We start from the raw sequence: 288358 nt of genomic DNA on the forward strand, positions 1-288358 counted from the left end.
ATGTCCCTGTTTTTGTTGAGAGCTCACTCAATTTTAACTTTAATGTTTTCTTCCATTTTATTGTGTGATTGCATTGTCAATGACTGTACAGGTCCTTCTCAAAATATTAGCATATTGTGATAAAGTTCATTATTTTACATAATGTCATGATGAAAATTTAACATTCATATATTTTAGATTCATTGCACACTAACTGAAATATTTCAGGTCTTTTATTCTCTTAATACGGATGATTTTGGCATACAGCTCATGAAAACCCAAAATTCCTATCTCACAAAATTAGCATATCATTAAAAGGGTCTCTAAACGAGCTATGAACCTAATCATCTGAATCAACGAGTTAACTCTAAACACCTGCAAAAGATTCCTGAGGCCTTTAAAACTCCCAGCCTGGTTCATCACTCAAAACCCCAATCATGGGTAAGACTGCCGACCTGACTGCTGTCCAGAAGGCCACTATTGACACCCTCAAGCAAGAGGGTAAGACACAGAAAGAAATTTCTGAACGAATAGGCTGTTCCCAGAGTGCTGTATCAAGGCACCTCAGTGGGAAGTCTGTGGGAAGGAAAAAGTGTGGCAGAAAACGCTGCACAACGAGAAGAGGTGACCGGACCCTGAGGAAGATTGTGGAGAAGGGCCGATTCCAGACCTTGGGGGACCTGCGGAAGCAGTGGACTGAGTCTGGAGTAGAAACATCCAGAGCCACCGAGCACAGGCGTGTGCAGGAAATGGGCTACAGGTGCCGCATTCCCCAGACCTGGGCTACAGAGAAGCAGCACTGGACTGTTGCTCAGTGGTCCAAAGTACTTTTTTCGAATGAAAGCAAATTCTGCATGTCATTCGGAAATCAAGGTGCCAGAGTCTGGAGGAAGACTGGGGAGAAGGAAATGCCAAAATGCCAGAAGTCCAGTGCCAAGTACCCACAGTCAGTGATGGTCTGGGGTGCCGTGTCAGCTGCTGGTGTTGGTCCACTGTGTTTTATCAAGGGCAGGGTCAATGCAGCTAGCTATCAGGAGATTTTGGAGCACTTCGTGCTTCCATCTGCTGAAAAGCTTTATGGAGATGAAGATTTCATTTTTCAGCACGACCTGGCACCTGCTCACAGTGCCAAAACCACTGGTAAATGGTTTACTGACCATGGTATCACTGTGCTCAATTGGCCTGCCAACTCTCCTGACCTGAACCCCATAGAGAATCTGTAGGATATTGTGAAGAGAACGTTGAGAGACTCAAGACCCAACACTCTGGATGAGCTAAAGGCCGCTATCGAAGCATCCTGGGCCTCCATAAGACCTCAGCAGTGCCACAGGCTGATTGCCTCCATGCCACGCCGCATTGAAGCAGTCATTTCTGCAAAAGGATTCCCGACCAAGTATTGAGTGCATAACTGTACATGATCATTTGAAGGTTGACGTTTTTTGTATTAAAAACACTTTTCTTTTATTGGTCGGATGAAATATGCTAATTTTGTGAGATAGGAATTTTGGGTTTTCATGAGCTGTATGCCAAAATCATCCGTATTAAGACAATAAAAGACCTGAAATATTTCAGTTAGTGTGCAATGAATCTAAAATATATGAATGTTAAATTTTCATCATGACATTATGGAAAATAATGAACTTTATCACAATATGCTAATATTTTGAGAAGGACCTGTATACCTCTTTTACATTGTTATTTTTATGGCTTCCACCTTGGCCAGGTCTCCTTTGTAAAACAGATTTTAATCTCAGTGGGACATCGTCGTTAAATAAACGTAAGCAAACAAACTAAATCACACCTACAGTCAGGCACGGTACTGGAAATGTGATGGTCTTGTACTGCTTCGTTCTTTCAGGACCTGGACAACTTACCATAATTGATTAAACCATGTATTGAGGCCTCTAATAGAAAATCCTGAAGGAGAATATCCAGCCATCAGTTTGTGACCTTAAGTTGAAACTCACTTGGGTTATATAGAATGTAAGTAGCAATGTAGTTGGACCAAAATGCTCTAAAACAAAGTGAAACAAGTCAAAAATCATATTCAAAAATCCCCAATATAATGAGAAAAAAGATTATATGAAACATAAATTTAAAACACAATAAAAACAAAGTTAACATTAATTAGAAATGTACTAAAACAAATAAATCACAGGAATATTTACAATAAGAAGTTCAGGAGGTTTTAAAGCTGTCCAATGTGTGAGTGTTCCTTGTCTGCAATAGTAAATAGTTCCAGAGTGGCTCCTGGTACTGCAAAGGCACTGTTACCCCTATTTTTGCATTTGCTATGTGCAACATGCAATAGCATCTGGTGTGTAGATCTGAGTGCTCTTGTTAGGGTATGGTGGAATAGACGTCCTTATGATTGTCCTTCAGATAAGCAGGTGCCAGCCGATGTAAGGCTTTATAAGCAATCAATAAAACCTGAATGGATGGATTCTGTAATAAACAGGAATACAGTGGAGTTAAGCCAAAATGGGTGTATTACGTTCACCCTTGCTCACTCCAGTAATTAGACGTGCAACTGCATTTTGTACCAGAAACAAGCAATGAAGCAATTGATCTAAACTCACATACAAGGAATTGCAGAAATCCAGGTGGGCAGAAATGAAAACATAAATAACTCGAGGTGACAGCTAGGCTAAAATTCTCAGCTGGGAAAAGCTTGATTTTACAATGGTGAGGGTGTGTGTCACAAACTGTTGTTCAACTTGCCTGCTACTAACGTTCTCTCACCCCTAAGAGGCGCTGGAGCTGCAGACCGGAGTTTTGACAGGTGTACGTCGTTGCTTCATCAGCTGAAGGACTATATGAGGGTGGTTCTCTGGCTTTTCTACGCCTGAGTGTTTTTGCCTACTGTGGTAGTGTTTACCTGGCCAGCATCTTCTGAATTCTGGAAGCTCCACTTGTTTTTTTTTTAGCCTTGATTAACTATCTGTCTCTTCCCTTCGTCATAGGCTGTTCACGCCAAGCTGGGTTTCCCCCTCCTGAACTCACCTCCTGTCAAGATTGGAATCTGCTGCATCTGGCAACTGCCCTTGCGAGTCCTCCAGCTGAAAGCGCAACCAGTCCACCCACCTTGCTACCTGGAACATCAGAGCGCTCCAACCATTTCCGCGCAGGCTCACACCCCAGACTTGAACCGGCTCTTTCCCCCTGGCGGATCGATCGCCTCCCAAAAAGTGAGCATAGATCTTTGCTTGAATTACCCAATCTGTTCCTCCGCTCACCTCTGTTCTTCTCTTACAGCCTGACTCCTGATCACTCGGCTCACCTCGTTCCTGAGACTAAAAAGAAATAAAAACTATAAATTTATTCTTCTCTGTCTGTGTGTCCTCTGCATGTGGGTCAAGTCGGCCTTAAAAACTATGACGGTGGGACTGTCCATTTTAAAAGAACTGTCAATTGTCACACCAGGGTTTTTCACAGAGGATTTCATAGAAGGAGCCAGGAAGCCAAAAAGGATCAGGGTAATTTTTTAATCAGTTTGTCTTAATAAAATAATCTCAGTTTTGTTCTCATTTAAGTTAAGAACATTTAAGTTCAGTAATGGTTTTAAGTCATCTAAGCTATTTAATAAAGGCTACAGTGATTTGTTAAGTCCTATTTTTAAGGACAGATAGATTTGTAATCTGCATAGCAGTGTAATGATGTAATGTTTGGTAATGATGGAAGCCAAAGGTAACACATCCAGTGAAAACAGGGCCCAGGATAGACCCTTGAGGGACTCCACTGGCAAGTAGAGTTGCAGCCAGAGAGTATCCTGTCACTTTTCACAAGTGATTTGGTTGTTGTTTTTGCTTACATTTTGATAAATTTCTCGTAATCAGCCCTTTTATCTGGACTGATGTTAGTTGCCATTTTAGGTCAAGTCCTACTATTTCATGGTTTTGTGATTATCGTAGTTTTACTTTGTATCTCTGTCCAGCTCACTGAAGTTTACTTGTTTCCCACTCTCAGCAGCAGCCACAATGCAATCCAGCTCATTCAGCCCACCCATCCCTGCTCATCACACTCATGCCACTCAGCCACTTCCACTGCTTTATAGCATCTGTTGGTCATTGTTTCTCTGCTGGATTGCTCCGTTTCTGTTCTATTGCTATGTCTGTTTCATTGCCTGATTTTTGCCTATGCTGCTTGTGCAGATCTTATCATGTCAAGTATTTGCCTTTTTTTGTTTGCACACTTCATGTTCTGTTTTTATTGTGCCATGCTGTGAGTTTTTTGCCTCTTCATTTTTATTAAAATTCTTCCAATCACCATGCCGCTCCAGAGTTTCAGTCTGCACCGTGGTCCAGCTTCGAAACCACAAATTATTACATGTCCATTCATCTGGAAGGCAAAAAAGCTAATTCAACTAAATGGCTTAATCACGAACAAAATTATGGACATGTAGTGGCTTGGTCAAATTCTTGACTGAAATCCAATTGAGATGCTGCAACATGACCTTAAACGGGCCATTCCCGCTAAAAAAAAAAAAAAAAAACGACCTGAATTAAAAGACTTTTGCAAAGACAAGAGAGCCAAATATCGTTCACATCTATTTCTAAGGAGTGCATAGCCAGTTTTCCGACTTTATGGCCATCTTTTGCCTGTGAAATTGCCACTGTAGTCTATAAAGCGATAAATGACTCAAATCAATATTGGGAATAAACAGTCCTGATCAGGGCATCCCTAGAATGAACTTTAGTTTTTAAATTCCATTTAACTCCAGTTGTCCAGTTGTGATTGTATTTCTCATAGTTTAATGAAATTAGAAGTGCGGGGTTATTCTTGCAGCCTGACAACATTTCTGGTCAAACGGAACTTAACAACTTCCCCGTCTGTGCCCTGAGGTGCATGTGTGTTGTCTAACACCTTCTGTTGATCTTTACATTATCTATTTGCTGATTACAGAAAGCACAATGCAAACAAAACCTATCATTAACTTATAGTCAGGCTTTGGAAAGATTAGTTGTGACTCCGTAAAAGCCGGCTGTTACCTAATATGTTATGCTGATATTCTTTAGCCCAAACATAACAACAATATACACTGCTACATCTGTAAGATATCCCAGCGAGGTTTAGTTACATTTACAGTTGACAAACATATTTGCATGTTGAAGGTTAGATCATGGTATTTAGAAATGAATATCTAGTCCACTGTTGTGTCTTAGTAAGCCTGGAATGAAACTGACCAACACGATGCGGTGTATTCTTTGCCATGGCCCCACCTAATATGTCAACAGTTTGTCTTTTCTTCACACCAGGTTGGTGGGATTAACGTGGATGCATCTCAGGATCAACTGTGAGCGTGGATAAAGCAGAGGTTGTTTTTTTTCCATACAGGAGCAGGATGTGAATGTTGCTTTACGCTGGCCGGATGAAGTGGGTGTGCTTTAAGCTGTGTAGCAGGTGATAAGAAGATGTCAGTTTACACCTGCAGTCAACAAGTTTGTTTCTGTAGGTTTTGGATTGTTTTGTTTATTGAACAAAGCAATCCAATCCAGCTGAAAATCTACACTTCTTTACATGTATGTAATATATTACTTTAAAGTGTGTAGAACTGTTATGGCTGTGTTATGTGGATCTTTATTAAATTACTTTATAACACAAAAGTGATGACTTTAGTGGCATGTGAGGGGGTTAAAGTATCACAAGTTTTCTGGGCTGATTTAAGGAGGAAATTAGGTCTACCAACTGACACATACTCATGTTCCACCCCTGCTAGCCCATTATCTCATGTTGTCATCTCTCCCTTTCAAGATATGGGGATCCTCTGGCAAAACCCCCAGACCCCCACCTCTTTGCTTGGCACACACACACAGTGGGCCAGTGTTTTTCCCTTGGGGGGTTGACCAAGATGAAAGACGGTGTGGTGAGGGGTTACTAAAGCAGAAGATGAAACAGATGACATGACCTCACCCCTCGTCTTGTCTTTTGCTCTTCTCATTTCTTATATAAACCACTGGCATTTCTTTTTAGCATCGAGGTAAACTTCAGTTTTTGCTACGACACAAAATACAACACTTTAAAAGATTCATACTCTTTTTTTATATGTTCTCATTCAACAATGATACACTTCAATATATTTTATCAGGATTCTATGTGACAGACCAACAGAACATAACACGTGTAGTGGAAGAAGAGGGATGGAAAATGGTGACATGAATTGTGATTCATCCCTTTGATCTGAAACTTGTAATTCAAATCCAGTTCAGCTAACTGACTTTAAAACTCACCTAATTAGTGAAATGTAATTTAGTCTCAGTAAATCCAGTTATTTTTGAAGGAGGTTTATTTGACATCGGTAAACAAACAGCATAATGAAGACCAAGTAATTCAGCAGACAAGTCAAGGATGAAATTACAAGAGTCCTGTAATCCTGTACAAGTTGAAAAGACTGAACAAAATTGGTAATGTAAACCTTAGAGCAGGGGTCTCCATCTCCAGTCCTTGAGAGCTACTGTCCTGCAGCATTTGCATCCCTGCTCCAACATACCTGAATCACATGAATGGCTCATTACTAGGCCTTTCCCAAACAAGATGGCACACTGAAGAGTTCATTTAATCATTTGATTTAGCTGTGTTGGAGCAAGGAGTTGCAGAGCGCTAGTTCTGGAGAACTGGAGTTGGAGAGCCCTGCTTTACAGAGTACCTGATCAGTCTTACTTGAGTCAAACATTGTTTATAGTGAAACACTCCCACCCTGTGGAACCCTGGTGTTACTGCAAGGGTGGCATTTGCTAGTGCCGTGACCATAAGAGTCATATTGTTTAACCCTTGTGTGGTGTTCGGGTCTGTGGGACCCATTTTCATTATTTATTGAAGGAAAAATGATACAATTAATTTAAATTAATTGTAAATTTGTTTCCACTCATATCATGATTTTAATTAAGTGTTTGATTGTGAGGCATTAAAAATCACTAAATGCAAAGGGTCCACTAGACCCAGAAACATTGGCTGAGTAAAAACAATATGAACACCACACAAGGGTTAAGGTTTTATGATTCAATAGCTGTACTACAATAAAACCAGAAGTGTTGCTAAATATAATGCCATACTGGGGCATAATCCCCAGCTGTGAGATGGTCTATAATAACCTATAGTCGCTGTAGCCTCCTCATTATTGTCACTGTTACACACATACAAAGATTACAGATTACAAAGATTACATTGAAAGGGTTAGGATTACATTGGAAAATGTATAACAACATTTATTTAAACAAAACTGTAGTTTTTGGTACATAATTGTAGAGTAAGTGAGGAAAAGTTGAAGGAATAAAATACATGGTTTTCCAAGCTTTTTAACACTAAAAATCTGAAAAATGTGGGGTGCATTTGTAAACCAGCTTCAGGTCTTTTAGCTCATGTCTCTAACAGCTTTGCACATAGATACTGTAATTTTTGGCTGTTCTTCTTTACAAAATTCAATTGGTTTTAATGTAGAGATACCCTGTATTTAGCTCCGTCTATCTTCCCATTTACTCTCCTGCTAAAAAAAGCATAATCCCACCATCAAGCTTTTACCATTAGGTTACATGGAGGGTTGATTGTATATTTAGGGTCTAAGTTTTCCATCACCTTTGCTTTGCATTTAGGCAACTGCCAATGTTGATATAAAATGTATTTCACTTTTCTTTCACCTTCTTACTCTGATTTTCTATTTTTTCTGCAACTGAAGTAGCAAAACTGGTGATTTCATTCCAATTTTTGTTAGAAAAACAAACTGGGAGGAGCTTTGGACGACATAAAAGATCCTAATGGCTTTTAACCAGCCTTCAGGGGCTTCTTCTGTCATCTGGTTCAATTTCCTGCCTCTTTCTGCAGGCGCCTCCTGAATAGATTGCCTGGTATCCCTGGCACCCAGCCTACAGCTAAATACCCACAGTCCTTTTGAACTGGCCAATACTATGTGTGTGAGTCATTAAAAGAATATGTACTTTGTGTCCAAATGTGTGCACACACGTGTGTACTTACAGGTCTGTTCACATTCGCTGCATGCATACTAGTATATATGTTGTATGAGCCTTCATGAGGTGCTGGGTGGAAGAGGGGACATGGAAGGCACTATTAAGTGTCATATTGATTCCTCTGTGTGGGCTTGTGCTTATAAAATCTGTACATCCTCGTTAGGACTCACACTGTCTGACCCCCAAAACATATGGCATCACTAAGCGTCAGAGCTGCACTATTGGAAGACCAAAAAAAAATAAACACAAAAACAAAACAAAAGCTCTTGTTGTTTTCATGCATTAGATGATAGGAACCAGTCTAAACTACAATTCTAAATGTGACATATTTGATAAGAGAAATAGCTCTTTTTTTCTTAAAGTTTCTAATAAATGCTGTGTTCCATTCACACTTTGCTTCTGAGACTTTATTGTTTTCTTTATTATATATAATTTTAAAGTTTTAGCTTAAATAGACCACAATCTTGTCACAACCAGCGGTTCAGTGAAGGCCTCAGAGGTTTGTTAGAACACATGAGTGAAAGAAACAGCCTAATGAAGACCAAGGAACATAGCAGACAGGTCGGGGATGAAGTGTTGGAGACGTTTAAAGCAGTTAGGGTATAAAACAATGTCCCCCACTTTAAACATGTTACCATAAACTGCCTATCAGTCCATTATACAAACATGTAAACCTACAAAGGCATGGTCATCCACCTAAAGTTACAGCCAGCCCATGAGAGCATAATGGGAGAAGCAGCCAATGGCCCCATGGTAACTCTGGTTGGAACTCAGGTTGAAGAATCTGTTAAAACGACAACTATTAGTCATTAACTCCACAAATCTGGCCTTTACGGAAAAGAGAGTGGTAGGAAGAAAGCCATTGATGAAAGAAACCATAAGAATTCAACATTTGGCAAAAGCTATTAATGGGAGGCAGCAAACACAGAAGAACGTGCTCTGGTCAGATGGGACCAAAGTTAATTTTATTAGCCTAAAATCAAAACACTGTGTGCGGTGGAAACTAACACCTCACATCGCCCTGAACACACCATCATCATGGTTAAACATGTTGGTGGCAGCATCATGCTGTAAGGAGGCTCCTATTCAGCAAGACAGGGAAGTTGGTCAGAGCAGATGAGGAAATGGATGGAGCCGAATCAGATTTTGTATTTGTAAGAAAAATTAAAAACCATACATCATTTTTCTTCCATTTAACAATTATGCACTACTTTGTGCTGGTCAGTGATAGCAGGCTTACATTATAAAACAATACCTTAAAATGTGACAAATTTCACGTAAAGACGAGATGTGGTAAAAATTCAACTGATAGAAAGATTTTTGCAAGTAATACGTCCACGCAACATTTGCATTGTCATTAACCAGTCAATTATCATAGATTGAAACAATCTTGTAAGCTTATGAACTTTATGTGGATATTTTCCACTGACTGCAAGTAATAAATAACAGTCACAATTATAAGTACCCAAATTATTAATTGGGTACATAGCTAACTGCTACTTGTATAGTCAGTGCATCATTTTTGCCCAAAATGTTCTACAAAGCATTATTCCTTTTTTGATTACCTCTCCTTCATGACTTTATTACCATCTGACAGCACTTAAAGGAGCTCTTACAGTGTTGGATCTCCAGGCTGGATTTAACAAGGCCCTGCCATGGCTTGAGCTTTTGTTTGAAGATTGGATGCAGATCTGAGCCGCAGTTAGTTGTAAGAGAGAGAATATTCTGCAGTGGTTCTCTCCAATTGGACTTACAAGCCTCAAGAATTTCTGTTTGTTTGGACCTGTAGGATTTTCTAAAGTGCACAAGTAAACTCATACACAGAGTTTTCCTGGACAGAGATGGAATCTAAGGATCTGATTTCAGATGTCTGACAGCAAGAGTAACATTATTTATGGAAACGTTGGTGTCAGGTAAAAACCTCTAGATGGCAATAGTGTCCTGCGGTTGCTTTCTTAAAAAAGCAATGAATCTGTTCCTAACTACTATCCACATGTTTAAAGATTGCTTCTTGTAGGTATTGTTACTTACCTATTACTCATCTCACTTATCTCACTAGACCATATGAAGGCACAATTATACCTAACCATCTCTTTTGTTGCATCTTTTTCTGTATCAGTTTCCCGATGCCATCTTGATCCTCTAACACCTTGTGGTTTTGGGAGCGATGTAGCTACCATGTTGCCATACATTCCTGTCTTGATTTCAATAAAGTCTTTCAAGCAAGACCCTTGTTGCTGTGGTTTCCCACTCAGGAACGAGGTTTTGTCAGCATCTGACAACACTTGTGTTAATGACAGACTCTGACAATAATCGAACACTCATACATGTCGGTATTTCCCTTTATAGAAAACACTTTGGTCTGGCAGCTTCTGTTAGTCACAGCAGGAGTTTCTGTCAGTCTGCAGTGGTTGGAGAAAACATTTATGATGCTGGTCTGCTGACTAGTGGAATGTATTATGCACTATACAAATAGATTCATTCACAGCGAAAACCACTCATTCAAATATTATGTTAATATCATCTTTTTACCAACTCCGTACCGAACTCATCCTCTATGGTTCTTCTGTTGTTTTCGCTCTGCAGTAAATCCTTGCTGTCATTATTAGTGGCAGACCTACAGACCTAGACTTGCTTAGAACTAATGGTTCATGAGAATGCATTGCAAACCCTTCAGAGAAATAAGATCAACTTGCCTTCTAAGGTCTTTCACAATTACACCATGTGCACAATTATTAGGCAACCTTTAAAGATTCACTTTATTATTAAACTACAGTGTTCTCAGTCAATACAAAATGCTATTAGCTATATGTTCAAAATTAAAGCAGGTATTACTTTGCAGAATTCTTATGCAATTAAATGAAATCTTTTACATTTTCCCATCCCACCGTGTTTATTTTTGTCTGTTAGAGGGAAAGTAATAAGTCAAAATTTACAAATAAACATTTCTGACCCTTAAAAAGACATCTGTTACCAATAGAGCTACCCATCTTTTTCAGTAACGACCATATACTTTCCATTCATGGAGTCTATTAGTTTGTTGATGAGCAAATGTTTGTGCAGCAGCACCCCCAGCATCCCTGTCACTGTCCAAAGAGATGTACAGCTTTTATTCACCATAAATGTCCCATCTAAGAAGGATCCATAAGTTTCCAGTACGGTGGTTTAGATCAGATTAGGGAGTAGACCATTTCATTCATCGTTCATCTTTAAGGCATTTACTTGCTAGCAACACAGTACAGTACTTCAATACATGCAATGTTGTCCTGAATTAAAGATGCAGATTTTTTCCAGAATCACTGCTGGAAGAAAGTGTCTTCTAAAATCTAGCTGGGGGTTAATTTTGAGTCCATCCTCAACCTAAAAAAGCTCCAATAGCTTATATTTAACAATACCAGCTCATAGCAGTACACCACCTCCACCTTTCTGGTGTCTGAGTCAAAGTGGAGCTATGTGCCTGTTACTTATCCAGCCATCTGTTATGTAAAGAGAGACTCTTATGTCATAAGTCCATAAAACCTTGAAAAAACCTGTCTCGAAGTTTTAAGTAATGTGTCTTGTTCAGTGGTGATTTGGAAGCAGGTTTCAGCGTTCTTCACCTCGGTCATGTCTCTGAGCACTGAACACTTTACAGTTCTAGGGACTCCAGGTAGGTTGGAGTTCTGGAATAATAGAGCAATGGGGAAGAAGGGGTCCTAGTAGCGTCATGTTTGATTCTTCTCAACATGTTTGCTGTTACCCTGTTAACTAAACGTTGAATGGTTCTGTAATGATGTCCAAATATCTTGGCAATGTCAAGAATGAGTCACTGAAAGACTTTTGGAGTCTGTTAAATCTCTTTTTGACCCATTTGTGCTGAGGAATAGAAGCTACCTAACAATTAGGCACACATTGATATAACGGATAGATCTCCTACGGGACACATCGTCCCTCATAATAACAAATACACATCACCTGATATGGTTCAATCCAATAAACATTCATGTTTATACAGCTTGGAGGTGCAAAATCTGAGTACATGGATATTGTTGTGTTAAGAAAGATACAAAAACTGACCTTGAACGTATTTGGGCTTAGGAAAATAAAAACAATTGATTATTCCAAGACTGTTGAAACTTTTTAGGTGACATTAGATTGAACTAATCATCTTTTAATTAAGCAGAGCGCTTGTCCTTTCTAAAGTGGGTCCAGACAGTGAAGTTGTTACTATCTGTGTCTAGAATCTTCTCTCTCTCTGAAAAGTAAATGGTGTTTGAAAAAAGAATAGAATGTATTTTTCCTAAAGGCTATATAATGTAGAAGCGCCAAAAACAGTGTCTTTGTGCTTTTGAGACCTGAGTCCAGTCCAACAAAGTGATGAAGGAGAAATGAAGGAAGATGCAAGCAATGATTGACTGACCAGCCAGCACAGGGCTGAAGAAGAGGTGTGCCCAGTCAAACTAACCAAGCCTGGATCAACTTGGTTAAAATTCACTAGTGTAGTGTTATTTTCTGAAACCTTTCATCTATAACCTTTCAGCAGGAGAAGATAAAGGAGTTGTTTCTAAAGTCTAGTTTTCTGAGAAGTGACACAATACCCATGACTAAGAGTCAGAGAGAGAGAGAGAGAGAGAGCAAGGTCAGGTATTTAGAAAATCTAAACTATGTATGTAAATCAAGTTTACCTTTCCAGAGAGAGAGAGGGAGACCATTTGATAAAGTTAAATCCTTCATCAACTAAAGAAAACCTGAATGTTCATTCTCCTACTCTGTGGAAATTCCCTTGTGGTCAAATTGTTATGTTTGGTTGTTTTCGTCTGGGTACTTAATTGATCATATATTAATATGATTACTAATAGTTTAGTTATTTATTCTTTTAGTGACTAGAACTAACATAAATAAGTTTCTAATTAAAATGTTAATATTGTGATTCTAAGAAAAATTTATTTTTCACAATATATTCCTTTGATTTCTTTCATGCGAATTAGGCTACACATCCTTTCCCACGTGCTAAAAAGCTGATGGTGTTTTCTCCTCCACAGAAAAACTGACAGTGATGATAGCGACCCTGAAATCAAATATACAGGGAAATTCTGCAGACGGTTACAATATCACTGAAAACCTCACAGCAGAAGTGATACCTTTGACTCTAGAGTTGTGGTTGCATGACATGATTTTCAAAGGTGACGGTGAGGTGAATCAGGCCAGGGCTGCAAGGTGGTGTGACTATCAATGAACATGGCATAGTCATTATGAGTATGGGCAGCTGCCATATTGAACATGGGGAAGGTACAAGAGAATGCCTTAAGGGTGTGGAAAGTAGGATTTAAAAACAAATTTATCAGATGCAAACACCTTAGTAGGATCATAATTACCTTCATGCTGACAGAGGTCTTTCAAACTTGCTGCAAACCACCCACAGTCTAATATGTCAAATAGGTCTTTGAGAGTTTAGAGCAGCCTTGTCGTGGTCTGAAAGGCGCTTTCCTCTCTTGATTCTGATTCATCATTGGCAGTCTGATATTTCTTCATCAGACTTCTCTTTTATTTAAATGCATAGTTAAATTCTTACTGTTAATCTTAACTTCGATTGTTTCTTCATGAGGTACAATGCATCTTGTGACTGTGGATTCGATCCATTTTGCAGTATCACAAATGCTTGTCAACAAATACTATTGACTCCTCCCATGAGTGAATGATCAGATAAAATAGAAAAGCATAATGCAAGCACATACAGGTCCTTCTCAAAATATTAGCATATTGTGATAAAGTTTATTATTTTCCATAATGTAATGATGAAAATTTAACATTCATATATTTTAGATTCATTGCACACTAACTGAAATATTTCAGGTCTTTTATTGTCTTAATACGGATGAATTTGGCATACAGCTCATGAAAACCCAAAATTCCTATCTCACAAAATTAGCATATTTCATCCGACCAATAAAAGAAAAGTGTTTTAAATACAAAAAACGTCAACCTTCAAATAATCATGTACAGTTATGCACTCAATACTTGGTCGGGAATCCTTTTGCAGAAATGACTGCTTCAATGCGGCGTGGCATGGAGGCAATCAGCCTGTGGCACTGCTGAGGTCTTATGGAGGCCCAGGATGCTTCGATAGCGGGCTTTAGCTCATCCAGAGTGTTGGGTCTTGAGTCTCTCAACGTTCTCTTCACAATATCCCACAGATTCTCTATGGGGTTCAGGTCAGGAGAGTTGGCAGGCCAATTGAGCACAGTGATACCATGGTCAGTAAACCATTTACCAGTGGTTTTGGCACTGTGAGCAGGTGCCAGGTCGTGCTGAAAAATGAAATATTCATCTCCATAAAGCTTTTCAGCAGATGGAAGCATAAAGTGCTCCGAAATCTCCTGATAGCTAGCTGCATTGATCCTGCCCTTTATAAAACACAGTGGACCAACACCAGCAGCTGACACGGCACCCCACACCATCACCGACTGTGGGTACTTGACACTGGACTTCTGGCATTTTGGCATTTCCTTCTCCCCAGTCTTCCTCCAGACTCTGGCACCTTGATTTCCGAATGACATGCAGAATTTGCTTTCATCCGAAAAAAGTACTTTGGACCACTGAGCAACAGTCCAGTACTGCTTCTCTGTAGCCCAGGTCAGGCGCTTCTGCTGCTGTTTCTGGTTCAAAAGTGGCTTGACCTGGGGAATGTGGCACCTGTAGCCCATTTCCTGCACACGCCTGTGCACGGTGGCTCTGGATGTTTCTACTCCAGACTCAGTCCACTGCTTCCGCAGGTCCCCCAAGGTCTAGAATCGGCCCTTCTCCACAATCTTCCTCAGGGTCCGGTCACCTCTTCTTGTTGTGCAGCGTTTTCTGCCACACTTTTTCCTTCCCACAAACTTCCCACTGAGGTGCCTTGATACAGCACTCTGGGAACAGCCTATTCGTTCAGAAATTTCTTTCTGTGTCTTACCCTCTTGCTTGAGGATGTCAATAGTGGCCTTCTGGACAGCAGTCAGGTCGGCAGTCTTACCCATGATTGGGGTTTTGAGTGATGAACCAGGCTGGGAGTTTTAAAGGCCTCAGGAATCTTTTGCAGGTGTTTAGAGTTAACTCGTTGATTCAGATGATTAGGTTCATAACTCGTTTAGAGACCCTTTTAATGATATGCTAATTTTGTGAGATAGGAATTTTGGGTTTTCATGAGCTGTATGCCAAAATCATCCGTATTAAGACAATAAAAGACCTGAAATATTTCAGTTAGTGTGCAATGAATCTAAAATATATGAATGTTAAATTTTAATCATGACATTATGGAAAATAATGAACTTTATCACAATATGCTAATATTTTGAGAAGGACCTGTAGGTTCCCATTTTTTATTACTGACAGTAGCAACATACAAACTATTTACTATAAGCAAAATAGGACAGCCGCCACTACAACAAAGAGCAAATATCTCAAAGTAAATGCATTTCTATGTCCATAAATAAAAAATTTTAAAAAATTGGGAAGGGGCATGTTGCTGTGTTGTGCTGGACATTGGCGGGGTCTGAGCTGGTGCCAGTGTTGAAGCCACGGATGGTTCAAGGGTAGAATCAGGGGAGCTTGAAGGGCCCGGGCAGAGCACAGACTTAGTGATGCACAAGCTATTTTATTTTCTTCATGCAAGAGATAATGGTGTTTCTTTCTGAATATCATTGTTCATTCAAAGTAACCTCACCACCGATGGGATGAGTTACATAAAAGATGCTTAAAGTCACAAAACACATCATCATCCATCGTGTAATGCAGTGGATGACTCCAATCAACTCTCCCTCCTGTTGCTCCTGGTCAGTCCCTGTACATGGTGTCCATTTGGTCAAACCACTTACAATGTTCTCGGTTTGAATCACTCCGGCCGTTGTGGTTTGGTAATTGCTATAAAGCATTTTAAGCTTCTCACCACATTGCTTTGGTGTTTGCTGGTACCCATAAGCAGCCAACAACGGAGTTGTTCCAGTGACGCAACCGATGGCGCAACCCTCTATTCAAACTGTGATTGATATGCTTCAAAGATTGGATTTCCAGCTCGCCTGGAACCCCGGCAAAGTAGGTACTATAACAGGAGCTGGCAGCCGCACTGAAAAGGAGCTTAAAGGATCACCGGTGGCAGTACCAATTCATTGGAGTGTGATAAATGAAGGCCAGCATTCATCTTCTAGCAAACTTTCAGAAGGTGCTTTACCACACTGCCTTGGCAAAACAGTTAGGCAACAGGTATCCATCTTTTTTATGGTCAAATGACATCAGCTTGCCAGTGCCTACACTTTGTTGTACATATTCAACCTCAAATTGTGATGACCAGTTTTTTGCAGACATTGGGTGAAATGTACCTTGATAATCTTTACATATAGCCCCTTCCAACTGGTTTGATTGTGTAATTACACTTCCACCCCAACTTTGCTGGAGTCCATGAAGGTCTCTTTCCAGATGAAGATATCTTCCAACAACCAGCCTGATGTGAATCCGGATCAGGTCTGAGCCATCATCACTAAATAAGTATTTCACTCGCTTGCCAAGGGCGCTGGAGGTTGGACTGGAAACTAAATTGGACAGTTTTCACATTTAAAATACCTGCAAGAAAACAACATGCTTCCTTAAACACATTTACTAAGAGAAATTAGGTGAACTACAAGAAATGCAATGGATGCCATTTGATATTTAGAGATTTAATGTCAATTGTATCTTACAAATGGGAAAGACGTGTACCATTTTCATGAACATACAAGACAAACTGGGACTGACACAAATTCATATCGTCTTTTATAACAGGAGGGGCAGAGTCCAATCAATGTGTTTTAATCAGGTGATCAGTGGATCCTGTTTAAAGTATTTTACATGTCGAGTGTAACTGTAGAATTACCTATGACCAAAGAAAACGCTACATTGTTGTCAAAGACTGGAAGTGATCCAGATCAGATTTCCTTGTTCTACAAGTTACCTATAATGTGGATTCAAACATTCATCTCTTAGATAACTATAGGTGAGCAGGAGAGCTTTTAAGATGTGGGCCTCATTGGTACATCATCCAGCTTTTGGAAAACCAATCTACCTTTGAGCGATGGAGTCTTTCAGACACCCAAATGGCATAAAATGAGTTAAAAAGGATAGAAATTGTGGATGTCTTTGCATTAAAGCTATATCGGTCAACCTTTTTCAAAAACAAACCCTTTTCTTCACCATCATGGTTGTGTGAAGAAGTCCACTTATGATATTTGAGAAGTTTTATTTGTCTTTTTTTTCAATATTTCTTACAACAATACAGACGTCACAGATTACATAGTTTTACAAACACAAAGCACACCACCATCTTGGCTGCTGATGCCGCTGCGGTAAAGGGAAAAGGGGGGAAAATGCTCTGGGTTGTTGAGATTGCCAGTACAGCCTTAGGCATCTTTCTTTTAAAGAGCCTTTACTCATTTGTTACCGCTTAGGACAAAAAAAAAAAAAAACAACTTCCCTTTGGACTTGTTTCTCAGGACCCTTTTATGCAGCACAGCATTATGGGAATATTAGAAAAAACGTTCTGAGACATGTAGGGGTTAAAGACTATGATCTGATCATTGCGTTACCCCAACTGAGACGAAGAAGAAAGGGTGGTAAACTGAAAAATGTTTCTCTGAACATTTGCACAGCTCTGCATGGTTTCAGGAAATCTTGGACAATAGCAAACTCTCCATTCAATAAAACTAACATTTGTCCTTGCTTTATGATCTAATCTGGTTTTCCAGTGTACCCTGCAGAAAAACTAGACCACCTACATCTCGACCATCTAATCTTGAGTAGTTTATTATTTTTATTATCTTTTTTTATTCCTGTACATTCAAATAAAACTTCAACAGATCTTGAAATGATCTTTTCTTTTTTCAAAAATACAGAAGGCTTTTTATTCCAGCCATTTTTTCCCCCCTACACACTTTTCCCAAACTGACTTCTGACTTAAAGAAAAAAAAAGGGATCCAAATGTATACTTCAGTGTGTGTCTTTTGATTGTAATGTATGTGAGTGTAGAAGTGTGTTTGAACTCCATGTCATTTACACCCAACATTGTAAACTTACATAGAACTATATTACATGTGCTTGCGCTGCATTTTGGAGGGGAGATAATTTGGTTTACTTCACTAGACCATCACAAAAAGGGAAATAAGAGGTTTTGTAAAAGAAGTGAAGAACAGCAAGTGTCTAACTTCTTTTCAAGGGTTCTGAGCGTATTCTGTTTGGTTGAAAGCTCAATCTTGGTGGCTGGTCCATTTTCTTTTAAACACTCAAGCAAAGGTTCTATGAGGAAAGAGTTTGATTTTTTACAACAGAAAAAAAACTGATAAAAAAAATTAAAACAGAAGCTTTCTGTCAAGTCATCAATGTTGCACCTGCTGTCCAGCTGGAGGCAAATCTTTAAGAAGCGTGGGAAAAAGGAGTTCATCCCCAGCAGCATGAAGCTACCGGGAGTCAGCAGGACTTTGCTTAGTTTTTGAGGGATTTTGGGGGCGGGTGGTCCACTGAGAAAGTCCTTTAGTGGAACATATCTGTTAAACATCTGGAAATTCAGCTTTTCATATTTTATTCTTTATCTGCAAATGAACGATCAGACAGTCAGCAAGAGTGTCCATAAATCACTTCTTCAAGAGAGTGTCAGCCTCCTAAAAAGCCAGTGGAGTCTCAAAGACTGCCGTCTTGTCTCTAAATGCTCACGGAGGCTTGGGATCTACAGTCCACAGGAGAAAACTAATGGTGACGGGGGAACAGTGGAACCCATGATGAAGGAACTGGAAGGATGAGGAGGCAGCCGTTGTGCTGTTTACAAGTAGACACGTCTCAGGTCTCCAGGCGAGGTGATGGTGTTACACTGCGGGCATAGCTTCTTGTTCCCCTGTGGTAAAAGGACAGAGATGAGTTAGCTTGGGTGCTAAGATAATACAATTACAGCCTAAATATAGCTTAACATCAGTAAAATGTAAGACATTTTATGGTGCTACAAGGTGAGGGTATTTGTTCAAATACAGTTGCATTTCTATAAATGTAATATTTTTAAAAAGCTGATTTAGTTTAGTAATTTAATTAAAAAAGTTAAACTCAGAGATTCATCACGTACACTGTGATAGATTTAAAGTGTGTATTTATGTTCATTTTGTATATTATGGTTTCCACTTAACTTCCCACAAATATCCTTGGATATAACATCTCTTTGTGCAGCTTGTCAGTGACTGCTAGGCCATAACATTACATGTCGGTTATAAAATTTCTTTTTGGAGTTATGGGATCTTGCAATTTTTTTTAAAACTCATATTTGGGTTTTCATCAGCTGTAAACACAAATCATCAAAGTTAGCAAATACATGTTTGAGATATGTGTCTCTGGTTGTAATCAATCTATATACTAGTTTCACTTCTTGAACTGCATAGCAATGATATTCTAGTTCACTGAGATGTACCTGAAAGACTTGTTAAATCAGAACATGTCACTTGGCTGAAGAAGTAACATGTGGAGGCTACAGGTTCACAACTCTGTCAAAGTTTACCAATGCCTGGCACAAGTACTAACATTTGAGGTGACTCTTACATCCTTCCTGCAATGTGGGTCTAACTCGACCCGTGTATAGCAGTGCACTGTTCCACTCCTCGCCATTTTCCTCTCCCTGCTCTGCTTTGATAGTGTGCCATCTGCAGTAAAGCAGCAGGTGATAATGTGCAACACAGGGCAGAGAGCAACCTTCGATTCTGAGTGGGTGGTCTCAAGGATTGTCCTCCACCCCGTCTTTTTAGTTTTCCCTCCTTCCTGTTTATTCTGTGTTGGCTGGTAACAGCTAGCTGTAGGCGCCTTCCTTGCACGAGTTTTCACCGTGTAGTGATTACAGGAGAAATATAAGATGGCAGAAATATGCAGATGAATGGCGGACATCTGGAGGCAATAGGAAGCAGAAATAAAGCTACTTGCTTATTTTATGTAGTATGGCCTCACAGGAAGAACTAAAGATTCACAATAAGGGTTAACTATGTAAAGACCCCGCTCTTTGCCACTTTATGAAAAAATTACATTTTAAAAGTGTACCATCCATAAATGAATAGGATGATGGTAAAAATGTTTCACCTCTTCATTGGGCGGAATGAGGCAGGTTTAACAGAGAAATGCTTAAAAAAAAAAAAAAAATTAAGCATAATTTGATCACAACAATGTCCTGTCTCACATTATATGACCACATTATTTAAAATGCAATTACATTTTTGGCCAGACGTTTACATGCAGTCTTTATAAGCATGAACATTCAGTTTGTTTCCAGGTTGAAGTAATTACACAGCAAACATTTTGGGTGTTTGTATTTATCCTGGCTTTGAAATGTATACACAACCTTGTAATATTTGGTTAACTGTCCCTTACCAAGTCGTACCTTGACCACACCTCTGTCTAGCCATTGACAAACTTCTGGCAGTAATTTAGCTGGATATTGGCTTGTCTTCTTGGCAGAACTGGAGGAGCTTTGTTAAACTGGTTGGTTTGCAGCCTTGACATTTAGGCAGAATCCACAAGTTTCCTATATGGTTACGGCTGGGGTCATTCAGGAAGCTTGGCATCATTATCCTGTTGGAACATCCCACTATGTCCCATTTTCATCCATCTGAGCTTAATGACATCCTCAGCAAATTAGAGAGGACGTCTAGGAACCACCCAGAAACCTCCAGAGCTCAAGTATTCACCAACTAAAAATCACTACAACACCAGCATCACTATCCAGTAAAGCCAGTTTTACATCACCTTGGCTGAATGCTCCAAAATGAACACTTGCTGCTGCCCAAACAGTCAACCACAACCCCTTCATGAGCAAACAGTATGGTCGAAGTAGGAAAGATTAACATGTTTGGCCACACTGACAAGAAGTATGTTTGGGGGAGTCAAGTTAAGGCTTTCAAACCAAAGTCCACTGCAGCAGCTGTCAAGCATGGTGGCGATGCCATCATGCTGTGGGGCTGTTTAGCTGCCGGTAGTTCTGGTGCATTGCATGAATAAGAGAGAAAAACTACCTTTAAATTATTAAGCCTCACCTGCAGTCAACAGCTAGATGGTTAAAGCTTGTAGAAAGTTGATGAGTGTTCCAACAGGACAATGACACCAAACTCATCAAAACTGCTGTTTAAAATGGATAAAGCAGCCCAACATTAAGCTTCTGGGATGGTCTCCCAAAATCCTGACCTTCAACCTACTAAAACGTTTTCAGACTATGCTTAAAAGTCAAACCTTTGCCAAAAAAGCTATCGATTTCTAATAACACTACCAACTCTGCCAAGAAGCATTCTGAGCCTGTGTGGATTCAAATAAAAGTATTGAAAAGTCCCAAATTATAATTTAACATTCATAACAATGACTGCGTGTAAAGTTAACCAGAACTTCTTTTTCTTAAACCTTTATTTATACAGGTGGTCTGACTGAGTTCTCATTTACAAGACAGACCTTACCATTTGGTCTTAATTCTAAGTAACCGGTCTACAGAACCCAGTAAACATGTTCGATTCTGACTGCAAATGACTGAGATGGTTAGAGCAACGGCCAAAAAGATTCCTCAAATCACTCAAGTACCTCGATTACTAAAGTTCCTTGAGGCTATTTATCGGCCTCGATGCTTCGTTGAAATCTGTTTATTCAGTGTTCAGTTTGGCTGGATATTTGTGTTGCACAACGCTCATACTTCCGCTAATGACAGCCTTAGCTGATACATGGATGCCAAACGCAGTTATCAGCTATGGAGGGAGATGGTGAGAGGCAAAACGAAACGCGAAGAAAATGACTGAAAGTGTCAAAAGTGTGGGATCACTTCAAACTTGAAGGAAAACAGCGCAGTGCAAGCACTGCAAAACTGAATTAGCGTTGCATAACGGCAACACCTGAGCGGGAAACATCCGCTGCAGCGGCAGACCCCGTCTTCTTGGTGTATCATGACAGTACACTACAAGGGTTCTAGTTTATCGGGTTAACATCGTGCTGTTATAAAAAAGAAAATCCAAAATGCAATATGCAAGTGACATTTTATGCACTTTTTTGTTTGTGACCATTTACACTACACTTATTTGAAAGCTGCGTTTAAACTGTGACCGTCAGGCAGATGCTACAGATCAATTAAAACCAAGAAAAGCAGATTGAACAGTTTCTATCCAACAGCAATAGCTAAACTCAACACAGCCAGAATGTAAAAGGAGATGTGATAATGGGAATGTGCTTCAATATGAACGTGTGTACATGTGTTTTTATTTTACCTTTTTAACAACTGTTTCTATTCTTCTATTTTACATAAATTATTTTTTTCTAATGGCCTGACCAGATAGTTTTTTTTCGCAATTTTGTTGTACTTGTGACAACGACAAGACAATGACAATAAAGGGTATTCTGGTTCTGACGTTTGGTCTGGTGTGACCCTTAAGGATGTCTGTGTTCTCTTGCCTCAAGGCTGCTGGATGAAAGGCACTCTTTGGGCAAAGGTCATCTGAAAGATGCTTTAACATTACATACCGGCTCTAGGATGCATAAAACAGAGAGCTGGGATGAAAATATATAAGTTTAGGTACAAATACCAAAACAAACTGTAGATGTAGAATATACTTCTCAGTAAATAATAATTATTAACTGCTATTTCAAGTGAGCACACTTCTTTTTTTTTTGGTTTGCACACCTGTTAAAGTTTACTACTCCTGTGCAGTGCGGTGGGGAGCAGGTAAGAGTGTGGTCCTGTCATGCTGCGCTCCAGCTGCCTTACTCATTACAGCGGTAAGGAGCTGGGAGGCTTGGTGTTAACCGGATTCCTCGGCATTGACTTTGATCAGTTCGGCCCTCCTGTTTTTACAGCAGTCTGCAGGCTATGAGTTTAATGCTGCATATGTTAGCACACAGAAAATATAGGTACAGGATTTTTCCTCGAAAACTAAATTACAGTTCAGGTAATGAATAAAACATGCACAAGCGGCTGTTTTCTTTGCACTCAATGACGTTCTCCATGAATCAGCATTGATTTTCAATTAAAGTCATGTTCCAAACAACCATTAACACGTATAAATGCCAAATAAAAGCTTATTAAAGGTAGACCATAGTATCCCAATATGCTAAATCAGAGATGCTCTAACTGAGCAAAATGGTTTGGGTTCTGTGAAAGCAAATGTTTGGCTGGTACCGCAACAGAAGGAAGAGAGGCTTGATTCGATCTCTGTGGACCACTGAACAAGGAAAACCCACTACGCAACTAAACACTAACCAATAGGTGGTGTTCAGTTTGACCAAACAGCCGGATGATGGACTTTGTTATTAAATTATTCTATTGTCAAAGGGTGATAATTTGGTCACTATGTCGACATCTATAATCCTGGTTTCTGTGCCGTCTTGCAGCCTACATGAAAATATTTGAAACACTAGTTAGAGAGACAATATTTAAAAAACAATCTAAACACTAAGGACTGCTGGGAAGCAGTATTTTGGCAGGCTATCATAATAAAGTGGCATTCACTACATGGGTTAGAGCATGTATGCAAGTCCTCTGTCATATTTGACATGAGTGCAGTAGTGTGATTACTGGTCAAAAGGATTGACATGTTTACCAAATACCAGTACACTGATCACTCTGGCCTGATCACAGGAAGTTTCAAAAGACCGAATCAACATACATTGATTTTTATTCAAGAACTAGCTCCAGAAACCAAGCTTTAATATGACGTTGGTCCACCCTTCTGCATCTACAACACCTTCAACTCTTCTAGGAAAGTTGTCTCCAATGTTTAGGAGTGTGTTTATGGGAATTTGGGACCATTCTTTTAGGAGAGCAACTGTCTTACTATGATGCTACATCATGTTGCATTGCAATCTGTACTCTTTGTATGAGTGCTCAGTAATACGGGGATCAACATTTCCCTGAGATAAAAAAATAAATAAATGGTACTATTAATGTGTCTGCGAGTTAAGCAAATCCGAAGGGAAACAATGTGATGGAATGGGAACAGAACAGGGAAAGACAGTAGTAAGCGGCTTATGTAAAAAGGAGATAATCTGGCAGAGGGGCAAAGAATAGAGACTGTTCATTTTCCCAACTTAAGCAACACTGTTTTCTTCTCTTTGTTACCACATTAGCACTGGCTAATTACACACAACTGAATATATTAGACTAACTAATAACCAACAAAATCACAGAGGTGTGTGTGTGGACACAGACCCGAGGCATCGTGTATTAAGATATTGGAGCTCTCTCAGTTCACTACTTTGTTCCAACGTCTTAACAAGCCTTTTGGGGACCATTCCATCTAAGCTCTTCCCTTACTGAGGCTAAAAGTGTTTGCTCTGCGTGGAGTGTGTGTGCAATATGAGAACAAGTCATTTGGGGAATATTCCATTTTAGTTTCTCCCTTTTGGGCACGTGAGCTGAGAGAAAGTCACTGACTGTGAAATGAGGCTGCAATAATTGCATAAAATGAGGAGCTGCAGGAAAGAGGAGTCTAAGAGAATGTGTGTGTGGAGGTGTGTGTGTATGGGTTTAAGCTCACCAGAGTCCTGAGCCAGCACTCTTCACAATGGACGTGCCAGCACTGGATGGACGTCAGAGGCATCGTGTAGGAGTCCTAAAGAGAACAGAACATTTTTAAACTTTTACCAGATTCACCAGTAACACAAGTCACCCACAAGCAACCGAAACTGAATGTTCCCTGACCAGTTCACCACATTGGACCACTATCCATGGAACAACACAGCCAGCAGGATAAAAACCACTGAGCAAGGCAGCACAATGGGGATGACTGAACCGCCAACCTGCAGGTGAAACACACTCACTGACATGACATCGGGCAGGCAACGACTACAGATGGTGGGAGGGCAATCACAGGGAGGGGATGCAGGACAAAGCCGTGAAAGAAGCACCGCCGTCTGTTCATCTCAAAAATAAAATGGAGAGATGATTTAGGAATGGTGGTGAGGAGGGGGCGAAGAGGTGCAGGAAAAGGAGGGAGGTAGTGCCTTACCCTCCGTAGGGGTTGTGGGAGGAGCCTCTTTATGCTGCTGCCGTAGCCACCAATCACAAGGCCCCTGTACAGGCAGTACAGGCCGAGGGGGAGGGACTTAGGTTGCCTCTCTCCAACCTCATTGGCCAGTGGCCGGGAGCCCGACCACACCCCTATGCTCTTGATCTCTGCGCCTGGCTTGAGAGCAGGCTTTCTCTGCGGAAGGAGGGGAGGTGGGGTCAGGGAGAGGAGAGTGAGGGGCGAAAGGTGGCAGCTAATCATGAAGCTGAACTCATCGTGCTCACGGACAGTGCAACAAACAGGCACGTAGACGTGGAGAAACACACACACACACACAGGGCCACACCAACCAGTACTAGAGGTTCAGCAATGACAGCCAAACAGCCTGGAACTACATTGTAATTAGCCAAACCACTTGTCTCAGAAAGTAGACTGAAGGTCCAAATAATGCTGTGTAAAGATTAACTGACTCGGCGTTAAACCAGGAGCCTTAAAGTCTAAGGTATTGTTGAGGGATGAAATGAGTAACATGGCAGATTACTGTGAAATAGACCATACATTTTTCCAAGAACAGTGCTTTGCACTTTGTCACATTACAAGAACAAATGTCTATTTGTTGCTGGGATTTCATGTGACAGACCAACAAAATGTAGCTGCTTCTAAAACATTTCTTACAGGATTGCCTTGTATTTGACTTCAACCGTATTCCCATCAACTCAGACCAGCTTCTCTGTTTATGTTGAAAAGAAGCATTCCCGCAGCATGATGCGGCTATCACCATGTCTAATTGTGGGAATTATCTGTTCAGGGTGCTGCTATGCAGTGTTTAGCACACAGCGCTTTGTCTGCAGGAAGTTCGGTCATGATCTCTTTTAACAAGACAACCTTATTCCACATGGATGCTGTGGTCCACTACTGGGTTTGTAGCAGACTGTAAACTGGATTTCTTAAGACTGTCTTACAACAATGGCTTTTTTGAAAGAATGCCAAGCAGAAACCATCGGCAGATTCAAGGACTACATGACTAGTAACTGTCCTTTTAACTGGTTCTCACACCTGATTTGAGGACATCTGCAGCTCCTCCATAGTTGGCATAGATCTCTCGGTCACTTTTCTTATTAAAAGTCTTCTTACCCAGCCTTTAGGTTTAGGTGGCCTGCCATGCCTTAGTGGGTTAGGTTTTATAACCTAATCCTGCTTTAAACTTCCCCACAACTTAACCCCTGACCAGTCTGATACATCATGAAGACAAAGGGTCTTCATGAGGTTTATTTACTTAAGTTCTCTACCAAACCTCTGAGACCCTCAAAGAACATCTGGATTTATAATGAGATTAAATTGCACATAGGTAGACTCAATATTATCATCACCAGGAGACTTCAGTTGGAAACTGGTAACACCTGATGTTATTTCGAGGTATTGGAGTGAGGGGGGTATGGAAAGAAATGCGCACAGCAACTTTTTAAAACAGTGTCTTTTCCCTTCCAGGGGTCAATTGTGCAGAAACGTATGTAGATCTCTCCCATTAAATCCTGCTAAACTTTATTGAAGATTGTGGTTGTAACGTGACAAAATATGAAAACACTCAAGGGTTTCATTGCATAATAATTCTATACCTAATTGTTTGCATTGCTTTCCTGTAAAATGACCTATTTTCAAACAACTATTAGATTTATTAAAGTTTCATACAAAAATCCTTAAGAATCACTGAACTTTCTAAAGTGACCAGTAGGTGGGGATAGACATCCATGGCAGGTGCTGTGCTGAAGCTCTTGGCTGCATATAAGCCAAGAAGGTAAACGAATGTGCCAATATAATGGTAGCAGGACTAAATCTGTTAGAATAAAAAAAAAAATATGAGACAACGATGTAAAAGTTATAATTTAGCAGCAGCAACCTATCCTGAACACTGAGTCAACTCTGTGGAGGGTTTTCTGCATCTGAGGCTTTCAATGGAGCCCCCCCACGGCTCCTTTAAAACCTGGCAACAAGTGTGACTTAATCTGATGACTTTTAGATCAGACGAAGTGACAGGACAGGACAGAGACAACCTAAAGACAGACAGAGATAGATTAGATGGAGGGGTGTGTACACATATTTGCGTTTCTCTGCAGGCCCCGGAGAGTGAGAGCGATAAGGGACAGTGACAGATGAGTGGCGACGAGCTGCGTGTCTATGGGGCAGTGAGTGATCGATCGGTGTGCCTTGCCCTCTGTGTCACCTCGGGCACCGAGCGACCTTTAGGAAGCGCAGGCATTGGTAATTATCCGTTTTACGCACACACAGGAACAGAATGCCAATGCTGAACCATCTACAAGCTTGAAGGATGGGTACTTGACATAAAGTGGCGAGCACAAACACTGATGACGGGATGTAACCTCAGCTGGGAGGTGTCTGACAAACATAAATATCGTCCCTCCTTGTGAATAATGCTGTCACTCAATTACCTGACTCTTATCTCACTTAGTGGTGAATTCCATCATGCACTCCTAAGGTATATATACAGGTCCTTCTCAAAATATTAGCATATTGTGATAAAGTTCATTATTTTCCATAATGTCATGATGAAAATTTAACATTCATATATTTTAGATTCATTGCACACTAACTGAAATATTTCAGGTCTTTTATTGTCTTAATACGGATGATTTTGGCATACAGCTCATGTAAACCCAAAATTCCTATCTCATAAAATTAGCATATCATTAAAAGGGTCTCTAAACGAGCTATGAACCTAATCATCTGAATCAACGAGTTAACTCTAAACACCTGCAAAAGATTCCTGAGGCCTTTAAAACTCCCAGCCTGGTTCATCACTCAAAACCCCAATCATGGGTAAGACTGCCGACCTGACTGCTGTCCAGAAGGCCACTATTGACACCCTCAAGCAAGAGGGTAAGACACAGAAAGAAATTTCTGAATGAATAGGCTGTTCCCAGAGTGCTGTATCAAGGCACCTCAGTGGGAAGTCTGTGGAAAGGAAAAAGTGTGGCAGAAAACGCTGCACAACAAGAAGAGGTGACCGGACCCTGAGGAAGATTGTGGAGAAGGGCCGATTCCAGACCTTGGGGGACCTGCGGAAGCAGTGGACTGAGTCTGGAGTAGTAACATCCAGAGCCACCGTGCACAGGCGTGTGCAGGAAATGGGCTACAGGTGCCGCATTCCCCAGGTCAAGCCACTTTTGAACCAGAATCAGCGGCAGAAGCGCCTGACCTGGGCTACAGAGAAGCAGCACTGGACTGTTGCTCAGTGGTCCAAAGTACTTTTTTCGGATGAAAGCAAATTCTGCATGTCATTCAGAAATCAAGGTGCCAGAGTCTAGAGGAAGACTGGGGAGAAGGAAATGCCAAAATGCCAGAAGTCCAGTGTCAAGTACCCACAGTCAGTGATGGTCTGGGGTGCCGTGTCAGCTGCTGGTGTTGGTCCACTGTGTTTTATCAAGGGCAGGGTCAATGCAGCTAGCTATCAGGAGATTTTGGAGCACTTCATGCTTCCATCTGCTGAAAAGCTTTATGGAGATGAAGATTTCATTTTTCAGCACGACCTGGCACCTGCTCACAGTGCCAAAACCACTGGTAAATGGTTTACTGACCATGGTATCACTGTGCTCAATTGGCCTGCCAACTCTCCTGACCTGAACCCCATAGAGAATCTGTGGGATATTGTGAAGAGAACGTTGAGAGACTCAAGACCCAACACTCTGGATGAGCTAAAGGCCGCTATCGAAGCATCCTGGGCCTCCATAAGACCTCAGCAGTGCCACAGGCTGATTGCCTCCATGCCACGCCGCATTGAAGCAGTCATTTCTGCCAAAGGATTCCCGACCAAGTATTGAGTGCATAACTGTACATGATTATTTGAAGGTTGACGTTTTTTGTATTAAAAACACTTTTCTTTTATTGGTCGGATGAAATATGCTAATTTTGTGAGATAGGAATTTTAGGTTTTCATGAGCTGTATGCCAAATTCATCCGTATTAAGACAATAAAAGACCTGAAATATTTCTGTTAGTGTGCAATGAATCTAAAATATATGAATGTTAAATTTTCATCATGACATTATGGAAAATAATGAACTTTATCACAATATGCTAATATTTTGAGAAGGACCTGTACATATATAGAACTGGTTTTAAACGAGCGGGTAAATTGTTGATTAGCGCATGAATGAGCAGACAAACGCATCAACTTGCAAAGCAATGCGAGGTCTAATCCCACATCACAAAAGCTACATAACACACTGAAAAAGTTCAAAGTAAAAACATGTTGCTCATTGCGTGCACACGGAGGTAGAACAAGCAAGCAGCAGGCAGGTGACAAGAGAACATGGATTTTGTGGATTTCTTGAAGAGCAGCATGTAAAATGTCCAGCGAAATTAGCTATCACCTCCTGCCTCAATGTGAAAAAAAATTATAATTGCCTTGGCAACTTCAGAGGTGAGAAAACACGAGCACATTTCTCCTCAAATGAAACAAAGAACAAAAAATCCCGATAAAATTTCCTCAGTTTTGAGGAAGTGAATTTATTAATTTGAACACTTTCATGATGGTGAAGTGACTTGGAAACATATTCACAACCCATGCCCTTCTTCACATACAGTCAACTACTTGCCAAAAATTAGCAATGGGATTTAGGTCTGGACTTTGACTAGGCCATTCTACCACATGAACATGCTTTGATCTAAACCACTGCTAGTCTAGCTATATGTTGAGGGTCATCGCCCTATTGAATAGTGAACCTCCACCTCAGTCACAAGTGTTTTGCAGCTTCTGCCTGGGTTTCTTCTAGGATTGTATTTAGTTCCATTCATCTCCCCCATTACCTCTGAACAGCTTTCCTTTCCCTGCTACAAAAAGGTTTCTTCACATCATGACAGTGCCACCATCGTGTTTCAGAGTGGGGTCAGTGTGTTCATAGAGATGGAGTGTCAGCGTTTTTTAGTAGGTCAGACAGCTGTCTTTGAGTCTCGCCTGAGTAGGGTCCATTTTTACCCACATTTTGGTAGTCCACCAAATGGCTTGTGGCCAGTTTTAAGCTTTCTTCCAACAATAACTTCCTGTTTATCACTCCTCCATATACACCAGATTTGTGGAGTGCACAACCCACCGGAGTTGTGGATATTTGCAACTCCTCCAGAGTTAACATGATTCCCCTGACTGCTTCTCTAAATAAATCTCGCCCAATAAAAATAATTTTAATAATTATAATAATAGTAATAATAATTACATTGAAACTTGACAAAATTTGAAAAGGTACAAAGAGCATAAAAACGTTTGCAAGGTACTGTGGCTGAGGCAGGACGTACAGCCTAGTGGACAGCTTTCCGAAGAAGTAATACTCACCATGCAGATGAGACACTTGTACCGGTCTCCCCGCAGGATCTGCTTCTCGAGCTCTCGGATCCGGGCCTTCAGAGCCTCCATAGTAGTAGCTGTTGACTCCTCCTCTGTCACCCTAGGGTAGAGGAAAAAAGGGATTAGATACATAAATAATAATGAAGTCAGTTTATAACTATAAAGGTTTACCTGCAAGGTTATTTATAATCATCTTTGCTCCTCAGGTTTGTAGTACTGGACACTAAGGTCTGGTCAAATCTGGATTGCTTATTTTACATTAACTATAATCATAGCTTCTGATCTATCTTTATTTTATTTTATTTTAAAAAGTGTCAATGTTTTGTCAGTTTTTACTTTGGTTTAGACGTTTTTCAAACAGAAAGAAACTGGTGCAGTTTAACATCCCGATCTAATAAAAGAAAAAAAAACTGAGCTGTGCTTTTTTGATATTTGTATGAGAGTGCCTTTGTCTGGTTATTCAAAACCCAAAATGGTCAGTGATTTGGCGAGAAGCTTTGGCTGTAATTTGAAAAATTAAAGGACATCCTATTTCTATGAAACTATTTCTTTTTGAGGAATTTAAATATTTAACTTTTTGATAATCAGTGTTTGCTCTAGGAGTGGGGGGTATACTGACATGCTTCATTTGCTGTGTGCTAGTGCTGGCCAGTAAACCGGTTGTAATTTTCCCTCCGATATACATTTTTTTATATACCGCCATACTGTGGCATAGTTGAGAAAACACCTGTAATGCTTCAACAGGCAGCAATTTATTTAATAATGTTCGCCACTAGAAGCGCTGCAGAGCGTTGCGTGGAACAGCACCGCCAAACAGCATACAAGGTAGAGCATGCTAGCTAGCCAGGTAGCATAACAATCTGTTAGCTGACAGAGTCTCTGTCGCTATTGTAAGTTAGATTAAAGAACAGAAAACAGATAGCGGATAAAGAAAGTGAGACTGGAGATGCACAGGAAAGTTTGGAAGTTTTTTGGTTTAAAAAAAATCTGACAGACCAAACGGTTGTTCATTGCAAAGTTGGGCTCGATGGCGTCAACCAGTAGTGCCAAAAGGTCAGATATCGTTTGATCACTTTTCAAGGCACTGCATGTGGTTAAAATACTGGATATATGTCTTACAGGGGCTGAAATTGGAATGTTTATTTCTTATATAGTTTATTTTTAATATGCTGCAGTTTGGACAATAAATTTTTTTTTACATTTTGCAACTCTTTTTCTGCTATCTTATATTGACTTATTCATATAATGTGTAATTTTGTGAGACAAAGTAATTGATAGTATAATTACAGGCTTGATTTAAAGCATAGTCTTGGCAGTAAAATAAGCCACAGACATATACAAAAGCAGAGTCATGAACAAAATAAAATAAGTAAATAAATTGCAAAAATACCATATATACCTTGAAATCAGCAGAATCTTTAAAAAAAAAAAAAAAAAAGTGATACTGCCCAGGTAAAAATATATATATTTACCTGTCACAGAAAGCAGCAGGTAAATATATATAGACTTTTTCCAGTTTCCAGCTTTAATTTCAACTTCTCTATAACTTCTTACATTCATTTTTAAACATCTCCATGGTTTTCATATTTCCATATATCCATTTGTACATGAGTTTATTTTCCTGCCTCTGAAGAGTTGCATCCCTACTCTCGCTCCTCTTGATGTCCTTTACTCGATCCAGTTTTTCTTCTTCCTGCCTACAAGCAGCCTCTGACTAATGTCTCGCATGATGCCAGAAAATGTGTATTTAACACTGTTCAACAGCATATGAAGCAGCCATAACTGAATCAATACGAACCACAAACGTTGATTATAATTCGGTGCAGGGAGCCGAGAGCACACGAGCCGGCTGATGTTTATTACAGCCGTCAATTCGCTCTCGGCCGAGATGCGGTGGTAGTGTTTGTGTCTATTTATGGTGATGTGGTCATTTTGCAGCCTCGTGGCTTGCTGATCTATGGTATTGATCTGGCAGGGGAAGGACAAGCAGAGAGAAGGAAGGGACAGTAAATGCAAGCCGTACGTAGCTCTGTGTGTAGGGCTCCATATGGTTCCATTTCCAACATCCGCATACAGAGCAAAGAGCAGTTTCTCATGTTTCTTTCTAAGTACAACACCATTAGTTTCAGTTCATGTATACGTCAATATATCAGCAATAAATAACTCGGTACCATTACCAAAGTATACCAGAGTGTCAAAGTCCTGGTAAATGAGATGCTATAGAAAGTGCAGGAATAACACAACCTCATAATAATACCTCAGACTTATTTCACCAAACCAAGTTGTGCTGACATTGAAACTAAATAAGGATCTGAGAGACAGAATTCACTTGGTTAAAAGGTTTTATGTACTCTTGTATCGGGAGAGCTCTTCCCCTGAGATCTTCTTACTCGACTAGGCTTAAAAACATCAAAACGCCAAAACAAATAATAAACATATTGGATTTACTCTATTTTGCCATCATATGAAAATGACAGAGCATGTCTTAGCTACCCTGGATGTTCAGGCCTATGACAATGGACCTGCTTCAGGTCAGGGGGTCCACCACAAGTGCAGCATTAAGTTCTAGGTCCTTTACTAAACCGGTATGGAGAGCGGACCTGCTCCTCCCTGTAAACCCATCATCATCCCATGTCTATAAAGACCCAGCCTGACGTACCACCACCGTGCCCTATAAACTGCCTTACCCTCTCCCCGTTATTAGTGCTGAGCTTGTAAAAAGCCATTTAGCCTTGATTAGCCTGCCAGCTAATATAACAACCACAGACCCCAGACAGAGTTGGACTGTAACTGTCCCTTAACAGTTCCATGAAGTTCCTCTGTGGGTCAATCACCTCCTTAGCTCCGTCAAGAAATATTTTTGTATTTTCCAAAGAGATGTTAAGAAAACAAAATGGGAAAAAAGTTTTCTTTTAACATTGCTCACTTTTCCAAACAACATGTTTTCAATCTCTGTTATAAATATTTATTAAGCACACTTCAACAAAACAAATTGCTTTATGGTCCACCAGGGTAACAACATTCATCTTTCTTTGGCCAGATGTGAGCATCTAAATGAAAGTGGAAAAAGTAATGAAAAACATCTAGTGGACTTCACATATAGAAGAAGTTAGGAGGAAAATAATATGACTCAATTGGGCCAAGCCATAAAAAGACAGGTCTCTAAGGCTAAAAGGTAACCTCTCAACCAGCAAGATCCATATGTGAAAATCCCTAAATCCTTTGTGCATTTCACTGACTTAAACCAGCTCAGGATTGTTGAAACTTTTAGCCAAAATAGGAAAACTCATATTCCTGTGAGACACAGGTTGAGTAGACACAATCTGGATTAACCTGAAAGGTAAAGTAGTCCATCAACAGAGATGAGTCATGAGTGCTCTGAACCGTTCTTCTTTCACTAGGACAGCAGGGTTTATTGAAATGGATGTTCATGTAGAGATCAACAATATTAAGGCTGATTCATCCCCATAAGGCTTGACGCATAAAACGGATAGATCTGCCCTCATGCATACTGGCTGTCTCAGGTCTTCAAACACATACATGTGTTGTGCAGGGTATAAGGACTGTTTGTTAAAAATTATTTGTTTCCTTATGATTTGTATCGCGTAGAATATATGTCCAAAAACTAAAGGTTGTAGTGTGCTAAGCTACTACAAGGTGAATTTATTTCAAGGTTGTTTGCACATCTTTACCAGAGGAGCCAATAAAGGTGGGAGGTTCTGTTTCAGGACCAGCTTTACCAGCCTAACCCTAACTGACAGACGTCTAGGTTTCTAGAGTATATCAGCTGTCACACAAGGTGGAAACATGATGGGTTTAGGAGCAATACTGGGAAAATTAAGAGCAAAAAAATAAAGAAAGAAAGAAAGAAAATCAACAGTTAACTAAATACGGTGCCTTCATGTCCCATGAACTGTTTTACACTTTGTTGGGTTACAACCTAAAGCATAAGTATATTTTCTGACGTGATGGACCAACACAAAGTAGAGCATAAATGGGAAATTATACATATTTGTTTTGTCTTTACGAATAAACACCTGAAAAGTGAACCACAAATCTGTTCTCAACACTTGCAGGGGAACCTTTTGCTGAAATTAAACCTATTTGGGGGGAAAATGTTTGCACTTAGTGACATTTTTGTCCATTCACCTTTGCAAAATATCTTAAGGTTAGTAAGATTTTGATGGACGTAATGTGGGAACATCAATTTGTAACTCTTACCACCGACTCTGTTGCATTTAATGTCACCACATGCCGATCTAAACCACCTTACACCTCTTCAGGAAAACCGTCGCTTTGTGTTGGTCTATTAGATAAAACCCCAATAAATATGAATGTGACAACATTTTAATGGGTATGTCAAGTTTTGCAATGACAGCAGTTTTGAATTTGAATCTTAGTGGATTCAAGAACTCTCTACTTAAATCATTTATAGGTTTGCTTTGGTTGTGCTAAAGTGTTTATGTAACTACAAAATCCTACAACATTGGCCTGCTGTGAATTTATGTGTGACTTTGATCTAAAGGCCAGTTTTCTAAAGCGTTAGTTCAACTTTATTGCTGTTCAACAGCTCCTTTGGCCGGCCGGGTGTGAGTGTGTATGTAACCATTTTTCTGCATTTCCATCTGAAGTCCTTCTCATGGCAAAAAGAAAGCGAGAAAGCCAAGCAGAAACAGATAGATGGCTCTGCTTCTCCTCTATTTAGCGCTCTGTTCCTAGCGTCTGCGGGGCTATTTCTCATTTCATTAGTGGGGGTGTGTGTATGTGTATGTGTGTGTGGGTAGCGGGAGATCTCTACTATCCATCTCAATCAGCTCAATGTCTTCATCTGCTGTCCATCTACATCTCAGCCTCACTCAGCTTCTGTCTCAGCACCGGAACATACAGTTGATAAAATTTAACACAAATTAATTTGCAATCCTCTTTTGGTAAACATTCTTTCCTTAAATAAATCTCTAAAGTATGTGCCGCCCTAAATCCCTTTAGCACATCATTCTGGACTGCACCATTAGCCGAGGCCTTAACTACACTGAGACACCATGATAAAACATTTAAGTCACTATTGATTTCCCCAGCTTCTTCCTGATGTGTGAGCGTGCGTTGGGTTTAGAGGGGTTTAGAGGAACCTTGTAAACAGCTGGGAAAGAATTGAGACAGAAGACAGGAACGGATGGACGACAGAAATGGGACAGGAATAGAAGGAAAGATGCACTACACTGTGAAATAAAACAAGGAAAGGAAGGTAAAATGCAGAGACAACGACTGGGCAGTGTGTGTGTGTGTGTGTGTGTGTGTGTGTAAGGGGGTGGTGGGGCACAGGGTAGAAATCTAGCTTCATCACTTCCAAATTGAGGACAGATTCAATTATTTGCAGAAACCACATGGAAATCACTCCGCATTGTTCCAGCTGGAGCACCAAATTTGGCAGCAATCGCATTGGCGGCATTGGAGGGGCCATTTATCTTGGAGAGGGAAGAGCGTCTCAGGCGATGTATGCGTATATGTATGTGTGTGTGTGAGAGAGAGAGAGTGTGGAGAGAAAGAGAGAGAGAGAGGGAGAACTCATTTATCTTGCAGGGGAATGAGCAGGGGAACGAGGACGCCCCGGGAGGCGAGCAGATCATTACCCATCTGGGATCAGAGACAGAGAGAGATTTCACTAACGCTACCTTGTGGAAAGACACGCGCACACACACACACACACACACACACACAATGTATCAATGTAACAAAGGGAGACAAATCTCATTTTCATTTGAGGATGAAAGGGCAAAGAAGCTCCACAAATACGTGCATTTATAGCAAGCGAGGAGGAGTGAGGCAGGGAATTGTTCCAGCCAGGCACCTGACTGCTTGTTCCAATGCAATCATTCAGCATCTAGTTGGCCTCACCCTAAATGGATACTTAAGATTAACGCATGTTCTGCTCCAGGTGCCCGCTAAAGCCTCAACGAGAACATCATGTGGCAACACATGGCAGCATTTGTTCCACAAAAATAACAGAACACAAACAAGGCAAAAGTGGTAGGAACTGAGTGTACTGATCCAAAACTGTTGACTTTACAAAATTATGATAAATGGTTAATAGTTTCAAATATGACAGGAAACTTGCACACTTTTTCTCAACAGCATTGCCTACTCAATTTGACAGCTACATGCAGCCTGGCTAAGAAACTAATGCAGCAACTTTGTAAAAAGCAAAGAGAGTTCAGCTACAGCTGATGTAATACAGAGGGATCAACCAATAGTCTTCTATTCAGTCGAGGCACCTTGAGTAATATAAGCTTAGAATTCCAAATCAGAAAAACGCAAGGTGTTATATCCTGGTCCATCACTCGTTTATTTTTATTTTAATATTTACAAACAAATATGGAAACGGCGACAAGAAGCACCCAGTTTTTAAACCGTCCCGGTTGTAACTGGCCAGTCAGAAACTCAAAAATCCACCTATTTTCCCGTCATTGAACAAACCACACCTAAGGGCTACCAAGTCACGCTGAGAACAACAATCTCCAGTGTGGAAGCGGTTTTTGATGCCAGAAGACTCAACGTTAGCTATTCTTAGTGTCAGTGAGGGGACGCTAAACTCAGAGGAAACACAAAGATGTGAGAAGCCATTTAAAAGAAATGAGCTTTTTGTATGACATGATGAGACATGTCTACGGTTCATTCAGGTTACAAGAAAGCAAGAGAGAGCAAGACTTTCAGCAGATAACAAGAAGGCTGGACGTCTTGTTCATTGGTGCTGTCAACTTCTAGCTGTGGGGGAACATGCTGGGTTTGGAAACGTTGGCGGTGGTTTGGAAGAGACAAGGATCTGCTTTCTATAGGAAATACAAAGTGAGGCTGTCGATAACAGTCACTGACGCCAACTGTTCTAATCGCTGATGTAAGACGCTAAAGACACTTTAAAAAGTCCAGTCTGTAACAATTTTGTTTGTTATTTAAATAATCAATAAGAGCCTACAGGAAGATGGCTACATAAACATATTTTAATGCTAGTCATATATTCTTTTAATCTAGTTCTTAAAGATACATTGAAATTGGTTAAACATTAGTATAGACAGGCTAAAGACAAAAACTGGAGATCAGACACAAATCTCTAATAGGTGCATCTCTAGCATAAACTGTTAAACTTTCTATTGTGGAACTGGCTTTCCTCTCCTAACAGAAATTGTTACCTCATGGTTTAAATGCATAACTTGTTTGTAAGAGTGTGAAGCATGAGACAGAGATTCACCAGAAGCATTCTCCCCATATCCTCTTTATGTGGTGAAAGAGATTCTCATCTGCCACCATGTACATTAAAGAATACATTGTTGTTTTTTTTTACCATGCACAGAAGGATGTGCAAGGAAGGAAAAACTTGCTTAATTGGTGCAGACCAGCCATCAGTTCATCTTACTAACTGGATGTACAAATAGATACATCTGGTATTTCTCCATTAATTTTCCTCAAGCATTTCCACAGACATGGAATCCAAAACTACACTACTGCCGACATCTGTGTGGCTGTTTAACTCGTCACGCTGGTTAGCACACCGATCTGCATACCAGAACATGCCACACTTCAGCAAAAGCATTTCTCAAAGGAATACCATGAAATCAGATGACTACCAAGAACTAGACCAGAGGTCTGCAACCTGCAGCTCTGATTATGTAGAACTAAGATGGTTTTTCATCAAAAACAAGAAAAACAACGGGTTCTCTAATTTAACTGTAAAACACATTTTCTATAGTACTTACATATTAAGCTTTATGTCTTTTTGAAGGATTTTGTGGCTCTAGAGAAATTGATTTACTAGAAGCGACAGCAAAAACGGCTCTTTGCAAAAAAAAAAAAAAAATGCCTGCTGACCTCTGGACTGGACAGTGGGCAAAGCTGCCAAAACTGAAGGTGCCGGTTAAATTTTTAGTTTACCTATTTGGACTGAAAATCACAGAGTAGCTGCATATTCTCTGTAACAAACAGGCAACAAATGGATCTCTTCACCTATTAAACGCTCACTCTGGTCTGACAGCGGCGCTTTTAATCAATACATCTCGAGTGGCTCAGTTTGTCCACCAATTATCCAATTCTGCTGATATTTAATATGGAGAACCATAGTGCTGATTAATTCATTTAAATAATCTATTGTACTGAATTGCCTCCATGGCTGAAGCGGTTCATGTTAGTTAAAGCTGTGAAGACCATACAAAGACTGACCGAGTGAATATAGTATTCAGATACCTTAAATGTTTTCACACTTTAAGTTACAACCACAAAAATATTTTTGGGAGGTTTAAGGTGACATGCCAACACAAAGTACTAGGATATGTCTCTATATGCTTTCCACATCTAGAAACTGGCATTTATGGCCACTCTTCTTTAGAAAATAGCTCGATCTCAGTCAGATGGGATGGGCAGCATCTTCGAACAGCAACTTTTAAGTGTTGCCGCCAATTCTTATTGGGATTTGGGTCTGGACTTTGACTGGGCCATTCTAAATCATACATGTGCTTCGATCTAAACCATTCCACTGTAGCTCTGGATGTATATTTTGGCTCATTGTGCTGCTGGAACGTGAATCACCCAGGTCTCTTGCAGTCTCTAATAGGTTTCTCTCAAAGTTTTACACAGCATGATACTGCCACTACCATGTTTCATTGTGTAAGTGACAATTTTCAGCCAGACATTGCATTTAGTGCATGGCTAAAATATCAAATTCTGGTCTAATTTGATCAGAGCACCTTATTTCACATTCTTGTCATGCGAAGAAGACTTCTTATAGCTTCCATTCAATGTTGTAACGTGACAAAATGCATACTTTGCAACCAACTGTTTTTCTTTTACACCACTACCAAATAAATTCAATCGGTTTATTTCATCTCACGAAAGCCTCATAAAGCAGGAAGATTGATTAAAGAAACCTATCTGGATGCTGAAATAAACCTATGTGTGTATTTGTCTGTATGAGGCATGTTGAGATAAACCGGAAGAGACCATTTATTCTGAAATTCACAGAATCCTCTTATAACATCATTATATGTTCCCATGTTCGAGTATTACAGTAACACCTACTTTTCAATCTCGCTGTTTTTACATGTACGTGGAGCATTCGAGGAAGACGAGGAGGATGATGAAGGAGTGCTGGGGTCTGTCTTGCTGCTCTCCCCGTTGCTCGTAGAAGGCATCTCTGTAATCATGAAAAAGGTATCAGTTAATTTTGAACTTCTGAAGGCAGCATATATAGAAGTATTTATTTTATTTTACCGTACCTATATTTGACAGCCACCACTTTCCTCTCTAGACTGCACAGTATATGAAAGGGTGCCATTAATGTTAACTTTACTCACCATCGCTTGCCCACTTGGAGAACTCGGGCGTTATTCTGTTGGAAGGCATCCCGCCGCTGCAACAAAGTAGGACAACCATCAACCATGTACAAGTTCCCAGGGGTGCTCTTCATGGTGCAAACTATTTGAGCCAACGTTTTGCTCAAGACTTCATACTTGAGCACCGCTCCTCGCAGCGCCTCCCTCTCCCTGGCCTCCCCCTGGTCCTCGCCGGCTCCAGAACACGGGATGATGTCGGCCTCGGTGTACTGCGCCTTGCCGTACTCCAGCGTGTCGTCTCCGTCCACGTCGAGGTCGGCGTCGCTATCCGCCGCGCTCTCCTTGATACTGCATGTCGCAAATCCAGTTCCTGTGGAGACAGAATGAACAGTTTTTTTTTACCAATACTTTCAATTAGCATGTTGGAAAAAGGCTCAATTTACCACTGGTACACATGAGAGAGTGGATCGTTATTCTTCAACTGCCTCAAGCCTTTATGGACTTTGACAAAAAGACTCAACTGGATTCAAAAGAGACTCTCAGAACAAACGTTTTCACACGCAGAATTTCTTGCTTGTTTTGCCATTTTTAAAACGCATCAGAGTCAAACGTTTTTTTTAAACCATCAACATAAATAATATATGTCTTGATGTAGCCAGAGACGACCTAACTTTCTGAGACGCCTGAAGCTTATGTTAAACTTAGCTCCTCTGTCCATCAACTTAAAAATTATTAGAAACCCAAAAGAGAAGAGCGAGATGTGGTCAGAGATGAGAGAGTTGGTGTGAAGTGATCAAGAATGACACGTTGCCCATCAATTTTTAAGAAAGAGAGGGGAGTGTGTGTGTGTGTGAATGGCACCTTTATAAACCAAGTGATGAACGCTCAGACAAACCCTTGCCACTGCCTGACTGCTCCTTTCAGCTCTACTTAACCACCAAGTTGGCTGTGTGTCCATCACTTACAGGTGTCTTTTCCATGTTTGTTTGAGACTGTCTGTCCCTCTGTCACTTAAGTCCTGTCTCTCCAATCTATTCAAGGGGTGTGTGTGTGTGTGTGTGGATGCATGACTACGAACCTGTCCACCTGTCACTTAAACTATGTCTGCCGGCAGCACAAAGGTAGTTGGGGGTATGTTTGTGTTCAAATGTGTATATTACTCAGACCCTGCGTGTGTGTGTGTTGCGACTGAAGCCGTCTGTGTGTGTCAGCCGGTGACAGGCCTGACAGCCATCTTATTTACACCCATTCCAATTTCTACAAGCTCTCAGGTGGACTAGCGGGCTGCCTATGAGTGTCTGTGGGGGGACCAGACGGAGCTGACACCCGTCCTGTCCCTGAGTGTGAGTCCCGATACTAGACTTCCTAGAACAGTTGCTCTCAGTGAACAACTGCATCTCACTCCACTGTGGTGTCTTTGTCAGAGAGCCACACAGTCGACTGAGCTTTCCCACAAGCTTTTTCTATAATATAGCCGTCAGATTCCCCTCCCGTGTAAGTCTGTAATTTAAAGTTAGGCAGAAGAACATAGAAAAGAATGAACACCAGAATTTGTGTGAACAGTTTAGAAATGACTTAAAGCCTCTAATGTAGTAGCAAAGAAATTTATTCAAACAAATTAACATAGTCTTCAATTTATTTTTGGTCTGAGCATCATATTTCTGCAAACAATTACGATGCAGTGTAAATCTAGACGTTTCTACAGCTAGGCAGACCACGCGTTTGTTAAACATGGAGGTTAAACACAGCTTACCCCATTACTGTCAGCCCTCCGAGAAATGCAGCCATGAGAAAGGAGGAGACTCTGTTTGAACCTCAAGCATTCATTTTGGTGTGCTCCTGACTGTTGAAGTTAGAGTGAACACCAAGGTGAGATCAAAAGAGCTGCCTGAGGCCTTCAGAAATACGTTAGTAGCGGTGTATGGGTTTGGTAAGGGTGTTAAAAAGGTGCCAAATGAATTTGAAATCAGTAATGTCACCTTACAGAAAATAGTTTACAAGAGGAGGAGCTTTAACAGCTAACAAATAACAGGTTCAGGTCTGGCTGACCAAGCAAGCTCACCCTGAAAATCCAAAAATGTTAAAATGACATCACAGGACCTACAGCGGGGTCCCACTGCTGCTCATATGAAAAGGCCATCCCTGTATAATCAGAATGAGACAACCCAAGTTTAACTTTCCTGGGAGGTGTGCAAGGAGGAAATATTTGCTATCCAAGAAAAGAATGAAGCCCACACTAAAGTTTGTCAGAGAAAACAGACAACGACCAGGACTTCCAGAATAATGTTCTTTGGACAGATGACACCAGAACCGAGGACATGCATAAACAAAATCCAGCAGTCCAGGAGAAGAACCTCATCCCAACTATAAAGCATGGAGATTGGAGTGTCATGGTTTGGGGATAGTTTGCTGCAGCTGAACCATCATGGAATCCGCCATGAATTCTGTATCAGAAGCTGCTTGGAGTAATCAGTATCGGAACTACTGTAATTGGACCCTGCAACATGACAAGGACCCCAAAAAACATGAATAAATCCACCGAGGACTGGCTGAGGATTAGACCAGTCAAAGCCCAGAGACTGGTAAATGGTTACAACAAGAGTGTCACTGAGGTTATTTCAGCTAAAGGGTGTAACACTAACTCTTGAGGGGTGCGCTGATTTTTCCCTAAGATACAAAATATATTTTGGTTAAAGAGTAAAAGAGTTCGCTTTTTAAATGTAGTTAAATCCCAGTTTCCAGAGATACATCAACCAAATCTCTATTTAGCTTCGTTCATCTTTACAGTGTGTTTTTAAATTTGCTGTGCGTCTTTCTTTCAGATTTAATATCCTACTTTTCATCTCTTAGAAATTCCTCTAAATGAAGTTGACCTATGAAGGTTTCTTAGAAAAAGGAAAAGTCAAATTTAGCTTGAAAGCTTCAGAACCCAGAGAGCATCATATATAGATGTCCCCAGACATTTGTAACTGTCTTGTTAAAAATGATGCTGTTCTATAATTTTAAGTGCACGTGCCCATACTGTAAGCTGAATGCCTCCTGAGCCGATCTGAGTGAATACACACGCTGTAGATGTGCGCGATGCGTTCACCATGCGGGTTCGTGTGGCCTGTTTGCTCTGAATGTGTGTGATTCCCGTTCTTCTATCTGTTCCTCTAAGCAGTCTTGGCAGGCCAATCTAATCTGGCCAGGGAAAGGTCAGCCACACTCTAACTGCCTTTCACTCACATTATGTATCAACACCCCCACCCCCGTCTTTACCTTTCTTTTTTCTTTTTTCGTTCGCCATTTCTTCACCTTATTTTCCAACTTTTTTTCCAATCATTTATTAGCCAATTTTTCAAACTTCTTTCATATATAAATGTCTATTTTTCGCCCTAGATGTGTCGTTTCCTCCTCTGGTATCTCTAGCATTTAGACCATCATAATGAACAGCTTGCTAGTTCTCTGCCAAATAATCAAAATCAATAATAATCATTCGCCCTGGATGGGAGTCCTCGGTGTGTCTTGTTATCAAAGCCACCTCCCTGATATACTGCTGACTCTTTAACATGTTAACTATATATTTCCTCCTCTATGTTACATGGTTCATGGCAGCAATAAAAGAGACCTCCAATTTACATATATGTCAACACAACAAGGCTACCAGCACAGTTCAGAACACGTGGGCAGGATCAAAGGCCTCATCATGCCGACCGGCAGCCCAGCTCAGCCAACCGAATGACCTCGGTAACATCTCGTCTCCATAGCAATTATCGGGACCCCCTAAGAAGCCCAGAGGTGGCATGTCAAAGGTGATCACACTATCTCTCTGCCATTTACAGGTCACAGAGAGAGAGAGGGGGAGAGGAAGCCAGACACAAAGACATGAGACGGCCATCTTTGAAGTTCATGTACAAAGCGGAGATCTCTCCTCTTCTCAATCCTTCAGGGCCATCTCCACCTGCAATAATCCCCCTCCTCTCCTCATTGGTCTCTCAGGACAGCCTGGTATCAAACCTCAGGATCTGCCATGCTGCTTCCCTTTAAGAATGTATTTGAGCCATTTTGGTTCACTTTTTTAGCCATTTGAAATCAGAAAATTGTTAAAAAGGTGAATAAATGTAACAGACTTGATATAGAACTAATTATCTTGTTTACTATCTACGATTCTTGCATATTTATTTGTAGAACCTTACAAGAACTAGTGAAACTAGTTAGCCTTGGTGGTGTCTCCTGTCCTTAACCTCGTCCTGTTTCCTTTGGTCATAATGTTTTTTTTAAATGTATGTTTCAAAGCAGTTCTGAGATTAATTGTGCAGCTATGGATCAAAACACGCTGATTAAATATGCCTTAAGGATTTTTGGTTTTCTTTTTTTTTTTATTAAACTGTTAAGAGAAGAAACTGGAAACAAAATCAGAAATCTTGGCTGTGACCTTTCACCTGTCCCCAGATCTCTCAAGCACAGCGTCCAGGACGCTGTAAATGGCTGAACCTTCGTTCTATTTTCAAGGTTAACAATGTTATTTCCAACTTGAGAGACTATCTACAGGAAACAAAAAATACAAATATTTGGTGAAAACACCCCTCTCTTTACTTTACTGGATTTCTTAAGAGTCATGTACTTTTAAGGCATGCATTGTTAATTTGGGACTAAATGCAACATAAAACATAAGAGTAAGGAAATCTTTTTTGTGAGTAAATACTTTATATGCAAATGTATATTTGAAAAAAGAAAGAAAGAAAAAGAAATAACTGTCTGTTCCTGAAGCAAACGCCCAACATCTGTGTAATGGTACGTAACCATAAGTACAGTGATGGTAAGGACAGGTTTGATTTGAACCAAGAACACCTGCTACTTCTATCATAGCATGACTGGAAGAACAGAGGATCAGGTTTTTATCAGTATGTTTAATGTAAATGTGTAAAGGCTTTCTGGAAAGATGTCTAGTACTGGTTATTCCTAAAACTCCTAATTTTCCTGACTTCACGATAGAACCCATATTGTTTGGTTGCTTTATGAACAATCACTAATATTTTTGTTCTACTTTAAACGTTTTGTAATTAAATGTGTAAACAAGTAATGTGTAAACATTAAAACCAAGAGCATTTCATTTTCTATTTAGTTTTATAATATTTTCTTTCTCCTACTAATACAGTGCATGCCAGACTCCTTTTGTATATTTACATTTCAAGGCATTGCTCAAAGCTAGGTGTGTATAGATATGTGTAACAGTGAACTTTTGATGCATTTGGACCAGAAATATTCAGTATGAAGGCTTATGGATCAGCTCACATGTGTGTTTTGTTTGGCACTGTCTTCCTTGATGTAAAAGTACCAAAATATACTGAACCATGACCTAAAAACCAAGCTATGTACCAAACCATGACTTTCTTTCCATTGAAGGACCACCAAACAGAACAGGTCCAAGGGCAGATTTAGGCTCTCAGCCCATATTTTGTCTCAGGAGATACTTGAGTTTTTTTGGTTTTTTTTCACTCTTTTGGAATGCTTTTATAAGGTTTTAGTAGTGTTTACTACAACGCTATTACTACAAGAATGAATTCTTGAAATGATCATTTCACAAATCCTTTATATAAAAAAAAAAATAACCATTTGACATCATTTTATAAATAAAATAATGTGAAATGATGGAGACCTCTACATAAATAAATATAAATAATAAGAATATTTAAAGTAGTCTTAGATAAAGTAAAAAGCAGTATAATAGTGCAGTTTAATAGTGACAATAAAAAAAAACATCTAAGCCCATCATAGCCATCATAAATGCATTTAAATCTGGGCCCTACACAGAAACGTTTTAAAATGTCCAGTAATACCAGGGAAAGTTCTAGAGTAAAATTTGGCCACTGTGCAGCTTACAGACGGACCACCAGACGGATAAAGAAAGCTCTCTATCTGGGCTATAAGGCTTCTTTCAACCTGCCCGAGCCGGTGTGAGACACAGGGAAGTCTTCACTCACACACACTTGAATCCTAAACTGATCTTGTTCGATTTCACCCCCCTCTCCTGTCTTTCTTCCCTGTGCTCTCAAAGGGAGGGAAGGATGGTGGTGCTTCACAGAGGAATGGGCCCTCTCTTCATCTTGCCAGCTGAGGAGGCCTCCCCCCACCCCCACCCGTCTCTATATCCGTTTAGCCGGTCACAAGCTCCAGAGAGCCTGCTGGATGCAGTTGTGTGTTAGAACCACTGAGGAGCTTTCAAGACAAAATCCACCTTCTGAGCCCTCTGCCAGGATGGAAGAACGAGTGTGCACGCGTGTGTATGTGTGTGGAAGTACGTTTCAAGTTGCTCTCCCCAGGCCACCTGAGTTATCTGTGTCACATCACAAGGTTCCCTATTAGAGCACGACAGAAGGGTCCAGGCTGAGGCTGCTCGTTTTAACAATGTGAAAGGCAGACGGATGGAGGGAGGGAGCACCTGGGAGATGGATGAAGAGGGGCTGAATCCACCTCCCGCCCTAAGTGCCTCACTTTGTGCTGTTTTAGTTGAGACTTTAGCATTGATCCGTCTTGTCTCCACTTGGCAAGCAGAGGAGAAAGGGAGGCAGGTGAGGCTCAGCATGTGTGTTTAACAACAGATCGAACATAGAGAGGGACACATGAAAGCAGAGATGAGGAGCCTGCAGCTCTGTCTGTCCAACCACTGTGGTTTACTTCCAACTGTCTTTCTATCCATGATTAAATGATTACAATACATTTAAATAGCTACAATAAAGATGACCATTCATTTTAAATCGAGCTGAAAGCAGTTCATCAATCCAGGTAACAGAGCATAAAGCTTACATTTTATTTCACAGGCAAGTGAAGTTATGTTGAGGTGTGATTGTTGGGCACATACAGGTCCTTCTCAAAATATTAGCATATTGTGATAAAGTTCATTATTTTCCATAATGTCATGACAAAAATTTAACATTCATATATTTTAGATTCATTGCACACTAACTGAAATATTTCAGGTCTTTTATTGTCTTAATACGGATGATTTTGGCATACAGCTCATGAAAACCCAACATTCCTATCTCACAAAATTAGCATATTTCATCCGACCAATAAAAGAAAAGTGTTTTTAATACAAAAAACGTCAACCTTCAAATAATCATGTACAGTTATGCACTCAATACTTGGTCGGGAATCCTTTGGCAGAAATGACTGCTTCAATGCGGCGTGGCATGGAGGCAATCAGCCTGTGGCACCGCTGAGGTCTTATGGAGGCCCAGGATGCTTCGATAGCGGCCTTTAGCTCATCCAGAGTGTTGGGTCTTGAGTCTCTCAACGTTCTCTTCACAATATCCCACAGATTCTCTATGGGGTTCAGGTCAGGAGAGTTGGCAGGCCAATTGAGCACAGTGATACCATGGTCAGTAAACCATTTACCAGTGGTTTTGGCACTGTGAGCAGGTGCCAGGTCGTGCTGAAAAATGAAATCTTCATCTCCATAAAGCTTTTCAGCAGATGGAAGCATGAAGTGCTCCAAAATCTCCTGATAGCTAGCTGCATTGACCCTGCCCTTGATAAAACACAGTGGACCAACACCAGCAGCTGACAAGGCACCCAGACCATCACTGACTGTGGGTACTTGACACTGGACTTCTGGCATTTTGGCATTTCCTTCTCCCCAGTCTTCCTCCAGACTCTGGCACCTTGATTTCCGAATGACATGCAGAATTTGCTTTCATCCGAAAAAAGTACTTTGGACCACTGAGCAACAGTCCAGAGCTGCTTCTCTGTAGCCCAGGTCAGGCACTTCTGCCGCTGTTTCTGGTTCAAACGTGGCTTGACCTGGGGAATGCGGCACCTGTAGCCCATTTCCTGCACACGCCTGTGCACGGTGGCTCTGGATGTTTCTACTCCAGACTCAGTCCACTGCTTCCGCAGGTCCCCCAAGGTCTGGAATCGGCCCTTCTCCACAATCTTCCTCAGGGTCCGGTCACCTCTTCTCGTTGTGCAGCGTTTTCTGCCACACTTTTTCCTTCCCACAGACTTCCCACTGAGGTGCCTTGATACAGCACTCTGGGAACAGCCTATTCGTTCAGAAATTTCTTTCTGTGTCTTACCCTCTTGATTGAGGGTGTCAATAGTGGTCTTCTGGACAGCAGTCAGGTCGGCAGTCTTACCCATGATTGGGGTTTTGAGTGATGAACCAGGCTGGGAGTTTTAAAGGCCTCAGGAATCTTTTGCAGGTGTTTAGAGTTAACTCGTTGATTCAGATGATTAGGTTCATAGCTCGTTTAGAGACCCTTTTAATGATATGCTAATTTTGTGAGATAGGAATTTTGGGTTTTCATGAGCTGTATGCCAAAATCATCCGTATTAAGACAATAAAAGACCTGAAATATTTCAGTTAGTCTGCAATGAATCTAAAATATATGAATGTTAAATTTTCATCATGACATTATGGAAAATAATGAACTTTATCATAATATGCTAATATTTTGAGAAGGACCTGTATGTCTTGTTTTATTAGTATGCTTTTTACACTCAACCTGCAGGAGAGCTGCAACACAGTTAATTCCTCTCTCCTTTTCAAACTGAATTTTTTTATTAGTCTTTAAAATCAGGATTTGTCATAAATTTAGAAAACTCCTGACAAAAGAAGCATACACCAAAAAACAACAGCTGTGTAGAAAAATGAATTTAAATTAGAGAAATAACAGAACTAGACACAGATCATCCAGTATAGTGCTACAGCTTTATAAATGCATGAATTTCACTCACACCATCCCTAAGGCCTTTTTTTTTCCAAAGCCAAGGGAACATGTCAGAACTTGAAAGTTTGGGAATATTTCCGGTTACAAAAAGCAGACCGTCAAAGGAGGACTGACAATCAGCTGAGTGCAGGTTCTACAGGACCAGACAGGATCAGGCTGAGGATCTGAATCTGTGGATTTGGCTAAATTTAGTGTTTAAATAAACTTACATTCACAAAGTAATATGTTCTGATCTCTTGCAAGCCAAAAAAAAAAGGAGTAGAGAAGCTCTACTGAAATTTATATAAAAATAGACAACCATTTCTGCAAATAAGCAAAACATAAAGAAAATAAAGACTTAAATAAATGTCCAGAAACTTACAAAAACAGAGGGCCATAGTGAGCTAAGTGCTTTTACACACAAGGTGTGTTGTGTCCCTGAGCTGCTGCTGCTGCTGCACTCCCCAATGACCAGCTCTCCTATCCGGCTCTATAATTGCATTTCTGGGCACACACACGAAGCGGTGACCAGCGGGTCAATTGCCCAGCTAAATGTGTTTTCCTTCCCTACGCACAGAGGGTGGTGTGGGGTTCAGCCGAGCCGAGTCAGGCTGACCCCGGGCCAGCATGCGCTGCCACTAGACCACAGGTACCATTAGCGCTCGCTGGTCACATTCGACATCGGTCTCAGAGAGCTAACGGTGCTCACATTGGACAGCAACGCGGTGAATGATGGATGAGCAGGGAAACAAAGGAGGAGACAGACAGAAGAGAAAGGAGGAGAGAACAAACTGCTGGAACTGACTGTGACGCCTGAGCTCAGAGAGGTCAGTCAGTCACCGGAAAAGCACACGACCAGACACCTATACCATCAACTAGCAGGTGGCCGGGCTCGCACGCACACACACACACACACACACACACACACACACACACACTCCTGTTTCTTCACAGCACTGAAAACCTGTCTGCAGTTAGTGCGAAACACCACCAACAAGGAACCACATGAGATGTGTTTGTACCTCTGAAACCTCCCTCCAGTAAGGATGTGGCTCTGATCCTTTTCTGACCCGCCCATTCGTACTCGTCAAAGCCCCGCCCGTTCTCTCCGTCCATGTCCGCGGAGTCTTCGTCGGCCAAAGCTCCCTCGCGCTGGCACGCAAAAACACACAAACAAGAAAGGATTTCAAGAGACGACAAACACCCTGCATTATTTATTTTTCAAATAAGCACTTTAATAACTCTCTGGGAACCCTTTCAAATTGTACTTTACAACACAGCTAAGATGAGGCTTAAAAAGCTGAATTTCAGGAGAAACATTTCTCACAAGTTTTACAATACAATGCTTTGCAAAAGTATTCATACCCCTTTAACATCAGGTTACAACCACCAACTTCAGTGTGTTGTACTGAGTGTCAGTGCAACACAAAGTAGTACAGAACTGTGAAATAGCAGGACAATGAAATTTGGTTTTTACATTTTTTTCCAAACAAAAATGGACAAAGTTTTGTATTCAGTCCTCTTTAATCTGACACCTCGTAATAAAATCCAGAGCACTCCAATCAGAAGTCACTTAATTTGTAAATAAAATCTACCTATTATTTAATCTCAGTATAAATCCAGATGTTCTGTGAAGGCCTAAGAGGTTTGTTAGAGAACATCAGTGAACAAACAGCATCATGATGATCAAGGAACTCAGCAGACAGGTCGGGTAGAACATTGTGGAGGTATTTAGATCAGAGCTGATAACATTCTAACTTGGTTCCAAAAATGAAGTAAGCCAGAACTTTACAAACTTGTAAAACAAGCAAATCAGTTTGTCTTCATGTTATCATTATTTTGTTTTTTATGAACAAGTTTGAAATCAAATAAAACAAACTGAACAACTCCAAAACTACCAGAAGATGGCCGTCCTCTTAAACGGATGGGCCAGGAGAGGATTGCATTTTTCAAAGAAGCAGACGGGCTATTTCTGGAGGAGCTGCAAAACTCGGGTGGGTGAATCTGTTGACATGACAGATATTAGATGTGAGCACCACAAATCTGTTACAAACATATTCATGTGACAGAATGGTGCAGTCAAAGTCCAGAACCAAATCTAACTCAAAATCTGTGGCTAAACCGCAGCTCACAGAGGCTCTCCATCCATTCTGACTGAACTTGAGCTCTTCTGCAAAGATGGCTGGGCAGAAATTCCATTCTCTAGATGTCGAACATGTCACAAAATGAAAGAAAACTGACACGGGAGTGAATACTTTTGTAAGGCAGAGTACACTAGCTCCATTTACTGTTACAACACATGGAAAAACTCATAACTTACATGACTTGCGACAGTCAAGCTACTAATAAATCTAAACCATGCTGGTGGAGAAGAAGGATTAGTATATCGGGGAAGTTTGATGGCTGACAATCAGTGACATGAGACAGAGAAGGAGTTCATTAGTAGCAGTGATGTACCTCAGGTCTACTCTAAAGGAGAAGATAGCTGTTAAGTATGTACCAACGAGAGAGTGTGATGTTTAGCTGGGACAGGTGAGGAGTAACTGGTAGCGAGGGCTACATCTAGAGTTCTGTCAGACGCACGATGCAACCGTGTCACATGGGATAACCTGCAGATGAGAGCTGGCTGGTTTAAAACAACACTAGTCTGCAGAAACAGACTGCGTGCGTCAACAGTCCCCTTTTTGCTCAAGTCATTCGCAGTTAATCCAATATGATGTGACTGCAAGAAGCCGCCATGAAAAGGAAGTTTCTCTCTTTGTTTGTTTCTACAGTACAGCATGGATGGGACTGCTCAGAATCTACAGGAAGTAGAGAGGTGAGTGGGAAAAGAAGGGAAGACATAGGCCGTCCAGGTGGCGGTAGGCAGGGTTCTAGGGCCGGGGTTGTACTACCTGGATCAGGCATTGTTCCACATGTCTACTCATCTCCTCCTCGCTCCCAGCCAATGGGGCACTGCACAGCGGACATACCTGCCCCCCCTCCTCAGGCTTCCTCCTCTTCATCTTGCCTATACGGGCTGGAGCAGAAGGACAAGGAAAGAGAGAAAAAAATATATAGATAAATATATTTATTTTAGAAAATGCCTTAATCCCTGTTCTGAGCTCTTTACAAACCTATACCCATAATTAAAGATGGCTGACCTGACTAAACTGGCCAGCTTCTGGAACATGTTCAGAGAGAAACAGCTGGATGCGACACTCAGTCCTTTCCACTCTTCTCTACATCACTGCCTTTGCTCTATTCCTTTTGTTTCTCGCTTCTTCCCTCGCCTTCCCTCCTGTCATGGCAACCCCTCATCCTCCACCCCATCCACCCATTTAATTAGAAATTTAACAGGGCCGAACAGCCGTCATTGAACCCTGAATCTCTGTCGTTTTTTCTTAACTGCAAATGGTGCGCGGGGACATTAATTTTTAGCTGGCTGGGAAAGCAAAGAAGGCCAAGAGGGACCGTGGCAATGGACAGAGGGAGAAGAAGAAAAAGAGGAGGACATAAGGCAGCATGTCATAACTGCAGGGCAAGAACATGGGGGGAGCAAAAAAAGACGGGGCTTCCATGTCATTTCTCGCCCTGACACTAATCAAACGAAGCACTGTTTAAAGAGGGAGAAAAAGGCTGCTTATTGTGTATGGCATGAACCTTAAAGTCCCCACAAGGAGAGAATTTCTCTGGATGCCAAATCAGAACAGTGCCTTGCAAAAGACCTTTTTGTACATTATGTCGTTAAAACCAAAAACTATAGGGTATAGAGTAATACTAGGGTATTTTGGGGGGATTTTATGTAATAGAAGAGAAATGTAAATAGATGGCTTTTTTTTTTTAAACCAATAAAAATTGGACAGAGCTCCGTGAGATGTTGAAAGCTTTGGGAATATTTTATAAAATGTCTATCTTTAACTTGTCTGTTGTGTTCTTAGGTCTTAATTTTGTTTATTCAATAAAGTTCTCTAAAACACCCAAGAGGTTTTCAACAAACAGCTGTATTATACAGGTCCTTCTCAAAATATTAGCATATTGTGATAAAGTTCATTATTTTCCATAATGTCATGATGAAAATTTAACATTCATATATTTTAGATTCATTGCACACTAACTGAAATATTTCAGGTCTTTTATTGTCTTAATACGGATGATTTTGGCATACAGCTCATGAAAACCCAAAATTCCTATCTCACAAAATTAGCATATTATTAAAAGGGTCTCTAAACGAGCTATGAACCTAATCATCTGAATCAACGAGTTAACTCTAAACACCTGCAAAAGATTCCTGAGGCCTTTAAAACTCCCAGCCTGGTTCATCACTCAAAACCCCAATCATGGATAAGACTGCCGACCTGACTGCTGTCCAGGAGGCCACTATTGACACCCTCAAGCAAGAGGGTAAGACAGAGAAAGAAATTTCTGAACGAATAGGCTGTTCCCAGAGTGCTGTATCAAGGCACCTCAGTGGGAAATCGGTGGGAAGGAAAAAGTGTGGCAGAAAACGCTGCACAACGAGAAGAGGTGACCGGACCCTGAGGAAGATTGTGGAGAAGGGCCAATTCCAGACCTTGGGGGACCTGCGGAAGCAGTGGACTGAGTCTGGAGTAGAAACATCCAGAGCCACCGTGCACAGGCGTGTGCAGGAAATGGGCTACAGGTGCCGCATTCCCCAGACATGGGCTACAGAGAAGCAGCACTGGACTGTTGCTCAGTGGTCCAAAGTACTTTTTTCGGATGAAAGCAAATTCTGCATGTTATTTGGAAATCAAGGTGCCAGAGTCTAGAGGAAGACTGGGGAGAAGGAAATGCCAAAATGCCAGAAGTCCAGTGTCAAGTACCCACAGTCAGTGATGGTCTGGGGTGCCGTGTCAGCTGCTGGTGTTGGTCCACTGTGTTTTATCAAGGGCAGGGTCAATGCAGCTAGCTATCAGGAGATTTTGGAGCACTTCATGCTTCAGCAGTGCCACAGGCTGATTGCCTCCATGCCACACCGCATTGAAGCAGTCATTTCTGCAAAAGGATTCCCGACCAAGTATTGAGTGCATAACTGTACATGATTATTTGAAGGTTGACGTTTTTTGTATTAAAAACACTTTTCTTTTATTGGTCGGATGAAATATGCTAATTTTGTGAGATAGGAATTTTGGGTTTTCATGAGCTGTATGCCACAATCATCTGTATTAAGACAATAAAAGATCTGAAATATTTCAGTTAGTGTGCAATGAATCTAAAATATATGAATGTTAAATTTTCATCATGACATTATGGAAAATAATTAACTTTATCACAATATGCTAATATTTTGAGAAGGACCTGTATACTGAGATGAAATTACACAAAGGTGGACTCTATGAACTATTTAGAGTAACTTTGCAAGGAAATTAGCTGCACTGGAATTTATGTAGGGATATCGGAGTAAAAGTGGGTAAATGTAAATGCAGGCCACACTTTTCAGATTGCTATTAGTAACATCTTTTAAAAAAAAGAGATGCATCAATTTCCTTCCGCTTCATGATTATGTGCTACATTGTGTTGGCTTATATCATACAATTCCAATAGATGCATTAAAGTTTGTGGTTGTAACGTGACAAAGTGTAAACATGTTCCAGAAGTATGCAAGGCCTTTTGGCCAAACACTGAAATGGGTTTCTCGTTTCCATGGAGACGGCTACACTGAGAAAGTGCACTTTTTAACTGTAAAAGATGCGTTTTTGTTTTTTTTGTTAAAAACAACTAGAAGTCAGCAAACCCAGAAAAAAAAAAATAGAAATTATCATTATGGGCAAATCCCCAGCTGTCTGTTGTGAGATCATCTGGGACCTGCAGTACTAAATATCACTGTAAAAATGAAAGTACACATCTGCCATATGAAATTCATGATGTAGTCATTTTTATCTAACAAGTGTTTCATTCAAGTGTTCTTTGAGATTTCGTAGGACTGCCAAAGAAGTAATTTGCTATCATTTTTCATTTAAGCTTACATCTTACCTCCTGCCACTTCACAAGCACAAACATATAATTTTTTTTATATTTTATTATATTCAAAATGTTGAACAACACATGTATTCAAATATATGCTTATCAAACAACACTCAAGAGCAGACATGATATGTGTACATACCATTCAGTCTTGTTTGCCTGTTTGCCCGAACTCTTAAAAATGTCTGCAAGGAGAAGAAAAAAGGAGAGGGAGGAAATAATCATTAGATGGTCATTAGACAGTATGCAGTGTTTGCAGATGCAAATCTCGCTGTTCTGAGTAGGATTGCTTTGGATACGTTTGAAGGCGCTTATCAACATAGGCAGCGTAAACAGTTCCACCTACTTCTCTGTTGTTTTCCACCTCCTCCATGACTCTGTGGTCCCTGCCGACAACCTGCTAAAACTAGCTGCTGCACAGAGCTCAGGCCTGCCGCCAGATTCTCTACATCCCAACGCACTAAGCGCTGTGGCTACAAATTCATGCGGATGGAAAAGGATTGAAAGTGGCGCCCGGTTCGGCTAGTTGCTGCCATGTCTGACGCCATGTTGGCTTGTTGTGATCATGTGATCGCCGCGGAGACGGAAGTAGACAGACGTTGGTAGTTATTTCGCCCCTTGGTCACTAGGGGGAAGCAACGGGTTTCACACCAAATCTCCAAGAGACAATTCTGATCCTTTAGATGGGTGTTATTATTGTCACTTGATCTTATTATACTACTTTCAATACTATTTATTTATTTTGCTATCTCAAAAGAAAGTGTTTCACAACCTTTATGCAGTTAATCTTGATTACTGTTTAGTGTTTTTCTTTTATGTTTTGGATGGTGCCGCTATCTTTATTCCAAATGACCACTTTGGAAATTACATATCACTGTTTTGTTCTCTAAATGTCTGAGTTACAAGAGAAGTAAAATATCAAAAGGTAATTGTCAGTTTGCAGAAAGATTGTCCACATTCAGTGCTTTTGTAAGGTTCTTTTCAGGTTCTTGTGTAAGGAACTTTTCACACTACAACCACAAATGTCAGTTTATATATATATATATATATATATATATATATATTTATTTTTTTTTTTTCATTCATTCATCTTCTATACTGCTTATTTTATAGTGGGTCGCAGGGGAGATGGTGCCTATTTCCAGCAGTCTACGGGCGAGAGGCAGGGTAGACCCTCGACAGGTCGCCAATCCATCACAGGGCAACACAGAGACATACAGGACAAACAACCATGCACACACTCGTTCACACCTCAGGGCAAATTAGATTGACCAATTAACCTAACTACCAAAGGCAACAAAGTTATGAATCAACACACATGAAATTATGAAGTAAACAAAAAGTGTGAAATAACTAAACATTTTTATATTTTAGATTCTTCAAATAGCCCCCTGTGCTCTGATTACTGCTTTACTCTCTTGACATTCTTTCCATGAGGTGGTCACATGAAATGGTTTTCTAAAGAGTCTTGAAAGATCTTCCCAGAGGTTTATTGTAGATACGGCCAAAGGTTAATATTTCAGTCATCACAGCAAAAGGCGGCTACTTTAAGGAATCTATAACATAATTAAAGTTCTTTTACATTAATCATAAACATGAAGAAAATTATTAAATGAGAAAGGCAAAACTTTAACTAAAACTTAAACTTTTGACCGGCAGTGTGTGTGTGTATATATATTACTTGGCAATAAAGCTGATTCTAATTCTAATATATATAAATATATATATATATATATATATATTCTTCTCACATTTAGCCAAAGTATTTTGAGGGATTTCTCTTCTTTCTTACAAAGTGTAAAATATGCAGTTTACTGTTATCTATGTCAGTCAAGGGCACATCAGTCTATTGCAGAGGAGAGGCAGCGGAATCTGTAAAAGTTTCTGAACATTGAGTAAATGTACTGTTCATTACTGGCAGTTGCAAAATAAATTATTAATCATTAGTGTTTTTCTTTTTTTTTTTCTTTGTGGGCATGTTGGGAACATTTAGGGTCCGAGCTAGTTCAGTTTGCCTGGGGTGAATTATCTGCGTCATTAAAAATAATAGCCTCTGCAATAAATGTACAGTATTATGAAATTAAGTGAGGTCAGACTCCTTTGGCTTATCCACCTCTGTCACTTGCAGATTGTATCACTCAGGTCTGCTGGGATTCAATATAAAGCACTGTATGCACTGTAAGCACAGTATGCTGACTAAAGAATGTCCTCTTACAGTTATGAATATCCTCTCTTTGGTACTGCAACAGCTTATTGTAAGCCCATCTTCTATTGGTGGAAACTGTTGAGCAGCCAGGCCTTCACCTTCCCCTCGTTGATCCTTTTTTCCCCTCTTCATTCTCTGAGTTATTGGCCTGCTGGCTGTGCATCACCACCACTACCTTATTATTATGATACACTCACTGAACGGCTGAGGACAGGTCAGGTTTTCAGAAGACGCGAGGAAGCAGAGAGCACTCAGACCTGACTGAAAAAGAGGAGGTGGTAAAGTCTTCCATTATGCTTCCTCTCAAGGTGTTGAAATAAGTCGCCATCGACTTAATCATTTGTATAATATAAGGCGATTTCAGCAATTTCACCAAATGAGAAAATCTCCTTTATTGCTTAAAGGTCATTATGAGATGTGTCATCCCAAACGTATGGATGTAACGTCTGCATGGACTTAATAGTTCTTATTTTATGGTGTTAAGGGGGAAACCCACTTAACCCGGAGATATATCACAGCCAGAAGAATTACCCGAACAAACTTTGATGAATAGAAGAGATAAAAGCAGTCAGGGTGACATCTGAGATTAAAGAAGATTGGTCTGTTATTCAACATAACTGCTGAGAAGGCATCAGAAACCCAGATTTATCATAATATTCTGCTACATTGATATGTGTCATAATTAATTAAATGCATTATACGATAAAATACTTTTTGGTACAACAGCCTTAATTTGCCTTTCTATTTTAACCTGTTTGATATTTTATTTTAATGACAGGATAACGTTTAAGTTTTTAAATTGCAGCACTGAATATTTGGTCAGATTAGGAGGTGATTACTGAGAAACAAATACAGATAAATACAGATGGAACATTACTTTTAAAAATATAAAACATAATCAACCTGAGCTGGATGGTTAGTGAGAAAAGAATTAATCCTACTTGAACTGATAGACAAAAAAATCAAATCCCTTTAATATATTTCTGCCATTTTATATTGAAGGAGGTGACCTCCCTGCTAACAGAAAAGTATAACTTCAACCATGATTGCCCCGAGTGGTGTGTATGTGTCCATGTTTATGTGACCTGATATCTGTCGGAGTGGTGGGCATCTTCGGATGACAGGGGTGACACCACCGGAGACTCTCCCTCTCTCTTGATGTGCACAGACAAAAGCATCGACTGGAGAGACAGAAAGAAAGAGGAAGAAAAAAATAATCTACTATGCAGATGATCTTGTCATGTTGTCACCTATGTGAAAACTGATTGAATAAGTACACATGCCTCAGCTTTTGTTGGTTTTTTAGTACAATGTTGTTCTGATATGTTGCACCTCCAATTGTAGGTGCTAAATGAGCGAAACCTGTGTTTGAGTGTCTAATTCTGAAACAAGACACAAGGACAGACTGTCTCTCAGTATATTTATGTAAATTACTGCAAGACCAAATAGCTGTTTGCATTACCCAGATTGCAATGAAAAAATACCGTCTGCTAAAAGCTGCTTGGGATTTTTGCAAAGGACAACCCAAAGAGAAAACAGCAACCTACTGAGTTTCTGGATTTACAAAAAAAACTGCTTCTAACTGATGCTTCACGTAGGTCAAATGCCTAAAATAAAACTCTGTAACCAAGAAACTTATGAATTCAACAACTTAGAGCACTGAGGAATAACTGCCCTGTTCTGCTGTTGCACAGCGATCCAAATGATCAGGGGTCAGCCTCAGCAGTGTGGTGGTCAATTAGGCTGAAGGTTTTGCTTAAGGGAAAATAAATTAGTGTCTGACTAAGTGTACAATTTAAATAGATTTTAAAGTGTTCATATATTTGCAAGTGCCAAACACTGTTGTAGTAAAAGAAAGGGAAGCAGGAGATCTTCTTTACTTCAAACTTAAAGATCCAAGAAGAGAAACCATTTAAAGCACCAGATGACGTGTTAGAACTGATTAAAGACACCACATGTGTAATGCAAATCTAAGCAACATTCATTTTACAACTTACTGTAAAAAATGCAGCAAAGTCTAAAATGTGAGTCTTTATATGCATTACAAAAGTTAAAATTTGATTTATTTCTTACACAGATCTATAACACAGTAAAGGCTTAGAATCATTACCCTTCGAGAACTCCAGCAGTGTTATTGCCTCAGCTGCTAAGGCCGACACGTCACCGATGATGACTGTAACCTGCCTGACTTTGTCTATAAAATCCCTTCCTCTGATTAGACTTAATGTTTATGGGACATTAAGAGGAGTTAGGGAAGAAAGAGCAGTTGGAAAGTAAGGAAGCTCTTGGAGAGAACAGAAGGAAGTGGAGTAAAGCAGTGGCAGGAGAGAGGGTAAACATCTGACATTACAGGACACTGCCTGTCCATAAATCTGTCCAGCAAAACTTTGTGCGGCTGCTCTTGCGCATGTGCACTTATAAAAGAGATAAAAGCTCTTCTAACTCACTCTCTGTGACAAAGACAGTCAGGGGACTCTCGCAAGTGACTAAAGAGCAATGGTGGTAAGAGGAAGATGGGGATATGAGAGAACAGGCGAGGAAGGAAAGGTACTGTCTGTCTTTTACAACACTCAGACCGCACTCTCTCTCTTTCTGTCTCTCCGTACTTGTATTTTCATTTGTGCCTATGCGGCTGCTTTCGCTTTTTACAAGGCAGCTGTGAAATATTTGTATTTACAGTCGTCCCCTATTAATCAAGTGGAAAGGGGCAGAGCAGAGGCTTAAGTGCTCGACAGCAGTAATCTAATAATAATATGTGAGAAATGACCAACCTCCAGTGCTGCCACAGTAAATTGGACATTATGCATGGTGCTTTTCTGTCTTTCTGGGTGTGTGTGTGTGAGTGTGTGTCTGATCTTTCTTCTTTTTTCTACAGGTTTAAAAAGGTCAGGAAACCTTTACCTGGGGGTGGTCAAGAAATATATTCAAGTTTTATCATTAGAATATGACATTTAACGGTAATCTCCAAAGAGGTTATAAATGAAGGTCTTTCTCCAAATTTGGTCTTTAAAAAGCACTAATTAAATCAACGTGCAAAAAGATCCGCACAACAACAGTAGCATTGAAACCTAATAGGTTAGTTACTATATCTGCAGCCTATGGTGTCAGATATCTGAATATGGCTCATTTTAGAATGCAGAAATTACGTTTTACCCTTTAAAACTATCTTGCAAGTGCAGCTTAAAAAGACACGAAGAGGTGTTTTAGGGTTATTCCTGGGTGTAAAATGGGTGGGTGGTGCATAGCAGCCAGGAGAGAACAGCAACAAGCCCAGATGCTTCAGACTGGCCCTCTTCATTCTTCATGGCCTGCCGCAGAATACTAAACAACAGCAATACGATGCACAGTCACGGCTGCAGAGGAAATCTAGCACTCACCCCTCAACCCTCCTTTGCCTGCTATAGTGGAGTACAAGCCCATCCCACACCACCATGAGCACTCCTTTAAGCCCAGGTCATCACCTTCTGCCCAAGTGCTGGGGATAAAAACACCACTGATTTATTCAGGATCCCTGGTGGATTCATGTGCAAGTCAAAGGCCTTTGCCTTGTAGTGTTCAGCTGTGACCTGAGCTGTTATTAGTGGTAGAAAACAAACATGGAAATGGTGGCTTAGGTTTGGCCTTTAAGAAAAGTCACCGTAGGTCTTTGTTTATATATTATTCTATGAAAAAGAAAATAATTAAGTCAAAAACTGAGGTATAAAACTGCTTAGAATCTGTTCAGCTTGTTATTTACTTACTACTGAGTTGGTGTGTTCAATTATGCTTTTCAAAAGTATTTATGTCGTTTGAACCTTTTCCTAATTTGTTGCAGTACATCCACACACTTCAGTATATTTCCTCGAGACCTTGTGTGACAGACCAACACAAATGACTACATAATTGTAGAATGGATTGAAGACGATACAAATCATTTGAAAAGTATATCGTTCACCTGCAATCAGCCCCTGGGGCATTGCTTTGCAGAGCCACCTTTTTTAGGAGAGTATGTCTCTCCCAGCTTTGTACATTTGGACACTTACTTTGCAAAATAGCTGAGTCTCAGATTCTTTAATCTAAACCATCACTTGTAACTCTGTCTATATTGTTTAGTGTTGCCCTACTGGATGGAGTAACCTCCACAGATTCAAGTCCTTTAAGAGGTTTTCTTCCTGGATTACCCTGAATTTAGTTCTATCCTTCCTAACATCAACTCTGAGAACTCTAGAGGAACCAATGAACCTGTCATATTTTTGAACTGTGGGAGGAAACCAGAGTACCTGGAGAGAACCCACGCATGCATGGGGAGAACATGCAGAAAGAACCCTGGCCAGGAGTCGAACCCAGGACCTTCTTGCAGTAAGGCAACAGAGGTTTATTGAACTGGGGTTTAATTAGGGCTATCAGTGTAAAAGGGGGCTGAGTACAAATGCACACCACACTTTTCAGATTTTTATTAGTAAAAAAAGGTGTAATTTACCTTCCACATCACAATTATGCGCTGCTTTGTGTTGGTATATTAGATAAAATTGTATTAAAATACACTGATGTATGTGGTTTTACTGCAACAAAATGTGAAAAGAGGCATAGGGTATGAATACTTTGCATGAATTGTAATTATTGACAGTGGAAAATGCCAAAATTCAAGGTAATTTAAAACTCTAGCAGAAAACACTCCTAGTAATTCTTGTGATTTGACAGTGTTTGTCTTTTTAAATCTATCCTTGTCGCATTTATTGGAAAAAAAAAAAAAATTTCCTTGTGGACCAGCTGCCTGTTGAACCACAGAGCACAGTTCTGGATAAGCTTGTGGGTGTGAAATATATGAAAAGATGTGTGCAGTTTTCCTCTGGGAAAACAGTGGGCAGTGATACATCATTCCAGCAATATTATAAATAATATTAACAAGTAAATCACATGCTCATGAAAGGCAGACACTGCTCTGAAAGTATGCTCTTACCTTGGGAGTTCCTGGAGTGGCTACACCATCCTTGGACGAGGGGTTCTTACTGCAGTCAGAAAACAGGACGAGAAGGAATTTAGTGAAGATTCATAAGATAATGTGGTGCTCAGCTGAGTCTAGACACACAATGCATGCTTGTTCAGCTTTTTCCCTGGATAAAACAAGCAATATATGGACATTTTTAGCACATTGGAGAGCAATTTACTGGATTCTTGTTAATGCATTCGCTTGCAATTTATCTGGCACTCTTCTCCTTGACCCGTTTTTCATCCGTTGCTTTACTGTTTCAGAGTAATTACAGCAGCAGTAAATAAAAAGCAACGCCTTCTTCATCTCACCATTCCCACATATAAACATAGAAAATATAAGGAGGAAGGAAACAACAGAATTCGTCAGTGCTGCCAAATTATGTTCACTGGGAGTATGAAATCTGTTGAGGACCATCAATTGGCTCACTCTGGCTGGAAACAAGTGAGACAGCTTAGATTGGATATGAAGGATGGGAAGTCAAAATGTGTAAAATTGACAGTATTGTGCTTTATTCTGCCAACAAACCAGACATGTGACATTTCTGCTTGTTACTCCATTCTGATGGCTTCTTCTGATGCACTCATTCTCAATTGATCCACTCCTTCTTCCTTCTATTTCCCCCTCTTTTTTCTTAACTCCTACCCCCCTTCACTTTCTTTCACTCAAACACAGAGATACATTTTTCTGAGCCTCATGAAGTGTTGCAACAGGCTTGACATTGACATGGCGAGGCAGGGTTGTCACGTTTGCTTTGAGACCCTGTTAGCAGTCCAGACCCTCGGACACGCTCACACAGGCGCAGTCACTCACTCCTACACTCGCAGACTAACAGATAGTGGCAGATCAAGGAAGGAACAGTGCCCAAAACTGAATTGAGTGCAACCTCTAATCTGACAGCATGCCCTGCTAGACAAAGGATTTCATTTTTCAATGGCTGAATGGGTGGATAATAAAAATAAGAGGCTTTATTTATGTGTTACTTATCTGAAGGAAGAATTTACAAACTGCTGGACAAGGACAGACCAGTGAAGCATCAATCCCTTTTCATTTTTAACATACATATGACCTTTTTTCTCACTCTAAGACATCAAATTAGACTAAACCTTTCTGGTTTTCAGGTGAGTTAGCAATTTTTCTTAGTATGTAATAGAATTTCCTTTAAACCGTATCTATTGGGTCAAGTGTTTTGGTTATCGCAACATCACAACAGTTTGCTGTAGTTTTGGCACATTCCTCCTGACAGAACTGGTGCTGCTGAGTCAGGTTTGCATGTTGCCTTCTTCTCACTGACATTTTCAGCTCAGGCCACACCTTTTATATGGGGGTAAGATCATGGCTTTGTGATGACCTCTCCAAAACATTGACTTTAGGCTTTGCAAGACCCATTTGTGCCTAAGCTTTAACTTCCTGGGAGATGTCTTTAGATGTTTCAAAATTGTTTTTTTTTTCATATGATGCCATCTATGTTGTGAAGCCCAGTAGTCCCCCTGTAGTAAAATAAAAACTCACACATAATTGTGCTACCACCCCTGTTCTTCTCATTTGAGATGGTGTTTTCAGGCTTGCAAGCTTCCCCCTTTGTCCTCTTAATGTAATGATGGTCATTATGGCCAAAAACTTTAATTTTAGTTTCATCAGACCACATGACTGCAGTTGCAAACTGTAATAATTTTTTTATTTGCTTTTGGAGTTTTGGCTGCTTCAATACTGAGTAGTCCTTCAGCCCATGTTGGTAGAGAACCTATTTCATTGTGGATAATGACACTCTCTTACCAGATTCAGCCAACAAAACATTTAGCACCATCTCTGGGACACTGAACTTGTCTCCTTCATGAATGACACAGACATTCCCAAGGGGTTTTTTACTTGTTATTTTAATAGATGAACATGGCACCTTTGGGGAACTGGAAATTGTCCCCAAAGTTGAACCAAATTTGGTGATTTTCCCATGAAGTCGCACAAGGGAGCAGTGAGATTGAGGTGTGCCTCTATTAACCCCAGATGTTGTGAATTTACCAGTAACATACAAAACCTTGACATCATCATCTGGGCTTTCCTAATGGGTTTTATACCATAGTAATCTTAATATATGCACACTTGCACACAAGAAAGTCATACAAAATATTCTACCACATTTTATTAATTTTAATTATCCTAAATGAAGTAAAAGATCAAAAGTTTAGTATGATTTGATGTCAGAAGGTGAAGAAAAAAAGCACAGATTTTTTTAAAGTACAAATAAATATCTGATTTCAGCTGTATATTTTGATTTACCTGTGGGTAATCACAGCTTGATTACAGTAAGTTTATCACCAAATGGGATGTATTTGAAAATGTGGTGTTCACCATGAGGGATGGTTATAAAAAATTAAAGGAAGGAATAAAAGGTTAACTCTTTTGCAAAGTAAAATAACTTAGCTTCCTGTGTATAAAAAGGTCCATTCTTCTTCAGCTCCATATAAAACTTAAGGAAGTATTTAAACTTAAAAAAATAACTGTTGCCATTTGGTTCAAGTTTGGTTTTAGCGGAATGATGCAGATGACAGAAAGCTGCTAAGCTCACAGCCCACACAGCATAGATGGACACACACACAGACACACATATCCCCCCCCCACACACACACACACATACATAAACACAGCAGAATTGTGTCAATATGTTCAGTCTGTTTCTGATTGTGCATCCAAATATTTTGATATTTTAAGAAGGAGAATCAGCTTTCAAGTCACATGATGTTGGTTGAAATATTCCAGTGTCATTGTAAACCATTTCAAGAAGACGATACATGATTAGTTATCATTGGCATCTTATGAGCAGACGGAATTTTAATATTCAATATGTGAAACTAGTTCTATCAAGTTCAAAATACATAAATTGTAGTGCCAGTTTAAATATTATTAACTGAGAATATAAAATGTTGTAATTTGCATGCACATCTCAGAAACCCTTGATTTTCAGGTGTGTCTCTGAAAAATCTGTTTGAAGAGCCAGGTAGCTCTAGGACTTCCCAAAAAGATGGGAAGACAAGAGGTTATGGAAATGGGAACAGTGGAAACATGAATATGGCCTTTATTTTTGACTGTCAACACCAAAAACCCTGCTTCTTTCTATTTGTCATTTCTAAAATGTTTACCATAAACAGTGGTAATAACCATACTCTCTATGTACCTCTGCCAGAGAGCAGAAAAGAGCAGGTAGCACATACACACAGGAGTGGAAATATGTCTGTCATTTATGAAACAATGTGTATTGGTTATCTATATAAAACATAAAGGTGATGTTTGCAACTTAGAAACCATTTTTAGAACATTTCAACTGTCCCTAAATGCCACTCTAACAATATTACAATGTAAAAGCAATACAAAATGTTTGTATATTCACACAAAACCATCCCAGTGTGAATGGCACTCAGATTGTTGCAGTTAATATTTCTGTTCTCTTTAAAAGCAGCATTTGAGTTTGGAGCAGTGGTTTTGATATGGGCAATATGGCTCACTGACCAGGAAGCCATGGCCTACGGGGTGGCAAAAGCATGTTGGGGAATAAAAAATCGGTGACTTGCAACCAGAACAAGTTTTCTATGGCTTATTTGCATGTCCATTCAATGGGGACCAGTCTCCAACCTGTACAGTGGACAGTATAAACTATGCAAGAAAATGTGATTGAAAAGGGTAATGGCAATAAGGTTTGTACCTGTTTCACAGCTTCTGATATGGTGCTAAATTAAAGGGCTATTTCATATTTGGACTGAATTTGATCAGGTGTTGTTCAAAATGTAATTGTCATATCCAGCCAGTGTCTGAGTTTTGTTTGTGTTTTTGTTTTGTTCATTTAACTTGGTCTGGTCCTTTGTTTATCCTCTGTCTCCCTGCAGCCTAGCCCACACCTGTTGCTAGTTCCCCGGATTACCTGGTCCCTCTATTCATTGGTTCACCCTGCTCTCCCCGTTTGTATTTAAGCTCTTTAGTTTTCATTGTTTCCCGCTGGTTCCTTTTTGTTGAAATTCTGTCTAGCACACCGTGATGTCTGGTTATGTACCTTGTGTCTGGATCTGGTACTGGCTCCATAGACACCGATTGTTTTCCCAGCTTGCCTGGCTGTGAGTTAAGAGTATTAAAACTCAACTTACCTCATTCACCTTCTTCCTGGAAATCCTTCTTGCACGTTGGTCCTACCTCAAAACTTGTTATATGACAGTAATATGCTTAGACTGATCAAACTTGAACTGAATAATTGTGGACTGAACAAAGTACTTGAAATACAGATTGAGGCTGATGACACCTTTATTCTCTTCAGTGATTAATTTTCTTGTGAGGGGGCAGAAGGAGAGGCTCTTCCAAAGGTGGTTAGAACCACCAGACAGTTAAAATAAAAACAAACCTAGATTTAAATACAGTACATGACCTGGAATAATGTAAGACCATAAAGATAAGCTACACATAAGTTGAGCAAATGGCCTGAAACTGAGTAATTAGTCAAGCCTTTTGCTTACAAAATCTAACCCTATATGTTACAAACTGTAGCCAATTGTCATGCTACTGAGCATGTGTAAATGAAAGCTATTTCTCTTATGTGTGTACATCTGAGGATGTGCACCTGTACCTGTACATGTTTGTGCTGGCCTACCCTTCAGCAACAAAGAAAGCAAACATAGGCTGACACAACCAAGCTGCCGTGTAATGCAGCTGAATCTGCCAACCTCCCCCGCTTCTTCGCACACCCCTCTCTTACTTTGTTCCTATCTCTTCCTCTCTCATCTCTCTCCCCCCCTCTTCCTCTATCTCCCTTTTATTCATTACCTAGAACCTTTGCGGAGGTAACAACAATAACAGCCACCTCCACCTGCTTGCTGACAGTGTCAAACAGCGACAAGAGAGGGAGCGAGGGAGAGAGAGGACAGCAGTTGCATGCCTGCCACGATGGGGGAAAATTGCCACATTGACAGAGAGGGTGATGGAGAGATGAAAGGAGAGTGGAAAAGGGGGAAAATTTGAGGTGAAAGAAAGATGTGGTGAGGGAGGATGAGCGGGCAACACAAAGAGAAATGATGAAAGGAGACAGAAAACGAGAGAAAGAAAAAAGAGGGAGTGATAGGAAAGTTGGGGCTACCTCTTCTTACGGCATAACACGTCTGCTCGCCTGGTTCTATGAATTTTTGATGTTGGGGATTAGGGGGCCTGAAAACTCCAGCTGGCTGCCATGTCAAAGAGGAAAGAAAGAAACACGGCAAGCAGGAACCCACCAACAAGCCGCTGGAATTGATACAGTTTGAAATGTGTTTTGATAATGAAGTAAGTGTGAATGGGAAGGACAGGTGAGTGCATGGGGGTCCCTCTGACAACTACGTCTTACAGGACTTTGTCCTGTCCCACCAATTCAGACAGGGACGTCTTGTTGAGCTGCCTGAACATGCAGCCAACATCTGCAAGATTATGAACAGGAAATGGAGCAAGTTTAAATAATCATCTGCTGTATGTAATATGGACAAGCAAATCAGGGCTACTAGGTGAATCAGTTTGTTCTATAGTAGGTCAAACTGCCCATCCACCCTCAGCCTGGTTAAATGTGAATATAGTGTCTTGCAAAGGTCATACCTCCTGAATCATTACAAATTTGCTAGCTTTCCATAAATTTTCTTTAACCACTTCGTCTGTACAAGGTTGCGGGGAGCTGGTGCCTATTTTCAGCAGTCTACGGGCGAGACCTGGCAACTTGTCCAGGGGTGCACCCTGGATAGGTTGCCAGTACATTTGTTAGCTTTACAACCAAAAAATGGAGTGCAAGTAGTACTTGTGAATTCAGATTTTTCCAGATAGTATGTAAAGGTTTTTTGTATTTTTGTATTGAGCCTCAACAAGACAGTACTTAGTAGAAGTACAGTCTTCTCAACTGGGACCAACTTCCCTGTTCCTGCCAAAAAAAAAGCATCCCAACACCATGATGCTGCCTTTACCAAGGTTAACAATAGGATGATGTGTTTGTTTGGTTTTCGTGCTTGTAACGTAACAAAATGTAAAAATGTGTCAGGGGAGCTTCTCCACATGTGACCGACAGCCGTCCTGCATTCACTACCTTTAAGTGATAAGGGTTTTCTTGGTGGGATTTTGGTGACAACAGGGTGGAAGACTTGAGAAAGCTCAGTAAGCTGAAGGTACTGATTGCTTTTTGCTTTTTTGTGTCATCTGGCAGGGAGGTAGGGGTTTGGCTCTGTGGATGTAAACTGATTATGGAGAAGGAGGGAGAGGAAGGTAGCAGAGGTGGGAAGAGGAGGAGGAGGTTGGGGGATGATGGGGTATGTAAATTACTTTGTCCCTTGCCACCCCTCAGAGCCACCTGACATGTACAGAGCATGATAGATTTTCATTTGCCAAACTGCACATCTGTGTGTGATTTCCATGTCCACGCAGAAGTTGTGGCCCATGAACAACTGTCACAGCTCTCAGTCGCAAGAGGGCACAGGCTGGCAGTTTTAATCCAACCCACACCCATTTACATGCAGACAGAACAGGGTTGGGAGCAGAAGAAGCAGAAAACAAATAGCAACACGCTGAAGAACTGATATTAGGACACAAGCAGATGCAGCTTGCGCATGCAGCCCTTCGTTTCCATACCCATGGCTCTTTCATTCAGCGACCGCCGAGTGTCATTAAAGGCAAATTTACTACAAATTGGACCAAATTTCCACTGTCACTTTCAATGATTGCTGCCACCATGCAGAGAGCCAGGGAGAAGAATAGGCAGAGGGTGATTTAGCATAAGGTCAGTTTTGTGATATAACCCACATAAAACCCCTCTGCTGTTTTTCACTCTATTTTTCCATTTCTTAATAGAAAACAATAGAATTTATGTTAGATTTTCTTGTGCACATGTTTAAAAGTGCATCACTTTTGCTAATCCCTCACTTTTCTTCAGTGTCTCTTTGGGTTAATGGTGAGTAGGTAAATCAGCCAAGCGTGACATTAGCCACCATCCCATCTCACCCAGGGATGATGCGATTTCCTTAAATAATGAGTGTGTGTGTGTGTGTGTGTGTGTGTGTGTGTCTGTGTGTGTGTGTAGTCTCCCCAGTTGGGTATCCAGAGGGAAGGACAAACTCTAACCTTCATTATTAATTGAAGCACACTTGCACCCTGATACATAACAAGAGGATGAATGGCTTTCCCCTCAGTTTCAGTTCACCTTTATGTATTTTTTTTTTTATCTTCACATCTTCTGCTTTTTGGCTAACAACTAATCTATCACTGTGACAACTAGGCAAACATGAGTCACTGATGAAGGCAATCACTTTTATATTTTAATAAAAGTTTGAAGACCTTTAGACTCGAGACTTTTTATAGTTATCTTGTTTTGCACTCCATTTACTACCTTTAACAATGCAATTAGTAACAGAAAAAAGTTAAGAGAACAGCGGAAAGGATGGAAGGTTTTGCGGTGAAACATGGAAAATCTTGGACTTCCCTGAAAAAAGTAAAAATGTGTTGAGGTGTATGTTACTTATACTAAAACATTTCCAATTAGCCTTTAAATCTCGAAGCCATCTGAAGTGGACTTTACCGATTCTGCATCTTGCTGTTACTTTAACCTCCAACTTCTGTCTGTTTTGTTGTAAAATGAAACTGGCCACTCAAACTCAAACTTAGTGAATGCTTAAATTAATTCACCTTCAGTTTTTTTTCATTTGTTTTCTAATTTTCACTTAGATTTAGAGGGATTTTTTAAGTAAATATAGTTTTATTAGTATAGCTTCTGTCAGATGAATATGACAAAACTGACAGATGGCAAAACTGCAGCAAACAATGTATTGGGAAAGTCTTGAAGGTAAATATCCATTAACACAGCATTGTATCTCATGGTCATAAACATTCCAGTTTTTTTAATTGCTGAAATCAGCTAAAACCAAAGGTGGCTGTCTGGCTAGCTGTTAGCCTTTCAAAAGGCTAACAGCCATAACATGATAATGTTTGTAACTAATATTTTATGAAAGCTTGGTAATTGTGAGCAGATTGTGTCTCTGCTTAATTTTTCTGTCAGTTAATGTTAGTTTCCTTTATCAACTGCAAGTGTATAAAAATACTGTAATTACCACTAGCTAAACGTTTTCCACAAAGACGAACCTCTGAAAATCTATCCATGACAGGGATAGTTCAGAGTTTTCAAAGTCAGGTTCTGTTAAAACGTTTTACTATTCTATCTGCCGTAAATGACTATCTTGGCGTCTTCACTGAGCATAAAACCAGATTAGTCAGTCTTGAAAGCTGAAGCTAACAGCTAGACAAAGAGAGAGGCCAAGACCAAAGCAGACTTCTACTGTTCTAATTCCAATCTCAAAAATGTCTTAGTGGTTCGCTTGAAAGCTATTTTATGAACCTTTGAACTGTTGTCAAAGTTGCATTAGCAACTTATTGATACAGGAGCTGATGATTATTTACACAGGAATTGAAGTGGAAATTAAATACGATGTAGTGTGTCATCAATAATCTTCCTGAGCAAAATACAAGCAGAGAATTGAACATTTAACACGTTTGCTGTCAGAGAAACTACTGAATTAAAAAGTTAGGCAATGTAAAAATTTAAAAAAGGATTTTCTAAAACCACTATTATATTTTTGATTTTACTGTCATTTGCTTTTATATCAGACAGTTCCATGCATGTGTTCCTAGTGTGAGTTATACACAGGAAGGTCATTGGTGGTGCACTCCCTCCTACCTCTGTTTCCTGTGTAAATAACCATCTAATGTAAATGTGAATACGGTTTAGAGGTTCATAAAAGTTTTGGCATAAACAGCGATGGTGTTTTTCAAACAACAGAAGCTCACTTTTCTCTCAGATCCTCCTGTGCTAGCCGTTAGCTTTAGCCTTCAGGACCGGCTAATCTGGATTTATAGCAAAACTAAAGACACAAAGAGAGTTCTCCACTGCAAATATTAACTATTTATATTCCTTAACCAGAAGCTCAGTTAAAAGTGTTAGTTTAAGCTCAAGCTTTTCACAGCTTAGTTCCATCAAATAGTTCACCTAAAAGTTTGCTTCATAAAATAATCTGTTTCATCCATGCATCACTTTCTTACTCTGCTAGTTGAGCCGAAATTGTGAAGAATGCTTACATTTATATTCATTCAATTATTAGTTCACAGCCCTGTTGTTTCTAGGTGATCTATGATGGCAGAATAATGTGTGGTCCATGTACATTGAACTGCTGTAATGGATATGATTTAATGTAATTTATGTAGATGGTAGGGATTAACATTAAAACAACACAAGTTCTTGAAGATGCCTGCATCGTGCCTGGATGTAAGAGAAAAGGAAAAGGAAACATCATAAAGAATATGGAGAATTAAGGATGAGAGGATAGAGACATAAAAAGACTGAACCAGATGATGAGAGTGATTGTAGAGAGGAAGATTAAAGGGATGAGGTGCAACTCAAATTTCAATGCAGGGTGATGCTGTCTGCTGCCCTGTTTCCCCAGGTTAATGGGGACTATCATAAAGCTGGGCCTCTATAGTGCACACCGGGTCACGCAAACACACACACCCACATGTGGGGCAACACGCGCAGGCATACAAACACGCATGTACAAGCATACACATGCATACACACACATTCACAGCCTGGCATGTGTTCGAGGAGAAATATGGATCCTAATGGCTGTGTCCTATCGTTAAAAGGGCTTGGAGTTGATTTATCCCTCGTAAAACGGCTCGTGCAACTGCCATGAGGAGAAGAAAAAGGCGGCGTGGAACCTCAGGTCACAGGTGTGAATCCTAATCCCTGTAGGAAACACTTAGCTTTACATTGACAGCATGTTTATCTCTTTTATGCAGATTTATGGCACCCAAATGCGTGCACAGGAGAAATATTGCTTGGTGAGCCTAACAGAAGGGCTGAACTGAGTTGAAGCCCTCACCTTAGGGGTTAAATGACCCCAACACCAACCATTGTCTACGGTGTTCTTTTCTGGTTTACCTTTTCATTTCAGGCACTGTGTGGCTCATCCTGTTTTAATACACAAGGACCATTAAGTATTACGTAACGCTATGGTTTGTTACATGCGAAATTAAAAATAAATTCAGTTTAAATTTGAACAACTCTCAAACGTTATGAGCTTGTACGGCCTACCTGAGACATATGGCAGCTAGTCTCTCTATTTCTGTCTCCATGTGCTCCTGTAGCTCTCCGGGCCTCAGCAGCACTTGGCAAATTGGACAAACTGGAGCCTGGTTGTCATATAGGGACATCTTCTTTTTACCTGGAGACAACAGCAAAGAGGGACAGAAAACATCAGTACAAAAACAGATTCTGACTCTGTAAATGTAACCCCGAATCTATAGCGTCTTGCAAAATTATTGAACTTCTTCACATTTTGTCAGGTAATGACCACAAAGTCATGTGCAAATAAAATTTGAAGGTACATTTGTATTCAGCCACTTTTGCTCTGATTCCACTAAAAACATCAAGTGCAACCATTTGCCTTCAGGGGTCACCTAAACAGAGTCTAGCTGTTTGTAAATTGATCTCAGCATAAATCTAGCTGTTCTGTGAAAACATCAGACCTTAGAGAACATTAGTGAACAAACAGCATCAAGGAACACATCAAGACAGGCCATGGATAATGTTTTGGAGGAGTTTCAAGCAGGGTTAGGTTAAAAAACATGAAAAAACTATCATTTGAAATCTACTCTAGAGGGAACACAGTTTACATGTGAAAGGTCCTCTGGTCAGAGGAGACCCAAAGTGAACTCTTTGGCCTATATGAAAGGCATGCATGTCATTTATACATGTGTATAAAGGTGTTCTAGCCAGATGAACACAGCACATCATCCGTCATCATCCTGAATCAACCATCTCCACGCTGAAACATGGTGGGGGCAGCATCATCCTATGAGGATGCTTTTCTTGCGCAAGCACAGGGAAGCTAGTCTGAATTGATGGGGGCAAGACAACAACCCTAAACACACAAGCAGAGCAACAAGGGAATGGTTTAGATCAAAGCATGTTCACGTGTTAGAATGGCCCAGTCAAAGTCCAGACCTAAATTTAATAGGAGTCTTTTGGCAAGACTAATGTTCACATATAATCTCTTTTTAATCCATTTGACCTTGATATAATTCTACAAAGAGATATGAGCAAAACATCAATGAAGACTCCAGAAGACTTGCATCTGTAATTGGAGTTAGAGGGGGCTGAATACAAATGCATGCTCTGCTGTTCAGATTTTAATTCATAAAAAAACAACCAAAAACCATTATTTCAGATCTACTTAATAACTATGATCTATTTTGTATTGGTTTATCAAATAAAAAAAATAAATTGAGGTTCAATATTGTATCATAACAAAGGAAAAACCGAAGGATCGTGAATCCTTGTGCACAGCACTGTAAAACAATCAAGCGAAAGGAGGTACAATCCAACACTTTCAGTATAAGCTTTGTTGGTAAAACACTTTTTTCCTTACTCTATAAAGTTGCAAACATTAAGTGAATGTACATTAGATTACTCACACAGATAGCAGACTTTATTGTGAAATGTTGCTCTGGGATCAAAGTGAGGGGGATAGGGGGGTGGAGGACTTAAAGAAATGTCTGCCATGGATGAGATTATGCTGTATAGAGTCTGCCAACACCACCTCACTTCATTGTCCTTGATCAGCAGAACAGCAGGGTGGGGCCCACCTGTTTTGTGTATCAACATGAGTTTCATTGGTCATCCAGTGCTTTGCGTGAAACGTGCACCCTTTGCGTTGTATACTCTTTGAGGCTTTTGTGTTGTATGCGTTCAGCTGTGTGAATCCTGTCCCTTACTGTCACCACTTTGTCTGTCTGGGTTGGCTAAAAATAGCAGCTATTGAAACTGTATCAGTGGTTCATTTTGGAAGACACTTCCTGATTCCCAGTGTTCAGCCAATCAAACATGGCTATTTTTAGCCCATGAACAAAAGGCCCCATCTCAGCCAGGATATCCTGTTTAGACAGCTTGTCACCATGGCAACACAGAGAGTCAAGTGGGGAGGACTCCCTCTTTGTCTTATCTGCCTTTACGCACTAACACAATCACAATCATGCACATGCATTTGTGGCCCTCAGGAGACGTGAATCTCTATCATTAAATACTCTGCATGATGATTCAACAGACAACGCACCCACTCCCTTATTGGGTCTTTGTTAGTGTGTGTGGTTATACAAAGCTGCACCCTTTACTTAAAGGAACCCAGTGACTATGAAAAAAAACACTCAAAACTTTCCGTCATCATGCCTGCCTTTTTCTCTCTTTCAAATTTTTTTCTTCATCTCCTATTTTACCTTGTTTCTTTTTTCTTGTGTTTTTACCCGCCATGTACAGTGGCATACCCATTGGGGTTTGTCAGATACAAACTTTGAAGTGGAAGAAAACAAAGCAGTATTTTCAAAAACATTCCCACTACTCGACGCTGCCACCACCATGTTTCATTGTGGTGATGATTAGCAGTGTCAGTTTTCCTCACCACATACTGCTTTCAATGTTGGCTGCAAAGTTGAATTTTGGTCTAATCAACCTTCTGTTTCTCTTATATTTCCTTAAATGGAATCTATTGTGGTTTCTTTCAACAATGGCATTTTTTTCTTGCTACTCCTCCATTACAACCAGGTTTGAGGAGTGCATTCATATTAGCTGTCACAGATTCTCCCACCTGAGCGGTTTATTTCTGCAGCTCCTCTAGAGTTACATCTTGTCTGCTTCTCTGATATAATCTATAAATCCTTGCTTGGGCAAGTTCAGGTGGCTGGCAAGGCCTTGTTAGTTTTGTCATTGTGCTCTTCTGTTTCAAATTCCCCAAGGTGTTTAAAGCTGGGTGTATTGGTTTATACCCTAGACCTGTTTTCAACTTCTCAACAACTCTATCTCTGACCTATGTCTGCTGTGTTCCATAGTCTTTGTGATGCTGTTTGTCCACTATTCTTCTCCAATAACCCTCTGAGGCCCTCACAGACCTGAAATATTTACACTGAAATTAAATAATGAGGTTAGTTGCAAAGGGGGCAGAATTTAAAAGCACTCTGCACATTTTACATTTTTATTTGTAAAACATATATTACAAAATATATTAAAAACAAAGTGTCATTTTTCTTCCACTTCACAATTACAGTATGTGGTACTGTTGTGACGTAAAATGCCAGTGAAATGTGCTGAAATGCATGGTTATAAGGTGACAAAGTGTGAGAAAGTTAAATGGATATCCTTTGCTCTGGCCCCCAATCCCACCATCCTTCATTATTGCCTTGACAAGATAATTTGAGGCAGGCTGGAGCAATCTCAAGCCTCCACTGCAAGAAAAGGAAGACCCAATCCTCAGTCTGCAGCCAATGAGGGCTCCGTCTAACCCACAGATAAATGCACTCCTACATTTCACTGACAAACACACACATGGACGCACACAGAATTGTGCAATTTTAGGCTTTTGTAATGTTAAAAAACCCTAATGTTTATTCAGAAGTTATGGCTTCTTTTTTTGCATTTCAATATGAAGCTATTTTTCTTTGAGCTGTAAAACATTCTATATAAATAATTTTTCTATTTCCAGAGATTGATGTGGAAATATAAATGCAAGCATATAACAACAGGCAAGAAGTGAAATACTGACATAAAACTAAAAGTACAGCATTTTTAAAGCATAAATTGATTGGATTTTGTTTTTACAAAAGATCAAACGCTTTTTTTTTTTACCAAGATTAAAACTAAAGAAGCATAACTTATACATGACCCAATTATATCACAAAAAACAAAAAAAAACAAAGCATCCTTATATAAAAGATGCAATTTCCCATGAGGAAAACATGGATGTTATAACGTAATATCAGATACAGTATCTCAGATATGATACGTTTTATGAAAAAGCTGCAATGCTAGAACACTGAGAAGATCTGGTTTCAAATTGGTTTTGGTATATTTCCTATACCTTGAAGAAGTTTTCATCCCCCTTGAATTTGAAGGCTTTAAAGTAGAGGGTTAAATGTACATTTCACAAATACATTTTCAGCCCCCTGAGTCAATACCCTGTAGAACAACTTTTTCTTCTACATGCTTGCTATGTTTTCTACATGGTTTAAAGCAAACTGCAAAATGGGACACCTCAATGACTTTCTTCTTACGTAAAAGTCAGATTTGTGGAGTGCACAAACATAGTTGTTCTTCTAACAGATTCTCTGATCCAAACTGTGGATCTTGACAGCTCCTCCAGATTTAATATGGTCCTCTTGGCTGCTTTTATTAGTTTTTAATTTGTTCATTCTGGCAGATGGCCATATTTGGTACATTTGCAATTGTGCAATAGTCAACTTTCAAATCAGCTTTAGAGGTTGTTTGAAACCTAACCCTTCTTTAGGTTTTCCACACCTTTATCACTGACCTACATGTTGTGCCCCTTTAGTTTAAACAGGGTTCTTTCAGAAATCTCCAAGTCCTTTAGAAAAAAGCATACTGAGATTAAATTACAATTACATAGGTAATTGAATGGTAAATGGACTGAATTTATATAGCGCCTTTCCGGTCCGCTCAAAGTGCTTTACACTAGAGCCACATTCACCCAATTGCACTCACTAACACTCACACATTCATACACCGATACGCAGATCGGTAGGCAACTTGAGGTTAAGTGCCTTGCCCAGGGGCACATCGACATACAGCAGGAGGAAGCCGGAATCAAACCCACAACCTTCCGATTGCAAGACAACTACTCTTCCTACTGAGCCACAGTCGCCAATTGAGCACTCTGCTTACATTTTAGGTGATTTCTGGAAGTGGAATTTATTTAGAACTATCAGAGTAAAGGAGGCAAATTAGAACTGGACTCAATTCTTTTTAGATTTTTATTTGTCGGACATGTTTAAAAACATGCTGAATTTTCTTCTCGCTTTACAATTATGCTCTTTTTTGTGTTGCTCTATCATTAAAAATCCTAATATTATTCATTGTTTTTAGTTGTAACGTCACAATATTTGAGAAAGCGTCAGATAGTCTATTTCCAAATCCTCACTGCATTTTGTCCTATTTCCATATCTTGTAGGTTTGACTAATAACCCTTCTTAAATCCAAGTATCTTTTCAAATTCTCCTATCCTTCCTTTTAATTGCCAGTTCATATCTTTTACATATTTCCTCTCTGTGTTTTCCTTTGTCAGCCTTCCCCAGAGGAAAGTGAGCAATAGGGAGAGGCCAGTGGAGAGATAAATCCAGTGAACGTGGAGGAGAACAAGAGGAAAAGGAGTGAGGTGTTGATGTGATGCGATGTCTCACACCAAGCTTGTCAGCCCCTTAAACATGATTAATGTTGGCCCATGAGCCTCACACACACATTTGTACCCACGTGTCCTACTTTGGACCTCACACCTCCAATCACACACTCATCCTGTGGTCCAACAAGGGAGCGTTCAATCTTGGGAAGCGCAGGGAAGACAGGGCCGTCAGAAAAGGTGGGGGATGGAGGCACGACAAAATCAAGGAAATAGGCCTGACAGGACTTTTTAGTTGCGAGATTCCTCAGTGAAACACCAGTTGGAGAGTAAATGAGTGTTGGTTGGATGCATGCATGGAGGACAGGACAAAGGTGTTTTCCTCCATGACAAGAATGATGGAATATAGGCCCCACAGGCCAAGATGGATCATCTCATCTCTCTTTGTCTCAGTGTCTATTCTGCCTTTCTTTCTTTCCATCTCAATCATTTCTCTGTATCTTCCATTTCCTTTTCCACCTCTCTTTTAAAATCTCATTCTCTCGCTTCCCCCCCTGATCGCTACATTTCTTCTTTTCCATAGGCACTAAGCAGCGCTCACTGGTTTTGTTCATGTTACGAATGAGTCACTGTCAGGAAGCACATCCTCTGTCTGATGTATTTACTACGTACAGTTGTAGTGACATAACACTTTGTCTGGCTGACCCTAAAACAGCCTTCTTTATGTGAACGGAGTCAGCGTTAAAAGCTGCAGCTGTTTGACTGGCCTCTTGAGATTGATGCAAAGGTAATTTAGGGCGCATTCACATTGCTGATCCAGTCCAGAGATTGCTTTCACACAGAGATTTTTATACCGGCCCAAACAACGTCATGCAGTAGTAATGGATCGATCAGGGGCAGTATTATGCTGATCGAGAAGAAAAAAAGCATGAAGGGAAAGTTTGTCTCATCTGAGTTTCTGTTGCTACTTTTGTTTTCAAATGTAGTTGTGTGCTTACATCTCTTCCCTCCGGCATGGTAAACAGCGTTCAAAGTCAATTAACATCCAGATGCAAAAAATATTTAACAGTGCAATTTTCGCTATTACAAAAACGTTTTTTGTCTTTTGGTCCAATAGAGGGAGCTCTCAGTATGTTTAATTTACCTTAAGGAATAAATGTGTGGTTAAAAACATCTTGTAAGGCGAAATAAAGTATAAGGTCTTTTCATCTTTGTACCAAACATGTTTAAACAATGGCAGCTATCAGGTTTGGGTCACTTACTCCCTTAAAAAAGCAATTGAGGCAAAATGTACAACACCATCTGATTGGCTGCTATTTGGCACAATCACACTGGGAAGCCTGATCTGCCAGGGGTTCATAGAATTAAAATATTGTCATATTTGAATGCAGACATATAATCTTGCTTTTTGAGATTACACTAATGTGTTAATTCAGCACAGGCTGTAAGAAAAAAAGGGTCAGGGAGAGGGCTGTGAAGTTCAAGGTGGTGCCATAATAGCAAAAATAAAACAGAGCTTCATGATGCAGTTTATAATGCATTTTACTTAGAAGCTGAAATTTCCAAGGTCTAACTTGTAGTGAAGTTGGAAATACAAGTGGAAGTCCCATTTTAAAATCCAGTATAGCTGCCTTACATAGAAAACTTAGTGATAGCGAGTGTAAAAAAAAAGTTTATCAGCACTTTTGATGATTTATTTCCCATCAAATGTTTCATATACACAGCACAGCAAAACCTTGTTGAGCCAATATGTTGCTACAATATTTTAATATACATTATAAGCTTGTATTACTAATAATAGTTCGCCTGACCACTAAGCTGGTCAATAAGAAAGAAAATGGTTTTCAAATTCAGACTGGAGCACAGTTATGTTGGGTTGGATGTCATTTCCAAATCCAAGATCCAACTTCATAGGAAAATGGAATGTAGTATCTGTCACACATCTGTCTGGTTCACTTTAGCCTGCTTCAGTTAAACTGGAACTTAAGAGGTTTGTGATGAAGCAAACGTCAGTAGTTTATTCCCCTTGCAGATACCAACATTTGTACAAAATGCAGCTCAAGAAAACCAGTGTTACTACCAGTGGTACCTGTACCACAGTTTTAAACTCGCTGCTGTATGGCTTGCTAAATACAGAACGTCTTTTTCTTTCACATGTTTTGCAAGTTCCAAGTCAAGCTTAGGATGTGTTAAAATGAAACCTGTCCTTGGCTAAGCATTTAGATCCCTAAAATAACAGGAGAAGTCCTATAAACAAACACAGTGATGGGCCATTACACACAGCAGATGGTAAGGAGGAGGAAGTCAGATCATACGGAAGAGTGGACACCAAAGACAAGTAGTCTTCTTTTACCCTGTCCTGTCCTTGTATTCTGATTCTTTCCCTTTAATACATTCTATCGAAAGCTCTAATTTACTTCACTTATTCCTGCTTTCCTACCGTCCCATACCTATTTTCCATTCCTTACTCTATACTTTTATAAGTGTTTATTTCACACAATAACCCTTCTTTTTCTTTGTTTCTGCTCTAACAGATGTGGACACCTATAATATTATAGAAGACCTCTTCCTAATATTAGTGGCTCTGTTGAAAACATCCCCAAGAAATTGTAATTTTTTTCTCACCAGGAAACAGGCCCAATACCTTTTAACTATTTAAGGGGAATTTTAATTCATTGAACACCTTTTCCTCTCTGTCTCTCAGCATCCGTGTCCACTCCCTCTGTTGCTCAGGTCCAGATGAAGTGGGAATCAATAGATGCTAGATAGCACAGGCTGCTAGTCACAGACTACAATGGGCTGAGGTAAAAGGCCACCTCCATAGAGGACAAGGATTGTCAGCTCAATACTTACTCTCAATGGGGCCTGAGATAAAACATCATTTCGGGGTGTCCTCACGGCTCAATGGGCTAAGAGGCAAAGCATGCGCTCACTACTCTGAGGGTCCAAATCCCATTAATGACCTGTATTATGTGTCATCTCTTCACTTTTATCTTGCCCAGCACTGCTGCCTCTCAGTGGATGTACAGTGTTTTGGAAAGGTATTCACACCCTTTGACCAGGTCATATTTTGTAAAGTAACAACTTTTGTGTATTTGTTGCTATTTTACATGAAAGATCAGCCCAAAGAAGCCAATATTCGGGAATACTGAGGAAAATTTTAGGGCCGGAGCCCTGCAGGTCCTAAATGTGTCCTTGCTTTAACACAACTGATTCAAATGGAAGAATAATCTCCCTCAATCGTTTGGTTTGAGAGAGCTGAATCAGAGCAACATAAACAACATTCAGGCCACCGACACCACTGATTTAACATTTCTTTTAACATTGTCCTGCTGGAAGGCTAATCTCCACCCATGTCTCAAGTCCTTTACAGCCTTTAACTTGTATTATTGCAGAATTACCTTGACCAGTTTCCTGTTCCTGCTGAAGAACAACATCCCCACAGCATGATGCTGCCACTATCATGTTGACAGGGAGAATGGTGTGGTCAAGCTGATATGCAGTGTTTGTCGTCTACAGCTCATAGCATTTTGCATAACACCAAAAATTCCAGTTTTGGTCACATCTGGCCAGAGCACCTTCTTCCACGTGTTTGCCATGTCTCCAATATGGTAAAGTTCTTTCACAATGTCTTTTTTTTTGCCACTCTTCCATAAAGGCCAGATTTATTGAGTGCGATAATACTTTAACAAATTTCTCCACCTGAGCTGTGGATCTTCGCAGCTCCTCCAGAGTTACAATGAGCCTCTTTGCTGCTTCTTTGATTAATTATCTTGCCTGGATGTGGACAGCATATGCCTTGGTGAGTTTTAGGCCATATTCCTTCCATTTTTTTGATGATGGACTGAACAGTTCTTAAGGTTGTTCAAATATTTAAAGCTCAAACCTAAAAGGTTTTGAAAGCCATGTATAATTTAACCTTCACCTCACATTTAGGTACCATGTTGTGTTGGTCTGTCACATTAAATCCCAAATGCAATACATGAAAGATATCAAAGTTTAAAGGGCATCAGTACTGTTGCAAGGCCCTGTAAGTGGGTTTTGAAGTTTTTTTAAAACCTAAGTTCACACATAACATATTCAAACATTAGAAGTGTATTGGATTCTAAGGGTTGCTGCTTTAGGAAAGGGAAAAACTGGCTTGAACCTTTACTGGACAAGGACGGGAATGAAATGGCTGATATTCCACCAACTGGATCATTTTCTTTTACATCTTTTTTTATATCTTCTGAAAGGAATTTATCAGACCTATAAATTATACGCACAATCAGCTAATGACTGCTGGGCATGTAAACTGGATTTAAACACAACAGTAAGAGTCAGATAAGCGAAGGGAGAGGAGTTATGGGCTGGCACACACATACAGCATGTTTTTTGTGGGTGCCACTCTAATTTCTCACACACAGTGCAATGCAATGGGTACTCTTGCAAAATGCACATGCTGTAAATACATCTCCTGAATCCGTTTGCAAAACATCTGCAAGTGCAGTCTGTTTTTGTGTCCTTGAAAAACTCTCTCGTTTTTCTTTACAAATCCATTCCTTATTTTGTTTTTCCTCTATATGGGTTTTCATACATGTCTGCTACACCTGTTTTCATGTCCTCCAACCCTATTCCACATCCTTCTCTTGCACCCCCCCCCCCCCCCACCCCCTCCCCCCACCCCCCACCCCCCGGCTCCCCTCTGTCCTGGTTAGCTATAACACCCGCCAACATTGGTAAACAAGGAAATCTCTCAGCCGCGGCCTGGCGCGTAACCGCATTACCGCACCCGATAACCTCTTCAAATAATGTGCGATAAGAGGAATTTGATTTGATTCACGAAAGCAAAAGTGGGGGCACTTCTGCAACCCCCCCTTCTTTTCCTGTCCTTTATTTCTTTCTTTTTTTCACCATTTCCCCCACCACTCCACCGTCTTCTTCTTGTCTCCTTTTCACTTAGCCTGAGGGTCCGGGCTTCCTCCTCCTCCCGCCGCCACATTCCCCTTCTCCAGAATGACACTGCCTCGCATCCGCAATCAAATAAATCCAGCCGAGGTGTCAGCCTTCATTTTGACTCTTCCTTGTCTTCTCCCCAACCGATGCAAGGTGAGGTGATAGGGGCTCCGTAAAGCCGTCATCTCCATAATGGCAAATATGAGCCCTAAAGCCCAAAACCAGGGGCCATATTAACACAAATGGGACTAGCAAGGTGTGTGTGTGTGTGTGTGTCTGTGAAGTGATATGATTTTTTTGCTTAAGTGAGCTGTGATTTAAGCAGGCTAGACACTGATCTCTGTCTATGCTAGTGTGTATGTGTGTGTAAAACAGATGAGGCTGTTTGGCTCATTCAGAGGGCATTTGATGAAATGGAACGGGGGTCAACTTCAGTTTGCCACCCAGGCTGCTTTGCGTTAGTATGTGCATGTGTGCATTTCCTGTATCCGTCAGATCTGGTGTGTGTGTGTGTCTGCGTGTGCACTCTCGCTCCTTGACAATGATGCATGGTGCTTTTAAATAGCACTCCTCCACGCCCTGCTCAAAACTCATCACCAGGCCCTTCCACTATCCCTCCCTTGCTCCCTGGGGTTGTCACTTTTAGAAAAGCAAATGAAATGTCGGCTCAGCGGAGAGGAGGGATGAAGAGATGGCCGGATAGAAGGATTGAAGGGGAAAAGGTGTGTGTGTGTCTGTGTGTGTGCTAAAGCAACTGTGATTGCTGTCGCTTGAGTCAAAACATTTCTGTGCCTGAACGAGAGGAGAGAGTCAAATCTGAAATGAAGGATGTAATTTTTTTCACATGAGCAGGGCAGTTTTTAAGTTGAAAACATAAATTATTTTCCCACTGAAAAGGAAGGAGTAAAGAGCATTTTCAGGACACCCTTTTACAGTGTAAGCCAAATTAATTGACACCTCGTAATGACACCTGTGAAATAAGCCTTAAAATAAATAAATAAATAAAAAATTTATTGCAGCACCATAGTCTCACATTGAAGAATATAGAAAAGTCAAACTTTTAACAAAATCACTTGTAGCACAATTATTGGTACCCCTAACAATCCTATAAAATATTTGTAATTTAAAGCACAAAATAGGAAAAACACCTCACTCCTACTCTTGAGTACAGTATGAATGGAGGATCTGTGATGCTTTGGGCCTGTTTGTCTTCCAAAAGCTTAGTGAATCTATTTTGACCTCCTATGTGGACATTTTAAATAAAATCCTGTTGGACTTCACTGGTTAATAGAAAAAAAAATGGGCCATTATTGGATCTTTCCTGTATTATGGCTTATTTTTAACTGGAACCATGTGATTTAGTCACATACGACTAACACTGAGCTTTTTGGCAACAAACACTCCAGAAAGGCTGGCATGAAACAGAGGATGTATATGTGAAAAAGCACGGTAAAGGATCTGTGATGCTGTAGGACTGTTACTCTTCCAAAGGGACTGGATGGAGTGCATGGCATCATGAACTCTCCAAAATAAAAAGAGATTTTAAATAAAATTCTATGGAGTCTCAGAGTAAACTAAAAATAGGTCATCAGTATGTTTTTCAGCAAGATAATGATTTAAAGCATGGGGCATAGAACAACATAGAAATGGTTTCCCAGAAACAAAATTACTCCCATTTCCTGGCCATCTCCCCACATTTATCCAACAAAAAATCTGTGAAGTGGGCTAAAGAGAAGAGAGCACATTAGAGGGGTTGTACAAAGTATTTTGAACAGAGGTGTCAATAATTCAGGCATTAATGATTTTGTTAAAAACAATTATGTCTGAACATGAGATTTTATGTCCTCAATACATGTACTCACATTAAAGGTTGGATATTTCTAAAGTATTCAGAGAATTTAACACTGATATGAAAGATGTATTTATATTAAGTCATTTTACACATTGTTACCAGCAGGTCTAATAAATGTGACCAGCACTGTATGGACAGACATTAGCTGAATATTGAAGCATTTTTGGGAGGAAAAACAAAAAGCCTAAAACATTAACACAATGCCACACTATAAATCATCAACAGCCTATTTCAGAATTTACAATGACAAATAGTCATTTGATGATCTCTGTGTGTGTCTGTGTGTGTGTGTGTGTGTGTATGTGTATAAGTGTCAGAATGAGTGTAGCGACCTTTATTCCCGGGACAGTGATGCACACACGTGCCTGTCTCAAAGACATCAGTGTGATGCAAGTGAGGTTATCTCCTACTACTGACAGCTGTTTATCCAATCCATCACCTTGTCAGACTGTGAGAGTTTGTGTGTGTGCGCCCGCATATGTGTGTCAGGGAGTCAGTGGTGAGGAAGACTGAGGTGAATTAATGGAGCATTAGCCAAGCAGTGACCCACAGACCTGAGCCACAACTAGCTGTTAAAGGCCAAATCTTGGTTTAAGACCCTTAACAAGCACCAGGGCACAACATTGAAATCACAACCATCTGCCAGTGTGGAAGTATTTTTTGAGAAATTAGTGTAAAATCTACAATCTTCTCTCGTCTCGTTCTCAGAAACTCAGTTCAGTTTAATTTTAATTCAGTTTCTTATAATAACACCAATTCACAATAAATGTCATCTCAAGGACTTTTACAGAACAGGTTCAATTCATATCCAGAAATATATGATCAATGCAATCTTACAGACGCATTCAAATTCAAGTACATACATTTTAATTTGATGAAAGATATAATACGACGCAGCTAGATGCTGTTTATAATGCAAACTGGTAAAATGTTATCTAAGGCCCCTGCCTTGGATAACACTAGTAAGTAATGACAGCCAAACACCTGGTTTATGCTTGCGGATTCTGTCTTTGTGCACAGCGGATTGCAGCAGAAGCGTATTCGTACAAGCTTTTTTTAGGTGGGTGTGGACGGTCGCTTTGGCCGGTCATGCACATCCCCATTTTTGTAACATTTCACACACAGTGTAAAAGTGTAAAACAATCTAAAAGCCAAACTCTTAAACCAAGTTCGTTTTTACATGCGAAGCAAAGTTGAATATAAACACAAAGGGAATAAAAATTGCAGGAAGTTTTGCTACCTGTTGTTGGACACAGGCAGATTTTATCTGCATTGCCATCTACCATTTTAATTTAAAAACTCAACTCAACTGTGCTTCAAGCGAAAGAGTGAAAGTTGAATGGACGTTCATTGCAGCTGAACTCTCCAAAGACAGCTGCTGAGCAACGATATAATCGTGGCCTAAATGTAGCCCTCTAATAACAACCTAGATCCTATTGGCTTTACCCATGATATTCATAGGCCTACTCATCATTGTCATCACACACTAGATCTTGTGCTGCCTTATTGCATCAGATGTGAACAAATATAGTCTCGTCAGCCTTACTGAATAGGGAAAAGCTTTAGATATTAGTTACCGTTTAAAAAAATCAAAACCTTGTTTTCTTGTACCTAAGTACAGACTAATCTACACAAATTCAAAATGACATATCTTTCAATATAAAATATTTCAAAAATTACTTCATTTGATTGGCTATTGTCATATGCACTTCAAATTTGGTGTGTGTTAGTACTGTACATTGTTTGATACAATAAGGACTTGGCACATGCACAGTTCAGAGGACAGTCTCTACTGACCTGTGCCCTGTCTCTACCGCCAGATTCTCTCCATTTCTCCTTCCTCAGCTTAGGAGGGATAAAACAGAGGTGTAGGCAAGTAGGGGCCGTTCAACACGCATTTCCATCCCAGAGGAGTTTAATCATGACAGGAACATCCCATGTAAACACGCCAAAAAGGGACGTCAGCAGATTTAAAAGAGACCTGATTCAGCCTTAATAGATGACTTATTGTTCCTGAATATTGTTTTGCAGAACGAGTTTGAAAATACATTTCATGGCTTTTCTGATTTACCAAGATGAAATAACAGATTTTAAAGTTAGTTTGGTACAAATTTGGAGTAGCATCTTAGTATTCTAGACAACAGGAAGTTACAGCTTTACTGCATTGCTGTTGAACTGACAGCATCCTTTCTATGCTGTGCAGTTGACGTATTAATCCACACTTTAAACTGAAAAGATACACATTGGTATATAACTGTATTTTTATCTAGTGATCATTTGTCTCATTTACTCGCCTCTTTTCTTTCGTTGCCCAAATCCTGCTCCTTTTTTTCCACTCCTTTGCTGCCTCTCATTACCATGCTCCCTGATGCCTTCATATGGTCGAGCAGCTGAATTAATTACCAAAGCCAATTAACGCTAGATTGGCTGATGTTTTAACTAATTAGCTTTAATGAGGGTGCCGTGGCTGCCTGCCTCGTGTTAATTAAATCCTAACAGCGGAGGAGGCAGCATGTGGAGGCAGGACGGGAGTGATGTAGGAAATGGATAGACTTACACACGATTCCTTATTGATAATATTCAGAGCGCATCACAGTTCCACCCACCCTGTTGTTATTGCAGGCTTATCATTGACATTATTAGCCTTTTGTGGGGAATATCTCGACTTCAGGGAGAAAAAAAAAGCAGCATTTTATTAAAAAGAGCTGCAATTATGTTTTGTTAGTGTGTGCAGTCGCTGCTTTAGCTGCGTCAAAGTTTGTCTTGGCTAACGAGGTTTTATTAATACAACTCATATCCTCGCTGTGTGTCTCCTGGTTATTTCTTGGCATATTTGGTACAGCAAGCGTGCCTGGCAAAGTGGAGCAGCAGATTAAAATCTTAGATCAATGTCATGCTGTCCTCTTATTCCACAGTTTACCTGCTGCATGCTTTAACTGCATTTTGCACCTGGTTCATGTTAGCAGGATCAGAGGGGATAAACGTGCATTTAAATAAATGTAAATCTGACAGCTCGTGCATATGAACTATATTCTTAAATTCCTTTGCTTGCAAAGTAGCACCACTGATTCAGCAACCTAAATTGATTTTGAATACAATAACACAAAACTGTGCAATGTAACTGATGATGCAGGTATTGTACTGTACTGTTGTTGCCCTTTGGTTTTCTACATCAAAAGAGGTGGAATAGAATATCAAATTAGATTAATCAGATGTGCATAAAAACAGTGTTATAAATTCAACAAATTGCTGTAGATCACTACAGCCCATCTCCATCCTCTCCCATCTTGCTGATCTAAAGGTACCAGTGCCTACAGTATGTCTGAGGTGGCCATAAAAATCTGCATGGACATGTAAAAGGCTTAATGATTTTAAAGTTACAAGAGAAAAGAGGCTGCAGTTTGCCTCATCCATCAAGTCTAGCACCGCCGCCTTCGCCAAATGGCCCTGCCACCTAACCTGGAGCTGAGCAATGCAGGGCCCAGAAACACCTCCTCCCTCATCTCAGTGTCTTTGAAATATTTGATCTCTGTACAACTTGAGCTACATTGTTGTTTCCTTACCTTTTCTCCCTCTTTACCAATCTATTGGTAATTATATCTTAAATCTTTCTTTTTAGCAGGAGAACTGATTATTTCCTCTTAAGTTTCCTCTTAAAGTTAGTTAAGTTGCCAGTGTGTACACTCACCTGCCATTTTAGCTGCTACACCCGTTTCTGTTGCTTGTCAATGCAAATAGCACACAGTGGCATTTAGGCAGCTAGATATGGTGAAGACAACTTACAGAAGTTCAAATGAAGCAACACAATTGGAAAGAAAACCAATTTAAGACTTAAAAGGGGGACAACTGGGTGAAAATTTGGTGTAGACATCATAAAAGCATGGATCCATCTTGCCTTTTATTAACGATTCAGCGACAACACAACACAACAACTAAGATTGTCCCCTTTAAAGCCATTGATTTCTATCAGTAACATTAATGTAATTCAGACTATAAACAGCTATAAACACACTTACCCACACCCTTGGTGACAAGAATAGCTAAATGTAAATCTGATAAGTAGATGAAATTGAACAGTCATTCAAACAGGCCTGTTTAAATGGGAAGCCTCATGAGCCCTTTTGTACTTCAGATGCTATTGTAAGTGTGTGTGCATGTGTGCTTGTAGTGTGTGTATGTCGGCTTGTCAGCAATTGAGGAGAACCTATTTCCTCTTGCAGAATCTCAAGCTCTAAATGATGGATTGATATCTCTGTCGCAGTGGATTGTATGTGTGTGTGTGTATGTGTGTGTGATTCACCAGCCCTCTCAGCCTCTTGCTGCCTCTCCTCTTAGGCCCTTATCAGCTCTTGTCACAAACAGAGGATAGGGGATAATCCTTCATACAAGGGGAGCAGTCTTCTCTTCCATCTATCTAGCTGTCTGCTATATTACCCGTCTCTCTGGAGTGTCACTGGAATAGAAATCAAACATCCACAAAGCAAACCTCCAACATCCTGGTAATCTCTGTTGGCATGACATGCTAGTTGAGAACAATAGCCAGTTGTTATGTTCAAAGTTCAGTTAGTGAAAAGTTATTTCTAAAACTGTTTTTCAAGTTGCAGCTAGTGTAACTTAAGGGATTGAAGAATTGGGTTACCTTTATGTGTCACTTTTCACGGTAGGAAATTTAGTTCTGTGCAAGGTTGACAATGATGATGATGTGGGCCGGTCTGAGCCCTGGACGAGACCACACAGCTATATTCAAACAGCACTCCCAAATTCAACTTCCTTACACATATTTTTAATTTAAAAATAACGCTTACTGATAAATACAAGCATATTTATAACATTTACTGAGAGCTGTAACATTTGACAAGAGCAGAACAGGCACATCTATCTCTGCAGGGATCAGGTTTAACAAAGATTATACCTGAAGCCAATTTATGTGTGTGTGTGTGTGTGTGTGTGTGAGTGTGTGAGCGCGTGGTTTTGTGTGTGCGTGTGTGTGTGCATGTGTGTGTTTGTCAAGCATCAGACAGCTGCAATTGAACATCATTGTGATCTTTATCAATGTCTTATCACTCTGCTCTACAGTAATCTACATATTAGCTATTCTTCTATCCTTTCTTGCTTATTTCCTTTCCTCCCCATTCCTTTCCTTTCTTCTCCTTTCCTTTTCCTACCCTTTCTAACCTTTTCTCGCTTTTCCTTTACTTTCCTTTATAATTCCCACTCACTCCCTGCATGGTATCATCACATTGTCCATTAGAGGGAGGTGTTTCATTAGACTTTGGTCTTGCTGGGCCTTTGCCGTTTTTCTACGACTTTAGAATGTCACATTATTCCACACCTTACAAATAAATACTCTTTCGTGTAGTCTTATAAATGTCTGTATATGTCAAATAAATCCTAGCAAGATAAAGCATTTATATCAAATGTGTGTTTTAAGTTTCTTGTCCTCTTTTTATGTTCACAATTTCAATTAGTTTTTCTTTAACATCTATTAACGTCTGTTTTTCCCATTTTGCATCCATCAGTCTTTCTTTCTCTTCCCTCACACCTGATCCTAATTTGGTAATCATCATAACTGTTTCATATCTTGTCATTAACTCCTCATGTTCCTATTGTTCCAGGTGTTCAATGTTTCTTTTCTCCACTGCATCCTGTAACAGGTTATCAAAAAGACATTTTAAAGGCAGTTATATAAGACTGATACATGATCACAACTCCTTAAAGAAAAAAGAAAAGCCTTTGGAGAAACATATATTTTTCACCAGACAGTAATTATGTTGTCTCTGCTTTGGTTTACACTGAGATATCTTTAGATTCTGGATGGAGACAGCTTGGAGGGTCTCTCTCTATCTCTCATACACACACACAAACACACACACACACACAATTGAGGCGACAAGTCTGCTGCTAAAATCAATAGAAAATTAAAGCGACTGAAATGGCTCCTGCTCAGACATTAACCTCCATTCTCTTTTCTTCTTTCTTTGCCTTTTTTTTTTTGCATTCCTACCATCATACCTCACATGCTTTTTCACTCAATCTCTCCTTCCCTCCCCTAATAGCCGGTGCCACAGACGATAGCGGTGGTTCAGATAAGCTGAGTGTAGGTTTTGGTGACGGGATGAGAGGAGTGTTTTGTCGGTTTGAGGCTTACAAATGGTGACCGAGGAGAGGGTGAGATGGTCGGGTTGAGGGGATGGGGGCAGTAATAGCAGGAGGTGACATAGGCTTTGGATGCTCAGTGCCTGGACACACACACACTTACGCTCTCACCGTCTAGGGACTCAAATCTCAGAGCAATTTTCAGACCAGATGATTGGCAGCTTGATGCGTATTCTTCCCTTACAAGACCGGCTGATAACTCCAGCTATCCCCACTCTGCCCCACCATCCCTCCATCTCACTCTTCTTCTTACACTTTTTCTTTTTTTGTAACTGTTACGATTTCAAAACTCCCTCAGCCTGTTTCTCTCCTTCTACCTATCTGTCTCTCCATCCATCTCCCCCTGCTCTGTCCCTCTGTCTCCGGGCCTGTTGTGGGACTATTACAATGACAGAGGCGATAAGGGACATTTATCACATGTGCGGTGGGCTGAGCAAGAGAAAGCCCTCAACAGGTCTAGAGGGAGAAACACACGCAAATTTACCAATACACACACACACACATAGATTTCAACGCTGAGATGTGCAGAAAATCTCATGCACTTAATGCATGTAAATGCTTGTGCGTAAACACACCACTAGCTAATATTGCACGTGCTTGCATGCAGCTGTGTAAACAACCGCCCCCCCAACACACACACACACACACACACACACACACACGCACACACACACACACACACACGCAGTGCAACGGTGAATCATCCTTTTCCCCATTTTGTATTTTGCAGTTGACTGAGGCCATTCCTCCATAATTCAATACAGTTGAAAAATGAAACCTCGGGAAATCGCTACAGCGATTTTACAGATCCCCACTTATCCTCATAATTCATTATTTCCAAACTGTAACAACATTACATTTCATTTGTAATGCTCCGCCTGCCTCAGCCGTTTGCCAATTGTTATATCTTATTGTTTTCCCCTCTTCGAGAGCGAGAAAAGTGAGTTATAGGGGGAGAAATGGAAGCTGGCTGGGTGGTGGACCTCACTTGTGCTCTGCCTATCTACCTGTTTTTGTGTCTCCCCATCTATTTATTTATCACCATGACTGCCTCTGGATCTGGTCTACCTTCTTCTCCATCTGTCCCTCTAGCTGCCTCACTCAACAAACTGGTGATGGAGAGAATCTAGAGGCATCAGCAAAAAATAAGAAGACTTTTTGTTGTTCTTTTCATGGCCAAGCAATAATGAGTCTATTGTTTGCATCCTTATAGAAATACATTCACTTACTCCCACACTGGCTTTTTGTTTCTTTGCACCATGGTACAGTCGGATCTACAGCTGAATTGGTGCAAGGCAGAACCTGGTGTGAGGATGAATGGGGAGGAGTTAAGGATTTAGAAGTGAACCACTGTGAATGACGTGGATGGGAAATAGAAAAATGAGTGCCAAGGCTTTTTAAAAACTAGCAAAACAACGGGAAGAAAAACAGTGCCATGCAAAATCAGTCCTCTTAAACCTTTGAGCTCTTTGTAACATTACATCTATAAACTTCAATGTACTTTATCATGATTGTGATAGTAAAATGTCTGGGTGATTCTATTTGTTCTCTCTAACAAACCTTTGAGTTAATCAAACACAGCTGGATTTAGACTGAAATAAACACACAAGCAGTTACTTGCACTTGGTTTTCTTTAGGGGCAAAACAGTAAAAGGATCCAGATACACACTTTTCTGCTTTCTTTTTATTACTATATGCTATATGTATTACTTTGTGTTGGTGTATCACATAAAAAATATATAAAATTTTGTGGTTTTAATGTGACAAAATGTGGACATTTTCAAAGGCTATGAATACTTTCGCAAAGCACTGTGTGGTTTAAAATGCTAAACATCCAAAATTTATTATCTTTTATCAGCAGTTTACTTGAATGAAAAAAAGAACTTCTATAAAAGCAGGGGAGAAACATTTTGCAATTTAAAACTTGAACACTAGAAGCCATAAGCTTTTGTCAATACTGGAGAGACAAATCCTTTCACACTCTGTACTGGGAGCTGTGTCGAGAGGGTTGTTTGCAATATTTACAGCTTCAAAAAGGCATTCTTCAAATAGAGGAAAAATCACTTAGATCAAATACTGGAATTGCCATTAATCTCAGGGCTAAAAACAAGCTTTGACGTCTCCCTCTTCTCTCTCGTACACACACAGGCAGAGACACCATCCTTCCTGTAATCCCCCATTTATCACAACTGTAGCCACTCTGCAGCCCTGCCCATGTTACTGTACCCTGTCACCCTGCTGGCTAAACGAACACTCCTTGATGTATGAGGGCCTACGCCGGCCATAAACTTATTCACTTTTAACTAGCGTGCTACCGGCTGGCTGCGGCCCGGCGTCAGCTTTACCGCGTGTGTGTGCAGCGTATGAAAACTGCCAGTGAAAAATTAACCCCATGGGTCCTGCTTCATAACTCACTCTGCTCTTTCTTTCCTCTCTCTTCCTCTTGCTTCCCTCCCTATCTATCCATCTTTATTCTTTATTGTGGAGTCCAGGCATTAGTGTACTATCTGTTAGCTGGCAGAGAGTGCTTGAGTCTGCGACTGTGGAGGAAATGGTTTACTGTTTGAAGAGGAAAAAGCAGAGTTGCAGGACTGGCATGTGTCCTGTCCTGAAAGAGAAAGCGAAGACATCATTCTTTGATGTCTGAAGGGATGTCACAGCTTTCTTTCACCTATTCTCTTTATTTAATTGAGTAAATCCAGATAAGACGAGAGTGTAAAGCCATAACCAGAATCAGGTTTATGGCTGGGCTTATGATGTTGGCACCTTGGCTCATGTGTCAACCCGCACCTATCACCCTGTCCTCCCATGGTGCTTTGCTTTTTATTGACTATATGTATTTATTGTCTCCGGTCAGTCTGGAGACAACTGAAATCACATGCTAACGATTAACGATTAATTGATAGTGGCTGTGTTATCACTAATATTCCTTCATATATACTTGAATATTCTGGAAAAAAACATATTTTGACATAGCTAACACACAGAAATTGACACAGACAGCAGACACCCAAGCATATTCCACAAATACACAAACAAGCCCAAAATAAAGCATCCCCCCCACTGACATGCATGCACCACATCAGTCAGCACCACCTAGTACACACCAGCTAGTAAAGGTTAATAACATCGTTCTTTTTTCCAGCATTTTATGAGTGCAGTAAATTGTAACTGCTTGCACCCCCTTCTTATCAAGCAATAAATTCATTAGCTGCTAACACACCTCACTGGGGCAGCTCATTTAGTTCTGACAAACAAGATTAGAGGACACGCGGGGCTGGCGGGGAGGATCCGGACAGAGAACTCAGAGATCAAACGACATGGATGCATACACAATAAGAAAAAAAAACTGTAAGTTATTCTCAAAGGAATAAGCTCTTTTTTAGCAGTGCTAGGTAATGAAACACAGCAAAGAATCCCTGTAGGGTACAACAAGAACACGGTTACTGACAATTGTGCTGCAAATGGGACTATTAGTTACATATAAATATTGATAAGTTAATAAATACCCCTTTAGATTTGACTTTAACTTGCTGTGTACTCCTGGAAATTACTTCCTGGTTTGAACCTAGTTTGAACAGTCTGTAACATGCACTTCAAAAAAACACATTCAAAGACACAGTGAAATTAAGGCAGCTAGGGTACCAGAAAAGCTGGCTGAATATCAAAATATAAATGTGTTGTAAAAAAATAAACAACAATAAACCTTAATAAATTAACAAAAAAAATCTGGCAATGGGAAATCTGTGTATTTACTTAGATTTTTTTTTATTTTACAGTAAATAGAGTGAAAGGAGTTGATGGGGTTGAAATGTATTACATGGACAAAATATACTGAAATGCCTTATACATGGAATAAGACACATTACAATCTGTAAACACAGTTAAACTTGCCAGTTGGGCTCCAGCTTTACATGCCTCTTCTTCTACAGTTACATTGGTGAAAAATTACCTGCTGTGTGCACAAACCGGCTCAAGCTCCGAACACACAAACAGCACGGATGTCATATTTTTCATCTTACATCAAAAGGATGTCACCTAGATATGTAAGCAGCCAAGGCAAAACCTCAATCATTTATGGGGAACTTTCATTAAGGCTTATCGTGAACACAGGATGTGACAGACCTGCATCAGTGTGGGTGTTGTTTTGTGAAGTGCAAAATACACACATAAATGGATGCACAGGTAGAAATACGCACAAATACTCACATTGAGACATGTATGGGATAAGAACGCTGTCAAAAACAATGTGTATGTAAAGACGGAAATGTGTGCATATTAGTCAATAGCTGTGCATAAGTAAAATCCAAAAGAGGTATTGTATATTTTCTCTTGAAGAATACAAAATAAAATGTTACAGCTTCAAGAAATTACAAACACAAAGTTCAAGTTTACAGTTGTGGTTTATTCTTTATGAATACAATATGCTATAACAGTTTGAATACGATTTATTTTCTTTGAGAATACGAATTTACATCAGCGACGTGGTGTCACGTGGTCTCAGGCTCAGAATATAGTGGGTGGAGTTAAACAATGATGTACAGTAGGTGGCGGTATGACCTCTGAATTTGTTGCGAACCGCCAGCAGAAGAAGAGAAGAAGCAGCAGCACTAGCGCCAAGATGACGGACCAAGAGCATATATTAACGACATTAAGACATATATAAACTTTTTAACATTACCAGGCTTTGTACCGTAGTTTCTTGGTCCGTTCTTTTGGAGCTAGTGCTGTTGCTTCTTCTTCTTCGCTTCTTCTGCTGGCGGTTCGCAACAAATTCAGAGGTGCATACTGCCACCTACTGTACATCATTGTGTAACTCCACCCACTATATTCTGAGCCTGAGATCACGTGACGCCAAGTCGCTGATGTAAATTCGTATTCTCAAAGAACGGAAATCGTATTCACAAACTTATAGCATATTGTATTCATAAAGAATAAACCACAACTGTAATCTTGAACTTTGTGTTTGTAATTTCTTGAAGCTGTAACATTTTATTTTGTATTCTTATAGAGAAAATATACAATACCTCTTTTGGATTTTACTTATGCACAACTATTGACTAATATGCACACATTTCCGTCTTTACATACACATTGTTTTTGACAGCGTTCTTACCCCATAGTCATGCTGTACATAAATTGGAATATTGACAAAATCTTATTATGCACATAAAACCACCACACTTTATGTCAGCACAGCATTGTTCCATACAGAGTTTAAACATTGCAGAGGTTTCAAAAGCATTCACTTATATACCAGTACATGAGAGAGATAGATCTAGATATAAAAATATAGCTGCAGTCGCTCAATATAACCCTTTACACAATGCATACATTCAATCATTGTATGCAATAAAAAAATCCAAAAACATATTCTAAAAAACTGTACGTTTTGCTAAGTGACACTGAAGGAAAATATCACAGATACATCAAAAAAGCTGTGCTTTTACATTTTGTTTTTGTTTTGTTGGTTCTGTCATGGTTCTTTTGAAATTATGTTTGTATCAAAAAGGTAACCATTAAAAAAATTTAAATAATTACATAGGTAGAAAAAATAAACATGATAATTTATCCAAAGCGTCAATGACTGCCGACAAATGAATAAAATCTTTGTCCTCTTTATGTTTAGTTAACCAGAGCTCTACAATACACCTGCAAAGTCAAACAGAAGTAGTTTAGGAGAGGAACATATTTTATAATATTCAGATATGGCTGTTTAGGAGAAGATTTGTCATGTACTAAAGAGAAAGAGAAAATGATGACACAATATATCTTAAATAAAATTGATTCTATTAAAAATAAAATCTTTGACATACTCCCAAAGATGATTACTTCATCCTCAGCAAGTGAGACAACATTGGAAGTAACTGTAGAAACTGATTTGTGTTTGGACTCCTTTGATCCTGTGGAGTTTCCTGAGTTATCAAAAATATTAGCTTCATCTAGACCTTCAACTTGTATGTTAGACCCAATCCCAACCAAATTATTTAAGGAGTGTTCCCTTTGATTACCAGTCCCATTTTAGATATGATTAATTTTCCTTACTAAATGAATATGTACCACAGGCTTTTATGGTAGCTATAATTAAACCATTACTTAAGAAACCTTCGCTTGATCGCGATGACTTGAAAATTACAGACCTATATCCAATCTTCTGTTCTTATCTAAAATTCTTGAGAAAATAGTTGCTAATCAAATGTGTGAGCATTTACACAGCAATGACCTGTTTGAAGAGTTTCAGTCAGGTTTCAGAGCTCATCATAGCACTGAAACAGCTCTGCTGAAAGTCACTAATGATATTCTTATGGCCTCAGATAATGGACTTGTGTCTGTACTTGTCCCCTTAGATCTCAGTGCCGCATTTGATACAGTCGACCATAATATTCTCTTAGAAAGGCTGGGATATGCTGTAGGGATCAGGGGAACAGCGCTAGGCTGGTTTAAATCTTATCTGTCTGACAGATTCCAGTTTGTTCATGTAAATGATAAATTTAAACTCCAGGGTTAATTGTGGAGTACCACAGGGTTCAGTACTTGGGCCAATTCTCTTTACTATATATATGCTTCCAATAGGTCAAATTATCAGGCAGCATAGGATAAATTTTCACTGTTACGCTGATGATACTCAGCTTTATTTATCCATAAATCCTGATGAACCCAACCAGTTAGATAGACTACAAGCATGTCTTGAAGACATAAAACTTGGATGACTTTAAATTTTTTGCTTCTAAATTCAGACAAGACAGAAGTTGTTGTCTTTGGACCGGAGTCTTTAAAAAAGAAACTGCTTAGTCAATCACTTAACCTGGATGGCATTAAATTGACCTCCGATAATAAAGTAAAAAACCTTGGTGTTATTTTTGACCAGGACATGTCATTTAAATCCCATATCACACAGGTTTCTAAGATTTCCTTCTTTCATCTCAGGAACATTGCTAAAATTAGAACTGCAGGTTTACTGGTGGTTCCTAGAGTCTCTAGAAGTAGAATGGGAGGCAGATCTTTTAGTTATTGAGCTCCTCTCCTGTGGAACCAGCTCCCAGTTTTGGTCCGAGAGGCAGACACCCTGTCTACTTTTAAGGCTAGGCTTAAAACTTTCCTTTTGATAAAGCTTATAGTTAAGAGTGGCTTAGGCTATCTTCCTTATCTTTTACCTCTGCCTTCCTCCCTCCCTGTTGGATGGAGTAAGGGGGAGTCAGGTTTAGCCTAAACCAGCTCAGTTATGGTTGAGGTGCGAACACACCCTCCATTTCTGCTACCTGTATGACTCCTTCTCTTTTCCAATGGTTACAATCAGTCTGACAGAGAGAGGTATCCCGATCCTTGTGGTTTTTAGTATAACAATGGCCATCAGTAGGCTCTACATGGACAAACATTTTCAGTCTATTATTTTACTTAGTGACCCGTTCTGGGGTGGCCGGGCTCTGGAACTCGGTGGTTTGGTCTGGCCTCCCCGGCGGCCCCGCGCCGTTCCGGACCCTTTGTGGGGTGCCTTGAGACGACCTTGTTGTAAATAAGCGCTATATAAATAAATAAACTGAAACTTAAACTATCTCTGTAATTATGCTGCTATAGGCTTACGCTGCCAGAGGACATAATACCACTTTCACCCTCTTCGCTACATTCTCACACTACTCTCCAATTTTGCATTATTTGCTGTTATTTCAGCTTTTAACCTTGTTCTCTCTTTTCTCTTCCTAGAAGCTACACCTGGCCTGATTCTGTGTCTACCTGTGACACCTTTCTGGTGAGGGGCATCATTCAAGCTTCTGCTGGCAACAACTTAATGCTCACCTTCTACAGATGATCTACTTGGCCCTGTCTTTCAGTGTTTAACCCTTTCTCTCTCCTAGATATAGCAATTGACTGAGCTTTTACTGTAACTAATTATATGTGCTTTCTTTCAGACTCTATCACTGAAAACTGCCTCAAAGTTTATCTGTTCTTTCTTTCTAGATGAAATGACTAAAGGAGCTACATCCACTAACATTTAATTTTCCTTCCCATAGAAAGTACTCCTGGATCAGTGCTTCTTTGTGTCTCTGCTCTGTTCTCTCAAACCCCCTGTCGCTACATGCACGCTCAGTATGAGGGATTGCTGCAAAGTCAACGCCAGTGACTATCCACTGTCGCTACATGCTCATCCAGGAGGAGTGAATGCTACAAATCTCTGACTCGATGCAGTCTGCTGGGTTTCCTTAGATAGAAAAACTTTTTATCCAATTTGAATAAATAACTGAATCTGACTGCACTGTTCAATGGTTACGATTAATTGGAATGTATGTACCTGACTTTTGTGAAGAGCCTTGAGACAACATGTGTTGTGAATTGGCACTATATATATAAACTGAACTGAATTGTTTACATAGTCAAATAATATAAACATTGCATGTTTATGTTTTATTTCCAAATATCCGTGCATCTACACTGCACTGGTTGGCAGAAACCAGTGAAAAATATTGCATACAGATAGTGTTACTTTTTGAAGATAAATTTGCTATTGGTGGTTGCCAGATCCATATTCAAACCAGCGTCTAAGTGCTCGGAACACATGGTCAGAAAGACAACAATTGTTTTGTATCCACACATTTTATTATGTATCTACTGCCAGAGATTGTATTCTCTGAAATTAGTTCATCAATTTATTGCTAGAATTATTTTTTCCCGTGTCATTTATAGGAGGTGTATCATTTTGAGGCCTCCAAGGATTGTTCATAAGAGACTGAACAAGCGCTGTAGGCGTTAATACTTGACACTGACGTTGCTGCAGTATTCTCCGAAAACACAGGGGGCAGTAAGCTACATGCCATTTCGAATAAACGTGATAAACTATGAACAGAAAACCGCATTTTGACCAAAGGATCGAAAACTGTCCCTAAATACAATTTTGGACTCTTAATAATAAAAAAGCTGTAAAAGCTTTAAACACTGTTAATGCATTCAATCTAACTTTTTAACTCCCACTTCTTTTAGCTTTACTGTCTGCTATTTTTCTGTTCTGTTACTCTCTACCTTCTGTACATGAAGAAGTGATTTATTTGTGCATCAAATGTTAGCACCTTCAACTGCATTCATTCGCAATGTGGCGCGTGCGGTCCCCTCCAAGTTAAAAAACTTTGGAGGTGTTTTAAATTCATTGGTTGCGCATCAATAAGCCTGTACTCACAAGCTTGAAACCACAGTATATGGACCATTCAAAGCTGGACTGGATTATTGTAGAGTGATCAGAGACAATTTACATGTTCTTTTGAATTTTTGAAACCTGTAATTTGTGAAAAAAAAAATGGTGATTCTTAGTTTTCTCAAAATGGTGTAAGAATATCATTTCATTTTCGTAAATAACAAAAATGAGTGCGTCAACATGTATATATAAAGCGAGAACAACAGAAAGTGAGAGAAAGAGAGACTAAAAATGGATGTGTCATGTGTGATTTAGTTTTTTGGAGAAAATAAATGCAGCTGAGCTCAAACTTAGTTGTGTAACACAAGGAAGAGGTTAACCTACACTGGCATGGAGTGTGTTGTGTAGTGCAACTACAGGCAATCCGTTAGTTCTCCTGAAACCACACACTAAACACAGCCCTTTTCCTTTTCTGCAACGGCTCAGCAGGTGCTGTAAAAGGGTATAGCTACAGGAAGCAAGTTGTACCCTGAGAATGAGACAGATGACATGATTAGCTAACAGTGTGGTGAAAGACAGGAGGGGGAAAAGAGATGGAGGAAAGAGACAAGGAGCGTTGTGACTGTAAATCAGACCAACATAAAAAAAAAACAATACACACACACACACACACACACACACACACACACACACACACAAATGTGACATAGAAGCAGATTTGTGATAAATGGAAAGTGACAAAGGCAATCATTGCCTAATCTTTTCAACAAAATGCCATTATAGATCTGTGAGAACAAAACTGAAACAAATGCACTTACTTCAACAGTCACCACATGACATTCATTAAAACACACTTTACATACACCCACACTCAGAGAAATAGTTAGGTGGTGGGACGTCGTCTGCCCTATTATTCTTGTCAGTTAACATGAGATAGATCAAAGTCTTTTAGCCGTCTTCTCCTCACTATAATATGGCCATCACCATTAGAATGGTCTCTTTCTCTTACACACACACACACACACACACACACACACACACACGAAAGGTGTCTTCTCTATAATAAGCCCATCATCATTAAAGCTGTCAGAGAGGTAGTGTTGAGTAATACTGCCGGGAAATTACACTTCACTCACCCTTCATGGCCTTGTGTGACCTGCAAACACACATAAACTCTCCGGTTGACCCTGTCCAACTGCAACTCTACGTGCATGCAAAATGCACCTACAGGTCCTTATTCCTTTATGCCAACTTTAACTGCTGAAAATCTCCACTCCAGCATGCATCACTTTATATGATTTTCAATTAGGAGTTAACAGGCCAGCATACAAACACATTTAAATGGATACTTTATCTCAGTCACAATGGATTGTTAATTTGTGATAGGAGGTGAAGATTATTTAAGAGCTGAAGGCACAGTTGTCAGAAAAAACACAATAGAGTTGGGAAATGGGAGGGAATGTTAGGGGTTGCCACATCCACATTATGTTTGAGACATTATTTAGGATGAATAAACAGTGGCAGAGCTTGGGGGTAGAGAACTAGCAGTTGTGGTAAAAATAAAGTAGAGGGGATTTAATATACAACAAAAAAATACAATTTTCTGACATTTGCATTCTTTAGGTAAGGTTTGCAGATGTTAAAATGAATACAAAGGTATAAAGGTAACAGTCAGCAGAAGGCTACAAAGAGTTCCAAAGCATGAAATAGATAAGCAGACTTGTCTGTGAGATTCAGGTCTGGACAATGGATGGCCCGCTCCAAAACATAAACATTACTTCCAGGTTAAAGAAACAGGTTGGGAAATTTAAAAGACCTCTTTAAACCTTAATTTACCAGGGATACAAGTAATTCTGGGCTGAATTGTACTTTTAAACATTAATGCCTGCTTAGAACGTCTGAGTATCATCAGATCAATGAATTCTGATGCTCCAATCCCTTCCACGGCTGCAGGTGTATAAAGTTTAGTGTGGAGAAACTTGACTGGCCTATACAGAATCCTGAACTCAACACCTTTGGGATGAATGAGAGCAATGGGTGCAACTCTGGTTGTCTACCTAACAATGAACACACTCCTAAACCTTGTGAAAGATGTTTACAGAATAGTTAAGTTTCTGTCACTGGCAACGGTGGGTCCGTCAAAAAATTGAACCTTAGATTAAGAATAGGATGTCATCAAAGTTTATGTACATGTAAAAGTAGAAAACCTAACTTGAAATTTGGGCCTAAGATACAAATTTTATGTACCTTCCATTTCATTTTTTTCAGCATGACATTGAGTTTGAGCAGACATCCAAATTAATAATTAAGATGGGTTTCACAAGAGAATAAAAGTTTTGGAATGGCCAAGCCAGACTCCAAAATGAAATCTCTACAAGGTCATCCATGCAAGAAAAGTCAAAACATGTTCTTTTTTTTTACATCTCCTCCTAAAATATTTGCCTGTTCTTAGTTGAATTGGATATGTGTCGCATTAAAGGTAGAAAACATTTACTTTGAAATGATTTCTCATGGACTCACTTTTTTAAACCACAAAACCAAGTATTTTAACAGGGTTGTGTACATTTTTGCGATCCTCTCCAAGTTAAAAAAATCAGTACTTATAGGACGGAAGATATTCGGTTTTAGAAAACATGTTTTTCCATGACCTGTTGCGTTTAAATTTAGATAATGCAATCTTTTTTTAAAGGAAATGTGACAAAAACTTGGCCTCAGACTCTTTTGGCACAAGTGCTTGGCTCACAGCATATTTCAAAACCCATCAACCAAATTCAGAGACACACAAAGTGCCTAGAGTGAGCACTGACGTATTTATCACATTAGTATTAGCCCTTCTCTCTGTCACAGCAATCCTCACAGCTGGTGTTGACATGCAGTCCCCAGACCCCCACAGCATCCCCGAGGCCTCGAGCGTGTGTTTTCTTTCTGCGTCGTTGTTCGAAATCTTGTTTTCTTTTCCCTAAAGTGACAAGTTAACCGAAAAGGCATCGTGTTATTAAACCAGGAGCTACAGAATGATAAAAGAGCAACACGAATGAGAGGAGAAAATAAAATAAAAGGGTAGACATAAGAGCGGAACTAGGGTCGACAGGAGGAGGCGGGGTGGGAGAGCAATGAGGGAGAGACAAAGATTGGTGATGCCAGTTTCCATATGACAAGTGGCAATGTTATGAAGATGGACGGGCGGCCGAGATGGGGCACCTGACCTTTCCCAAAATGCCACATGTCACCATGCTTTTATGTCACTCCCCGCAAAACAATATGTCAGGGGCATAAAAAATCATTACAGGATCGCTGAATTATGCTGTTATGGCACACCGCAAAAAAATAATCATTAAGATGACATTATTCCACATTTAACTAGCAGGAAGATGAGGACGGAGGTGGGGGCTCGTTGAATTTATGATTTGATTTCATGGGTTACGCAGCCGCGGCGAACCATTGCCTGTTGAGACTTAGTGTTATGACTTGTTGCGATTTGACGTGGGACTTTGGGGAAAAGCTAAAGCAGCAGTGATGATTGCACAGAGATCATGAGGGAAAGGATGACTTTTCACAATGGGGCTGCAGCAGTCATTTCCAGGAGCTACTGTGTATTAATGGCCTATTTAAAGGCAAGATAAGAGACCTTATGTGGAACACTGACTCAACAGAAATGCTAAAAGAAGGCATCCAGTCTGAGAAAGGTTTCCGCTCTGAGGGTTGAGTCATGTAATTGTCAGGTTACAGCTCTGTAAGTTGTGCCAAATACTGTCAGAATGTTTTTAGGAGAAGAATATTAAATGTTATTTAAAGCAAAAATGAATAATGTTTTTTAGACATCTGTTTTACAGTAAACTGAGATTTACTTTATTTAGGGAATAACAATTATCAGAAAGGTTAAAATGAGATATTAATTAGATATGTTAGATATAGTATTTAATTAACTGTTTATACAAAGAAGCTGTCTATTCAGCATAAGTTATAAACTGTTTATGTCCAAAGAACTTATTGAGGGGTGCCACTCTCCATCCATCTTTCCGTCCGTCCGTCCGTCCATCCATCCATTGTCTTCTGCTTTTCAAGTCTAAGAGGGTAACCCAGACATCTCTCCAGCATGTTCTGGACTAGCCAAGGAATTTCCATACCAGAAGAGACATACTGCCCCTCTAGTAATTTCTGGGCCTGTTCCGGGACTTACTGCGACCAGGAGGTATCCTAATCAGAGGCCCAAATCACCTCAGCCAACTCCTTTTGATCCAGGGGAGTAACAGCTCTACTTGGGTCGTAGAGCTCCTCGCCTCTCAAGGTAAACCAAGCCACCCTACGAAAGAAGCTAATTTCAGTTGCTTGTATCCAGGATCCAAATCTGTCTGCTCACATCCTGCTCAATTCTTTTCTTCACTCATGATACTTAAACTCCTCTGATTGAGGCAAATAATTAACTTCATAATATCCAGATGTTGAATATCTTGTTCCAGTTTGGCAAGTTGAGTAGATAACCAGTTTTATTTTATTTTTTGTCACTTTTCCATTTGAGATTAAGGACGTCTTTATAAAATCAAGCCTTGATGAAGGCATTTAAGGTCAGTGTTAAAATCCCTGAATAAGAACAAACTGTGTTTTTATGTCTGCCACACTCCAGGCAAGCAGCGCAGCTTCACTTCACTTGAACTTTTTTTCTTTTTCAAAAAAATCAAAGTGGTTTTTATCTTCAGTGAAGAGAAACCGTACTGGCTGCTACACCTTCTTCTTTGTTCAGGTTTTGCTCATTTTGCCCATGTTGTACCTTTGCAGTTTTTGTTGTTTTGTACCAAACTTTTTAATGAACAAAATGGCAGTAGGTAGGTACAAAATGGGGGTACAAATTGATAAAGGAGCGAACTGACTGCATGTCCACTGTGCTCAGACAGCTGTTTGTGAGGGTGGAGAGAAACAGTAACCATTATAAAGCAGGAGAACAACAACTTCTGTAAGGTTTGCCCGCTATTACCTAGAAATTCTTTGCTACAAGTCAAGTTTATTAATTACGCATATCAAAACACAAAAAATACAAGCAAATGTAAAGTTAGCACTATAGCATACTGCCCTACTTTTGTAGAGTCAGATACCTGTTGGAACAAAATATCTCTTGCTGTTACAAAATGAATGCTGCAGCATCATAAATGCCTTGGTAAGTAAGTAAAGTCAAAATCTACTGTACACAAAATTGGGTTTTTTGTGATTTAACAAATAGAATAAAGGTTCTCCATTGTTCATTTAACTTACAAACTACAAAGTTAGTTGATTACAGGTGAAGTATCTCAGATGCTGTTAGGAGCAAGTGAGCCCACTGCCTACAACAATGCCTTTATGTCCAATTGAGCTATTGATCGAAGAGATCGCACAGTGGCAGAGTCTGACATTTTGCCTGGTATTTCAGCTGGGAGATGTTCTAGTTTCAGACATTTGACCTATATAACCCTGAACAGGACTGCACATCAACAAACAGACAGACGCACACATTACTGTACACACAATTGCACAGTTGTGCACATCACGCTGTGTGTGCATGTGCATGTCATCACTTATAATAGCTCCTGGCATCAGCAGAATTGAGTTTGAAGTCAATGTGGACATCCTCTATAAGCCAATCATCCAATCGCTGCTCCCAGGACTGCTTGAGTCAAAGGGCAGAGTGATGTCATACTTTCTTACAACATGACAAAAAGGCCTGAGAGAAAACTGGAGCAAGAGGGAGAGAATTTCTCAGGGGTTTGGGGTGCTATCATGATCTAGTGGTGGACTAAACGCTTGCAATATGTGCCTCCAAATCTGGCAGAGGACAATAAAGCACTCAGTGAAACATTTATGGCTTTCATAAACAAGAGCTAGTGATTAATGTTAGCCCTCTTCTTTGGGATTTCTAATAAAGTATGACACATTTATACCCACGGTCATAGCAGCCAAAGCCCTATAAAACATGTTTGAGAGGATAGATTGCCATGAAGTGAACTCTGACACAGACTTGCTCACGCAAAAAAAAGGAAATTAACCAACAAAGTACAGCTCATGTTTTTCCATTCAGACAAAGCGCCCTTGCGTACATTTTGCCATGATATAAAAGGTTCCAAGTCTTGTTTGACTGGACCGTCGAAGTGGTTATGAGTTGTCCCTCTTTCCTGCACAACTGTGATCGTTTAAGATCACTCCCACTTTAACACGCCTCTTTCTCTTGTTTAACAGCTGGTCGGCACAGCAAGCCTTGCAAAAGACTTGATATATGATCATGAATATTGAGAGGGTAAAATACACCAACAGGACTCTTCTGTCTGAAGAGCTCAGCATCTTTATTTGTCTATTTCCTATGGGAAAATGGCTGTGCATTCTCTTTTTGAAGAGAATATTTGGCATGTACATTTTGGACTTTGCGTCATCCTTTGAGTTTTCCCTCCTCTCCAATCTGTTTTAATACAACCCCAAACCTAATTCTACTATAAGATTTTCAATCACGGTCTAAACCTTAGAATTTACAAATACGTAATACGTAATTCTTGCAACAGTAATGCATATTGAACCTTTTCACGTTTTGTCACATTACAACCACAAACTTAATTGTTTTGATGATTTTATGGGATACATCAACACAAAGCATTGCATAACTGTGAAGTGGAAGGAAAAACATATATGGTTTTCAAAAAGAACATCAGTGTAGATTAACTTTTAAGTCTTACCACAGATTGTCAATTGAATTTTTGCCCCCAGTTATAACAGGGCCATTCTAACGCATGCATTTAGTTGCTCTTACTGTTGCACTGGCGGAATGTTTAGTGTTATCTGGTAGATGAGCTTTCACTCCAGTCCCAAGTCCTTTTTAACCTTTAACAGGTTTTCTCCCAGTATTGCCCAGTATTTACCTCCCTCCATCCTTTCATTCCCTCTGACCAGCTACCGTGTACGTGCTTACGAAAAACATCCCCAAAGCATGATGCTGCCACCACAATGTAGATGTAACGTAACAACGTGAAAATGTTCAAAGAGAATGGATACTTTTGCAAGGCACTGTGAAAGCCTATACATGCACCGCAAGAACAGAAATGGTTCCCTCTCATTGAACAGAATTACACCATTCTGTACCTGGTTTAGAAGTTCTTGCAGCTTGGTTTTTCTGGGCAGAGCTTTTTTCTTGTGTCGTGTCTGAAAAGTATTTAAAAAAATGCAGGAGTAGGCTGGCCCTACGAGGACTTCCTAGGAGCTCTCCATTTGAGTTCTTATGAAGTATAAATTGCCCTGGTCAGATTGAACTGTGTTGTTGTTCTTGCCATGTTGTGTAAAAGAACAAATTTCTCTTGTGGAGTATATATTGACCTTAAGTTACACCCATTTCTCAACAGGACAATTTCAGGGAAAAGTGAGGCACTGTGTAAAAAGAAAAGAAGAGAGGACAAAAAAAGAAAAATACTATTTGAAATACTGTATAGGATTGGCTCTTATTAACACAGTGTTAAATTAACATTCACATTCAAAAGGTAATAAACAAACCAAACTGTATAGACAAGTCCAATTTAATCTTCTATTTTGGATGATGTCAAGTCTCCTGTGGCTCTTGAGGCTATTTGAAGGTCAATATGTGTATGTGTGTGGTTATAAGTCATGCAGTGACTCAATTTCTCCATTATACAATAATAATCTAAAAGTAGAGAGGGACATTAAAGTTGGAATGAGTGGATTTTCATAAGAGGGAAAAATATGAGTGCCAAGACCACAAATAGAGAGTGCAGCACAAACCCATGTTCACCTTTAGCCTCTATCCCAGTAACACTGGATTCTATTTTCTGTTCATTCGAATGAGTAAATAATTTCTTACTCATAATAAGCTTAAAACACTGCAATATTAACCTAAAATTAACTGGTTTTAGTGAATGTTCAAGCATACAGTGCCTTGGAAAAGCCTTACTTACAGATTGCTTGTTTTTGCTTTTTACTCACACTTAAATGTTTCACATCATCAAACAAATGTTTATGTCAGAGTGTTAAGATGTGGGGTTGCTTTGTAGGACCAACGTGCAAACAGGAGCTTGTGAGCTGCATGGTGAGTTTGAAATATTTAATGAAAACAGAACTTGATACAACGGTGAGGCGGGACATAGAACTTAGGCAGATGATCAGACAAAGAGACTGGCATGGAACGGGCAGGCAAACAGTAGGATCCAGTGAGGAGCAACGAAAATAAGAGACTTTAAATACAGAGGCAGGGTGGAGAAATGACCAAGACGAGCTAATCAGATGAAATGTGGAGCAGCTGGTGGCAGGGAGGATGCAAAATGTAGGCTAATTAACACAGAAGAGCAGGATTACAGAGAAGTCCAGGAAAGTGACAGAAATATCTAAAGACAAGAATCAATCAAGAACCTAATCTACAATAAATGAACTAAACCCTAACCCCTACGCCAAAACAAATTCCTTGTGTGTCCAAAAACGTACTTGGCAATAAAGCTTTTCTGATTCTGATTCTGATTCTGATTCTAAAATTACAGCAGCTAGAGAACAAAAACAATGGGGAGGAAACAGATCCATAAAGTAACTCAAATGCCTCGAGATCATGACATAGAGATAACCAGAGTGAATGCAAAATTCAGTTTTAAAAGGATTATTTTAGTTATTATTAAAAAAAAGTCATGCAAAACAACCTGACCTTATATGAAAAAAATATTGCCTCCATTGGTAAATCATAAGTAAACTGTCATTATGCATATTTTGAGGTAATGGCAGTAAACTCAGGGCTTGTCCAGGGCTGATGACTCCCTGATCTGAATCAAGAAGCAACTTCAAAATAATCTATCTAACAACCTGAAATAGGCCAAAAAAATCTGAAAAGGAACCATTATCGACAAAAAGAGAAGGCATGAACCTTCCCAGGTGTTGCCAACCTACAAAAAATTACTCAGAGAGTGCATCGACAACTCAACCATGACATGACAAAAGAACCCAGAACAACATCTAAAGCACTGCAGGCCTCACTTCATAATTTAACAATAAGAAAGAGACTGGGATAGAAGAGCATCCAAAGAAGCCTTCCAAGGCCAAAACCACTGATGACCAAAAGAAACTCAAAGGCCCATCTCACATTTGCCCAACCACATATTGATGATCCTTAAGACCTTTGGATAAATATACTGTCAACTGATGAGACAAAAGAGGAAGGTTTGTGTGTATTACATGTGGCGGAAAACTAAAGGCTAAGTTATAGTCGTGCTTCGGTGTGTCACACAGGGCTCCAGTTCAAATGTTTTAAAAGAGAAAAGAAACGCTTAAAATAGCTGTGTGCACTAACAACAACATTTCTCATCAACGTGATTCTGTTTCTCGCTGTTTCAGATTCATAAGAGTAAAACAATGAAGAGAAAACTGATTTTTGACCTCTTTGTAAAGGATGTAAAACCGTACCTACATAAGATTTCGAACTCTTAACAAAAAAAAGCTATAAAAGCTTTAAACACTGTTGCATTCAATCTAACTTTCTAAGTCACATTTCTCTTGCCTTTTTTGATTGATGCTTTGTTATTCTGTTACTCTCTCATTGCTGTTCATGAAGAAGTAATTATTCATGCACACCCTCCAATGTGTGCTATGACAAAAAAGCAGAAACTAAAGAAATTGTATGTTTCCTCTATGGAAAATTACACAGTGGAGTCCTAACTAAATGTTTTTACACAAATATAACGAGCTTTTCTGCTTGGAAAGACTGAATTTCACTTCTGTCTTAAATGCTCTGTCGAAAGAAGAGAGCTTTAGTTCTCCAGGACTTTCTCTATCAGTACCTGGTCTTTTCCAGCACCTAAAGCCAGTCCCACCCACTGTAACCATAGCAGCATTTTCTCCTAGTCTTCACCAGGAATCCCACCTCGGTTCCACATTCAAAGGGCACCCCTTAACCACCCATTGTTTTACTGTCCAGTGTTGTTCTCTAGATTGAACAAAGTCAGAGCCTCATGCAATAAAATCTTTACATGTAGAGTGGATGGGACAACAAAAGTTTGCAAACTACTAATTCTTTGTTTAAAGAAGTGATGATTATAAATCTTGTTATATTTCGACTGAATACCAATGATACCTACAAACTCATGAATTAACAGAGTGCAGAAAAAAAACTAAATGATTAAGTGAAGCAAATGAGAGTCTGTACATGAGATGAGGGGAGGGTTTAGACGCATGAGCTTTCCAGGCTCCCTGCTGGGCCTCCATTCACTTAAGCGGCATTTTAACAAGGGACCCTGCCTAAAAAAAAAGTAAAGGTTAGGTAAGTCCAGTTAAGGATGCAACTGTTGCTATGCAGGAAAAAAATATTGTGGCGTCTGGTACCCCTTCTTCAATTTGGTTGGAGGTTAATGTGGCCCAAGATGAGCAAGTGATTAAAAAAAAGCTGCATAAATACCTGATACGAAAATAAACAACTAGGCTTTAACAAGAAACATTTTCAGGCTTTACAGGATGTATGCATGTCTTAATGTTGTAGTACATTCCATGTGGATTGTGGGGGTTTGTCGAAGGAGATGCTGGTGGTAAGAGGGAACTCTTATTGTGAAATCCCATTGGTGGGTAATTAGAATTCAATAGGGGTTAGATCATGGCTGCTGCCTCAGTTCCTTTGAGAGAAAAGCTATTGGGGATTAGAAGTCGTTAGCCCATAGTGATGTGAAGTGGAAAGTAACAGCTGGCTCTCAGCTAGCCACATGGCGTATGTGTGTGTGGAAGAAAAGACAGTCAGCAAGCCCTACGGTCTGTTTCACCTCTCTATCTGTGGTGTGTGTGGTACCAGGGATGCATCCTTTAAATCAGATGCTGCACCACTAGGGATTCAAGTAGATTTGAAAATCTCCAGATGATGGCACTTCTGATCTACTCTATTGTGTTGCTGCGTATTATTGCTACCTCAACAACAAAACTTTTAAGACTGTAGAATCTGCTAAAATGTTAGCCTTGCAGGATTTTACAAAGCCCGAACACTTTTTTTTTATTTTGTATAAAAGCAAGCAGGCAGGATTGCTGAATACTTTCGCCATTTTATGTAGGAGGATGAAAGCAAAGAAAAAGCAAAAAGAGGTCGGGGAAATAGTAGGGAATACACAGTCTTTCAGACATACGGATCAAGCAAATATCAATCAGTGATTGTTAGGTGGTTGGTGGTATTCAACCGCCATTTCCTTATTGCTCAAATCTGAAAGTACAGAGTTCAAAATAGAAGCAAAATGAAAAAACAAAGCAATAATAAATAGTTTTACAAAGTAAAACACATTATCATATACAGATTAAAAATTAATGAAGGTGGAATAACTTGACATGAAGCTAAGATCCCTATAAGGCACCCATGCCCTGCATTTCAGTGGCATACAAAGATACAGGGTTTTTAGTAAATAAGGATCCAGGATTTTTTTTTTTTTAGTAGAGATTGTAAACTCTTTATTTTATGGATTTGGGATAATTTCAGTCACTCACTGAAGTGGTCTGTGTTTACTTGGGTCACTTGTATGTGTGTTGTAGCACACCCACTTAAAAAGAACAGTTGCTGTGGATTTAAGAAGTAATAAATAAAGAAAAAATTCTACTTTCCTACAAGCTAATCAATGCAGATTTTGTTTCCTTGTCCCAGAGAGAAAACATATTCAGATGGGAAAACTTTGAGAAAAAACACAACCAATATTGTTGTTTTTCTTCTTCTTCTGCTCCTAAACTAACTGAAGCTATTCTTTATCTGCTGTGTGTATGGTGCCACCTTTTGACTAAAAGTTGTATCGGCACTGTCGGTGCACACTCTCAGTGTGAGAGAAGTCAGTGAATTGAATTATCGGAGTCAGAGGGGTTCCCAGCTCAGGTTCGTAAACCAAATCAAAATCACATAATTTGAGTCAGTTGTGTTTCCTGAGTCTGCCATGTTTCAGGCGAGTCCGCTGACCCAAGTCAACAAAGCAATACAACAACGAACTGTTTCAGTCAAGTCCGCTGACTTCACCATATTTTTGGTCAGTTTACGAACTCAAGTAAGTGAACTAACCAAACCGAATCATTTAAGTCTGCAGTATTTCTGGTGAGTCCTCTGTCTTTCCATAAGTCTACTAATTTCCCTTGTGTACTTAACATCCAGCATTAGGAACCATGTAATACATGTCAAAGGAGCCAACCAGCTCTACTTCTTTTGTACAGTATCTGATCGATAATTTGGCCTCCAGCCCCAGATTTTCTTTAACGGTATGTTTTAGGCACTTGCGGCTTTAAATTTAAATTTAAGCATACACTGTGTCTACACTGATGAAGAATTACTCAGCTTAGCAAGAGAGATGCTAGAAATTAGCAGAAAGACTAGTATGGCATGGTAGTTGGACTTAACTTCTTATTAATTAACTAATAACTATGTGACCAATTTGGAGCATCAAACCTACATCTTAGGATGGTCAAGTGATCAATAGGTATGGAAAAAGAAAAGAAAATTTGAGGGTGATGTCTCAGCAATGAATTATCTGTTCAGTTCAGTTCTATACCCTGATTAAAGTACACCTGCACTATACAAAATGGGGGAACATCATAAAGCAGGGGTGGGTGACGCCAGTTTTTGAGGACCAGTGTCCTGCAACTTTTAGATGTGTCCTTGGTCCAACACACCTTATAAGTCTTCTAAATCTAAATCTAAATCGTCTAAATATTCTAATCTTCTACATCTTCTGAAGAAGAGGTGGGCAACGTCAGCCCTCAAAAGGTCCTACAAATGTTAAATGTGTCTCTGCTTCAAAACACCTGAATCAAATGTATGACTCGTTGACAGGCCTGTGCAGAACTTGATTCAGGTGTGTTGGACCAAGGACACATCTAAAAGTTGTGGGACACCTGCCCTCGAGGACTGGAGTTGCCTACCCCTGTCATAAAAGATAGACATACTTCATATACACAAGAGGATTCTTAATTCTCTTAATAATTGCTTTGCTTTTATGTTTATATCACAACAGTATACAACCTTTAGCCCTTTTTTGAAGTAAAAGCAGCTACAAAACCTCAGTGAACCATGTTGCTTGTAGAGACCATGTAAAAGGTTTGGAATCAGGTATGCGGGGCTTCTAAGCCTGACCAGTAAAAGAAGCCAGCCCTGCCACAGACATCTTTTCAGATGATAGGCATGGCCTCAGGGAAGACCTCAATTCAAACACTGCATGGGGTATATCAGACCTTTGTCTCATCCCCCCCCGGGGGTCAAAACGAGAAGATCTACTCTTCTCATCAATGTCATGTTCTCTCTCTTTCTTTCTCCCTCTTTCTTATTCTTTAACCATCTCTCCATCCAGCCAGGTCAGCCTATTAAATGGTAGAATACATTACAAGAAAAGGAGGGCTAATAGATTGGAATATTATAACCATACAATAATTTCATGAAAAAGTCAGGGAGGGATCATCGCTCTTATTAACTCCAAGAGAAATTGAGGCTGAAAAATGCTCAAACAGAAAATGTTAATGCCAGGCTATACTACATGTAATTGTTCCGGCCCCATTCCCTGGGCTAGCTCCATTCATGCCACTTTATTAGTGGTAATTGAGGATATGAATTATAAATGGGAAGTGATTTCTCTCTCCCTCCCATTGAAAGTGACGCATAATGACCACTTCCATTGTTTAACCTTCATAATCACATGTTCTCATTTCTTTGCTTTCTCCTTTCTGTCCCTTTACTTTTTGTCTTTTATTTTGGTCCTTTTTTCTACTCTTCTTCAACCTAAAACTATGTTCTTTCCCCATTGCAAAATATTGCTATCGCTTTCAATCCCTTTCTCTTAGTCTTTTTCTTTCCTTGGTTCCTATTTTTTACTTCACTCTTTTTTAACCTTTTTTTCACTCTTTTCTTTTCAGGCTTCTGTTTTACAGACCTAAATTAGCAGGCGTATGCAAGACAAACACAAATAATCATATGCCCACACACTCACATGAGGGTTGCCAGCAGATTTTACTTCGCTGTGATTGTACAACACACCCAACCAATGATGTGAGTGCCCCGGGCGAAAGAACCAGCAAAAAGGGCCAGAAGTTTTCTTGGCATCCTATCTGAGAAATTCACTTTTTTATTTAGGTTTTTAAAGATCAGCAGCTCCACACCTCCCACCCAACAAAGTCCATTAGCCCCAGCCTCTCACTCACGACCAGTCTGCTTTTTATTTACAACATCAAACGTTTCACTTCATTAAATTACCTTTTCTTTCTCCTCCCTCGCTTCTTGCACACTCTCTCTCCCTTTCCATCCTAGCTGTCCCAGTTGCATTAAGTTGAAACATGTTTTCAGAAACAAAAGGACGTGGGGTGACGGGGGGATAAAACAGCTCTCCGATGTAGTCTGCAGTGGTTTTATAGGGGGAAATAATGGATAATTTGGAGAAAGTATTTAATAGGAAACCGACGCTTGCCTGCAATGTAACTGTTGTTAAAGGGAGACTCAGTCTGAGTCTCTGAAACATGGAGCACTGCTGCTTACTATTTTCCTTTCTAAGGCGTTAGCTGACTATTAAGTTGTGATGATGGCATGAGTGGATCTTTAGACACTTGAGTGTGTGTTTGTCATGAGGCAACTTGAACCTAACTGTATCAAAGTTTTAAAATATTATTCAAGAAAAGGTTTTTGCCATTTACCCTCACAATCAGTGGCTTCTTGAGCTTTTGACTTACTAACAGTAAAGCTAAGATTCCCCAATCAGGCACTTAACCTCAGTTGTCTGTGGCTTAATATGGAACAAACTGCAGTGCACTGTGCATTCTGAAACCTCTCTAGAACCACCATTAACTTCTTCAGCAGTTTAAACTAGAATGTTTTGCCTGTTGGATCAGACCTTACAGGCTAGTCTTTGCTCCCCACGTGCATCAAAGAGCCCATGACCATGTTCTGGTTCACCCATCCCTTCCATTGACAACTTTTGACAGATATACCAGTGGCGGATGCTGGTCTTTCGAGGAGGGGATGCTCATTTTCAAGATCGCAGATTTGCTCATTTCGCTGTCAATCAAAAAGGGATTCAGCCTCAGACAGATCATCCAATCATCATGCAGAAGCTGAGCGTCCGGGCCAGCCGAGGCCAGCCCACTGCCCCATAGACCCCCAGAGACGCTGAGCGTCCGATGGGCGGGACAAAGCCCAGCATTTCTGCTTCGCTGTTGAACTCACTGTTTAAAGCACTGTGAAGCTGCGGGAATGAAGGAGAGGAAAGCCGCGTGGTTACCAGTGATAAGAAGCTGATTCTGAACAAAAGATGAGTGTATTGTAACGCATATTTAATCAATGACATGTACACACAACAGTATATATTTGATCACTTATTTTTTGACATTTTAGGGGAAGCTGAGCTTCCCTTGCAGTCTTAGAGCAATCGCCACTGAAATATACCCAATAAGAGCTACGGTTTTGGAGATGTTCTGACCATGGTGTCTATTCAACACAAGCTGGTCATTGTCATTTTTCCTTCTTCTAACAAGACCTTTAAAACATTTTTCTCTTCCTCACCCACAAACAGGTGCAACAAAAACATATTATCCATATTACTCTCTTTACCTTTCAGTCATCTTCATCCTATGCCTCAAATGACAATAAAACATGTAAATACTTTACTTTACACAGTTGTTTTTTTTGTAGATTTGATCGTGTCCCAATCTCCCATTAGACACTCTAGATGTTTGGTGTAAAATCCTGTCTGAAACCAAAATCTTTTTAGCACATTGATTGCAAGTTTGATTTGATCTCGGTCCCTCATGTACAGCCACATCTGCAGCATGTACTACTGTGTGAAGCGGGTGTCAGCTGTGTGAGCATATAAATGAAACTAGAGAGGAGTGAAAGCTAAACATTCTACAAGATCAATATTCCAATATCTAACATCAGGGAACTCCAATAAGTACAACGCCAGGGACACTTCAATGGCAACATCAAGGCAGCTGGGTTTACACACACTCACATGCACACTCACACACTCACACATTAACGATTAGTGGGTCTCAGATAGTGATCAGGCAAGCACCATAAAATCCATCCTACTTAGGAGAAAGGAATAATCCATTTGTGGACAGGTTTCAATACAGTCCATACTAACCATGTCACAGTGAAGAGCCTATCAAATCCAAAAGGGATAATTTGGGACGGAGACATGTTGGCAAAGTTTGAAAGCAATGAAGTAAGGTCATACTGCCAGAAGCAAAGATCAGAATTAGCAATCAATGTTCATCAACGCAGTTAACATAATTGGTCAAAGACCAAAGAAAGGGAGGAAACACTAAAGGCTATAATCACTGTCAATGTAGCAGCTTATGAGTTTAGTGTAACAATAGTCACAATCTTCCTTTGTTTAATGGTCCAACTTGAAAATAAATAGCAAAGGGGACAAATATAATCTTTCAGTGTTTGCAAATGTGAACCATAACATCCTGAAAAAACAACACTTGACAGAAGAAGATGTCTATCTGATGTGCCTAAATGTTGCATATATTTCATTCAAATAATTAAGTAGCTCCCATTAGTCATGGACATCTTTGTTTGGACATAAGCATTGAGGCTAAACTAATGACCCTTATTCTAATCACATCAGACTCCAGGCAGCAGTGTGTGCTTACATACAAGGGTGGCCAAGGCTCTGTGTATATTTGCGGAAAGCAGTGACCCTAACGACCAATGCTTATCGAAGCACTGACCACCACTGGTCGATACCCACTCAACCACTGTACCTATTCCAACCCTCTCCACCCTTCCCATCTCTTCCATCTCCTTCTCCCCACAAAGCCTATTCAAGAGTCCAATCAATGTCGAATTATGTGTTATTTATTGAATAATCAAAAAGGTATTATAAGTCCAGCAGGCTGGCTAGCCTGCAGTGTCTGACAATAGGGAAATAGGAGGTGGTGGTGTTGGGGGGGCTATTTATCAGCTTAACTGCCATGCATGCGTTTGAAATTAGGGTAATCAGTTGGCATGTAAACAGCAGGCCCAGCAGCTGGCTGCCAGACATGTAGGCTATTACTCACTTTCCACTTATTATCGCTGACGTCTGAGTGTGTGGGTTTGTGTTTGCATGTGTGTGTGTGTTCATGCATGTTGATGGAGCATGTATTTAGGGGTTGGTTGTGCTTATCTTTGCTGTGTTGGGGAGGGTATTGCTGAACTTCATGTTATGCAATGAGCATCTATGCTTCAGCTTGCAGGATAGCAGACTACACCATGAGCAGTAATAACAAAGCTGGCTGTGAATATTATTTAAATTTGATGTGAATGTTCATTGTTGATATGAAAACAACCTATCTGTTTGTGTGCAGTTTCAATTGTTTCCAAACCACATTACTTTTAATTAAAAGCACCTTGCCTTACAAAAGTATTCACGCCCACAGATTTTTTTTGTTGTTGTTGTTTTTGCGACCTTACAACCACAAACTTTAATTTGGCTCATGCTGCCTGTTTAGGATATTTTTCCTGCTGCCCATGGCTAAAGCTTTTGGTAGCCCCTAACCGAGTTTCTTTCATCTTCCACTAAATTTTGACCAGCGTACCTGTTCTTGCTGAAGAAAATCAACTTTAGAGCATAATGCTGCCACCACAATGTTTCACCATGAGAATGTTTTCTGAGTGATGAGTAATACCTTCACTCTCCACACAACTTATTGCATGAACCCACCCCCAAAAGAAAATTCATTTTACTCTCATCTCACTGGAACACTTACTTCCACATGTTTGCTGAGTCCCCTGCATGGGTTGTGGCAAACTGCAAACCAGACCTTTCATCCCTTTTTTTCAACATTAGCATTCTTCCGGCCACCTTTCCATAAAAGCCAGAGTTGTGGACTGCATGAATAATAGTTGTCTTGTCAACAGATTCTCCTTCTTCAGCTGTGGATTTCTGCAGCTCCTGCTTTTAAGAATTGATGCTGTTCTAGATTCTAGATTTACAGTTGTTTTATTAATTTTCCACTTTCAGAAGATGAAGAACAATGTCCCTTAAGATCTTCAATGCCTGGGGTAGTGTTTTATAACCTAACTCTGCTTTAAACTTCTCCTCAGCTCTAAGGTGTGTTCCTTGATCTTCATGATGTTTTCCCTCATGTTCTCCTTTAAACCTCTGAGGACTTCTCACAACAGTTATGTTTATAATTAGATAAAATTACACACAGATGGACTCTATTCACTAATTAGGTAACTTCAGAAAATGGATTATATTTAAGGGCATCAGACTAAAAAGGACGGAATACATGTGCTTTCCACATTTTTCAGATTTGTATTTGCAAGGAAAATTTAAATCCACGTATCAATTTCCTTCATCTAGACATCCAGTTTCACCCGCACATCGGCAAATGCGACTCACCGGCTATACCAGTACTGATGGCATGACCAAACTGAGTGTTGATAATCAATGAAAGAAAATCATAGAGGTTAACATTTGAAACTTGACATCCCTTGGCCAATTGTAAACTAATCTGCCAGGGCAGTGTTCGTGTTAAAGGTCAACAGACATCGTTACAGGGGGTGTGCAGGGGGCAGAAGTGAGGGGAAGGCAGTTCTCTGTGTTTGTCTGAAGGGCAGATGAGAGGGCAGAGTTGGCCACCGTGGGAAGATCAGATTTCTATCCAGAGCTTTGGTCTGCAAGGAATGGCTTTGTGCTGCTTAGTTTGGAGGAAGGTACAGAGCACCAGGAAGTCTCTTACTCTTGATACAGACACGGACCAGCTTTAAAAGGAATATTCCCCCATTATTGACATGCATAATGGGTCAGAGCAGTTTTAGTGTCCCTGCTCCCAACTGAAAAACTATTAATTTTATGTTAAGAAAATATGAGAATAAAAGCATCAGTGCATTCATTAATTTCAGCCTGTAGTCCAACTTTTCTTTACTTTTCTTTCCTTTCCTTTATCATGCTACTGCAGTGTACTCTTTTTTTTTTTTTTTTGTTTTTTGGTCAAAGCAATGTATTTTTTTCAGCATGTAAAGCACTTGGAATTGTCTAGTTGTTGAAATGTGCTATACAAATAAACATGCCTTCCGTTGTCTTGGTGTTGAACAGAATACTTATTCTGAAAGGGGACCAGGCTGAGCAAGTTAAAAACAAACAGTGGTTTGACTGTGTGACTGTGGAAAAGGTCTATTAATGGTATTATCAAGACATTCTTAACAAAGCACAATTCACATAATCCACCTAAAATTTTTTCTTTTTAAACCCCTTTCCAGTTTAAAATATCTTTCCTCAACATTAAATTATATTTCTAATTTTTGTTCTGTTTTATTTATACATCCAACCGAAGGACGGTAGGTGGGATACACCTGGACAGTGCCTGTCTGTTCAAGGGTCGGTTTAGACACAATATAAAAATGCACAGATGTACTCGCACACTTAAGACTAAAGTGCCGTGCAAGTATTTGTAACCGTTGAACTTTTTCACATTTTGTCCTGTTTTCAAACAAAGAAATTCAATATATTTTGTTGGGATTTTTTTTAATCATAGACTGAGAAAAACTCAATACTTTGTAGAATCAGTTACACCTGTAAGAAGTTTATGGTATGTTTCTAGTAGCCTCTGACTGTATGGAGTATGTTTGTGAACATGAATTTTCAAGGCTTTCCATAGATTATCAATCGGATTTAAGTTGGTTGGGCTATTCTAACACATGAATATGCCTTGCCTGGGTTACCAAAAAACATAACCTTGGGTTTTGTTTTAGGTTGTTGGGTTGCTGGACGGTGAACACCCACCCTAATCTCAAATTTCTACAGCCTCTAACATGTTTCTTTTAAGATTGCCCTTTAAAACCTCTGACACCTGTCAAATTGTGCTCCGACCGCAGTGTTTCACTGTATGGATGGCATGTTCACGTTCATGTAGAATGTAACCTTTTTGCTCCACATAGAATTTTGCATAAAGACCAAGGAAACCCAAATTTTTTCTCATCTGGTCAGAGCTTTGGGATGTTTGCTGTGTCCCCTGTTTTTGGCATATTGCAAACAGGGTTCACATGGCTTTCTTTCAACAACAGCTTTCTTCCTGCCTCTCATCGACAAGGACAGATTCTCCCACCTTTGCTGTTGATGTAGGAAGCTCCTTTAGAGTTACTATGGGCCTCTTTGCTGCTCTTCTGAAGGTAAATTACACAAAGATGGAATCTACTTACCAATTATGGTACTTCTGAAGGCAGCTAGTTGCATTCGATTTTATGTAGCGGTATCAGATTTTTATTTCAAATAAAAATCTGAAAAGCACGTATCACTTTCTTAACAGTTCACTATTATGTGTTACATTGTGCTGGTCTATGACAAAAAGATCATATTAAAATATCTAGTAGTTTACCTTGTAATGTCAAAAGAAGAGCAATCCAATATACTGTCGTTTTAAGTTTATGATTGACCTAACATATACGGTTCTGGATGATAGAATAACAAACATTATGTTAGGAGAATAAATTTATTGAGATCGTTAGATTCAGTGCTCCATTTTTTTGTTCATCACTTTGCTCATCACTGTTTCAGTTCTATCTGTCTTAATTTGATAAAAGCTTGACTGATATGATAACATGTACAGTGTACACTGTACATTGTGTGTACAATGGCGATGACTGCGGTTAAAACTTATTTAGTGTGTGTCTCTATTAAATAAAGCAATGTCTTGGTCAGCTCCAGTTAAAAAAATCTTATCAATCGGCTCCACTTGTGGACTCCATAAATTGTAAACCATTTAGAGCTCTTCTTCCTGACTGAAGCCAAAATGCAAGAGAGACTGAAACCACATATGGGACCAGGGAAGGAAATTAAAAAAAGAGATAAACAAAAGAAAGAGACAACATACACCAAAAGGAGGCAATAATAGAGGCACAAAGTCTGAAAAAGCAAAAAATGGAAAGAAATATCTTTTTTTTAACTTTTTACCCTCCCGTGCATTTATGTATCTATTTTTCTTCCAATTTTGCTTTTAGGACCTCTGTACTGTTGACACTTATTGCATGTCGCCCATATTTTCATCCCTGAAAAAGCATTAGAAAAGCCAATGTCAGGGTGGGGTAAGTGAATTAGGATTGGTTTTTGCCTCCCTCGGCCACAGAGAGAGGTAGGGTTACCCACAATAAGATCAGAATGAGACCAATTTTGTTTCTGTTGCCATTCAAAACAAACAATGGGCACCTAATAGCCCTGCAGCATCTGTGGCCTCGCTCTGGCCAAAACACACATGATGGCCCCTGGTCGATAGACGCCGACAGTTAGATGGACGAGAGAAGTTGTGCACAAGACAGCGCACACATACGAAGGCAGGCACCCACTTACGTAGGCAGACAGGCTCACATGATTTTTCCTGATAGCAGCGGGCTGCCTGGAACACTAGTTAGTGGTTGCAGCGAAAGTGGTCTGAGTGCCTCTGAAGACACTGATCATATCAGTGAAAAGAGGAGAATAGAGGTTTATCGACTAAAGGAGGGTGACAGACAGGGAGGAAAAGGGAGGGACTGAGGGTTGGGACAGGTGTTCATATCTAGCCGACACATAGTGTTGGTGATCTAATCACAGGGCAATGCAGCTTGTCATCACCTGAGGCTGTCTGAAGAGCAGGAATGGACAAAAATTTGTTCATCCTGCATGTTTGTCCTGCATATGAGTGCATATGACTACACTGAGCGTATTATTAAGAAATGGATTTTCTCAAAAACAAAAATTTTCTCAAAATACACTGTTTTTCATAGATTACATGGTTGCACTACATTGGCCTCAGATGTACAGTTGAGAAGCATAAAAAAAAGTTTTGTTCCCTCCAGGCTGGGTGTCTGTCTCTGCCTCAAGCAGAGGAGTTCAAGTCTAGTTTATTGGTGTTCTGTTCAGAATTGATGGTAGGATTACTACTGTTACTTCTGAATAGGAAAATAAGCTAAACCAAAAGGTGAAGCTCCAGATCTGTCTATATTTGCCTAAAATGAGCTTTAGCTGTTAGATGGCTGGGCTCAGCCTTCAAGATGGAGTGGGAAGCAGAAGCGTAGTGTTGTTGCAGAAACAGATGTCTTGGGTTTTGTTCCTTTAACTGTTATCTCCACAACCTTGGATATGGATGGATGGATGGATGGATGGATGGATGGATGGATGGATGGAAGGAGAGTGGCAACCCTCAATAAGTTCTTTGAACATAAACAATTTACACCTTGTGTTGAATTGACAACTTCTTTGTAAGATGAAACGGGACCAAAGGACATCCATCCATCCATCCATCCATCCATCCATCCATCCATCCATCCATCCTTTATGCCTACCCCATAAACTAGGATTTAACTATAAAAGTGATGTTCTTTTATACTGTTTTCATACAGTAAAACCAAAATTAGAGAACATTTACTTTTGTCCAGGGGAAAGAGCAACTGCCTTGACTTCATACCTACATAGTGGTTTAAGAGATTTGAGCTTTATTTTTACTGAACAAATTTGATCCAGTTTCACAGAGGTGGTGTCTTGTAGAGGTGTTTTAAAGTCTGGATTGCAACTTGAACTTTGGGTTAGGGAAATCTGCAATGGGCTGCAAGACAAAGATTGTGCAGTCAACGCCCTAATTTATTTTCCAACATCTTCTCCCTCAAATCCAAAACTGATCAGTCTCAACACTTTTCCTGCCTTTACTGGAATCAGATCTAAACTCCAGGAAATCCAGGTAATATTTTAAGATAACAAGCAAGTGTCTGACCAGGTCATCTGGCTGTGTAATATGCCCTCTGGGTTGCACTGTAAGTAAGTAAGAATGCTCTACACTCTGGAGGCTGACCTCATATTGGCCTCACCTAATGATATTAGGAATGGCGATGTTGGCGATGTGACACTGTCGCTCCAGGTACACCTATATGCACACATGCAGCCATCCACACAGTGACTAACCGCTTAGCACATAACGTCATGAGTCCCATGGGCTTCCCTCTCTGGTTGCCTCTCATTAATGGCCATTAGTTCGGTGCAATTCAGAGAGTGTGTGGGGTCACCCCTTGCTGGCTAACAAGTGGGGTAACAGTATTAAGGACAGAGAGGCTTCAGGAGGAGGGGTGCTGTGCTTCCACCTGCCCGCGCATACCCTAGGGGTATCGATTGCAACTGCTGCTTCACCTTTGTCTCTGTGACCTCCCCAACGATGTGTTTATTTACTCTGCTGCTTCGTCACACGCTTATACACACATCTGAAATACACTCAGACACACACACAAACACACAAACACACACACACACACACACACACACACACACACACACACACACACACACACACAAGACCAAGAAAAATTCCAGAGAGGCACACGAAGTGGCCCTGATCATTCTAGCTTAGATAACCGACACAACACACAAAGCATGTCTTTGTCCTTGAATAAATTTAAAAGCTTTACTCGTTCTTGAGTGGACCAGAATGTAGGAAAGGATGGAAAATTCTAACTAAACATAAAGTGAATGGTACATGAAGATGAACAGTTAAACATACTTATAAATGCTACGTTAAAGAAATAAACTGCAACATTTCCTCAAAAATAAAGAGCCTGGCCATACGCTGTTTTTAAAAAAGGACATACTTGAAAGCCCGGGTTCCTAAACATGTTTCATGTTATAATTCAATATTTCTCCATCTTTCAGGTTTTGACAACAGAAGCTGGAAGAACCAGGGATGGATGGATGAAGGGAAGGAAGGAAGGACATTAAGTTTGGAAATGTAGATTTTATCCACACTTTCTCTTTTCCCTGGCCTTTGATTGATTGAGTATGAGACGCTAAATAGTTCTTAGAAATATTAACTCTTTTGTGGTTTATTTGTTTTTATTCCTGTTTTATTCTATTCACCATTTTATATTTGTTTTTTGGTCAGCTGTTGTTTTTTAAATGTGCTATGTAAATAAATTTGACATTGACATTGACACACTGGACAACAAAACTGTAACTATACCACTTACATGAGAAATTCTAACTGAATGCCAGACAGGTGACTATACAGGTCCTTCTCAAAATATTAGCATATTGTGATAAAGTTCATTATTTTCCATAATGTCATGATGAAAATTTAACATTCATATATTTTAGATTCATTGCACACTAACTGAAATATTTCAGGTCTTTTATTGTCTTAATACGGATGATTTTGGCATACAGCTCATGAAAACCCAAAATTCCTATCTCACAAAATTAGCATATTTCATCCGACCAACAAAAGAAAAGTGTTTTTAATACAAAAAACGTCAACCTTCAAATAATCATGTACAGTTTTGCACTCAATACTTGGTCGGGAATCCTTTGGCAGAAATGACTGCTTCAATGCGGCGTGGCATGGAGGCAATCAGCCTGTGGCACTGCTGAGGTCTTATGGAGGCTCAGGATGCTTCGATAGCGGCCTTTAGCTCATCCAGAGTGTTGGGTCTTGAGTCTCTCAACGTTCTCTTCACAATATCCCACAGATTCTCTATGGGGTTCAGGTCAGGAGAGTTGGCAGGCCAATTGAGCACAGTGATACCATGGTCAGTAAACCATTTACCAGTGGTTTTGGCACTGTGAGCAGGTGCCAGGTCGTGCTGAAAAATGAAATATTCATCTCCATAAAGCTTTTCAGCAGATGGAAGCATGAAGTGCTCCAAAATCTCCTGATAGCTAGCTGCATTGACCCTGCCCTTGATAAAACACAGTGGACCAACACCAGCAGCTGACACGGCACCCCAGACCATCACTGACTGTGGGTACTTGACACTGGACTTCTGGCATTTTGGCATTTCCTTCTCCCCAGTCTTCCTCCAGACTCTGGCACCTTGATTTCCGAATGACATGCAGAATTTGCTTTCATCCGAAAAAAGTACTTTGGACCACTGAGCAACAGTCCAGTGCTGCTTCTCTGTAGCCCAGGTCAGGCGCTTCTGCCGCTGTTTCTGGTTCAAAAGTAGCTTGACCTGAGGAATGCGGCACCTGTAGCCCATTTCCTGCACACGCCTGTGCACGGTGGCTCTGCATGTTTCTACTCCAGACTCAGTCCACTGCTTCCGCAGGTCCCCCAAGGTCTGGAATCGGCCCTTCTCCACAATCTTCCTCAGGGTCCGGTCACCTCTTCTCGTTGTGCAGCGTTTTCTGCCACACTTTTTCCTTCCCACAGACTTCCCACTGAGGTGCCTTGATACAGCACTCTGGGAACAGCCTATTCGTTCAGAAATTTCTTTCTGTGTCTTACCCTCTTGCTTGAGGGTGTCAATAGTGGCCTTCTGGACAGCAGTCAGGTCGGCAGTCTTACCCATGATTGGGGTTTTGAGTGATGAACCAGGCTGGGAGTTTTAAAGGCCTCAGGAATGTTTTGCAGGTGTTTAGAGTTAACTCGTTGATTCAGATGATTAGGTTCATAGCTCGTTTAGAGACCCTTTTAATGATATGCTAATTTTGTGAGATAGGAATGTTGGGTTTTCATGAGCTGTATGCCAAAATCATCCGTATTAAGACAATAAAAGACCTGAAATATTTCAGTTAGTGTGCAATGAATCTAAAATATATGAATGTAAAATTTTCATCATTACATTATGGAAAATAATGAACTTTATCACAATATGCTAATATTTTGAGAAGGACCTGTATAGAGTCATTCTTCACCTATGTTTACGCCTCTTCAATTTGTTCTCACAATTTTTCCTTCCCCCTTTTTTTTTTTACTTTCTTGAGACACCTTAGCTGATGCTGTTATAATACATTACGGGTCGCATGATATGCATATGCAACATAGACTTTTATGAGTCTGCTAACCCTTTGATGAACTTTACCTGAGCCAAAGCTGTTAGAAACGGTACATGGTAGTGCTGTGAAAGCAGAAAACAGTTAAAAGCACCATGTGGTATCATCAGTATGAACATCCGCTAAATCACTGAATTCTTTGAAACATCTTGCAACGTCCTGTTGACATTATCAGTATTACTACACACTGCAGAATGTAGGAATGATAATAGATCAGTGTTTATTTATTCTTGATACAATGGCAGGTACAGCTACAATATGAATACCAAAAAGGGCAAACATTAAAGCACTTTAGGATTAGACATAAGAGATGCCAAGGTTTAAAAGCAAAAATAACCCCTTTAGAGAAAATTATCGAGCCACATTTGCTTTGATGTGCCATGTTGTCACTGTATAAAAGCTTTGTGACTGTATAGTATAAATAACATTGAATTTCTCCGGAGGTATACTATCAGAACTACTTTGCTGATAGTATCTCATATTTTCATTTGTTAAAACAATTGCAGTCTTAGAAAACTCTGTCTGTTTGTTGATTAGATAAGAAGTTTTTAGTAGACATGTCCTGATTTGATTGTAGGTACCAGATAAGGGTTCTAATTAGGGCATTGTTAAATTATAAATAAAAGGTTGGTGTACGTTTTGTGGTTTTGTGTCTTCTGCAACCCCAGCAGACAATGCAAACACATGCTGTACTTTCACTTATGGAGAATCAAAGACAAGTTTTGAATGCACAAATTGCAAAACTGTAGTCTATTTTGTTGATCTAAAAAATCTGTATTGGCTGCTGCAGCCTCCTGTCTGTGCACTGTGCTCAGACAGAGAATAGCTGAAAAACTGGTCAATATATCTTACAACGCTCAAGGCTAAGCATTAATGTTATGTCCTTTTTCTTTTACCTTTTTGCTGCACCATTAAATGCAACCATATTCAACCATATGTTTTTCCCAATCAGCGTAACACATCAGAAACAGTGTAATATACCCGCTAGCATTAGCCTTGCACTTCAGGAAACTGCTCCACATAAAAAATCACAACAATGTGAGTTTACTGAAAATGACAGTTTAAGGAATCCTATTGGTGAGGTAAAAGGGACACAATCACAAAATGTAGACCATGTAATACTGAGGAAACGTAGTGTATTTTACTGTACATTAAAGCTACTGAGTTTTCCAGCATATCGATGGTATTAAGTTCATGGAAGTACTAAACTGTGGCTTAACATCAGCAATGCCGATTTTTAAATTACTTGGAGTGTTAGGCCTTGACAAAAAAAAGTCAAACATTCATCGGGGCGTTCCTAGTTTATATATTATATTAAGAAGTGACAGTGAATGCTAAAACAGTTTTTGGATACATGTGAACTACACGTTTGTGCATGTAAAAATATTGACAGATGAGATTTTCCAGGTTTTGTGCAAGGAAAATTTTGTTGATCATATTTCTGTGTTTGTATGCAGTATGTTAACTGGAGTATTTTTGGGATGTGATTGAGTTACCCAGTAGGAGGCTGGGTGGGCCATCCATACTGATTAGTAATAAAACTTTAATGGAGGATCCATACATATGTCTGTCTGTCAGCTTTACAAGGGCGTTTATACAGGAGAGTCTTAGTATGCCAGCCTGTTCTACAGAAAGCCAGAGCCTAGCCATCACTGTACACACAAACATACACATACACACAAATGCATACAGACAAAGTGCCTTTTTTCCATCGCATTGTCTTTAGGAGTGCCACGGGGACCAGTACTGTCACAGTATTCAATGTGCCGGGAGCTCGGGACCCTAAATGAAGGCATCAAACACTCTCATCCCCCGCTTTAATAAAACCCAGTCAACAAGCCCCTGCCGCAGGCTACACATAATGGGCTTTTTATTTCCGTTTGGTCGTCCCAGCGTACAGAATTAAAGCCCAGTTTGGTGAATGAAGGACAAGGTGGCTTCAAGGTCAGTAGGAGAGCTGTGGGGTAAGACAGAGATGCCTTTTAGCTACTTACTAATAATATTATAAAAAGTCTTGAAAATAAACCTTTAAGAATTTACCAGGCACAACAATACCATATTGGTTTTACACAACGTTACCTAAAGTGATATTTCAGGCTGAAAAGTTATGCCAAAGTATTACACTGCAGTTATGGTAACTAGGTGTAGTTTGGCAGCTGACCAACAAATCCACATTGACCCCATGATCTCAGTTATCCTACCTGCCCCATTGAGGAAGGAAAAATAAGGAATTAATCTCCACTGAAGAGGTCAAGGATCATTCTATGTTATGGTGTTAGACAACACTAAATGATAGTGATTGTGAATAGCATTTTATATATATATTTATATATATATATATATGTCTGTGTATACACATACAGATGTCTGTGTATGTGTGTGTATGTGTCTAAGAAACTCAAGGTTAACTAGACACCTGTCGCTATTTACAGTCTGTTGTTTTCCTTTTATTTCTAAAAGCCACAGCGCATAATATTCTGTTTTGACATGTGTGTAAAGCATATATATACCTATCTATACATAGATATATATCTATCTATATATATATATATATATATATATATATATATATAGGTATATATATGCTTTACACACATGTCAAAACAGAATATTATGCGCTGTGGCTTTTAGAAATAAAAGGAAAACAACAGACTGTAAATAGCGACAGGTGTCTAGTTAACCTTGAGTTTCTTAGACACATACACACACATACACAGACATGATGGACCATCTGGTGATGCTCTGAAGAAACATTTCAGTGTGTTCCCATTTGTAACTGACAGGATGATTTAATGTGTGCAAATTAAAATGCCACAAATACATTATTCCTAATGATTTAACACATTGTTGAAATGTATCCGGAAAAAAACAATAAAAGACTGTGTTAGATACATATGGCTACCATAAAGGTTATTTTTTAACCCATTGATAGAAGCAGATATTGGTGTCTTAGTATGTCTACATTTAACCCTGTTCAAGCCTTACAGTAGGGATATAGTAATGTGATCCCCTATGGGTTGTGTAAGTTTAATAGAAGATAGAAATACTCTGTTTCATTTCAGTGAGTCCAGTGTTGTGCATTACATAAAAAAATGTTTGTATGTCATTGAGGGAAATGTTAGATCTCCTTTAAACCATTTAGACTTCCACACACTGGTTATATGCCCATGTGGTGCACAGATTACCATCCATCCATCCATCCATCCATCCATCCATCCATCCATCCATCCATCCATCCATCCATCCATCCATCCATCTATTTAGGGAATAACAATTATCAGAAAGATTAAAATGAGATATTAATTAGATATGTTAGATTTAGTATTTAATTAACTGTTTATACAAAGAAGCTGTCTATTCAGCATAAGGTATAAACTGTTTATGTTCAAATAACTTATTGAGGGGTGCCACTCTCCATCCATCCATCCATCCATCTATCCATCCATCCATCCATCCATCCATCCATCCATCCATCCATCCATCCATCCATCCATCCATCCATCCATCCATCCATCCATCCATCCATCCATCCATCCATCCATCCATCCATCCATCCATCCATCCATCCATCCATCCATCCATCCATCCATCCATCCATCCATCGCAGACACTCCTGATCCCAACTCATAAGTGTATATATCACATTTTTCCATTCAACCTCTCCACCACCATGGGCAAGACCAAAGAGCCCTTAAAGGGCATGAGATGTAAGATAGATTTGCATATTGTTAATTGGTTCCAATGCCATTTGCAAAAAGCTTGAGAGGATGACAAGTACTGATGGAACTGCTGCAATTAATTAGAAATGGAAGAAATAAAAATGTGTGGAACTAAATTTAAAATTTGGTGGTGAGCATGATCACAAATAGGTGAGGGACCAACAGCAATTGGGGGTGGGTCCATGATAATGATCTGAAGGTTTGTTCATAGCCACTGAGAACTCCATTAGTAACACACTATGCCACAGTGGAATACAATCTTGCAGCCCTCTCCTGCAGCAAACATAAAGGCAGGTCTTAAATTTCTCAGTGAACATCTAAGTGCTGCAAAGAAAGTTTTGGAGACAGTGTTAAGTTCAGATGAGACCAAAATCAAGCTCTTGGCATAAACTCAAACTACAGTGTTTGAAGGAATAGGAATGCTGAGTATGACCAGAAGAACCATTCCCACAGTCAAGCACAGAAGTGGAAACATCATGTATTAGAGTTGATTTTCTTCTAAGGGTACAGGGTAATGAGCCAGTTGATAGGGCAAAATATACCATAAAATGTTACATGAAAACTTTCCTCCCTCAGCCAGGACACTAAACAAGGGTTGTAAATGAAACCCACAACATATCACAAAGCCAGTACATCAGTGTTTTAACATCAGGGTCATGCAGAGGCCGAACCAATCTTCAGAATTCAATCTTACAGAAATTCTGTGTAGTGAGCTAAAGCTTGTGTCAATTTGTGATCATGCTTTGGGATGAGCTGGCAAACCATGTGATGTTCTTGCTATTGAAAAATATCTACTGTAAACTTCTTTTATGAATGTTTTTGTGTAATTGTAACCGGATTTTTTTGTGTTTTTATTACAACTAGTGAATACAATGACTATTGTCCAGTGTCAAATAAATTGAAGCTTCACAAAAGTAGTGATTAGGGGATGCTCTCTGTAACAAAACAGACAAAAGAGATATGTCATTATGGAAGTGGCTAACCATCACTAAAGTACTTAGTGAATGTCTCCTGATAATGTCAGCTACATTCCCTTTTAGGTGATACTTTAGTTAATTGAGTGTGAAACCTTTATCACCATCAAGACATGTAGAGAAAGAAGGATGGATTGGAGTATAGAACAGGGAAGAGAAGAGAGGGAGTAGGTGGGAGAGGATGAAGGAGAGGACAGGAGAAAGACTTGCATCATCACAAGATCAGCAACGAAAAGCTGAGAAGGGAGAAGGCGGCAAAAGAGGGGAATGAGTGTCCCTAACCAGATGGTCATATAAGCAGGTACCCTCCAAATGAACCTCCACCCTCCCTTCGTATTAAGCCACTACCCCCCATCCCTCCACCCTTGGTATACTGAACCCCACCACTCTGTCATGCTATTACCTCCCTGTCTCTTTCATTATCTGTGGTGAACTCTCAGTAACCTCGTCGTGGCCATTCTTTATGTCATGGCCTGCAACGCGAGCTGTGATTTAGTCCCATCCAGTGCACCTAATTTGATTTCATCATCACAGGGTGGAGTGAGAAATAGAGAGGAGGAGGGTTGTGCTGTGGGAGAAAAAAGGAGAAGGAAAGGAGGGATGAGGTGACGGTCATGGAGGGTTTGAAGCAATGGGTTTGAAGGGATCTATGGAGAGGGTCACATCAGTAAGCACAAGCTAAATGACTTCAAGAGGCTAATAAAGAAATCAAGACCTTCGTTACATGGCCATAATATTTGCCCTAAAACACTGATAACTATTACTAGGCCCCATCACTGGCCAACTTTAATAGCTTTCTCCCTCTATCCTCTAGTGTCTTTGTCCTTAAGGCCCACTTCACACCCGACCAAGACCCCACAATTACATTAAAAATCAGCCAGAACCTGAATGGTCCCCACAGAATCTCGTAGAGGTCTTCTGAGGGGCATCAAGACTGCAATGTAAGAGAGATCACAACTGCTTTGAACATTGGTGTGGTGTGATTTGGCCATTAAAGCATCAGTGAAAAGCATCATGATTACCTTCAAACTGGACTGGGGTTTTCAGGATTTGCTGTGATCCAGTCATGTTCAAATGGCCTTGAGGTTCATTCATTGTGAACGCTTCCTTACCTTCACACTCTGCTGACACAGGAAAAACTAGACCAACCACAGACGTTTTCAAGCACAGGATTTAAATACTACTGTCAGGAGAAGAAATGCATTCCTGCCCATCTTCTACTTTCAATAGTTCCTTTTCTGACACATGCTCAAGCTAGGCAGGCAATACTCTTTTGTGCACTCTAATATACATAGCGTCAATATTTAACCGAACAGACAAATGCCCCTCCTCTTTTTGTAACACAGACACTATTATTGCAGGGCAATCATGAACCATTATGATACATAAAGAAAGACAAAAAAGTAAAATGTCTTGAAGGCCAAACCAGTCATTATTTGTCATTCAAAAGATTACAAAGAATAGGAGGGAGTTTAGACAGATTAGATAGTTAACAATGTAGTTGTAGGTATGTTTCCATTAAAACTCAGAAGATGTTACTAAGTTTTATTATTCTGTTATAGATATATATTATGTGTATATTGTACATTGTAAATATGTATATTCTGTAATGCAAAAACAAAACAAAAGAGCAAAGTGTACCGGAGACAAATTCCTTGTTTGTATGTACGAACTTTGCAATAAAGCTGATTCTGTTTCTGATTCTGGTTATGGTGAAAGATAAAGATAAATAAAGCCAATTTGAATGCAAGTCTAAACACCATGGCAGAAATGAATGTTCTCATTTCTTCCTATGTTTTGTTCAACATGCTTCTTGTGGCTGGTGAGTTAGCCTGAAATTCAAACTGACAGTTTGTGTTTGAATTTAATTTCAACTGCAATGAGGCGTCTGATTCAACTTAATAGGATATTCTGTATAGAAAACCTCCTTTGGAGCATAAGGCCTAAAAAAATGCTCTGTGTATTGAAAATTAGACACTGATTGAATACGGATCCATAGATAATGACATCAGTATTTCTTGCTGAGAACGGGAACCATCTATCAAAGTCAGAGTTGAGGAGAACGCCTCTTCACTCTTCAATATAAGTCTTTCAAAGGAACAACATGGTAATGCAGAACGATCTCTTGAATGCAATTATTTTCCAGGGGGGTAGAAACGAGGATCTATTTTCAGGTAGTGCTTGTAGTGACTCAGTCATAGACAAAACTTGTAAAAACCTTTCCAGTTGTAGAAAGGGTTATCTATGTTTCAATGTAACGTTTATATATAGACATACATCTAGTTACTGACAAAAGTATTTATGCCCCTTATTTTTCACATTTTGGCCTGTTACAGCCACAAACGACTTGATTTGCGAATGTGTCAGAGGTTTGTTCAAGAACAGGCAGCATCATGAACCCCGAGGAACACACCTGACAGATCAGGGATAAAGCTGTAGAGAAGTTTAAAGCAAAGTTATGTTTTTAAATGACATGGTTTTTTGAAAACCATGTCATTAGGAAATAGAAAATGTATAGTACAACTACAAACGTACATGGACATGGCCATCAACCTAAGCTGACAGACTGCGCAAGGAAAGCAATAATGACAGAAGCAGCCAAAATGCTCAAGATAACTCAGGAGAAGCTACTGAGACTCACGGCTCAAGTGGCAGGATCTGTTTACAATAAAAATTATGGCTGAGCACACCAAAAATCTGACTTCTGTGGGAGGATTGCAAGACAATAGCCAAGAAGATAGCCACAAGAAGTTTGACATTTGTCACAAGCCATTTAGGTGTCACAGCAAACATGTGGAAGAAGGTGCTCTGGTGAAATGAGACCAAACTATTTTAGCTTACACGCAAAACGGTGTAAACATAGCACTAGACATCAACCTGAACACGTCATCCCTGCCCTGAAACATGGTGTTGGCAGCATCTTGCCTTTCTTCAGCAGGAACCTGGATGCTCGTCAGAGTTGATGGGTAGATGAATGGAGCTGAATACATGGCAATCCTGGAAAGAAAACTGTCTGAAAAAGTATTGAAACAGAGTTGAAGGTTGGTCCTCCAGCGGGTTGAAGACAGCCAGAACTACAAAGGAACTTTTCAGGCTTTTATTTGTTAAACAAATTGAAAACACTTTATTATTTTCCATCCACTTCTGAATAATTATTTTGTGTTGGTCTATCACAAAATCTCCAAATGAAACACATTAAAGTTTGTGGTTGTAATGTGGCAAATAATTAAAAGGTCAGGGCTTATAGGCGCTGCATATCAAAGACTGTTGTGGAAAGCGATCGTTTGAGAATTTTGGAACATTGTTTCCTTTACTTTATTGTCAAGACTTTGATCAGAATATTGAGGCAATGTCTTAGCATGCTGATCCAAACAGGAAGTGATTATCTTTGCTTAGCACACAGATTAGAATCTCCAGCTAGTTAGAAATATGTGCAAAAACGACACATTAGTTAAGGGTAAATGTAAAACACTAACTCTTAACAGGAAGCCTCTGGATGCATGTGTTCTGAGGTGGAGGTTGGCTTAATTTAATATCACAACGCTTATTATTCATTATTGGAGTTAAAGGTATAAGTGACTGAACTATTGAGACTTGTCAGGTGATTCCAGGTAGCACACACAGAGTGGTGTTATGACAAGTACAGTGCTAAACACTAAAGTGTTAATTCAGAAATAACAGCATAAACCAAGCACTCTGTAGAAACAGGTTAAATATATCTTGTTTGCAAACAACAGCGTTCATGCATTTTCAGTGCTGTCTCAGGCTTAGCTAAAAGCATCTCTCAGTTTTGGGGAAAATTTTCCAAAACTGTGACATTTCCATGAAGACTACATATCTAATCAGAACCTATTATTTTCTGCCACGTTCTGTTTACACGTGTTGTACAGCAGAGCAGAAGCAGACGTGTGTGCGTTTGCTGGTACATGTGTGTTTTCTGACCTTAACAAAAAGTATTAGAGGAAAGTATTGTCTGAATTTATCTTTTTGTTAGACACTAAGAAACTATGTTCGTTCACATTTTTCATACTGGAATTTCTTGCTACAGTTCAGCTTTATGCATAAGCCATATGTTCGGTTTATTTAATGCCATCGAATCTCGTTAATGAATACAAATATGATGATGTGTGTATGAGGGGGAAACCCAGAGGGTGGGGGGCTGTACTTGCTTCATTGTGCACCACTTTCTATTAAGTGTAAAGATGTAATCGGTTTCTCCACAATATGCTGTTTTATATATTGACCAAGTGCTACATTGATTGAAACACCATAAAAATATAAGCTATGTGGTCAATAGATGGTGTACAAACCTTTTAGAGTATCAGAAGTTGTATTTTATTCTAAATGTGTGTGCAGTTTTTTATGACTGTGAAGCAGAGGAAAAAAACAGACTTACCTGGGTGGAGAAACCCAAAAGATGGAGGAGAGCCACATGAAAAACAAAACACAAAGCAAGTCAACATTATGAGTATTACTAAGAAGCATCTGGTACGTGTTTCTACATTCAGCCTGTCTGAAACCATGTAATAATCTTTATATAAAAAAGACTTACTTAACTGCACCACAAGAAAGCCATAAATCCTTAGTCACATTAGACTCAACCACAGCTATTATGACAATAGCATGCATGTCAACAGTTATTCGTGTTTGTATGACTACATGTGTGTGTGCTTGTGTGTACAGTTTTTTTTTAATGCCACCCATCAGCAGCACGAAAGGCTTTCTCAATTCAAGTTGCAAACAGACATACTCTCCACGTAGCCACAATCTCCCTCCTTCCCATCCCTCCCTCCCTCCCTCCTTCCTTCTCTCTCTCTCTCTCTCTGCTGTGGTGTAAACACAGATTGTTAGGTTAGGGGTTAAAAGTGTTGTGCTTAGATTCTCTCAGCACTAATCTGATTTCTCCTCTCTTTGCGCATCTATATTTATTTGGTTTTGTCAACACTCTCGTTTCCCCTCTCTCCTTCTGTCTCTCTCACTCTCTCTCTATCTGCCAGTGTATTGATTGTTGCTAATGGATTGGCTCTGATTCCGGAGACGTCTAACATGCTTTCCTATCTTCTTATTTTCACCCGGGGAAATCAATGAGGAAAGGCCTGCAAATTTAGACAGGATCGGGTTTTAAGGAATCTACAGTTAGCTGCGGCCGATCAGGGTGCGGGAAGGGAGGGAAACTGAGAGTGAGTGAGTGCGTGCAGGTGAACTAGTAACAAGTGCTGCATGGCCTCATGCTAAAGATGCACGTGTGTGCAAGATGTGTACAGTTAACTCTATTTTGGTAGCTTACAATACAAACCGAAATGATTAAACCACAATGAATGAATATTAAATGTTTGGTTATTACAATGCTGGAAATTAGATATCACAGGAAACAATTTTAAAAGTAAAAACCGGCGTCTTTTTTCTCCTATTCCCCTATGTAGTAAGAATCCTATGCTTTAAATGATGAAAGCAGTTGTGAACAGGGCTGTTATAACCCATAGGAAGTTCAATAGATAAGATTGGGTTTAAAGAATGAGGACAACACCAGATTTTACCAAATCTTATGGAAAACAACATGTTTTTGAATTGTTGTATTAGGATTTATACTAAAATATCAACGAAATGTTGGACTATAATAAAAGTTTTGTTTTCATATTCCATAGATGTGATAGTCTCGCATGTGTTTGCTTGACAGATCCATGTAAAGACATACTTTGAGACTATGAATAGAAAATGTTTACATCAGTCCAAAAATAGAGTGAAGTATCTGTCATATACACTTCAATACACCCAAGCTGTCCAGGCACTTCCAGTGTTTTATCCTTCATTTCCAACCTATCTTTGTATTGTTTATGCAGCAAAACGACTAACAGGAGCATGATTTTATGTTACTCTTTTAACCTTTATTCACAGCACAAATCGTCTGCATGAAATTAAACAGACACCGAGAACACACACAGCGAATCTGGGATGAACATGGGCAGAGACAGAGATCCCCACTGCTGCTCAAACAACCAATGGAGCTGTGTTAAATCTGAGAAGGTAATCAATGATCAGCGTGTGACTGTGTGTGTGTGTGTGTGTTTGGGGGGAAAGCAGGGGGCAGAAGGACCCAGCAGGTCTGAAACTCTATCCCAGGGCTAGATCATTTATAAATGGGAGAATATTGATGACTTTGGTGTGTGAGGATGCTCGGGTACGTGTGTGTTCATGAGAAAGGAAAAGATTACTCCTGAGCGTGTGTGTAGGTGGGAAGATATCAATGTGCTCCCAGCCTCTTCACACAGCAGAGCAAATTGGAGAAGTTGTCAGGAGTCACAACATGTGGGGCCAGCCAGGGGACAAGGAGGTCTGCAGGCAGGATGGCGCTGACCTGATTAGAAAAGTCTGGGAGATGATGAGATGCAAGAAAAGGGATAATTGTAACTGAATCACTTGTAGCATAATTGGAATCTTTTGTTCTCTAAAAACTTAACTTAAAAGTCAACTTGCTTTTTTGCAGTCATCAGTCAGTCATTTTCTACCACTTCTTCCATAGCGGGTCACGGAGAAGCTGGTGCCTATCTCCAGCAGTCTATGGGCGGGAGGCGGGGTACACCCTGGACAGGTTGCCAGTCCATTACAAATATACCTTTTTTTTTTTGCAAAAAAAGTATGTATTTTTTTATAGTATTATTTCTGGAGGACAACTGCCCCCAGGCTTACAGTAGGAAAGTAGACAAAGAGCATGGTGCCAATGGTTTCCTTACAGTGTCATTTGCTCTACAAAATGGCAAAAAGAAAATATTCCTCCTGTTGGACATTTTACTTTTTTTATTATAGCTCTTTAGGTCATATCTGGTTCAGACAACAATGGTTTTAATTTCACTTGGTGGCCCTGGTTCACTGCATATAGCCCAGGATTCTGTGACTATGTGCAACAACATAGCTTTCACAATGCTAAAACCCCCATACAACAGATGGCAGAAAAAACACAAAGATTCAAGTTTGTCTTCTGCTAGGAGAAGAAGTTAAAGAAAAAAATGGTAAAAATGTTTTTTGTGTGAGGATATTTGCTATCATCAGCAGCTGGACTAATTGTTTCCTAGTGGCAAATCTCTTAAACTTTTCGTTTAGTTTCTTTTTGTTTATTTTGGTTGATTGAAACATACCAAAAACGTACCAGGGTACGTACCAAACTGTGATTTTTGTGTACAGTTACACCAATAGTATATGGTTTTTTTGGTTTTTTTAAATGACTCAGTCATTATATAATGTACAAAGCTGAATTTGAGAGACATTCTTATAAAACTGCACCTGAAAGGAACCGATTTTAATTAGCAAAAAATTATGGTCCACCAATATGAGGGGTCAAAGTAACAAAAATTAACGTGAAATGAATTGAAGGTTTGAAATACTGAACATGGTAAAATTGAGTGCCATAAAGACCAACTTGCAATCAATATCACCTCTGTGAAAATTAGAATCTGTGAATTTGGAGGTCATTAAAATGATAACATGGTAAATATTAATGTTATAAATATTAAGGTCATCAAATTTAAGATTGTCTGTTTTAATTCACTGCCTTAATTTTAACGCCTCCCCTTTTACCGCTTCAGATTCATCATTAAGTGTATTAGATTTAACGTTGCCCGTTTTCATTCACTGCGTTGATTTTAGCACCCCCGTTTTTACCACTTCAGTTTTATCATTCATCGCGTTCACAGCGTAATTTTTGTTACTTTCAGTAGATCGGAATACGGCAGCAGCCCTGGAGCGACAGCGGCCCTGTCCCAATACCCGCACTTCCACCCATGTGTCCCTGAATTGCGCGTTCCCGTTGATGGGTTCGAGTGCGTAGTGTGTCCCAATTCTCCAGTCGTCCTTAGCCCCGCCCCCTTTGTGCCCCACATCCGCCCTTCGGCGAAGTCCGCTTAGATGCTGGCTTTGCCGAAGTATATTACCCACAATTCACTACTGCAGATGACATTCTGAGCAAAAACCAATCACAACCGTCAACGTAACCAGCCATTAAATCAGAATAATAAGAACTGCGCAAACTTTAGATAGCAAGCTGACAAATATATTTTTTTTCACTGGTTTTCCAGGTTCAACATTGTGAGATACCAGTGGGTTCAGTGTGAGTCTGGGCAGTCAGTAGGCCATAACACTGAAGTTACCTTTCAAACAAACACTGGTGCGGCGAGAGTCTGGTGTATAAGCCTCCTTCGCTTCCTGCACTTTCTTCTCCTCAAAACAATTGCTTGTTGCAGTTTTAAATAGTTTTTTTAGCAGCAAGACTGTGAAAACAGCGCTGGTTACCACCCTCTTTGATGTTGCAGTTACGGTGCAGAGGTGCAAGTTGATGACGTAACCCCTACTGTCCCAATTCTCAAATTTTGCACGCTTGTAACCTGCACACTTCAACCCTTACATGCACTTGTACAAAGTACACACTTCATAGAGGGGCATAGGGTGTAGTGTGGGTATTGGGACAGGGCTAGCGAAGTACTTGTAGTCAATAGCCATTCCCAAGCATTTTCAGTAGTAGGCAGTGATATCGCTCGCCCTTGTATGGGAATGGGACAATAAACAATTTTCTGGAAGTTCTTTAAGTTCCAGAACTCGGCGCTCTCAAAAATTGCCAATATAAGTGGGATGGTGTAGGATTATTTTCAGACTATGTGTGGTGACTATTTGTCAAAGGAAACAAATCAACCAAACTAAGGACTTAACTCAAATAATCACTGAAGGAAAAAGACAATGACAAATGTGGGTTCCACCCAGTAGTTAAACTCAGCAGTAGGTTCAAAGTGACGAGCTGGGAATCAGGCGCCTTCTCCGGAACAGGGAGGGAACACTGCTCGGTCGGGCAGCTGCTGAAGCGAGCTGGCACAGAGAAACACCGAACCTCTTTTTTTTTATTTAGTGGAATCTTAATAAACCGAGTAAATATCTGAGTTCAACAAACCTACATTCTCGCCTGAAAAAATCTTACAAGTTTATTTGGGGTCACAGAAAGCGAATTATTTACATTTTTTATTCCCACTTTTTGCCACCATCGTCAGCCATTGCTGCCCGAGCAAGACCAATCCGCTTCAACCTGTAATGAATCATGGAAAATTGTGGGTCACTACAAAACTCTGCTGTCGCACCAGAGCTGCTGCCGTATTCCGATCTACTGGAAGTAACAAAAATTACATTGTGAACGACATGAATGATAAAACTGAAATGGTAAAAACGTGGGCACTAAAATCAAGGCAATGAATTAAAACAGGCAATGTTAAATTTGATAACATTAATATTTATAAGATTAATATTTATCATGTTATCATTTTAATGACCTCCAAATTCATGGATTCAAATTTTTACAGAGGGGATTTTAATCACATGTTGGTTTTTACTGCACAAAATTTTACCATGTTCAGTATTTCAAAACTTCAATTCATTTCAAGTTAATTTTTGTTACTTTGACCCCTCATACACGAATGTCTCTGGAGATTTTATGTATGCCTGTCAGAGTGTGTTACTCTGAGTGTATTACCATGATTACATTAGATAACGAGTCATGAGACCTGACACCCAGACTCTGAGTCTGAGTCAGGTCTTTAGAGTGTGAGTCTAAGTATAATCAGAACACTTTGCTTTTGAGATTTTAGTGAAACACAAATCTGAGGCTGGGTTTTCATTCCCCAACGCTGGTGTCAAGACAAGCATGATGAGGCCTTAAAATCTCTAAGCGTTATTACATGTTTAAGTGTTTAGGTGAGTTAAAATATGAGATTAAGTTAAGTCAGACCAACTAGTGAATCAGTCCCGAAGTGGTCTTTGCGTAATGTTTAGTTCAAGCAATTTGTCACTAAGAGGATGAAGGATACAGGAGGTGGTCCCTGACTTTCTCTGGGCAAACCCATCCCTCTAAGAGCTATTTCAACTTCTCCACCAGCCCCCTTTGCATCCCCCAAACACTTTCACTCTCCCACACACAGAAGCAGAGAGGCTGCTGCTTTGTCTCCGTACACAAACATTCCCACAGAAAAACTATTTAGACCCTTTTTTACTCACTAACCTCTTACCCCCTCCTGACTGGCCCCTCAGAGGTTGTATTGGGATAGAAAAGGGTATCCTGCCTCACTTTCTCCCTCCTTTCCCTTATCCCTGTTTTTCCTCCCCCCGCTTCCAAACAATTAAATGCACACACACATTGTAGCCTGCACACACAACCAAACTGAACCCAATTGCTCTACAGCTATACACGAGGTGACAAATTGGGATCTTTGTCTGCTTAAAGGAAGGTGTGGAACCCCTACTTTGCACACACACACATACACACACATAGAGCCATCCACCTCTTTTGTGAGTGAGCTTCAATGTGCTCCAGACAATGGGCATTGCCCCCAATGTTTAAGAGGAGAAATATGGTGCTGTCTTTGTGGGAGGTAGAGAGCCTTAGTTCATTGAGGGATTGATATAGAGACAGACAGATTAACCGGGAGAAAGACAGAGAGTGCATAAGACAGAGAAAAAAGAAAGAAGAGTGGAGGGAGAAATGGATAAGCTATTCATGTGGAACTGCTGAAAATAAAGTTTACGAACCAAAAGCACAAAGCATCATCTTAAGAAAATGTGGTCATATAAAGAAAGTGATCATTTCAACTTCAGTCTTGTGATTATTACATTTAAATAAATGTCTTTGAACTCACATCCAGTATGTTAAACTCCTGGCATCAAGGGAAAAGGGTAAAGATGTAGACAGGAATTTAAAGTTTGCTCTAATTTTCCGTTACTGTGGCCGATTTGGTTACAAGTGAGTCTTGAAGAACGTCATAAAGACACCCAGAATAGACACAGCGTCTCACCACACTGATTATTACGCTTCTAACTTCCCAGAAAAACATGCATACACACATGCTCAATGAGTTGAACATTAAGTTAATTAAGCATTCATTTTCGAGTTGAAAAACTGCAACATTTCAGGAAACACAACATGTTTTCTTTGGCAGAGGTAGAAAACAACATTAATACTACTTTAGAATATGTGCCATGTAAACTGTAAACAGTGAGCTTTTTCAAATGTTGTCACACCAAAATCACAAACTTCAGTGGATTTTATTGGGATTTTATGTGCTTAATTAAATTGTGGGAAGAAGTAAATACATGCTTTCCTAAATGTTTTACAAAGAAAATATGAAAAGTGCAGCATGCAATGGACTGAGCGGGCTTTACCACTCAATCTGTTGACAGAGCAGCTATTAGTTGTGCACTCGCCCTGTGTGACCTTTGTGAAAGAGCAAGCCACTATTGCAAAAAAAAGAAATAAGAACTCTTTGTTGCAATTTGCCAAAAGCCATATAGGCACAACAGCAAATGTTAAAAAAGGTCTCTGGCAAGATGAAACCAAAACTGAATGTTTTTTGCCCAACAATATGTGTTCACGTCACCATGAACACACCCTTACCGTGAAGTATGGCGGTGGATGCACAATGCAATGTTTTCCCTTCTACCCCGGAAAGTTCACCAATGTAATTACAGCAAAAGGTGATTGTGCAGCATAGAAATGTAGCAGGTAGTGGAAGTGGGATGTTCAGAGGCTAAGAAACAGGACTGCTAATAGTATGTGGAACCCCCATCACTCAGCGCAGACATAGAGAGCTCATACAGACCCAGCAAAGGTAGACTGACCCTCGGGGTGAAAGAGCTAAGCATTTGACAGACTCCACCTCTTAACTTGTTAACTTGCTAATTAGACCTCACAGTCACTTCATGGGCCTGGACAATAGACTGCTGGCTGAGCAATGACTGGGCCTTGATGCACAAGCACACACACACACACACACACACACACACACACACACACATGCACATAGTAACCCTAAAAGCTAACAACCCCCCAAACAGGCACAACTGATGTGACCACCTGCCCCCTCTTGCTCTCCAAAAGACAGTGTGTGTTTGACTTTGTGTAAGAGTGTAAGTGTGTGTGCAGGTGGTGGGAGACTTTATGATTTGATGTCTGGTTTGTTGTGTGTAAGGTCTTGTTGCCACGGTAACTGGGGAAATGAGACAGATCTAATATATAGGGTGAAGAATGTTGTGCCCCCCATCCGTCTCTTTTCTCCTATATATCTTTCGCTCCATGTCTCCTTTTTACACCAAACTGAAGCCACAAGAAAAGAAGTAGGGGCAAATATAATGGATGTGTGTTTGTGCGTGTGTGTGTGAGTATGTTTGTGTGCTTACGTGGTGTTTGCCCAGTGGTCTCCAGATCGGGGCTAAATGGGGTTAAACATCTATCCATGTTAGAGTCCCCTTCTCTGAGTTCTGTCATTAGCCCGCAGCTTAGAGAGCTATTACTGACACAGCTGCTGCTGCCTGGGTAAATACACACACACTCACACACACGCACATTCACAAACACACTTTGTGGTATAGCCAGCCATCCACAGGAGATTGTGTGCACTGTCTGTTTGAGGAACAAGGTTGCCAAATATCATAAGACTTAAACAGTCAACGTCCAACTGGCATCCAGTCATTGTTGTTGTTCATGAAAGTATGGGTATGTATAAGTGTGTGTGTTAGGATGAATACATGTGCAGACAATGACAGAACCAGTTAGCCAGCATGTCTTTTGCTTTCAACCTAAATAAGTAGCAAAATCACAATTAGAGAGCTGTTAGGCTGAAAATAACTGGACCTTATAATTGTATGATGAAAATGACAACATGTTGATTTGGGATTCTAAATATTAGGAGAAACGAGTGTATAAAATGGTAGCAGCTGCACTTTAGAGCTTACATATTACAAGTCCTTTCTTCCATGGCTCATACATTGAACTTTGCCTTAAATTTAATGACACCCAGAAGTGGTCTAGTTAGTTTGTAGGTTCTCAACAAGAGTGGATGGAGGTTGCTGCCCAGTTTAGTCACATAAACTTCATTCCCAAAATACTTCTGTCACTGAGCACCAAATATGAGAGTGGAACTCAGTAGAGTAAAGAATGTTTTGCATAATATTAGTCTCGGCCCATGTAATAATTGGTAAAACACATCAGAGAGCGTTATGCTTTTTTTTTTAAAGTTTGTGGTCTATTTTCAACTGTCACAACAACTAAAGGGAGCTACCCTCGGCTGAAGTCCAGAAACCTTTGTCTCAAGCACTTTATTGAAACCGTGCAATGTGTGTTAATGGCAAGAAATGATGCGCAAGATGGTCTGCAATGCAGCAGCATCTGTGTGTTTTTTGCTTTAAATCTAGTGGCCAGCTGTTTGCACAGACCATCTGTCATTGGTATTTCACACCCTCCAGCCACAAAGCAGGCTAACCTTTACATAAGTCTGCCATAATAGGGCAGTGATTACCTTTCTTGGCAGTTCAGAGTAGTAATAAGAACAGATTGGCTTCAACCCCCTTGCTCCCTTGGCCCTTTCACACAGAGGAGGGTAAGTCCTGGCTTGAAGTGTTTGGTGAACGATGTTGTTGTATGGTTGTATACTTTGTATAGGCCAGGTAAAATCTTACAGACAACTGAGAGCAACACACTAACTGTGCCACAATGCACCTTCATCTCCCTGTATGAGGTCCAATCAGCGTTTGACATTTACTGGAAATGAATCAGTAAAAAACAAGCTGCCCAACAGATTAAGCCTCTCATGAGATTTTTGTTGCTCCCCTGACCTTGTGGCATCTGGAAGCACCATGAAGAGCCTGTGTGTTAAATAAATGACCAGGGAGTTTAGCCCATGTGCTAAACATGTTAGAATAACACAAACAGTGCGGGCCCTGCCGGGCAGTGCTCAGGCCTTACATGGGGTTTCTTTTCTGGGTTGTCTCCCTTGGGTGAAGCCCAGGCTCCACACTGGGCCTTGTATATTTTTTCCTGGCTGCCTCTTTATTTTCCCTCCACTGAAACCAGTTAGATCAAAGAATCCCTCAACCTTTTTTAATAAATTCTTTCATCTAAGACTACAATGTGTTCTTTTTTTGACCCACCAGAGCTGAGAAGATGGAATTCAAAAGAAGGTGTGAAGAGTTTGAGCATCCATTTGAAACAACTGGCTTTACAATGGTAGGCTTTGAGTTTATTACCACAGTAGAGGGGAAGAAAACGATGGAAAGAGAGTCAGCGCAAAAAGAGAATCGGGTGAAGAAAAACAGGTCTCTGTTGTGTCCAGTTACTTGTGATGACAAGGGGACAGAAAACAAATAATTCCAAGTGTACTTTCTTGTCTTTGAACAAAAACCACCCATTTACTGGATAATTAGCACAAATGTAACTTGTATGCATCTTTCATACATTTGTGTAAATAAATAAATAATTACAGATGATCTCTGAAGGTCTGAGAGGTTGTGGAAAAACAGCCCCATTGAAGGGCACACACTAGACAAGTCAGACATTACATTTTAAAGTCGTTCAATGCAGGGTTGGATTATTAAACAATATCAAAAGCTTTGAACATCTCACAAAGCTCTGTTCAAGCCATCGGCCAAAAGTGGAAAATGTTTAGTACAACTTTAAGCCTACCAAGACTTGGTCTGATCATGGCCCACTGAAGCTAACAGGTCAGTCAAGGTAAACATTAATAATAGAAACAGCCAAAAGCCCAGTGCTAACTCTAGAGGAGCAGGAGAGATCCACAGCTCAGTTGGAAGAATCTGTTGCCTGGACAATTAAATGCCTTGCACTCCACAAACCTGGCCTATATGGAAGAGTGGTTAGAAGAAAGGCACTGTTGAAAGCAACCCATGATAAGTCCTGTTTGCACTTCGCCACAAGCCAGGTAGGGAAAGCAGCAAACATGGGGAAGACACTTCTCTGCTCAGATGAGAACAAAATGTACCCTCTTGAGCTAGATGCAAAATGATGTGTACTTACAAACTAATACTCCACATCAAATTGAACATACCCCACAATGAAACATGACGGAGCAGCAGCATGCTGTGGGGAAGCAAATCTGACTGAGCTGAAACTATCTGGTAAAGAAAACTGTTGGGACATTTTTAATCCCTAGATGTGCAAGACTGGTGAGATACTAAAACGACTTCCAGCTGTAATTGTACTATAGGTGATTCAACAATACATTGACTCATGGAGTAAAATGCATTGGAATTGGTTTCAATCTGAAAAGTGTGAAATAGTTAAAGCTTTATGGATGCTTTTACAAGGCACCGTTTGTCTTGTATTTTTTAGGATGGGTGTCACTGTGTGCACATGTTGAAAATGCAAGGTTGCGTGTCCTTTCATCAAAACCTCGGCCCATGATCTTATTCGTATTTGTTTTACACAGGCTTTCGTGTGTATGTGTATGTGTGTGTATGTGTGTATATGTGAGCTTTTGTATGAACGTGCAGCTGGCAAGCTAACGAGGCACTAGGTATTGCAACAGGGGCTCACTCCAACCGCACCATGAGCATGCCATTACACCAATAAGCCTCCATCATTTCCAAAGAATCCAATTAAATTTAGGTCTTACACTGTGCACTCTAAAAACACAGATTTATTTGCATCCATGTGCATGTGTTTCACGAGCAGCAGAATGAAGCAATCATCCAGCTTCCCCGTGTGAAGATGAAGAACCTGCAGGTTGGTGTGTCTTTCTCAAAATTTCTAGGCTGGTGTCAAGCATGCTATCTTTGTTTTGCATTAAAAAAAACTATATTTTTTTCTTTTTTACATTCTTCCTTCCTCCAGCTTGCCTGTGTCTTCCCTCTTTTATCCCTTCCCGCTTTCCTCTCCAACAACTCTGGTTGGCATCTGTTAAGCTGCTAAAGAGAAAGTGTCTCTGCATGTGTGTGTTTCTGTAAATGTGTGTGTGTGTGTATGTGTGTGTGCTTGGGAGTGTGTGTGGTGGTCTTGCTGGGTTGGATTTGAACAAGCCCATGCCTGTTCTGCCCCGGTGGCCTATGAAATGAGAAAGGCAGCCACTGTGCTACAGACCTCCACTGATAAATCTACCAGGGTTACCCCTCTATGTGTGCATCTGTGTGGACACGTGTGTGTGCCACGTTCAAGTGTTTGCATACATGTAAACGTGTGCGCCAGCATGCGTGTGTGTATGTGTGAGCAATAATCATCTGTGTTTGCATCTTCAGCTCCGTGACGGCAGAGTAGAGATTTGGGAGATTTGATTTCACACACCCCAAACCCAAACCTGTGTGTGACTGTGTCTGCTTTAGATGTTTGTACGCGTGCACCATGTGGTATAATCTCCAGTCATTGCCTAAAATGCATGACATTAAAACACCAGTGAGTCGATTCTTCCTTAGACAATTTTTCCTCGTCTTGTCATTTTTGTCTTTTTTTATCCATGTGCACATATTTGTCTCGGGAAAATTAGAGGTCATGTTGCCAATCTATGGAGCACTCAAAGGCATAGTAAAAAGAGATTTAAACGGACTTAGAGAGAGAGAGAGAGGGATATACCAAGAGAGAACTCAAAGCATGGGGTTACCTTGCTTATGACAGCAGGGTCAGTTATTGAAGAGATGAAGTCAATACAACACATCGTTTAGCAGCTGCATTGATCTCAAGAATGAAAAAAAAGAAAAAGTAAGAACATAGATTTTTAACTTATTAATATGTGTGTGTGTTAAAATGTAAATACTGACAGTATAAGAAAAATAATTATGTTATACATTATACTTAATGTTATAGTATGATTAAAGAATGACGGTCAGAGCAAGAGACAGATGATGCTGCCCCCAAACTCTTGGATATTTCTTCTTGTTTGTTTCAGAAAAAACAAAACAACTTCACATTCTGGTTTCTTTTCATGACACAGAGATAGTCCACTAAGTATTGACCAATAATTGTGGTGGGCACAATGAACACATTAATATTGCACTGCAGCACTATAATCTCCCAGTGAAAATTTGAACATTTAATTTTAGCACATTTATTCAGTGGGAGAATGCTTCCACATAAAGTAAAACTGTAAACAATAATATAATTAAAATAAACTCCTCTGGCTAAATAAAATAAATAAATGCAAGCTAAACACCATTATAATTTATGCTTTGTGTCAAGGAACTTTAATTTGTAATCAATAACCTGTGTATCTGTGGTAGAAATATGTTAAACATGACACTCTTCTCTATTGAAAATAGGAAATACGAAAGAACCTGTCAATAGTAAGGCCAATGGTCATTGATCTTCATAAGTAAGGAAATGATACAAATATGTACTCAACTAAACTTGCCATTATTTACAGTCAGATTAAAAGAGTTTTGGACACTCACCAAAGTATTCTTAACAACCATTAGATGCTCACCACATAACAACTGGTTGTTATGTAGTAACAAATGGGTTGTCACTGGATCTTTCATACCTGCAGTCAGTGTGCAATATCTTTTTTTTTTATTATTATTTTTGTGGCACTAATGGCCTTTTTAAGTTGACCAAAAGGAAATGGAGTGGAGAGAGAGAGAGAGAGAGAGAGAGAGAGAGAGTATAGGAATACTGGACCCAGTTCAGCACACAGATCCAAGAACAATGCTCTAGGGAGTTTAAATTGGCATAATAGCCAGTCATCATCTTGGGCCAAGATCTATGATTAAAGTTTGATTTGGAGTGAAGTTGGAGGTCTGATAGGAATCAGGATACAGTTTGGCATCAATTGCCCACCCCTCCATCTTTGTCGCCAGTTTCCTCTGTTTTCAAAATGAGCATGGGTCAGAGTTTGCGTGAGGGACTGCACATTCTCACGTCAAGCTTGTTTATTAAGCATCACAACTTTGAGTGGAAATTGACGTACGCCAGTTGAAGGCCCCGTTTTGAGTGTACGCCACATTTATAAATGAAACCCCTGGTGCATTTGGGAAACCATGCTCTAGCAGCACATTTCTACGCACAAGCCAGGGTTTTATGGATTTTTTGAGCATGTCTGATTCTTTAGCAAGTGTCAAAACTCGGAATGAGTGTCACAATACTACGGAATGTCCCAGCAATGACCATATAATTCCATCAATGGATCTCACATGTTATGCAGATGCTCAGTCTGGACCAATGAAGATATACCCTTCACGGCACTGCATTTCCATCCTCAAATCATCATGCATTCCTTAAGTGATGTCATTGAAGAATATTTCACACTGCGTGCTCCATTTCCTCATGTTTAGACTCACGTTAAATGGATTCATTTGATGCCAACACACATGGTAAGACGGGAAACAATGTAACAGCAACATTACTTTCATTTACTTAAAAAAACAAAACAAAATACTCATTGATGTGTGATGTAAAGAATGTTTTGTACAGGAATTTCATAATTTTTTATGTTTAACAGTAAAGACTGACTGTTGATATAAAAGAGCTGTTAAACTGTGCAACTGTTTCAGTGTTTTCCCATCCCTGCCGCTGCTGCTCTGCTGCTACATGAGGAATTCTACAACCATCCTGACTTTCACCAGGGGGCTCGTTCAACAAAGCAAATATTGTCACACACAGACACGAGAACACACTGGCCCCAAACACACCTGCTTTGCCACACATCCACACAAACTCATAATTCATGCACAGAGGCATGGAGTACATCTTTAGTGCATTTACACACAGATATACACACACACACAGCAACACACAACTATGATGATTGGAGCCAGGGTGTTTTATACGAGCGGAGGCCTGTTTCTTGTCTGCCGTATTTTACCTCTTCATCGTACGTGTGTGTGTGTGTGTGTGTGTGTGTGTGTGTGTGTGTGTGTGTGTGTGTGTGTGTGTGTGTGTGAACATGTAAAAAAACAGCATGACACATTATCTTCCAGCCATGACAGCTGTAATTGTGGAGCACATTAAAATGGGTGCAGGGTGACACCTCTAACCACCTTCTATTAAGGGACACACACACACACACACACACACACACACACACACACACACACACACACACACACACACTAACCCTCCCCTCCCAATCTTCCTTTTAGTTCCGGCACACTCTTACACTAACACACACATAAAGGTGGTTTCATTGTGGTCAAACAAGGAAATGACCATCTTCATGCGAGTCAAAGCTGAGTGCTTTGAGGAAGGCCGGTTTTGCCAATGTGTACATGTTGATGTCTTGATTATACGTGTCAAATATGTCCTCAGCAGACAAGTCTGTCTGAAATGAAAAGAAAGAAGTCTTTTACAAGAACAAATAAGTGGATCAGAAAATGAGTAAGACAGAATTGCCAGTTGCCACAGTGTTTAGGGTTTTGCCCATTACTTATTAGGGTTCTAACAGTACATTTAACTCATGAGAACAAGGCAAGTTTTATGACATTTTTTGGAAAAGCTTGGAATCCCCTTTTTTGTTTTCACAACAGACAAATTTACAAACCACAAACTGTGTTTTAAAGAATCTGTAATGAGTGTAGAATATTCTAGTCTATCTTATCCAATGCTAAGACGGCCCAAATGTTAGAAATGCTGTAAAAAGGCACTTTGTTTCTCAATTAATAGAATAAAGATTTAATAAATCAGAAACTGTGTATTTAAAAATCCTTTTTTCAGTTAGTATCCAGTTCAGGATTGAAGTGTTTTAGATTTCGAATCATCAAATGAAGTGACATCAAACTTTCATATATCTGAAAGTTCAGAAGGTTCTGAAGCGGGTGCCAACTTTAGCATGATTAGCGGCAAATGGTTAGCCAGTCGTACCTAATCATCTGTCTCTCCGTCACTGTTCCTATTTTCTAACGTTTTACATGTGTTGGAAGCTTTTTCCATGCTTTGTAACCACGTCTTTATTTGTCAATTCAAGAACTATTTTCTCCTTACAGCAAAATCTCAAATCTCAAATCTCATAGTAGCTTACACTTACTGTGACAGTCACATGAGGACAACAACCTAATAGCATGTTACGAGACAGAATTCACTTTCATGAGAAATACTGTGGCATTTTAATATTGTGAGAGCTTACCAACAGTTCTCAAAAATCCTTTCTCATTGTGAGGGTATCAACGCTACAATGCATAGGGCAACTTCAGTATAGTTAGCAGCCAATGGTTAGCCAGTCCCAGCATTTCTTTTATAATGTATACCAATAATTAGTATCTAGTGTGTCACCATTTCTGTTTACAGCTGGGTAATGCTTTTATGCAAACAGTTTTGTTGGGTCCAGCCATGGATTACAACATTTAAAGGCCAGTTGATTTTTTCTGGAATTTTCAAAATAAATCAAAGTAACCTACTCAGCCCAGAAACAGAAGGCGTAACAGCAGACTTCACTGTTTGAAAACAAAAAACCTCCCCTTCCATGCGGATCCCCACGGGAACCGGACAGGAGAGCCAAGCATGGGTATGTCTTCTTGCTGGCAAGCAGACATAACTCTTCAAACTGGATCCAAGAGTGTCATATGATCACGTTATCATATGCACAAAGTTAAGTAGAAATGGATTGCTGTTTGTGTATCCAGTATTCATTCACACAAGGGGGTAATTAAGATGCAAGCGTGGCTTGACCTTTCTTTCTGAGGTCTACAGAAGCAAACTGTATTCCAGAGAGTTCCCAGCAGAGACCCTGTCTCTACAACGCTGAGTGGAGCAGTTTTTCCAGTCTGAAGGAAGGACAAAGGTACCGCAGCACAGCACGCCACTCTGAGTGCAGTTCGGCCTGGCAGAACGAGCCGCCCCACCCCACAGCTACAAAGGTTAGCTGCAAGCTAAGCCTTTGTTTACCCACATGTGGATGTTTTCCTCAATGCCAAGGACAATTCCTCCTCAGCACAGTTCACATATGAGGTAGGGTTTTGGCAGAGAAGATTAGTTTAGAGTTAAATAATCTAAATAATGTTTGTTTAATGACATTTGGTTTTTGTTTGTGTTGTGTTTTAAAGTTTAAACACAAAGTTTATTCAAGGTGTGGTTTTTAAACACAGAAGATCGTCCTTATTCTTTCATTCTGCTTGGTAGTTTAGTTGGGTTGTTTTAGCATTGTAAAGAGTTTGTTGATTGAAATATGTTTGACTTTAAGTTGACTTATTTTTTTAATACATTCTTGTATTTTAAGAAATTGTGTGAATTCATTCTGTGTGTGTACAGTTTTGCTGTTCAGTAATGCCAGAGCTTAGCTCATCCCTTTCAATTTTGTCCTAATGCCACCGCCTTATTAGGCTGGTATTCACAGGACAACCCTTAACAGACCGAAATATTATTTAATGAAATATTAAAGTACTGATATTAAAAATTAAATAATATAGTCATATTCATAATCACAGCAGTTTAAAACAAGCAGAAACGTATTCAATGCTTTTGTAACTTTCTTCAGGCAACACAGCCAGAACACAGCACAGCAACTCAAGAACTACTTTCTTTTTTATTTCAAAATTGGGGTCTCACCATAGCTAGGATGTCAAGCTTAATGCACAAATTGTTAAATCCTGAGCTCAAAATAACGATTACGTCTCGTGATAGCTCTTTACAAATCAAACTTCACTTTGATAGGTAATATTATTTTAATCTTGATCTAATGGCACAAGCTATCCTTACCACCCTATTATATATATATATATATATATATATATATATATATATATATATATATATATTTGAATTGTTCCATTACAAACTAAGTTTTGTCATGAAGAAAAGGCAAGCGAATGTCCAGATGTGGATGAACTGAAAAAGGGTTTAGTCAGATTTCACAGTATTTTGAGGTCTCATGAACCTTTTCACAACTTAACAAATCAAAACTGATAGCGAACAAACATAGTAAACAACAGAAGAAGCAATTTCTAGTTTATATTTACATTTAAAAAACAATCTGTTCAACCTTTTCTTTGTTGTTGGAAAATGTATATATTCATTCCTAAACACCATTTCTCTCTAGTCTTCCTCATTTATCTGTAAACACCGACACAGACACACAGAGGTGCCATCGATACGGCACAAATCTGTGCAGCCGATAAGCCAAAGTCATGGCTTTGATTGTGAACAAAGGCGAGGGCAGCATGTCTTTTATAGATCCCCCCCTTCTCACTAAATCTCTTTACCTTTCAGCATCTCTCTCTCTCACCCACACACACACAGAGGAGCCCTTTACTACAGGAATGCATGTACACAGCCATGCATAGAAAGATAGAAAGATTTAACATGGCCAAGTGGGCATTTGGTAGGAGAATTCAATTGGCCTTCTCCCCCACGCTCTGGGCCTCTCAGCCACTCGGAGTGTCACAGGACATGCCAAGCCTTAATGCCTTCCAATCTTCTCCCCAACACACACTGTCACCTTTCATTTAAAGATCTGCCGACAGTGATGTCCAGCATCTTCACTCCTCTGTCCCTCCCACTCTTCAGGCTCTTTTTTCTCCTTTAACCCTGTCTCTGCCTTCCCAACACTGGCTATCTCTTTTACTGTTTCTTGCTTAAACCATCTGTCTGTCTCTATTAATCACTCAGATTGTCTTTGGTTGTTTTTGGCCCTTTTTATAGCTGTTAAATTCTATTGATTATTAGCCCTTGACTTTCTTTAACATATTCTACCCCTTTCTTTTCAGCATCTGTTCCATTTCCCTCTGTCATTGATCTCCCCTCTTTTTCTATGTAGCTTAAATCAAATCTAATGCCATCTATCGGGAGATTGTGTACCTAACTCAACCATCCTCCCTCCCACTGTGTCCTCTCCTCTCTAACAGCTTTCTATCTATTAGTCTCAGTGTCTGTGGCCACAATGTTACTTTAGCTCCACTCCCCATTGTGCTTTCGGAGGCTGCCATATTGAGTTTTCAATTGGCCAAGGAGAGTAAACACAGTTTGCTGGGCATCAATCACATCACACACGGCGACAACGCGAGAATGTGAGTCCCCAATTTCATTCTTTCTTCTTTACCGCCGCTTTTAGAACATGGTCAGACCAGTCGAAGGTGAGACAATACTTCTGGTGAGTAGTATAGTGAAGAGTAGTGAAGAGTATCGTTGATAACAGGTGACTGGTTCCTCATTTTATTTGCATGAGAAGTGGACAATGGGGAAGGGTAAAAAGGAAGCCATGGAAGATTAACTGAAAAAATTAAATCATAAATTAGAAAAATGCTTCAGTTACATGTATTTCATGGAAATTGTCTGAGGTACTATTAACTGCTGGAAAGAAATAAAGTAGAAGGAAATTGTATAATGGAAATGAGACAAGGCCAATCAAATTAAAGGTTTAATCTCATAAAACAATGCATGTAATAAATCTTGCAAGAGTATTCAGACTCTGAGACATGACTGCCCTGTACCTACCTCAATCTATTCCAATATCAATTCTCCCCAGCTTTCCTGTCCCTTTAAACCAAAAGCATTCCCACTGCATGATGCCACCACCACCATGCTATGAAAATGGTGTGTTATGAGTAATGCATAATATTATTCTATAGCATATAGGCCAAAATGTTCAGTTTTGCTGTCATCTGACCGTATCAGTATGTTTGTTGTGTCGCCTAAATAGCTTGTGGCAAACTGAAAAAGGGATGTCTTTCAATGATAGCTTTTTTCTTGCTACTCTTCCAAACAGGCTTGATTTGTGGAGTGCACCAATATTATAGTATATAATACTACTAATAAGAATTATAATACATGTCATACTGTGCTATACTTCCTACTTCCTTCTGTTTTGGTCTATCGCATCAAACATCTATCCAGTACATTTAAGTTTTTAGTTGTAAAGTTCAATAGGTCTGTTTGCTTTTGTACTGTATGGTTGAGGAAAATCCATTTAAAATAGAGTTAGTTGTTTCTTTAAAAAAAGAATCTAGTAGGTGTGATAAAGAAGTAGCCCTCAAATGTGTGCAACACTGAAGACTGACTGAAAAACACACAAACAATGAACTGATGTGCAGCAGAGAAGCCTTGTTAAAGCATCTAACTGAGCAGTATAATGTGATTATGTGCTGCTGGTGACTTGCCTCTTATCTACTCTTCTTTTCACCTCATCTTTTCTATCCATACCTCACCCCACCTCAAACACGCGCACACACATGAACATGCTAACAGACATGGACGCCTTCTGGTTTTAATGAAACATAGAATTATTCTTTCATTATTCTTGGCCCCTCAGTCCATTCCATACCCTCTCATCCCAACGAATTTGATTTTCGGGTTTATATGCACACATTAAGGTGTGCTGGTGAGTGTGTGTAACACCTTTGTGATTTCTACAACAGTGTTCTCCCTCAAGCGGTAAATCAGTGCTGTGTTAATTGGTAGAAACAACAGCAACACTTTGGCAGTATATAATGTTTTATGTTTGTTTCTTTATTACCATCTTCAGTGCTCATTGCCACATCTGCGTGTGGGTGTGTTTGCAAAGTTTACTTGCATGCATGTGTTCTGGCTTGTATGTGTACGTGAACATATTGCATTATGATCATAAGAAGACGCCATAGATGAGAGGGGGACTGGAAAAGCACAGAGGAACAAGAGCATGATAAGCTTCTTAACGATGATCACTCAGTGTGTGAGAGTGTAGCAGTGTGTTTGCATGTGAGATGCATGTACATGTGTGGGTGTGTGCGTATAAATCTCTCTTGAGCCTCTCCACTCACAGGCAGAACACAATCAACGCACCTCTCATTTGCAATCAGTAATTAGAATGCTAATTAGCCCCTGGGAGCTAACAGCAACCAGTGTATAACAAGGGCTTGATTAGGGCTGCTTTATTCCTAAGGGAAGGATTTACACCTGCACGCTATTGGCTGAAACATCTGTCAGTCATGACCTCTCATCCAACTGGGTTTGATAATGGCTGAAATTTGATCATTTAAATACTGTAAATAACAGTACCTACACGATAATTTATTTACATTTATTAAAAACATTAATAACTATATATAAAAATGTTTGCTTTTGTACTGTAGGGCAAATGGAAATTGAATTTAAATGGTATGTCTACATCAAAAGCTGCAACCATCAAACTGCTGCACAGGTTTCTGTCCCAGGCTAAATGTCTTGGGTTAAAATGTTGAACTGCTGTTAAGCTTACGCATTTTATCTTATTGAAGTTGTTTTATATGTTTTATTCTATTTCTTGACTTTTTTGTACAAAAATCTGTTGATTTCAGATGAAGTGTCTCATTTTACATATATGCTATACATTTTTAGAAATAGAAAGAAAGAATAGTATATTGATTTGGTATGTTTTCATGTTGAAATGCAGAAACTGAAGCCATTTAACCAACATTTTACAGAACAAAGATTTTACAATTGTACTCCAACAATTTCCCCTTTTGTGCCATGAACAGATTAACATACTTTTACATACACAAAGTTGAAAGAAGAGAGGATTCCTCTAATTAAAGGCAATAAGACACAAATAGATCAGAAAAGGGTGAGATGGGGAAATAGAAACGCTGCTGATCTTGCATGCTTTCTGAAATCACTGCGTTATTATTCCGCTTCCTATCAAATCTCTTGGATATTTTGCCATCTTTGTGTAACTCTGGGCTCCAGTGATCGTCATCCCACCCTGATACACATGCACACCGACCGTGTGAGGCGTGACTATCGCATGAGGTCTAATTTTCTCCTCCATTCAGCCAGCAACCTTACACACCGTGAGGATACACACATGCACATAGCATACATCGTCACATTTGCACGCATACTTTGCCTACATGGATGACGAGTCGTACAAGTTCACATGAACAGTGTACAGTATCACTCTTTCTCTTGCTGTAAGACAGATGCAAGTGTGGTTGCACGATAGTGGGAAAGCCCAAGTGTAAACTGATGAAGGGCGGTGTGTGTGTGTGTGTGTGTGTGTCTTTGAACCCAGTGCTTCTTTGTACCTCTAGGCTATACAAACTGCATGGTGAACCCACCATACATTACAGGCTGTTAACAACACACACATTCACGGTGCAGCTAAGCACCTGCACTCATGCTTACCACACACTCACCCACACTTATCAAGATACATTGCCAGCCTTTTTATTATTTGTATCGGGACTCTTCAATATTTCAGCAGACCCCTCTAATCCCATTATAGTGACTCTCACAAGTCAGTGTGCTTGTGTGCATGTCCGTATTACCAAGCCTCACAAACTATATTGGACAGCACATGAGAGATCTGCTTGAAATAGTGACAGAGGAAATAAGTCTTGGCAGAGCTAGAGAGAAAATGAAGGGATAAGGACAGATGTACTAAAAAGGCTGCAGGCAGGGACATAGAAGAAAAGTGAGAGGAAAGAGAAAATAAAAAAAACAAAACAAAAGACACATTGTCCTGCAAAAATTTTCATATGTCTTGAACTTTTCTCATTTTCTTGTGTTCCAGTGAAAACTTCTACGTATTTTATTGGGATTTTAAGTGAAGGCCAGCACAAAGACATGCATATTGGTCAAATAAAAACAAATGAATACATGGTTTTCAAAACTAGCATATGATGCATTTGTTTTCATACCCCCAGGGTCAATACTTTGTATGGAGAGCATCTGTCAACAGCAATTTCTAGATTTTGCCACAGATTGGGTTAGGTTGGGACTTTTTTGATCATTCTAACTAATGAATATTCTTTGAAGCACTGTGTTGTAGCTCTGACTGTATGCTTCGTGCTGTTGTCCTACTACAGAAAACTCCAGTCTCAACCTTCATTCATCTTCTGATATGTTTTCTTCCAGGTTTGTTCTTTGTTTATCTTCATCTATAATCCCATCAACCCTTACAAGATTCCTTTTCTGTGCTAAAGAAAATTATCCCCACATTATGATAATACCACCACGCTTACTGTGAGAATAAAGTTTCCAAGATGCGCAGTGCTGGTTTTCTGCCACTCGTTGAATTTTGTATGGAAGTTTTATCCCTGACTTGTTTGTTGTGTACCTTGGTCTTCAGTATGCCTTTTCACTAGTGTTCTCTAACAAACCACTTGGGCCTTCGCAAAACTTGAAAAAAACTTCATGCCACAATTTTCTTTGCTGAAGATTTTTGAAAACCATGGATAATTCTCCTTCCACTTAAAAAAGCTGTTTGTGATTGTAATGTGACAAAATGTGTAAAAACCCATGAGCTATAAATACTTTCACATTGCCCAGTTGGCTGGGTTCTTTACGATGGGCATCCCAGGAGAATAACAGAGGGTGGGAGAATCCAATGTATCATACAAACTGGTTGCCAGTATACATGTTTGAATCACTGTGAGAGCAGGCTGTGTGTGGTCACAGCTGAGAAATAGTTGTGGGTTCATCCTAGCAACCAAACAATAGTCCAACCAGGTTTGCATGGGATCGGCATGGAATAAACATCTTATTTCCTACTACGATTTAAAATCTGAAAATAAAAGACATTATAAGCCAGATTTCTATTAAATGTTGCTAGCCCCACAATTCTTAGATACTTGTTTAAAATGTGCAGTCATGTTGAGAAGTAGTGTAAAAACACAGCTGAGGAACGAAGCAAGCAAGGAAGAAAGGAAGGAAGGAAAAAAGGAAGAGTGTGTGCGTCTGTTTGTGTGTATGACACCCATTTCCAGCCTGCTGTTACATATTTAATATGCTGCCAACCCTGCATATAGACCCCTCATTAGAAGGACACACAGTCACATGCACACACACACACACACACACACACACGCACACACCGATAGACATGTACTGTGTTTCAATTTTTGGTCGTAAGAGGAAATGTCACCTTGGTCCCACCAGACGACAAGCGATCAGTAAAAACCTTTGACATGACTACCTTCACCCTGAGGAATTACTGCCCCTGTGTGTCATAGTGTATTTGTGTGTGTTCATGTAAAAGGAGACAGAATTGAAGACAAAAATGTGTGACAAAACAATCAAAGCAAGATTGCTGAAGAAAAACTAAATGATGTATATAGAAATTGAACTAGTTCTTTTTTGTTATTTCTGATTTAACTGCAGCACCTCAATTAAGTTAAATAACATAGGGCTTAGTGAGAAAGCACTTATAAAGAGTGAAAGTGAATCTTGCTGATTCATCAATCAGCAGTGTCTGACTATGATAGTTCTCCTTCCCTCCCGAATGGCCTGGGACTGTTTTAACAACCAGCCACACAAGTGAAGACTATTTCTCTCAACGACTTCATAAAAGCCTGAATCCCTTCAACCCCCCACTTTAACCCCTCCCCCCTCCTTAGTCTCCATCACCCTTTCCCATCACTTCCCTTCACAGTTCTTCTGCTCCCATGAATTGACCTCAGGTGATTTAAGATGGTCTTTAAAAACTATGTGTTTGTGTGGAAAACAGAAAGTTCACTTACCTGAAACAAAGAGACAAAGGAGGTGGGGCCATGCAGCACAGGTAACCAAAGAAAAATGGGAAGAAAGAAAGACAAACCCAGTCAACAAGAGAACAAACTTTATATGAAAAACACACAGCTAAGACACATCCGTACAAGGTGCATTGTTTTCATAATTTTGTTTAAAATTAGAGACATCCCAATTTCATTCCAAGAATGAGATCCAGGCTTTTTTGTCAGAATAAACGACACACATTTAATGAAAACTGTTGCTGTATGTATCAAATCAGATACATCTTTAGATACAAATAATAAAACTATCCATGTCTTAGTTAATGGTGTCATTATTGTAACCTTTCTTTCAAAGGTAACCTTGAGTTGAAGAAGCATATTAATGCTGACCTGCAGATATTCAGTCTGGATGGGACATAGTTTTTTTTTACATGTGATGTGAACAGACTGCTGTTCACTGATTGGCTGTTTGACCAGGAGAAATGAGAAGACTTTGCTGAAGTAGTGCAGTGAAAAGATGACAAAACTCAAGAGCGACTATAACAATATTAAGGACCACAATGGCCAGAGCGAGTCAAACCAAAACATAATTTTGCTATTTACAAATCATAAACAATGCCTGAAGGCTGAAAGAAAAGAAAAAGGACACATCGGCTTTCTAAATTACACACAGGCTGGGCGCTGGATTTAATAACATCCTAAATCAGCTGATCACACATAAAATCAGCTGTTCAGATGCAGAAACATTTCCTCCAAAATACACTGAACAATACCACCATGAAAAAACGTGTTTAAGGTCGCTTAAGGTCCTTAAGTGAACCGTTGTTTGTAGGAGGAGGGAGGAGACAGAGAGCAGCTGCCCATAATCAGACTGCCTGCATCAGATCAAACGAGAGGAAGTCTCTGCTGAATTCACAGAGCAAGAATATCTATTATTCAACCTAAAACTAACTTCACCACAGTCAAAAGTCTGCGGTTTTGCGCCTTGTCCTTGTTATTGCCATGACTGAGACAAAAACTTCATCATAAAGCACAAAATTGTATTAGAGCTTCACCAGACCAGACAGCAGCGCTTCTCCTCTCAGCTGGAGGTGGAGCTTCAGCAGTCAGTGGGTCAGTGGAAACACCACAGCTACTGTACCAAGTAGAGCGACACCGAGTGGAGTGGAGCCGGGCCAGCTAAAACAAGCCAGTGGAAAAAGGGCATATGTGGACCTTGTAATACAGACTGAATATAGTATGTTGTTGTACTGTATATATGTACAAGCCACTACTTTTTATGAAATACCAGACTGGGACTTGGAATCCAGACATCCTTAGTAAAACCATTAAAGGTCTGATTTAAAAAAAAAAAAAAAAGAATATATATATATATATATATATATATATATATATATATATATATATATATATATATATATATATATATATATATATATATATATATTATAAAAGAGAGCATTACTCGGTCTGCATAAGTAGTCTCCTTTTGCACTTTAGCTTCCATCTACTCTCCTTCAAGCTTGATGTTAAAATTAAATAAGCTAATGTACTCACAACACGTTGGCATCCAGTCTGTTCAATGCATTAAAATAAGCACAAGTGCTTCTGTAAAGTAGAAAATAAGTTACTGAAAGAGGGGTGACACTTCCAATAAATGATATACTTCAGCACTGGCTGAGCAGACTTAAACATCAGCGCGTGACAAACAGCGCAACATATGTGCTGGTTAAACAGACGAGCCCACCACTGCCTAACTGTTCCTTGTAGACCAATAAAAAACAAATGCTAGATGGAGCTGTATAAAGTGAAAAACAAGGGTGGGGAAACACAACGATCCACCCCTCAGAAATTTGATGATACGAGGAAGCAGCAAGAGGCATGAGCAGGAAGAAAAGAGTAACGCTCATTAGCAGAAAATGAGAGGTGAGTGTGTGCTGTCAGGTGTAATGTTTTGATGATGGAAATGGCCCAGTATGCCCACTATGCTGATGCTTTTCCATGTGAATAGTGAAACCTTGTTGTGGTTTGAGTAGCACAGGCCACCTCCTGCTAACAGCTCCTTGTAGACCTATAAATGTACCTTCATAAACAGGGGAGACTGGGAGTGAAGGGCAGAGGAAGGAGGTGGAGGAGCGTAAAGATGGAAAGAAAGGAGACATGGAGGTAGGAGAAAAGAGGGAAAGTAGAAAGAAAGTGGGAATTATTGAAAAGGCGCAAGACAAGTTGCAAAGGGGAAGGAGATTTTTACTTTAATGGCATCAATGAGGAAACATGGATGAGGAAATGATGCAATAAAACAAGAACTTCCTGTTTTTTTCTGTTCTTCTATTGGCTATTTTCCAGCATCATTTTATCCCTCTCTCTCTTGGCATTTATTCATATTTTTTATTCCTCCTTGTGCAAAATTCAATTTATTGATTTGATGGAATGAAAGACTATATCTGAATTAAACAACGGACTGGAAAGACCACAACATTTAAAAGGAGATAAAGATAGCAAGTGAGGCCAGGGAAATAAAAACAGTTGCTATCAGCAGTGACAGGTGCTGGCTGTTTCTTCTTTGTGGTTGGTCTATATGAACCCAACTTTAGCAAATAGTCTTCCAGGGGATGTTTCATACTGACCATAAATCACTTAATTTCTCCTATAGTATAGGATGATTTAAAATAATTGCCCATATTGTACTCACACTCTACTGTAAGGAAACATGGTCATACAAATCTAATAATCGCCCTGCTTAGAGCTATCTTATTTTTATCAGAGATTAAAGTTTCAGAGCTCAAATTGGCTGTTAACAAAGTTTTAGGAAAAATGGGGGTGCTGGTCAGTTTGCCCATTTCTTTATAGTTTTGGCTCATTTCATACCCAGCAAGTTATTTTGGTGTGATCTAGGATTGTAATCTGTCGTATTTCATAAGAGCCAAATGGCAAAATGTGGATCAGTAACAGACTTAAATGTTTTGAGTTTAAAGTTTGTGTCTCAGCTGGTTTGATCGTTAGCAGAGACAGGCCTTGACGAGGTAACCTGTAGTCACCCTGCTGAAACCCTCCTCAGGAGACTTCTTCTTTTCAACCAATCACTTCCCCAGATGGCTTTAGGTCATCCAGGAAATAGGAAGTAGGGGTCGCCCAATGAAAAAGCAGGCCTGGCCTCTCCTGCTGACCCGTGACACCTTCATCCCACAAAAAAACCTGTCCACCAGTGTGTTTGTGTGGTTGGGGAGGAGGAAGGAACGAGAACAGACGGGTATCCAACTGCCCTTCCCCAAATCACACACACCAAAGGACACAGACAGATGAAAAAACACGAGTTACACAGTATTTAATGCATGAAGTCTTTCCAAAAATAAATGTTACGTAAAATAAACTAAATGTACATGAGTGGGAACTATGACAGACGATGCGCCAATAAACATTACATTTCCCTTGCCAAGCAACTTCAAACATAAGCTGAAATATCTCTGTTGTTTTGCCTTACATGCCTACATCCATCATAAGCAAAATCCCCTGAGATAAATGAAAACAAATGTCACAAAGAAAATTTGTATCTCAACGTCCAGCTGCAAAAGAAATTCTTGTTTATTTTATTTTGTTCCACTGTGTTTCAATCTACGTTATACTTAAACTAGATTTTAAGTAAGTGTTGTGTGTGTGTAAGGTTTTCTGTGTAGCTGGTGTGTGTCCTTTGAGAGCAGCTGGAAACTTCACAAAGAACCGAGTCTCCAAGTGAGGTAGTTGTCGACTCTTAGTTTTACTGTTAAGGCCATCAACCCCCCCGCCGACATTTAACTTTAAGGTTTAAGTTTCCGCAGTTTGTATATTTTCAGTGACCTTAACGAGTCCTTGTGTTATTTTCCCAAGCAAAATAAATCAAACCTAATTTTCCATTTGATTCAGTTTTGGTCCAAAGCAGAAACAAAATTTCTGTCTATCTAAATAGTTTTTAGTGTTTCTTCTCCAAATTGCCTTCATTCTTTCAGGAGAACTGATTTGACTTAAGTCGTTTCAGGTTAACGGCACCAAAACGTTTGCCAGAAATCTGCTTATGTGCAATTGCAGATGCAACATCCTCCTAAAGGGACCAAAACTGGCTTTTGAACCTTCGTATTCATCTGTGCTCTGAATGATTTGTCAGCCCTGGGGAATCTTAACTGGATTTATCATCTCCATCTCCTTGACTTTTTTTTTCCTTCTCTGCATCATATCCTATTCCTTCTTTTAACTCTCATCTTTTCTCTGGTGCCAGAATACTTTGAGTCTCTTCCCCTTGCTGTCTTTGAACTAAGATCAGAGGAAGCATTCTGGCTCATACACACAACGTTCAGGTGCAGATCGTATGCTGTTCTTACTGCAGGGTCTTGGTGTTTCTCTCTTTGAGTCTCTCACCTAATTCTGATTAATAGATGTATTAATTCTGCTCGCCCCCTGGGAAAGGCTAGGAGAGTTCATAACAACCACATAACCTTTGTCAATATCTCTATATCCTATATCTGAATTTCACATTTTTCTAGAGTGCACATTCCCAGAATTCTTACTCCTTTGAAAGCCTAGTTTAAAAAAAACGTCGCTGTGAATTAACAGCAAATACTTCAACAAAGGTCAGACTTTAAATATGCAACCTACATAAAGACCAGAATGGACGATACATCTCCAGACATGGAAATATATAAATCAAATTTGAGACATTAACTGCATAGAAACCCTGTTACATTTATTTGTCTTCATCTGCTTTTAGTCCCTGTATAGACAGACACGTTTCAAAGTGAAAAAAGGTTTTATTTCCATTAAGAGAAAGACTCAATAAAAGCCAAACACAGCATCATTGTATGTGTGCGTGCTTTGTGGTTAAGGCAACATTAAAAATTGACCAAAACAGAAAACAGGTGGGAGGGGAACAGCCTTAACTGCTACCTTTTACACCTGTCAGGAGTCAAGTCATCTGTGTTTATACAATATTTCTATCCGACACACACATCTACACACTCACAGTCAAACACTCAAACAAAAAACATAGAAACAGGCAATGGTTGCAAACAAGCGCTTCAACAAGCCAGCTGCAATTTTGTGTAAATTTTTCCTTAAAGAAACACACTAACACTCTCACTATGATACATACACACACACACAGAGGCTGGGCTGTGTATATTGTGCAGCTATCATATAGTTGCTGTCAAAGCCAGCGCCAATTATGGCCATTAGGAATCCCATCATGTCACTGGCTGTCCTTGCACTACCACCCCTGCATCTTCCACAACCTCTCACTCAGAGACCAGACCCTATAATCTAACGTCACTTTGCTGCCATCACACACACACACACACAGACACACACGGGCAGGCAGATTGTTCCAATTTCCTTCTTTTCCTCCACATGTACAAAGAGGCAAATGGGTCTTTGAGGTAGAGACACATGGACGCAACTGTCCCCCTTGCACAAATAAAAAGGGAGCAACAGTAAGGCAGAATTGAAATAGTTTTCTGTTTCTTTAATGCAGAAGAAAGGGTGATTGCCAAGTTTAATTCTTCAGCCTTCTAGTATCTCATTTGACTCGCCACATCTTGCAAGGGTTAACAGGACCGGTACCTGTGTCATATTTTTAATATTAATGAAATTCACATTGAGTTATGACGAGTAGAAGTAGAAGTTCACTGGGCTGCACATGTTACAGAACAAAAAGACATATTCTTGTATTGGGACATGTCCTTTAGGGAGATATTTACGTTTTCCTGTTAATCGAAGCAGGCGTTAGACAGTGGCTCAGCATGTATGCATGTATGAGTGTGCGCAGGAAGTCATTTGCCCAGCAGCCAGGGGCACTCCAGTATTTAAGCCACCTGTTTTAGTTAACAGGTACTTTTTCATTTTATGAGTCTAAATAGTCTGCTTCCTATGGAGAGACACAATGTGTTTCAGGAACTCCAGGCCTGAGGAGTTCTGCACTCTGCCGTCTGATCTAAAGAGCCCTTTAATTAGTTAAATGATTATAACATTGCCACGCAAAAAATATTAACACCGCATTTATTGTTTTTCATATTTTGCTTCTTTAGTATAGCATTTATTTGAGATTTTATGAGATGGGCTAACACCAAGTAGTGTATAATTGTGAAGTGGAAAAAAGCTACCCTTCACAATTTGTTAGAAAAGGAAAACATCAAAAGTTTGGTTTGCCTGTGTATTCTACCCGATACCCTTACTTAAAAATCCAGTGCGACGGGTTGCCTTCAAGGGTTAGATGATGACTAAACTGAGTCCAACTGTGTGTAATTACATCTCAACACAGCAGACAGGTCAGGTGAAAATGTTCTGGTGCAGTGCTCTATCCACCTAGTCATATGCCCATCTAGCTGAATTTACAGGTTGAGAAAGGAAAACAGAAAGGAAAGGACTGATCACAAGAGCATCTAAGAGGCCTGTGGTAACTGTGGACAAGGCCACAGCAATAATTAGCTCAGGTGGGAGAATCTGTTGATAGGACAACTATTGTTTGTGCACTCCACATGGCTTTTGTGAAAGAGTGGCAGAAAATAAGCCATTATTGAAAGAAAGCTGTTAGAAATCATGTTTGCAGTTTGCCATAAGCCATGTAGGGCACACAGCAACCAAAATGGTTGGCTGAATCATGCCGTGGGAATGCTTTTTTTCAGCAGGGAAAGAAATGTTGGTTAGAGTTGATGGGAAGATGGATTGAGCTAAATATAAGACAATTTGGAAGTAAATTTATTAGAGGTTGCAAAAGACTTGAGACTAGGGTGGAGGTTTACCTTTTAAAAGGATAATGACTCTAAACATACAGATCTATAGCAGAATGGCTGCGATCAAAGTATGTTCATGTGTTAAAATGGCCCAGTCAAAGTCCAGATCTAAATCCAACTGAGAATCTGTGGGTTGAAAATTGCTGTTCACAGATATTCTCTCACCTGTCAGATATCTTTTTTTTATATAAAGAAATTAAAAACCATGAGTTGATTTCTGTCCCCTTTACATTTATGCACTACTTTGCGTTAGTCTGTAAAATAAAATCCCATAAAGTACACTGAAGTTCACAGTTATAACATAACAAATGTGGGAAAAGTCCAAGTTGTACGGATACTTCACAGTACGTTGTAAAGTATGGACAAAAGTCAGGTAAGAAATATCCAAATCTTACTTTAAAAGGGACAGAAATACAAAAAATATAACTACAGCTAAAAAGTTAAGTATGCCATTACTGTACACCAACTTTTCAAAGTGAGACAAAACAGGAGCAGGTTCGAACTTTGGTAAAACTCCTTAAAAAGTGATGTCAACCCCCTTTTAACACACCTAAACACACTCACACACACATACAGGTCCTTCTCAAAATATTAGCATATTGTGATAAAGTTCATTATTTTCCATAATGTAATGATGAAAATTTAACATTCATATATTTTAGATTCATTGCACACTAACTGAAATATTTCAGGTCTTTTATTGTCTTAATACAGATGATTTTGGCATACAGCTCATGAAAACCCAAAATTTCTATCTCACAAAATTAGCATATTTCATCTCTTTTCCCTAGCCTTTGATTGATTGAGTATGAGACGCTAAATAGTTCTTAGAAATATTAACTCTTTTGTGGTTTATTTGTTTTTATTCCAGTTTTATTCTATTCACCATTTTATATTTGTTTTTTGGTCAGCTGTTGTTTTTTAAATGTGCTATGTAAATAAATTTGACATTGACATTGACACACTGGACAACAAAACTGTAACTATACCACTTACATGAGAAATTCTAACTGAATGCCAGACAGGTGACTATACAGGTCCTTCTCAAAATATTAGCATACTGTGATAAAGTTCATTATTTTCCATAATGTCATGATGAAAATTTAACATTCATATATTTTAGATTCATTGCACACTAACTGAAATATTTCAGGTCTTTTATTGTCTTAATACGGATGATTTTGGCATACAGCTCATGAAAACCCAAAATTCCTATCTCACAAAATTAGCATATTTCATCCGACCAACAAAAGAAAAGTGTTTTTAATACAAAAAACGTCAACCTTCAAATAATCATGTACAGTTATGCACTCAATACTTGGTCGGGAATCCTTTGGCAGAAATGACTGCTTCAATGCGGCGTGGCATGGAGGCAATCAGCCTGTGGCACTGCTGAGGTCTTATGGAGGCCCAGGATGCTTCGATAGCGGCCTTTAGCTCATCCAGAGTGTTGGGTCTTGAGTCTCTCAACGTTCTCTTCACAATATCCCACAGATTCTCTATGGGGTTCAGGTCAGGAGAGTTGGCAGGCCAATTGAGCACAGTGATAACATGGTCAGTAAACCATTTACCAGTGGTTTTGGCACTGTGAGCAGGTGCCAGGTCGTGCTGAAAAATGAAATCTTCAATACCATAAAGCTTTTCAGCAAATGGAAGCATAAAATGCTCCAAAATCTCCTGATAGCTAGCTGCATTGACGCTGCCCTTGATAAAACACAGTGGACCAACACCAGCAGCTGACACGGCACCCCAGACCATCACTGACTGTGGGTACTTGACACTGGACTTCTGGCATTTCCTTCTCCCCAGTCTTCCTCCAGACTCTGGCACCTTGATTTCTGAATGACATGCAGAATTTGCTTTCATCCGAAAAAAGTACTTTGGACCACTGAGCAACAGTCCAGTGCTGCTTCTCTGTAGCCCAGGTCAGGCGCTTCTGCCGCTGTTTCTGGTTCAAAAGTGGCTTGACCTGGGGAATGCGGCACCTGTAGCCCATTTCCTGCACACGCCTGTGCACGGTGGCTCTGGATGTTTCTACTCCAGACTCAGTCCACTGCTTCCGCAGGTCCCCCATGGTCTGGAATCGGCCCTTCTCCACAATCTTCCTCAGGGTCCGGTCACCTCTTCTCGTTGTGCAGCGTTTTCTGCCACACTTTTTCCTTCCCACAGACTTCCCACTTAGGTGCCTTGATACAGCACTCTGGGAACAGCCTATTCATTCAGAAATTTCTTTCTGTGTCTTACCCTCTTGCTTGAGGGTGTCAATAGTGGCCATCTGGACAGCAGTCAGGTCGGCAGTCTTACCCATGATTTGGGTTTTGAGTGATGAACCAGGCTGGGAGTTTTAAAGGCCTCAGGAATGTTTTGCAGGTGTTTAGAGTTAACTCGTTGATTCAGATGATTAGGTTCATAGCTCGTTTAGAGACCCTTTTAATGATATGCTAATTTTGTGAGATAGGAATTTTGGGTTTTCATGAGCTGTATGCCAAAATCATCTGTATTAAGACAATAAAAGACCTGAAATATTTCTGTTAGTGTGCAATGAATCTAAAATATATGAATGTTAAATTTTCATCATTACATTATGGAAAATAATGAACTTTATCACAATATGCTAATATTTTGAGAAGGACCTGTACATTCGTTGTCGGCTTTGTTGAGACTCTAACTTAGAACAACACTGATGAAACTGTAGCATCACCTCCCCTGTGCTGCTGCGTCTGAGACAAAGCTGATGATTTTCTTTTATATTACATCAAAAATATGTCTTAGGTTGTGCAAGTTTGACTAACTACAAGTGTACTTCCAAATAAAGAAAAATAACCTTACTTGAAAAAAGGCAGAGTACAGACAAAGTATTGTATTTAAGTGTCCCAGCAAGTGGTAATGACTCCAACACACATATACAGGTGCAGCACCCTGTAGTGTTCCAGTGTGTGTCATTAGGGCTATCAGGGCCACTCTGGAAGGATTAGAAGACTGTTAGAAGAACAAGGCTTCACACACACGCAGTGACAGCTCACCACTGAGTTGTCTGCACACTGCTGGACACCAAATCCCTGCTCACAGATTTATGTGTATGTGTGTGTGTGGTAGAGAGTTGGGAGCACGTGCCAGCATCCAGTGTATCATGCAGTGAGCACTGAGCAAAGATATCAGTACACCGCTGAGCCCCTTACAGAGCTAATCCATCAAACACACACACACACACACACACACACACACACAAAAACATTTTTAGTTTGTTTTTCATCCCACATTTATAATTTTTGACATTACTATGACCTAAAATCATTTTGCAGAAAGAAGCGTCTAAACGACAACAAAAAAAAAGAACGGGAAGGATCATGTAGACGTGTGAAGATTGCATCAATGATTCAGAGAAAACACAACACGAAAGGAGATGCTGTGTGTGTTGCTCTTTTCAAGCCTGGTATTTTTTTTTATGAGAGCAAGTGTGCTTGGGTAATGTGTGTGTATGGACTGAATTGCCTCTCTTTCAGGGTTACTTTTAGGGTGGGGTGTATTAAGCTCCCTCATAGCGAACTGAGCACAGTCACTGAACCAAAGGGATGGTCATTTCTTTTTTCATGGAAGGGGGTAAAAAAAGGAGGAGAAAGAGGAGGTGGAGGTCTCACAATGGTGACAATTTCCACTTTTTTTCCATGACTATTCTTCTGCTCCTTACAGCTTTTCTTCAGGGGTAATACAGCCTGCAGCTGAGGGTAGGATGGGGTAGCTTGGGAAGAAGGGGAACGCATTTAGCAAACATAAACTCCTGAAACCCTGTAGGATTTTCTTAACATCAAAAACTGGTGGAGCTCTTCAGTTGTAAAGGCCTTGGTTTATTTTGTTTGGTGATGTTATTTGACATAAGGATTCAGTTTTAGTAAATAATGGCAAATAAAAACAGGAATAGCTGTCTTAAATTGCAGGTTACAAAAAGTATATATAACTATTACGATCAAAAACTGTATAAAGTCATTTCTGGTAAAGGTAGGGATCCAGCTCACTAGATGGGACGATACACGATACTGGGCTCACGAAAGCCAGTCAAGAAAGTTTTAGCAATTTTTGGGGGAAATCTTTTTTTTAATTTTCACAATAACTGAGTCCACATATTTTTCTTTTTAAGCTTGTCTAAAGTGACCCAAAAAATAACCACAAGAATGCACAGTTTTGTTGTGTTTTCACAAATAGGCTAAAGGTTTTGATAAACATTAAACTGTTTCAGATAACCTCTGATAATTGTAGAATTATCCAGTTCAGGTTTGATCAGTCTAAGTCTTTTAGATTTCGACTCAAAGAGGACTGAATGCAGTCCAGGCTGATTAACACCTTCAGCGCTCGAAGAAGAAGCTAACTTTAGCTTCTGCTTCAGGTAGCCAATCATGGTGTTTTCACCGTGCTTACAAATAATTTGTATCATGTCTTTCTCTCTGATATAGTTTCTGTTTTTCAACCTAGCACCCTGAATGCTGGCAGATAGACGATTTAAAAATGGTTCTTCACTTTTGTGCTGTCCTTTTGTGTTGTCAGTCATCCCGACAAGTGTCTGCTATTTGAGTCATAGCTTGTTTTTACATTGCAGCAATAGTCAAGCACTACTTCCTTTCTTACTTCAGAATAGGCGTCTAAAGCAAAGGTACAAGATGTCATGCTTATTGTACTCAGCTTCATTTCTGGGGCCTGTAATAATAGCTAACACTTGCTTCACTGGACAAATTCACAAACTGACAGGAACTGGATAGAGCTTCTCGAGACAGACTTTGATGAGAAATCCTGTGGTGTTTTGATACCATGAGATCTCGTAGCTTGAAATCCAGTTACACCCCTAGTTAAGATACATTTAAATTCCTTCTACTAACTTTTTGTTCAACAGTCAAGTTCTTCTGCTAATGTTGCAGTGAGGGAGGCTAACAAAAGAATGAAAGGAAGAGAAAGGAAAAGGATGAAAGCTGTCTCCACTTTAAAGTGGATTAGGGGCTCACAGCACTGAAACAATGGGAGGTGAAAAATCAAATTAGCCCTCCCTGAAACATCAAACGAGGGAGGCCAGGAACAGCTAAGCTTCCTCTGTCGCTAATCTGTTGACTCAATGTGAACGATATACACCGCTATCCACCAGTGAAGACAAGCTGTTCTGCTTCTCTTCGTCCTCTGTGTGCTGTGTTTGACTTCTTTTCTCATCTGTTGTTGCCCCATTTTTTATGTTCTTTTTCTCCAGCCTCATCCTGCTCTGCCTTGGACCGTCTGACTTCAAAGGGCCTCTGTACTCAGGTGTGGCTAAGGTCAAGCCAGAAAACGTTGACCGCTGAAAATTATGTCACACGGCTGCAGTCAAAGAAAATACCCTAATCACTGAACTGTCCAGCATGGGTTCTACTTATTTTTTTTCTAGCTTGTGCTCACGGTCTCAGTTTTGTGCTTCCCTGCTGTCACTTGCACTTTTCAGCTTAACTCATTGTACATATTTCATGTTTATATCATTCTCCCTGTCTTCGTGTATGCTTTCATCTCCCACCCTAACTTTTGCTTTTTCTCCAGTGATCTGACTTTAGTAGTTTGAAACATAGATACATGTATTCCACACAGATTTGAGATTTAAGTAGATGTTGGCCACATAAAACATGAAACTAAAAGAAACAGAAAAATAATGATGTACTGACTCAGAATGGAAAAAAATCAAAAGCTCTGCGTGTGGCAGTCTGATATGCTGTCTCCTTTATGATTTACTAGTTTCACATATTATATTACAGTCCATACAGTATCAACCACATTTATACTGGTATAGATGTGGAGAAATACTTAAATATTCTTCAATAAGTTCAGTGTTTAATGTAGTACCATAATTACATGTTTGAGGCCAAAAAGTCTCCATTATAACCTAGATTTAGTTGGGAGTTATGCTTAAAAAAATACTTTTCTGTCCTACCATCACAAATGTAAGCATGCAAAATCTAGGCTATCTAGATATATTGTTCAAAGAGAAATGGTCACAGATGCATCTCTCTGTGTTCTCCAAACCCTGTGAAATGTTACTGGTGAGGAGTAAGGACTGTCCTACTGGCATCTGGGTATTAACCAGTTACATATACACATTTACTTGAGTAACGTTTAAAAAACAACAACAACAAAAAAAACTTCTACCAGCAGTTTTAGAGCAGTAAACTTTTAATAATATTATTTTTAAGGTAATGCTGCTCTTACCTGAGTAAAATGTATGACTGCTCTCTACCTATCTTCATTGAATAAAGCATGTTTAACCAAAAAATGCATCAGGCACAGAAACACACTTATAGTTGACGTTAAAGTGAAACTCCTTGTTTCTAAACAAGCTTTATTGTTGTTACTAATGTTACTTCTGTCCGATGTGCTATTTGGAGGTCAAGTAAACATTTGGTAAGTATTGTCACTGGAAATACTTCACACTATTCTAACACATATACATTACTTACTGTACGCAATGGTTTCACAAGCTTTATATTGTGAAAAAGTGTGATTTGGAAATGTGGGTTTCTTCTGCGTGAATTTTTAATTTCGTATTAATTTCTTTAATTTATTATTTAAATACCAGAATTTTTATATTTTTTCATAATTTGTTTTCTAATTAAATCAGATGTTAAATTCAAACTCAGTAATTAAGTATTTTTACAGAATACTTTTTAACTTTTACTTGAGTAAATGTTTTAAGATGAGTACATTTTACTTCTATTTGACTAAAATTATATTGAAGTCATGATACTGTTACCTGAGTACAATTGTTGGCTACTCTACCCACCTCTGCCTACTGGCAAGAATGAGGTTTCACAAAGTATTGATAACAGTGACATGTATTTTACATTTTTAATTCAACTTAACATCTAATATACATTCAAATAAATTTGTCACTTTGTTATTAGCTGGTGTGAAACCACCACAACCTTTCAGTCAACATCTGAGTCTCTATGACCCAAGACTCCCCGTAGAAAATGACTCTTTCCTTCCACCCCTCCCGCCGATCCCAGTAAAGAAGAAGAATGTCCTAGCAGCGATGCATGTTCCATTGTTCACGCTCTGCCTCCAATTTGCTCTCCACATTCTGCGGCCCCGGCCGAGACGTTACGCCGGCTTAAGGGACAAATCGCACACACAAGACAGGGGGAGAAAGGGAGAAACAGAGAGATGTGTGTCTGTGTGTGTATGTGTGTGGGGTGGTGTTAAGAAAAAAGAATGGGGGGGTGGGGGGCTAACCCTCTTCACAGCAATGCAATTATAGTCCTGTATTTGAAGCCGGTGGGGTTTTTGTGGCTGCCTCGCCTGCTCTTTTTCTCTCCATCACCCTCTGTACTTTAGCGCCGGGGCTAATAGCCATAGCCGCTGCAATTTCTACGGTACATGACATTAACATGGTGGCGTGTCACCGACAAAGGGAGGCATTCAAAGGGACTTAAAAAAGAGCAGCGGCTTCGCCTGGTTAAGTAGGCCTCAACCTGCCAAGGCCGCAAAACAGACAGACAACTTGTGTGTTTATTACCAGAGCCACCTAGGGAGTGGGTGGGGGGAGATAGACACCATCGACATCCTAGAATTTGCCATGTTTCCATGCTCTCACCTTTGAGCTCTGCTAATTTAAATGCACGTGGGAGCTGAAAAGCAGAAATAAGTCGCAGGAGTGAATGAAACTTTACCCCCCTTGTCTAACAGGAATGTAGACGCTTAATATGATGCCATAAAACAACATGACGCTAAGAATTGCATACCAAACAGGATTGCGTTTCATTTTACATATGAGTAAAATTCAGCGTATAACTCGGACCACCAACTAAGACAGCTGGCTGCTCCTGCAGTGTCCGTATGAGCAAAAAGAGAACGCCTGCTCGAGATGTGACTGTGGATGTGTGTTTGTGAGGAACAGGTGGCTGGTTTTATCATTTCCTGTACAGTAGTAATGATGTTTTTTCGAGTGTTACCCTGACTAATTTGAGTGAGCATGTGTTTGCTTTATTGGCTGATTTTCCATAGGCTCTTGAGATTATAATAAAATTACAATACTGTGCTACTGAGGGATGTTTTCCTCACTTCTGTCTGCAGAAGCAAGAATTTAATCATTGAAACGTATTCAAAAACTTTGTATAAAAAGGATGTTATTAATATCAGTGTAAATGTTGTGTAAGGTAAAAATGGGAACAGAGGAGCAGAAGGCAAGTTTAGTCAGTGGCTGTTGGTTTGACACAAAAGAGTCCCCCCCCAAAAAAAAGAGACTGCAGAGACACAAAGAGAAAAGAAACGAAGGAGCAAAACGGCTGCCTGGACACAGAGGAACAGGAGGAGGAGGAGGAGGAGGAAGAGGGGGAGCAGGCTAAAAGGCGATGGTAAACTCCCACATTCACAGCGGAACCCCCTGCCCCATTGAAAAGACCATCTGTGGCTTGAAATGGATGAGTGTTGCGAGTGCGTTCAAAAACATTTCTGTTTTAATTCTTGAGCCTCCTGAGTGGGCGGAGCAAATGGGGGAAGAAGGGGGTGTGGAGTGGGGGTCTAGGCGGGTGTGAAAAGGCCTGGGTTCTGCACCCTCTAAGTTTTGAGGGAGGAGGGGTCTGTAAACAAATAAATGAGAGATACGAAGGGGTTGTGTTCCTGTGTGTATGTGTGTTTGTGTGTGTGTGAGGACCCCTGTAACGTAGGGGCCAGCTTCACAATCCAAATTACACGGGGCGAGGTGGACAGACACAGTTATTTTGAAGACAAAACAGCTCTGAAATCTAGCATTAGGGACACATGGAGGGACTAACTGCGATGGACATTTAGGGCCAGCTTATGAGATTCACTGTGTCCCATTTGTCAAATTTACCTGTCATTATTCTACCGTTATAATGCAGTATTTCCTCTCTAATACATAGAAATTTTAAATATATGGTCTTTATCGTGCAGGTGCCCTTATAAGTTTTGACATTTTGGCATGTTAATGCGACAAACCTCAATGTATTTTAAGGTGATTTTATTTGAAACACCATCAATTCTAAAAACAGTACTTTTCCAATTTTTACTTGTAAAAAAAAATTTTACTCGTGTGTCATGCATTTGGATTTAGTGCTCTTTACTCTGGTACCCCTAAATACATTAAAAACTGTCAGTTTTTAATTACAGAATTACAAATGATTGAAGATAGACTCTAATACTAATACTAATGACTTAAAAGCAACTTCTGAAATCACTTGGTGGCACAGGATTATATTCAGGGATGTCAGATTAAAGGGGCTGAATACAAATGCACACCACACTTTTTAGATTTTTGTGTGTAAAATTATTTTGAAACCCATTTATTCCTCCCCTTCCATTTCACAATATAATGGTAACTGTGCTGATCAATCACATAAGATTTTGGGTTTTAAGATGATAAGAAAAAAAAAATCATCTGTTATATTAATTCTGAGCTACTCTGACAGAAAACTGCATTTTAGGAAAAAATATATACAAACCCAAAGACAAAAAACAAAAAAAACCAATCATACACTTTGGGTATTCTTGTTTTAGATTCTTACTAAATCTCTGCCCTCCCTCCTCCCCTCTGTTTTGTCTCTGTCTCTCCAGATTGAGTGCCTCTAATTCATTTGCTCCCCCCTCCATGTCAATTAATTAAGTGCACGCTATTCTTCGGCCGTGCACAGCAATTAGCATGAGATAAATATGCATCAGTCGAATTATCTCGTCTTGTAGTCTACTCCCCCCTGCTCCCCCACCGTGCCCCTGTTCTGACGGTAATGCTAATTTGCATCATGAGTATTCTTAGATGCGTGTTAATTAGGCTTTGGTATCAGGATTTTACCTTGATACGGGACCTCAAGAACGTGTTCAAGTGTTTCTGCAGCCAAAGGGAACCTGACATACTTTAATTAAAGGGTATAAATGACTTAGAAGATGAGGCGTGTGCACGAGCATGTAGTAAAAGCAAAGACTGTGTTATAAATACTTCTTTGAGACATTCTGAGATTTTATTTTGAAACACAGCAAACGCTGTTATACTGCTGGCCTACTTTTATGGCTGAAAAATGCGATACCTTCCCACAACATGATGCCAACAGCCTTCTCCAAACGTCCTGCAAGATAATCAAATAATGGGCCCAGAAGTCGATTTTCTCTAATAGGCGTAGGGGCAATTCAAACGATAGACTTCATAGCATTACATCACTCACAGAGCACTCTGACAAGCCATTTACTGACAACGAATTACCTCACTGCCCATAAAAACTAAACTAATGTGAAATATCACATATTTTAATCAACTGGGAGGAGGGAGGAAAGTATTGCTCTCCTCAAATATTTGGACCGAGGCTGGGTGTTTCAGAGGCAAGCTTTAATTAAATTAACATGGAACCGATTTTTTTTCATTTGTGCCCATTAAAGAAAAAAAAAAACTGGGTTTTATGGTGCAATTCCTAAAAAGTATCACGAGGGGTTAACAGCCTGGTGGAGAAGGATGGAGCTGCTTCTTTAATTACAGTTAGACCATGTTTTACAGCCCAAACGTACATTCAGGAAAGTAATTCTTCAACAGGTTCTTAGTTCAGCTCAGTCTTAAATTAAGAAGAGCTTTAAGTGAAGGACGCAATGTTTCATTTACTATTTTTGTAAAGCGAAGTGAGAGGAATAGGATAAAAGGGGTGCCTGCACCTACATTCGCTCTCAAAGATTTGTCAAGCTACAATAATCGCTCCAACAAAGACTTATTGATAAGACCATATTAATAAAGTTTTAAAAAGACTAAAAACACGGCTAAAATAAATTATGTAAGTCACATTTTTACACTAAATGAAATTTGTTTTCTTTTTTTCCGATGATAAGTAATTCTGTGCATATTTAGTACTGTACATACACTGACTGAAAATAATCTTGATGCTGTGGAGTGGCCCAGTTACAATTTTGGGGCCCTAACTGTGTGTATGACACATTTAGAGGTATAGACAAAGGTTGGTTATTGATTTCATAGACCTAAATGAGCATATGTTTTTATCTATACTGCAGTAATGTGTCACAATAACTCAATGATTCTTTATTATTACTAATGAAGCTAGTAAGACAAGTTACACACATATAAAACAACTTCATCTTGATGCATTTAACTATTTTTATTTAAACATGAGTCATGTGGAATTGCTGAAACCTCTTTTCAGTCATGGATTAAGAAGCTGCATGAATACGATGCATTTAGGTTTGACTGGCTGAAAACCCTGGAGCCCAAGTTTAGGTGAATTGAGATAAAAACTTCTGAATTGATTTTGCTTCTATATAGACGATTTATGTAAGGGATATATGCATCAGTCGTCAGGGAATTGGACTGAACTGGCTAGTACATATGGTTTATTCCATGTATCTGTTTGTCCTGTTTGTGTGCATTTGTCATTTTACAGTGCAAATTTTGCCAAATATAACTATATAAATATTCTCCATGATATGAATGTTCAAAGGTGCACAGCCGTAAAATGGGAGAATTGCTTTGTCGAAACAGAATGAGAGACGACTCTTTATCCTGCAATTTTAATAAATTTCATTCTGTCAATTTTTCATTCTGTTACATTTTTCCAACTTTTGGTCCATAGATTCCCCTATTTTGATAAAGACTTGGCCAAACCATCTGAAGCACCAAAACAATTCAACCCTTTGCAAAAGTTGTTTCATTTGCAAATTTGCAAAACTCGTTTTACTTTTTTAATTTATTTTTTTATTCTAAATGGATGTTTTCTCCCATTTGGTTCAGAACTAATTACTATGTACAGTGATAAATATAGATAATTTTAAAAAGTCCAACATTACTGTGTTTGGAATAGTTTTAAAATAATGTTAAAATATCACAGAGTGCATATTGTAGTAACATTTGACATGAAATGGGTTTTCTTTTAAAGTTCAGTTTTTTCATGTCTTTTGCTTGTTAATAATATTGCCAACATTTCTTGCTTGTACAGTGCTTATGCAGGGTATTTCCTAATGAATAGAGAATCTAATCTGTTTATGTGGGGATGCGTCCATTATAATGTTGTAAATAATTTGGGGTCAGCTAAGTTCTATCTAATTTTGCTGAAATTACTCTGAGATTAGTCAACGACACCGTGTCGGCTATGGACCAGGTTCTTAGAAACCACCATCTCTGAGGACCTGAGATGGTCTTCACACATAGACACTGTCCGGAAGAAAGCCCAGCAGAGACTGTACTTCCTGAGGCAACTCAAGACGTTCAACCTTCCACAGGAGCTGCTGGTCATCTTCTACACTGCCATCATACAGTCTGTCCTGTCTTCATCCATCTCTGTGTGGTTTGGGTCATCCGCAAAACAGGACAGGTCGAGACTGCCACAAATAATCAGGACTGCAAAGAGAATAATCAGGGCTGACCTTCCCTCCATCCAGGACTTATACAGGTCTAGGGTCAGAAAAAGAGCTGCTAAAATCTCTGCAGACCCCACACACCCTGCACATAAACTGTTCAGAGTTTTACCTTCAGGCCGTCGCTACAGAGCACTGTTCACTAAAACCAGCCGCCACAGAGACAGTTTCTTCCCCCAGGCTGTTTCTCTGATGAACATTCAATAGAGTACAAAACAACAGCATACAGATGTTGCAAATACACCTTTTTATTTAAATATGTATATATTTGTATATTGTATATATGTATATTCTGCAATGCAAAAACAAAACCAGAGCAAAGTGTACCGGAGTCAAATTCCTTGTTTGTATGTACGAACTTGGCAATAAAGCTGATTCTGATTCTGATGTCTAAAGAGACAAAACAGGACAGAGGGAGGGATTCGCAGAATCAGGTAAGAGCCAAAGTTGGTTTACATGTCAGGGATGGTTTGCTGAGCATTTGATTCTCTCATATGACAAAAGTGGGAATAAAATAAAAAGCTAAAAAAAAAAAAAAAAAAAGCCTGGACTCTTCTAGCTGCAGTTTATGTGTGTTGTGTGAGTGTGGGACCTCTTATTTCTTGACCTTCAGAGTTCCTAGTTCAAGCTAAGCGACTGTTTCTTTCTCTTTTTTAACCTAAACTAATGCTCTAAAGCTCCTGTTGAAAATGTTCTAATTACCTGTAGATTTTTTTAGAACTTTTTGCAACCCATTTTTCAGAAAAATGCTAATTTGATGACTAGAGTCACAATAAATTGTCCCCTGTGTGTGTGTGTGTGTGTGTGTGTGTGTGTGTGTGCGTGTGTGTGGTTGTAAAGTTTTTTTTTTCTTCCCATTCAGATAAAGAAAAAGCTTGTCAGCATTAACAATTCTCTTTCTTAAAAACTAAAGGCCACTAAGTGTCGTTCACACAGTGAGCCAAACCCTGACTCAGCAGAATGGGTGATCTACTAAGCTGCCCAGAAATATATATTATATATATAAATATAATATTTTTTTCTTTGTAAAATAGCATATTCAGACAACAGACAATCTTTCAAATGTCTTGAAAGACTGAGTGGACAGAGCAGAGGGGATTGGTCACTGTGTGAATGTGTGGTTTGGGGGGCAGTGAAAGGCCTGAAAGGGGGGGGGTGCGGGGGGGTTCCTGATGGAGGCTGAATGCCACCACCCAGTAGGCCGTGAAATCAGAAACTTTCGCCAACAAGACAGCCACCCGCACAGCAGCCGTTGTTCTGAAAGTGGGACAGCATGCGTGTTCGGGCTCCTCTAGGGAGAGCGCAGTCATGCAGGGTATCGCCCAGCTCCTCCTCCTCCCACTGCTATCTCCTGTCACTCTCTGCCCTTCTGTCTCCTCCTGTTCTCAGTCTTCAGGCCCATCTCACATGTGCTCCACTTTCAGACTGTTCATTTCTACAGTAGGGCTTAAAAATGTTTCACAAGTTTCAGGGTAAGGTCGGCTGCTAGTCCGAATGAATGGACATTCTTGTCCCATTGATAAATAACGTGCTTAAAAATCTCAAACACAAAATGGTTTTTATGGTTTATACTATTTGTCGCATATTTCGGTTAAAAAAAGTTGAAGAAATATGTTATTTTATACTAAAATTGTTCTGGAAAGTTCAAAAAACCTCAGTTAGGTGCTATGAAAATGAATTATTTAAGTGTAAAAGGTATATTTTCCAGCACTTTTTCTTACTACTTTTCCGTTCATTTAAAATGAACCCCCTTCCCAAGTCTCCCCATTTTCCTCCCTCTCTCTTCCTTCCCCCATCTTTTCTCCTTTAACAAACTCTCCTCTTTTCGCCGTGTCTCGGCCTGATTATCATGCTGCTGGTGACTTTTCCCCTCTTGTCTCACTCTTGCTTTTTCTAAAGGGTACTTAATAAAATTCAGAGTCTGGTTTTCATGTTTGTGTTTAAGTGGTAGACGGAGGAAAGAGAAAGGAGAAGGACTTTTGTGTTTAATTCCCTTTGTTTCTCTTTCTCTAAGGATTACTGAGTAAAATGTTTAGTACTGCAGGTTTATGTCACAAAAGTAAAGCAGACATTAATATTTATATACATGGCTGGTAAATTTAATTAATTGAGATGAAGGCAAACTTTTAGCAAACTCTGAAAGCTACGAGGTAAAAAGCTCTTTTCTTTTTTCTGCTATAGAACATCAAAACAAATTTTCATAGAGGCTTACATCTAGTAAAGCCAATTGCAACAGAATTTTGAGTGAAAGCACAAACTTTCAGAATCATGCAGCTGGTGGCAAACTATTCATTTTTTGCTTTACGTGGTGAAGCTATGAAGACATCCTCTGGTTTTTAGAACAATAGGAATCAGAATCAGAAAATGTTAATTTGTTGTAATAGATCACTGTAAATTAATATCTGAAATATAGAAAACTTTGAAACACTAAAATATATAAACAATTCAAAAATCAGTGTGAAAAATAAACCAGTCTAAACAGGTGAAAACTTAAGTGAAAAAGAAACCAGAATCAGATTTAAGTACAGAGACCCGAAATGAACAGGCTAATATAAATAATTAAAAACAAAATTAACTATACATTTCTGTGGTGGTCTGGTTAAAATTACACGTTTTCATATTTTTTATAAAGACCTTTTATTAATTTACAGTCTGTATCCCTGAGCACATATTATCTGTTTAGGGTTTACATTGTAGATGCTCTATAATGAAGTTAGAATAGCAGATATAAAGTTAGTGTTACTGTAAAAATGAGACTATTGCAAGTAACAATCTGTGCTTATCGGTCTCTTACAGTACATTGCATATATATACGAATTTGACTTAATAAAGTGATTCCATTGCGTGATACCATGTTAGTGGCATTTAGACATGCCCTGCTTCCAAGGATTTTAATGTATACCAAGGTTTTAAAATGTTATAGATTAAACTTAACATTCCTACGGTTTACAGTCCTTTTAATCAGATGCAAGATAAAATACTGGACTGAACAGAGTATGTTCCGGCTGTATGAAGCATAGACCACCAGATTGATACCTCTCCCCCGCCTGTTTTTTAGCACTGCTGGTCAGCTTTGCCTTCACTTACAAAGAAGACAAATGTGGCAGTTTTGGAAATATTGGTGGTTGTGAAGAAAACACACAGTCATGATGTGGAAACTAAAGCAGTGCCACCCATCCCTCTCACTAAGTTAAACAATGTTTTAAAAACTACAAAGAACATATCTGCAAAGCAGCTGGCTTGCAGAAAACCCATCTAATTTAGCAGCTTATTATACTTGTTTTACTCTTTAACAAGCAAAATGGCAAAAAGGGTGAAAATATTGGGCAACAAGCTCTTGGGAAGTAGTACACTTTGTGGGTGTTTATTCCCTGATATATGTTTTTTGGCATATGTATTAAAATTAAAGTAATAATACATATACAACATTATTATAACTATAGTAAAATATATGTTAGGTTATTGTATCAGCAGAGTTAGTTGTTGCTTTTCTGTTTTAAAAAAAAAAAAAAAGATGTTTTCATTTAGATTTTTGCACAAATGCCATACAGTCATATTTAAAGTTATACTACAGGAATCTGATACCAACCCATGACTAATATCAATGTTATAAAAGGATTAAGATTGAAGTTATAATTCAGCATCAGTAATTGCAGAAAAAATCATTTTTTGAGCAGATGATGACATTAAAATATGATTAATATTTACTTTATTCTTTTCTATGATGGCATAAAAAATAAAACAAATTTACCTTGCATCTCTTAATCATTTTGGAGGGTTCGGAGATTCATCTGGAATAACCAAATATGGGCTTCCTGCTTGCAGGAAGACTAATGGCTTTAGTATTAATTGAAACTCTTTTCCAGTCTGAGAAATTAATCAAAGATAAAGTAGAAGGAGGGAGATATTAAAAGTTTAAGTGGGGCTTGGTGATTCATTATCTGCTCAGATAAGCATTTGACGAATATAAACTCTGTAATATTGAGATTTGTTGCTGCTTATTCACACCGAGACCAGCGTTTCATTATATCCTTATAACATTATAACAAATGCAAAGACAGATAGAAAGTGTGACTGAAGTGTGTGGAAAAAATAAATAAAATACAAAGAGACCATTAGAAGGAAATGAGGCAAAAATATGCAGCAAACATTATGGTTAATTGTTTTATTATTATTTAGAGAAGCAAAAGGAAGGAAGAATTCAACACTGGGAAAGGTTTAGGGGAAAAAAATGGATAAACAAAGGATAAAAAACATGAAAATAATTAAGAAAAGGCAGGAAAAGTGGAACAAATTTGTGAAGAATTTCAATTTTGTGCAGAAGTTGGTCCAGTGGCTGCATAGGACCAAAAAGAAAAAGAAAAGAAAACAGGAAGAAGCAATAAATGACAAATGAGTTGGACGAAAAGTAGAAGGCTGAGCGTGGTGGAGGCAGAGAGACGAATATCCTCTCGTCATCCACCCACCATCTCCCTTCCTATCCCTTCCCTCCTGACAGCCTTCATCTGCCTGCTTAACCACCCCCCACACACTGTTAAATTATTCAAGACCTCTTCTGTAGCACGCTTGATTAAGTTTTCATTTCTGCAAATTACCATGAGGAAACGCGCCACGCCACTGAATCACCTAACCACTACAAGCTCCGAGGCTGTTTACCTGCTGTCATATGCAGGGAGAGCAAGGCGCGCAAAGGGAAACAAAGGCAGCATAAATGATCATGTTATACCTTAATCATCTCTTTGTATTGTTGTGATCATAATGTATTGTAAACCTCTTTGTCAATACTGGTAATGTTCAACAGTTATGTCATGAAGGCGCATTTCAGTGGAATTATAAATTAGAGACTGAAATATCGAAAAAGAAAGATAAACAAACACCGGAAGATTTAGAGGCTATTGCTTTAGTGTGTAATCTACTGTATATGTATAGTGATGGACTGAGATTGCACAAATGGTCAGTAGGTCCCATTTGGAAGAACAATGAGAGCTTGACCAAACATTATGCTCCCAGTTAAACCCCTATTAGTGTAAAAGCTCACTGATCGCTTTTCAGCTGTTTAAGCTCTTTACCATCTGAACCTTATTGAGAGAGAGAGAGTTTCTCCCTATTGCTGCATTTTTTTTAAGTGACGTAATTGGTTGGTACATTATTAAGCGCACAGGTTAAAAAGCTGGTCTGAGGTATAAGCAAACTTTGCAACAGCTTAGGGCCCCCCTGCTGCCCTGGGGAAACAAAGGGCATTTGCATTTACACAGAGCAGGTGCACAAATGCAACAGTTGTATACATACAAAGAAATAGATTAATAGTTTGGAAGTTCTATTAGCAGTCATGTTTAAAAGTTAATTTAAAGAGATGATTCATTACTTTTAAAGTGAGGTTCTGGAAAGAGTTTATGAGCAGTTAATATCTTACCTACAGAAGATAACACTATTGGTGTTTTTTTTTTTTGTATGAATGCAGATTAGTTCATGCAGGAGGCTGAAGCTAACGGTTCATCTGAGAGGGGCTAAGATCAAAGTAGACCTCTGCCATCTTAAAACAACTTCACTCAGAAACATTATAGTTATTTAGAAGAATGTTTTTAATGAGTCTTTAAACCATTGTGATAATTGCTCTGGGCAGTTTTTTGCACACAATCTGATGAGCCTTTTGACAGGAAGTGGTGGTATATTGTTGTGCATCATCAATAATTTCCCTATGTAACACATGCTGAGAACAGAATAGGTCAAGCAGTTCTAATCAGCAAATATAACAGTAATGCAGTGTCAAAATCAAATTTTTGCTTTTTACACTTTTTACACTGTACTATTTGCAGTACGTCTTTGACAGAAGATGATCATTGGTGGCGCACTGCTTCCTACTTCCACTTCCAGTGTACATAACATTTTAAGTTAATAATCATCCAATGCAAATGTAACAATGTCTAAGGTCAATTAAAAACTATCATCTTAATATTTTTTGCTCCTCTGAGCACTTTTTAACTGAATGAAGCTAGTTCACTGAGCTTTTATGAACAAAATAATAAACTTTACCTCCTCCCAAGCCTGTAATAATTGTGGCAGACTGAGCTGGAAGTGGGCTCCCAAATCAAATTCTGCTTAGGACCTCATTCAACACTGATCCAGTTCTGCAGGTTGATTAAGAATACAGTTCTACTTAAACTTAAAGTTCTACAGTAAATGCTTATAATAATTAGGTAGTCAAAATTACACGAGGAAGTGTTGCTCCATAAACTGGTGATTATTGGCTAAAATAAGCCCTCGATGTCTGATATAGTTATAGTTTATTTTGACAATATTGAAAAAGGTTTAAAAAAACAACAAAGTCACTGCTGGGCTTCTACTGACTGAAATAATTTAAATGGGCTCCCACGTACTCATATACCTTTGGCCCGCCCTGCAGTCAGATTAAAAATGCAACTCAGAGGTATACTTTAAATTAAATCTATCTTCAGCTTGGCTTAATCACTAGTAGGCAAGATGCTACACAAAGTGGAGAGTATGGGTTAAGACAACCATTCATCTTCTCATATTTCCTTAAAACTATCAAAGTGGTGTTTGTCTTTCATGTTTTTTCTCATAAATAGATTTAATTATGTAAATGAACATTGTTTTGTTTCCTGCAGAACAGTTTGTTGCAGGGCCCTCAGGCTCCACGTAGATCCTGCATGGAGCCTATCATGACTATGATCAGCCTGTTGAAGGGATCCTCCAGGACGACGCAAGCGGCGGTCAGGGAAATGATGGTGGTTAAGATGAACAACGTGCATGTTTAGACCATGGAGAGTGCTGGAGGGGTGTATACGTGATTTGTGTGTTTTTTGCCTGCAGATGCACTGGACAGCAGGAGCCCGTCTGTGAGTCACAGCATAATGATAGAAGGGGAAGGTGTTATTGAGGGTGAAGATGGCTGTGCACGATGTGTATGTTTGTGTGAGCTGCATGCATTGAGGGATAGCTCTCCATGCGTGTATGTGTAATTTTGTTGTCTCCACAGCCCACTTAGACAGCAGCTCTTCAGCTCTTGTGAATCAGCCATACAAATATCACAGAAAACCTGAACTGGACCCCTGTGGTAATGACAATGCATTTGTTAACACACACACACACACACACACACACAAACACATGAACAGAAAATCCCCACATACACTTCCTTTTCATATGCCTCATTAGTGCTAATATCGGTTCGCAGAGAGATTGGGTGGATTTATGGTCGGCCATGTGTACAGACAGCTAATCAGCAGCAGACCACAAAGGGCCCCTCTGTGGCTACAAGATAAAGATAACCATCAGACCATATACACACATGCGCACACCTGTGGCTGGAAGATAAGCACTGGCCTTTCATGAAAGAAACAACAAGTTCTGATTTACTACTTTGGATAACTGCAGCAGAATGCCTACTGATTATGCTTCAGTCATACTGTGTGTGTGAGAGTGAGAGAGCGAGGGGGGAAGATGGGCAGGCACTTGATTTGTGTACAGGCTCTGATGAAAGCAATTTGTCGCAGAGTGGCCAAACGTTTGTCAGCCGGTATCATGTGCCACATAGGGGTGCATCTATGCTGTATTGTTCCTGTGTTGTGTAAAGGTTTCGTCGCTGATTTACGGCTCTGTCCCATGGTGAAACATCCAGCGAGGGCCTTCCTGTGGCAACTGACAATGGACTGTGGATAAACGACCCACCTTCAGCCCATCGTCCTGCCTCTCTTTTACCACCGTCTCACTGTTTCGGTCTTCTTTTAAAGCTCTGCCTCCTAATTATTGCTTGTTCAGTCAAGTGATATACCGTCTGCTATCTTTCTTGCAGGGGATGCGGTAAAGGAGACATTTATTTTAGTGAACTTCAGCCCTTTTCTTTCTTAACCACGTCACCTGGATGGTGTCATATTTCTTATCATGCTTTTTTCCATCTCTTTCTGCCTTTTGTTCCTCTTTTAACATTACTTGATTTTTTTCATGCAGCTTGTCTGTTGCAACATCATTTTAGGGTGTACTCAGACCACTGTTAACAATTAACCTATTTGAATTCACTCAGCCTTGCAGAAGTATGTAGGCGCCTTGAACTTTTTCACATTTTATCTTGTTACAACCACAAATGTTACTGTATTTTATGTTAAGATTTTATGTGATACATCATCATAACTGTGAAGATCTGGAAAGTATGGAGTGCATTTGTATTGTAAGTCTTTGAGGGCATGTTTCTGCCAGTTTTACACATCTAGACACTGAAATTGGTGCCTATTCTTTGATTAGGTCCGGGCCTTGACTTGGCCTCTCTAATGCATGCTTATGCTGTGATTTTAACCACTCCACTGTAACTTTGTCCGGACAAGCTGACACCCTTACCTTGCCCTGCGAGAAGATAATCTTAGATGGGTCCACCACCCGTGGAATACTGTAACTGGTGGAAATTTAATTATTATTTACCATTTAAAAACATGACTGATACTGCATTCTATTTACTTTAAAGGTCTCAGTTTATCACATTATGAAGTAATTAAATTGGGGAATCAAATTAAAATTTTAATCAATTTTATGGTACAATCATACATCATTTTTTTAAATTACTGAATATAAAAATCATTAAATAATTCACACTGCTGCTCTGTCTCACTAAATAAACCATACGAACTGATTGGTTAACCTGCAGACCAATCACTTTTTCTACTGTAGTAGCGGAGACGATGTGATGGGAAAGATGACCATTGAGTAAAATATTTATGAATTAATTACTGACAATTTAAATAAAATATGAGCATTTCTACATTTATTTATTTCTTCAAGATAAAGATAGATATACATAGTTGATGCATGCATCTCCAGTTATATTAAAAGTTTCATATTTACAAATATTTGATCATTTTTATTTTTTCTATTGTAACATGAATTCCAGACATCCTGGGTGGTCCAAATAGTTTTAGGCTACTGCTTGTTTTTACATGTTTAGATTTCAGCTCAAAATGCCATGGGCCGAACCTTCCTTCAGCAGTTTAGGTTCTAGAGCAGTATCGACTTTTCGTTTATGACTGCTCACCTCCTGCCCAGATCCGGTGAGCAGTGGCAGTGGTCAGGACGCGCCTGACAGGAACTTCAATCTAGAGCAAGTTACTAAACAGTGCAGCCATTAATGTTTACCAGCCTCAAAATTCTCTATTGGACACAAAGATGAGAGGTCCGGCTGTAGTCTGTAGGTGACAGTGGAACTGAGGTTAGCCTGCACTTGCAGGTGTGTTCCTCAGTTGACAGACATGGTTCTGTTTCTTTTATATCAGGTGCCTGATCCAGAGTGGAGGGACAGATTTAGGCTACACATCTTCCTCTCTCTGCCTGTAGCAAACTAAGCACCTTATACTTTAATGGAGTGGCTTATTGACCTCAAAGTTAGGAGTAGTGTCAGCTGCCAAACCATTTTTGTGTTTGAAATGGGAATGAGGATTGGGGGTCCCCACTACTGCAAGGACAATTAGGAAGAAATCTTTTTTTTTTTTTTAAAAAGGTCTCTGTATATTGAAAAAAATATTCTTGAACAAAATTTGATGGTTAGATGGCCAGGTTATGGGTCCCTAACTCTACAATGCCTCGCATTAGCAGCTGTGGCTATGGCAGTATGTGTATGGTCTCTGTACTACTGAAAGGTGAACCTCCACCTGGTTTAATCTCTTTTGCTGCCTCTGACAGGTTTTCTTTCTGGATTGACCTGCTTTTAGCTCCATCCATCTTCTCATTAGCTTTGACCCTGTCCCTTCTAAAGATGGCAAACCTTACAGCATGATGCTGCCAACACTATGTTTCTCAGTGGGGATGGGGACAATGTTGAGCCCGCTGGCTGGAAAGTTTAAGTTTGGTCACATTTGAACAGAGCATCTTCTTCCACATGTTAGCTGTGTCCTCTACGTGGCTTATGGTGAACTGCATACATTACTTCTTATGGCTTTCTTTCAATACAGCCTTTTTTCTTGCCACTTTGACACAATGGTTAGGTTTGTGGTTTCTAATAGTTGTTTGTCAATAGACTCTCTCTAGTTCTACTCCCATCAGAGTTGTGGATCTCTATAGGTCCTCCAAAGTTACGGTGGACCTCCTGATTATCTTGTTAATATTCTCTTTCCCCAGCACTACGACTTTAGGTAAATAATAATATCATGGTTGCAATTGTGCCATACTGTCATGGACTGACGACCTGTCCAGAATGTACCCCGCCTCCTGCCCCCATAGACTGCTGGAGATAGGCACCAGCTTCCCACTATGGAAGAAGCAGTAGAAAATGACTGACTGACTGACAATTGTGCCATAATCTGGTGACTGAACAGTGCTCCATGAGATGATCAAAGCTCGGAATCCTGTTTATAAGGTCCCCGACCTGTTTGCTATGATCCTTGTTTTTTTTTTAACCAGTGATTTTACCTTAGTGGTATTATTTTCTAGTTCATGTCAGCACTTTATAAGAGTATTATTCATCATAATGACTTAAATATTTTGCAGAGCGACTTTAATCCTTGCCTTTTGTTCTGTCAGTCTTGCCATGTAACTTTCCGCCTTGTTCACTGATCGTTTTTCTCTCACTTCCTTCTCTTCTGCCTCTCTCTCCAGGCTGAGGCCATAGATCTCTCTAACAGGCACTATCTACAGCCTTAAGCCCTAATGAGGCATCATAAGGCGAACAGTTTGCAGTTGCACCGTGCTCTTCTTTTATTTGCCAATCCATATCTCTTCCTCTCTTCCCCCCTCCCTACTGCCCTCTCCTCGTCTCTCAATTGCTCTATCAGTCTGCCCTGCTCACCATATCTCTCCCTCTCTGTCTCTACCCTGCACTTCTTACTTCCATCTCCTCTTCGGTTTTCACCCTCTCTCTCTCATGCTTCCCGCCATTGTGTTTTATCTCCCTTCTCATTCACCCATTGAGCTCTCCTCTGTCATGGTGGCTTGAATCATATCTGGCCGTCTACATATGCTAAAGCCTGTGTAATTACAGCAGCTCTTAAATAAAGACACGCTCCTAAAGCTGTCGGCTGGAATCACAGCCAAACAAGGCAGGAGGGGCCTCCCAGCAGCAACAAAGCTGTCATAGATCGCTATAGATTTATCACCAGCATGAATAAGAGGAGAGGAAGGGAGGGAGGGATGAGGAGGAAAAAATATTTTGCACATGCTGTTGCAGATACAGAGGAGTGTAAGATTTAAATTTCTGTGACCTTTCATCAGGGGAAAATGTTGGAAAAAAGATGTCAGATGATAAGGAAATAAATGAATAGAAAGAGGAAACATTTATACAACATTTTTTTAACAAATAGAAATATTAACAACAAACTGTGAGCCAGCTGGTTTATGTGCAGAGTTGGTCTCTGCATGAATAGCTCATTCTTCTGCATTAATTACCCATTTTTATGTTTTCATATATAAACAAAATTTCATAAACTACAGACTGTGTTTTAAAGCATCGGAAATAGGTGTAGAACATACCTGTCTCGAAATATGTTTCTGTTGTAATGCTTGTTGCAACCTAAAGGGATCCCAATGTTAAAAAAGAATATTAAAAATGCTATTTGTTTAAAGAAACTGTTCAGTTCATAATTATCCAGTATAAGTCTAATTAATCTAAGTTTGTTATATTTTGATGTAGTCAATTATTGTTTTCTTTTGTTAGGGAGTGTAATAGCCCTTTAATTTAGCGACAAATAAGAATCTACAAGGCAGATACAAACTTTAGTGTGTGATCTATTTTTTTTATTTTTTTAAATTTATTTTAGTTATGGGGTGCGAATGGTGTAGCTTTTTTAGTCATTGATTTCACCCTGGGCGTTGAGTCACATTATCTGGGTCAAAAACTGTCATTAATGAACCGTACTGACCTTCTGAATTACAGGTCAGTACATTACTGCTTGCTATGGGTGCACACAACACATGTACATAACTAGTAAATAGATAGACATATCATGTGATGTGAACTGAACCAGAGTCCATAAGGCCATTAATTCATTTAGGTCAATTATCCATGATGAGCAAGATTCTACCCTCCAACGTTTTTAGAGCAAATCTCCCCTCACACTGTCAGGCAACATGACCCACTGTACTGTTTGCCTTGGCTTCCAGAACAGGACACACAAGAAAAAAGAAAAGACCACTGTTGAAGTAAATCCTTATATTTTAGTATTTTAAAAACATGTGTTGTCATACACGGACACACCAAGCGACCTTCATGATAAAATACTGTGTGGTTCATCAGTCCTAAAACCTCTACTGCAATTCTTAATAACATGTTTTGGGAGGGTTTCCATTCCCTTAAAATAAAGACATCTATTGAGGCCTACCAGAAAATAGCATTTAGGGATGAATTTCAAGTACTTGGCTTCAGAATATCATTTGTCCTTCAGTCCTTGAACCTAGACTGAAAGCATCTAAAGGAAAGATCAACATAATGGAGTTCAGATTTGCGTGTTTGGCTTAGTTGAATGGTTTTCTCCTCAATTTTTCCACACTAGGTTTCCTAGGTGTTTTTTTGTTCTTTTTAACAAACCTGTCCATATTATTATACGTCTTTGTTTTCTCTCATCCTTCCTACTACCTTTTCACTTTTCTTCCTTCTTGACTGGTGTGATTCATCATTGCTGCGGTGGTTCAGATTGATCAGCCTCTGAAGGCAGAGATGCTTGTGCTGCTGATGTTGCAGTAACTCCCGTTGAATAGCGATCAGTGTGTGTGTGCCTCTGTGGGTGTAAGTGTGAGACCGACATGGGGGAAAAGTGAAGGGGACATTTTTTAAAATGTATTAATCGTCGTGGTAACAGCGGATGAAAGTGGCTGCGACAGGCCCATCTTTTGAGAGAGATAAACCATATGTGACACATATCCAAACATTCCGGCACACACACTAGGCTGCATTCTAATATCCCAGGGGTTCAGCCTTAGTGCACTACACTGTGGCATCAGCAACCATCCACACACCTGCAGACAAGCACATTCTACCTAAGGGGAAACACAAGGCAATTTACCACTAATCACTAGATTCCCAAACTTTGCATTTGTCTGGATTTTCTATGATTAATAGCTTTCCACAGTAAACTTTATCTCTTGGAAAACTGCATTTGAGTCTCTGTCTGTGTGTTTAGAGGTAAGTGCAGCACAGCATAAGCCATCTTAAACCAGTCTTTATTAGTTTGAGGAGAGAAAGTTAGATTAGATGCAAGATGGTGCCTTCTGTATTTCCACATCTCTTCCAGCTCTTTCCTTTTTCTTCTGTTTGATCTTTGTGTTTGGAGCTCTATTCAGCAGATGTAGGATGCAAAGAGGTAGCATAAAATAAAAGAAGGAAGGACACATGTGATAGCTTTTTCTCTACTGTGCCCATCATCCAGTTACTTTCTACATTGAAAAAAGCTCAATGCACCAATCGAGCTTTTCTGGACCAACATCATTTTCTGAGTTTCTTTAAGGTCTGACCTGCTACTTCCTATATGCTTAAATTAGAAATAAAGGTTCAGGAGGTTTTTTGATATAGTATATTCTTAATCTAACTTTTCCCCATTTACGTATCAAATAATATACTCTTAACCTTTAACCAATTTCTAATCATTTCAAGAACAAATTACATGCTTTTAGTTTGTGCCTTATTGACCAACCTGGGATTCCAGATTTCTTAACAAATAGCATTATTTAGCTCCTTAAAGTGATTTACAAACCAGGTACCCACTTTTAGCTAACTGCAATGTGCAGCCAAATGTTTCTCACTGCACTTACTATGTAGCAACATACTCCACATTGACTGAACTTGCAAATAAGCATTAGAAAACTCATTCAGTGTGCAACTGAAAGCACTGTTTTCCATTTTTGTGTTTTTATCAGTCTTGCCGCCTTTGATAGATTAGCACCCTGGGTGGTTTGCCATCTTGTCCAAATCAAAACTGTTACTATTTACTGAACCAATGTATTGAACTGATGTCATTCATTATGTATATACATGTAGATCAAATTGGAAGTTCTCAGTCTTTAATGTTTGACCTGCTAATCACCAGTTTAGAGATGACCATGTGAAAATTGTCCAAGTCTGGATTTGTTTGGTGCATCTTTATTACAATAAACTAAGCTCAGAAATTCCAATCATTTTTAAAAAGCAGTCTGTGACAAAATAGATGTTGCAGTCAAGAGGAAACTTTCAAAAAATTGATCTCAGATCAAATTTGGATGACTTTTTACAAAGCAAACACATCAGAAATCAGTTGAATTATTTTACATTTTGGTGTCGACCTGATCGTGTGTGGTCAAACTTTGTGCAAGACTGGAGGAGGGGGAGATGAGAGCAAAGAAGGTGGAGGACGAAGGGATGAAGGCAACAGAGGAGAGGAAGCTGAGAAACTGGCTAGTGCTGGAGGAGAGGTGACAAGGCTTTGGGGACAGACAGAGGCATGAATAATTTATCAACACTTCTGATGGACAGATTAGGGGGAAAAATGAACAGAGATGAAGCAAGAGAAAGAGAGAGTTGGAGGTGGGGGGGGGTGAGAGGAAGAGAGATTGAAAGCAGAGGAAGGGGAGGAATAAAATGACAAACAGAAGAAAGAAAGAGAAGAAGAAAGCAAGTGAAGGGTGGAGGGGCCACACACTGGAGCTCTTTGATCCTAACAAACCCCTCTCACCCTGACACCACCATGCCATCTGTGGCCCGCCCTGTGTGAGTGTAAGTGTGTTTGTTTGTGTGTGAGAGAGCGCAATAGAGGACACAGTGACAAAGGAACAAGGAGACAAAAACAGCAATGGATAAGACATGCTTATTGTGGTCCTACGTTGGACATACAATTTTGTCAGAAATTCTAAGACATGCTCTTTATGGTGAAACAGTATGGTTCTCAAACTGTGGTAGTGGTGGTGAAATGCCATTGGTGATTCTTGGACTGCCTGTGGTGTTGGTGCAAATTTTTTAATTTTGAAAGGTAAATACAAGCAAATTATCGGTAATGAAGTGAACAACTATAAGCCCGATACAGGAGTTGGTTGCCAGTTATGCTCAGTTCCATTTATCTATCATTTATGCAGAACAACAATACACAATATTGGGTTTACAAGAACAGGACAAGCACAGTTCAGCAAAATTTCTGGAAATAGTAACTCCCCATTAACTTAGGTTTTCACCAACAGAGCAAATGTTTTACGAAACTCAAACTATGTTTTAAATAATGTAAATAAGTATAGAATGTTCTAGTCTGGGTTAGGTTAATTTCTGAGCAATTAATGGTAAATGTTTGTTTTCCTTTCACAAATATCATACATGACCCACTAAACTGTGTGTTCTAATATTAAATTATGAACAGGACTGGTATACAGATCTCAATTGTTCCTGACTCCTGGTGTTATGTCTATCTTGGTATTAAACACAGAACACCTGTTTTTCATAGTTATATTTAACATCATCATCGCCACAAATCTGTTGCTCCTCTTCGCCTGCTTCGACTTTCACATGTTCTTTTTGCCCTCTCTCATTCTCTCTTCCTCACCCAGCATCCAGGTGCACCTGCCTTTCATTACAGTAGCCAGCACTTTTCAGATTATACCGCTCACAGAGTATGCATTGTGTGTGTGTGTGTGTGTGTGTGCATTCTTCAGCAGCAGGGTCAGCATGTTGCCTGTCGACATTACACCACCGCAACCCTACTGCGTCGAAGACTTTGTCTCGCAGCACACTAAGCTCGGACACACGCTAAATGTCCTCACCAGCTGCCCTCAGTGACCAGCCATTATCAAAGAATTTACACGGTGCTGCCGTGTCGGGTCGTGAGACACATGACCTGATGTCGAGCTCAAATACACACTCATACAAACTTTATGTTTTTATGATACCCTCTGACAAAGTCAGTGATGCTTTCTCAGATTTGAGCTTTTTATTCCTGTTGTCTGAAACTCAAAGGTTAGCATGTTTACAGTGGAACCAATCTAAAGCTTTTTATTTACACTTCCCAGAATAACTGTGTATGTGTATCTATATTGTAAAAACGTCAGAGACAAATAACAGTGTTTTATGCAGTTGCCCCCACCCTTGAACACTGTCTAAGCATCTTTAGGTTCATTCTGTTGGGTCTGCAATTAAATGGATAGTCCTAGAGGCTGAAGCTAATGACCAAAGCAGAAGTCTGCTGTCTTAAAACAATTCCAATGTCCAAAACGTTATAGTTGTTAATGTGAGCGCTATTTTATGAAGATTTAAACATGTTTTAACTGGGTGGTAATTTACAGGAAATCCAATGATAACTTACACAGGAAATAGAGGTAGGAAACGCCGCACCACTAATAATCTTCCAATGTGAAACACACAGAATAACTCACTGATATAAAGGTGTGTTAATGCATACACAAATGCAAAAAAAAAAAAAAATAAAACACATTCTGAAAAGATTTACGTGAAAAAATATGACATATTTGAGACTGGAGTTGTTTTAAGGTGTTAGAATTCGGTTTTAGTTTTGACCCCTCTCTGACTATCCATTAGCTCAGCCTCTGGGATCAGCTCATCTGTATTTATACTAAATTAATATGCAGACAGAGTTATCTGGTGCAGGTCGATTGTTATTAATAAATCCTTTTACCCTTTTAATAGAACCTTTTCAAACTTCGCTTTGAAAAGTTTTCATTTACCAATCCAGAATAACTGTGTAACGTAAGTGCTACATTACAAAAGAGTCAGAGAAATAAGCTTTGTTCAGTTTTGTGACTTCTTTGGATACATTCCTTTGGGTGTGCAGTTACAAACTTTACTGTTTGAGTCTCTCAATTGCAAACAAATGTTTGCAATATATATATGTTTTTATTTTGTCTCATGCTAAAATCAAAGAAAATTTGTTCAACCTACCCTATAATGCACACAAAAGTATCATCCCCTACCAGTAACTGTTTTTTACCCTGAAGTCACAGTTTGGATACATATAGAAAGATGCAGTGGTGAACACTCTCTTCAGTAAGATTTGAGAGCTTTATTGTCATCTCCTCATTTGGCTTTAACTCATGACCCAGCCTGGGCACGACAATGCTCCGACAATTATGCGAAAGTACACATATGGCCCCGAACAGTCTGCAGAGTCTGCATAGCGCCGATCGGTGCCGTCCCACAGGTCATTAGGCTCCTTCATGGGGAAACAAGGCAGATCTAACAAGTGCACGGCGAGGTTTAATATGCTGTTAGTGTGAAGATAAGAGGAGAACTCGTCTCTGTGGCATGCTCCGTTTGTTACTTTCTCGCCCACAGATGCTTTCTTATTTTTTCATCTTAAGGGAAAAGAGTGTGTAACACACAGGAAATAGAGCGAGGCAGATGAAAACCCCAAAGATGAGCAAACTAGATCAGAAAGTGCTTTAAAATCTCTGGATTTAAAAAAACCAGAGTTGGAGTCAAGAATTAACGAAGTAAAAAACATTTAATTTGTTAGAAGCAGGTAGAAATAATGCCTTTTTGCTTATGACGAAGGAAGTTATAAGAAAAGAGACTGTGTTAAGCACTCACACAAACACACACACACCAACACACACCCTCCCCTGTTGGGTGTAGAGGAGAATCAATATGTCTTTGAATGAGGGTCAGAAGGGTTGTCTGCCCAGGGAGAGCTGACAGATTTGCTCTCTTTTGCTCTGCTAAGCCCCTGCCTACTTCTAACACCCCCTGACACACACATATACACACACATCCACACACACCAATACAGATGGAGCTTCACTCAGACATGTAGAAGAAACACGCATACACAGCTCAAAGAAGGAGGAAACACATACATCAATGTGATGCATTTCCAAAAGGACAGAATTCCAAAAATTTTTGCCACAGGGATGTCATATTAGACGTTCCACATCGAAATCTGGATTTCTGTGCTATATGTGCATATGTGTGTGTGTGTGTGTCTGGTGTGTGTGTGTATGTGTGTGTGTGTGTGTCTGCAGGCCAGTTCTTAACAGCAAAATGTAATCTCAAGCACTTTGGCACTTTGGGCAAGTGTTGAATAGTCAGAATTTAAGCCAGACTGTGTTTATGTTGCAATGACAGGAATCTTACCAGTCCTTTTACCACAAAATTTGAAGAACATAAGATAGATGTGGGGTCCAAAGTCACAAAAAGTAATCTGATTAGTACTACAGTATAGAACTAGGATCTATATGAAATAAAATGAACTTTTGTGTGATTCTTTGTACTAACTAAAACACCTTAAGGCCTTAATGTAATATCCGTCACTTCCTTTCTCACACGTCTCTTTGGACCAAAACGGTTGACACCTCTTAAATATTAATATTAAGCTCATGTTTTATTACTAAGAAGGATATATTTCTCTTTACATTGAACCATGCTGCAAAGTCTTGCATAACTTTCTCAACATTTCAAAAGATTGAAGCTGAATTGAAAAATTCATTTGAAAATCATTTTAAATGTTTGTCTTCGCTGTATAACAATTTCTGTCTTATTTGACCTTGTTTTAGACACAAATCTTAGCAGGATTATTTAGCATTACAGTATACACTTCAGTTAGTGGTGTCTCTCAGGGATCTGTCTTAGGACCAGTTTTATTCATCCTATTTATTAATGATATTTATATCTCCACAAACAAATATAAAACTTTACGCTGGTGATGCAGTAATGCTCAGCATCTACAACCAAAGTGGCTAACACTCAGCTGCAATTTGATGTTATTATTGCACACTCAAATTTATGAGACTTAAAATTTTTAACTCAGAGAAAACAATACTCATGTTCTCAAATTGAAAATCTTCACATGATCTGCTGTCAACTAAACATTAAAAATCTTTCTTTCTACTTAAGGATACCCTATCTTTCACATCTTACATTCAAATTTTGAAGAAAAAGCTACATTTTAAAGTCCTGTTCGATGTTTGTAGTTGTAGATGCTTAGCTATTATTGAATTTGTTAGAAAACACTAATCATGTACATGTATATCTGTGGTTTATTGTAATATGTGCAACTCTAGTAAAATTATCAAGAAATCCTTTTCTTAATAATTTAAACTTAACTACACTTTATTAAATGAAACAAATACTAAAATATTAATATCATTCCTGCTATGCAATCAGATGTGGGTAATTACAAAATCTTAGCAAAGCACCCAATACGAACTGGAAAAGTATTTAAAATTAAAAGAATCCTGTTGGGTAATAAAATAATTATACCCATATATATATATACACTGTACATATACTGTATATTTAATCTTTATTGTGTCTCTTTTCCCTGTTCCCAAGTAATGCATGTTTTACATATCTGTTCAACCACTGCCAATCTATCCACAGCCAAACCTGACAGAAGGAGTCGAGCCAAAGAATGAACGTGTGCTGCTCTTTGATAAGTACCGGGTGTGTCTGTGTGGGTACGTGCACCTCCGTCCTGTGTCGTTAACACACCGGAGCAGCAATTAGTAATCACTCATGGAGCTAATGACATCAATCAATGAGCTTTTAAAACCAGCCATTTGATAATTACAACCATCAATGGTCACCCATGAATTCATTATAGCACAATCTGCAATAGCGCAATACTCTCTTTCTGCATCCTTATTCCTTCAATATGTCAGGGTCTGTCTCTTAGATTTAGCTTTCCTTAAGATTGTTTTGGTAAGTAGTTTATTTACTTGAGATTTTCTTTTCAGCCAAGTAAGTTTAATCAATTCTTTGACAACCCATTGACATAGTATGACATTCTTTAATAGCAAAAGGAAATGGGCTTTCAGCATTTTTGACAGAAATACAGTGATTATATTGGAATTACAGAAACAGTGTTCCCACTGGATTTGGGTTTTACACTTGTGTAAAAATGCACAAAGCAAGTCGAACAGAAAACAATTTAGAAGAAATCGCTGCGATAGAAACTAGGGTTATTGTAAATCACTGTGCCCCTTTTTAATCTTTGAGAGAACAGGATTTAAACTGAAACAAATGATAAAGAGAATTATTTTCTTTCTCCCTTTATTTTACGACTGATTTTCATGGTTTTGGTATAAAGTCTCTCTGAACTGTATTTAGAAATCAACTTCAAACAAAAAGTTGAATTGAATTGTAGCCAAGAAATTAGAATTTTAAATGAAAAATCCATCAGAAAAGCGATCAATGTAAGCATTTTCTGTTCAAGTAATTCTGGAAAACGATACATATCCCATAATTCCTAGTTTATTTCTTGGATTGCTTGGTATTAAATAAAAACAAAGATGACTGGTGCCTAAGAAAGTAATTGGTTGCTCTGGACTTTATTTAGTTTTCAGAGAAAAAAGGGAGTTTAACACAAATGCATGTCATATATTTTCAGAATTTAATAGTAATATGCATCCTTTTCACAATAGTACCTTCATTTGTATTGGTCTATTGTATAAAAATCCTAATAAAACTATGCAGCTTGCTGTTGTAACATGAAAAAAATGTAACTTCAATTGTGAATACTTTTCCAAAGCACTGTAAAAAATGTATCCAGAATCAAGAAAACAGAAACAGAAAAACAGAAGCAGAAAGTGTCTGAAGCTATTTCAGCCAGATTGTTTTAGTAACCTTGACCCTAAATAAATAAAAATGAGGTGTCCTGTAGGTCCTGCTGACAACTCCATGATTGGAATATGAGCTAACTTACAGATCATATGGTAGCACCAATGTGTGTTTGTGCAGCTTGTACTGTGTGCAGGCTTGCGTATGCTCATTGCTGTGTGTGCATGTGGCACGGATGCACAATAACCAGGCAGGCGCGAATCAATAGGTGCCTGCTGACAGATGGATTAGCACGGTAAACAGATGATACACACACCGCTAAATTATTCATCTGCTGAACAGTGGGCTGGGTTTCCACACACACCAAGCGACGAGGGAGAGACGGGTGTGAGTAAGTGTGGATGAGTATTTGGAAAAGAAGAAAAAATCTTTGTCTCTTTACCTAAAAGATTTCCTGCTTGCATGGGACTCGCGACACCTGGAGTTATAACAGAATACACGTCCGCTCCACTTAGCAACTCAAAGGCGAAAGGCAGCACCACAACCCGTGCACACACAGACCCACTCTAATGCCTTCTAGATATGCGCCAGCACCACGGGGTCAAACTGAAGTGTCCTGGGAGGTGTTTGAGATAGCAGAAACACATTTGCGCAAACATCAACACACTCATCCTTGGTGTCTCTGCGTATTTTCTGAAGTGCAGTCAAATCCGTGACTATCAACTGTTTATGCCTTTCAGAAAGTACAATGCACGTGCAGGACTGTGGTTAAACCTGATCATGAGGAAGATATGCAACATTATGTCTAACGCTGAATGAAAATCAGGGAATGTTTTCATTGTTTAGGTCCATGCTATCTAAAATTAGCTCATATAATTTCAAAAGTGTGCATTGTAAGAGAATGGTGTTAGGAAACCAGGGCCCAGTGCTTCATAAACCTTTAAGTCCCTGTAGAAAGCCATTTCTACATCCACTATTGAGTAGTATAGAGTTGATGCAAATCATATGAGGATGCACACTCACATGCACACTCTGGTATGCATATAAAACACCCATTATTGATTTGTTTCACCTTTCCAAGGGACTTAGGATATTTTTTTTCAGGGGATGAAAACCTTCATTCCTTTGGGTGAGCTGCAGCTTTTTGAATCAGGAATGTGATCACAGCAAATAAACAGCCTAAGAACAAAAACTTGTTTGTTAAAAACTCTTAGTCAAATAAAACAGCTACTTAAATCTGTCTTTTCTTTATTTGATCAATTTTTTACACAAAAAAGCTAAAAGTGTTTCAGCTGCTTGGATGAAAAGTAAGGTTTGGGTCCCTGTGCCAAGTAATGTATCAGTCCAGCTTTGTAAAGTAACATTGTGTTAGGAATCTCTAACCCGCAACACATCCTCTTGACATCAACACACAAACCGTTGGTTCGCATCACGGCCGCCATCAGTGGGATCCAATCAGATTTGATGAATAATTCAATATTAAAGAGGCTGTAACCAAGACTGAAAGTGGGGGGGGGACAGGCCTGCTGTTTGTGTGTGTGAAAGTGAGAGAAGTGGAAGGGGCGGCTGTCACACTAGACTGCATCCACAAACTGGCTGCAGATTAGATTACTGAGGAGAGGAAAGAAGTGGGGAGGAGGGGGTTGGCTAGGAGGGAGAAGAAGGAGATGAGGACAGAATAGATGGATAGTGGGAGGGGTGAGAGAAAGAAAAAGAAAGAATTTAGGGAAAGCAGAGAATGAGGAGAAGAGGAATTTCTTAACATATCTGGATCAAGGTGGTGTCTGTTTCCCAGAGCTTTCCTGAGAGTTAAGCACACCTAAACTTCTACTCCTGTATGATTTACCGTACTTGAGTAGTCACATCCCCTGAACATGTTGTCACATTTCAACCACAAACCTAGCAAGACATGGCCATCCAACTAAACTGACAGACAGGCAAGGGGAGCATTAATCAGAAAACAAAGCCAAGGGGCCTTAACTTTAGAGGAGCTGTGTAGATCCACAGCTCAGGAGGATGAATTAGTTGAAAGGACAAATCCTAATGGGACACTCCACAAATGTGGCTTTGCTGAAATGTTTGCAAGAAAAAAGAAAAACAAGCTCCCGACACAGCAGACAACACTGCACTATTCCCTAAAACAACATCCCCACAGTGAAACCACATTGTATTGTTCCAATGGGTATGAAGTTTTAAATTAATTAGCATCTTTATCTAAAATCTAAGCCAGAAATTACTGCAGTGTTTCTGACTTTCCAAAGCAGAGCACAGTTGTTTCAGCTGTAAATTTTCAAAGCTCATCAGATGCACTGAATGCATGTTTGTATTTCTACCCAAATGTTCAGAAAGTTTATTAAACCACCTTTTAATAGTGCAATATTATTTTGGAACCTGTAAGCTAAGAGATCACGCAGTGAAAGACAGCATACCTTCAACGTAAGTTCAGGGTTCAGTCATCAAACATTGTGTATTTCTCTTTGTGTGTGTGTGTGTGTGTGTGTGTGTGTGTGTGTGTGTGTGGGTGGGTGGGTTGGTGGTTGGGTCTATGTATGCATACACATATTAAAAGTTAAATGTGTGTTGTGTTGCCAGGTGTGCTGGAGTTGTATGAGACTCAGTGGAGTTTTTACGTGGGGCCTCTTTATTGGCCGAAGCTGACATCACCATGGGGAACAAAGTGGAATCCTGGAACCTGGGATGCTATGCATTTCTGTCTGGTTGTGTGTGTGTGTTTGTGTTCATGTCTGTGTGCTTGCGTGCGTGTGTGCATGAAACAGGAAGAGCAAAATTTACATCCTGTCCTTTGTGTGCTCTGCCTGATTTTTATATGTTTCGTAAAAATTCCTCAAACGACTAAAACAGCAGCGGAAACAAGTGGATATTATGTTACAGGGTCAGCAAGTGAGTTGGCAAATTAAAATCTAATGATACAAAGAGGAACTTTTGTACATTTTATGATGATACATTTGTTTTTCTGATCGACCAATACAAAGTAGACCACAATTTTGGAGTGGAAGGACAACAATAGTGTTGAACATTTTTACAAATAAGGAAAAATACCAGCATCTGTGTAAACCAATTTTCAAGTTTTCAGCAATTTTCAATTGGATTTGGGTAAAGGGTTTGAGTGGACCTTCCAATCACAGGAATGTGCCTAGATCTAAACTATTCTATTAAAGCTCTGGCTGTATGTTTAGGGCCGTTGAACTTCTACCCCAGTCTCAACTCTTTTGCAGTCTCTAACTGGTTTTCTTTCACCATTGCCCTGTATTTAGCTTCATCAATTTCCTTATCCACTCCAATCAATTCTCCTTTTCCTGCTGAAGAAACACATCCCAACAGCATGATGCTGCCACGACCATGTTTTGCTCTAGGGATAGATTGTTCTTGCCGGCATTTCAGTTTAGGCTGCCAGTCTTGTCTTTTGAGGTTTACAATTGTGCCATACTCTTACAATTGTTTTAGGATGGATTACAGTGCTCTGTCAGGATCAGATTAAAGGGGGTTAAATACAGGTATACATGCCACTCTTTTTAAAGGTTTATTTGTAAAAAAAAAAAAACTTTGGAAACCATGTATCCAACTCCTTCCACTTCAGAATTTTCACTACTTTGTTTAGGGCTGTCACACAAAATCTCAGTAAGATACACAGATGTGTGTGGTTGTCATTCACCAAAATGTAAGAGGGAAAACAAAAACTATATGAACATTTTTGCAATGAACTGTAGGTGAAATTGAACTGGGGGGGCATTTCATCTAATTTGCTCTCCTACATGTGCCTTTAAATGTCCTGCAAGACATTTGTGTAACCTCCTTCACAAGCATACACACACACACACACACACACACACACACACACAGTTCACAAGTCCAAATGGTGTGGCTCAGCTAACAAAAGGATCAACAGGAAGCAGCTAATCCTTGATCTGGGCGGCGTCGCAAGAATGACCACAAGACTCACACTGAATGACACACCTATATGCAAACATAGAATCCAGAAGATTGCTGCATGCTTCCTACAATACAGAGTGAAATGTTTAAACTCAAACCATTTTTGAAAAAGTTTCAGTGCAGGATGGTAGCAACGCTCACCCTTTGGACTGTATGTGGATTGAGTGCACAGAGACTGGTGCTGACATAAAATCATACAGCAGAGAAGCTGCTAGAGGGGCAGCAGGGCACATGCATGGGTGTAAACAAAGCCACCACGAGTAGGACAGTCTCCAGCATGCATGCCTGTGTGTGTGTATGTGTGTGTGTATGAGTGGGGGGTGTGACTGTGTGTGTGGTACGCCTTGGAGACTGACAGGGAGGCAACATGAGAGGGACAAGCCTTTTAACATCTGGCTAAGCACTGACAGGAAGACACACACACACTGGGGAGCAGGCAGGCAGGTCCCAGTCCTAATTATTAGAACACTCTTACTTAACTTAACCCTGCCACCAGACCGTGACAGGCAGAGAGATGGAGGGGGAAGAGAGAAGGGCAGATTTCTGTGAGGACAAGCAGAGGGATGAGTGTTTCTGTCTCCTTGGCTGGTTTTAAACTCAGACAGAAATGGAAATAACTGAAAGGGATATGAAATTGAACCATAAATAAAAGACAGAACTTAATAGAAAAAAAGGCCACCTGCTTAGTCCTAAAACAGAATCTGACTGACAGGTGGGAATGCGGGTGCAGAAATCTCACCACTTAAACTAAAGATGGACAAAGAAAAGGAAAGTCTTTTTTTTTTTCTTCGCTGTGACGTTTTTTAGCAGCGGAATTTGTGCAACTATTCAGGAGGAAACAACATGCCTGACATTTGCTCTGTTTAAGGAACAGAAGAAAAGAGCAGAGGAGGATAAAAAGAAGGCCTCTCGCTGTGTGTTTTAACAGCTGCATGTCTGACGTTCGAACTGTTTTTCTACCATTGGGAATACAAAAATAAAATTTGAAATCTGACTAGATGTAAAATGAAGCTCTGATTTCTTGCCAAGTGATTGAACCCCGATCCTTTTATTTTTAAAAATAAGTGTAAATTTTCTGCTTTCAGTTAAAGCAGGCAGGTGAGATCTGTATTTTCGCTTAGTAACTTTCAATCTTCCCACTATCCGCCCTATCATTCCTTCCAAAACCTTTCATTTTTTTCCTTTTGACTTTAATCTTTTCTTTTAACTCATCCCACCATTCCCTTGCTGATGCAATCCTCCCCTCAATCTGTGCCTCAATAGTTTCTGCTTTCTTTCTTTTCTTGCCAAAATAATTTACTTTCCTTCTCTCATTTCTACAGCCACCGGTAGAGCCTTTTTTGGAGGATTTGTTTCTTATCTCTCTCGCTTCATCTTGATTCTGCTTCTATCAAACGTAAAATGTAAGTTCAAGAAGGACTCTGGGTCACTTCATCACAAATTTAAACCCTCATTTCACACCCACCCATTGCCTTTTTGCCTTTCCCTGCTTATGATTTGTACCTGTAAATAAATCATTATGTACCTATCTACTTAAACCATTGTGAATCAGTTTATTTCTCTCTGTAGTTGGATATTTTCATGAATCATGGTGCTAAATAGGGATAAAATGTTCAAATCTCCAATGTTTTTTAATTTCCTTGTATATAATTTTCTGAACACTTAGAATTACACCCAATTTGCATTTATTGTTGTTGTGATGCCCCTCTTCTACCTATAGAACCTGTTTTGACCCCTGATCAAACCCATAATAAATAAAAGTGACCTTCAGAAAATGTCAAAGCGGTGAAATGACCAACACTTCACATGAAGTTAATGACTTAAAGGAAAGAATGAAAAACAACATTGAGAAAAAAATGAAAATCGACAAGGAAAGGGGAAAAAAGGAAAGTAGACTCAACTTAGCATTTAGGGTCAGGTTCAGCATCCTTCTCAAAGTCTTGTAAATCTGCAGAGCCGAGACAATGTCAACAAATAGACTACAGCTGTTGCACTTGCACTGGGAGGTGCTTGTGCATACGAGAAGAGGTGGATGGTGGAAGTGAGGAAGGAAAGAAGGAGGCATAGAGACAAGAAAGAGGCTGGAGAAAACAAACACGATTTAAAGTGCTGATACCATTGAACACACACACAAAAACGTCCCACTGACACCTCATCCAACACCAGCAAATCCCCTCAACAAACAAACAAGTACACCACAAGGGTGAATTGTTCAATTTGTCAGGATTCCCATTATTTCCTGTCTTATATCCCATAATTCCATTCCTTCTTTTAGTTCCCAGCTTTTGAATTCATTTGTTCTCATGCTAAAACCTAAGCAATCTGTATACAGTAAATGCTAACAGCTTTTACAATAATATGACATGCACAGTCCTCTTAAGGCATGATGGGGCCTTTATGTGCAGGTTTAGCGGCTGACAGGTTAGCGGGTTTAGTTAACAGCCAACGTGCCTGTTGGTGCGGTGGGGGGATTTAGGAGGGCTTAGTATTGAGAAGGCCACTGTTGCCTGGAGTGGCAGCAGACTCAACAGAATTTAACGCAAAGCGGTGAGGATTGCAGGGTTTTTGAGATTTTTAATGCTTTTGTTCTAATGTGAGTAGATAGTCAAGCGCGGATCACATTTACACTTATGGACTTGAATGAGAGATGTGATCAGATTGAAATTGGATGAAAATGATTAAAAGAAGATGCCTTTGACCCTAAATGTGCAATTGAAAACATCAGGGTAAAGATTTGATCTGCAGAGGAACTGTGAAGGCAAATATTTGACACCTGTTTTTTTTTGTTTTTTTTTGTTGGTGCATGAGATATGTGCTTAGAACATACTATATTCGACCAACAGAAGGCGAAATCCCTGGTATCCTGGATTTGACTATTATAATCCAGTTCTAAAATATTGCCATTTACCAAAAATAACCAGACATTTTGACAGCTGAACAGATACTGCAGTCTGTGCCAAAGGGTTCATATGCCTTTGGTCACCTTACAAGCACGAACTGTGATGCATTTTGTTGGGATTTTACCTCAAAGGTGTAACAAATTATGACATGACAAGGAAAGTAATTTTACAAATAAAACTCCAAAAGTGTGGTATGCATTTATAGTCTGCCCACTTTATGCTGATCCCCCTAAATAAAATCCTATTGCCCACCGAAATGACCTCTTTAATAAAAAGAGTCCAATTCTGGGTAATTAAATTTTGATATAAATCCAATTGATCTTTGAAAGCCAGAGGTTTGTTAGGGAACGTTAGTGAACAACTAGGGAACACAGCAGACTGGTCAGGTATACATTTGTAGAGAAGCATTCTTTTATATTTATTTTTTTCTTGTGTCCCATCACAGCATTTCAGCCATTCCATATGAAGAAGCTTTTTGCAAGGGCAGTTTGCTTTACAAAAAGTATATCTGGAGATGGTATCTTAATTCCATGACTGACTTTATTAAATTGGGGTTGCAAATTTACCCCAAGGTGGAACACGGGGATAACAGTATCATTTTTATTCAGCAGGAACTGGGAAGATGGCCACATTCCATAAATAACAGTGCAGTTTTGAAGTTCGATACTGAGTGAAACTGAATGTCAGAAAAATTATGATGCAGTGTAGCTTCAATTGCCCACCTCACCATCTGCCTCGCCAGTTTCCCCTATCTCCAAAACGCGTGTACACTTTACAGAGTTTGCGTAAGGGAACGCACAGTTTCCCGTCAAGTTTGTTTTTTATAGATCACAACCTTTGCATGGAAAGTGACATACACCAGTTTCAGGCCCTGTTTCATGCATACATCAGGTTTATAAATGAGACCACAGGTGCTCAGATACTCAAATAAAATCTGAGTTCAACAACACCTGGAACACGTTTTGCTTTCTGTTTTTTTTATTACATCTGTAAAGCCACATGTAATTAATATCAGGTGGGCAAGAGTTATCTGCACTTTATTAGCAACTGTAAAGTAAATCCAGTTATATCAGCATAGATAAACTACTCCAAGATACCTCATCAAACTAGGACAATAAGTTCATTGACATCTTCAATGTCTACTACACTATAATGTCTCTGTGAGACATTTTACCAAGTTAAGAACGAATGCTAATAACTCTAAACTAGTGAAATGATACAAATAATGACATGATGTTTAAACTGATTGTGTACCTTCTATATTAAGAACAAGTGACTGCTCTGTGACCACAGTCATGATAATGATACTTTATGATCACAAGCATAATAAAGCTCCTAATTAGTATGGTAGTCCAAAATATGTTACTGTGTGAAGCAGCCCAAGAGCAGCTGGCTGGCTTTTGTATGCATTTCCGTGCGTATGCATGTGTGTGTGTGAATAAAACAGCAAAAGCATTACCCTCATGGGACTGTCCTAGAGAGTTGTTTGTTCGTTACGGCTCCACTGGATAGCCAAGCCCAGTGAAGGAGAACCCATAACTCTATGCTGTAAGCGGCTCCTCGACTCTTCCAATTGTCTTTAAAGCCTACGGCTGAGGTAGAAGCTACTTTTGCTGATAGTCAATGCGGTTAGATACAGATTTGAAAGTACCTAAAGACAACACAAAAGCCATGTACTCACAGTTTTGTTACTCTACCATTTTACTCTATATCATTCTTTTTTTCTTGATTGTCTCTTTAAATCGTGCTCTTATATGCAATCTTTAGTCTCCTTCTCGCTCCTTGTCAACTGCTACACCAACCCTCTATTGCCAGCCAGAGTGTAATTTTCCCAATATCCCCCTCTACTTTCCTTCCTTCATCCTTCTCTTTCTCACCCTCTCCCTCCTGCGGTGGTCTTTTTATCGGATCAGTCTCAGGTCGTCGCCTCTGTCTCTCATCTGTTCTATCAAGGACAAATCACCCACTCACAAATCCAAAGATGTGAGAAGATGAGAACGAGGAAGAGTGATGTACTGATAAGAGAATGGGTGGAAACTCTGTAATAGATTTAAATTTGAAATGCGGAAAAAGACAGAACACCCTAATTAGACGCCATGAGCTTACATCTCTGTCTGCCCATCTCCTAATTTGCCACTGAGATCCGACGCAGCTTGTTGACATGTGTAGGAGATGTCGCTGGTCATGCTAAAAAGCTGTTTGTGTCTCTGCTAGAGTGTTTTTGTGTTTGTGCTTGGAGCTTTTACAACCCCTCGACCACACACTCCCACACACACCCACAAACATGGCCTGCCAAGTGTTGGGGTGTGTGGGTAAATCTTTTGGCAACACGGGTGCCAGAGCAGAGCGATGATGAATTCTGATGGCAAAGAGCACGGCAGGTCTCTGAACCAGTCACACACATTCACTTACTTGTACATACACACACTGAAGCACGCTCACACAATATTTAGATTCCCAGTGCATGAGGCCCAAATGGCATCCTTCCACTGGTACATACTAATGTGACCAGTGAAGCTTGTGGACTTTTGAAAGGATACCAAGAGCCAGAAGAGATGATGACAGCAGAACATAGATGGGATTGTTCATTGGTGTAAAACAGCTCAGTGAGCTCCTTAACAAAATGCAGCAAGTTGTATTTTTGCCATCATTAATTATTATTATTATTATCATTATTATGAAAATGCAATGCAGCAAAGTCCTTCTAAAAATCAAAGTTAATAAATTGTCTTGACCAAGTCTCTGATTAAGGTATATGACTATATAAATTAGATATGCGAAATTCCTTCATTGTGTGGTAGAAAAAACTGTTTTGCACTATTCAATGTACTGCTCAAAATTCCCTTATACTGCAAGTATTTACCCCAATCATAGTTTAAATGAATATTCATACTACTGATGTCTAGTGATCCACTGATGTCTAAACGTAGTTAAAAAGTGGTTGGGTATTGGTCAGATGGGCTAACCAAGATTGGATTTTAGGAACTTTTTAGACATTTGGGCTAAAAAAGCCACATTTTCAGTGTATGTTTTAGGGCTGCAAAAAGACAGCTAATAAAGACCTTAAGGACAGGCCGACCAAAAATGACCATAAAAAAAGTCCATGGATGTCCAGGGTTTGGACAACTGTTTCAGAAGTGGCAGTGGTTGCATATACCAAAGTAGACAACAAATTTGCTCTGTAAGTAATGTAACTATGTTTGAAGTCATAATGTGTGTGTAGTCATACTTCTTACAAAATAGTGTAGTGGAAACATGTAAAGCAGTACTCACAGCGTTCAATGCGGTCTTCTGGGCTGGAGGAAGTCTCTCGGTCTGACAGGAGGCCTGACACAGCGAAGATCTTTTTCCCGCTGTCCTCAACTGCTTTCAAGGCACTGCTGGGTGAGCCTCCAGGAGGGATCTGGGTGCCGCCAAAGTCATACTCTTTACCCTCAGCATCAGAGTACCGCAGGTGGGGTGAAGCCTCAGCATCAAGGCAGCCTTTGAGGCGCTTGGCTGGGGTGAAAGCGGACTGATAACCGCCTGGCGCCCCATCCCGATCTTCCGGAGGTGAGGCAAAAGGTCTGAAGGCGCCCACACCACTGTGGTTCAGCATGCTGATGGGTGAGCAGTCCAGGTTGGGTGGGGCAAACTGATGATGAAGGTGGAGGAGGGATGGAGGAAAGTCCCTGTTGGGAAATCCTGGTGGAACTGCACCTTGGCGATGATACATTGATGCAAAGGTGTACGAGCCATTGTTAAATGGCAAATGAACGTCCTTTTCGACAGAAACAGGGACGCCAAATGGACGAGGCTGTTGGCATGGAATGGAAGCGTCACGAGATGCTTCAGCCGTGGAAGCCAACACCATGAGGGCCGGGGAAGCAAGAGGATTTGGGAGATAGGAGGAGCTCTCCATCTTAAAGGCTGCCCGGTGGAGGTCCATGTCTGGGCGGTTGAAGGACGTTGTAAGGATTTTAGGAGGAGGAGGAAAGGATTCCTCCTCAGGGAAACTAAAGGCAATTCTCAAGGCCCTTGAAACGGGTCTGAGGAGATGCAGGAGTCTCAGATGGTGACTGGAATGATGTTGTCTTTGGGGGAAGGGTCTCAGGAAACTCAAATCATATAATGTGTCAGCAAACAAATTCACTTGGGAATAATTCAGTTCAGATCATTTAGGCAAATGCCACTGAGTATATCTGAACCAGTTTTGTGCTGATGTCAAAGACTAAAAATGGTCAAGATTCAGGTTGTCTTCCAGGGCAGACGCAGGTAAAAGCTTCCCTCGCTTATGGGTGTTGGATGTGATGTTGAAGCCTAATGGTCCAAAAAGGGAGGACATCTGTTGGTCAATGCTGGTTCCTCATCTTCTGGCAGTCACTGTCTGAGAAGGTACAAAGCAAGAGCAATAGGTCAAATTTGAAGGAAATCATTAAGTTTTTGTGTCTTTACTGTTTATCTTTGTTTTTTATACAATTCATCTAGTTTGTGTATTTCATATAATTTTGTTCACAGAAGTACCTAAAATCAACTGATTTGCCTTTTAATATTTAGTGCCAAAATCATCAAACCTTCCACCTTCTTGTCTGAATGCTATATCTGGAAGAGATGTTAAGTGTTTTTAAGCAGAGAGACTGATGTCTGTAAGCAGAATAAATAAAAACACTGCCCTGGAAAAAAGATTTCTCAAGTTAACACTGTTGGTCTGATTCCACAAATCCTAGGAAAAGGCCTAGAACTATTTCAAACCCCTACTTTCACGTCTTCTTTTACAAAAACGTCTCCAACCCCTTCTCACATCCCCTCTTCCATTCTAATGTTTACAGACTTCCACATCTTGTCTCTTTCAAGTTCTTCCAGTTGTCCTCACAACCATCTCAGACCATCTCCTCCTTCTCTTCATTTTTTTTCCATCCTCATCACCTCTTCTCATCTTTCTACCTCTATCTATTCTCTCTCATTCCTCCATGTCAGAGTTTGGGTTTAAGCAGCTTATTCCCACCATCTCCCAGGATATTATTGGACCAGAACCACTTGTCTTAAGATAAGGACACACACACACACACATCTGATAAGAGCCTGTGTGACTCAATGTTCAGCTCAACAGCTGACACACTGGGGTGAACATACCCCCACACTCTTGTGGGCTCTGTCGTCCTATCTCTCTATCTAACCACTTTTAATTCCCAAATTTTTACTATCTGTGCCCCCTTTCTTTTTGCATCTTTCCTGTCAATCTCTTCTCCTCTCATCCCTACATCTGTCCCTGCTGTCTTCACCTCAGCCTCCTCTTTTTCCCCTGGGTGATTCAGATGGGGGATATCATATCAGCCTCTCCATCTGCCATCCACGAGTCAGAGGAAATCTGACTGAGTGAATAAATTAGCCGTACTTGACCTCACGACCCCCCCAGCATCCGAGGCAAGAGACCAGAATTTTCTCTCCCGGGGATTAGATTGTTGGAGGGTATGGTCGGTTGGAGGAACGCAGTGAGGAAGCCGATGAAATGCAAAATAGCATTTCAGAGATTTTTATCCTTATAGAGCGACTTAAAGTCCAATATCTTTAGAGTTGGTAAAGATATCTCTGTCATACATGTGTGAAAGTCAGATTTTGAGGAGATAAAAAAATTATCTCAAATGCAAATAGGTTACCTTGTGCACCTGAAACTGATTTTCTTAAATCTGATAAAATGATGGATCACTTATGTATTTTTATGAACCATGAAAAGGAATATTGTAAGTGGTATCATGGAGGTCAAAAATGTAAAAATGAACTCCAGACTAATTTGACTTTAAAATGTCCATGATGAAGACACGTGTAACAGGGTGCAACAAGATCCCGTGCCACAAAATCTCCCAATATTAAAACACCATGATATTCTTCATCAGATTGAAGTTTGTAACATTAAACACTCCCTTGCTGTCAGCATGTTTATTTTCTCTTAAATCAAGTATGAGCCAATATTATTATGAGCCCTTGACATGCGGGTCAGTTTTTTTAAGTTTGACACGTTGTTGGATCTATGTCTGAGACTCTTTTTTTTTTAAGTGACTTGTATGCTGGTTGATAAATGAAAAAAAATATATATTCCTCCTTCTTGTAAAGTATTTTTTTAGTCCTTGGATGTGAAGTTGGGCGCTTTATACTTGACACCCCATATCTAGATTTGAGACTTTTATTTATTTATTATTATTTGAGTGAGCTAATAAAGACTTCAAGTTGAGTTGGCCAACAACACAGCATTGACAAAGCCTCTATCATTTTTTAAATCATTTGTCTGGCATCATTTTGGATACTCTGTAGAAAAGTAAACAGTGACAGACAAGACACCGTAAGAATATTGTCAGTAGCTGAAAGACTAAAGCTGGCATCAGCTTCATACCTGCCTATCAGCACTAAACTACATTTCCCAGTTTTTATTGAGTCTAGACTGCATTTGATCATTTCTAGTTCACATTCAAAATTACTAAAACTGGTGAAACTTGAACTGGATAAAAATAGACAGAGATTCTTTTAATGCTATTTAATGCTATTTTGGACCACCTAGAATTAGAAAAAATAAATAACATAATATACTGACTAGTCAAATTGGACAAGAGCACCCTGCACTGATTAAATAATCTGTAACACACAGTCTGGGATTTCTGAGGCCTTTGCTTTATTTGTGAAATTGGAGAATCTTAGTTTTCTCCATTTCTGTCATTATTTGTAGATGTTTGGGTTTTGCTTTGGGTTTTGTCTCTCTTATCATTTAAGCTGTCCAGGTGGTGCATCATAGCTCATTCCTTAGATTTTGGTTCTGTTTATGGTGTAAGATTTGTCCTTTTTTATTGAGCTTGGTTTTATTGAGTCTTTGGATCTCTGTTCAGCTAATTCATGTTTATTTGTTTCTATTCTGCCGCAGCCATTTTGTAATCAACTTCATTCAGCCCACCTGCATTATACCTATCAGCCTCCCTGTCCAACCTGTGTGTTGCACTATATTTATCCGTCTGCTCTGTTTGCTCCTCGCTGGGTAATACTGTTTCCCATTCATGTCTAGACTGCTATACTCATACCAAGTTTGTTCGTGTTCTTGTTTGTACCCACTTCTGCAAACTCATGTCAAGTAGTAAGTTTTTGCTCTCCTTCTATAAAAACCTTTCTACACACCGTAATGCTCCTGCCTGCCTGTCAAATTTGGGTCCTCAAGAGCACATTTTTTGACAATAATGCTGGTAAAATTTTATCTCATTGTCACGAACCCAATGAAGTTCATCATCTTGTCTTGTGAGCTAGATGTCCCATCACACCCCCAGCATATATGCATGTCTAAACACACAACAAACTTTACCGTACACAGGATTGAGTAGTGCAGTGTGCCGCTCTAGTTAAGCTTCAAAGCTTTGCCGACTACCTTCCAACATCAAAGGAGAAACTCCCTGGGAAATGGAAAAAGAAAAAAAAAAACATTTTTATAGCTATCAGCTGTCCACAACAGTCTTTCAAATAAATTTTCAAACCTGATCTGGGATTTGGCATGCTCCTGTACCTCCCACGCAAAGACACACATCCTCACACAAGAAAACAATGTTGCAGAGAGGGAAAAAAGTGCTTAGGGGGAGATGGTGAGATGTTTTACATTACCACAAGTGTACAGTGGACACGAGTGGAGTGAGAACAGCTTACAATCACACACCTCTGGTCTGGAACAATGCCACAGAGTCACATTACACATCTCTCATCCTAATTCACCCGCAGCATCATTGCACTTTCTTTTTCCTCTCTATTGTTGGCCACCCTGGAAGCAGCACCTTATAACTTTCATCCTAATACAATTTCTTTATTTTAACCATTCTTGTGTTACTTTCCCAACCAGTTTACTTGCTCTCTTTTACTCTCTCATGTGGCTCTCACTCTGTTCCGTCTGTATATCAGTTAATTTGTTCCCTTGTACAACCTTTAAAAAGGAGGGCAACTGAGGTGTTGATATACACAAGGTAATACTCTGGTAAGTACTGGGACATTCCAATTTTATTATCATTACCCCAACAAGCCAAAGGGGTGGCGAGTAAAGGGCTGCCAGCATGAAGCAGCCAATCCAATAAGAGTGCAGCGGATATTTCCTCACAGGTTGCAACATACGGGGAGAGAGAAGAGGTGAAAATTAACTAAGGGACGGGAGAGGAGAGAAGATGGAGATGAGGAATAAAAGACAGAGTTGAAGATAGTGTCCTGTGGTGTATTCTTTTTCATTAACACTTATACACAGCTAGGTGAAGCATGGATTTCTTCTACAGAATTTCATGAAATCCAAAGTTTTTTCAGAAAGCGCAAATGAAGAAATAAATACAAATTTTGAGTTTTGTATATTGGCCGATGACATCACAGGAGGAACAAGAATTATGAGGACTAACATTTGTAAACTTATTCGGTTAGCTTTCAACAAATTTCATAATGGATTCATAAACATTTTAGTTGCATTTGGGAAGCAAAGGGTTCAACCTTTCTAGTTTTAGATAGCTAGCCTGTGCATCAAGTTTTCCTGAAATCCATGCAGTCTTCTCACATGCAGCTAAAACATCTTGCTACAGCCACATAAAACACAAAGAGGGATTTGATTAACATCCTGCAAATAAAAACAAAGCAAATTGAATTATGCAAAAGAACCCTCATCAGTTGCCTTATGCCTTATGTGATGTCACCAAAGTCATGGATTTTAGATTTTTTGTAACAAAAAATAGCAAAACAAATAGAAAAGCGGAACATGACGTGTTGCTCTACAACAGAATGTTAGCTTAACAGATTTTACAGAAAAGTCCAACTGGTAACTTTAAGGAAATAAAGAGAAGGGAATAATGATAAGTCATGAGTGCATAACAACAAATGGAAACTTGAGGAAACAAGAAGGGAAATATCATGACGTGTAAGAAGAGCAAAAGGCTACAACGCTTGTCTCTATGACAGAAGCTGGCTGCATTGTGTCTTGGTGGTCTACATTCACACACACACATTTGCCATGCATGTTTGTTATAGTGGCCTAAACTTTTGAAACCAGAAGACCATTGATCTCTCTGTTTCTTTTTTTTTCTATCACCAGTTAACGTGCCAAACAAACCCTTATATGTAATTTAAAGTGCAATCAGCCACACATGTAATACCCCCCTAATAGAAGTGTCAAACAGATGTTAATGGAGAGTGATGTGGGTTTTTTTTCACCATATTTCCAGAACAACAATCATAATTCCAGACGACAAACACCTATGCATATCATCAATATACGAGTGCAATTACTTTCTATGCAAACACGCTGAATGTCAGCCAGATGCCACTTACAATCCCATTTACCACTGAGTGATACCTCCCACGCATTGTCTGACACCAGGCTGTGTGTATTTTATAATAGGAAATGTCACGGGGGAACATTTACTATGGTGTCATTATTTGATTACAGTGTGCAGGAATGATACAGTTGTCAGCGTGATATTAAACAGAGAAAAGCAAGAGAGGGGCTTTTCATGTCAAATTTGCACTTTAAGTGACAATGTTGTGCAAGTTGGCGAAATTGCAGTGTCAACAATAATGTGCTTTAGCATCGTTTCGAGGGAGAGTTTCACTCCTAAAATATGAGCTACCAAATGGACGAGTTTTCCATTATAAAATAATTGACATCCTGGTCGTGAACATTATTGTTTTTTATAGAATTATCATGGAATGTTATTTGACAGTTAAACAAATCAGAAGTAAAATTAAGGGGGCATTATGGATTCAAAAAATTCAAGAACAGGACTTTTTCCACAGAATAAAATGTACTTTCATTCATCTCCCAGATAATGCAACACTTTTCTTCTTTATCAAGCATTTCTGGATGTCACACATAAAAATGTGGGAAGGAAAATTGGATCCAAAAAGCTACACCGGTGTAGGCATATCTCTTCTTCTTAAAGACATTATTTTTGTTGACTGTTGTTGGAATAGCTATTTTCTTAGCATGGCTGCTTTGAGTGTGTAACTGACGCATCTTGCTGCAACACAAAGCCAAAACATGTCACGTTGAGATTTCCAGTGTCTGCTGAGTTTTGGAGAGAAATGAGAAAGGAGCATCAAATTTTTGCCACGAAAACGTCATGTCATCTATGACCGCTGTATGTGTGCGTGAGTGCCGAGGCTGTCAGAAAGCAAAGCAGCCGAAGAGCTGAGGGTTTTCCTTTTCCTTTAATGGAGACGGAGAGAAAAGCAGTCAAAAACTAAATTGCAGGCCAACCTAAATGCGTGAGGGTGAGTTAGAATGTTCACAATTCCAGCTCCCTGGGTATATTTAGAAGCGTGAAAGTGCCACTCTTACATTTTATTACAAGGCAGGCAGAGTCCTCTTAACTGCCTGGTGAAGACACAGACATCCACAAATAGAAAATATGAGTGTATGGAAGATTTGTTATTACAAACATTGTCACAGAGCTCAAAATTAATAAAAACAGGATCAACCAAATAAATACATACTTTCAAATATAATTAGGTTTAATTAGCTAGCAAGAAATAGTACACACCACATTACTTTCTCTTCAAGTTTCATGGTAACCTTTGTGTTATTATTATTAAAATAATTTTGTGTCTATAGCAGTCAATTTTTTAACATTTGAAAACAATGTTATTCTGCCAAATTATCTAACACTGGTTTCTGAACTTTGCCACCAATTATTATTAGAAAAAAGTGACGGCAAAAAGAAAGTACACTCTTTGAACCTCAGCAATAATTTGAGTGGCGCAATTGTTCCCACCCATCAATACAGAAAGGGTTATGAGGCGATTTATAAACAAGCTGAAGTCTATCATGCTATAGTGAGACCGATTACTCACAAGTGGAAAGCTTTTAAGATAGCCAAAGGACTGGAAGTCTCAGCAAATTCACTTCAACATCAGACCCCAGAACACTCAGAGAAATTGCAAAGAAACCAAGCTCAATCTAGACTCTACAGACCTCAGTTTGCCTGTTGAAAGTTAACGTTCGAGTATGGTTGGTTGGAAAAGACACCTAGAGAATACATATTCTGTCAACGAAGAATTTAGCAGTGCAACGTGGGTTTGCAAAGTTAGACCTCTGAAACAATGTCCTTTGGACAGATGAGACCAAAGTAGAGGTGTTTGACCATTAAGCACAGCACCAGGTTTGGTAAAAACCAAACACCACCTACAAACTCTCAAGTACGGTAGCGGGTCGGTGAGGATTTGGGCTTGTTTTAAAGGCATACCTACCATCTGGGCACCTTGCAGTTATTAAGAATCAAATGTACAGCCATCTCTCTAACAATTCAAGCTAAATCTAAGTATGCACATGTAGAAAAGAACCAAAGTGTTGCAATGGCCCACAAAAAGTCCAAACCTCAACCTAAGTGAACTGCTGTCTAGGGACAATAGGAGAGCTGTGCAAGACAAATGTCAGCAAACCTCAGTGAAGTAAAGCAACCTAAGAAAGATGAGTAGGTGAAAATTTATGCACAAAGATGAAAAAAGCCGATAGTCATAAAGAAACCTACAGCTCCATGTTGCTAAAGTTGGGTCTACAAGAGTTGAATCGTGGGGTGTACTTAATTTTTCATGCACCGTGATTCAATTTTGGCTAGACTTTTGCTGGATAAATGATAACAGCTTGCAATCTGTTGACCTGACTGAAGACACATTTTTATACCAAAGAGACATGGAGGCCACACCTATTAAAACCCTGCAGTCAGATTCAAAATAATTGCCATCATGATGCAAGCACAGGGGGAAAGTCAAAGTAAATTACGTGCAAGCACATTGTGTTTGTGTGTGGGCTTTTTAGCAAAAAATCCTGACCTGCAGACAAGTCCACTCTGTATTCCAGACGGTCTGCAGTGTTTGTCCCTGTGTAAGAGTATGTGTGTTTGCTGATGTCCAAAGCAACAGTCGATACTATTGAAATCTACTCATTCATGTCTGGCCATGAGGCGAAGCTCAAATGTTCTTGTGAATAAGAATCACAGCCATTTATCTCTCAGATCTCTTCCTCCTCTCACATATTATTTGTCCTTGTCTTAACTTTCAGCTGTTAAAAATCTAATATTGTTTCCAAATGCCTTTCAAATATCTAATCTCATGTCTCCTTCCTCTGTTTTTTTTTTCTTCGCTCTTGTTCTCTCATCGTCTCTGATATGAAATCTGTAACCCTGTTATTATCTGCAGTCAACAGCTGCTGCGCTACCTCAAGAGATATGCAACAACAGAGAGAAATATTACTGTAAAATTTAATAGGGGCAAACATTCACATCACTGTAAGGTGGATAATGAGGCTCAGGCAATCATCTGCACCAAAATCAATAATGATTGGATAAGCTTGAATTCAGTTAACTGAAAACAAATATATTTTGTGGAATGCTTTATTTAAGCAGCCCGTGTGTTTTTATTGCCTTATTTCATTGAACATTCCAAAGAATGAAAGGATTTACTGCTTAAATCTTACTTTAAATTCAGACACAAAGTCATGGCCAGCACAGAAAAAAATCTCTTTGGAAGACGGGCCCAACCTGTGGTGGGTTATTTTTTTATTTATTTCGTTTTTACATTGCGTTCACTGTGAAGGCCCAGTTCAGCAGGGCCAGCTAATTCTTGGTTCCAGACAGGGGCAAACTGTTGCATTGCTCATAAATGACTACCTTCAAAGTGTTTTACTGGCCCACTGGTAAACCAGATATATTCCTTTTGTTATACTTTCATTTAGGTCCCACTCAATATTAAAGTAGCGTTCTTTTTTATTTGTCTCCTGTGAGGTGCAACATCAGAGCTGGTCCAAAGTTAAAAAGGGCCCTAGGCAGATTAGGATTTGGAGACTCTGTCCAGCCTTTACAAGTAAATTATTATTGTTTAATTCTGAGGTGTGCCTGTTACAAAAAAATCCCACCAAAATGATTTCACAATTTTACATTAAATAATTTATGTTCTGGTCACATCAGTACTTGAAACAGACACAATCAAATAAAGTTACAAATGAAAAAACCTGTGAAGGAGCCCTTTAGTATAGCACCTACTAAGCTCTGATGTGGATGCCAACTTTAGTCTCGTTAGCAGCTAACTGTTAGCAGCTACCTGTTAGCTAGTCACAGTATTCCCACAGTGCCCATCAGTTGTATTCTGTCATGTTTTCATTTTTTCTTCCGGACTGGTCTACACAGAGCAAATTCCTTAAAGGAGTAGTTCAAATTGTTTAAAATGGAACCTGACATAGAAAAATCTTAACCATGAATTTTCAAAGGTTAAGATCAGTCAATATCCTTCCTGCTTTAGATAAGTCTCTTATCATTTTCATCTAATATGAACAGAATAGATTTTTTTAAAGCCTAAAGCTAAAGCAAGCAATCAAACAGAACTGGATGGAGGGCAAAGCAACTTAATATTGTCTTAACACTGCAATTTCAAAATAATCAGTTGCATTGGATAAGAAAGCTATGTTATGAAACATTAAGCTGCTTTCATTTTCACATTTTCTGTTTACGATACACATATTTTTCATTCTGTCCTGTGCTTTCGAGGGCTTCCCCATCCTCTCCCCAGACCTTCATGGGGACCTAAGCAACCACAGGTAATTCTTGTGCTTTGGGCTAGCTCTGTGCAGCATGTCTCAGCTTATATAATTAGCATGCAATGCAGAGAATTGCAGAATTTCCCCATCTTCGAGGAATTGAGGTGAGTTTCTATCATTCTATATCCATCTAAATTGTATTTTAAATTGATTAAGATTGCTTAATACGTACCAACAGTTAAAGCTGTGTCCGACTTTCGATCTTTCCTGTCAGAGTGTTACTGAGTGGGTGTGTGTGTGGGTGGCACCAGCTGCCCTCCTATGAGTCTTTATTACTGTACTAGGTTGTACAACAGCAGCCTCTAATCTAGCTGGCTGACACACAGACTGGCAGCAAGCCGGCCAGTCATTGCCGTAGGCTGCATGCAAGTCAATTAATTGCAGTTTAATGAGGAAAAACTGTTGCCAGGTAAAAACTGTTTTTACTCACAGATTTCTGCTGTAGTATCCTCTTTTGTAAAGTTTATGATGATGATTTAAAGTTATTTTTGTTATGTATGTGTGTCCTGTCCTGGCAGGTTGGGCAACAGTGGGTCTGGCTGCTATACAGTGTTGGTGGTCTTTATAGATGGTCCAACAGGCTATATCTGTGTATTCTATATTGAAACGTATAAAGAGATAGAGATTATCAAAATCAGGTGGGAATAAAGGGATGTAAGGGGAAAGTTATTTAAAGTCAAAGCACTGATAACCTGGCTGGGATTTTGGGATGATTTTGCAACATTTAATGTGAGCATTACCCAGCTTGTGTGCAGACAGGCAGACATATAAGGTGATGGGATGCATCCCTTCAGGTACCTGTGTCCATTTACATGCTGATCAGCCTGCCTTACCACTTCCATATCAGCCTTGCTTCCTGTCCGCACAAGTTAAAAAAAAAAAAAAAAGAAATTATTATAACCAGGCTACACAGATAGCGCCTGTGTGCAATCGATGAGACCAAATGCACCAGCAGTGTCTTCTGGGGAGGTGCATAGAAGGGTGTGTGTGGTCTGTGTGTAGATGGGGAGCTATATTAGCTTATTTTCCAAGCAGGGAGCTTGTGATCCGGCTAGCAACGCAACTGACAAATGGGGGAGAAACCTGAGAGAGATGCGATGTGAGGAAGGAGGGGTCAGTTTGGCCGCTCGAATGTTGGTTAGACACACAGAGACAGGGAGCAATATGGAGAATAGAAAGTATCTGACATCCGACACAACTCTCCCCATTAGGCTAATTCTTTGACTTTCTCTGGTTGCCAATAGTGTCTCCAAGTGATATTTTCCTCTGTACCGGCATTACGAGAGGCTGCCTTCTCCAATGCAATCAAACCATTAAGCACAGCCCAGCATCCTCCTCTATGGGGTGATTTCCTTCCAATAGAAAATGACTGAATGAGAGCTACTCCACTTTCCTGTCATCAATAACAGAAATAATTGTGTCTGTATGCATATTTGCAGGGAAGAGCGATACAAATCTACAGAGAGAATTATGTCAAAGTAATCCTATTAAAAATAGAAACAGAAGTATCTTCTGAGATAGGGCAAGAAAATTAGGTTAAAACTGATTTATAAATGTTCCAGAGGGTCGAGGGTTTGTTGAAGGAATCATACATACAGGGTGGTGATGGGACAAGGTAATGAATAAGTGATATATATTAAATATGTTATTCAGGAAGACAAATAATCACAAAAAACAATACATAAATGCTGCAGCTTCTTGAACATGTAATCAGAAGATGAAGGTCACTTTTAATTGTAGGACACCATGGCCAGATCTTAGCAGGGGCTTAATGGGGCAATAGCCTGGGGTCCTAAAGATTTATGATTGGATGTTTTGCAAACATAATCTCTGTGGGGTTTTACTTTGTTGGATTGTTATGGACATAACCAAAATAAAACTATATGATGATGATGATGTCAATGATGCCAGATGTAACAACAGCAAGCTTTAAGAGAATGCTTCATTAGTTCTTTTTTGTTTGTGGTGTATTGTAATTTCTGTGTTATAGGCATGGCAAATTCTTTGTGAAGTTTTGGGTATTTGTTTTGTGTTTAAATGTGACAATATTTCTGGGAAGGATGTGTTCAAGAAACTTTAAAAAAAGGCAAATAGAATGATTCCTTTAGAGAAATTCTACTTTCATATTGGTAAGCCATACAAATACTTGAAGTTGATTTGTGTCAAATTATGAATGTTTTGTAATTTGCATGAGTGAAAGAAACTTATACTGATGAGACACCAAAACTGGCTCTAAAACCCTGGGGTCTGCATCCTCCTAAATCTGGCCCTATAGCACACCAAAACCAAAAGTGGTATCAAAACTTTGTGAATTTCATTCACATATGGATACATTCTGCTGGGTTTCCTTAGATAGAAAAACTTTTTATCCAATTTGAATAAAAAGCTAACTCCGACTGCACTGTTCAATTGTTAGGATTAATTGGAATGTATGTACCTGACTGTTGTGAAGTGCCTTGAGACAACATGTGTTGTGAATTGGCGCTATATAAATAAACTGAATTGAATTGAATTGAATATGTTGCTCAGGGAGAACTTGAAATCCTGGTCCAGTTCTCCTTCAGAGTTTTCTAAACCACCTAACAGCCGTTAATTTCCTGATTTTGCGATGCTAGGACAGTTTTTGTTTTTAGCAAGCTCGAAACATATTGTCTATAATTTATTATCCTGGAATAATTTTAAAGGTGGGACCAGAAAATAATGACTGATATTCAAAAAAGACGATTAAAGGTCAAAAAAGTAAAATATACTATATAATAAAAAAATATATATAATTATATGGATAAATAATATCCATATTACCAACCCAGTGGTTGCATCATTAATAAAAGCTAAACTCATTTTAATAAACACTACAATCCAGATATCTGCTGATGGAGGCCATAGGTCGGCCAGCAAATTAAAGGGATTGAGATACCCAGCCTCCGTCAGAGGCACCACTGTCTAGAGCAACAGAAATATGAACCTCACTTAGTCATACTGAAACACAACTGTATCCAGAAAACAGAACTGGAGCACATATTAGCCAAGGACGCAAATGAAAAATGTCAAAAACAAACTTTCCAAACCGAGTTCAAACACAGAACATCAAGCAAATTAATCAAAATGATCAAATCATGCCCAAAACACAATCTGTGCAGCGGACAGGCTGCAATTTTCAATGCCTCAATAAACTCCCCCACCCTCTCCCCGAAAAATAAAACAAAGAAAAACAAAAAGAAACGCGTTTATTTTATTGATAAGACATGCAGCACTAGAATGATTGCATCCGGCCACGCACTTAATCATAATGATTATCCCTGCGCTAACAAGTTAACAATAAGGCAAAGTTTCGAGATGCAGAGCGCGTCCGGCGCACTTTTTCCCCTCCTCTCTGCTGGTGTCAAACACTTGTTATTTACCGGCGACGCGTTGATTTCAATTACCTCTCTGCATGCCAAATAAGGTGTCTTATTAGCACAACAAAATAATGCATAAGGCAGGAGTGGGGGTTTGGGTCTCAAGAAGCAGAGAAGGTGTTGGTTGTGCTTTTAATGAAGAATTAGGATTTAGTACATATTGATAGGACTTAATAGACTGAAGGGGGTCATCAAAGCAGTCGCGACTGAGCGGCTCGTGGGTAATTTACTATCAGTGTCATCTTATGGGACAGAGAAGAGGGGGGTTGGTGTTAATCCGTGCGTCATGACGCATTAATATTTCCATATGAGGGGGCAAAAACACACACTTTCCATGCATTTATAAAGGCCCTCATTATGATTTTTTTATTTCTAGGAGGTTTGCGGCTTTTAACTACGCAGTTTGTAAGATGCGAACAGGAGAGATCAGGTTAGACATATCATATGCAAAAAAAACTTACAAAAAATGATTGTTAATAATAAACTAGAATAAACAAAAGAGACAATTTTGCTGCTGTTATTTACTTTGCACAAAAACAATTAAAGAAATAAAGAAAAAATCATGTGCCCTGGTTTGCCTCATGGACTCAATCATCCCCGTCGCCGTGAAAAGAAAAGAAAATTCTCCACCTGACAATTAAACACGCAGAGGGATTTCTTTTTTCTTGGCATCCAAATTCAAATAAACTTCTCCCCTTGCTCACATCGATCCTGCAGCAGAAGGGTGTGAAATAGACATTAATTTTAGTTCACTTGTCGCTGCGCAAGGAGGAGAGCGGGCAGAGGGGAGATCAATGGCGAGCAATAACAGCTGACTGCGGGGAGAGAGGGTGGGAGAAAACCGGGTGCTGCTGGAGGAGAAAACGCTGACAGATAAATCATCTTCTGCTACTTTTCCCCGAACATCGACACTTTCGTTACTCTCCTTTTCACGCTTATATATTATACCTTTGGGACGAGAGAGGTAAAGTAAAAAAAGAAAAAAATAATAAGTTTATGCTTAGAGAAAAGCGGAAACTTTAAATAAAAAACGACGCATGAGCACCTCAATTTAAATTCCCACGTTAAGCTCTTTCACAAAAAAAGTTGCAAAACACCATTAGATTTACTGATTTTATTAGAAACAAGGTATAAAAATTGCGCACTTAAACAGTTCGACGCATGCAATAAATAAGCGAGCAGTTATAAATTACTCAGGTGAATAATAATAATAATAATAACTATTATTGTCAAATTATAATTTTTAAAAGTCACAAGGGAAACTGAATTTAAGTGAGCAATTATTTATTCATTGATTTATTAAGTGCCTTTTTATCGATTCATTTAGGCCTAATTCAAAATGTCATTTGATTTACAATAGTAAGCAAAAGGGCGTGTCTTCAAATCACCTTGAAAATATTATTAATAAATATTAAGACCGTTTTAAAATATTGACTAAAATGCCAAAATTAATAAATGAACAGAAAATAAGAGATATACCAAACCTGGCAAAGAGTTTACAAATGGAATAAAACAAATAAAAAATATATCTACGTCATTAAAGCGTTTAATTCTTTTATCGAAAATGCATTTTATGAATTAAATTAAGTAAGTTTTATAAGAACTGTATTCAGGCCTGTGCTTCAAGCGCGGAAAACCTGAGTCACATCAGTGTAATACAAAATATACAGTTGTTATTCCTAATTACATAGTCTCATTAAAATCAACCAATTAGAATATAACTTCAGAATAAATTAATAACATTCATGCGCGTCACTTTGTTATAACGCATGATTTATCCGCACGGCTCTGACGGGGTTTGCGTCACCTTCTCGTTTTGCAATTTGGAGATGATTAATGTGTTCAGTGGGGAAAAAAAACGATAAACAAATTGTTTCTGCTCGTTAAAAGTGAGAGCTGATTGATCTGATCGAAAAAATCAATCAGAACCGGTTCGTCGTGGGGATATATGGGTAGAACTCGGGACCCAGACCTGGAGCGGATTCTCCGAATTCTTCTTCTTTATCCTTTTTTTTTTTTTAACTCAATTCTCGGTGACCCGCCCCTGGCGCGCCTTTGCTTCGTGAAGTTCTTTTTTACGTGCTGTTTATTGTTGGCACCAACTCGGAAATTACTGCTAATAACTCTGCCGTACTTTCCGCACAGCCTCCTAATTTTATTATTATTCTCTTCTCTCTGAGTGTTGCGGCACTACTCGCTGATTGGAACGGGAATGTGCGCGTCCGTTCTGTTAAAATTACGGGTCTGGAACAAAACCATCTGAGGAAAATGTGAGGAAAACGTTTGCAGGATGTAATTTCGGTTATAACACATCATGAGAAGTGCTTATCATAAAAAAAGATCAGTCAAACTCCTTTTACTCTTTATTTCGGACTCTTTGTTATTCCTCTAAAATTAGAAACAGAGAACCCCGTTAAATTCTCGTTATTCCCTCAACAGATTCCTCAGATTTAAATTATAAGTAACACCGAGGCAGCAACAGCGCTCAGTTCATATTTGGGGTCCCTCTGCCCGGCCGTGAAAGTGGAGGTACCCCCCCGGGGGTCTTCCAGAGACTGCAGTGGGCGCTGCTTATTTAGAGGGGGTGATGTAAATTATAATCTCTCCCCGGTTAACAGGTGTTTCCCAACTGCTTTTTCCCGCACGTGTATGTTTGCGTGCGTGCACACACCCATGTGCACGAGCCTCCTCAATGCGAGCCGTCTGTTTCTCCCCGAGACATTAACTTTAACAAGGTTTTGCACAAAACTGGCACATCTGTGCGTAAATATGCACGTCGCTGGCCCCAAATCGTGCTAAAATTAAATATTTCTTTACACTCTCTGTTTTTTTATATTTTATTATACAAATAAATAAATACAATTTAAATTAAAAAAAAGTTCCTAAATTGGGATTAACGCTAGTTCTATAATGCATATCAGCCATTTAAATATCTCCCCCCTAAAGTAACGCATTAAAATCTGACTCATTATAGTCTTTATTCAGCCGCAGCTATATAAGGAGGTCAATATATGGCTCTTAAACCCAGATGCGCTCCTTGTTACGGGCGCTTTAATACCCTGAAGTAAATGTAACGGAAACATCCCGTTAGTTATATGTAAAAAGAGCTGCTGTGTTCAGGTTCTTAATTTTTAACTAAACATATCTGGGAGCAGGCCTGCCCGGCGCTCATTAATGCAGGTCAGAGGGGCGGTGCTGATAAAAACTGCAGTAGAAAGTTTGATCTTTTTGTTTCTTTCTATCAATGAGTAAAGATCAAGAGCATGATACCAATATATAATATAATACCAAATCCTCTTAAACGCAGTTCCCTAAAATTATCATTCATAAATAAGAAAAAAAAAAATTGTTGAAACAGCATTAGTTGCATTCTTTGAAGAGATGTAATTAGTGACAGTAACGTGCGCGTAATGCCATCGACGCAAGCGCCACAACAAATCAAGATGCCACTTTCTTCTTTAAAGAAGTCCGGCACACACGAATGCACGCTTGCACGCGCTCTTAAATGAAGAAGACATAAACAAATATAAACGCACGCGCATAAGTGTCCATAACCCCTGCCGTGACATTTTCCATACTTTTTTGCGCAACAGTCATGGAGAAAGTAAGAAGCGCTTCCAAAGAAATCAGAAAGATGCGACGGAACGCGAAAAAAATGCGTTAAACCAGGACGTGTTTGCGCTTCACATTTAACAACAAACAGACAGGAGTTACTCACCTCTCCTTGGCGAGAGTCCGCTTCTACTGCAGACAGCTGTTTGGTTTCCGGCTTTTTCGTCTTTTTTTTTTATCCTCACAACAAACCGAAAACTTTTCTGCGGAGTAGGAGTATCATCAGTGCGGCACCGACCCTTTCTGGTGAAGGCGCTGCAGCAACCGAGCGATAACGGGGAGGCGCGTTTAGGAAAAGGCAAAAAAAGTAGTTAACACCTCCTCTGTTTGTTAGTTTGCCACAGCGCAACCAGAGGGGAGGAAAATGGAGAGTAAGGGACGCACAGATTTAGAGAGAGAGGCTGACTTTCCACAGACACGCTGTAAAGTGGGTATCAATGGCACGATCGCACACAGAGAGGGACAATCAGTGAGGAAGGAGCGGCGGAGCCGGCGAGAGAGAGCGCAGGATCGCAGCGACGGTGGCAGGCAGTAGTGTGAAGGGAGGGTGGTGATGTGGTGTGTGTGTGTGTGTGTGTGTGTGTGGGGGGGGGGGGGGGGGGGGGGGGGGGGGGGGGGGGGGGGGGTTACAGTCCTCAACAGCGACGTGTGTGAGGCTGGAGCTGAGTAGAGAGCGTGGGGGTGGATGAGGGGGAACGGAGGGAGGGAGGAGGGTGTCCGGGGATCCAGGGCGCACCGAGGTGCAGTGCTGCCGCGCAGCGCTCGGGTCGCTCAGTGCCTTACGGAGGCACACAGAAGTCTTTTTGATTGTAGTTATTCAAAATAAAGAAAAACTAGCGCGTTAAAGTGCCCGAAACCGAACCGGATCACAGAATCACCCCAAATTTAACGGATCAAAACACCCTCTTATTGTGTCATATTCATTAAATTAAACATGACTAATATAATATTACTTTTGCTGCCGTTTGAATCAAAGAAGAAAAAAAAAACATTTTGTAAATTTTCGATTAGGCGTGGACTGTAACTGGACTGTTTCTCCCCCCGCTCCTTTTCTGTCTGGCGTTTCGTTCCCCTGGGTGATTTCCACTGCGCTTTGTGCGCAAAGTGAATGAATTAACCCCCCCCCCCACACACACACACCTCCTCTCTTTCTCTCCCTCCAGCTCCCCCCGTTCTTCTCTTTCACTCGCTGGAGAGACTGCTATTTGCCATAAAGCCAATGAAGTCCAGCTCTTAACAAAAAGAAGTGGACTAGCAGACACTCTTAGAAAGTGCGCACTAGAAACTGAAGTTAGTGAGTCAGAGGGAGAGTTCACTAAAGCCGTGTTGGGTGACCGAGGGGTGCGAGTCTGACAGTGGTAAAAGAGACTTGTCAAAGTGTATAGTTTTATATTTTCATTTTTTGAAATAAATTCTAATTATTCCCTTGCACACTGAATGCCACAATAGAAAAAAAGTTCTTCAGATGCATAAAATCACAGACGTAAGTTATAACCAAGTAATAAAATATGATCCAGCATCTAATGTATCGTTCCTGATTTCTTTTCCCTCTTTGGTAAAATGTAATCAGAGATATATCTCCAGTTCATCAGCTTTATAAATCAAACTTTGACTAATACTTCGAACAATACTAAAAAAGATGTACAAGATGCACATGTATATAAAGTGCTGGGGCTAAAGGTTCATCTCACTTTTGAAAAAGAGAAATGCTTATGATCTGATGAAGAAAATGTAAGACTTAAAACACAGAAGTGTTTGTGTTTCTTCTCCCCACCATCCCCCTGCTGACCACATGTGGTAGTAAACATTTGTCCATCTTCCGAATGCAGCTTCTTTTGCCTTCTAAACTACTTTTCAGGAGGTTTGTCTCCACAATAGGAAGGTTTAGTAATTAGTAATTCATTAAGTCACACTGAATATTGATTGAACAAGGCAAAATCTCAAAAGATGCAGAAAAACAAGCGTGAGCTAGGGTGATTTTTTACACTTAATCAGTGTTATTTATAAAAACAAATAACACGTTGTTGTTTTTAGAAGTTACATTTTACTATTGGATGTAATGGCCCTCAAATACATAAATGAAGTTTATTCCCCACATCTTCAGTGACTTTTGGTCTCAAAAGCAATATTTAAAGGGCTTAGTCTAGATTTTTTGATGTGACGCTCTTTTAAAAGGATAGAAGCAGGTAAGGGCTTGTCTACAGTACGTAATGCATTTGGCATCGGTATTTAATATAGATCCAGATTAGTTAAAGCTGACAGCCAGCCCAAGAGACTCCAAGACCAAAGCAGGCTTCTATTGACTGAAAACAACCCCAATAAAAAAAAAAAAAAAGTTAATAATCTTTTATCCGTCATCATATTTGCATTGAATGGTTATTTACAGAAATGCTGGCAACCATTTACATGGGAAACAGAAGTTCTTCTTGTGTAACTTCATGTATAACTTCAGAGAACATAACGTGTAAAACATTTCCCGTTAGAGTAGCTACCAATAGAAATGTATGGCAGACTAAAATTCAATGAAAACAAGGGGCGATTATGTACACGTCACCAGATTAAGTTGAGTGGCCATAAAGCCTTCTAATAAAGATGAAGGGAGAGAACCAGATCTTGGTAGTGGGAACATTTTATTTACTGGCATGGACCTTCATGATCTCAGCAACTGAACAGCAAAGAGAGTTGGTATAAATTTGGTCCATATGGTGGATGTTTTTTTCTGTGTGTTTTTAGACCTTTATTATAAAATGCAGACCTGTGTAAGCTGACACCAGCAAACACTTAAAAAGGAAAATGAGCTGTTCTCAAGCTCAGGATGTCTTTGTAATTAACCTAAGCACCAGATGAGCTACAGTGTCACACACTTCAGAAAGCAAAAATGGTAAAAATCCAGAGCAACCGTTTTTATTTATTTAAATTTATTTACAACTACAGATTAACACCATTGCTCGTCTGGCTCAGATGTTTTCTTTCAGCTCTACATCATTTCTTTCTGTTACAAGCAACTCAGACACAGAGGTACTGCATAGTTCTGGCTGGAAATGAGGATTCATGAACAAGTGATGTTTTACTTTAAAAACAATAAATTGAACTTTGCCTCTGATGACATTGAGAAGACATCTTGTCAGTGCAATGCCTACACAGCCTAAAAGTTTAACACCAGATTAAAATGCAAGTTATTTACATCTACTAGTAGAGTAGAGATGTGTTGATGTGTTGTCATATTTACCACTAGACATTTAAACTCTTGAATAAATACAGTCATTTTTTGATCTAGAAAATTGATATCATTGTAATAATATCATAAGGAAGAAATTAATTCATTCTGAAGATGACTTTGAGTTTTGTTTTATGCTTTCTGTCATTTTTGTATGATTTACAGACTTTTGACAGCAACTTTTGTTGTGTCTATTTTTATCAGTACTCTTAATCTCTGACAACCAGCTAATTGCACAGAACCACAACAAAAATTTTGCTCTAACAGACTGTTATGTTTTCTAATGGAAGTAACACTTTGATCTGGTTTCACACTATCAAATGTAACAATAGCGTGGGAAAAGTGAAAAGGGAATGTGCGTGTGTTGAGTGTGTGTGTGCTGGGTGGTCTCCATACACATGGAGGGGCAGTGGCAGCAGTAGCACTGCCATTAGTGGTGTGTTGTCTTGCTAATAGGCTCAGTTTGGAGTCAATGGACTGCCTGAGGAAGAGGACCATCCATGTATTAGATCCTTCTCCATTCAAAGTCTAATGCCACCCTTTAAGTCCAGCCCCCTGATGTTTTTAAATGGTGCTTCTGTGTGTATTGACTAGGAAGCACTTTGATTGCACCTATTTTACTACAGAAGCCTTTGCAGTGTTTCTTTTCTCCTCTATTAACCCAAAATGTATTTTACCTTATTACTAACCCCCCCCCCCCCCCCCCCCCCCAGTCCTTTGACGTGATACAAGTGTCTGTAAAAAGAGGCAGGTTAACACGAGGGCTTGTTCTGTTCGAAAACCTCTTGGCATCCATCTGAACTGAGTCACGTCCTAGGTATTATGAAATCCCTGACACCTCACACAAAATGGCAGAGAGCTAATGAAAAGCCAAGCTGACAGTCAAGGGTGGGAGGATGGCCTTTGGCGGCACACTTTCACCTCTGCCTTGAACAGGTTTGTCTGTAAATTGAATCCCACTTTTCAAAAACTCTAAGATAAAAGGGCTAGAATGAGAAGTGTATAGAGGTTGTGAAAAGATGTTGGTCCAAAAAAAAAACATGGATAGACTTGTTGGCACAACAGGTTTTACTAAAATAATAATTCTTTCATCAAGTCATTTTACTAATGTCTACCTGCACAATTTCAGTATGTAATAATGAAATAAATAAATAAAAACAAAAAAAGGGAAAATGATCATTTGTTGTTGCTAAAATGGCCAGATTAGTTAGTGTCACTAACAAATCTAAAGAAACATTACAACAATGTTGCATCGTTGCCATGTTTAAAACTTAGGGTCTACTCTTATTTAGTCACAGGTGCCAAACAGCCTATTCAAAGGGAATAAACATGCTTTTGGTTAGTTTAGTATTATTGTATGCATCAGACTGAACATGGACTGGCACAGTTGAGAGGTGTCTGATGAGCTCAGAAAAATATTATACACTAATCATTAGTATTGGTCTCCCTTTTAGCAGCAGATCACTGAAGTCCTCTAAGTTGCAAGGTGACGTTTCTTTGAATCGGACATGTTTGTCCAACACATACTACATATGCTCAATTGGATTGAGATTTGGAGAATTCTGGGGCCAGTCAGTACCTTAAACTCTTTGTTATGCTCCTCAAACCATTGCTGAACTTTTCTTGCCTGGTGCCAGGGTGCATTATCCTGCTCAAAGGGGCCACAACTACCAGGGAATCACATTTTCATGAAAAAGTGTACAAAGTCTGAAACAATGCTTGGGTAGGTGGTAGATGTGATAGTAACATCATAGGTGGCACATCCCAAGGTTTCTTAGCAGAACATTGCATAAATTATTCAGCTGCTTTCAACTAACTAGTCTTCTTTTCATGGTTCACCCTGGTGCCATGTTTTCCCCACATGCATCCAGCATGCTGACTTGTCTAATTGTGTATGAAGATTACTTTCTATAAGAATCAGAATTTACCACCTTCAGCAATAAGAGCTTCAGTAGCTCATGTGTTGGATTGGACCACACAACCCAGCCTTTCCTCCTCATAGTATCAGTAAAAATATGAGCAGTTTGCTATGAAGAGTGGGCCAAACTACCTGTTGGGAAATGCAGACATCTCATGTTGAGGAACAAAGATCCACAGTTGGCAGCGATTGCAGCAAATGGTGCTGCCACTGATTATTGAATAAGGAGAATGATCTTTTTGTATTAATTAATGTGAGTTGTTTTATATAAAATACAAATTGTATCAACGATCAAGTTTAAAGCTTTGTGTTAATCATGGAACATATTGTTAGGGATGCCAGTAGACATTTGTCACACATCTGTTAAACATAATTATATAAAGGAAAAGTTGAAGAAAAAGATGACGAAAAAGGTGGCAGGACACCTGTCTTTATTTCATGAGATGAACCCATAATCTTTTCATTCCAAGCTGCTCAAATTTGACTCTTCTCACCACCTTTGTGATTTAAGCAATACCCTTTAAGGTTGTTCATACAACATGGGACTTAATTCCTTAAACAAACCATGTTTGAGAGTGATTTACAACTAATCCGGACAGGCACTGGTCATTTTTATCTTTTCTTTCATAATTTATGATTGGTGGAATTTATAGCGCTGGCTCCCCAGCCGTGCATGCCGCCGAATCCGTATGTCTGTAATATAATGAGATTTTAGCACAGCTAGATTATAAATTATGGTGTGATTTGTTCTCATGCTGTTTTGTCAGGGCATTGCCTTTGTGTGTGTGTGTGTGTGTGTGTGTGTGTGTGTAGCTTGGGGACATGGCTGGCATTTGGCTGCCACGATGCTCTAATTGCTGACGTACACACAGATAGATGGAACCTGATGGTTGGTGTCGCCACTGGAGGGAGAGGGGAGGGGGGACGCGAAAGGAAAACGAAAAGGAGAAACAGGATGAAGAGAATGAAGACAAGGAAGGATAACAGATTAGACCAGATAAGGAGGGTGAAGGTGAGGAGCAGAGGAGAGGAGAGGAGTAGAGCATCTGAGATGGATGGATGGACGGATATATTAAGTGAGGGCAAGAGATATTGGTTCACGCGGTAGGCACAACTGCCAGCAGCTTCACGGCCAAGCGCTTAACCACGCTGAGGGAGCCCCATTTAAACAAAGCAGAGCGGAGACATAGAGAGAGAAGGGGACGGAGGCTGAGGCACATTCATCTCGCTCTCAGATCCCTTGCTCCAGGGAGCTGTTGCAAAATGAAGAATTACATGGCCCTGATCAGATTACATTACAGAACAAGTGATTACATGCATTTGACTCGTGCACAAAGGAACAAAAATGAAGGAAGGGAAACATACATGATCTGATTAATTATGTAATTATGTGGTATTTGCTCTGGCTATGATACATGGCCAACATTTTGAGGGAAGGTAGATGTGTAATTTCATCAATGTTTCACTGCTTGCTGTCTAAGGCCTTGTAAGTATAAATGTTGATTTTGTTCCAGGTGGTACTTACAGGCTCATCCAAAGTATGGGCAAAATGCTTTCTCTGGTTAAGAACTAACACTTATAACTGCGTGATGTAAAGAGAAAACATATAGGGATTGCTGTCCTAAAATTGGTGAACACCGAGAATCTTCTAGTGTCGGGTTTAATAACAGAAGTGACCAATAACTGAACTGTATCCAAATTCTGTTGCTCATGCTCCAACGGTGTTTTATGTGACAATTTAAGTATAATGAAAAGTATGGAAATCAAGTTTGTTTTTAAATAATTGTAAAAGCAGTTTAAGGCTTTCCAAAAGTTGAAGATTACCATACTCCTAATTTTAATGAGCATAATAAAGAAACCAATACATGTCCTTTGTCATGGTTTTCTTAATATAGAACTTTTACAAAGTCTTGTCAAGGTCACTCTACAAATCTGTACAAGACGGAAACACTACCTCAACGGAGTCTCATCTAACTATAATACTGTGGCTATAAACCTCTTACCAGCTGTTGTACTGCAGCACAACAGGTATACATATACATATACAACAGGTATAGACAGACCAACACTAAGTTGTACATGGTTGTAAAGTGGAAGATTTGTACAAATAAAACTCTAAAGGGGGTTTGGGTTTTAAAATTTAGTCCCCTATACTTTGATATACCTCTAAATAAACAATTATTCAATGCAACCAATGACCTTCAGAAGACACCAAACCAGTAGGGTTAGGTTATAAAACAGTATCCTAAGCCATTAACATCTCACAGAGATGGAATGGTATGGTATGTCATGGTATGCAAAACCAACTTGCAAAACTGCAAAACCCATAAAGAGTTGGCCCTCCACCTAAACTCAGAGGCCTGGCAAAAGGAACATTAACCCTATCTCGGGGTTAATGTATGATGGTGGTAGCATCCCCATAGCATGGTGCTGCCACCACCATGTTGGTAGAATCATAAAAAGACAAGTATCCAAAACAGAAGTGCATGAATTAACATCAGGGTTATTACCACTCTAACAGCCAGTGTAAAAGTTTTTATCCTGATGAGAAAATTACTTTGTGACTTGGCTCCAGGTCATTTTGCCCCATTCACCAATTCATAGCCAAGCATTGCCATTTCATTCCTTCATACTTCTACTTTTCATATATTGTTGTCGCTGTTGTTGTTATATTTTATTTCTGTTTGAACATTATAGCAGAATTTACAAACTAACTGATAAAGTTTACCTTTTAAATGACACCATCTCATTGTGGCTCCTTTTGTTATTAATAGGAAGTGTTCTTCAGTGTGTTTGAAATGCAAAGTCACTTTCTAAAAAAATATTTCTGTATTAATGGATTAATAATACAGCTAGAGGCTAAAAATTGCTGTTATTCTTCATAGCAGTTAGGCAAATGAATGAATTATTACTGTGCTCATCCTTTAAACGTGGCATAACATTTGAGATGATCAAATGAATGTTCACTCATGTGACATTAATTAATCATCAATTAAAATGTTATGATCATGACAGATCTACATAGCACTTGCAATCTTTGCTTTCAAAGTTGCCCTTCTATGCACCAGGTATTTTAAACATCAATAATTTGCCCCGACAGGACGAAACAGGTATAAGGCATAATTGTCTAAATTAAATGTAATGTTATGAATACTTAACAGAAGAAGTGGGTAAATGCGGGATTTGAAAATATATATATTAGAGGTAACTAAGAATGTGTTTTTTGGAGAAACACATCATTAAGGTATTCACCTCATGAAGACAGCACACCTATTAGAGCTTAATGCTCCAATCCTGAAGAAAATTTCTTTATTAAACTCAAACGTTTTGGAAAAAGAAGAATAAAAACTGTTCTTGGTGTAAATAAAGACTTGAACCCATGGGCCAAACCAGAAGAAAATATATCAAAACAGCACCCCCCCCCCATACACCCCAAACAAAAGAAATAAAATAAACAAAATCTGGTGCAAGAAATGCAGGATTGAAATATTGTGTTCGTTGCAAGACAGGGAACGATCAGAGTGTGTTTTCTCCCTCACCGCTCCGGTCGCTCTGTCAACTTCAAACATATACGGGAGCTGGATTGTTATTTGCTCTGAGCAGTCTGCGTGGCTTGGCTTTTTGATTAGCAAGACACAGAAAGACAGAGAGAGCGAGGGAGACAGAATGAGAAAGAAAGAGAGAGAGATAGAGAGAGAGAGAAAGAGCAAAGATAGTGAAGAGAGAGACAGCCTTGAGGCACATGTCAAGCAATGTCACAGATAATCACACATTGTCTTAAAATAGCTTTGAAAATGACAGTGTTGAGGGGTGGGCTGTGGAGGCAGAGGTTGAGGTTTAGGGATGTATGAGGGATGCTTCAAAGAGCATGTACCGTAATTAAAGAGCAGATAAAGTTAATTTCTGACAACCCCAGAGGGGCACTTTCAAGGGCAAGATATAAAAAGATGTATTATCTGTACACACATGGAGGTATTTCGGTCTCAAGCATGAACTCACCATATTTTTAGGTACACTTGGACAGTACAGAGTTGGACCCCGTCTGGCTAAAGCACTGCCTTATTCTTCGTGACATAGATTCAACAAAATGGTTTCAGTTATCACTAAACATGTTTTTGTTACTGTTACTGTGATATTATTTTACTACTACTACAGGTCCAATCTGGTCCAATCTTCTCCATTTTTCTTTCATTGAATTAAGGAAATGTAAGGAAATTTCCTTGATTTTGGTTAAGTCGAGCTGGATGCATGTAAGCGAGACATGGATGGCTTGATTGGTGATATGAAGGTCCAGAAGCAGGCAGAACAGTTTTGTAAAAAACATACAGTCATCAGACATGTTTCATGACCAAAAGAATCAGATCCTGATTACAAGTGGTGGAAAGGATTTTTCTCGATAGGACAAGGTGCTCCATTGTCCAAGGGGGGTGTGAAGTAGAGTCACTTCTCCTCCCAATCAAAAGAAATCAGCTGACATGGTCTGAGGAGCTAATAGGGATGCATCCAAGGCTCCTCCCTTTGGAGGTTTCCCAGGAATGTCCCACTGAGAAGAGACTCAGGGGAAGACCCAGAATGAGCTGCAGAGTTGCTAGGGAAAAGGGATGTCAGGGTTTCCCTCCTGGAAAAACACCCAAACGATCTTGGAGTAGACAATAGATAGAGGGTTGTTGTGTTAAATAGGCTTTTGTGTGGTAGAGAAAAAAGTGACAAAGATAAATAGGTGGAAAATTTTTTTCCTAGAAGTTGTTGGAATTGCTAACGTTTTAAATTTGAGTTATCAAGCTACCAAATTATATAGAAATTATGAATTAGCCTGTACCAAAATCAACCCCAGTCCGTAAAAATTAAACAATCATGTCAACACCAGGACCCACTAGATCTCAATTTACATCTTTGACAAGAACATAGTCTTATGCTCACTTCACGGGCTTTTTGGTCCTGTCAAGCCATATGAGCTGCAATCCTCAAGCAACAACATCAAAGACCTTGTCAGATATGCATCACTTTCCTAAATCTTACTGCATCTCACTTTTTCCCAGGGATATTTTTCACTGACCAGTGCCTACTATTCATGCAGCTGTCTAAATGGTAAGAACTTCCTAGATCTTACCAGTTGCATGGAAATTTCAGATTGTAAAATGCTAACAATTAAAGGAATGTCCTCTTACATGGGATCCATACCCTTCCTTTTAAATATCCGAGAAAACTATGGCAAACAAAAACCCAGAAGCAACAAATTGATAAAACAAATGCCCCCCACCCCACCCCTCCCCCCCATCTGCTTCTCTGCTTCATAGGTGGCAGAGGCTGGTAGCTGAGCTAAAAGTAATATTTATTCCTGCAGATGTTTAATGGTGCATCAAATGGGATAATAAGGATGGTTGATTTGTGGGCCTCTCTCTACAATTACCCTGCCTCCCCATTTACTTCCTCTTTAAATTAAACAAGCCATTGATTTTATGTTGAATATTATTGTGCCATATTCCCCAACTGCTGTTTTGATAGAGATGTGTAGTGATTGGACATTTTATAACACTTTAAGTAAAGCCTGAGGCAGAAAAAAAAGATGTCTCAGATTATTACCAGTATTATTATTTTTTTTTGTCAAAATAAATAAATCAGGCTTCCATCAAATTCTTAATCTTTTTTAGGCCATGTTGTACCATATAAATCAAAATGTTCACTGTTATAGTAGGAAATATGGCTGGCTGGATGGATGGATGGATAGGTGTCTACCCAAACTGACAGCTCTGGCATAGAGATTATTAATCTGAGAAGATCCCAAAAGGCCTATGGTAGTTCTGGATGAGCTGCAGAGACCCACAGCTAAGGTAGACGAATCTGTTCACACAACTCTTGCTCATGTAGGCTACACATCTGACCTCTATGGAAGAGTTGCAAGAAGAGCGTCATGAAGTCATGTTTGCTGTTTGATGCAAGCCATGTAGGGCACACATAAAGCATGTGAAAGAAGGTGCTTTGAGATGAAATCACCCTGAAACACTATAGTGGCAGCATCACACTGTGGGGACGCATTTCTTCAGCAGGAAGGAAATAGAGAAGGTAGTCATAGAGGGAAGATGGATGGTACTAAATACAGACCAGTTGCATGTTTATGTCTAATTTCTGAATTTTTGTGCATGCTTTCTGTACTGTTTGGCAGAAACCAGGAGATGACTGAGGAATTTGCGGCTAGAGGAAATCTGCAGATGCACAGGTCCTTCTCAAAATATTAGCATATTGTGATAAAGTTCATTATTTTCTATAATGTAATGATGAAAATTTAACATTCATATATTTTAGATTCATTGCACACTAACTGAAATATTTCAGGTCTTTTATTGTCTTAATACGGATGATTTTGGCATACAGCTCATGAAAACCCAAAATTCCTATCTCACAAAATTAGCATATCATTAAAAGGGTCTCTAAACGAGCTATGAACCTAATCATCTGAATCAACGAGTTAACTCTAAACACCTGCAAAAGATTCCTGAGGCCTTTAAAGCTCCCAGCCTGGTTCATCACTCAAAACCCCAATCATGGGTAAGACTGCCGACCTGACTGCTGTCCAGAAGGCCACTATTGACACCCTCAAGCAAGAGGGTAAGACACAGAAATAAATTTCTGAATGAATAGGCTGTTCCCAGAGTGCTGTATCAAGGCACCTCAGTGGGAAGTCTGTGGGAAGGAAAAAGTGTGGCAGAAAACGCTGCACAACGAGAAGAGGTGGCCGGACCCTGAGGAAGATTGTGGAGAAGGGCCATTTTCAGACATTGGGGGACCTGCGGAAGCAGTGGACTGAGTCTGGAGTAGAAACATCCAGAACCACCGTGCACAGGCGTGTGCAGGAAATGGGCTACAGGTGCCGCATTCCCCAGGTCAAGCCACCTTTGAACCAGAAACAGCGGCAGAAGCGCCTGACCTGGGCTACAGAGAAGCAGCACTGGACTGTTGCTCAGTGGTCCAAAGTACTTTTTTCGGATGAAAGCAAATTCTGCATGTCATTCGGAAATCAAGGTGCCAGAGTCTGGAGGAAGACTGGGGAGAAGGAAATGCCAAAATGCCAGAAGTCCAGTGTCAAGTACCCACAGTCAATGATGGTCTGGGGTGCCGTGTCAGCTGCTGGTGTTGGTCCACTGTGTTTTATCAAGGGCAGGGTCAATGCAGCTAGCTATCAGGAGATTTTGGAGCACTTCATGCTTCCATCTGCTGAAAAGCTTTATGGAGATGAATATTTCATTTTTCAGCACGACCTGGCACCTGCTCACAGTGCCAAAACCACTGGTAAATGGTTTACTGACCATGGTATCACTGTGCTCAATTGGCCTGCCAACTCTCCTGACCTGAACCCCATAGAGAATCTGTGGGATATTGTGAAGAGAACATTGAGAGACTCAAGACCCAACACTCTGGATGAGCTAAAGGCCGCTATCGAAGCATCCTGGGCCTCCATAAGACCTCAGCAGTGCCACAGGCTGATTGCCTCCATGCCACACCGCATTGAAGCAGTCATTTCTGCCAAAGGGCCAAACTACCTGTTGGGAAATGCAGACATCTCATGTTGAGGAACAAAGATCCACAGTTGGCAGCGATTGCAGCAAATGGTGCTGCCACTGATTATTGAATAAGGAGAACGATCTTTTTGTATTAATGAATGTGAGTTGTTTTATATAAAATACAAATTGTATCAACGATCAAGTTTAAAGCTTTGTGTCAACTATTGAGTGCATAACTGTACATGATTATTTGAAGGTTGACGTTTTTTGTATTAAAAACACTTTTCTTTTATTGGTCGGATGAAATATGCTAATTTTGTGAGATAGGAATTTTGGGTTTTCATGAGCTGTATGCCACAATCATCCGTATTAAGACAATAAAAGACCTGAAATATTTCAGTTAGTGTGCAATGAATCTAAAATATATGAATGTTAAATTTTCATCATTACATTATGGAAAATAATGAACTTTATCACAATATGCTAATATTTTGAGAAGGACCTGTACATTGATCAAAACATGGTTCCACAAAACACTGATTCAGAAGGCTAAATGGAAATTAAAGCCACACTTTTTTGTAAAGGCTTTAAAAAAGCATGCCTGATTTTCCCTGTACTTTACAATTATTATTTTGGGTTGCTCTGTCACATAAATTTCACCAAAAACACACTTTGTGAGAGAATTGCAAAGAGTATGAATGTCATTGTTTGAGCTGGACATCAGGAAGATGACAATCTCCGTTTGATATGATGATTTATTGAAGAATAAACTGACAGGATACAGAGGAAACCATAGAAACGGGAGCTGGGCAACAGAGAATAACTAGGAAATAGGCATACCAACAGGGGGACCCGACGAGGAGTAACCAAAACTCTTTGGAAAGTGACTAGTGACAAGCAATCAAAACAATACATGTGGCCTCATGAAATAACTGATAAATGTAGGATATCTAGTAATACACCTAAACACACACGAATAATTCAAAGCACAAAACCCAAAGTACTGTGGAGAGAAAGACCAAAGAATAAAGATTATATGGCAAACAAAAGGAAAAATTAAATCAAAGCCTCACAGATCATGTCATGGAGGGGGATAAAAACAAAGTAAAACTTACAGGTAAGAGGAGAGCAGGTCATGGAACCAGGGTGGACGCAACCGAAGAAACCAGCAGAGAACAATGAGAACCACGGAGCATAAAAGCTGAGGAGTAAAGATGGGCCTTAAAACCAGGTATGTGTAATCATAGAATAAAAAAAATAACAACAACTAGAAACCTGCAAGCATCTTTGAAGGCCCTCGCACCCCTCAGCGCAACTCGGGCTGTCGAGCGACCGCAGGAGCCTAGCATCGCCTCCTACACGCCACATACGATGACACCGCGTCACTTCAAGACGTCGCCAGTAGGTGGCACTTTGAGCAACATGTCATATGATCTTCGGTCATGCAGAGTTTCAGTCTGGCAAAAAGCATTCAAAATTTCGAGTAAATCTGACCATCCAGATGGAAGCTGCACTCACTTGTTTGTTTGTGGGCGGGGCTAAAACGACATCATCAATTGACTGACTGTGTCAACATGTCCATCATTAAGTCATGATCATGTATACTACATTTCAAATGGATCCGATGATGAATGAGGGAGATATAGCCCTTGAAGTGTCCTAGGGGGCGCTATTGATCCAAATTTAAATGTAATCCAATAGAGCTGTTTGGGGGCTGACAAAGATCAAGCATATTCAGTTTGGAGTGAATGGGACCATGCATGTGTAATTTAGAGCCAAACGTATGGCCGTGGCGTGACATCAGAATTCGCCACGCCATCATAGCCACACTCTCCAGTTAAAGCAGTCAGTACTGGCGACTGTCTAAGACCATCATGTTATCTGTTACTTGGGACAGTTTCACATTGATTAGGTGAAGAACATCAAACATTGACTCTGTAAAGGAAAATGGGAGACTTCCTGTTCTCAGGGGGCGGGGCTTCGATGATGTCAGCCTCTGATCAGTGAATATTGTTCAGGCATAGAGGCAGATCAATCCCAGAAGGTTTCATTTGTCTGTGACTTTCCTTGTAGGAGCTATATCAATTTCATCTTTTATGGCAACAAGTCATATTTTGAGGCGTTGCCACGCCCACACGCTTTCATGTATGAAAAAGCTTTTCATAACTTTTGATCCCCAATGCCTTAGGAGTATACTGAGTGATTGTCAAGTGTCTAAGTGAAAATCTGTAGGAGGAGTTTGCTCAGATATGCGGGTTAGAAACGGGCAAAACAAGGTCAAAATGGCAACTTCAATCCAAAATGGCTGACTTCCTGTGGTGTTTGGACCAATGCTCCAAGATACTTTTTTGTAGGTCCTGTGAAGTTAGATATGTGTACCGAATTTCAGATTCCTCGGTCAAAGCATGGTTTGGGGCTGATTTTTTCTAATTTTGTAGGGGGCGCTGTGGACGAAGTAGGCCACGCCCACCGAATATGTCATCAGATCTCTGTTGGGGACTGGACAAGGATCAATCACATTGAATTTGGTGCAGATCAGATGATTTATGTGGAAATTAGACCCAAACGTATGGCCGTGGCGTGACATCATAATACGGCACGCCATCATAGCCACACTCTCCAGCTAAAGCAGTAAGTACTGGCGACTGTCTAAGACCATCATGTTATCTGTTACTTGGGACAGTTTCACATTGATTAGGTGAAGAACATCAAACACTGATTCTGTAAAGGAAAACGGGACACTTTCTGTTGTCAAGGGGCGGGGCTTCGATGATGTCAGCATCTGACCAGTGAATATTGTTCAGGCCTAGAGGCAGATCAATCCCAGAAGGTTTAATTTGTCTGTGACTTTCCTTGTAGGAGCTATATCAATTTAGTGTTTTATGGCGAGAAGTCATATTTTGAGGCTTAGCCACGCCCACATACTTTCATGTAGCAAAAGGTTTTTGATAACTTTTGATCCCCAATGCCTTAAGAGTATACTGAGTGATTTTCAAGTTTCTAAGTCAAAAGCTGTAGGAGGAGTTTGCTCAGATATGCGGGCTAAAAACGCCCAAAAGAGGGTCAAAATGGCAACTTCAATCCAAAATGGCCGACTTCCTGTTGCGTTTGGACCAATGCTCTAATAGAGTTTTTTGTAGGTCTTGAGAAGATACATATGTGTACCAAATTTCAGATTCCTCGGTCAAAGCATGGCTTGGGGCTGATTTTTTCTAATTTTGTAGGGGGCGCTGTGGACGAATTAGGCCACGCCCACCAAATATGTCATCAGATCTCTGTGGGGGACTGGACAAGGATCAATCACATTGAATTTGGTGCAGATCAGATGATCTATGTAGAAATTAGAGCCAAACGTATGGCCATGGCGTGACGTCTGACTTCGCGGCGCCGCCACGGCCACGCCCTTTTATGAAAAGTTACTGTGCTTCAAACGAAGTTAGACCCACTAGTTATCTGTGTTCTGACGCAGATTCAAGTTGATTGGGTGAAGAGGGTCAGAGAGGCACCTTTCCAAGTGAAAAAAGTGACTTCCGGTTCTGAGGGGGCGTGGCTTTGATGATGTCAGCATATGACCCCATAGGATCGTCGGGAGGCCGAAGGCCCTCCTTCATGCCAACTTTGGTGTGATTTGTATTTTTTTTGGGAAAGTTATTGCAATTTTCCACTTTTGGCGCGAACGCCAAGTTTGTGCCCCGGCCACGCCCCCTAAACATGCTCAAAAACTCACGATTTTGATAACTTTTAATCCCCCATCCCTTATCTGCATATTGACCAAATATGAAGGCGATAGCTCAAAATCCCTAGGAGGAGTTCGTTAAAGTTCGAGGTGAGTAAAAGTGAAAAATGGGCAAAATCGGCCTTTAATTCAAAATGGCCGACTTCCTGTACGTTTTAGGGCATACCCCTAAGAGACTTTTTTTCTTGGTTTGAGGAGCTCTAGCAGTGTGCCAAATTTCAGATCTCCACGACTTACGGTTGGGCCTATCTCACGTTTGGGGGTGTGGCTAAGTGGTTTGGCCACGCCCACTGACAACGACATTATGGAACAAGAATTTTACGCGGGGGACAATTTTGGGTAAAAGCGTGTGCATCTAGGGGCTTGGCAAAGTCCCCATATTGCCCCGCAAAGACGCAACAGAATAATAATAAGAATTCGAGCGATTATAATAGGGCCTTGCAGTTTTTCTGCTCGGGCCTAACTAATAGTCTAAGCTAAAATGCACAGAGAATAAAATACAATAAATAAGAAGACACCCTACTAGAGGCCAAAAACAAACTAATAAAAAAATACCCCAAAATCAGGCTGGTGGATGAGCTCTCAGACGGAGGGTTCGAAATAACAAACATACAAATACAAAAACCTAACCATAGGCAGTTGGAGGAGACCTTGGAAAGTGGTGTTTTAACAAAAAATATATAAAAGAAAGAAAAGAAAGAGTTTAGGCAGGGTCATCCAGAGGATGCTCAAAGTTCAGGCAGGTGACCCAGAGGTCATACTGAGGAGGCACAAGGATTCGGGCGGGCACACCTAGGGTTGCTTAAACCAGGGAAGGTGGCTCAAATGCAAAACTACTGCAGTAAAAAAAATGGCTGGAAACTATGTCTGTGACCTTCACCTGCAAAACTATTCCTGTTTTTTGGGGTCATCTCATTGTTGCTCCTTTAGTGCACCTGTTGTTAATTTCATTAACACCAATACTGCTAACAAATGACCTGATCTTATACTTAATATTTTTGGGCAGTACATATACTGTATAACATACAGGATGTAGCACATCTTACACCGCAGTTCTTTCAAAGCACCATAGCCAAAATATATAAGGCTTTTGTCAATGGGGCATATTAATTTTTGCACATTTTAGATAATATTTAATAACTTAATGTGGCCTACAATCACACAATACCTGCTTTCAAATAAAACAGTGAAACTTGTCTCTTGTCTTACAGCTTGTCTTAAGCAATTACAGCAGAAGCTTCTTAAATCAACCTTAAACAAAACACCAAATTAGAGGAAACTCTCTCAGTGCCTCTCACAGTTTTAAAGTATGTAAAAACACATTCATCACTCAACACAACTCCTCATACTGCTCTCTCTTATTCTCTCTCTTGTTAAAAGACAGACTGACAGAAAATACTGTACATGATAGACAGAGAGCTGAATGACAGGTGGATGGAAAGGTAAGGAGGAGTAACAGAAGGCAAACTGCTGTTGTCCATCAACAATGTGTTGATACCAAAATATTCAGTAACTTAAAGGTAAGATTTGAGGTAGTTTTTTTTTTTTGTTAGATGTTAAAATTATATTGTCTGTAAAACATAATTTTCCAGAAGAAATGTAAGGAAAGCTGACTTGAAATCATTTAGAAAAGTCAATATATCAAGCACGGTTTAAACAACAGCAGAGTGAGATCAAATATAATCTATTGAACTTTAAGGTTTCTCTAAAAAAGTGACAAGTAATGATTTAATCACTGCAGACACTTAACTAAATACAGTATCTCACAAAAGTGAGTACAACCCTCACATTTTCGTAAATATTTTGTTAAATCTTTTCATGGGACAACACTGAAGATGTAAAACTTTAATACAGTGTAAAGTAGTTAGTGTACAGTTTGTATAACAGATTAAATTAGCTGTTCCCTCAAAATAACTCAACGCACAGCTTTAATGTCTAAGACGGTGGCAATAAAAGTGAGTACACCCCTAAGTGAAAATGTCCAAATTTTGCCCAGAGTGTCAATATTTTGTGTGGCCATTGTCATCTTCCAGCACTGCAATGACTCTCTTGGGCATGAAGTTAAGTAGAGCTTCACAGTTTGCCACTGGAATCCTCAGTAAACGGTTGCTGCAGGAGGGACTGGTGCATTTCACAAAATGCATGGCATATTGATTATTTAAGGAAATACTGAAGCAACATCTCAACACACCAGCCAGAAAGCCAAAGGTTAGGCAAAAGTGGGTCTTCCAAATTGACCATGATCCTAAACCTTCAGCCAAATTAGTTAAACTCAGTAGTTAGTGGTATAAGGATGGGTGACATTGAAAACCTCACGCAGATATACCAGGTTCTGCCAGGAGGAATGGGCCAAACTCCCGGCAAAGTATTGTGACAACTTTGTGGTAGCACAACCAAAAGATGAAGCTTCCACAGCAGAAGAGGACTGGCATGTTGACACAAAATGGAGAACCATGGTGCAAGGAGGAAACCTACAGCGTCATTACATGCTATACATGGACTATGCAAATTTGGCCCTACCAGCCACTAAGTGGCCAAGAAGCTGCATGTTTAGCATCTTCTGAGAAGGACTACAATTGCCCAAATGCATATTATTAAAAATTAATGCAGAATATAGGATTAAAATAAGGCACAATGATAAACTGTGGCTTGTGATTGTGTGGCATCGTTTAATAAAAATCACTTAATACCACTGTAAGTGGTACCAAGGGAATGATTGACAGGTACATATTATTCCTATTGAGAAACAAATAGGATAAAGGTAAGGCAATTAGTTTGTGATTTGACTGCATAGGGGAAGTGTAGTGCTGACTTCCTGCTAGCTCAGCTAGCTTTTGGGTAAATGCAAGTTAGATGGCTAGCTTTGTATGCTTAATATCCCTGCTTTAATGTTTACTTCATGAAGCTTGACTAACATCAAATTTACATGTCACATAAGAAAGATTGATTGACTTAAGTGACTGATGTCTGACAGGCTTCATCAGATGATGGGCCTTTCAAAAAACCTTTTTAAAGAATATAAACACATACATCCTTGTTATATCCCTTAAAAATAAAATAAAATACTTCAACAGCAATCATGATTAGATTTAACACAACAAATAAATATAAATATTGGTAATAACATGTAATCAAACATAATAGTTGTATTATTTCTTTAAAAAACTCTTCATAAAGGTTAATGCTTAAAGACCCAGATACTCTATTCCAGACAATGTTTATAAATGGAGACTCTTTGCTTCACTGTTCATCAGCATCTGTTTGTGGGACTCCAGTCAGAAATTCTATAATACATGCGGATACCAATAATCACGATTAACAATGTAACAATTTGAAAAGCATAGCGTGTCCTGAGCTGGATAAAGGGTTGCCGACTTATGCTGTGTGCGTGCACTTTACATTGTACTGATTTCAGTCGTATTGCACATTACAGAGGGCTTCTCTGTAAGAAATATACAATTTTTCCGGTCTACACAAGAACAAAAACCAGAGAGTTTTCAAACCAGTACACTCTGGAACCCATTCTCAAATTGTGCCATTTTCAGAGAAGACGTGCAGTTGTCATGTAAACAAACAGTAGAAACACAACTAAACATTTTGTTTTCACCAGAAAATAATTAATTTCAAAACAAAAACATAGATGTAACAATAAAATCCACACAACACGTTAACATTTAGAATGAACAATGTTGAAACTAAAATGGCAGCAGGGTGATCTCACCTGTTCTAGGATCTTGGCTTCAGCTTGCTGAAGTTTGTTCTTCAGCTCGCTGATTTCCTGTTGCAAAGCCTCATTCTTTTGGCTTAGCACCTTTTTCCACCTTTGGAAGATGTTAGAAGGTTCACAGGCTCCAATATTCTGGCTTGAATTTACAACATTTTCATTCAGTGCAAATGTTCTCTCAAACAGTTCACGAGGGAAAGTGACTGGAATGTGTTGCATCAAAGACTATAGTTGGAAGATTTGTACATAACTTATCATTGCATAGTTTAAAAATGTTCTTTATGCTTATGATTTACCATTAAAATACATTTTCATTTATTTAGTTTGGTGAACTTTGATAGAAATGGTGTGAATACTTTTCACATTTGTCTTTGAAGCACTTTTATAAACTATTAACAGAATTGTCATCTTCTCTTAGAGTTGCATTTGGGTGGTTGCTATGCAGACTGAGCAGGACCTTATGTGTTTGCGGAGGAGTTCTGGGAAAGAGGCTGTTTCCACCCCAGCCAATCTTCGTGTCCTTGAACGCCAGATGTGGACGTGTGTGCTGTATCAGTATCTGGAAAGAACCAGTTTTATTCAGTAGGACTTGTATTTGTGAAACTGTGTGTAGCCACACCCAGTCTGGTCTGTCTCTCCCTGCCCAGCCAAAGATAACTTTGACTCACTTGTGTCTTCATTGCATCCCTTCTCTGAGTTTATCAGTGTGTCTAACTCTGACAACTATGATGCTTCAAAGACTGATGATGTCACATACATTACCCCGGCAACAGTTCCGGGTGCCAGATCAGCCTGTGTACTGTGGTCACATAGCTGCACAGTGGCTAAAGATGCAGAAGAAGAAGACTAGACAGCTGGTGGGAGACAAACATCAAACAGCAAGAACATTGAAAATGTAGAGGATTCATAAAAAAGACTCAAATGAAAAAAAACACAAAAAAAAAAATACAAACAATTATGGCTTTCTTCAACTTAAGGAAACACCTGACAGTAAAAGTCTCAGTTAGACAGTTAGTTAACTACATCACAGGTATGGGGTCATCTCAGCTCTATTGGACAGTGTTTATTATTTAAGCAGTTTTACTTCATTAACCCTTTTTGCAATTGCAAATTGCGGATAAAATCAAATGTTTTAAAGATGAAATATCTTTATTCTTTAACCAGAGAACATTGTGCTGCAAACAGGGCCTTAGAATAAATAATTTCAAAACAAAATCTTTTTTATTGTTTTTGTTTTGTTGTTTTTTTGTCTGTTTGTTTTAAGCTTTTTATACAAACAGAACACAGAAGAAACATTGAACTGCACACACTAATATTTAGGACAAATTAGATTTAAAACAGCCATTTTTTGTTGTTGTTTTAGTTGTTTCTTTGGTTTTTATTGTTAAATTAGTTTTTGTCTTTTTTTATAGTTTTTTGTTGTTTTTTTTTTTTTTAGAAACATTTAAACAGACAACAGAAATACAAACAAATTGCACATAACACATTAACATTTGAAATAAACATTTAAAACATCAACATTTTTGCATTTTGTTTTGTTATCTTTTAGTGTTTTTTGTTTTGTTTTGTTTTTGAACCTTTAAACCAAACATCAGCTAAGGCCTTAATAAATAGCTCCAGCCCAGGGAATATTTGTCCTGGAATTCAAGCTGTGTTTTTCCTGCTCAGTGTCCTACTCAGGAGCTTGCCTTGGTCCTCAGTCCTTTCTCTTTTTGGAGCAGTTCTTGCTGCTGCGTAATGTCATGTTGAGGGTTTTCATGATCATCCACTTTGATCTCAGGTGAACGCTCCTTGGATGATTTCTGGATTTCTTCTAGTTTTTTGAGGAGGGTCTGGGCTTTCTCCACAGCCTTCTGTCTTTCTGCCTCGGTTCGGGCTAAAGAGTCTCGTACTCTTTTAATTTCTTGGTAAATTTGCCGACAGAAAGTGCTGACGCTTTCAACATAATTAGAGATTTCAGTTTCGGCCTGAAGCCTCAACCTTCTCTCTTCTTGGAGCAGGTCTTCCAGCTGCTGGATGTCATGTTGAACTTTTTCCTGATCATCCACTTTGACCACAGCTAAGCACTCCTTGGATGTTTTCTCAATTTCTTCCAGTTTCTGGAGGAGGGTCTCTGCAATTTTCACAGCCTCTAGTTTTTCTGCCTCGGTTTGAGCTATAAGTTTCTGTTCTTTTTTCAGTTCTTGGTCCATCTCTGCATGGACAGCCTCAACTGTTTGCAACTGCATGAGGTTTTCAGTCCCTGCCTGGAGCCCCACTTTTTTCTGTACTTGGAGCATTTCTTCCAGCTGTTGGATGTCTGGTGTTATGATGTCCCAGTCATCCAGTTTGGTGGCAGCTGAAGTCTCCTTCAATGTTTTCTCCATATCTTTTAGTTTCTGGAGGAGGGTCTGTGCGATCTCCTCAGCCTTCTGTTTGCCTGCCTCTGCTTTGCTTCTAAGATCTTGTTCTCTCTTAATTTCTTGGTCCATTTCTTCAGACAAAGCCTCCAAAGCCTGAAACTGTTTAATGTTTTCAGTTTCTCCCTGGACCCTCAGCTTTCTTTCTTTTTGAAGCATTTTTTGCAGCTTTGCGAATTCACAAGGCATTTCATCATTTGCTGAATGCCTCTTTGACATCTCCATTTTTTTGAGTTTATGATGAAGTGTCTGTGTGATCTCCACAGCTTCCATTTTTTCATACTCAACTTGAAATCTAAGGTGTTTTTCTTCCTGGAGCTCTTTCTGGGCTTGTTCCAGCTTCCGTTCAGCCAGATCCATTTCAAATTCATACTTAATATTGAGCCGGTGGGTTTCAGCCTCATGTTTCTTTTTCAAGTTGTTAAGTTCCTGTTGGTGTTCCTGCATTTTGTGGCAGCAGGCTGAGCTCACCTGTTCTTGGATCTTGGCTTCAGCTTGCTGAAGTTTGTTCTTCAGCTCGCTGACTTCCTGTTGCAGAGCCTCATTATTTTGGCTTAGCACCTTGTTCAACCTTTGGAAGATGTTAGAAGGTTCACAGGCTCCAATATTCTCCATTGTCTTGAGTTTACAAAGATTTCGCTCAGTGCAAATGTTCTCTCAAACAGTTCACGAGGGAAAGTAACTGGAATGTCGAAAGCTCTAGACTAGGGTTCTAGAATATGTTGCATCAAAGAATATGATGCTTCAAAGACTGATGATGTCACATACATTACCCCGGCAACAGTTCCGGGTCCCAGATCAGCCTGTGTCCTGAATGTAACTGTGGTCACACGACTGCATGGTGGCTAAAGATGCAGAAGAAGACTGGACAGGTGGTGGGAGACAAACATCAAACAGCATTACCAACGAAAACATGAAGGATTCATAAAATAGACTCAATGAAGAAAAAAACAAAACAACCATGGCTTTCTTCAACTTCAGTAAACACCTGACAGTAAAAGTATCATTTAGACAGTTAGTTAGTTAGTTAACCACATCACAGGTATGTAGTCATTTCAGTCTATTGGACAGTGTTTATTATTTAAGCAGTTTTACTTCATTAACCCTTTTTGCAATTGGAAGAGTTACTCCATTGTTCAGACGCGGATGAAATCAAAAGTTTTAAAGATGAAATGTCTTTAGCCTACACAGCAACAGAAACCAGGAAGTTTTCAAACCATTACACTCTGGAACCCATTCTCAAATTGTGCCATTTTCAGAGAAGACATGCAGTTGTCTTGTAAACGAGCAGTAGAAACACAACAAAACTTTTACGTTTTCAACCAGAGAACCTTGTCCTGTAAACAGGGCCTTGGAATACATTATTTCAGAACAAAATATTTTTGATTGTTTTTGTTTTGTTGTTTTTTGTCTGTTTTAAGCTTTTTATACAAACATAACACAGAAGAAACAATAAACTGCACACACTAACATTTAGGAAAATTAGATTTAAAACAGCCATTTTTTGTTTTTGTTTTAGATGTTTCTTTGGTTTTTATTGTTAAATTTGTTTTTGTTTTTTTATAGTCTTTTGGGTTTTTTTTTAGAAACATTTAAACACACAACAGACATACAAACAAACTGCATACAAAACATTAACATTTGAAACAAACATTTAACATATCAACATTTTTGTACTTTTTTGTTATCTATTGTTAAGTACCTGTTGGTGTATGGAGGTAAATTTGTCTCAATATTATTCAATCATACAAAAAACAAATCTCAATCAAAAAAATAAATTGTGGTAAAAAAGTTTGGAATATTCAATCAACAAAAACTAATCTCAATCAAAAAATATAAAGTTGTGATCAAAACTTTCAGAGTTGTAATTATTTGTTTTTTTAATGGAATATTTTATTTTGGGGAGGAAAAACAATTGTTTGAAAAAACTTTTTTTGATTAAAATGACTCATTTTTTCTCACGAAGATAAAAAAGTTATTTGCAAAACGCAAACTTTTATTTGCGCATTTCAAAAATCTTTGGTTACGACTCTCGTTCTTTTGGTTTTTACGCTCTCTGTTTTTGGTTGAACTCAACGAATTTTGAGTGATGGGAACATGAACATCCTGGGCAGGGCCTAAAGACGAACGTTGTAAGACGTTTCCCTATTAGTTAGCGCTGACTAAAGCGGCAGACTCTGATCTCCCCGACCTCTGAACTTCTGCTCGAACTGCAGGGCTTGCAGCGTCGCTTCAGTGAGGAGACATCAACTGTACAGAAGAAAACAGAGGTCAAGTGAGTCGACAGTCAGAAATACGTGGTCATGCCAGCCGACACTAGCTCTCTCGTAAAGATTAGCGTCGTGCATACAAGGCACATTACGGTAATGGAGCAGAAAGGACGGCAGAAAATAAGAGGAAAACAGAAAAGTAACCTATAGAACATTTATATTAATTAAATTTTTACAACTTTCACATTCATGTTTTATGTAAAAGAATAAATATTTAATATTTTACTGTACAGTTTTGGAGAAATACACAACTCAATGTATCTCATCTACGCTATAACCAGAATTAGTATGACCCTCTAATATAATCTGAAGAGATTGTGTTGTCGCCTCTCATGGTTTTGGAGAAATAAATTCCTGAACGTGGGACAAATTCAAATAATGGTTGAGCATTTTGAGATACATTGAGTTGTGTATTTCTCTAAAACTGTCCAGTAAAATATAAAATATTTATTCTTTTACATAAAACATGAATGTGAAAGTTGTAAAAATTTAATTAATATAAATGTTCTATAGGTTACTTTTCTGTTTTCCTCTTATTTTCTGCCGTCCTTTCTGCTCCATTACCGTAATGTGCCCTTGTATGCACGACACTAATCTTTAAGAGAGAGCTAGTGTCGGCTGGCGTGACCGCGTATTTCTGACTGTCGGCTCACTTGACCTCAGTTTTCTTCTGTACACTTGATGTCTCCTCACTGAAGCGACGCTGCAAGCCCGGCAGTTTGAGCAGAGGTTCAGAGGTCGGGGAGATCAGAGTCTGCCGCTTTAGTCAGCGCTAACCAATAGGGAAACGTCTTACAACGTTCGTCTTTAGGCCCCGCCCAGGATGTTCATGTTCCCAGAACTCAAAATTCGTTGAGTTCAACCAAAAACAGAGAGCGTAAAAACCAAAAGAGCGAGAGTCGTAACCAAAGATTTTTGACATGCGCAAATAAAAGTTTATGTTTTTCTCTTCGTGAGAAAAAATGAGTCATTTTAATCAAAAAAAGTTTTTTCAAACAATTGTTTTTCCTCCCCAAAATAAAATATTCCATTAAAAAACAAAATTGTTACAACTCTGAAAGTTTTGATCACAACTTCATATTTTTGAATGAGATTAGTTTTTGTTGATTGAATATTCCAAATTTTTGACCACAATTTTTTTTTTTTATTGAGATTAGTTTTTTTTTTTTTATTGAGGTTAGTTTTTTGTTTGATTGAATAATATTGTGACAAATTTACCTCCATATTGGTGTTCCTGCATTGTGTGGCAGCAGGTTGATCTCACCTGTTCTTGGATCTTGGCTTCAGCTTGCTGAAGTTTGTCCTTCAGCTCGCTGATTTCCTGTTGCAGAGCCTCATTCTTTTGGCTTAGCACCTTGTTCCACCTTTGGAAGATGTTAGAAGGTTCACAGGCTCCAATATTCTCTATTTTATTGAGCTTACAAAGTTTTCGCTCAGTGCAAATGTTCTCTCAAACAGTTCACGAGGGAAAGTAACTGGAATGTCGAAAGATCTAGACTAGGGTTCTAGAATATGTTGCATCAAAGACTATGATGCTTCAAAGACTGATGATGTCACATACACTACTTTGGTTTTCATCTTTTTATTTGTTTTTGATAGCTTTTGTTGTTTTGAGATTTTGTTTTCTGCTTTTAAGCGTTTAAAACATTTAAACAGACAACAGAAATAAAAATGAAAACATGAAGGATTCATAAAATAGACTCAATGAAAAAAAAACAAAAAACAATAATGATTTTCTTCAACTTCAGTAAACACCTGACAGTAAAAGTACCAGTTAGACAGTTAGTTAGTTAACCACATCACAGCTATGGGGTAATCTCAGCATTGTACTTCATTATGCAGTGTTTATTATTTAAGCAGTTTTAGTATCATTAACCCTTTGTGCAATCGGAAAAGTTGCTCCATTGTTCAGACGCGTATGGAATCAACACTTTTAAAGATGAATCCTCGTTAGTTTTTAACCTAGATCTTTTAAGAGGAATTTATTTCAGAATGACTATGTTTAGCTATGAATGAGGTGTAAGAAACCATTGTATATACACAGTCATACTCCATACTGCCTCCTACACTATGTTAGTCATGCCTCTGCAGACGGCAACATTTCATTGTATTTTTCTGAGGGATAAATGAGATCACCTATGACAGGTTCATCATGGAGGTCTTCTGACTAGCCAGCCTGACAGTCAGCAACTCTATTAGCTATGTGTTTTCATCCAAAACACAGAACCCTGTCAGCCAGGTTTCAAAGCACATGCACACAAGCTGAGACCGCAACTGAGGAGTGAAGATTACACCAAGAAAGAAGTCAAGTGACAAATTCAAGTGGCCAGAAGAAATACCAATTCATTTAGGACCAGTGAGCAGCGAGCTAGCTGTCAGAAAGAGAAGGAGAGTGAGATCAAAGGGTTTTATCCCTGAAATGACAGATGCATTAGAGTGAAGAACAAGACAGTTAATTTGGTGAGTTGGTGTGTGTGTATGTTCATTCAGCAGTGTGCTTTTCTGTGGCCATTAAAAAGTCAGCAGCTCAATTGATTAAATGTGCTTACTGTGTTTAGATGTACAAAATAGCATGTTAAATCACCTTGGGCCAATATCTTGAAAAGAAAAATCCAACAAAGATCTTTTAATACTTATTTATTAGAACTATTTTATGTGTACAAACTGTAACAGTTAAATTTCTGTTTGGAAGTTTGTTTTTGTCCTCTGGGATGGTGCATGTTCTTTACCTTTTACTTGTTTACTACTGCGAATGGCTCAAGCCACCACATGACCCTAAGCAGAAATTAATGAAGCAGATAATTTAAGTAGTTTTTTTCTTTTCACATTTTCTCTTAATTTCATGGTCCATACAAGAAATATGTCAACTAATTTCCAGAACCCAGTAAACATGTCAGTACTGGGCTCTATTTGGGATTACTGTGACAAAGAAAGTGGTCTAAATATGGCTGCTTAGTGTGGTCCCCTCAAGAGCCATGAAATGTATGACACAAGATGGCCCCAACATTTGGCCTAAATGGTTGCCTAAATGGTTGGGCTGACTTTGGTCTGCACATGTTAAGCCCTGCTAGGCCCCCGTATTGTCAGTTATTGTATTTTATATGCCAACATATTGAGTGTCAACCTGTTGGGCCCACACATGTTCTACATTTCATCCTGGTATCTGGGCCCAGAGAATGAGCAAATCACTGTTGCCCTGCAGGTACCCTTTGTTGTGGGGCCTCTATTCTCCCTGCAATTCATGCTAGTACCTTGTCTGCCTACCAAGGCCAGAAAACAGATCCTGTTTTGCCCCAAGCCCCCACTTTTATACAGTAACTTTACAGGGCGTTCTGCTTCTTCGGTAAAAACCTGTGGTTAAGAACAGTGAATATAGTAAACAATAATGTTTCAATAATTGATCTCCAGGAGCTTATGCTGGTAGGAAATTGTGTTGCTAACTTAGCTATAGCTAACTAACAAAGGACTTCACTATGAAGCTAAAGATTATTTCTTTAATTTTCTCTAAAAATACCACATTATATTTAGGAAAATCTAAATAAATTGATATTAAACATAAGAATGCATAATCTCACTATTTCCACTAGTAGTTATGATTTTTTTTTGCCAGGAATCAGCTCACAGGCTTTCCTAAGGGAGTTACCTGTAGCCCGTAACAATGCCTTTCTGTATGGATGGTCACCCAATAGTGGAAGGGAGAGGATCCACCACAACAAAAGTGACCATGCTTTCACAGAAGAGTCTCCAAAGTCCCCCAAAGCACTAGAGAAAGTTGCTAGATTTGTTGCAGTTCACTAGAGAGGTTGGGAAACTCACTAAATATAGTAACAAAATCATTAAGTTGGTAACAGTGCGGAAGGGCCTGTGCCAAATTGTAAACATAACTGTAATATGCTGCCAAAAGACATGCCTTATTTAAAAACGAATAAGTACAGACCATAAAAAAAAGATTGCTGTTAAACTGCCAATATTGTACGATTTTTGTTTTTCACATTTTCATTAGTAAAAAACATTGAAATCCATGTGTCATTTTCTTTTCACTTCACAATTATTAAATATTTGATGCTGGTTTTTCTCATGAAATCCTAAAAAAAGGAGTATGTGGTTATAATAGAACAAATTCCGAAAAAGGGGACAGAATACTTTTGCAATGCACAGTAAAATGATAAAGAAACATGGGAGTGCAATGATGAGGATTCAAATAATGCCTCCTAAAATTCTGTAACCAGAAAAAAAAAATTAAGATTTAAAGAGAAAATTATCTAGTTCTTGTCAATAATTACCCCACTGTATCAGTTTCTGAAAATTTTACTCATTTCATATTTGAGCCTGCTCACCTTTAGATGGTCTTTACAGGATGTCCTTCCTTACAGTTAGAATAATGAGCTCAAGTATATGGACAAAAATCAACATGGAACCAGCCAATGGTGGTTCGACTTGTGACCAGAATAACTCATGAAGTCTTCCACTACCTGTGGAGGGGTGTCAAGCTGATTGATGATAATAAGACTTGCACTATTCACTGAGTGGTAGTGTGACAACATGCGGCTTTGCATCACCCAGAAAGAGGTAAGGTGGGGAGGATATGCAGCACAAGCACTCAGAAATACAAAATAAATATTTACAATTTTGTCCACATGTTTACATGTACTTTTTATTAGTATAAAAAATAGTATACATTTTTGCTTTTAATTATATATTTGATATTATCTTTTTTTTCCAGGTGAAATGCTAACACAACATACAACATCAGTGACTCTCAAAAGCACAAACTGGGTGCACAAGTTTCAGATTATTGTGGATTTTCTCTTATTCACATAATTTGATAGTCAAAATTATATATACACAGCCCCCATTAATATTTGGTTAAATACCCACCAGCAAGTTGCATTGGCTGTTTTTAGCCATCTAAAATCCTCTGATATAACTCTGTTTCGATATTTGACAACACCTTATCAGAGAAAGTAGAGCTCATTTAATCTATTTTTTTCCCTGGCACAAACAGATTTAAGCATAGTTCATTAATTATCAGAAGTGTTTAGATCAGTTCCAGATGACTAATGTCAGTCTGATTTTTATTTGGAATCATTTCCCACCCCGGATAAAAGAAAGCTGGTTAGGTTGAGGAACGACCCAGTAACCAGCTCAAGTCTGCCATGAACGGTAAACTGGTGGAAAACTAGTGTCACACAGTGAAGTAACTTTAACATCACTATGGTTGAGAGGGTGCCAATCCAGAAAGAAACCACAGATCTAAACCCGAGACATGGAAACTTGATTAAAATTGCCAGCTGTCCACGTGGACAAGACAAGTGCCTTCTGTACAAAAGTCTTCTTGTCAAACAAGACATGGCTACATCACAACAAACATGTTTGGAAGCTTTAAAGAGAGGCTCTAAAATTTAAAACACTTTATCAGTTTTCAAGCATAACAGTGGTTATTTTGCTGGGGATCTGTTTTGCTACCATCGTCACTAATGAATGAATAGTCAGGAAGGAGGACAACCTCGAAAAACATTTGACATAAATGTTTCACAAAAAACATAAAAAACTGGAACCAATTTAAATTACTGCTACTGTTTTGGTAAGCATGTTTAAATATATGTATATTATTATATATATATTGCTTTTTAAAGTACACCTTTCTAGACCTCAGTGGTCTGGTGTGATCTTGTGACTGTGGAGGCCATTGGAGTACAGTAAAACCTCTGCATCACCTGTACAGTCCAAAACCTCTGCAGAGATCCAACTCCATATATTTGATTACGCACATACAACTGCGCAATTCAGGTCTATGCGGACCAGGAGGAAGTTGTGAGACTGTGAGTTCAGGACATAGCAGGTGATCTGTTCATATTTTAAGTGCAATCTTTTAATTTCATTGTTTATATGTAGTTACTGGGACCACAGTCAGTGGTGTAAATGTATTTATCTGATTGACGTGGATTCTCTGTTCAGCTGTTCAGACTGAATATTAATCAAAATGAATGAAAATAAATGCTATCAATTTTCTTATTGTTATAATTTTAAAAAAGAAAGTGACGGGTAAAAATAGATTATGACTGGATTTTTTTTTTACCCTGGTGGTAAAAATGACGAACAACAAAAAAGTCTAGCACAACCTCTGCGTGGTACTTTAAAGTGCTTAAAGTAGGCATCAGATTATTAATACCCTGTAGTCATACATAGATGGACATGGTCAGAAATACTACTCAGGTAGGTAGTAATGTTTAAAAAAATGCTCAGTTGTTACTTATGCCCAAAGTGTGCCAAGAAAATATCTCTACACCATTATACTATACAATGATGCAATCCAGGTTGGATCCATGCTTGTTCAATGGAAATTGAGAATCAGTTTCCTGTTTTTAGCTGACAGGATTTGCTTTAGGAGTTCCCATCTGCTGCTGTAGGCCATCTGCTTCAACATGTGTCATCCTGTGCATTCAGAGATGTTATTTTGTATACCTCAATTGTAATGAGTTTTTATCTGAGCTGCTTAGGCATGAGGCTTCCCATCATTTTGAAGCAGTATGCCCATCACTCTCTGACCTCTGACATCAATACGGCATCTTTGTCTACTCAACAACCGCTCACTGGATAATTTCTCTTTTTCGGACCATTCTCTGTAAACCCGAGAGATGGCTGAGGGTGAAAATCCCAGCAGATCGGTAGTTCCAGAAACGTCAATTGCATGGCACCAACAACCATGCAACTTTCAAAGTCACTTAAATTGTATTTCTTTCTCAATCTGATGTTTAGTTTGAGCTTCAGCATGTTAACTTTACCACGTCTAGATGCTAAAACACCTTGTATTGCTGCCATGTGGTTAACTTCTTTTGGTGTTAACAAGCAATTAAATAGGTGTACCTGATAAAGTGGCTAGTAAGTGTGTATATTGTAGCTTAAAGTTTCTGTTTGGTTTTATAGCTTCATTGGCATACATTATACTTAGGTTAACATGTAACATGTTGATGTGTTTATTGATCCGCACCAGTGTTTATATCACTCATTTCAGAAAGCTATGCAGTAAAGCTGCAGTCTAACCCATATCCTACATTTAACATATTGTTATCATAAGAAACACATTCGGCCATAATGGCCTTCTAGTAATAGTAAAATTACAATAACAGCACCATGATAAGAATGACGGTGCTTATGGCGAAATCAGTATTCATGTTTGTATCAGGCCGATATTTAAGAGGCCATTATGGCTGCAGTGCAATGGGCTCATTGTGAGTGAAACAAAGAATTTGGAAGCATGGAGGAGTTTGATTAGGCCTTTTCAAGGTGATCTCAGGACATTTTTATTTGTCATTTCATCCCTTTTGCTACCCCTGTCTCTTCTGTTTCTTTGATGAAAGTAAAAGTGTACAGATGTTGAAGTATGCTGACATGCCCTTGTGGAGGGATTTCAAGCATGATGCTAATAACAATAATTAGCTCCTAAGTGTTTGTGGAGGGGGAGGAAGAGACATTAATATTCTCTCATTGTGCTGATGTATAAATGTGTGAGCGTGTGTTTGTGCATGTGTGTGTTTTAAGACAAATGGCTTCCCTGTGTCTTTTTAAAAGGACAAATTAGGCATAATTGCTTGTTTCAGGGTTTAAGGATGAAGGCGGCTTTTTGCTACTTCATTATGCTTGTTTTAACTCTCCAAAACACACAAACACACACACAAACACACACACTTATACACACACTTTGCATCTATTAAAAACCTAATATTGTGACTATTTATGAGCAAAACAGCAATTAAAGTGGAAAAGGGCTCATTTACCAAGGACCAATGGAACAGAATGCAACTATTTATGAATAAAACTCCCATTAAAATAATTTTAAAAGAGGTTATAATTCTGAGGGAGTTCAAGCAAAGATTTATACCATGAGTAATTGAACTGCATTGGGATTAATACATTCATTTTATAGTCAGAGTGGATACAAAGGAACTAAATCCATACGCCACTTAAAACAATCAAGGAGGGGAAACTTTCTGATGTGCAAAGACAGACTCTCCCATCAGCTTTGATTAGCATTACAGTACGTCTTTTCCGGCTGTTAGATATTTGAGAAATTATTATTAATAACAAAATAATTTCCACAGATTAACCCCATTTTGGCTTTCCTCTTGATCCCTTGGCCTTTAGGAAATTGATCTAGGGAAAGATTGATGGGTCTCTCGCTATTTTAAAACATTTGTCCTTGCTGGTCTGTTTCTTTTCTTTTCCATCTTCTGTCACACCCGAGTTACACGAGTAGACGGCAGTTTAATGACGCAATTGTATTTGTGAATGTCACATTGAAACCAAGTGCATTTGGGAAGTTTTTAAGGTATGTTTTACGTTGACACATTTATAATCCAGGTACATAATCCATAATTCTATTTGCTAAAAGCATTAATGACCATAAAACAGTAAAAAACAAAACAACAAAAAACAGAAAAACATTTATCTGGCTTTTTGATTTTAAGTGTTTTGCATCAATAGTGGTCTTGTCATATCCAATACAGCCTTTTGCTTTCAGCAGATACTTAACTTAGTAAACATATCAAGTTGAATATGTCTATTTTTCCATAACAAACTTAAACAAATGTCCACCAAAACTATAAGATAGATTTTTTAAAAAGCTGTGGCACTGTGTAGTCAAATGACTCACTAAAAGAATCATTATTGAAACAAGTAACAATCACACCAATATATTCCTTAATTAATTAACAAGACATAAAAAAGATGAACTTCAACTACAGTAATTAGAGAAAATGCTCATAGGGTTGGAGATGGAAGTTCAGATTTTCTTTAGTTGAAAAAGATTTAACCTCAAATGGTCTCTCTCCCTTTTAAAGATATTCAAGGTTTCAGTACATAATTTGAATTCTCTAAATGATTGGCTTAACCTTAGGGGATGTTTGGATAAATAGTAAATAGAGGAACAAGCTTTGAGGGAGACACATTGAACCCCTGCTAAGAAGAGCCTTGTTTGGGTCAATTTACAATTATAGCATCTCTTCTTTGGAAACCGAGTTTGAATCTCAGCAGATGTAACACTCTCTTCTTTATTTTGCTGCCAACAATAAATATCTCAATGTACTGTTGTTTGGCCTGTATGGTCACCTTCATATTGTTTTACAGTCTGTCTCCTGGCACTTGAAAATTGATGTTTAGAGACATTCTCCATCCAATTTGAACAAACTATTTCGGAAGTACTTCAATCTATAGATGTATAAAGTCAACAGCTCTAAAAACCATGTATCCTTTCTCCTTCCACGCTACAACATGAACTACTTTTTGTTGGTCTATCACATAACATAGAGTAACGTTTTCGGTTGAAATATGAAATTCCAAAAAAGTTAATGGGAATACTTTTAAAAGGCACTATATGCTGCAATTAAAACCAAAAAGGTAAATACTTATGACAACAATACAATCTTATGATATTCCATCAACTTAGTCCAGACTGCATCACATACTACAGCAGTGTATTTAATATAATTCACTGCTACACATGCTGAGCAAGGTTGTAGCTAGATAGGTAGCTGCTTTAGGCTCTATCGGGTATAAGAGTTATACTCCATGATAACTGGGACATCGGAGTTCTTAAATACTTGACTTCAATGAGGCTGGAGTCAACAAGACCTCTTAAAATGCATCTGCCCCGTGAGATATGGAGTTCCTGTGTTTAAGTCAAAGAATTGTAAACGTTGACTGAGAGGATATTGGTAGAGCACCTCAGTGACTACAGGGTCAGTGTGTGGATTTCCATTTCCTTTAACAGCCTAAATGAGCTCTGCACAAACATGAGGAGATGTATGGAGAGACAGGAGAGTGCAGGGAGAGAAAGCGAGCTAGTTGCAAAGAGTGGAGGGGAGCATCTTTATTTATTGTTCATGAATTTTTAAATAGCAGAGCACTGGGGTCAAATGAGTAAACTGGACTTAACCCAAGGGTGACAAGAAAAGAAGGACAGCCTGCAGGAGAGATGGATAAATTGGATGCGTCAGTGTGAATGGATGAAGAAAACGCAAGATAGACCTGAGCCCTAATGCAGTGTTTGAAGAAGATGAAAACTCTAATTCTGGAATATATCCTAAATTTAGTTTTAAGATTATTACCAACCAAGCTCTTCTTTTAGATGATAGAGCATATTTTTGCATTGGAGGCCTCCGTCAACCCATGTAATGGGTGTGCTGCTCTTGCAATTAATGCTCACCTGTTCTGAATTTGAAATAAATATTCTCAGTGTTCAAACTGATTTAAAGTCAATTACTAAAACATCATCAGTATGTTGAAATTAGCATGTTCAACCGATGGGAAAAAAATCTCATCTGTGTTAAAATTTCTAATTCGTCAAAATCTAAATCTTATGACTCTATTTTGTTTCATTTTGTATTTGCTTCAAGATGACTCACAGATGTTAATTTGCCCTGTTACAGAATGTTGTAGGTAACTTGTGTGTCTTATATAGAAGCAGGGTCAGAATGAGCCCCGCAGGTGTCTTAACCTTTGACTCTTGACCTTTAGACACAAACGCCAAGAAGCACACCTACACAAAGAGAGCCTCAGGCATTTGAGTCTGACTGATGTCGTTGAGATAAGCTATACATCTCCACAGGAAGAGAGCCACAGCTGTGCATGCGTTTGTGCATGCGCGAATGTGCACACACACCCTTGCATGCATGTAAGTAAGAAAAAAAAAGTAGGGAAAAAAAAAAAAGATGGCCAGAATTTATCTGACAAACAGGAAGACAAGATGACTGCAGTGAGCTAAAGGAGTCATGTTCTCCTTTGTATGTAATTTTTGTTTTGTGCTTTATATGGTCAAGTCTTCGAGACTGTCAATTTCCAAATTTGTGAACACTGTTTACAGGCGAGACATTGCAAATTTGGTTAAATAAGCCTTATATTGTGAAGCCAAAACCAAAGACAAGGTAAACTCATATTTGTTGTTACCCTTGGTAAATATATGTTAAAAACCTTAAAGTAAATTAATCTTATATTGCTGTAGCATAACTGTAAAACATTTAGACTGCTTTAACTTTAAAACTGAGCACATTTATTCACTGAGGGAAAGAATCCCCGTCACTTGTGCCACAGTTCTTGAGAACCCTAACAATTCCTATAAGAAAACTGTGACTGAAGCATTTGTTTAATTTATACTTTCATATGCTGAAAAAGTGTCAAGGAACTTTTAATTAGAAATCAACAAATTCTTGTGTACCTGAATTATCAATGAAGTGACACAAAATGTCCACTTCTCTTGGTTAGTCTACAAAATGGGAAAAACAAGACAACAAGCATTTAAGTAAGACAGATGTATTTTGATTTTCATAACTCATTAAATGGCTACAAGAAAATGGCCCTCACTTCAACTGACAGATCTGCAGCAATAATTAAGAAGTTAAAAAGAGCTGGAACTGTGACAAACAAGGATAAAGACGCAACTTTCTCGTTTTACCACTAACAGAGAGAAGGTTAGTAACAGAGCTAATAGTTCAGTGTCAGATTATTTAACTTCAATAAAATATTAATGATATTAAAGGAGATATATCATGCTTTTAAATCTTTCCGTTTAACCCTTAAATCATTCAGTTGAGGTCTATATAAGGTGGAACTGCATTGCTTTGGTCTAAACTCATGTTATTGTAGCTCCACAGGTTCCTCTTTCACCCCTGTTCTGAGGTGCGTCTCAGAGCAACTCGTTTTGGTGCCGCCTCTAAATACTACTGAGGTACTTCCACCCGGCACCCCTCGAGGTCAAAGAACGCTGCACTTTAACCCGTTCGACCATTTTTGAAGTTTGATATCAGAGTTACAATTATCTAGTGGCAGACACGGCATAAACAATGCAAAACTGTTTATGTAATAATACCATTCAAAACAAGCAGTATGGTTATGTCCCCAAGGAGCTAAAACCAGCACACAGTACTAACATAAGCAGAAGGCACAATGCAACTGCTATCAAAATAATGTCTAGGGCGCAGTTTCAACACGTGTCTGAAATAAAGTTTGTTGACATTTTAGCGTTATTTGCTGCATACTGCTTTGTTGTGTCTGTCGTTTCCAAAGACAGAAGGAACTGACCGCTTAATCATATGAAGTGTTTCAGCAAATCCTACTTGATACTGGCAGAGGTTGCTGAAGGCACTTATCCCTGAAGTAGGTAAATAAGAATTTTCCCACTGATGTGAGTAGATTTACATGAAAAATCTAATTTGACCAGGCACTTCGAAAAAGTTCTGATGCTGGGGGACAGTGTAATGAATTGTGTGGGTTAATATACCCAACAACCGAACCAAACGTATCCTATTTCAGCATAGGCATACTTGAGCTTGTACTACAAAATTGCACACGCAAAAGTGATGAGTCAGAAGTCCATCACCTTGTTTAGCTGTTCCACAGCAAATACAGTGAAGTAACAGTTGGAAAAACGTAACAGATGATAGAGAAAACCTAACTTGTTTGGGTAAGGATCGTATGTGTACAGTGTACATGTAACTATTAAACTGTGAAAGTGTGATTAGAGGTCCTGTTGCAGTTTTTGATTAGCATTACCAGGGTAAAAATATTGACTTTTAAAAATGCAAAAGTGGGTTAAAGGACAAAATTGGGCCCCAAGGTTCAGGGGTTTCAAACCAAAATCCCCAAAGTTTCAGGGGTGTTTGGCCCCTAAGGCAAACTTGGAGCAATAAAAATGACAGATTTCATCCCTAGCGCTATGTCATTTTCTAATACGATATTGTCTTCGAATGGCTATAATTAAAAATCAGTCAGTCAGTCAGTTTCTACCGCTCATTCCATAGTGGGTTGCAGGGGAGCTGGTGCCCCAGCAGTCTATGGGGGAGAGGCAGGGTACACCCTGGACAGGTCACCAGTCCATCGCAGGGCAACACACAAACAACCATGCACACACTCATTCATACACCTAAGGGCAATTTAGAGTGACCAATTAACCTAACAGGCATGTCTTTGGACTGTGGGAGGAAGCCGGAGTACCCGGTGAGAAACACCTAGGAACGCATGCACGGGGAGAACATACAAACTCCATGCAGAAAGACCCCCAGTCAGGAATCGAACCCAGGACCTTCTTGATTCAAGGCAACAGTGCTACCAACTGCACCACCATGCAGCCTAATAAAAATCATAACAAATAAAAATAGGCAGAAATGTGTTGCCACATCTATGCACAGAGATTAGATGACCTGTTATTCGCTAAGCCTGTGTCCCCTCCTCTGCCTCTTGCCCTTTTCCTCGTTGCCATGGTCCTGAAGTGTGATTAGAGCTCAGGCTAACCAAAATGGCTGACTTTATTGACTTCCCGTCTGGTTCATGCAAACAGGATGTGACAGATATAATTTGTTTGTCAGCTCACCTTAATTTAAACAGAAAGCTGAAAGTGGCAGAGAAGAAAAGACTGAGGAATGCGAGTAGTGAGGTAACAAGGGGGTTTCACACAGGCATCTCTGCTGACTTGCAGTTGAAATAAGTGTGTGTTTGTGTGTGTTCCTGTTTTGGCATCACAGTGAGAACCAATTTTCCAATATCACCATTTGTACCAAAGTGAGGACATTTGCTGGTCCTCACGACCTATTTTGCTAACGGTTAGGTTTAGGACTAAGGTGTGAATTGAGTTTAGGTTAAGGTCACGGTTAGGCATGCACTGGTAATGGTTAGGTTTAGGGTTATTGTCAGAGTTAGGGCATAGAAAGGGTTGAAAATGACTGAAAATCAATGGAAGTCAATGGGAGTCAACACATGGTCCTCACTACATATAGCAAAACAAGAGTGTGAGTGAGTGAGTGAGTGAGTGAGTGAGTGAGTGAGTGAGTGAGTGTGTCTGCGTAAGTGTGTGGAAGCATGGGTTTTTTGAAGGTTATAACGCAATGTTTTTTCTTTTGTACTTAGTTAGTTCTTTGCCAAATAGCCATTGAATGAGAGCACTTAAAATGCATGTTTTATTAAGACCAGTGGTCATTAATGGAAAAACAAAACAAAAACTCTGAAAAGAAAAATGGAGAAAATTTATACGTTTATAATGATGCAAGGAGGATGGTAGAGGAAGAAGAAACATTGGATTTATAGAGGTGGCTTCATCGTGAGAGGATGGTCAATCAGAGAAAACTAAAAGCTGGAGGTGGACAGTGAAGCTACTCTGACAGCTTCAAGATGCCACATGAATCAGATGGACAGTCAGCACTTGTGTCAGTAAGACAATCCTGACGTCTGAAAGTGAGAGTGTGACAGTGAATACAGAGGGTTGCATTATTGTCTAAATCATTGATTGCTTCTATCTCTCCTGCTCTCCTCTTTTCTTACAGCTTTTTACCTCTGTGATCCATTTGCTGATAGACTGCATTTTACCGCTTGGCTGAGCCTGTATATTAATTGTTACAGTTTTTTAAAGTAATTATTTGTAGCTCATTGATATCTAAATCGACACTAAACTACCATAGTTGTGATTTTATGAGAAAATTACTGCACCACTTTCTTTCACAGTTTTTGGGACAATTGGGACAATGTTGGTGGAGTCCAAACAATATTTCCTAGACCCCTCGTTCTCCGGACACTCTTTCAATAAAATACACTGATCAGGCATTACATTATAACCATTGGCAGTGGAAGTGAATAACCCTGGTTATCTCTTGGTTATGGCATTTGTTTGTGGTTGGAATGTATATAGAGCGCATCACAGTTTGATGCATATGGGGCTGCAACAGGGATGGGCAATATGGACTCAAAATGTCATCATGATATATTGTAATATTTATTTTTGATAACAATAAACGTGGTGATATAAATGTATTTATAACTTCTTTGCAGCCTTTTCTGGTAACTGTATGGCTGTGACTGCATGTCACAGCAATCATAGCCCCACAGGTTTAATGCTGAAGTTTCATGTCACAGTAACTTTATTTAATCATATTTCTGAATTTATTGATGCTCTCATGTAAACAACATTGGAGAAAATAGTAAAAATAAAAATTCTGACAGCACTGTCAGTGTTTGGGGATTAAAACATCATTAATTAAGGAATTTATCGTTGTCACAATAAATCCAAATTCCAATTGTCAAGTGCGGTGCAACGGAGGACCCCGGAATGCAGACGGGCAGGATGCATAGGTGGTGAGTGAATTATTTAATAAATAAACTTACTTCAGAAGGTGGTGGCAAAAAACAGACATGGGTAGGCTGGCAAGACAGGCTTGGGATGAGCAAAGGACAAGACATGAACACAGAGTGAATGATCCAAAATGTTTCCGTGAAGAAAGAACACAATGAAGGTGTTAAAATGGAGCACGGTACAGGTGGAAAACAAAACTTATTAACATGGTACAGGTGGACTGAATGAGGCTAATTGCAAAATGTTACTGGAGCAAAACAGAAATTCAAGGATACAAACTAATCAGGAAAACATAATGTACAGAACATGAACTAGAACAGAAGAAACTAAAGCACAGCCAAGAAAATAATTAACAGAAACAAGATCCAAAACTTAAACTGAAAACAAGAATAACTAGAACCCAAACAAAAACCCAAACACCCTCAAATCATGACACCTATCATGATAGGAATTTTTTCACGACTACGATCTACAATGTGATAAATACCCACCCCTAGGCTGCACTGCCACAGAACAAGCTGCCTCCTGTCCACCATTCAAAGTATCAATAATAGACACATGTACATTAGAACTGGACCATAGAGTAATGAAAGAAGGTGGCCTGGTCTGATGAATCATAGCATGAAGTATGTGTGAATGTAACATATCTGGGGAAAACATGGCTCCAGGATGGACTATGGGATTGAGGCAATCCTGCAGGGAGTCCCTCTTCCAGTTGGTTTGGCCCTTCTTAGAACTCCTCACCCTGATCCTAACGTTTTAGGCAACCACTCTTCAGAAGATGCTGATTTTAGTCAGTTGTCCTCTCATTCTATTGGACTCTATGCAGTTATATAATAAAAAAATATATATAATTTGTGTTTTTGCTATCAAACAGATCCTACATTAAGTAAAGATATATTTGAAAACAGTGCCCAAAACAGATGGAAAAAAATAAATTCAGTATGGAAAAAAATTTAATTCTGCATAATTGAGCATAACACCTTGGACTTTTGCTATATATTTAAAGCAGTGTGAAGACTCTTTATTAAAAGGTATTGTGCATACAAGTGCATATGGCCGCCTTTTGCTGTTATGACAATTTATTGTCAAGATGTTATTTCTTTTTATCCATTTTACTGTCAAAGTAACTTTGTTAAACAATGCTGGCCTTTTGAAATTCCCCCTGAATGTTCTCTTGTGCAGACCTTGGCATATCTGCTGTGAAATGTACAAGATCTTCCCAAAACATTATTTTGGTATCCAGTTGGCAAGTCACCTTCCACCACGCCAACACACTGCCACAAGGCTATGGTTTTGGTGTGTTACCACGGAGATGAGCACACAGAGCGACAGTTGCAGTGTGGCAGCGATCCTTGTCTTGGCAGGGTGCCGAGTGACAACCAGACGTGCACACACACACAAACACACAGTCCGTCGCTCCTCAAGGCTCAGCAGGCAGGGCGGGTGGGCGGGATCTGTGTGTGTGACAGTGTAAAGCAGGCGAGGGTGACAGTGACGTGACACTGGTGAAATAATTATGAGTCCAAAACAGGGCTGACAGGGAGCAGCCCATGCCCTTCAACTATCTGTCAACTGTCATTAAATTCGAGTCCTGATACACAGCCTGAGGAGAGAGAAGGAGAAATGGAAAGAGAAAAGCAGAGAAAACAGGAACTACAGAGGGCAATATAAAACTGGGCCTTAAAATCATTGTGTCACAGAAAAAGAACATAGACCTTATTTGCACAACCACCATGTTCCTATTAAAATGGCCTATAATGACAGAAAACTTTTTTGCATGACTGATTGTTTTTTTTTTTAAGTGATGAACTCATGAGAATTTTAGAGATGTGTATAACTAATAGAGGGGTGATGGTAAGGATCTAAGGACAAAACAAACTGAATAGCTTTTTCCTTACTGTGTTAGTGACCAGTCAAAAAAAGGAAAACAATCGGAGACTGAACAATAACAATACCAATTTCTGTTTTTCTTTGAACCCTGACCTGCTAACTTCAAATTTTGACCAATTTTACTTTTTTTTTTTCCTATAACATAAAAGTCAAAATGTGTTGAAGGTTCTTTATTAGAGCAAGTATTATTGGTATCCAAAGGAAAGTGGAGTTATCCCACTTGGTCCATCAAAGCATATGTCCCTAAACTATATCTTCGCTGCTTTACTTTGTTTTTACAATTTTATGTAGATAAACAAATGAGAGACAAGAAGTTTGAAGAGAAAGAAACTAAACTAAACAAAAAAAAAACAACTTTAAAAACATATTAATAGTTGTTTCTATCTAATTGTAAGGAAAAGTCAACTTGTTTTATGTCACGTTGTTGTCTGTTGAGTCTATTTTAAAATCTCTGTAAAAAAAAAACAACTAATTATAAAGTGTGTATCCCAATATATTTTCAATCATCCTTTAAATTATCTTTTATACATTTCTAAATTCCAAATCTCATGTGCAAAATGAAACAAGTATATAAATTAATTAATGATCAGGTATGAAAATATATAATGTTATTTTTTGCAAAGGTGGAAGCTGTGATTTCATGCAATGAGACCAGAAATTACACAATTCCCACCAATAGAACAAGCATCAAAACTATTACTCCAAACTTCAACTTAGGGTAAGACCAAAAAGATGCACAGTGCCTTCAAAAGGTATTCACCCCCTTGGCATTTTTCATGTTTTATTACCTCACAATCTGGAATTAAAATGGATTGTTTGAGAGTTTGCACCATTTTATGTACAACACATGCCTGCAACTTTGAAGATATATAATTTTTTTATTGTAAAGCAAAAAACAAATGGGACAAATAACAGAAAACTATAGTGTGCATAACTGTTCACCCCACCTAAAGCCAGAACTTTGTAAAGCCAACCTTTGTTGCAGTTTGGATAAATCCCTATAATCTTGCCACGTCTTGCCATTGGGATTTTTGCCCATTCCTCTGGGAAAACTGCTCCGGATGATTTTTGCTTGTGAACAGCGATCTACAAATCTAACTACAGACTCTCAATTGGATTTAGGTCTGGACTTTGACTAGGCTATTCCAACACATTAAAATGTTTCCCCTTAAACCACTCAAGATTTACTTTAGCAGTATGCTTCGGGTCATTTTCTTGCTGGAAGGTGAACTTCCATCCCAGTCTCTGATCACAGGCAGACTGACACAGGTTTCGCTCAAGAATATCCCTGTTTTTAGTACCATCCATCTTTCCCTTGCCTCGGACCAGTCTCCCAGTCCCTGCGGCTGAAACACATCCCCACAGCACGATGCTGCCACCATCATGTTTCACTGTGGAGATGGTGTTCTTGGGGTGATGGCACGTGTTGGGTTTGCACCAGACATAGCGTTTTCCTTGGTGGCCAAAAAGTTCCATTTTAGTCTCATCTGACCAGAGCACCTTCCTCCATAGATTTGGGGAGTCACCCAAAAGTATTTTGTGAAACTCAAAATGTGCCTTATTTTTTTAATGTTAAGTAATGGCTTTTTTCTGGATACTCTTCCATAAAGCTCAGCTCTATGGAGTGTACAACCTGTTGTGGTCCAATGTGGAACTCTGCAGCTCCTTCAGGGTTACCTTTGGTCTCTGTGCTGCCTCTCTGATTGATGCCCTTCTTGCCCGTTCTGTGGGTTTTGGTGGGCGGCCCTCTCTTGGCAGGTTTGTTGTGGTACCATGTGGTTTCCATTTGAAGATGACTTGTACTTCTCAACAACTTTGTCCCTGACTTGTTTGAAGAGGTCATCGTTCTTATTGGTGTGATGCCTTCATGCTTACTGGTGTTGCAGCCTCTGAGGCCTTTCAGAAAAGGTGTGTTTATACTGACAGATCTCTTGACAGATGCGCACAGTTAGACTTCATTTAACTAATTATATCACTTTTGAAGGTAATTAGTTGCACCAGATCATTTTAGGGGCTTTATAGCAAAGGCGGTGGATTCATATATACAGTGGCTTGTAAAAGTATTCATACCCATTGAACCTTTCCACATATTGTAACATTACAACCACAGACATAAATATATTTTATTGGAATTCTATGTGAAAAACCAACACAAAGTGGTATACAATTGTGTAGTGGAGCGAAAATTATACATAATTTAAAACATTTTTTACAAATAAAAAAAGTGCAGTGTGCCAAAGTATTCAGCCCCATTACTCTAAATGCAACCAAGTGCCCTCAGAAGTTGCCTGATGATTGCTAATGACTAAATACGGTCCACCTGTGTGTAATCTAATCTCAGTACAAATACAAGTGCTCTGTAACGGCTTCAGAGGTTGGTTAAGAGAACATTGGGGAGCAAACAGCATGAAGTCCAGGTTTAGCACAAATTTGGTCTTTATGAAAGAGTGGCAAGAAGAAAGCCATTGTTAAAAGAAAACCATAAGAAGTCCTGTTTGCAGTTTTCCAGAAGCCATGTTGGGGACACAGCAAACATGTGGAAGAAGGTGCTTTGGTCAGATGAGACCAAAATTGAACTTTTTGGCCAAAATGCAAAACGCTATGTGTGGCGGAGAACTAACACTTCACATCACTCTGAACACACCATCCCCACTGTCAAATATGTTGGTAGCAGCATCATGCTCCGGGGTGCTTCTCTTCAACAGGGACAGGGAAGGTGGTCAGAGAGTGTTAGAAGGGCCCAGTTAAAGTGCAGACCAAAACCCAATTGAGAATCGGTGTTAAGATCTGAAAAACCTGCTGTTCACAAACACTTATCATCTAATCTGACTGAGCTTAAGCTGTTTTGCAAAGATGAATGGGCAATAATTTCAGCTACTAGATGTACAAAGCTGGTAGAGACATACCCTAAAACACTTGCAGTAGTAATTGCAGCAAAAGGTGGTATTAACTCAGTGAGGCTAAATACATTTGTACAATGCTCTTTTCAGTCTTTTATTTGAAAAAATAAAAATAAAAAAATCATGTTTAATTTGCACTCCACTTCACAATTGTATACCACCTTGAGTTGGTCTTTCACATAAATTCTAATAAAATATATTTATGTTTGTGGTTGTAATGTGACAATACGTGGAAAAGGTTTAGGGGGTATGAATACTTTTACAAGCCACTGAAGAGGCATATATATTTTTTTATTCTTCATTTTACTTCATCACATAAGATCCATCACATAAAATAAGATTACAAAATACTTTTGAACTTAACAAAATAGGTAAAAAGCCAACAAGGGTGAATACTTTTGCAAGCCACTGTATATGATCTGTAGGTTGGCCATTGCAGCAAGAGTGGGAAGGGTCAGTTTAATGGGTTTCTGGTAATATTGACTCATCAGTGTGTAAAAATGGATAAAGAACATTTTGCACTGTTTAATGTTTATACCATGACACAGCTGATATGATTTTGTTTACTAATTTTACATTTTCTACCCTCATTTCTGTTTATTTTAGGATTACCTAGAACTCAGGGGATTCTTGCAATCATGACATTTGGAAACACATCAATAAATGTGGATGTTCACACCCAAAAGTTGATGAGATATTTCCGACATAAAAAACTGATGATTAAATGTTATTGTGTAAGGTTGGGATTAGGATAACGGACCAGCTTTTCTCCTTTACCTCATATCCTGTCCGTACACGCATTGTTTTCTGTGACTCCAGGACTCCATTCTCAATGTGTGTGTGCATGTGTGTGTTTGAGTGTACAGGACCATGACGTCAAAGAGCAGGGTCACATCCTGAGCAGTAAGGACAACAACAGGACTTTGGTTATGGGTTAGGGCAAATGTGCTTCAGCATTCTGCAGATGTATCTGATTTTAACCAGATACATGGTCTTTCCTCATTTGTAACCATGTGCTGTCTTTCCATGAGAGGCAGCACCTTTTCATATCCTACACTTGGAGTTAGTAATCAGTAGCCAAGATCATCCTTCTTAACAGATTTGCCCAGAAATGGGAAGAAAAAACAACTGTAGTAAATATTGTATTTGAACATAGGAAATCTATACACAAAATAAAAAGCAAACTTCTCAAGCACCTGCATCAGTACTGCTGCAGATACAGACAAAAGTAGTAAAAGTAATTTTCAGATGATTTTGTTAAAAAATATAAGATAATGATTATGCTGCTGCAATTAAAGATTAATCTATAGATTTTTACACATCTTTACCAGGGGTGTAAACAAATTTGTCCATGTCTGTAAAAGGTTAAAAAAATACACTATAACTTGTGTGAAAGATTAATATCCAAATATTGTCAAATATCCAATGATATTTCTTTTTTCTCTTGTTAAAAGTGTGTCTGAGCCAGGGATTCACGTGTGGATTAGCTGAGGGCTCAGGTGAAATATGTCAAAGAGCAAGTGTCAGGGTATTAAAGAGCACAGTGTACATAACTCTTCTTAACAAGGAGTAAATCCCCCCTCACACCAAAGAGGCATGGAGTACCTTTTGCTATCGTGTATTTGGGAATAAATCTCACATGATGCACCACAAAATGCTCAAAGAAATGCCAAGAGGCAGAGTTAAAGAGAAACAAACAGAAAGAGATGAAAGGGGGATTTATGGAGTGGAGGTGGGATATCCCAGTGCCTGAGATGAGCCAAATGACCAACAATGGTCCGACGTATTGAAAACACAAATAGAAAGCCATTTTTATGATGTGAATGGATGGGTTCCCTGGAAGACACTTGGCTGGCTTTTATTTGGTCATGGCTTTGACTCGAGCTACTACATATTTCTGTTTTATGAAGAGACTCAAGCACTAAGACAGCAGCTAACAAAGGGGTGCAAATCTTGAGTCACTAGTGGACAAAACTGTAGGACAGAGAAGAAAAAGCAAATAAATAGAGGATGTAAAAAACAAAAAGAGGACAGTGACTGAATTTATGTGATACTTAAAAACAGAGCACTACCCTTGGTTTGTTTTGTCTTGTGTCGAGAAATACATACTTTTTACTTTAAACACTAAGCACACTTAAAATAGATAGTGCAGATAAGGTTGAGAGAGCAACCAGTCATCCTAAAGGCAGAAAAAGCATGAGCCATACCAGTCCTTGTCTTCATGCATTTGTCAAAAGTTGCATTAAACAGTTCAGAAGGAAGGCTGAGTTCCTGCCTTGTAAAACCACATTTTCCTGGCTGGTGAAATAGTCATCACTGTGAAATTAATTGCACCCGTCGCCCAGATCTTTGACAGTGACCATGTGACAGCTGCTTTGAGAGCGAAATCTTAGTGAAAGCAAAGATGACTCAATTTCGTCCTCTGCCTTTCATACAGTATCTCTTTCAATCTCTTGCACACATTCTAATTGTTCCTTCTCATTTGCATCCTAACGATTTCACTCTTTCTTTGTAGCCCTTGTCTGATCCTGCTATTAGGATATTGGACGCATGCCTCCCTCACATGTCTTTGTGCAGATCTCTGCAGACTTTTCTGTCAGTGGTGGCCTTTTTTCTGAGAGTTGTTATTTGGTGGTACAGGGTGGGATTTCAGTCATTTATGCATGGACGCTTGCAGGATAGCCTTTCATGGCCTACAGACCCACATGGAAACAAAATCAAATGTCACAATAAAGCGTTAAAAGTATTGATAACATACTAACATAAATGCATTAAAACCATAAATTCTACTTAAAATAACGACATGACCACAGTTCCTGCACTATCTGGAAAATTATGAAAAAAAGATTCTGCTGGCCAAAACTATGTACTTTTCTGCCTTTACACACATATGAACATACAGTGACTTGTAGAAGTATCCATACCCCTTGAACCTTTCCACAATTTCTGAAGGCAATTGGTTGTACTCAGAGTAAAGGGGGCTGAATACTCTTGCACACTGCACTTTTCAGCTTTTTATCTGTCAAAAATGTTTGAAATCATGTATAATTTTCATTTCTACTTCACAATTGTATACCACTTTGTGTTGGTCTTTCACATAAAATTCCAATAAAATATATTTGTTTGTGGTTGGTTACACAATATGTGGAAAAGACTGTAAAGGCCACCTAAATTCCTGCACAACAAACTCTGTAATTCATGTCTCTATGAACCTTCGTAAACCGGTGCACAGTCATGCTGGAACAGTAATCGCCAAACTGTTCCCAGAAAGTTGGGAGCATGAAATTGTCCAGAATGTCTTTTTATCCTGAAGCTTTCTGTGCCCGAACCCAACTCCTGAAAAACGACGCCATGCTATAATCCCCTCTGCACTGAGTTTTACACTTCATACTCTGCAGCCAGTCAAATGTCATTTTTTTGGCAACTGTAAAACCCAGACCAATCCACTAGATCGCCAAAAAGGGCTGATTTGTCAGACAACACATTTCCACTGCTCTAGAGTACAGTTATCGCATGCTTGGACACTATGAGCCACAGCATCCTAGGACCCCACTGTGTGGTTTTATGTGGCCAAACACTCCAACTGAGTTGCTGTCATTTTTAATTGCTGCAACTTTAATATAATACCCTTCATTTCTTGTACCATTCTTTCTTTCTGTCCCCTTCCTCCCTTGCTTCATTCATTATGTCCTTCCTTTCTTCCTTCCTCTCTTCCTTCCTTCCTTGATTCATTATGTCTTTACTTCCTTCCTTGCTTCCTTCCTTCCTTCATTCATTCATTATGTCCTCCATGCCTTCTTTCATTCTTACCTTCCTTTCTACCTTCCACCATTCATTCATTCATTCATTCATTCATTCTGTCTGTCCTTCCTTTCTTTCTTCCTTCCTTCCTTCCTGTCTGTATGTCTGTGGTCACAACTCACTGGATAGATCGCTCTTTGGTCAACAACAGGCTGTGCATGTTTAGGAGATTTGTGGATCTCACACAGCAGAGCATAAAGTCAAGAAATCAAGGATATTTAATCCTAAAGGACTAGGATCAGGGATAGAAAATTTGATCAGGACAGCTCTACTTGTGTTAGCAAAATTTACATGCAAAGAAATGCATGCAGATATAATTGCTCTACATTAAAATAGCCTCACACAACAGGATTTAACTACTGGGATTAATGGACCAGAAATAAGAGTTTGTAATGCCACCAGTTTGGAAATAAGGATTCATATCTATAAATAAAGAGATATGGAGATGATCTGTTTATGGTGCAAGGTGATAAAACAAGCATCACAAGGCAAAAACAATAAGAAGTGTATCAAAGATCATAAGAATAAAAAACCCCATCAAGAACATGTTACTACTCTGTATGCACATGCATGTACATGTGCATACAGTGGTATGGAAAAATAATTGAAAATTGATCCCCATTAAAGATTTCTCCTGTTTTTGTTACACTTAAATGTTTCAGATCATTAAATTAAAATGAATATCAAAGATAAATCAAGTAAATGGAAAATAAGTTTTAAAATTATGTTTCATTAATTAAGCCTTTTCAAATCAACCTGGCCTTATGTAAAAAAAAGTGGAGCTAAATGCAAATGTCTGAGCTAGATTTATTGACACCACCTGACAATATTAAAAGAACGACAACACCTGACGATTGTCAGGTGTTGGGTTTGAATTTTGTGTAGTGTGTATTTTGACTATTTCTTTGCTGGTTATTTTATTCCCTGAAATAGTTTTTTTGTTTAATTTGGTGCTCATCTTGTTAGGTGTTTTCCTTGTTAGTTCATTATTTGTAATACGTTTCCTAATTAGGCCCGAGCAGGAAGGCATGCAAGGACCTATTGTAATTGCTCCGTTTATTATTATTCATCCGGGAAATTAATTGGCTTTTTGGAGGCCTTAACATATTCAAAAACTCATCAAACTTCACACAAAGTTGTCCCCCAATGGAATTTTTCGTATTCTAATGGATTTGAAAATGGGCGGGCCCAAATGGCTGTACAGCGCCCCCTAAAGTGACATAAGCCAACTGGTAAGAATCAGAATCAGAATCAGAAAATTCTGAAAAAGACATTTAAGTCTAAGAAAAAATGGCTAAAAACTGAAAAGATTTGCTTCTTTTTTTCTATCCTCCATACAGTACTCTCTTCCCCACTCTAGACAGTTACACTGTAATTAAACTCTACACATTGAGTGGGTGCTGTCTATTTCATTGAAGAGCTAATAAGTAATACATACACAAAAGCAATAAGTTAATGGAGTGTATAATTATCCAATACACTGGCTGGAGAGGCATGAAAGAACTATAGCCATTACATGCTGTGTGCATAGGTTACCTTCTTTGCATGTGATTTTAAACACTACTTAAGAATAGGGAATTTGAAAAAAGTCCACATCTTACAGAGTTTCCTGTCAGTAACACTCAGAAAAAAACTATTCTTTAAACACTCTAGCGTGTCTTCCTGATTTCTGATGCAGTTTAGATCATGAACGGTACAGTTCAGTACATTTGTTACACATATGCGGATACAGTGTTTTTTTTCTACCAAACCAGTTGTTTGTGTTTCCACTGCTGCAAGCTCTGGCTCTGGTAATGAATAACTAGTGCTCTCCTGGCTCAACTCTATCCCAAGCCACGGGAAAGCATTGCTTTCTTTATGATTTGAACGACAGAACTGGGCCTGCCATACAATCGGCACCACTGAGCACTCTGACCACCATCAACAGGCAAGGCGGGTGAAGTGTCTTGCCCAAGGACACAACAACTGAGACGGACGGAGCGCGGGTTTACACCGAAACCCACCGGTTAAGGGACAAATCCCTACCACCTTTGCCACCATTGTCCTATATGTATATATACCCATATATAAACCAGAGCAAACAACTTCTTGTGATCAAAAAACTAAGCTATTTGTGTTAGACAGGTTGAGCTGAAGAGATAGGGACTGAAATAAGCTAGAGGCAATTTTGGAAAAAAGTATATATATATATATATATATATATATATATATATATAAATTTTGTATCAGTACCATTTAACTAGATTTTCCTGGCAGTGCCCAAAATCATCTTATTTTGTTTAAATAATTTTTTGGGGAACAGATCCTGTATTCTAACAAGGTCTGCCTGATGCTTTTGCTGATAATCTTGTGTTCAAATAAATTGCTTAAAATGCATTTAAAATACTTTATTTTTTTTTTATCCAGAATGCAAACCTTATAATTGTAAAACATTCCAAGAGATACATGTTTGACATGCTGAGTTTATTAAATCAATACTAATTAATGATTCTTTGCCAGTTGCTGCGGTGAGCAGATGAGACGTGACGTGGACCGGGGAAATCCTGGGGGCAGGTTGATTCAGACTCAAAAGGAGGTGAGCTACAGCACACCACAATAGAAATCAACTCTAACATGTTGAACCTTTAAGTAAATATGGCTTCCAATCCTGTGCGTGACTCCTGTTTTCCAGCACTGCCTGGTACTGATTGGAGATTAGCTGGTAGGAATTGTGAAGTGTTCACAATCACCCTCGCATGTTTTTTTTTTTTTTACTTTCTGAAATTTAACTGATATCAGACCATCTGTTTTTAGGGATTTTTAGGTGAATAATGATTTGTGTAGTTCAAGAGCGTCCCTGCTTTCCTCTTTAAAAACTCAGAAAAACATTTACTGGATATGATGTTTACAGTGACATAATATTATGGCACCAAGCTTGCTCTGAAACCATTGAAAATCATATCAATTATTTTATTGGAGTATTAAGATCTGGTTTTAGCCCCTGCCCTGGTTAAGCAATGGAACAGCTTGGATGGAAAATGCTTATGTACTCAGGCCTTGGTTAAAACAACCAAAGCTGGTAACCAGGTTACTAAGTAACAGAGTGTTTCTGGATATGCTTTTTTATGATCTCTACTTTAAAGAAGATAGAACAATTCAGTATGAAAAAAAACCAATGTCCAACATTTCATCTAAGATCCAAAAACTTTTTCTCCTACAAGCATGGAATATCCCGACATGCCCGGTGACAACAGTATATATCAAGTCCCTCATGTATCAGACAGACAGCACAAATGGCATGGACAGATGGATGGCAAGTTGTCAGGATAAAAAAGTGCAAGTCAAAAACTGACATAAATGATGACTGCTGCACAGCTGTAACAGCATCTGTGGAGGAGCAGTTTTATGTGACTTCTGGCTGGCATGCTGCTACAGATTTTGAAATTTTAAACCTAGAAACAACTCTAGCAGTTTAAGGGCATGCAAAAATAATAACAATCTTTCCAGTCAATGCACTAATACAACAACACACAAAAAAAGCAAAATTAAAGCTGTTTAGCTAAACAAATGAAAGCAAACAACACAACAGAGTAGTAGTAGATCTGAAGAGCATTAGACAGATTTCAGGAAATAGCCAATAACTGAGATGGATTCACGGCTGACCCAAAGTGTCTTGCCATGATTGAAAAGGTTGCAGGTGTCTCTGGTGTTCCTTTCAATAGTCTGTACTTAGAGAAGTGCAGTGTATGTAATTTAAATAGTAACAAGGATTGGTTGATAGAATAATGTATAACAAGAAGAAGCATACAGAGCTGCCAGGTACCTTTGATAGCAGGTAGTGTTTTAATTATATAGTACACTGATTAACTGGATTTTCTTGGCAGTGTCCACAAACACTTTGTTTTATTTTAATTGTTTTAATTTTGATTTTATATGATAGTATAGCACAAATGAGTAAGCAATGCCGGTGGTGAAAACCGTTAATTTAAAAAATAGACTGAGCTCAGGTCTGCAAAATATAAATATGTTTCACTCTGTCTTGTGACATTTTCCTTAATTCTGTCACCAATCTTAAGGAAAAGCAGGTAAACAAAAAAAAAAAAATACAAATACTGTAAATACATTAATGAGTGCTATTAAAAATACATAACTGTCCAGAGTAGGACTACAGAAGCTACTTTATCATTTTTGTTTCCTTTATTTCCAGTCGCTGCATTCAAGCTTTTAAGAAATTCCAGCACTAGTGTGAGTAGTGAGTACTGGACTGTGGTTTAACAATTACCAGTCTCTGTGAATATTAAAATATTATTAAAATGCCCCTCTCCATCTGCGTTTCTGCCCTGATTGCTATCTTAACCTCTGACTGGGGAAGCGGCGGGTAGGTGGGCAGTGGTCTGGTCTGCTCAGAGACGGCTACAAGACTGAAAGCACTTTAATTCCCCTTCCTGTGATTTCTACATAATAGAAAGGATGGATAATGTATGCATGGCAGATATTACCATCATGCTACACAAGTTGGTGTACTTTCACACACACACACATACACACACACGAATACGCACACATTTGAAACTGAATTGTGTGATTACCGACGGAAGGTTCCAATACAGACCTATTGAATCATCATAGACCCCAACTCCTTCATCTCTTTTGCAAACACACACACACACGCACGCACACACACGCACGCACGCCCACACACACACACACACACAAACACACACACACACACACACACACACACACACACACACAGTTCTAATCTGCTCTGATAAAAATACGGATGTGTCAGAACCATGAGGGCAACTCCTAAATCAAGCTGGAGAGAGACAGAGGAAGGCTAGCATGCACATGCAGAGAGGAAAGGATGGAAGGATTTTATCATGAAGACATTCCTAAAAACACAGAGGAGTTTGTACAACCTAGCTAAAAATATTACCTTTCCACTGTTGACTGGGCCCATTTTTCTGTCCTCACATGACTCTCAGTTTACCTTTAAATTGCTCAAAATACAGCAATGTGAATCTATCTGCCCGCTTAGTTTTCTTCAGTTTTTGCATTTTTGTCACACTTAAAAGTTTCATCATTAAACAAATTTTAATATCAGATAAAGATAACCAAAGGAAATACAAAATGAAGTTTTCGAACAATGAGGTCATGTATGAATCCATCCTTGGCGGCAAAAACTGACATCAAGCATTTATGATCACTGGCTATGAGTCTTTTACATCCCTGCGAAGAAATTCTGTCCCACTTTTCTTTGCTCAAATATTTTAATTCATCCACAATGGAGGGTATGAATGGCTGATTAAGTTCACATCACAGCATCTCAATTGGATTTTTTTTTTGCTGCTGTGTTTTAGAACTTTGTCATGCTTCATAACCAAAGTGAGCTTAAGATCACAAAATGAACATAAATGACGGCAACTCAGCGGACCCGTCTGTGAAACTCTGGAAGTTTTCAGATGACATCACTGTTATTGTACTGATGCAGGGCAGTGATGAGTCTGCATACAGACAGGAGGTGGATCAGCTGATACTCTGGTGTGGTCAGAACCACCTGGAACTTAACCCACTCAATACTTTGGAGATGATGGAGGTTTTTTGGAGAACACAACCCTCACACACCCCCCTCACCATCCTCAACAATACTGTGTCTGCTGTGGACCACTTCCGATTCCTTGGCAAAATATCAGGTCCTTTGACAGCAAAGATGCCCCAGACCATCTCACTACCACCACCATGTTTGATGTTGATACGATGTTAGTTTTCTAAAACCCTTCATTAGGTTTACGTCAGGCTACAATGTAGCTTACCACTGTTAGTCTGTGAATGTGTGTGTAAATGGGTGGACGGCTGATTGTAGTGTAAGCACTTTGAAGTCCTCGGACTTGATAAAGCACTAAACAAGTGCAGGCCATTTTACAATTTATGATATAATGGGATGCGCACTTTCCAAAAAGTTCTGTTTTTACCTCAGTGCTCTACAGAAAAATTTTCCAGAGATTTTGGAGATCATCAATTTGTTTTTGGCAAATGTCAGAGCAGTCTAAGTGCTCTTTTTGGTTCCAGTGTTTTTTGTGCTGGAACTCTCCCATGGATGCAATGTTTGCCCCGCCTCTTTCTTAATGTTGAATCATGAACACTAACCTTCAAGTCAAGTGAGCTTTAGATGTTGTCCTGCTCCAGCTCCACACTAATGAACAGTGGAATTCATCTCAGCTGGGGATAAACCAGTTCTCTCCTGTAGTCCTTTAGCAGGCTGCTCAGGTCCATCCAGATGTGTGTGGGACAAACAGAGGCAATTATTTGCCTGATGGTTCAAGAAATATTAAAACACCATCTTATAAAGAGAGGGGGGAAAAGTCTAATGTGTTGTTGTGCTAATAAATCACTGATATTACAAGAGCAGGAAGTGAAAAAAACACCAGGCTTAGAGAGATTTTAATTATAACTTAAAGATCAAACTGTGCGCAGGTCTCAGGGGAGCAGGCATAATGACTTCATATCCCTCTTTGTCTGCTGGAGCTTCAGGATGTTGATGTATTTAATTATTATCATTATTATTTGTGCTGTTAAACTTGAGAGACAAGCAAAAGATTTCCACATATGTTAACTTAGTTTAAGATGTGTATGCTGTTTCCTTTCTTCTATATATAAATATATAGCCAGCACATTAACGGCATAAATTGCTCATTTTTAATGTTGTTTGCACACCTTTAACTTTCGTCATTTAAGTCAGAGCTAATGGACTGTTTATTGTTTTGTTTGGCTTCAGCAGTGGGAAATGTATTATATAATGAAGAACTAATGCAATCTGTTTACATGAAGCATGCAAAAAAAGGCTTGTTTAATAGCTGTGATGCACTCAGTTTAGGGCTCTTTCATGACAATGTCTCCTTTAAAGAGATACAGCTTGCAGCCTCTAACCAAAGACCAGACATATATGTTGTCTTGCTGTTTGAACTGATCTAACGGAAAACCGCCAAAGAAAGACTTACAGGAACAATGTCAGCACTCTCTTTTTTGTCTTTACCTCTACTTCTTGCGTACTTCAGCCCCCTGTTCTCCCTCCACCCGTCCCTCCCTCCTCTGGCACCATTCCTTTTGTTCTGTGCACCCCTATTTATCACGGTGTGAAGGTTGAAAGAGATATTATTATGGGGTGTCGGGCTGGAGAGAGGAGACAGGGGTAGCCACACGGATCGCGTGGGGAGAACGCAGGGCTAATGACGGGAGGACAGGCTTGGTCAGTGGCCTGTGGTACCCGCTGGATGTGATAGATGGGGAGCGGAGAGAAAACAAGAGGAGGAGGGCAGGGAGCCCCTCCACTGCCTGTACACGGGTTTTATTTTATTGTTTCTAAGAAAGAACTGGGCGACACATGAAGCATTGCACAGTGCATGGCAAAAGCATTCTTACCCCTTGAACTTTTTTACAGTTTGCTGTGTTTGTAGTGAATAGATAGTGGATAATATCTCACTAACGCTTACACATGGGTGGCATCCAAACATATTCAAATCATAGTTGTCTCATTAAATAAAAAAATATTTGTATTAGTCTCAGTCACCCACCTTGGCTTTTTACCAATTTTGTTAGTCATATTTTATGTAATGGAGCTGCCCAAAATAGTATAAGTTGGTGAAATGAAATGAGAAATATATATATATATATATATATATATATATATATATATATATATATATATATATACATATATAAAAAAAATAATAGAAAACAGGCATGTGCATATGCACTCACCCCCTTTGCTATGAAGCCTCTAAAATGCTCTGGTGCAACCCATCACCTTCAAGAGTCCCATAATTAGTGAAATTAAGTCCAGCTGTGTGCAGTCTAAGTGTCACATGATCTGTCAGTATAAACACACCTTTTCTGAAAGGCTACCTAGGCTTCAACACCACCAAGCAAGAGGCATCACACCATGAAGACCAAGGAACTCTCCAAAGGTAACCATTTTCCATCTGTCTTGAAGGAGTTCCCAGAGGTAGTAATAAAAAGAAAGACAAACACTTGAAAATCTGTGTGGTGTGGTGTGTCCAACCTTTTGACTGCGTATCTCTTCCTAACTTGTTGGCTTTCTCTACTCAAAATTTTAATCATCTTACAGTAATCTAACATCTTTCTACTACAGGTAAGGGAACCAATAGCCTAATAACTAATGCTAATAACTTTAACCATTTAAAGCTTTGTTTAAAAAGTCTGAACTAAACCTCTAAAAATCTGAAATAATGGGACTCAACCTGTACTGGATAATTTAACAGTAAACAGAAGTTCTTTAAAACACATAGATTTATGAAACCATTATTCTGTTTGTGAAAACACAAAAAGGGATTTTTCAACCTTTTACTTTTTTCATTATGACCATCTTAGTAAAGCATTAAAAAGTAAAAGTGTATGAACAAGTCAAACCTAGGCAGGCTTAATCTGCATTGATTACAGATTATTTAAGACATACTTTGTACATTATCAATCCTTTAGTTATATGTTATTACACCCTAAACGAACATCTTTGGAGGAGTCGTTAATTTTAGAAGCTGCTTTTGAAAATCTTTGTTCTGACAAAGTGGGATCCAAAAAACCAACATTTACTTTTAATTACCCATATATAAATAATAAGTTTGGCAAGAAGAAAGGTAAATCTTAAATTATAATATGCTGGTCCTTCAGTGACACATTAAGTTTTACATCATCATAAGGAGGAATATACAGGTGTGTGTGTGTGTGCACGTGTCTAACTCTTCCACTGCAGGGTGTGGCTGGCATGTGAATCCACACAGCTGCAGCCCATCAAGGCTCATTAGCAGGAGTTTAAGAGGTGGTGATCAGGCCTCTGATCTTCTGTCCTGGACCTCAGTCCTCTGCCTCCTAGTCCTTAAAGTTCTTGGAAGAGCTCCTTCCAAAAATCTCTTTGCCACTCCCCTGGACTCGCTATCGGAATTTCTCCTTACTCTACTAACATTTACAATGCCTTGCGAAAGTATTCGGCCCCCTTGAACATTTCAACCTTTTGCCACATTTCAGGCTTCAAACATAAAGATATAAAATTCCAATGTTTTGTGAAGAATCAACAAGTGGAACACAATCGTGAAGTGAAATAAAATGTATTGTGTCAAACTTTTTTAACAAATAAAAAACTGAAAAGTGGGGGGTGCAATATTATTCGGCCCCTTTACTTTCAGTGCAGCAAACTCACTCCAGAAGTTCAGTGAGGATCTCTGAATGATCCAATGTTGTCCCAAATGACTGATGATGATAAATAGAATCCACCTGTGTGTAATCAAGTCTCCGTATAAAAGCACCTGCTCTGTGATAGTCTGAGGGTTCTGTTCAAAGCGTGGAGAGCATCATCAAGACCAAGGAACACACCAGGCAGGTCCGAGATACTGATGTGGAGAAGTTTAAAGCTGGATTTGGATACAAAAAGATTTCCCAAGCTTTAAACATCCCAAGGAGCACTGTGCAAGCAATCATATTGAAATGGAAGGAGTATCAGACCACTGCAAATCTACCAAGACCCGGCCGTCCCTCTAAACTTTCATCTCGAACAAGGAGAAGACTGATCAGAGATGCAGCCTAGAGGCCCATGATCACTCTGGATGAACTGCAGAGATCTACAGCTGAGGTGGGAGAGTCTGTCCATAGGAAAACAATCAGTTGTACACTGCACAAATCTGGCCTTTATGGAAGAGTGGCAAGAAAAAAGCAATTTCTCAAAGATATCCATAAAAAGTCTTGTTTAAAGTTTGCCACAAGCCACCTGGGAGACACACCAAACATGTGGAAGAAGGTGCTCTGGTCAGATGAAACCAAAATCCAACTGTTTGGCCACAATGCAAAACGATATGTTTGGCGTAAAAGCAACACCGCTCATCACACTGAAGACACCATCCCCACTGTCAAACATGGTGGTGGCAGCATCATGGTTTGGGCCTGCTTTTCGTCAGCAGGGACAGGGAAGATGGTCAAAATTGATGGGAAGATGGATGGGTCCAAATACAGGACCATTCTGGAAGAAAACCTGTTTGAGTCTGAAAGAGACCTGAGACTGGGACAGAGATTTATCTTCCAACAAGACAATGATCCAAAACATAAAGCCAAATCTACAATGGAATGGTTCACAAATAAACGTATCCAGGTGTTGGAATGGCCAAGTCAAAGTCCAGACCTGAATCCAATCGAGAATCTGTGGAAAGAGCTGAAGACTGCTGTTCACGAACGCTCTCCATTCAACCTCACTGAGCTCAAGTTGTTTTGCAAGGAAGAAAGGGCAAGAATTTCAGTCTCTCGATGTGCAAAACTGATAGAGACATACCCCAAGCGACTTGCAGCTGTAATTGCAGCAAAGGGTGGCGCTACAAAGTATTAACGCAAGGGGGCCGAATAATATTGCACGCCCCACTTTTCAGTTTTTTATTTGTTAAAAAAGTTTGACACATCCAATACATTTAATTCCACTTCACGATTATGTCCCACTTGTTGTTGATTCTTCACAAAAAATTTGAATTTTATATCTTTATGTTTGAAGCCTGAAATGTGGCAAAAGGTTGAAAATTTCAAGGGGGCCGAATACTTCCGCAAGACACTGTGTCTGCCTTTCCACCCTCCAATGCTGTGCCACCATCTCCACCTCCCTCTGGACACAAACAGAAATGGTAAGAATCAGTTTCTCCTCTTCATCATCAGTTCTAAGACTATTTCCTTATCAACTCTTACCTCTTTTTCTCAGTGCCTTCCTGGATTCCATCCCTGAATTCCAACAGTGACAAACAGTCACTTACCCATCAGTGTTAATAAACCATTTAAAGGGTCCTCACTTGTCCGAAATTGCACCAGGGTGCATAACGCCAACATGACAGAGGATGGATTTTTGGATGAACAGGCTTTAGAACCAACCAGAACTCAAAAGCTTTTTAATCATAACAAAAGGGGTGAAGTTGGTAAGGAAATTTTTTTGCTCTAAAACTGAATTATATGAACTGTTCTGTACTGCATCTCATTTTGGGGCTGATGTCTATAAAACCATAATAAATGGAAAAGTAAATAAAATACCCAGCTCCAAAATATTAAAATAAAAATAAATTAACTAAGCACTTTAAATATGTTCAATCATTGGCTGTACCTGCTTGTGCCTGCAAATCTGTGTGTGGGGGGGGCTGTTGCATAACTCCAGCGGATATTGCCGGAGAGGCAGGTTACACCCTGGACAGGTCACCAGTCCTTTACAGAAATTCTACAAATAAATACTACACTTTTTATGAAGAATTTATGCTACAACCATTCGGGGTACCATTTACGGCCCGCTTAGACCTAAGCATACAGGTCCTTCTCAAAATATTAGCATATTGTGATAAAGTTCATTATTTTCCATAATGTCATGATGAAAATTTAACATTCATATATTTTAGATTCATTGCACACTAACTGAAATATTTCAGGTCTTTTATTGTCTTAATACGGATAATTTTGGCATACACCTTATGAAAACCCAAAATTCCTATCTCACAAAATTAGCATATTTCATCCGAGCAATAAAAGAAAAGTGTTTTTAATACAAAAAACGTCAACCTTCAAATAATCATGTACAGTTATGCACTCAATAGTTGACACAAAGCTTTAAACTTGATCGTTGATACAATTTGTATTTTATATAAAACAACTCACATTAATTAATACAAAAAGATCGTTCTCCTTATTCAATAATCAGTGGCAGCTCCATTTGCTGCAATCGTTGCCAACTGTGGATCTTTGTTCCTCAACATGAGATGTCTGCATTTCCCAACAGGTAATTTGGCCCTTTGGCAGAAATGACTGCTTCAATGCGGCGTGGCATGGAGGCAATCAGCCTGTGGCACTGCTGAGGTCTTATGGAGGCCCAGGATGCTTCGATAGCAGCCTTTAGCTCATCCAGAGTGTTGGGTCTTGAGTCTCTCAACGTTCTCTTCACAATATCCCACAGATTCTCTATGGGGTTCAGGTCAGGAGAGTTGGCAGGCCAATTGAGCACAGTGATACCATGGTCAGTAAACCATTTACCAGTGGTTTTGGCACTGTGAGCAGGTGCCAGGTCGTGCTGAAAAATGAAATTCTCATCTCCATAAAGCTTTTCAGCAGATGGAAGCATGAAGTGCTCCAAAATCTCCTGATTGCTAGCTGCATTGACCCTGCCCTTGATAAAACACAGTGGACCAACACCAGCAGCTGACACGGCACCCCAGACCATCACTGACTGTGGGTACTTGACACTGGACTTCTGGCATTTTGGCATTTCCTTCTCCCCAGTCTTCCTCCAGACTCTGGCACCTTGATTTCCGAATGACATGCAGAATTTGCTTTCATCTGAAAAAAGTACTTTGGACCACTGAGCAACAGTCCAGGGCTGCTTCTCTGTAGCCCAGGTCAGGCGCTTCTGCCGCTGTTTCTGGTTCAAAAGTGGCTTGACCTGGGGAATGCGGCACCTGTAGCCCATTTCCTGCACACGCCTGTGCACGGTGGCTCTGGAAATTTCTACTCCAGACTCAGTCCACTGCTTCCGCAAGTCCCCCAAGGTCTGGAATCGGCCCTTCTCCACAATCTTCCTCAGGGTCCGGTCACCTCTTCTCGTTGTGCAGCGTTTTCTGCCACACTTTTTCCTTCCCACAGACTTCCCACTGAGGTGCCTTGATACAGCACTCTGTGAACAGCCTATTCATTCAGAAATGTCTTTCTGTGTCTTACCCTCTTGCTTGAGGGTGTCAATAGTGGTCTTCTGGACAGCAGTCAGGTCGGCAGTCTTACCCATGATTGGGGTTTTGAGTGATGAACCAGGCTGGGAGTTTTAAAGGCCTCAGGAATCTTTTGCAGGTGTTTAGAGTTAACTCGTTGATTCAGATGATTAGGTTCATAGCTCGTTTAGAGACCCTTTTAATGATATGCTAATTTTGTGAGATAGGAATGTTGGGTTTTCATGAGCTGTATGCCAAAATCATCCGTATTAAGACAATAAAAGACCTGAAATATTTCAGTTAGTGTGCAATGAATCTAAAATATATGAATGTTAAATTTTCATCATTACATTATGGAAAATAATGAACTTTATCACAATATGTTAATATTTTGAGAAGGACCTGTAGTTCTTGCAAACTTCTGTAAGAACTTCTACCAGTGACTTCTTGGTTTTCCTATATATATATATATATATATATATATATATATATTTTTTTTTTTTTTGAGGCACTAGAGGCCTTTATTTTTCAATTTTCGACAGCGTGTAGACAGGAAAGAGGGCAAAGAGAAGGGGAGACATTCGGCAAAGGTTCCCAGGACAGCCACATCAAGAACTATAGCCTTTGCACATGGTCGTGCACTTAACCTCTACACCACCAGTGCCACGTCCATCTGTTGCTGATCTTGCCAGAAACATTTAATGCTTTGGTAGTGTTTCCAGTAGGCTTTCAGGAAAAATATTTAGACATTCTGTTCATTCCGTAATGACCTTAAAATAATGAAAACAGTGTTTTCCTCATCTGCTATTTTGTGAACTTGTTTGGTGCAATTATAAGCTCTCTGCAAATTTACATAATGCTTCTAACGATAAAAATTGGGCCACTTCTGTTTGAGCTGCTGTTTATTTTATTGGCATTGTAAATGCAAGAAAAGAAAAAATAATTGCAAAAATTATTCATGAGTAATGATATATTTGATCAAAATAATATCCTCAGCTTCCTCTCAAGAGTGACAGTGGTTTACTTGTTTAGAAAAACAACATTTATATGTATTTGTTTTGTGAAAAATTAAACAGGGCAAAATTCATTAACTAAGCCATTCATTCAATCATACCTGTAATACTTTGTAAATAGAAAACATATTGCTTCTCCCATTGCTTACACACACGTGCAGCTTTGTCTAGAAGCAAAACAACCAAGATGGCAGACGAATATAAAGCGTAAATATCAGACTATTCATCACTGGATGATTACCGGCTGACAGCAGTAATTGAAAAACACTTATTGGACTGGTTGGGGAGGAGGGCTGGTTCAGTCCTGCCTGACAAAATAACCTTTGGAGGGTAAGAGCAGTCTAAAGGTGGTGAGAAATTGATCTATTTTTGAATGTGAGCTTCAGGAGTGTCCTTTTTGGTTCTTTGTTGTTTGTTAAATTTCTTCCTTCATTTAAATAACACTGCAGATTCAGCTTTAAATTCATGCATAAATGTGAGTTATAGTAGCAAACTAAACACCGCTTTCAGCACAGTGGCACTGACGGGTTACTTTGACCTCTCCTAGTATTTTAAAGAATTTTATCACAAAGGTAAAAAAAAAATATTAGGAATGCCATGAGCCACACAAGATTCCAAGATGTCAGCTACTTCTCCAAGCTACTTCTGGAGCAATCAGAATCAGAATCAGCTTTATTGCCAAGTTTGTACAGACAAACAAGGAATTTGACTCCGGTACACTTTGCTCTCACTGATAAAGAACATCTTTTTAAATGTACAAATATGCACAATTGACTTTACAATGGAATATAATGTGGAATCAGTCCAAGTAACCATGGTGTTGTTCTGGAACTCTGACTGTCAAGTGTTCATCAAAGATACAGCCTGGGGGAAGAAACTGTCTCTGTAGCGTCTGGTTTTAGCAAACAGCATTCTGTAGCGCTGACCTGAAGGTAAAAGCCTAAACAGTTTGTGTGCAGGGTGTGTGGGGTCTGCAGAGATTTTAGTTGCCCTTTTCTAGGCATACAAACTGCTGAATTATAAAAGAATGTCTTCCTCTCAGGAGTAATGTGTGGTATAAAGATCGGATACCATCTCTGCAATAAAAATGAAGGCAACTTCTTATTCTGACATTTAGCAAATATACATAATTTTGGTCACCCCAGCTGACCTAAAAAAATGTAAAGTTTAGTCTGATTCAATGAAATAAAACAGTCTTTTTGTGCAGTGCATGTAAATGTAAATATCTGGTTTTAACTCTATTTACCGTGAGGTGACTGTGCTAACCTCATCATTAATATACCACCAAACATATCTGTATTGTAAATAAAGATTTGTCCAAAATGTGATAGCCTCCCTCTCCCTCCAACCATCACTTTGCTTTATTCCTCATTCTGTAATACTTAATCTCTTCCACTCATTATAGTATGCGTCCTGCTCCACTCCCATATCACCAAATCTATCAAGATGCTGTTACTTAAGAAGCCATTCATCTCTTCATGCCAGCACTCACTGATATTCAACCCGGTCAATGCTTAACACTGCTTTTTAACCAACTAAGACATCGTCATTACTTTGAGGGATAGGGTCCATCTGAGTGGAGTGGTCCTCTTATTTCATCTTGCCCTCATTCCTTTGTCCTCTCTCCAACTTCCTCTCCTGTCCCTCTCTCTGTCATTCTCATCCCTCATGTCTCCAGAGGAGGTTTGATCACTTTATGTTCCGTCCTCTGCGATGTCTTGTTCTGTGTAATGATGGTCTTGTACCATTATGTTCCTACAATGTCCTGTGCTGTCTATGTCTGTCTTCTTCCACGTAATGTGTGCCCTTGATCCCCAGGTAGCAATTGTCTTTTCATACCATATAATTTACATGCATGCATTTATCAGAGACGTACTGATTGGATGGCCACTATGACACAGTGGCTACCTTCCAAGAACAATAAGCTCCAAACCCATATATAGCATCAAGCGTACTGCATAAACTG

The 288358-nt window shown here is 39.4% G+C and overlaps 1 protein-coding gene and 2 long non-coding RNA genes across 14 annotated transcripts; 1 reads left to right on the forward strand and 2 right to left on the reverse strand.

The window, feature by feature from the left end:
- The first annotated feature begins 2772 nt into the window (after positions 1-2772).
- Positions 2773-4245, forward strand: LOC124870568. 2 transcript variants are annotated; one of them, XR_007038811.1, is made up of 3 exons: positions 2779-3167; positions 3235-3455; positions 3946-4245. It is a non-coding gene; the product is annotated as an uncharacterized LOC124870568 (long non-coding RNA). The 2 variants fall into 2 exon arrangements; XR_007038810.1 differs by having other exon boundaries at positions 2773-3167; positions 3235-4245.
- Positions 4246-17146: 12901 nt separating this feature from the next.
- Positions 17147-224706, reverse strand: rnf220a (ring finger protein 220a). Of its 11 annotated transcripts, none has more exons than XR_007038727.1 (17): positions 224316-224701; positions 210965-211047; positions 206915-208007; positions 71541-71670; positions 61388-61436; positions 57534-57629; positions 54385-54427; positions 51173-51297; positions 49301-49430; positions 39763-39955; positions 39607-39662; positions 39332-39446; positions 30260-30371; positions 24917-25111; positions 24729-24829; positions 24446-24520; positions 17147-18807 (listed from the first exon to the last, which is right to left on the reverse strand). XR_007038727.1 is itself a non-coding variant. In XM_047368823.1 (17 exons), exons 3-17 carry the CDS (start codon positions 207567-207569, stop codon positions 18736-18738), a joined length of 2061 nt encoding a protein of 686 aa, XP_047224779.1. In that variant the 5' UTR covers positions 207570-208007; positions 210965-211047; positions 224316-224694; the 3' UTR covers positions 17147-18735. The 11 variants fall into 11 exon arrangements, 10 of the variants coding, with proteins under 10 accessions (XP_047224779.1, XP_047224776.1, XP_047224777.1 ...); XM_047368823.1 differs by having other exon boundaries at positions 24729-24821; positions 51251-51297; positions 224316-224694; XM_047368820.1 differs by having other exon boundaries at positions 24729-24821; positions 224316-224684.
- LOC124870253 lies at positions 182313-189393 on the reverse strand. Its single transcript, XR_007038728.1, has 3 exons — positions 188650-189393; positions 187802-187841; positions 182313-183405 (listed from the first exon to the last, which is right to left on the reverse strand). It is a non-coding gene; the product is annotated as an uncharacterized LOC124870253 (long non-coding RNA).
- Positions 224707-288358: the final 63652 nt, after the last annotated feature.

The sequence above is a fragment of the Girardinichthys multiradiatus genome, chromosome 6 (assembly GCF_021462225.1).
Source record: "Girardinichthys multiradiatus isolate DD_20200921_A chromosome 6, DD_fGirMul_XY1, whole genome shotgun sequence".
NCBI classification, from domain to species: domain Eukaryota; kingdom Metazoa; phylum Chordata; class Actinopteri; order Cyprinodontiformes; family Goodeidae; genus Girardinichthys; species Girardinichthys multiradiatus.

Excerpts from the sequence above, each read along its gene's own strand:
- rnf220a (XM_047368821.1), bottom strand. The coding sequence starts at position 207,569 with ATGGACCTCCACCGGGCAGCCTTTAAGATGGAGAGCTCCTCCTATCTC. Across the intron at positions 39,956-49,300 it reads ACTGGAGGGAGGTTTCAGAG|GAACTGGATTTGCGACATGC; the intron begins GTACAAACACAT and ends CTGTCTCCACAG. Across the intron at positions 18,808-24,445 it reads AGTGCTGGCTCAGGACTCTG|GGGAACAAGAAGCTATGCCC; the intron begins GTGAGCTTAAAC and ends CTTTTACCACAG.